The sequence below is a fragment of the Nuphar pumila genome, chromosome 6 (genome assembly GCF_984573655.1).
Source record: "Nuphar pumila chromosome 6, dmNupPumi1.hap1.1, whole genome shotgun sequence".
Taxonomy (NCBI): Eukaryota; Viridiplantae; Streptophyta; class Magnoliopsida; order Nymphaeales; family Nymphaeaceae; genus Nuphar; species Nuphar pumila.
In genome coordinates, this window is record NC_143254.1 from 48,384,812 (window position 1) to 48,673,169 (window position 288,358).

At 39.5% G+C, this 288,358-nt stretch overlaps 2 protein-coding genes across 2 annotated transcripts; one reads left to right on the plus strand and one right to left on the minus strand.

Moving 5' to 3' along the window:
* Positions 1 to 1,455: 1,455 nt before the first annotated feature.
* On the minus strand, positions 1,456 to 93,872 carry LOC149834797 (DCL-like protein). Its single transcript, XM_090011563.1, has 3 exons — positions 93,577 to 93,872; positions 2,442 to 2,556; positions 1,456 to 1,868 (listed from the first exon to the last, which is right to left on the minus strand). The coding sequence occupies exons 1-3, from the start codon at positions 93,846 to 93,848 to the stop codon at positions 1,704 to 1,706; spliced, it is 552 nt and encodes a 183-aa protein (XP_089867689.1). The 5' UTR covers positions 93,849 to 93,872; the 3' UTR covers positions 1,456 to 1,703.
* Positions 93,873 to 107,218: 13,346 nt separating this feature from the next.
* Positions 107,219 to 110,253, plus strand: LOC149834798 (F-box protein At1g47056-like). The gene is made up of 2 exons (XM_090011559.1): positions 107,219 to 109,080; positions 109,866 to 110,253. Exon 1 carries the CDS (start codon positions 107,418 to 107,420, stop codon positions 109,029 to 109,031), a length of 1,614 nt encoding a protein of 537 aa, XP_089867685.1. The 5' UTR covers positions 107,219 to 107,417; the 3' UTR covers positions 109,032 to 109,080; positions 109,866 to 110,253.
* Positions 110,254 to 288,358: the final 178,105 nt, after the last annotated feature.

Genomic DNA, 288,358 nt, shown 5'->3' on the forward strand with positions numbered 1-288,358 from the left:
ATATGCTTGGAAGTAGCAGATGTGGAAAATATCAAGACATGGTGAAATGATTCTTATGAAAATTTCCTTTCATTAGGCCGCCCAAATATGTTTGGAAGTAGCAGATATGGAAAGTATCAAGACATGGTGAAAGGTTCTATTGGCAAAGTTCTGAACCACAGCAGAGGCAAAATGGCGACCTTCACATAATAACTCTGGCCATCTTTGTATTTGTTGCCCAAACAAGAACGATGTTATCATGTGATCCCATAGTTCTGATTTTGAACCTACTTTTCTTTGACAGCATGATGCTCTGAAAAGTGAAAACGTTGAGAAGGAATTGTTGCAAGAACGTGGGTGAACATCACCTTTGACAGCCAATAAAGTTTGAGAGTACATTGTCGTGAAGAATCTTGATTCTTGAAAACAGAGGCTGTATGACCAAAATAGCTACACGGTTATTTCCTGATCTATAGATTTTCTAACAGATATTCAAGTCCATCTCGGAATCAAGAAACTCAAATGAATCTATATCTTAATGTAAACACAATATATTCAATTGCCATGCATGTGTGTGTCTAGGAGCCAGGAGTCATTGAAGAGGTGGGAGAGCGATTATAAGGGTCATGCGTGTGGGGTAGGACTGACCCATTTATTACTTCAGAGTTGTGAACGTGACTGAGATCCAATCAAGATCAAAATTATTTGGTTTGAACCACAGGATGGCAGGTTCAGGTCTGATACAAACCTGAATGTGCGACAGGGCAAGGCCATACCCAGATTAATTGGGCATGAAAATCATACATGAAAGGACGAGACCTTTATCATATCCAATCTGTAAATGACCAAACTGAATTTGGGCCCACCAAGCAATTTGATTATCTATATTTGACCTAGTTAGGTTTGGGTCCAACCCCATTTTTGCCCTAGCACGCACGTGTACACACACACACACACACACACACACACACACACAGAGAGAGAGAGAGAGAGAGAGAGAGAGAGAGAGAGAGAGAGAGAGAGAGAGAGAGAGAGAGAGAGAGAGAGAGATCCTTATGGGCCAAGCATCCTAAAAAAGCAATATATTTCTTTTCGATCCATGATTTTTGTGGAGGCAAGGCAACCCTAATCAGCACAAACGTTTAGAAGTGTTCAAAACCCTCAGAGAGCTTGGTTCCAAGGATCTGAGCCGGCATGAGGCTTGCTGATGTGCCATGGACCCCACATCAAGATTTAAGCAGCATCAGTCAAGGGATCTCATATTGTGTGTCTGAGATGCATCCGAGGATCTCCCTCAGATTTGAGATATGAGGGATTTAAATGCGCCCTAAGGGACAAGGTGATATCTAATTACCACTTAGCACATTACATTGGGACAAGCACCAGTGTGCGTGCCTGTGCGCGCACACACCTGTTTTGGGGCTAACACATCAGTGGCTAACTCATACAAATTACAATACCAAGAAACTTAATCAGTGGCTGGGCTGAAATTAAAGATTTTTAAGTTGAAAAGCACCTACACAATGGCCCAGCAGCTCGTGTTAAGCATGTGGTACAGCCCATTATGGCATGCTCAGACAGAAAAGATCCAACAGGTCTTCCAATAGAGATGTGTACCCTTTTACACATGAAATTAATAGTATACACAAAAATTGTCGCCATACAAATTATGACAATGAATCCGAAATTTTACAGAAAAAATAGTTGAAACTCACCCAACTCAGCTACTTTCTCTTAAGATGTCCTCGGATAAATTTTTCAGCATAAAATGGATACTTCTCACGAATATAGGCTTGGATACATTTGTGATATGAAAAGTCGACCCATACACCATCTGTCCGTACAACAAACAAGCACCTTGACTGCCTGAATTGAGGATGCCTGTCAACCTTCCAGAAAGAAAAAGTCTGCTATCATTCCAAATACACACTCTAATTCATAAATCAGTGAGAAACAAGGTCTAGAATTCAATACACAATCTTCATTAAATGCTACAATGCAATGCAATGATTTCTTACACTTTCAAGAATGATTATCACAGTACTAAAGAAACATGGGGAAGCAAGATTCCTTTCATTATTGATAATACTATATTTTTGACTTCTAAGGAACATACCAGGAGTCTGGATTCAGAAAACGGGCATTTCATAAAGTTTCTGCATGAGATGCTAACATCCAATAACCGAACAAATAACAAAGCAAGAAAATTCTCTTAATAAATCTAAAAATCCGCCCATCGAAGTTGATGGCCTCAGATAGGTTTCTTGACTTGGATGTTTAAAAGAAAAATGTGACCAAATAAAGAGAAAAGAGAATAATTAGATTCTTTTGGGGATTAGCTTAATTATACTGGCAAGACAGAAAGAACCATCAAGATTCCGGCCAATTTACAAAACACCTAAAGTTTAATTTTATTTCATCTAAAAAAAAGACAAAAACAGGCTAACAGATTTCCCAGTTACCACAATTGAGTTTAGACCACAGCCTATTTTGTCATTCCCATGAGGATGATAAGCCAGAAGCTTCTCAACAACTTCTTTCTCATCTTGAGCTGTTAGGCAACTCCCATTTTCATACCTGCCAAAAGAAAATGGAAAGCATGGGCAAAGGAAAATGTACAACTAAAATGACTACCTAGTGTACACTAATGGTCACATAAAGAAGCCAACATTATCAATGCCACATAATTCAAGATTACGTTATGTTAATAATAGCGAGTGCTTGAAAGTGGTTTGCACCCATATCTAGCGAGTCTCAGGAATACACAGCTTGAATGACTGCCAAGTGCCAAACAATGTTGATTCATCAACATGGTGTGGTAAGAGCCACAAACTGACAAGAGTGCATTCTTGGTTTACTCAAACTCCTACCTTGAGGGAATCAATATAACAAGCAAAAGTGAACTCTATACCAACAAGACATGGTTCTTGTACATTTAGTCGTCAGAGAACCCACAACTTATCTGAGATAAAGAGCAATTCAATGGAACGTGACAAAGAAAACCCATTCAAGAAGCTTCACATTTGATCAGTCTTTATAGTTAGCTGAATTGATACAAAAGCCACACGAGGTTTCAGTAAAAGAAAAATATATCACAACTTTTATAGAGAACATAAAAGAGGGATTACAAGTTTGAATCAGGACCCCCAGGGAGATGGAAACGTTCATACTAGGTCTGCTAATTTTGCTTTTTCAAGGAAAAGAAAATCAGAAGTAGCATAATGAAAGTCATAATTCTGCTGAAATGGAAACCTAATTCCAGAACCATTTTAGATAATCATTCTAGGGAGAGTTCTAACTATAAAAATAAGTGTAGTGACTTGAGCATAAGTGCATGTCATGCATTTAAGTACACAAAACTCTGGACAAGTATATTCATAACTGCAGCTTTATTTAATAGAATATTATATAGCAATGTTATAAGTATCGTACTGTATCGTACGATTATCATAACTAAGGCCTAACTCGATACGATACACACTTGTATCGCGATACGAGTGTGTATCATATCCATATCGGTTATATCGTATGATACAGTCCTATATCGCACTGTATTATACGATAAAGGGTGTATGATACGATACGTATCTAACGCACTTTAAAAAGGCCAAAACTCGATCTTTTTAATTTTGGGTTTTAAAAACCTCCCTAGGGCTGATTCTCTCATTTTTGTAGAGGCCTTCAGAGGAGAACCCACACACCCTAAGAGGCGTGAAAATGATTTGGATGCCAATTCGTGCGCAAGAGAGGGCCTTTAAAGATTTCTCACGTAAGAGTGCATTTTCATCATTTTTTTACTCAAGGGAGTGGGTTAAGGTAACAAATCCGTATTCATTGCTTCTCATTGAATTTTTTTTAGGAAGATGGCTTTAGATGATCCAGCGTGACAATGGGGAACTCAAGTAGTGAGTGAAAACCGATTGAAAATCGAGTGCAATTATTGTCATCATAATTTTTCGGGTAGTATCTTTCAGTTGAAGCATCATTTAGCCGAAACACATCACAATGTTGTGTTAAAATGTACATAAATTTATACTTGTATATATACAATATATATTACATATATATTTATTAAACATATAAATAATATATGTAATATAGGAAAAAATTCTAGCCGTTGGGCACAATCAAACTCAGTTTGACTGCTCCCAACGGCTAGAATTTCTAGCCGATGGGAGTCTTTCTCCCTCTCTACTCTCTCTCTCTCTCTCTTTTAATCTCCCACTTCTTTCCCTTGTGTATAAATAGGGGTGTTCTCCCCTTTGTTTTGTAAGCCTTTTGGCACACTCTCTTTGTTAAATAAATTATATTTTTATCCATTTTGTGGAGTTTGTGAGAGTGATCCCATGGAACACTTTGTGATTCTCTTTGTAGATGTTATATGTGTTCCTTGAGAGAACACCTTCGTTGAAGATTGGAGAACTTTTGGTTCGTGATTGAAGTCTTCTTGTTTCATTACATGGTATCAAAGCTTGAAAGTGTTGAAGCTCATTTGAAGTATCTTCCTCAAAAGTCAAAAGTGTTGGTGATCTTGCAAGTGTTCAAGTGATCGTAAAATTCTTTGGTAGAAGAGTGCTTGTGCTCATTATCTCTCCTCTCTTCCTTCTCTCTTTATCTTTCTCTTTTTCCTCTCTTAGCCGTTGTATAAATGGATGACAATGATAATGTCACCATTAAACCCATAAAATTCAATGATTTCAATTCCGTAACATGGGCTTCTATCATGAAGCACCTTATTTGGAGAAAGAGATTGTGGGGACTAGTAGATGGATCCGATCTGGAACCCAAGCTAGTTCTCACTAAGGTAGAGGGTGAGAAAGAGGTTCCGCTAACCGAAAATTAGAAATCTAAGGCTATAACCACTTATGAAAAGAAGTGAAAAGAGTGGGAGATAGGACATGCCAAGATCATGTCTTGGCTTATTAATAGTGTAGATGTAAAAAAATGCTTAAGCCTTGCCAAATTTGAGCATGCCAACAAGGCTTGGGATTATCTTAAAAGAATGTATTCTCTTAAAGATATTGCACATGTATACAATGTGCAACAGAAAGTTCGGACTATGGTTCAAGGGGAGAAAACTATTAGAGAATACTATAATGACCAGTCCGAACTTTGGAAAAAATTGACACTTCTAGAGCCAAAGTGGCATTGTCCCGAAAACATAGACCTATGTCATAGAGATTCGGCCAACCAGGTGCCGCACCCGCATCGACGTGACGCAATGCAGGTGCACGTGCGAGTGCGGCACCCGGTGCGGTCAACCCAACCCTAGGTGCGGTCAACGCACCCAGGGTCATATATGTTCAACTTTTGGACTTTAAAAAATAAAAAACTCGCCCGATGAAATAGGCTGAGGAAAGGAGGATTAGGGCAAATATTTTTTGCCCTAATCCTCCCGACGACGTCTCCCGACCCCGACGCCGGTGACGACCTCGAGCTACCACCGACCACCAAAGTCCGGTACGTTCTGTCTCTCTTGTTCTCTCCTTCAATCTCTCTCTCTCTCTCTCAATCTCTCTCTCCCCTCGTCTCTAAATGTTCAAAGAGAAGTTGCCATCTTGATTAACAAATAGTTGGTTTCTGCAACAAGTTTCTTCTTGGTATCAAAATAGGCACAAGAAAACAAACAGTCCAAATGCTACTACCCTTTTACCAAATATATATTCACACATTCTTTTCTTCGTGTTAATTGTTTTTTATATTTAAATAGAAAACTCATTTTTATCAGTAATATTATATATTTATTTGCTTGTTTGCTTGTTTGAGAGAGATTCACATTTCCTTCGTCATTGTATATCATTCTCTTCTCCTTTTTCCTCATTTGTTTAATGAATGAGAATGAGAAATAAGTCTCTTCATCAGAGTGAATCGGCATTGGAGATTCTACATATGTATTCTTCTTACATCTTTTGTATCGTATATCATCAAGAATCGGCATTGGAGATGTTAATTTTAATTGGATCTCTTTAGAAACCCATTTAAACATAAAACTAAAGATACCTAATTTAATGCATGTTTTCCACTAAATAGACTATCAAGAATATATATATATGCCCTCCCGCACCCAAGTTTTTTGAAAGTGTCGCATCGCCGCACCCACACCCATGTGACATAGCATAGAACTCTGCCAAAGGCAAATAGATGTGGAACATTTTTATCAATTCATTAATGGTCTAAGGCCATAATTTGAATCTATAAAGTCTATTCTTCTCCATACACAAAAAGTGTCCTCTATTGAAGACACTATAGAAGAGTTGAGTATGGAAGAAAATAGATTGAAAAAGCATGTAAACAAAAGTGAAGATGACTCGGTCTTAGCTGTTTTTCGACCGGAAAACTATGTTTGTGCATATAAGCCACCTCACTATAGAAGACAAGGAAATGACTATAAAAGAAAGAAAACCATTTGTTATTTTTGTCATGAACCGGGACACACTAAGCCTCAATGTCCTAAACTAAAATGGACATTTGAAAAGCAGGTTGGTTCTCCTCAAGAATCAAAGGACAAGGACAAGGACAAGGACATTCCCACACCTCAAGAATCATCTATTGGAAGCATGTCTCTAGCTCAATTAGTTGAAGCCCTTCAACCGCTTTTTAGAGGGTCATCTTCCTCAGCTGGGGCCGCAATATCACTTTATTCGGACTCAAGTAAGATTCCTTGGCTTCTTGATTCTGATGCATCTTTTCACATGACCCCAAACAATGATATTTTATCTGAATGCTATAGCAACTCAAATGTGTCAAAAGTGTTTACGGCCGATGGTACACCTCTTGAAATCAAATAGGAAGTTTTGAAAAAGATCTTTCGAACTCAAAAAAGTTTCTCATTTCAAAAATTAGATACATTCTTAAATTAAATTTGAATATTTTATCCGTATCTCAAATATCTGATTATGGTTGTAATATCTCCTCTTCAAATGAATGTTTGATGCAGGATCGCCAGTCAAAAAAGCTGATTGGGCAAGGTCATAGAGCTTAGTTCTCAAAGGCGGCACCTAAGCGCAACCCCACCGCCTGGGCGACCAGGTTTGGGCAGTGGGGCCCTATATTGCCGCCTAGGTTTTTTTTGAAGTTTTTTTTAGACATTGATGCAACTTTTTTGATAAAGTATTTTTAAAAGATATTTTTTCAATAAAATTGCTCGTGTAAACCGTGCATCAAATTATAAAAACCGGCTCACATAAGTGGTGAAGTCTAGGTCGGGGAACGGGTTTAAATTCTTTTGTACCCTACACAAAGACGAACTTTATTGCCTTGAATAAATAAACAAATAAATTAATTAAATATGCTACCCTCTGCAGAGGGCTCAAAGAATAACAAGCCTTATTATAATTTTAACTTAAAAATAAATGATCCAAAAACTAAAAGAAAAGAAAAAGGGTCTTCTTTGCTTGTGGTCTGGTCCCTTTGCAATGCACTACTTCAGTTAAACAAACATGCTACTAGTATTTTATTCCCATTGCTCTTCTGAGGGCACTTCGCACACACAAAGGTTTCCCTGCACAACACAAAAAAACAAAAACAACAACGAAAACAAAAGGGAACAATTTTCTAAAGCAAAAGGGTTAGTTATGAAAAATCACAATCAACTCAAACTAACTAACTGATATGAAATAGGCTGATGTAACAAACTAATATGCAATGATGCACTAAACTAATCTAACTGCCAGGAATTAAAAATTTAAAACAACCTATGATGCAATGCAATAAACAAATTAAACTGAACGGTATGAATTAACGCAAGAAGGGCGCATGTTACATGAAACCTATGAAGAACATGCAGGCCAGCAATTACAGGCTGGTGACGCTGGGTTTCGATCAGATTTGAAAACAGATCTGACCGACTAGCTTGATTGCCATAGGGTTCACGTCCAATGCTGGGTTCAGCGTTAGGTTGTGAAAAGACCTGCTTTTGTCCATATCAGGTCAGGGTCCTGACCCTTAATCATGTATTCCCTTTCATTAATGGCACATATGTAATTATTCCTTGTTGTAAAAGGGTATTTTAGTACCCTAAATTTTGTATTAGTAACAACATATAATGAGAAAATTAGCAGCCGATTCCTGTATTGGGAATCAGGATTTCTCTGCAGCTCCTCTCTCTTTCTGTCCTTCACTCTTCACGCATGATAAAACTCTGGATTTTATAAAATCTAACATGGTATCAGAGCCACGCTAGAGCTGGATCTGGGATTGCTTCCAAAAGGTATGTCCAGAAAGATCGTTCAGTCTCTCAAGTCAAAAAATTGATTCCCAATCTCTTTCTGCTTCTCATCCTTGATCAGACATGATCAAAATCAGATCTAATCACGTTTTTTATCATTAATCAATTATGTGTCGCCTTCTTAATTCCCAAAATATTTCTGCATCACCTTCTTGATCAGATCTGATCACGTTTCTCTGTTATTAATCGATTATGTGTTGTCTTCTTTATTCTCAACCTAGTTCTAAACCATCTTCTTGATCAGAATCAGATCTGATCACGTATTCTGTTGCCTATCAACCTCGTTGATCCTTTCTTGATCAGATCTGGTCCCATTTTCCATTTCCATTCTTTTCCCTCTTAAACAACTCTAAATCAATATCAGATCTGGACCTTTACTTGTGTGTTCATTTTAAATTTTCTTACTTAGTGCTCACCTAATTTAATCAAATCTGGATAATTATAGATATGATCAGAATTCAATATCTGATCTAAATTAAATACCAGATTTGTGATTTCATTTCAGATCTGTACTTTTTCTTACAGTCTATTGTCCTTCACATAGCCTGATATAGTCTATTTTGCAAAAAGAAATTAGATTCCAATTACTTTAGTCATCTACGTGACTGCCTGCATTTGAAAAAAAAAAGAAGAGGCTGCAGGAATTTCTTTGAGATTGAAGGTTGCCTTTCGATATACTGATTTCTTTAGCTATTACCGGGCTGTATGCTGGACATATTCTTCTTATTGTGAAACATGGATTCATTTCCTTCTCAGTCTGGTATTTCTTCAAGCTTTCTTAGTCAACTCGTGTCTGAAAAATTAAACAATTCCAATTTCCTGACTTGGAAGAGGTAGATCATTTCTTTCATTAGGAGTCAGGATCTTTCTGAACATCTGGATGGATCTGTTTCAGTCCCTCCAGAGTTTATGTCACGAGAAGAAAATGACAGTAAAGGAGCATCTACCACAGTATATGTCAGAAACCCAGAATTTGTAACTTGGATGAAAAGAGATCAGGCGTTAGTTGCTTATATTACCTCTACATTGTCACAAGAGATGCTTATGGCAATTCCAGATGATTGTACAATCATGCAACTTTAAGACAGATTAGTTTAAACATATTTACATGTTTCTCAGGCTAGGATAATATTTCTTAAAAGAGAATTTCAGATGTTGAGAAAGGACTCCATGACTATCATGGAGTACTTGAACAAAATGAAGATCATTACAGATCAACTAGTAGTTGTTGGGTGTGCAGTGAATGATAAAGGTATGGTCCAACAAACTCTGAGTGGATTGAGACCTGACTACCATATGATTGTTACTTCTTTATTGTGTTTACCTGATCTGCCCAGATTTGAAGACCTACGCGCAAAACTTCTACAATATGAGATGAACTTAAAAGGGTTCTCTGAAGAATCATATGTGCACACAGAGACACAAGATGTTTTGGCCACAAGGGTAGCTTATGGACGAGGTGTTAAAATATATGTAATCATGTGTGTGTGTGTGTATATATATATATATATCACATCATACCCGATAAAGGGTATTTCTGTAATTCTGCCCAACAGGGGCATTTTAGTCTTTTTACTTTTCTTTTATTTTCCTTTTTCTTTTCTTATTTTTCTTTTTCCTTTTCTTGATTGTAAATGAATTGCATTGGGGGTCCCAACTAAGAGTCGTTGGACCCCCAACAGTCACAAATGTGACCGTTGGGGGGCCAACGAGTCCTTTTTGGGCCTCCCAATGCCCTCTCTCTCTCTCTCACTCTTTTCTCACTCCTTTGCTTATAAATAGAGGGGTAATCCCCTATGTAACCCATGGCTTTTCAAGCCCTTATTCAATAAATTTCATATATTTTTTATGTAACACCCCAAAATTTCAAGCTTGCAAACCTTTCGAAAAAAACAGACAAGAGACTAAAAAGGAATCTCTTCATCTCAGAGATGGTTTACGAAATCAGCGGAAGACTATACTTTTATTAATTTCAAAAAGGCAAGCTGACAACTTTGAGCGCATTAGCTAAAAGAACCAAAACGCACAACACATGCTACTTGCAAGCACTTGAAAAAGCCACTTTCATTTAAGAAGTTCTCCAAATAGTACAAAATTCGGATATCCCAAGGAAAATCCGTTACAAAACCCCAAACAACAAGACGCGAGCTAAGAGCAGGAAGAAGAACGTCTTGGAGCCATCTTGCCATCGCGCCATCGCCTGTGGTGTACCTAATCATCACCTGTACCCATAGAATGGGTTAGTTTCGCGAAAAACTAGTAGGTGCACAAGAGAGACTACAAGGAACTGAATTATGCAATTTAATTCAGTAGATTACGCTGTTTAAAGCAAATATGCAGTTAAACAGGTAAGCAATGCATGCAGATAACTAGTGCAAACGCGTAAGTAGTGCAAGCGAATAAGTAGTGCAAGTGAATAAGTAGTGCAAGTGAATCAGTAGTGCAAGCGAATCAGTAGTGCAAGCGAGTCAGTAGTGCAGCGAATCAGTAGTGCAACGAATCAGTAGTGCAGCGAATCAGTAGTGTAACGAATCAGTAGTACAGCGAATCAGTAGTGCAAGAGAATCAGTAGTGCAGGCAAGTCTCACGGCCCAGCAACCAATGTGAACAGACTTTATGTTCCGATATTACTGGCCTGCGGGTACGCGCAGGCAAAACATAGAAACAACTGAGACTAGTTCGGGCGTCTATTATTTTATGTATTTTCAATAACCCGAATAGCTAGTTGAGTCCGCTCCAAAGGAGACGGCTTTAGCAGAGAGAGGATTCCCCAGAGGCTGAAAAGTAGTGCCACGGATGCATCCAACTTCTGCAGAAGTGTTGAGCTAACTATTGTAGCCCCTTTCCCCTAACTCCAATGACTGGGGAGGCCGGATCTTTGCCCGTGGGGTGGTTGTTAACAACCTGTCCATTGGAGTTTTTGTACCGATCTGTCCTCTCCCTTGACAGACAACCAGAAGCGAACGGGTGCATTAGGGGTTGCTTAACTAACGACCCATTCTATGCTGTGGTCTTTAAACCACTCGAGCATCTTTCCTGTGAAGGCGAATGTGAGGCCATTTATGTGATTACAACAGTTTGCATTTAGCGTTGTTCGAGGTCGCACGACTGTCTCATCCGATCATCGCAGTACTAGACGTGTCGTGCACGACTACAAGTACTCTAGGATAAAGGGGGTATAGCTCCTCAATAGAAGCCTCAACAAGAGTGTTTCACAAAGGTGTAAAGTTTATCAACTTTACTCTATCTTTTGAAACAGCAGTACCTTGTGCCAACATGATGCATGTGATTATCTCGAATCACATCCGCTATCGGGGTATCTACATGTCTCGCATGACTCGATACCGGCCTCGATAGACGGGATACAGGTTTCTCAACAGAACACCCGCTAAGAAGTTCGCTCGCTCCCGACTAAACTCTTGTCGCAAGAGGGAGAGTGGTAAATGCTCCTTGCATCCTCCACGAGGATGCCCTTAAGGCATCCGCAAAGAGCAAGAACCTGCACGTCATCTGCAATAGCAAGGCAATACCAACACATATGCAAAAGCAAGAGCCTAGGCGCAGAGCGCGACGGCAAGGTAAAGGGCAAGGATTGCGAAACCGCATCCTTGAGTGAAGTGGATACTCGTATATATATATATATATATATATATATATTTGTATATATATATATATATATATTCATTCAATGGTCGCTTTTAGTTCAATTGAACTTAATTCAATTATCCAAGTCTTCCGTGCAATTTTCCCCTACCTTGGAGGGTTACGAGCTTGCTGACGTCGGCGGACGTACACGATTGACGGCTCGGGTCGCGGAGTGCGAGTGGGATCCGTCGTAGCTGCAAATATGCGATATTAACAAGCAAACTCTGACAAAAGCAAAAGCAAGGCAAAGACTCGACTTTTCCGATACATAGGGTTGGGGCCAACCGTCCCAATTGACTCAAAAAGAAGATGGGGCAGGATCAAAAGACTCTAGCTGCCAAAAGAGGGATGTAGCCCATGCGAGCAGATGACTCACGCTACTAGGAATTCCTCGTTGGAGACCAACAATTGTAATGATCTGTCCCCATCACGATGTAGCTTCCAAAGATTTCCCGGGCCTGTCGGCCAAGGGTATAGGCTCGCACACAAAGGACAGGGGGCCATCAGCCCCTGCTGGCAAAAGAAGAAAGGCAGGGGCCGATGGCCCCTGCTGGCAAAAAGAAAGACAGGGGCCCATCGGCCCCAGCTGGCAACAAAAGAAAGGCAGGGGCCGATGGCCCCTGCTGGCAAAAGAAAGACAGGGGCCCATCGGCCCCTGCTGGCAAGAAGGCAGGGGCCGATGGCCCCTGCTGGCAACAAGGCAGGGGCTGATGGCCCCTGCTGGCAAACAGAAAAGCAGGGGCCATAAGCCCCTGCTGGCTGGCAAAAAGAGAGGCAGGGGCCCATCGGCCCCTGCTGGCAACAAGGCAGGGGCCGATGGCCCCTGTTGGCAACAAGAAAGGCAGGGGCCATAAGCCCCTGCTGACTCGCAAAAAGGAAGGCAGGGGCCCATCGGCCCCTGTTGGCACACGGAAAGGCAGGGGCCAATGGCCCCTGCTGGCGCAACTAAAAGGGGCAGGGAGGAGGGTCTCGGCCTCTCCCCTGCCATAGCAAAGAACAGGGAGGAGGGGCTCGGCCCCTCCCCTACCATAACGGAAGCAAGGAGGGGGCTCAGCCCCTCCCCTGCCGTAACAGAAGAAGGGAGGAGGCTCAGCCCTCTCCCCTACCATAACGGAGAGCAGGGAGGGGTGTTGGGCCCCTCCCCTGCAAAAAGGGGGCACAGGGAGGGGGTTTAACCCCTCCCGTGGCCACACAGAGAAGTGAGGGAGAGAGAGAAGAGACGGAGAGGGAAAAGAGGGAGAAAGAGGAAGCGATGGCGTACCAGGGGGTTTTCGGAGGAAGCTCGCCGAAGAGGAGCTCGCCGGAAGGAAAGGGGGGGTCGCCGATGTCGGTGGCGGCGGCTGTCGGGGGTCGCCGGCGTCGGTGACCGTGGACGAGCGAGAGAGGGAAACAGAGAGACAGAGAGCGAGTGGCGGTGAGGGAGGTTTCGTAACCCTCCTCCCGCCTGCCTCGCTGTCTTTTAATGACAGCGAGGGGCGGTGGCCCGGGTCGGGTCCGGATCCGGCCCAAACCAAATTTTTTTTTTTGATATTACATCGTACCCTCCTTAAAATAATTTCGTCCGCGAAATTTCTATAGCATAAATTGGTCAAAATACAAGTCAGGGTATTTATCCCACTAGAGGGGGGGTGAATAGTGAAATATGATAAAGATCGATAAAATAAAATAATCAGGCAATAAGGCACAACACATAAAACACAGAATTTATACTCGTTCGGTCAGTACCCAGACCTACATCCAGTCCCCAAGCAAACCACTTGAGCTTTCCACTATAACATCCGAGCCACCGGATAAATAGTACAACACCCTTTTCCTCAGAGGTCTTCTTCTCTCAACAGAGAAGGACAACACCCTCTTTCACAGTGGTCTTCTTCTCTCAACAGAGAAGGGCAACACCCTCTTTCACAGAGGTCTACTTCTTTCAACAAAGAAGGAATACAGTGAATAACAGAAAGTTACAATACTTCCTATAGAACCTTCAGAAAGATATGAATGCACGAATGAAGGATTCTCAGAATGTTCTGTTTGTCACTCAGAGGATACTCTTTGTCAAAGAGCTGGACTTGACTTTTTCTCTTTTCTTTCTTTTCTTTTTCTCTTTCTTTTTCAAGGCTCTCTTTTCAAATATCGAATAGGAGTTTTTCTCGTTGTAAGCTCACACGTCTATTCCATTCCATTATCGAATAGTTTATTTGAGTGTGTTTATATAGATTTAAAAAAGTAGTCGTTACATTTTGAAATCGTAGCCTTTTTGAAATGTGAAATGTTATGTCATTTCAAAAACATCTTTTAGAGAAATTCGAGAATGCCTTTTTCCATAAAAGTAAATGTATGGTACACTAGTCGTTGTAATATTTTAGGTAATACTTATTTTATGTAAAAAGTCTATTTCTTACAATAGTACATTGAACGTTGGATTGTAGTTTTATCTTTATTCTAATTAATGATTTGAGGTACATAAGTACTTCTTTACTTTAAATGAGTGTAAGTACAATGAGTGCTTTGAGACATTTATTTGTACATAGTCATGTCAAGTGTTTTCTTTATGTTGTGTTTTTCAAAGTATTCAGAGAGAATGAGGACTACAAGAAAGTCGACATTCTTTGAGAAAGATATTAACAAGGATTTCTTACAGGAAGTTTTTAATGCTTGTACAAAGAGAATGATGACTTCAAGTAAGTCGACATTCTAAGGGTTTGTAGAAAGGTAACTAGAGTCTTTTCAAAACAATATATTATATTTGTTTTCTTTGTGTAGCCGATTTTCATGTTTTGTCTTTTACCTATTTTTGAAATCATTTCTTTAAAGAAGATAACTAGAGTCTTTTCAAAAACATTATTATACTTGTTTTCTTTGTGTAGCCGATTTCATGTTTTGTCTTTTTCCTACATTTCTTTTTCATGTTGTCTTATATATAGTGTAAGGTACAATTATTACATGACAAAATATCTTTTTCATAAAAGGTTGTAAGAAGGTACAATTATTAGTTTTCAAAAAATGAGCTTTTTGAAACTATCGTATACTTTTATGATATAGTTTATATGCATGAGTATGTAATATGCAATATGAATGTTCCTGAAGGTTCTGTTACATATGACTCTAAAGAAGAAAAAAATCTTCATCTTGAGGTAGCCGATATCTTCAGTTGAACTTTAGGAATGCATGGCTCATCAAGCTTTTTCTTCAAGGAGTATGATTGCACTAAAGTTGTACTTGAACAGGAAGTCTCCATCCTTTTTGGGTGAGATATCCTTGCATCAAATACTCGTTAGATGTATGGCAAAACATATTCAGTCATAATATAACATTTTTCAAGAGGACATATTATCATATTATATAAAATCAAATACGACAGTGTATCATATTATGTGACATCAAAACAGAGTTTCTCAACAACAAAGATCTTTGACAATAGCTCAGGTTGAGCTACCATGCTGGAAAGACTGATCGAAACTGGAGTGACCGCAAACGGTTCCCACGATATCAGATCCTCGATCAGCTTCCACCCCGCAAATAACAAGTTTACGGAAACGCTGGGAGACTTGCGGCTCAAAGCGTCGGCAAAAACGTTCGCTTTTCCTGGGTGGTAGGACAAGGTAAAGTCGTAATCCTTGAGGAATTCCAGCCAACGTCGCTGCCTCATATTAAGCTCCTTCTGCGAGAACAAATATTTTAGGCTCTTATGATCTGTAAAAGCCTCGAACCGCTCCCCATACAAATAGTGTCGTCATATCTTCAATGCGAAGACCACCGCCGCTAACTCCAAATCATGAGTCGGGTAATTCTTCTCATGTATTTTAAGTTGGCGCGATGCATAGGCGATCACTCTATCGTTCTGCATTAAGACGCAACCCAAACCTGTCCCGGAAGCGTCTGTGTAAATCACGAAGCCGTCTTGACCCGAAGGTAAGGCCAAAATAGGAGCAGTCGTAAGACGTTCCTTCAACATCTGAAAACTGCTCTCACACATGTTGTAAGATCTCGTGTTTTCAGACCTTAGTCACTTCATGAAAAACTTTGAAATTTGGCTAAGTCTGGTAAGAAAATCGTTTGAGGCTTGAGTTTAGACCAAGGTCTTAGAGTTTGGGTTTGACCCAAGTCTCATCATCAGGGTCTAGACAAGCCAATCGATGTGTGGTAAAGAGTTTTAAATTCAATCTTTAAATTCAAGCGAAATTCAAGCGAAGTTCGGGTTATTTTCGGGCTAAATTCGGAATTTGATATTCATGTAATATATCGTTGGATGCGTCTCGAAATTCTGAGTGCAATGGTATTTTACTTTTTCAAATCCGAGTTCCGGTTGGCCCAGAAATCACGTTTTTCTAAAATTTTAGCAGTTTGTTGGGACGGATCCGAAATTGGATCGGATTGAATCCAAGGTATAGGATCCAAATTTTTATGGATTTGGGTCCTAGTTAGGTCCTACAAAAATCTGGAATGGATATAAGTCTTAATCCAAATCTTGTATGAGTATGGGTTTGGATCTTGGATCTGGATCCGATCCAAAATCCAAGCTTAACATTTTTATGACTTTAAATTCAGCTGGGAGTTTTAAATTGTGGTTATTATTATATAAAAAGTCTCCAGGGTCAACATGACCAATTTTGGGAACTTTTGAGTACCCATTAATAAGTAAATTCAAAAAATTGTATTTATTAAATTAATGATTTTTATTAATTTCGGGAATAGAGTTAAGAGGGTTTAGGGTTAGCCCTCTTCCCTAATTAAAAAAGGGTATTGAGGATTCCATACCTTTTAGGATTAGGAGGTCAAATAGTCAACCAAATGTACATTAGGGAAGGAGTCTAGAATTTGGAAACTCCCTAATGTGGGAGACCCAAATCTGGAAACTCACTAATGAGTTTCCAGCATTAAATAGGAGAAGGAAGGGGGGGGCGGCAGCCCTTTTCCTTTCTTTTGGCTGGAGAGAAAAAAAAATAGGAGAGAGAGAGAGAAAGAGAGAGAGAGAGAAGAGAGAGAGAGAGAGAGAGAGAGAGAGAGAGAGAGAGAGAGCAAAGAGGAGTGAAGGAGGTAGAAGAGGAGGTTGGAAGCATTGGAGCTCAGCCACACGCCCCCATAGCCTCTATTTTTTTCTTTTTCCAAAAAGGTACGGGTACTTCTTCTTGAAATAAATGAGAAATAGGGTAAAGATTGGATTTTCCATGCTTCTTTTGGTGGAAATCCATAGAGGAACAGTGGACCCTCGATTTCCACCGTGATTCCATTCGTGTAGGCTGTATTTTTGTTGTTTCAGAAAAATATATATATAGATACATATATATGATATACTAGGGGGGCAGATTTTCAAAAGAGGTGTTTTGCTGTTCTTTTTGACAGCATGCACAGGTCCAATCTGGACCTGTGTACATGTCTTGGACCCAGCCGACAGGGTCGGCTGGGCTGGGTATCCTTTTCAAAAAAAAAAAATAAATAAATAAAAAGGGAAGATTGCAGTTTTGCAAAGTAAGTGGTGCTGCTGTGGTTGATAGCATACACAGGTCCAAACTGGACCTGTGTACAAGCTGTTGGACCCAGCCGACAGGGTCGGCTGGGGCAGGTATGTGTTCTCACAAAAATATATATATATATATATCCAGTTTTTGTGGGGTGGGTTTTGCTGTCACCTTTGACAGCCTACACAGGTCCAAACTGGACTTGTGTGTATGCTTCTGGACCCAACCGACAGGGTCGGCTGGGCTGGGTGTTCTTCCCCTTTTCAAATATATATATATATATATATATATATATATATATATATATATATATATATATATATATATATATATATATATATATATACATGATATTTTTAACAGGTAGTGTGCGTAAATAAAACTTCTTTTATGCTGTTCTTGTAGACAGCATACACAGGCCCACACTGGGCCTGTGTATATGCTGTTAAGCCCAGCCAACAAGGTCGGCTGGGCTGGGCAGGGTTGCAACAAAAACATTTGAAAAAAAAAAAAATTAGTTTTCTTGTAACAGGTATGATGTTCTTTTTGACAGCATACACAGGCCCAAACTGGGCCTGTGCACATGCTGGTGGACCCAACCGACAGGGTCGGCTGGGCTGGGCATTGTCCTTTCAACAAAAAAAATAAATATAACAAATAAATAAAACAACAAAAACTTTGAAATGTGTTTTTTGTGAAGTATCGGTTGTTGGTTTGGCTGGCTGGCAGCCAGCCGAGTGGTTCTCGGCTGACTGCCAGCTGCTGGCCGAACCAACAGGCCCAGCCAAGTGCTTGGCTGGGTGAGTGGATGGTTTTGGCAGGGCTGGGGCAGGCCCAGTCGACCCAGTCAGTGGGTGCTGGCCTGGGCCTTGGCCTTGAGAAAATTTTTGGGTATACTTTATACAGGAAATTTTCTGTACAGGTGGGACTTTTTGACAGCATACATAGGCCCAAGCTGGGCCTGTGGATATTCTGTCAGACCCAGCCGACAGGGTCGGCTGGGTTGGGTTGTTAAATACAAAATTTTTCTCATGTGGATACTGTAACATGCTAGTAACATGAGTGTGTTAAATTAAGAAAACAGAGCCTGTTGTGTGATTAGTAAAGTTTAGAATTTTTAGTCTCTTGAAGCACGATAAACTTTAAGAATGAGTCATGTACTTGAAATTTTGATTTCCATATCTGTTGGAACATGTTTACATATTACTCCATGATAAAATTTGTTTTGAGTACTTACACATCGATGGATTTGACATGTGTTGTTGCACATACATAAATATATGAATGCTTCTTTGCCCATCTCAACACAAATCATGGTTAAAGGTATATGTAGTAATGATTGCACAAAGATGCTTGCATACTATGCATATGCACGGGGAAAAGGGGCATAACATGGGCAGTTTAATTTGCATACGAAAATGTCATATTTCATGTTCATTATCAATTGGTTAATTTGTTACATATATGACTACACTTTGCAGACATGTTAATACCATTGCATACTTTACATATGATTGTGATTCGTGCATTAGTGCTCCGGTGATCAAATGAATCATCGTGGGTTTGGTAAACCCGAGTTGTGGAAATGTTTCTCTTACTCATTTCAATGCATTGCAAAGATCATGCCTTATTAATATTTCAGTTTTATTGCACTGTTCTATATGTTTCCACAGGCCGGAGTCCTGTGATGGCTCTCGCGAGGTAGATGCGAGCTTTTATCTTTCTTTTTGCATATGATGTTGCAAAACTTAAGAAATTAAATTTAAATAAAAGAATTATAAAGCACAGTGTAATATACCTTCTGGGATCACCCATCCGGAGAATGGGGATCTTAGAAATCCGGTCTTGGGGAGACTGTGAGGATACAAAACTCCGTGTGCTTAATTTTGGTCCCCTAAACCCGATATTGAGGTTCCTTCTCCTGGCCACGGTTTTAGGGAGAGTCCGCCACTTTACCCGGGAGTGGTGTGTTTGACACAGCTGTTGTTTTTGGTACCAAGGAAGTGGCACTTGTGGGCGTGGGGTGTCCCTTGTGTCCTCGACATTAGATGTGGAGGTCTAATGTTCCGAAGGTGATTCGGTCGAGGGCTAAGTTGGAACCCAGTAATAAAATATAAATTGTGTGCTAAGCTATCCTGGGAACCTAACTTAACCTCGGGGTTTGTAACCGTTTGGTGTATCCGCGGGCAACGGTAATTAAAAAGAGAAACTTAAAGTTGTATGCATTTAATAGGGCATGCATAAGGAAACAAAAGACTTAAATGGAAGATAATAAAATGATTCATGCATTGCATAAAAGACATGCATTTTTCCTGTTATGCATTAGATCATGCATACTTTAATGGTTTCCTTACTTAGTACATGAGGGTAGATATTGAATGTTAAATTCTGGTTGCATGCTGAAATTTTAGTAGATGCTACTGCTTTACTGTCTTTGCGTGCTTAGCAATTATGATTGTTGCATGATTAAATTCTCAATTGCTATAAACTGTCTTGTATGTATTTCAATTAATTGTTGCATGATATCTCATCTTCATTCTTTATCTCACTTGTTTCATTAAGAAGTAGCTGTGCTCAGGATTTCGATTCTGACACCCTACTTCGTTGGTTTTTCGCAGAAGCAGGTGATCAGTGAAGTCGACAGCTACTGCGAGGGCGCGAGAGTCACAACGAGTTTTGACAGTCTTCTATGTGGACAGAGTGGCTCTTTGTTTTGTTTTTTTTTATTTAGTGTTCTTGTTATTTGCTTATTGTCATCAGTAGTTACTTGAGTCAGACACTTTATTTTTGAGATTTGTTTTTCATTCATGAATAAAGGTAATGGTTAGTTATGGATGTTAATTGCAAGTTCCTTTGTGGTTTGTGGCTATCCAGTTGGAATTGGAACTGTGAGGACCCCGGGTCTCTGGGAAGTTTTCCGCACTGTTTTAGAAAAAAAAAAAAATCCGCATTTTCAATGGGGATGAGTGGGGGTCGTTACAGGTTTGGTATCAGAGCACCACAAATACTTGCAATTTTATCGTCTTTTAATGTTTAATTCTCATAATTGGTATGTGAGCCCTGTCCTGAAGCGTCAACAAGTTGTGACTCGTCCTCCAGAGCAGTCTTCTTCACTGGTATGTTGCTTAATACTTTTGCTTACTTTATATAAGTCCTGTGTGATTATATTACTTAAAATTTAATGTTCTTTGGTGTGAATTAAAAGTCTGATGTGATTCGGGAACGAATACTGTTCATGATCAACCCTAAAGGGGTTGTGTCAATAATAGTCTAATTTGAAAAAGGTGGTGCATTGTAGATGTCGCACTATACCCGTAGAGGCGCTTCGTCTTCTACTGCTGCTCCCATGAACTGGCAGGAGGAAAGAGATTTCATGATGGAGACCATCCATACCCTAACAGAGACTATGGCCGCACAAGCTGCACAAACGGCCCAAGCAGCACAGGCTGCACAGGCAGCTGCACAGGCAGCCGTGCAGGCAGCGACTCGTGACCCTCCGGTCAACATCGTTCCCAACGCAGGTGGCGTTTCGTTCGAGAGGTTTCTGAAGTTGGACCCGCCTTCCTTTTCAGGAAAGGCAGACCCGGAGGCTGCCGAGAGATGGGTCGAGGAGATTGAGCGGGTGTTTGACGTCTTACTTGTCCCTGAGGAGAGAAAGACACCCTTTGGCACTTACCGCTTAAAGGGCGATGCCATGAACTGGTGGGACACCCTGCGAAGGGTGAAATTTGCTGATTGGGATGAGATTCCTTGGGAGACGTTCAGGGAGGAGTTTCTGGACGCCTACTTTTCCCCTTACGTCGAGGAGCAGATGCAACAAAGGTTCCTCGATCTGACTCAGGAGACCATGAGTCTAGTGGAATACACTACTAAGTTCCGGAGGCTTCAGAAGTATAGCCCAAACCTCTTCACGAATGAGAAGGCAAGGGCGGCTAGATTCGTTCATGGACTGAAGGACGGGTTACAGACTCGTGTGCTCGGGAGTCGTCCTTCTACCCTGGCCGAGGCGATCGAGTCGGCCACCGTACTGACCGAGTGTAAAACCCGAGATTTCTTAATTTAAAATATTTTAAATTAAGAAATCTCGGATGTAAAACCCGAGATTTCTTAATTTAAAATATTTAAATTTTTTTTTTCAATTAGGGCCTAGATCCACATTAAGGATCCAGGACCCATAAAAGGGGGGTATTTAGGATTAATTTATTTTGAAATCTTGATTTAAAGGGTAATAATAGATAAATGAATTTTTTTTTTAATTTAAAATTTTAAGTTAATTCGAGGATCCACAGTGGATCCATTTGGATCCACTGCATATGTGTGGGTTGTTTCAGCATTGAACAGAAAATGATATTCTTGTCATGTAATTGCATAGATATGGGTTTCTTCGGTGCCAAAAAGAAAATAAAACTTCTGTTATAAAATTGTGTGTGTGTGGGATGTACTGACACTGAAATCGTGAGAGAAACATCTTGAATGCGTGTTGATACACGTGCATTAAGCTAACCATGTTTGTCATGGTTGGTGTTGTCCATAATACTAATTTCATACAGGTGAAATAGATGAAAATATTGCTTATGCCTGAGATTTTTCCAGTTCTGTTCCTGCAGCATATGTATATAGTTGGGTTGGTTGACATACGTATGATTGTGTTAGGATTGCATGAGTGCACATGCATTTGGCACATGTTAGCATGCTTTATAGTTTGTAACATGTGAGGTATTTGATGTCTATTAATAGGGCATGGCAAGTTGTTTTGATATAGATGCATACCTGATGTAAAGGCGTGCAGCCCTGACATATAAATTTCTAGATCCGGTTTATGTGCTTGTGTGTGGATGACAACTCATGCTACGAATGGAAGATTTCATGTATCTACCTGATGAGACATGTTTAATTTCCATGCATAATTATTCTCATATACTTATGAAACTATGGATGAATGCATGTATATTAAGTGATTGCATGAAAACACTTACACATAAATGGTCACACATGCCTATGACTGTGGAAGCTTGAATGAAGGTGCATTTGTAATTATGTTGGTATTATTGCATACATTGCAAGTTATGATTTTTTTTGCATACGATGCATCGATGGCCTAAATAGACCATCATTGGCCTGGAGAGCCGTGGGTGGTTTGACACTTTACTACACTGTTCTAATGGTTTATACGGACTGGAGTCCCGAATGGGTTCCTGCAAGGGAGGATGCGGGGTTTTCACTTTACTTTTGCATATGTGTGGCAAACTTAAAGAATGAACTTTAAATAAAAATAATGAATAAGAACAGTGTAATTTACATTCTGGGATATCTCATCTGGAGTATGAGAATCTTGGATATCCGGTCTTGGGGAGACTGTGAGGATACAAAAACTCCGTGTGCGTTGTTGCCCCTGAACCCGATATTGAGGTTCTTCTCCTGGCCACGGTTTTAGGGAGAACCCGCCACTTTACCCGGGAGTGGTGTGTTAGTCACAGCTGTGAGTTTATGGTACCAAGGAAGTGGCACTTGTGGGCGTAGGGTGTCCCTTGTGTCCCCGACATTAGATGTGGAGGTCTAATGTTCCGATGGATGGTATTGTTTCCTGATATCGGTCGAGGGCTAAGTTGGAACCCAGTAATAAAATACAAATTGTATGTTAATCTACCCTGGGAACCTACTTGACCTCGGGGTTTGTACCCGTTTGGTGTATCCGCGGGCCACGGTAATTAAAAAGAGGAACTTAAAGATGTGTGCATCTAATAGGGCATTCATATGGAAAGATGGAACTTAAATGAAAGATAATAGAAAAAATCATGCATTGCACATAATCATGCATTTTTTCTGTTATGCATTAGATCATGCATGTTTGAATCATTCTTGATATCATGACATCATTTGGTGGTAGCATACGCTTTACTTCGTGAAATCATGCTGAAAGGTTGGTTATTTAGTTGTTGATATATGACACTGTTTACTGTTATTGATTGGTGAGTAAATGAAATCATTGGTAGTTATGGAAACTTAGATGTTGAAAATTTTATATCTGCACTCACTCAAATCACTGCATGAAATCTTATCCATGTTCTTTCTCTCATCTGGTTTCTTTAGAAGTAGCTGTGCTCAGAATTTCGATTCTGACACCCTACTTTGTTGGTTTTTCACAGGAAATGGTGAACAGTGAAGTTGGACATGCATCTGGGGATGGATGAGTTATACTTGGACTTGTCAGCTTCTGTAGAGGATATTGTGGCTCTTTCATTTGTCTTTCAGTTCTTTTAAATTCTGCAATTGTTACTTTACTTTCAGTTGAAGAAAATCTTGTCTTTGAAATTTTATTACTCATTAATAAAAGAGTTTTAGTTGGTTGATATGGATGATAATTGCAACTTCGTTTGTGGTGGATGGGCTATCCAATGGAAAGTGGAACTGTGAGGACCCCAGATCTCTGGGAAGGTTTTTGCAACTCTTTAGAAAAAAAAAAAAAATTCCGCATTTTTAAAAGGGTTTGGATTGGGGTCGTTACAGGTTTGGTATCAGAGCCCACCACAAAGACTTGCAATTTTGATCATCTTTTGAGTATTAAAAATTTTTACTTTGGGTTATGAGCCCTGTCCTGAAGCGTCGACAAGTGTGACTCGTCCTCTAGAGCAGTCTTCTTCACTGGTAAGGTTATTTAATACTTTTACTTAAAGTATGTGAACTTTGTATGATTGATTGCAACTATAGTTTAATATCCTATTGGTATGCATTTAATAAGTTTTGGTATGATTTCGTGAACAATTCTTATTCGTAATCAACCCTAAAGGGGTAGTGTCCATAATAGTCTAATTTGAAAAGGTGGTGCATTGTAGATGTCGCACTATACCCGTAGAGGCGCTTCGTCTTCTACTGCTGCTCCCACGAACTGGCAGGAGGAAAGAGATTTCATGATGGAGACCATCCATACCCTAACAGAGACTATGGCGGCACAAACTGCACAAACGGCCCAAGCAGCACAGGCTGCACAGGCAGCTGCACAAGCAGCCGTGCAGGCAGCGACTCGTGACCCTCCGGTCAACATCGTTCCCAACGCAGGTGGCGTTTCGTTCGAGAGGTTTCTGAAGTTGGACCCGCCTTCCTTTTCAGGAAAGGCAGACCCGGAGGCTGCCGAGAGATGGGTCGAGGAGATTGAACGGGTGTTTGACGTCTTACTTGTCCCTGAGGAGAGAAAGACACCCTTTGGCACGTACCGCTTAAAGGGCGATGCCATGCACTGGTGGGACACCGTGCGAAGGGTGAAATTTGCTGATTGGGATGAGATTCCTTGGGAGACGTTCTGGGAGGAGTTTCTGGACTCCTACTTTCCCCCTTACGCCGAGGAGCAGATGCAACAAAGGTTCCTCGATCTGACTCAGGGGACCATGAGTCTAGTGGAATACACTACTAAGTTCCGGAGTCTTGAGAAGTATAGCCCAAACCTCTTCAAGAATGAGAAGGCAAGGGCGGCTAGATTCGTGCGTGGACTGAAAGACGGGTTACGGACTCATGTGCTCGGGGGTCGTCCTTCTACCCTGGCCGAGGCGATCGAGTCAGCCACCGTACTGACCGAGGACTGGGAACGATCCAAAGGTGGTTTTCAGAAGAAGGGTGGCAGCGGAGGAGGTTCTTCAGGCGGGACTAGGAAGAATCCTCCAACAGGAGAGGTGTTAAAATGTAAAACTGTACATATATGTATATATAATAATATTATATTATTATATATATATAAAAACATTTTTAATTTCTTTCTTTTCTGTATTTTTTTCCTTTATTTTTATTTTTTGTTTTTATGTCATCTAGTTCAGTTTGAACTAGAATGACTGTTGCTAGTCAAGTCCTGTCCAGACTTGACTAGCAATAGAGCTGTTGGACTGACACAGTCCAACAGCTCTTAATAGAGCTGTTGGACTGTGCCCAACAGCTCTATTGAGTCCTCTTTCAGCTGTGTATATAAAGGGGTGCAGCCCCTCTTGTATTTTACTCCAATGCTTCTTAAGCAATTGGTTTTTCATATCAATAAAGAATACATTTTTTATTTTTATTTTGTTTCCAGTTATACCCTTTTTAAGGGTTATGCTTTAGTGTCATTCTTGACACTTGCTCTTGTTAATCAAAGCTCGTGTTTCGAAGATCCCCATTTCATTTCATGGTATCAGAGCCGCGGAAGTACTAAATCTTGAGGAAAAGCTGCCTCGGTTTCCGTGCCCATTTGCAAAAGTGTTCGCCACTTGAAGAGAAGTGTTTTATCACTTCATTGGAGAAGATTTCACATCTTGTTGTATTGTTTTTTTCTTTCTTTCTTTCTCATTTTTCTTTTTGTTTCTCTTCTATCCCTATTCTTTCTCTCCTTGTAATCGATGGATGACAATGATAAAGTCACCATCATGCCTATGAAACTAAGCGATACGAACTATGTAACATGGGCTTCAATCATGAAGCACCATATATGGGGAAAAGGCTTATGGGGGATTGTGGATGGTTCCGATTCGGAACCTAAGCTATCTCTTACTAAAAAGGAGGGAGATAAAGAGGTCCCTCTATCGGAAGAAGAGAAAATCAAGGCTATTGCCTCATACGAGAAGAAATGGAAAGAATGGAGAATATCTCATGCGAAGATAATGTCATGGCTTATCAATAGCGTTGACATTAAAAAATGCTCAAGTCTTGCCAAATTTGATTATGCCGATAAGGCATGGGAATACCTTAAGAATATGTATTCCCTTAAAGATATTGCACACGTGTGCAACCTCCAAGAAAAAGTTCGAATGATGACACAAGGAGACAAAACTATTCGTGAATATTACAATGGGTTGTCCGAACTTTGGGAAGAACTTTCCCTTTTAGAACCAAAGTGGCATTGTGCCGAAGACATCGAGCTTCGTCAGAAACAACTCGATGCTGAACATTTTTACCAGTTTATCACTGGATTAAGGCCGAAATTTGAAACCACTAAATCGGCCCTACTTCACCGGGGAAAAATTCCTTCTATTGTTGAAACTATTGAAGAGTTAACAATGGAAGAAAATCGTCTCCGGAAAGGTTCTTTAAAAATTGAAGATGATTCCGTTTTAGCCGTGTCTAGACCAGGGAATCATGTTCGATCATATAGGCCTCCTCACTTTAACCGACAAAATGGTGACTATGATAAGAAGAAAGTTATTTGTCATCACTGTCATGAACCGGGACACTACAGGCCACAATGTCCCAAACTTAAGGAGCTGAGAGAAAAAAGAGCTGCAATTGCTGGATCGGAGCCTAAAGATCAGGATGCACCAGTTTCCCTGGCCCAACTAATGGAGATTCTTCAGCCTCTCATCAAAGGTGCCTCTTCCTCATCTGAAGCTTCAACCGGCGCAGCAGCCTCATCTTTTTCTGATTTAGGTAAAATTTCTTGGCTTCTTGACTCTGGTGCATCTTTTCATATGACCCCAAATAATCAAAGTCTATCCAAATGTGTTAAAAATAAAACAAGTGTGTCAAAGGTCTTTACTGCTGATGGGACTTCTCTTGAAATAGAAGGAATAGGAAATTTTGAAAAAAATTATAAAACAAAATTTTTTTTTATTCCAGAAATTAGACATGTTCCCAAATTAAATTTAAATCTTTTATCTGTATCTCAAATTTCTGATTATGGGTGTAATATTTCTTTTTCTTCTCATGGTTGTTGGGTACAGGATCGCCAGTCAGGCAAGCTGATTGGGGAAGGCCATAGAGAAGGAGGGCTCTATTACATGGATTTTTTGGAAATGCCGAAGAAAGCTTTTTGTTATAATATTCAAAAAATAGAGTTGGAACTGTGGCATAAGAGACTTGGTCACCCACATATAGCCAAAATCCAACATTTTCCAAATCTAGGGAAATTTTGTAACTCTGAATCATTTGATTGTAAAGATTGTATTCTCGGCAAAATGAAAAGATTACCATTTCAGAACAGAACCTTTTTCTCTTCAAGACCACTTGAATTAATACACTCGGATGTTTGGGGTCCTGCACCAGTAATTTCTAAAGGAGGATTTGTTTACTATGTTATTTTTGTCGATGATTTCTCCCGACATACGTGGATGTACTTTCTCAAACATAAGTCTGAAGTATTTTCATACTTTCAAACTTTTCATAATATGGTTAAAAACAAGTTTCAAAATGATATTACTATTTTTCGCACAGATTCAGGGGGAGAGTTTTTATCCACAGATTTTCAAAATTATCTTAAATTGCATGGCATCACACATCAAAGATCTTGTCCTTATACACCTCAACAAAATGGACTGGCAGAACGAAAACATCGCCATATTATAGAAACCACTAGAACTTTATTAATAGCAAATCAAGTCCCTAAAGACTTTTGGGCAGAAGCTGCCTTAACTGCCACCTATCTCATTAATAGGATGCCATCTTCTTCGTTACAAAATATCACTCCCATTGAAAAACTTATGAACATTTCTCCAGACTACTCTAGATTAAGAATATTTGGGTGCAAATGTTTCATATTTACTGACAAAAATGATAAACTTTCCCCTTGTGCGATTCCCTGTGCCTTTTTAGGATATGCTGAAAACCAGAAAGGTTATAGATGTTTTGACTTCAAAAATAATAAACTATATGTGTCTAGAAATGTTTCCTTTCTTGAAAAGGAGAGCTTCTTTGATTTTAGAAAATTAAAAGACGTCACTGAGTACTCCTTTTTGCTAGATCTAACATCAACATCTGATGAATATGACCTTGATTGTAACTTTGATGATGATCACAGAATTATTGATCTTAATGTTGAAAATGAAGAAGTTCATAGAGATACTAGTATTCAATATTCCAGGCGACAAGAGTCTAATACTCCATGTGCACTTGAGAAATATTCTAACATTCCAACTAGACAATCATCCCGAATCTCGAGGCCTCCAGAAAAGTTTGTATCATACGAGTCTTTCTCACCCACATATAGGGCAGTTATTGCATTAATTCACTCATATGAAGAACCATCCACATATTTTCAAGCAAAAAATGATATCAAATGGATAGAAGCCATGAAAGCTGAATTAGATGCACTTGAAAAGGCTTCTACATGGAATATTCAAGATCTTCCTCCAGGGAAGAAAACTATAGGATGTCGATGGGTTTATAAAATTAAAACCAAGAGTGATGGTACTCTTGAAAGATATAAAGCCCGTTTAGTAGCCAAAGGTTATGCCCAAGAATATGGGATTGATTATGAAGAAACCTTTGCTCCGGTGGCTCGTATGACTACTGTCCGAACCTTAATTGCCTTAGCTTCTATCAAAAAATGGTCTATTTTTCAAATGGATGTCAAAAATGCTTTTTTAAATGGAAAGCTAGTTGAAGAAGTATATATGGAACCCCCTCCTGGTCTAAGTATTCCTAAGGGTAAAGTCCTTCGCTTAGAAAAAGCTCTTTATGGACTTAAACAAGCACCAAAAGCTTGGTATGATAGGTTTAGTCGTGTTATGATTGATATTGGTTTTCAATTCTGTTTAACTGACACTGCTTTGTTTATTAAGAATTCTGATGCAGGGATCATTGTGCTTCTTCTCTATGTGGATGATATGATCATCACCGGAAGCGATAAACAGGGAGTTGCAACAATCAAAACACTTCTTAAATCTCATTTTGAAATGACTGATTTGGGCTTGTTGAGATATTTTTTAGGCATTGAAGTTGCTTATTCTCCTAGAGGATATTTATTATCTCAGACTAAATTTGCTTTTGATATTGTTTTCAGGTCTGGTATTACTGATGATAAGAAAGTTGACACTCCAGAAGTTGTTAATGTTAAAATGAAGATTGATGATGGAGAACTTCTTGCAGACCCTACTCCTTACAGACAGCTTGTCGGGGCACTTTCCTATCTATCCATTACCAGACCAGATATAGCACATGCTGTTCATACAGCAAGTCAATTTCAACATGCTCCTACTTCTGTTCATATGGGAGCAGTCATGCGTATTATCAGATACATCAAGTCCTCTCTTTCACGAGGACTTTTCTTATCTTCCTCCTGTTCTCTTGATTTAATTGCATATACTGATGCTGATTGGGGAGGTGATCCCAATAACAGACACTCAACCACTGGCTTTTGTGTCTTTTTAGGGGAATCATTAATCTCGTGGAGGTGTAAAAAGCAGCAGAAGGTATCTCTCTCATCCACCGAAGCTGAATACAGAGCCATGGCAACCACGACCATGGAAGTAGTTTGGCTCCGACGACTGCTTGCTGACATGGGAGTTGAAGCAACAAAGGCTTCACAAATGTGTTGTGACAACAAAAGTGCGATCTACATTGCCAGTAACAGAACATTCCACGAACGCACCAAACACATCGAAATGGATTGTCACTACGTCAGAGAGGAATATCTACACGGGATAATTGATCTGCCATATGTCACTTCAGAATATCAGTTAGCAGACTTCTTTACAAAGCCTCTCGCTGCTCCCCGATTTCACTTTCTCTTAGACAAACTTTCGCTCATTGTACCATAAGTTTGAGGGGGAGTGTTAAAATGTAAAACTGTACATATATGTATATATAATAATATTATATTATTATATATATATAAATACATTTTTAATTTCTTTCTTTTCTGTATTTTTTTCCTTTATTTTTATTTTTTGTTTTTATGTCATCTAGTTCAGTTTGAACTAGAATGACTGTTGCTAGTCAAGTCCTGTCCAGACTTGACTAGCAATAGAGCTGTTGGACTGACACAGTCCAACAGCTCTTAATAGAGCTGTTGGACTGTGCCCAACAGCTCTATTGAGTCCTCTTTCAGCTGTGTATATAAAGGGGTGCAGCCCCTCTTGTATTTTACTCCAATGCTTCTTAAGCAATTGGTTTTTCATATCAATAAAGAATACATTTTTTATTTTTATTTTGTTTCCAGTTATACCCTTTTTAAGGGTTATGCTTTAGTGTCATTCTTGACACTTGCTCTTGTTAATCAAAGCTCGTGTTTCGAAGATCCCCATTTCATTTCAAGAGGGAGTGCAGAACGGGAAGAAGCAGCGGACCTGGGACGGGCGACAGCAGGGCGCGCAACAGGGCCGACCTCAGCCGCGAAGACAACAGGGGAAGACCCAACCGGCATGTCGCAGATGTGGCAAGAATCATCCATTAGGTTTTTGCCCATCGTTTAAGGGGGTATGCTACCAGTGCTAACAGCCAGGGCACATTGCCCCCTTCTGTCCGAACAAGCCTGCGGTTCCGGGTGGACAGTCGCAACAACCACAGCAGCAGAGGCCTCAACAGCAGCAGGGTCAGCGCAAGACCAATGGACGGGTCTACGCAGCGACAGCAACCTCCCAGGATGATCAGGCTGATCTGATCGAAGGTATATTCTTAGTCGCCGAACACTTTGCACGTGTTATGTTTGATTCGGGTGCAACACAGCTTTATTTCCTCTTCGTTTGCAAAGTTGCTTGATTTGGTTCCATCTAGCCTCGAAAGGGCTCTTGATGTGATGTCACCTATGGGTGCATCCTCTTCCTGCGGGAAGTATTTTCCGTCCGTAGGCGTGGTGATAGAAGACCATGAGTTGTCGGCCGATTTGGTCATTTTGGATATGACATTCTATGATGTCATCTTGGGCATGGACTGGTTGTCCAAGCATAATGCGACCCTCCAGTGTCGGGGCAGGAAGGTAATCTTGGAGCACCCCAAATTGTCTACATTGTTGCGCCATTCGACGAGACCAACCGATGGGGTGAAAATCGTGTCAGCTTTGAAGGTCTCCAAGTACCACAAGAAGGGTTGCATGGTATTCTTGGCCAGTGTTTCTGCTCAGGACAGTCAGGCGCCGTCATTGGAGCAGTTAGACGTTGTCCGCGAATTCCCGGATGTTTTTCCCGAGGATTTGCCGGGTTTGCCTCCGCATCGAGAAATTGAGTTCTCGATCGAGCTAGTGCCTGGTACAGCACCAGTTTCACGCGCTCCGTATCGCATGGCACCTGCTGAGTTAGGGGAACTGAAAAAGCAGTTGCAGGAGCTTCTTGACAAAGGAATTATTAGACCGAGTGTATCCCCTTGGGGTGCCCCGATCCTCTTTGTTAAGAAGAAGGATGGTTCAATGCGACTTTGTATTGACTACCGCTTGTTGAATCAAGTAACGGTGAAGAACAAATACCCTTTGCCTAGGATCGATGATTTGTTTGATCAGTTGAGAAGGGCCAAGGTGTTCTCGAAAACCGATCTTCGTTCAGGATATCATCAGCTGAGGATTAAAACCGAAGATATTCCTAAGACAGCGTTCAGGTCCAGATATGGGCATTATGAGTTTCTAGTGATGTCCTTTGGACTTACAAATGCCCCTGCGGCATTTATGGATCTAATGAATCGGGTTTTCAAGTTGTGGCTGGATTCTTTTGTCATCGTGTTCATAGATGACATTCTGATATATTCGGAGAGTGTGGAAGATCACCGAGAGCATTTGTGACTCGTGCTGCAGACACTGAGAGAACATCAGCTTTATGCTAAATTCTCAAAGTGTGAGTTTTGGATCGATAGGGTGATGTTTCTTGGTCACGTGATATCCGAAAGAGGTGTAGAGGTTGATCCAGCCAAGGTGGAAGCCGTTTTGTCGTGGGAACAACCGAAGACGGTGACAGACATTAGGAGTTTCTTGGGATTGGCGGGTTATTATCGTCGATTCATTCAAGATTTCTCGCGTATAGCGGCTCCGATGACTCGGTTGTTGCAAAAAGGAGTGAAGTTCGAGTGGTCCTCTCGCTGCGAAGACAGTTTTCAAGAGTTAAAGAAGAGGTTGACCACAGCGCCGGTTTTGACATTGCCTTCAGGTACAGGTGGTTTTGTGGTATACAGTGATGCGTCGGGGACTGGGCTGGGTTGCGTTCTTATGCAGCATGGAAAGGTCATAGCGTACGCTTCCCGACAGTTGAAGGTGCACGAGAAGAATTATCCCACGCATGACTTGGAGTTAGCGGCAGTAGTTTATGCGTTGAAGATTTGGCGCCACTACCTTTATGGGGAAACGTTTGAGGTCATGTCCGACCACAAGAGCCTCAAATATATCTACACCCAGAGGGACTTGAATTTGAGGCAACGTAGGTGGTTGGAATTCCTTAAGGATTACGACTTCTCCATCGCTTACCATCCGGGTAAGGCGAATGTGGTGGCCGATGCACTTAGTAGGAAGGCGTCAGTCACAGCAGCTAGCTTGATTGGACGCAGTTGGAATCTGGTCGAGGAGTTTGTGCGATGGCAACCTTTTTCTGATGACTCTGAACGCATCCTTTGTGCCGGGATGCAGGCACGACCAGAGATCATAGATCAAATTGAGGAATTCCAATCAGAAGATCCGGACTTTGAGAAGTTGTGCGATAGTGCTCAGAAACCAGAAGCGCAGTTTCGCCGGGAGGAGGGCGGAACCATTATGTTCGGGGACCGATGGTGGGTTCCAAAAGCGTTACGGGAGGAGTTGATGAGTGAAGCTCACAGGTCGAAGTATTCCGTTCACCCTGGTTCCACCAAGATGTTCAAAGATCTTCAGAGGACTTATTGGTGGAATGGGATGAAACGGGACATCGCGGAGTTCGTATCTCGGTGTCTTACTTGCCAACAAGTGAAGATTGAACACCAGAGACCAGGTGGACTTTTGCAGCCTCTTGAGATTCCAGAGTGGAAGTGGGATGATATCTCGATGGACTTCATCGTAGGGCTGCCTAAGACCCGACGACAACGAGATGCCATATGGGTGATTGTGGATCGTTTGACAAAGAGTGCTCATTTTCTTCCAATCAGGATTAGTCAAAGCTTGGAAAGCTTGGCCGATCTCTACGTAGAGGAGATTGTTAGGCTTCACGGAGTGCCTCGTTCGATAGTGTCCGATCGGGATCCGAGGTTCACATCTCGATTTTGGCAACAGCTTCAGAAAGCCCTTGGCACTACCTTGAAGTTTAGTACCGCTTTCCATCCACAGACAGACGGGCAGTCGGAACGAACGATTCAAACGCTCGAGGATATGTTGAGAGCGTGCGCTTTGGATTGGGCAGAAGATTGGGACAAACATGTGAAGCTTGCAGAGTTTTCTTATAACAATAGCTTTCATGCTAGTATTGGCATGGCCCCGTATGAAGCACTGTATGGCCGACCGTGTAGATCTCCGGTTTGTTGGGATGAGGTTGGAGTAAGAGCAGTAGAGTCTCCAGAAATCGTCCAGCACTATGCGGATCAGGTACGTTTAATTCGACAAAGGTTGATTGCAGCTCAAAGTAGGCAAAAGAGTTATGCCGATCAGCGGCGTAGAGAGCTCAGTTTTGAGGTAGGCGATCACGTGTTTGTTCGAATCTCGCCTACGAAAAGTATCTTCCGGTTTGGGAAGAAAGGCAAGTTGAGTCCTAGGTATGTGGGACCCTTCGAAGTCCTTGGACGTGTCGGAGAGACTGCGTATCGAGTAGCCCTTCCTCCTCAGTTTTCGCAGATTCACGATGTTTTTCATGTCTCGATGTTGAGAAAGTACGTGCCTGACCCCTCACACGTAATTCACTATGAGGCGATCGAGGTACAACCTGACTTAACAACGGACGAGAAGCCGATAGAGATTGTGGAACGCCAGGAAAGGGTACTGCGCAGTAGGACGATTCCTTTTGTAAAGGTGCGTTGGCGGCATCATGGGCTAGATGAATGCACTTGGGAGCCTGAGGCGGATATGCGTCAACACTATCCTCTTTTATTTGGTACGTGCTAATTTCGGGGACGAAATTCTTTTAAGGGGGTAGGGATGTAAAACCCGAGATTTCTTAATTTAAAATATTTTAATTTTTTTTTTCAATTTGGGCCTAGATCCACATTAAGGATCCAGGACCCATAAAAGGGGGTATTTAGGATTAATTTATTTTGAAATCTTGATTTAAAGGGTAATAATAGATAAATGAAAATTTTTTCTAATTTAAAATTTTAAGTTAATTCGAGGATCCACAGTGGATCCACTTGTAGACCCATTTGTTTTGGGGCCGGGTTGCGGGTTGCGGGTCCCGGGTTCGGACCCGAGCCCCACCCCAACTCACAACTCTTTTAAAACAGAAAGGGCAACCCGATAAGGGTTGCCCGATAAACCCTAACAGGTTAGGAAAGGGGGGGGAAAGGGGGGTGTTACGCAAGGCGTAACCGACCTCCCCCTCCCATCTCGACGAGGAAGGAGGGGGCCTGGGGTCGATAAAAGGGGGGTGAAGAGGGGGTTATGCCCTCTTCACTCGGGCTCTCTCTTCCCCATCGTTACCTCTCTCTCTCTCTCTCTCTCTCTCTCTCTCTCTCTCTCTCTCTCTCGCTCGCTCGGTGTGCGCACGCCGGAGGGCAAAACCACCATCGTCAGGCAACGTGGGCTACCGGCTGCCATTGAAGGCCGCGGCAAGCAGCACCCACACTCCCTTCTTCACGACAGCAGCCACCGGAAAACCACCGTAAAAAGGTACGGGGCTCCTATCGAATTTAGGTGAGGGATCGAACATGGGTTCGATCCCATGTATTTCTTTGAGATGAGGGTCCATGGGAACCCTTTTAGTAATACAGGATCTACCTGTGTTCTCTGTTTTTAGCTGTGTTTTTATTGTTTTCCAATGAGAAAAATACGTGTTGGGTCATTTTGGGTTTTGAGGGTTTTGGCTGATGGATCAATCGAACTCGGTTCGATTGGCCGATCAGGCCTCAGCCATGATAGCAGACCCAGCCGAGTGATCGGCTGGGCATGAAAAAAAAATATGCTGCGCATTGGGGGGGGTGACCTGCCCAGTCGACCCAAGTCGACTGGGTGCTGTGCACCTTTTGAATCGGGCCATAGTAGGCCCAGCTGACCTAGTCAGCTGGAAGCTGGCCTGTAACTCGATTGAAAAAAAAAAAAAAAGGGAAAGTTCTGCTCGGCATGCATAGGTAATCCAACTTGGTAGGATTTAATGTGATTTTCGGGTGTATTGTGTTTGCAAAGTCTGCACTATGCTGTGTTCCACCCCAAATCAAGTAGTTTCGAAATTCATGTGTATAAATATAAATAGCTATACCCTTGTTATGCCTATGGTAGTGTTGGATTTGGTGTGAAATATATTTGTTTCAAACACTTGCATATGAATGATCGATGCATATTAATATTAAGTGGGCAACACAGGTATGACCTACTGTTTCGGACATGTTCTAAAAGTTTGCTATGTTCCATGCTTGTAAATAATAACTACAATACCGAGGTTAATGCAATGTTAATAAGTACATGCTGATAACTTTATTTGTTATTATCTATATAGTCGTGTTTTGAATATTTGGTTACACATGCCAGCATGCTTGTATTCTTTATATCTTCCTAAATACCTAGACTTGTTCTGAAAGTGGTTATGAAATGTTGACCATATCTAAAATATTTTACCTGCTAAACTGCATATGTGTGGGTTGTTTCAGCATTGAACAGAAAATGATATTCTTGTCATGTAATTGCATAGATATGGGTTTCTTTGGTGCCAAAAAGAAAATAAAACTTCTGTTATAAAATTGTGTGTGTGTGGGATGTACTGACACTGAAATCGTGAGAGAAACATCTTGAATGCGTGTTGATACACGTGCATTAAGCTAACCATGTTTGTCATGGTTGGTGTTGTCCATAATACTAATTTCATACAGGTGAAATAGATGAAAATATTGCTTATGCCTGAGATTTTTCCAGTTCTGTTCCTGCAGCATATGTATATAGTTGGGTTGGTTGACATACGTATGATTGTGTTAGGATTGCATGAGTGCACATGCATTTGGCACATGTTAGCATGCTTTATAGTTTGTAACATGTGAGGTATTTGATGTCTATTAATAGGGCATGGCAAGTTGTTTTGATATAGATGCATACCTGATGTAAAGGCGTGCAGCCCTGACATATAAATTTCTAGATCCGGTTTATGTGCTTGTGTGTGGATGACAACTCATGCTACGAATGGAAGATTTCATGTATCTACCTGATGAGACATGTTTAATTTCCATGCATAATTATTCTCATATACTTATGAAACTATGGATGAATGCATGTATATTAAGTGATTGCATGAAAACACTTACACATAAATGGTCACACATGCCTATATGACTGTGGAAGCTTGAATGAAGGTGCATTTGTAATTATGTTGGTATTATTGCATACATTGCAAGTTATGATTTTTTTTGCATACGATGCATCGATGGCCTAAATAGACCATCATTGGCCTGGAGAGCCGTGGGTTTGGTTTTCTCTTACTTATGTTTTTAAATGTATCACTTAAACCACATAAGATGGTTTGACACTTTACTACACTGTTCTAATGGTTTATACGGACTGGAGTCCCGAATGGGTTCCTGCAAGGGAGGATGCGGGGTTTTCACTTTACTTTTGCATATGTGTGGCAAACTTAAAGAATGAACTTTAAATAAAAATAATGAATAAGAACAGTGTAATTTACATTCTGGGATATCTCATCTGGAGTATGAGAATCTTGGATATCCGGTCTTGGGGAGACTGTGAGGATACAAAAACTCCGTGTGCGTTGTTGCCCCTGAACCCGATATTGAGGTTCTTCTCCTGGCCACGGTTTTAGGGAGAACCCGCCACTTTACCCGGGAGTGGTGTGTTAGTCACAGCTGTGAGTTTATGGTACCAAGGAAGTGGCACTTGTGGGCGTGGGGTGTCCCTTGTGTCCCCGACATTAGATGTGGAGGTCTAATGTTCCGATGGATAGTATTGTTTCCTGATATCGGTCGAGGGCTAAGTTGGAACCCAGTAATAAAATACAAATTGTATGTTAATCTACCCTGGGAACCTACTTGACCTCGGGGTTTGTACCCGTTTGGTGTATCCGCAGGCCACGGTAATTAAAAAGAGGAACTTAAAGATGTGTGCATCTAATAGGGCATTCATATGGAAAGATGGAACTTAAATGAAAGATAACAGAAGAAATCATGCATTGCACATAATCATGCATTTTTTCTGTTATGCATTAGATCATGCATGTTTGAATCATTCTTGATATCATGACATCATTTGGTGGTAGCATACGCTTTACTTCGTGAAATCATGCTGAAAGGTTGGTTATTTAGTTGTTGATATATGACACTGTTTACTGTTATTGATTGGTGAGTAAATGAAATCATTGGTAGTTATGGAAACTTAGATGTTGAAAATTTTATATCTGCACTCACTCAAATCACTGCATGAAATCTTATCCATGTTCTTTCTCTCATCTGGTTTCTTTAGAAGTAGCTGTGCTCAGAATTTCGATTCTGACACCCTACTTTGTTGGTTTTTCACAGGAAATGGTGAACAGTGAAGTTGGACATGCATCTGGGGATGGATGAGTTATACTTGGACTTGTCAGCTTCAGTAGAGGATATTGTGGCTCTTTCATTTGTCTTTCAGTTCTTTTAAATTCTGCAATTGTTACTTTACTTTCAGTTGAATAAAATCTTGTCTTTGAAATTTTATTACTCATTAATAAAAGAGTTTTAGTTGGTTGATATGGATGATAATTGCAACTTCGTTTGTGGTGGATGGGCTATCCAATGGAAAGTGGAACTGTGAGGACCCCAGATCTCTGGGAAGGTTTTTGCAACTCTTTAGAAAAAAAAATTCCGCATTTTTAAAAGGGTCTGGATTGGGGTCGTTACACCGAGGATTGGGAACGATCCAAAGGTGGTTTTCAGAAGAAGGGTGGCAGCGGAGGAGGTTCTTCAGGCGGGACCAGGAAGAATCCTCCAGCAGGAGGGGGAGTGCAGAACGGGAAGAAGCAGCGGACCTGGGACGGGCGACAGCAGGGCGCGCAACAGGGCCGACCTCAGCCGCGGAGACAACAGGGGAAGGCCCAACCGGCATGTCGCAGATGTGGCAAGAATCATCCATTAGGTTTTTGCCCATCGTTTAAGGGGGTGTGCTACCAGTGCCAGCAGCCAGGGCACATTGCCCCCTTCTGTCCGAACAAGCCTGCGGTTCCGGGTGGACAGCCGCAACAACCACAGCAGCAGAGGCCTCAACAGCAGCAGGGTCAGCGCAAGACCAATGGACGGGTCTACGCAGCAACAACAACCTCCCAGGATGATCAGGCTGATCTGATCGAAGGTATATTCTTAGTCGCCGAACACTTTGCACGTGTTATGTATGATTCGGGTGCAACACACAGCTTTATTTCCTCTTCGTTTGCAAAGTTGCTTGATGTGGTTCCATCTAGCCTCGAAAGGGCTCTTGATGTGATGTCACCTATGTGTGCATCCTCTTCCTGCGGGAAGTATTTTCCGTCCGTATGCGTGGTGATAGAAGGCCATGAGTTGTCGACCGATTTGGTCATTTTGGCTATGACATTCTATGATGTCATCTTGGGCATGGACTGGTTGTCCAAGCATAATGCGACCCTCCAGTGTCGGGGCAGGAAGGTAATCTTGGAGCACCCCAAGTTATCGGCATTGTTGTGCCATTCAACGAGACCAACCGATGGGGTGAAGATCGTGTCAGCTTTGAAGGTCTCCAAGTACCACAAGAAGGGTTGCATGGTATTCTTGGCCAGTGTTTCTGCTTAAGACAGTCAGGCGCCGTCCTTGGAGCAGTTAGACGTTGTCCGCGAATTTTCGGATGTTTTTCCCGAGGATTTGCCGGGTTTGCCTCCGCATCGAGAAATTGAGTTCTCGATCGAGCTAGTGTCTGGTACAGCACCAGTTTCACGCGCTCCGTATCGCATGGCACCTGCTGAGTTAGGGGAACTGAAAAAGCAGTTGCAGGAGCTTCTTGACAAAGGATTTATTAGACCGAGTGTATCCCCTTGGGGTGCCCCGGTCCTCTTTGTTAAGAAGAAGGATGGTTCAATGCGACTTTGTATTGACTACCGCATGTTGAATCAAGTAACGGTGAAGAACAAATACCCTTTGCCTAGGATCGATGATTTGTTTGATCAGTTGAGAAGGGCCAAGGTGTTCTCGAAAATCGATCTTCGTTCAGGATATCATCAGCTGAGGATTAAAACCGAAGATACTCCTAAGACAGCGTTCAGGTCCAGATATGGGCATTATGAATTTCTAGTGATGTCATTTGGACTTACAAATGCCCCTGCGGCATTTATGGATCTGATGAACCGGGTTTTCAAGTTGTGCCTGGATTCTTTTGTCATCGTGTTCATAGATGACATTCTGATATATTCGGAGAGTGTGGAAGATCACCGAGAGCATTTGCGACTCGTGCTGCAGACACTGAGAGAACATCAGCTTTATGCTAAATTCTCAAAGTGTGAGTTTTGGATCGATAGGGTGATGTTTCTTGGTCACGTGATATCCGAGAGAGGTGTAGAGGTTGATCCAGCAAAGGTGGAAGCCGTTTTGTCATGGGAACAACCGAAGACGGTGACAGACATTAGGAGTTTCTTGGGATTGGCGGGTTATTATCGTCGATTCATTCAAGATTTCTCGCATATAGCGGCTCTGATGACTCGGTTGTTGCAGAAAGGAGTGAAGTTCGAATGGTCCTCTCGCTGCGAAGACAGTTTCCAAGAGTTAAAAAAGAGGTTGACCACAGCGCCGGTATTGACATTGCCTTCTGGGGCGGGTGGTTTTGTGGTATATAGTGATGCGTCAGGGACTGGACTGGGTTGTGTTCTTATGCAACATGGAAATGTCATAGCATACGCTTCCCGACAGCTAAAGGTGCATGAGAAGAATTATCCCACACACGACTTGGAGTTAGAGGCAGTAGTGTACGCGCTGAAGATTTGGCGTCACTACCTTTATGGAGTAACGTTTGAGGTCATGTCTGATCACAAGAGCCTCAAATATATCTTCACCCAAAGGGACCTGAATTTGAGGCAACGTAGGTGGTTGGAATTCCTAAAGGATTACGACTTCTCCATCGCTTACCATCCGGGTAAGGCGAATGTGGTGGCTGATGCGCTTAGTAGGAAGGCATCAGTCACAGCAGCTAGCTTGATTGGACGCAGTTAGGATCTGGTCGAGGAGTTCGTACAATGGCAACCTTTTTCTGATGACTCCGAGCGCATCCTTTGTGCCGGGATGCAGGCACGACCAGAGATCATAGACCGAATCGAGGAACTCCAATCAGAAGATCCGGACTTTGAGAAGTTGTGCGATAGTGCTCAGAAACCAGAAGCGCAGTTTCGCCGGGAGGAGAGCGGAACCATTATGTTCGGAGACCGATGGTGGGTTCCTAAAGCATTACGGGAAGAGCTGATGAGTGAAGCTCACAGGTCGAAGTATTCCGTTCACCCTGGTTCCACCAAGATGTTCAAAGATCTTCAGAGGACGTACTGGTGGAATGGGATGAAACGGGACATCGCGGAGTTCGTATCTCGGTGTCTTACTTGCCAGCAAGTGAAGATTGAACACCAGAGACCGGGTGGACTTTTGCAGCCTCTTGAGATTCCAGAGTGGAAGTGGGAAACTATCTCGATGGACTTCATCGTAGGGTTGCCTAAGACCCGACGACAACGAGATGCCATATGGGTGATTGTGGATCGTTTGACAAAGAGTGCTCATTTTCTTCCGATCAGGATTAGTCAAAGCTTGGAGAGCTTGGCCGATCTCTACGTAGAGGAGATTGTTAGGCTTCACGGAGTGCCTCGTTCGATAGTGTCCGATCGAGATCCGAGGTTCACATCTCGATTTTGGCGACAACTTCAGAAAGCCCTTGGCACTACCTTGAAGTTTAGTACTGCTTTCCATCCGCAGACAGACGGGCAGTCAGAGCGGACAATTCAGACGCTCGAGGACATGTTGAGAGCGTGCGCTCTGGATTGGGCCGGTGATTGGGACAAACATGTGAAGCTTGCAGAGTTTTCTTATAACAATAGCTTTCATGCTAGTATTGGCATGGCCCCGTATGAAGCACTGTATGGCCGACCGTGTAGATCACCGGTTTGTTGGGATGAGGTTGGAGTGAGAGCAGTAGAGTCTCCAGAAATCGTCCAGCACTATGCGGATCAGGTACGTTTATTTCGACAAAGGTTGATTGCAGCTCAAAGTAGGCAAAAGAGTTATGCCGATCAGCGGCGTAGAGAGCTCAGTTTTGAGGTAGGCGATCACGTGTTTGTTCGAATCTCGCCTACGAAAAGTATCTTCCGGTTTGGGAAGAAAGGCAAGTTGAGTCCTAGGTATGTGGGACCCTTCGAAGTCCTTGGACGTGTCGGAGAGACTGCGTATCGAGTAGCCCTTCCCCCTCAGTTTTCGCAGATTCACGATGTTTTTCATGTCTCGATGTTGAGAAAGTACGTGCCTGACCCCTCACACGTAATTCACTATGAGGCGATCGAGGTACAACCTGACTTAACAACGGACGAGAAGCCGATAGAGATTGTGGAACGCCAGGAAAGGGTACTGCGCAGTAGGACGATTCCATTTGTAAAGGTGCGTTGGCAGCATCATGGGCTAGATGAATGCACTTGGGAGCCTGAGGCGGATATGCGTCAACACTATCCTCTTTTATTTGGTACGTTCTAATTTCGAGGACGAAATTCTTTTAAGGGGGTAGGGATGTAAGATCTCGTGTTTTCAGACCTTAGTCACTTCATGAAAAACTTTGAAATTTGGCTAAGTCTGGTAAGAAAATCGTTTGAGGCTTGAGTTTAGACCAAGGTCTTAGAGTTTGGGTTTGACCCAAGTCTCATCATCAGGGTCTCGACAAGCCAATCGATGTGTGGTAAAGAGTTTTAAATTCAACCTTTAAATTCAAGCGAAATTCAAGCGAAGTTCGGGTTATTTTCGGGCGAAATTCGGAATTCGATATTCATGTAATATATCGTTGGATGCGTCTCAAAATTCTGAGTGCAATGGTATTTTACTTTTTCAAATCCTAGTTCCGGTTGGCCCAGAAATCACGTTTTTCTAAAATTTTAGCAGTTTGTTGGGACGGATCCGAAATTGGATCGGATTGAATCCAAGGTATAGGATCCAAATTTTTATGGATTTGGGTCCTAGTTAGGTCCTACAAAAATCTGGAATGGATATAAGTCTTAATCCAAATCTTGTATGAGTATGGGTTTGGATCTTGGATCCGGATCCGATCCAAAATCCAAGCTTAACATTTTTATGACTTTAAATTCAGCTGGGAGTTTTAAATTGGGGTTATTATTATATAAAAAGTCTCCAGGGTCAACATGACCAATTTTGGGAACTTTTGAGTACCCATTAATAAGTAAATTCAAAAAAATTGTATTTATTAAATTAATGTAGGCAACTCGCGTGTTGGGGGTGTGAATGAGTGGGAAGGGGGGGGATCGAAAATCCCCAAATCACGAGGGGTGTTGTGACAGTTGGGGGATTTAGGTAAATCCCACACCAGAAAACCCCCAAACCCTAACCCTAAAGTCTCAAATCCACATCAATTTGGGTGGGTTCAACTCTTGGTGGTATACTGTAATACATATTATGAGTTTTAGTTATGCGAGTTGCCATTACGATGCACAAGTTGTTAAAATGTGAAATGGTTCCTAAATAATAGAAACTCTGTTATAATAGAAATTACTTATAACAGATTAGCCGATCCCTTGAGTCTGGTTCATTTAAGATTTCATAACACTGGTTATCAGATTCCTTTCCGGTCATTTTCTCGATTAATATGCTGTTATTAAATGCTATTAAGACTGAATACCTATGTTTTAACTACCTGTAACCATACTTTATTCATTTTATCAGAATTGAATTCCTCTGATTACATGTGTACAGTGATGACATTTGTGTAGGTATACTTCAGAAATTTCTGGTAATCATACATATAGTCAGGGTTTGAACTCTTAGGGTGTTCGATAGAAAATGGATTTGGGTCTTTCCTGAATAAATCGTATTAGGAACTATGATAAATCACTGTGGGATGATTCATGTTTCCTTCTTGTATATGCATGATTCATGATTTGATTGATCGGAATTGGGGACATGTTTAAACAGTAAATGGTGAGTTTGCATGATTGACATATTAAAATAGTAAATTAGGAATGTGTGTTTGGTTGAAATAACAAATCTCTAAGTGTATGACAGTATAGAGATGTTATGCTGGTTATAATATTAGAGCAATACGTAAATTTGGGGTTTTCTATTAAGTCCGTAGTTTTCTATTAGTTGTTAGATGTGATCAGATCTGAGAACTTGAAACCATGTATAAGAGTGTATAATTGTATGCATGATGTTGGGTGAAATTCTATATGTCACAGTCCCATAAGTTTCTTTCTCATAGTTAAAGTATTCTGGAAAATGATGCTGAACGTAGCATAGTTTATAATCAGCCTATGTTCATTAAATTATTATGTAAACCTATGTTAAACATCACATAATTTATGTTGACTGATGCTAATGGTTTCATTCTGTAAAATATAGCATGTTGATGCTGGCCGATTGGTACAGCTGTTGCTTTGTGATTATAAGTCTTTCCTGCTAATTCTGATCACCCACTTGATTTTCTTGTTATTGCTCAATGTTGATGGTTTAGTCTGTAAAGTTATGCTGAACTTAGCATAGTTATAATTAGCCTATGTTGATTTAATTATTATGTAAATCTATGTTAAACATAACATAATTTATGTTGACTGATGCTAATGGTTTCATCCTGTAAAATATAGCATGTTTATGCTGGCCGATTGACACTATTCCATTATGTAAACCCTAACTTGTTTAGGTAAATTCCTGTTAGCTTATTTTGTCTATGTATTATGTTGGGAAATGTGGCATGCTTATGATAACTCATGTCAACTATTGAAGATACTGGTAGTTACCAGGTTTGTTGGAAATTGTCATAATGAGACCCTACATGATAATAAATTACGCTGAGCATACATAGAAGTGGTTACTTATTAGATGAACACATAACTTGGTGTACACTGAAATCTTTAGACATGTGCCTTGTCTAATGGGCAGGACTGATTGGACTACCCGATCCGGGTTAAGTACCTAATGAAGGTGTGTGGTCTGGTTCAAGTATGTTGGTAAGGAAATTAAATAATAACTTGTGTGCTTGACTGGTTTAAAGGCACCGGAGCACTGTGGGTGGGTTATGTAATTAAAATGACTGAGACTGTTATATATGTTAAAATGTACCTATTATATATATATATATATATATATATATATATACATATATATATATATATATATATATATATATATATATATATATATATATATATATATATATATTCTGTTTATTACATCAATACCCGATAGGGGTATTTTTGTAATTTCACAGTTGTTTTAGAAAACAACTATTTTTTCCTTTTTGATCAAATGTAATTTTTATTATTTATTTTTTCATTTTTCTTTTTATTATTTTTGAGGACCAAAAGGGGCTCCAACATAGAAGTCGTTGGAGCCCCCAACGGTCACAAATGTGACCGTTGGGGGCTCCCAACGACTCTATGGGAGCCCCCTTTTGGCTCTCCTTTTGAGGCCCTTTGGCCCTCCTTTTTCCTCCTCCTTCTCTTGTATAAATAGGGGTGATCCCCTTGTGTATTTTTATCTTGGAGAGCTCCTCTCTCATTTCAATAAGAGGCTTTGTATATTGTTGCCTTCTTAAAGGCTTGTGCTTGTATTGTCCCTTCGTGGACTTGTGATATTTTCTCTTTTATTCATTGTTGTATGTGCTTGTATGCACTCTTTATATTTCCGCAATATCTCATTACATGGTATCAGAGCCACTCGATTCTTGAAGGAAAGGTGTGGTTCGTGTATCTCTTATTTTGGTGGACATCTTCTCACTTCTTGGCAACATCATGGAGACAAAGATTGATCTTTCTTTCAAACTCAATGGAAAGAACTATATGATGTGGGCATCGGCAATGGAGAATAATCTCAAAGGGAAGAAGCTTTGGGGTTATGTCATGGGGACCGTTCCGGAACCGAAGCTTATGCTCACAAAAATAGAAGAAGATCAAGAAAAAGCTCTTGAGGGAGATGCTCGTCTCAAGGCCATTGAAAATCATCAAAAGGAAGTAGAAGATTGGGAAAGCAATCACGCAAAAATTCTTGCGTGGTTTATGAACAATGTGGAGCTTAAGGTATGTGCTAATATAGCTAAATTTCGTCGAGCCAATGAGGCTTGGTCCTTTATGAGGGGTATGTATACCCAAAAGGATCTTGCAAGAGCATACTTCTTGCAAGAAAAAGTTAGAACCACCAAGCAAGGTGATTCTAGCATTCAAGACTACTATAGTGCCCTTAACCCACTATGGGATGAATTGGCTCTTTTAGAGCCAAAGTGGGTTTCTATGGAAGATGTTGATTTAAGACAAAAACAAATGGAACAAGAGCGATTGTTTCAATTTCTTTTTGGGCTACGCCCCGAATTTGAGCAAGTGAGATCCTCACTTCTCCATAGATCTATTTTTCCTCCTATTGAGGATGCTATTGCCGAAATCACTCAAGAGGAGACAAGGCTTGGCATGAGTAAGCATGTTGATGAAGTCCTTGCCGTATCCAAACCGGGTAACAATGTTAGAACCTATAAGCCTCCTCATTTTGGGAAACAAGGGAACTACAATGGAGGAAGAAAAATGATTGGTTGTCATTATTGCAATGAGCCGGGTCACATTAGACCCGTTTGTCCAAAGCTTATGGGAGCCTTCAAGCCTAAAGTAGCCTCTCTTGAAGAAACCACCTCCAAAGAAGATGAAGGCAAAAACAATGACATTAAAGAAACTCTTGGACAAATATCTATGGCTCTCCAACAAATGCTTAAAGTTTCTTCCTCCACATCGGGTGCGGCCATTGCTTCGACATCATCACCCGGTACGTATTCTTGGATCCTTGATTCCGGAGCTTCTTTTCATATGACCCCTCATGAGAATGCACTTAGTGATGTTTGCATCAATTCAAAGGACTCTTGTGTCTCAACGGCCGATGGAACTTTTTTGAAAATTTCAAGTATTGGCTCTTTTAAAGATTCTCAAAATTTTTGTGTTCCAAAAGTAAGAGTTGTTCCCAAATTAAATTTAAACCTTTTTTCGGTTTCTCAAATTGCCGACCATGGATGTGAAATATCTTTCTCATCTAATGGTTGCTTTGTGCAGGATCTCCGGTCCGGGAAGCGGATTGGGCAAGGCCATAGAAAGGGAGACCTCTACTATATGGACCATCTTGATCTCCCTACAAACTTTTTTTGTTCTTATGTCCAAGAAAAAAATATGGAAACTTGGCATAAAAGACTTGGTCATCCAAGTTATTCCAAAATGTATCTCTTTCCTTTTGGAAACAAATTTTGTAAGGAAAAAGAAATTAATTGCAAAGATTGCATTTTTGGAAAAATGAAGTCTATTCCTTTTCCAACTAGATCTTTTTTCTCATCAAGGCCTTTTGAATTGGTGCATTCGGATGTTTGGGGTCCTTCTCCGGTTATGTCTAAAGGGGGTTATTCATATTATGTTACGTTTGTTGATGACTTTACTCGGTATGTTTGGATTTATTTCCTTAGTCATAAGTCGGAAGTATTTACTTTCTTTAAAGATTTTCATAAAAAGGTTCAAAATCAATTTCAAAGTAACATATCTATTTTAAGATCCGATTCCGGTGGTGAATACTTATCTCACGAATTCCAAAATTATTTAAGCCAAAATGGCATTTGTCATCAAAAGTCATGTCCTAGGACTCCCCAACAAAATGGCCTAGCGGAAAGGAAACATAGGCACATTATAGAAACCGCTAGAACATTGCTTGTGTCTAGAAATATTCCAAAAAAATTTTGGGCAGAAGCCGTTCTTACCTCAACCTATCTAATCAATAGAATGCCCTCCTCTAAGTTAAAAAATGCTTCTCCCTATGAGAAACTCTTTAAGTTTTCACCCGATTTTTATCGACTTCGTATTTTTGGTTGCAAATGTTTTGTCCTACTACATAAAAGGGATAAGTTATCTCCCAAAGCAATTGAATGTGTATTTTTTGGATATGGTGAAAATAAAAAAGGGTATAGATGTTATGATTTTAAGAATGATAAACTATATGTTTCAAAAGATGTAACATTTCTCGAAGACGAAAACGGTTTTGATAAAATAGAAGAGACAAATGAAATTGATTATGTATTCTTATATGATCTTATTGATGACATACAAGAAGATTCTCTTGAAAACATAGATGACACTCACGAGGTATCCCCTCTTGACATAACACTCTCAAATGATAATAATTCAAATACAAATGTTCATGATAGCAATGCCAATATAAATGTTTACTCAAGAAGAAATCAAGAAAAACCTATTAGTGCCCTCGAAAAATACTCTCAAATTTCCGAATCCATTGAGGAACCACAAGTTAGGCATTCTTCTAGAATATCAATACCCCCAAATAGGTTTGTCTCCTATGACTCTTTAACTCCCAATTATCGGGCATGTTTGATAACTCTACACTCTTATTTTGAACCAACCCACTATAATCAAGCTAAATCTATACCTCATTGGGTTGAAGCAATGCAAGTTGAACTAAATGCTTTAAAAAAGGCCAATACTTGGGAAGTAGTTGATCTACCCTCACACAAAAAACCTATTGGTTGTCGTTGGGTCTTCAAAGTTAAAACTAAAAGCGATGGCTCGTTGGAACGATATAAAGCAAGATTGGTTGCTAAGGGATACTCCCAAGAATATGGTATTGATTACGAAGAAACATTCGCCCCCGTAGCTCGTATGACAAGTGTCAGAACCTTAATAGCTGTCGCATCAACCAAAAAATGACCTATTTATCAACTTGACGTAAAAAATGCTTTTTTAAATGGAAGTTTAAGTGAAGAAGTTTATATGGATCCACCACCCGGAATAAATATTAAGCAAGGTCAAACACTTCGGCTTTTAAAGGCATTATATGGTCTTAAACAAGCTCCTAAGGCTTGGTATGATCGTTTTAGTGATATCATGATAAAATTAGGATTTCATTCCTGTTATACTGACACTGCTCTTTTTGTTAAAAATGCAGGTTCTAGTATCGTAATTTTGTTGCTTTATGTTGATGATATGATTATCACTGGAAATGATCAAAGTAGTATTATTAATGTTAAAAATATGTTAAAAGATAATTTTGATATGTCTGATTTAGGTTTTCTCAGATATTTTCTTGGAATTGAGGTTGCATATTCTCCTAGAGGATATATTTTGTCACAGATGAAGCTTGCTGCAGATATATGTTCTAAGTCTGGGATTTCTGATGATAAGAAGGTAGAGACTCCCGAGGTTATTAATGCCAAGTTACGGTTAGAAGATGGGGTTCTTCTGGAAGATCCTACACCGTACCGACAACTCATTGGGTCTCTTACATATTTAACCATCACCAGACCAGATATCACTCATGCGGTTCACTCAGTCAGTCAATTTCAGCATGCTCCTACAACCGTGCATATGAGTGCGGTTCTCCGAATCATTCGCTACATTCGGAATACCATCAATAAAGGGCTATTTCTATCCTCCTCTTCCCCTTTGAATCTTCTTGCTTATACTGATGCAGATTGGGGAGGTAATCCCAATGATCGAGTCTCAACTACTGGTTTTTGTGTCTTTTTAGGGGACTCATTAATTGCCTGGCGATGCAACAAGCAGCAGAAAGTTTCACTCTCATCCACTGAAGCTGAGTACCGGGCAATGGCAACCACAACAATGGAACTTGTATGGCTTCGCAGTTTGCTTAAAGATATGGGAGTTGATATTACTGAAGCCTCCAAGCTGTGTTGCGACAATAAGAGTGCCATCTATATCGCAAGCAATCATACTTTTCATGAACGTACGAAGCATATCGAAATGGATTGCCACTATGTTCGTGACGAATTTTTACGAGGAACTATTGCTCTGCCATATGTCACTTCAGAATATCAGTTGGCAGACTTCTTCACCAAAGCTCTTCCAGCTCCTCGGTTCATGTTTCTTCTCGGCAAACTTTCCGTCCTTCCCCCGTAAAGTTTGAGGGGGGGTGTTAAAATGTACCTATTATATATATATATATATATACATATATATATATATATACATATATATATATATACATATATATATATATATATATATATATATATATATATATATATATTCTGTTTATTACATCAATACCCGATAGGGGTATTTTTGTAATTTCACAGTTGTTTTAGAAAACAACTATTTTTTCCTTTTTGATCAAATGTAATTTTTATTATTTATTTTTTCATTTTTCTTTTTATTATTTTTGAGGACCAAAAGGGGCTCCAACATAGAAGTCGTTGGAGCCCCCAACGGTCACAAATGTGACCGTTGGGGGCTCCCAACGACTCTATGGGAGCCCCCTTTTGGCTCTCCTTTTGAGGCCCTTTGGCCCTCCTTTTTCCTCCTCCTTCTCTTGTATAAATAGAGGTGATCCCCTTGTGTATTTTTATCTTGGAGAGCGACTCTCTCATTTCAATAAGAGGCTTTGTATATTGTTGCCTTCTTAAAGGCTTGTGCTTGTATTGTCCCTTCGTGGACTTGTGATATTTTCTCTTTTATTCATTGTTGTATGTGCTTGTATGCACTCTTTATATTTCCGCAATATCTCATTACAATATACACCTGGGTAGAATGACTAAGGTTGAGAATCCTACTACTATGATAATAGAAAGAAGTTGGGGAAATGCCCCATACTTCGGGAAATTAACTAATGAAAAGAGTAACCCACTCAGTTTCGGGCTTACCTTGGAGAGGGTAAGTGGTACAAAACTCTGGGGACATGTGTTTGGTTTCGAGCGTAAAGCGACTCGTTGGTCCCAGTCCTCAGAGTCGGGGGACCCGGACTACCAATTGTGTCCTAGGCGGTAGTTCCATGTTCTTCTGCAGAAGTTAGGGATGCATCCTGTCTTGGTTTTGGCCTTTGGGAGTTTCTCTCGGTCACTGGCCGCTCCCTTGGGATTTCAGTCACAGTTAGAATGTTCGGGTTAATAAACCAACCCTGAATAATATACCCCGGACATTCTCTTCTGTGATGGTTGCCTTGGCCCGTGTGTACCCGCGGGATAAGAAAAGATAAACACTAACTAGAACAGTTAGGTATCACTGTGTGGGAGTCATTAAAGAGACAATTGCTTACTCTTTCATCATGTTTTATATTCAGTGCTTATGATGAAACGACATCCTAATTTGTGTATTTATTAGTTAATTGAATTCATATTATGGATGTTGTTCATGTTAGTGTAAGTTCTGCTTTAATTGCTTAATACCTTACTTGCTCCATTGGTGAAGTTACCTAAAATGCTTTTTGTGCTTAAGTATAGCTGTTACATAATTTACCTTTTTATATAGGTCTGTTATTGCTGTCACATCGAATTACTTATGTGTTTATATTTAGACTGAAATTCAACCACGACACCCACATCACACACCTGACACATGATCTACTTGCAAGAATAATTACAGTTTTCCTACTTAGACGTGGTAGTCTAATTCCTATAATTTCTATTATTTTCAGGAGAAGAGTAGTTCTATGAGCGATGCGGGATGAGGCGCTGACCGAGACTTGATCCATTTGTTCCCTGGCGGTTCTGCTTACTATCAGATTGAGATTTTTGTTTTGAGACTAAATGTGAAAACTCTGATGTTGGATTTTATTATTATTGAAGTGGAAATAAATGGTGTGGTTTGCTTTTACCTTCCTGTATCGTTCTGAAATGCTTAACCCGAGAATTATTAGTTGTTTCCGCTTGAAAAAAAAATTTCCTTAAAATTTGGGTTAAATTTCGGGGCGTTACAGTTATGGTATCAGAGCCTGGGAACAATAAATCAAGGATCACGGTCATGCCACATCCTGAGATCGCTCTGTGAGTATATTTTTATCATTCTTACTTTATTAGGCCTGATAATTGCATTGTTTTCTATATAAGTTTAGATATATACTTGTGATGATTTTAGGGACACTACAATTCAAAGATAGTAAAACTGTGTGTATTGAAATGATTATTAGATGTATCGTCGATCCCAAGCTAGTTCGAGCACGGCGAACGAATGGCAGGACCAAAGGGGTTTCGTGATGGAAACTCTCAGAAATCTGGCTTAAACCATGGACACCCAAATGCGCCATCAGGCGGAGTTAGCCGCAGCCATAAGTGAAAGGCATAATACGAACACAATCACCTATGAGAAGTTCTTGAAGTTGAACCCGCCTACCTTCTCAGGCAAGGCTGATCCTGAATTAGCTGAGAATTGGATTGCAGAGACAGAACGAGCTTTTCGGGTTCTGTCTATTCCCGAGGATAAGCAAACGAACTTCGGCACTTACCGCTTGACGGAAGATGCACAGAAATGGTGGGACACAACCCGAACCATCCACTTTGCCGGAGAGGATACTATTCCATGGGAAGAATTCAAGCGGACATTTCTAGAGACATATTTCCCCCAATACGCTCGTGATCAGAAGCATCAGGAGTTCTTGGAGCTTACACAAGGAAATATGAATTTGGTGGAATACACTACCAAATTTCGGACCTTGGAGCGTTATTGCCCAAATTTGTTCGCGAATGATAAAGCCAGAGCAACTAGGTATGTCCGCGGACTCAAGGACGGATTGCGACCATGAGTGATGATAAATCTGCCATCCACCCTCGCACAAGCCATTGAAATGGCTACTATGCTGAATGAAGAATGGGAGAGATCAAGGAAGAGTCAAAAGGACACACCGGGGAAACGGGGAGCCGGTCCGCCGCAGCACCACAGTGGCAAGAAGTACCAGCCACCTTACAAGAAGCAAAAGTACAATGGTGGAAATCGTCCTCCGCAGCAACAAGGACAAAATCGGGTGTGCCAGAAGTGCAACCGGTCCCACTACGGACAACCTTGCCCTAGAGACACCGGAGCATGTCTCTACTGTGGAAAAATGGGTCATTATGCCCGTCAGTGCCACAAGAAGATGGCAGATATGCAGAAACGTAATGCCGGAGGAGGACAACAACATCAACCATCTCAGTCGTAGCAAACACCACAGCAAAATGCACAGAAGAGGGTGCCGGGACGAGTATATGCCACCACTGCGGAAGAGTTGGAGAAAGGAAATCTGGTACAAGGTACTGTATTTGTCAATGGCTGTGCTGCACTTGTTCTATTTGACTGTGGTGCTACACATTCGTTCATATCCGTAGAATTTGCAAAATTACTTGGTGCACATACTGAATCTCTGAAACATGAATTATATGTGTACAATCCAATAGGATATAATTCGATATGTGTAAACTACATCCCTGATGTCATAATTGTACTTGAAGGGCAGAACTTACCTGCTGACCTAATCTTGCTCGATATGACTGAATATGATGTCATTTTGGGGATGGATTGGCTATATGAACATTATGCCAACGTTCTCTGTCGCCAAGGGAAAGTGGTTTTGTCCAGACCAGGATTGCCAAAGGTTGAGTTTCGGCTCTCGAGACCTACAGTAAAGGACCGAATGGTATCAGTATTAAAGGCCCAGAAGTATATGCGACAGGGGTGCCGAGCATTCCTAGTAAATGTATTCTCCTGCGAGTCGAAAGTCACACCATTAGAAGAACTTGAAGTGGTTCGTGAATTCCCAGAAGTGTTTCCGGATGAGTTGCCTGGACTACCTCCACAGCGTGAGGTGGATTTTCATATCGAGTTGGTGCCTGGGACGGCACCAATCTCGAAAGCACCTTATCGTATGGCTCCAGTAGAGTTGGAGGAGCTGAAGAAACAACTCCAGGAGTTGATGGAGCAAGGTTTCATTAGACCGAGCGTGTCACCATGGGGAGCACCAGTTCTTTTTGTAAAGAAGAAAGATGGTTCTATGAGGTTGTGTATAAACTATCGGATGTTGAATCAAGCAACAGTCAAAAATAAGTATCCCCTACCTCGCATTGAAGACTTGTTCGACCAATTGCAAAAGGCTAAGGTGTTTTCAAAAATCGATCTTAGATCTGGGTATCACCAACTTCGGATCAAGGACGAGGATATTCCCAAGACCGCCTTTAGAACACGGTACGGTCACTACGAGTTCGTAGTTATGCCATTCGGACTGACAAATGCTCCCGCCGCATTCATGGATTTGATGAATCGGGTATTCAGAGCATACTTGGATACTTTTGTGATTGTTTTTATTGATGATATACTTATATACTTTGAAAGCGTAGAGCAACATCGTGAACATTTGAGGATCGTATTGGGGACTCTCAAGGAACACCAGTTGTTCGCCAAATTCTCCAAGTGCGAATTCTGGCTCGAGAAGGTCATGTTCTTGGGTCATGTCATATCACGAGATGGAGTCGCTGTGGACCCGGCTAAGGTTGAAGCTGTATTAAATTGGGGTCAACCGAGGAATATCAGTGATATCAGGAGTTTTCTGGGATTAGCAGGCTATTATAGAAGATTCATTCAGGACTTTTCACGAATTGCCATGCCCATGACCAAACTTCTAAGGAAAGGAATTAAGTTCGAATGGACGGATAAGTGCGAGGAGAGTTTTCAAATCTTAAAGAAGAAGCTTACCACCGCACCAGTGTTGGCTTTACCTTCAGGTCATGGTGGTTTTGTGGTCTACTCAAACGCATCAGGTACTGGGTTAGGATGTGTTTTAATGCAGAATGGTAAGGTGATAGCGTACGCCTCTCGCCAATTAAAGATTCATGAGCGAAACTATCCAACTCATGATCTCGAATTGGCAGCCGTAGTGTTCGCTTTGAAAATATGGCGACATTACCTGTATGGGGAACAATTCGAGGTATTTACTGATCACAAAAGTCTCAAGTACCTGTTTTCCCAGAAAGAGTTGAACATGCGACAACGACGATGGTTGGAGTTTATAAAGGATTACGATTTTACCATTTCCTATCACCCAGGAAAGGCAAATGTGGTAGCTGACTCTCTCAGCCGAAAAGCTGGTTGCAGTTTGTCTAGTCTTTTGACAAAAGGGTGGAATTTGGTGGAGGAATTCATTGATTGGAAACCGTTCGCAGAGGTCGTGGGAAGTATCAAATTATCTAATTTGTCTGCTCACCCGGAGATCCTTACAAAGATTATTGAAGGTCAGAAAGAGGATCCCCAGTATGAGAAACTGAAGTCACTAGCCCAACAAGAAAATTCACACTTCTCACTCAAAGAAGATGGCAGTATCTGGATGAAAAAGCGACTTTGGGTCCCTAGTGACCCCAAGTTGAAAGAAGAACTATTGGGAGAAGCACATAGGTCCAAGTACACCATACACCCGGGGGGCACAAAAATGTTTAAAGATTTACAACGAGGGTATTGGTGGAATGGAATGAAGCGTGAGGTCGCAAGTTATGTCTCGAAGTGTTTGACTTGTCAGCAAGTCAAGGTAGAACATCAAAAACCTGGTGGAATGATGCAGCAAATGGAGATTCCACAGTGGAAATGGGAAGAAATCACCATGGACTTCGTGGTGGGTTTGCCCAAAACACGGAAACAACATGACGCTATATGGGTAATAGTGGATCGACTAACCAAATCGGCTCACTTTCTACCCATACGAATAAATCAATCCCTCGAGAGTTTAGCAGACTTATACATCAGAGAGGTTGTTCGACTGCATGGAGTACCAGTTTCTATTATCTCAGATCGAGATCCTCGATTTACTTCTCGGTTTTGGGGTCAGTTGCAACAGGCCTTAGGTACAAAACTAAAGCTTAGTACTGCTTTTCATCCCCAGACTGACGGACAATCAGAGAGGACTATCCAGACACTAGAAGATATGCTGCGAGCATGTATGCTGGATTGGAAGGGAGAGTGGGACAAGCATGTTATTTTAGCCGAATATGCTTACAATAACAGTTACCATGCGAGTATCGGCATGGCTCCTTTCGAAGCTCTGTATGGAAGACCATGTAGATCACCTGTGTATTGGGATGAAATTGGTGAACGGTCGGTAGAATCACCAATCGTGTTACAACATTATACCCAACAGATCAAAATGATAAGAGATAGACTGCTCACAGCTCAGAGTCGACAAAAAAGTTATGCAGATCAAAGGCGCAGGGAGCTCACTTTTGATGTGGGGGATCGAGTCTTTGTAAAGGTATCACCCACCAAAAGTGTGTTTCGTTTTGGTAAGAAAGGAAAATTGAGTCCCAGATATGTCGGACCTTTTGAGATTTTGGAACGGATTGGAGAAACGGCCTATCGTATAGCCCTACCTCCTCAGTATGCTCAGATACATAACATATTCCATGTATCTATGTTAAGAAAATATCTGCAAGATCCGTCACATGTCATCCAGTATGAGGACGTAGATATAAGGGAAGACCTAACAATGGAAGAAAAACCAGTGGAGATATTGGAACGAAGTGAGCGAATCTTGAGATCAAAGACCATTCCTCTCGTTAAGGTGAGATGGCAACACCATGGCATCGATGAAAGCACGTGGGAACCGGAGGCTAATATGCGAGAAAAATACCCCAGGCTGTTCGAGTAAACACCGACAGGTAAATTTCGAGGACAAAATTTTTTTTTAGGAGGAAAGGATGTAAGAACCACAAATTTTACATTAAAACTTAAGAATTATGTGGATTTGGGCCTAAGATCCGTTATTGGACCCAAAAGAAAATTTCGGATATTAGAGTATTTTAGTAATATTATATAAACAAATATTTAAGAAATTAGATATTTCAAATCTTCGGTTCGGACCCAAGTGGATCCAACCCTTGGGTCCACTGCTGTTTAAGCGACCCGGACCCAAATCAAATTTGGGTCCAGCATTTCGGGTCGTGGTTCGGACTCGGACCCGATCCACACCCTGTTAAGTTAAAAGGGGGGTTAATAAGGGGGGGGCAACCCGATATGGGTTGCCCGATAAAATGCTTTTGAGGGGAAACCCTCTCCCCTGCGATAACGAGTGTTAGGGTTCAGCCGAACCCTAACACCTAAGATGATGGGAGGTGGGGAAGCACCCCGCAGCCGCCGGGCTTCCTTCCTTTTTGGAAGGTCACCCACCTACAAAGGGGGACCCGAACCCTTTCTTCTCCCTCTCTCGCTGTCCCATTCTCTCTCTCACCCTTTTCTACCTTTCTAAACCTCGAAACTCCCTCCAATCCCAAGCCGCAGCTCGAGGCCTTGCAGTGAGGAGCCAACCTCGCCGGTGGTGGTGCTGTCCAGGCCGACCGACCCCTCTCGTGGATGCCGCAACAACCTCGCCGGATAATGGTAGGTTACTATTTTTTTTTTCTGTAGGTAACTCGCGTGTTGGGGGTGTGAATGAGTGAGAAGGGGGGGGATCGAAAATCCCCAAATCACGAGGGGTGTTGTGACAGTTGGGGGATTTAGGTAAATCCCACACCAGAAAACCCCCAAACCCTAACCCTAAAGTCTCAAATCCACATCAATTTGGGTGGGTTCAACTCTTGGTGGTATACTGTAATACATATTATGAGTTTTAGTTATGCGAGTTGCCATTACGATGCACAAGTTGTTAAAATGTGAAATGGTTCCTAAATAATAGAAACTCTGTTATAATAGAAATTACTTATAACAGATTAGCTGATCCCTTGAGTCTGGTTCATTTAAGATTTCATAACACTGGTTATCAGATTCCTTTCCGGTCATTTTCTCGATTAATATGCTGTTATTAAATGCTATTAAGACTGAATACCTATGTTTTAACTACCTGTAACCATACTTTATTCATTTTATCAGAATTGAATTCCTCTGATTACATGTGTACAGTGATGACATTTGTGTAGGTATACTTCAGAAATTTCTGGTAATCATACATATAGTCAGGGTTTGAACTCTTAGGGTGTTCGATAGAAAATGGATTTGGGTCTTTCCTGAATAAATCGTATTAGGAACTATGATAAATCACTGTGGGATGATTCATGTTTCCTTCTTGTATATGCATGATTCATGATTTGATTGATCGGAATTGGGGACATGTTTAAACAGTAAATGGTGAGTTTGCATGATTGACATATTAAAATAGTAAATTAGGAATGTGTGTTTGGTTGAAATAACAAATCTCTAAGTGTATGACAGTATAGAGATGTTATGCTGGTTATAATATTAGAGCAATACGTAAATTTGGGGTTTTCTATTAAGTCCGTAGTTTTCTATTAGTTGTTAGATGTGATCAGATCTGAGAACTTGAAACCATGTATAAGAGTGTATAATTGTATGCATGATGTTGGGTGAAATTCTATATGTCACAGTCCCATAAGTTTCTTTCTCATAGTTAAAGTATTCTGGAAAATGATGCTGAACGTAGCATAGTTTATAATCAGCCTATGTTCATTAAATTATTATGTAAACCTATGTTAAACATCACATAATTTATGTTGACTGATGCTAATGGTTTCATTCTGTAAAATATAGCATGTTGATGCTGGCCGATTGGTACAGCTGTTGCTTTGTGATTATAAGTCTTTCCTGCTAATTCTGATCACCCACTTGATTTTCTTGTTATTGCTCAATGTTGATGGTTTAGTCTGTAAAGTTATGCTGAACTTAGCATAGTTATAATTAGCCTATGTTGATTTAATTATTATGTAAATCTATGTTAAACATAACATAATTTATGTTGACTGATGCTAATGGTTTCATCCTGTAAAATATAGCATGTTTATGCTGGCCGATTGACACTATTCCATTATGTAAACCCTAACTTGTTTAGGTAAATTCCTGTTAGCTTATTTTGTCTATGTATTATGTTGGGAAATGTGGCATGCTTATGATAACTCATGTCAACTATTGAAGATACTGGTAGTTACCAGGTTTGTTGGAAATTGTCATAATGAGACCCTACATGATAATAAATTACGCTGAGCATACATAGAAGTGGTTACTTATTAGATGAACACATAACTTGGTGTACACTGAAATCTTTAGACATGTGCCTTGTCTAATGGGCAGGACTGATTGGACTACCCGATCCGGGTTAAGTACCTAATGAAGGTGTGTGGTCTGGTTCAAGTATGTTGGTAAGGAAATTAAATAATAACTTGTGTGCTTGACTGGTTTAAAGGCACCGGAGCACTGTGGGTGGGTTATGTAATTAAAATGACTGAGACTGTTATATACACCTGGGTAGAATGACTAAGGTTGAGAATCCTACTACTATGATAATAGAAAGAAGTTGGGGAAATGCCCCATACTTCGGGAAATTAACTAATGAAAAGAGTAACCCACTCAGTTTCGGGCTTACCTTGGAGAGGGTAAGTGGTACAAAACTCTGGGGACATGTGTTTGGTTTCGAGCGTAAAGCGACTCGTTGGTCCCAGTCCTCAGAGTCGGGGGACCCGGACTACCAATTGTGTCCTAGGCGGTAGTTCCATGTTCTTCTGCAGAAGTTAGGGATGCATCCTGTCTTGGTTTTGGCCTTTGGGGGTTTCTCTCGGTCACTGGCCGCTCCCTTGGGATTTCAGTCACAGTTAGAATGTTCGGGTTAATAAACCAACCCTGAATAATATACCCCGGACATTCTCTTCTGTGATGGTTGCCTTGGCCCGTGTGTACCCGCGGGATAAGAAAAGATAAACACTAACTAGAACAGTTAGGTATCACTGTGTGGGAGTCATTAAAGAGACAATTGCTTACTCTTTCATCATGTTTTATATTCAGTGCTTATGATGAAACGACATCCTAATTTGTGTATTTATTAGTTAATTGAATTCATATTATGGATGTTGTTCATGTTAGTGTAAGTTCTGCTTTAATTGCTTAATACCTTGCTCCATTGGTGAAGTTACCTAAAATGCTTTTTGTGCTTAAGTATAGTTGTTACATAATTTACCTTTTTATATAGGTCTGTTATTGCTGTCACATCGAATTACTTATGTGTTTATATTTAGACTGAAATTCAACCACGACACCCACATCACACACCTGACACATGATCTACTTGCAAGAATAATTACAGTTTTCCTACTTAGACGTGGTAGTCTAATTCCTATAATTTCTATTATTTTCAGGAGAAGAGTAGTTCTATGAGCGATGCGGGATGAGGCGCTGACCGAGACTTGATCCATTTGTTCCCTGACGGTTCTGCTTACTATCAGATTGAGATTTTTGTTTTGAGACAAAATGTGAAAACTCTGATGTTGGATTTTATTATTATTGAAGTGGAAATAAATGGTGTGGTTTGCTTTTACCTTCCTGTATCGTTCTGAAATGCTTAACCCGAGAATTATTAGTTGTTTCCGCTTGAAAAAAAAAATTCCTTAAAATTTAGGTTAAATTTCGGGGCGTTACAATTCTTTTCTTTTTCCAAAAAGGTACGGGTACTTCTTCTTGAAATAAATGAGAAATAGGGTAAAGATTGGATTTTCCATGCTTCTTTTGGTGGAAATCCATAGAGGAACAGTGGACCCTCGATTTCCACCGTGATTCCATTCGTGTAGGCTGTATTTTTGTTGTTTCAGAAAAATATATATATAGATACATATATATGATATACTAGGGGGGCAGATTTTCAAAAGAGGTGTTTTGCTGTTCTTTTTGACAGCATGCACAGGTCCAATCTGGACCTGTGTACATGTCTTGGACCCAGCCGACCTAGGTATCCTTTTCAAAAAAAAAAAATAAAAATAAAAAGGGAAGATTGCAGTTTTGCAAAGTAAGTGGTGCTGCTGTGGTTGATAGCATACACAGGTCCAAACTGGACCTGTGTACAAGCTGTTGGACCCAGTCGACAGGGTCGGCTGGGGCAGGTATGTGTTCTCACAAAAATATATATATATATATATATATATATATATATCCAGTTTTTGTGGGGTGGGTTTTGCTGTCACCTTTGACAGCCTACACAGGTCCAAACTGGACCTGTGTGTATGCTTCTGGACCCAGTCGACAGGGTCGGCTGGGCTGGGTGTTCTTCCCCTTTTCAAAAAAAAAATATATATATATATACATGATATTTTTAACAGGTAGTGTGCGTAAATAAAACTTCTTTTATGCTGTTCTTGTAGACAGCATACACAGGCCCACACTGGGCCTGTGTATATGCTGTTAAGCCCAGCCAACAAGGTCGGCTGGGCTGGGCAGGGTTGCAACAAAAACATTTGAAAAAAAAAAATTTAGTTTTCTTGTAACAGGTATGCTGTTCTTTTTGACAGCATACACAGGCCCAAACTGGGCCTGTGCACATGCTGGTGGACCCAACCGACAGGGTCGGCTGGGCTGGGCATTGTCCTTTCAACAAAAAAAATAAATATAACAAATAAATAAAACAACAAAAACTTTGAAATCTGTTTTTTGTGAAGTATCGGCTGTTGGTTTGGCTGGCTGGCAGCCAGCCGAGTGGCTCTCGGCTGACTTCCAGCTGCTGGCCGAACCGACAGGCCCAGCCAAGTGCTTGGCTGGGTGAGTGGATGGTTTTGGCAGAGCTGGGGCAGGCCCAGTCGACCCAGTCAGTGGGTGCTGGCCTGGGCCTTGGCCTTGAGAAAATTTTTGGGTATACTTTATACAGGAAATTTTCTGTACAGGTGGGACTTTTTGACAGCATACATAGGCCCAAGCTGGGCCTGTGGATATTCTGTCAGACCCAGCCGACAGGGTCGGCTGGGTTGGGCTGTTAAATACAAAATTTTTCTCATGTGGATACTGTAACATGCTAGTAACATGAGTGTTAAATTAAGAAAACAGAGCATGTTGTGTGATTAGTAAAGTTTAGAATTTTTAGTCTCTTGAAGCACGATAAACTTTAAGAATGAGTCATGTACTTGAAATTTTGATTTCCATATCTGTTGGAACATGTTTACACATTACTCCATGATAAAGTTTGTTTTGAGTACTTACACATCGATGGATTTGACATGTGTTGTTGCACATACATAAATATACGAATGCTTCTTTGCCCATCTCAACACAAATCATGGTTAAAGGTACATGTAGTAATGATTGCACAAAGATGCTTGCATACTATGCATATGCACGGGGAAAAGGGGCATAACATGGGCAGTTTAATTTGCATACGGGAATGTCATATTTCATGTTCATTATCAATTGGTTAATTTGTTACATATATGACTACACTTTGCAGACATGTTAATACCATTGCATACTTTACATATGATTGTGATTCGTGCATTAGTGCTCCGGTGATCAAATGAATCATCGCGGGTTTGGTAAACCCGAGTTGTGAAAATGTTTCCCTTACTCATTTCAATGCATTGCAAAGATCATGCATTATTAATATTTCAGTTTTATTGCACTGTTCTATTTGTTTCCACAGGCCGGAGTCCTGTGATGGCTCTCGCGAGATAGATGCGAGCTTTTATCTTTCTTTTTGCATATGATGTTGCAAAACTTAAGAAATTAAATTTAAATAAAAGAATTATAAAGCACAGTGTAATATACCTTCTGGGATCACCCATCCGGAGAATGGGGATCTTAGAAATCCGGTCTTGGGGAAACTGTGAGGATACAAAACTCCGTGTGCTTAATTTTGGTCCCCTGAACCCGATATTGAGGTTCCTTCTCCTGGCCACGGTTTTAGGGAGAGTCCGCCACTTTACCCGGGAGTGGTGTGTTTGACACAACTGTTGTTTTTGGTACCAAGGAAGTGGCACTTGTGGGCGTGGGGTGTCCCTTGTGTCCCCGACATTAGATGTGGAGGTCTAATGTTCCGAAGGTGATTCGGTCGAGGGCTAAGTTGGAACCCAGTAATAAAATATAAATTGTGTGCTAAGCTACCCTGGGAACCTAACTTAACCTCGGGGTTTGTAACCGTTTGGTGTATCCGCGGGCAACGGTAATTAAAAAGAGAAACTTAAAGTTGTATGCATTTAATAGGGCATGCATAAGGAAACAAAAGACTTAAATGGAAGATAATAAAATGATTCATGCATTGCATAAAAGACATGCATTTTTCCTGTTATGCATTAGATCATGCATACTTTAATGGTTTCCTTACTCAGTACATGAGGGTAGATATTGAATGTTAAATTCTGGTTGCATGCTGAAATTTTAGTAGATGCTACTGCTTTACTGTCTTTGCGTGCTTAGCAATTATGATTGTTGCATGATTAAATTCTCAATTGCTATAAACTGTCTTGTATGTATTTCCATTAATTGTTGCATGATATCTCATCTTCATTCTTTATCTCACTTGTTTCATTAAGAAGTAGCTGTGCTCAGGATTTCGATTCTGACACCCTACTTCGTTGGTTTTTCGCAGAAGCAGGTGATCAGTGAAGTCGACAGCTACTGCGAGGGCGCGAGAGTCACAACGAGTTTTGACAGTCTTCTATGTGGACAGAGTGGCTCTTTGTTTTGTTTTTTTTTATTTAGTGTTCTTGTTATTTGCTTATTGTCATCAGTAGTTACTTGAGTCAGACACTTTATTTTTGAGATTTGTTTTTCATTCATGAATAAAGGTAATGGTTAGTTATGGATGTTAATTGCAAGTTCCTTTGTGGTTTGTGGCTATCCAGTTGGAATTGGAACTGTGAGGACCCCGGGTCTCTGGGAAGTTTTCCGCACTGTTTTAGAAAAAAAAAATCCGCATTTTCAAGGGGGATGAGTTGGGGTCGTTACACATGTCGTCCCACACGAACTTAGCTTCTTTCTTCAGGAGCTGCGTCAAGGGTAGAGAGATCTTAGAAAAGTCCTAGATAAATCTTCGGTAATACCCAGCTAATCCAAGAAAACTCCGAATGTCACAAACATTCCTCGGTTGCTGCCAACTGAGTACAGCCTCGACTTTCGCTGGATCCACGGACACACCTTCCTTGGAGATGACATGTCCCAAAAACATGATCTCCTTGAGCCAAAACTCGCACTTAGAGTACTTAGCGAACAACCGCTCCTTTCGCAAGGTTTCGAGAATAACTCTCAAGTGCTCACGATGTTGCTCCCAGCTATCTGAATACACCAAGATGTCGTCGATGAACACGATCACAAAGGTGTCCAAAAAGGGTTTGAACACCCTATTCATGAGATCCATGAACGCTGCAGGAGCGTTAGTGAGTCCAAAGGGCATGACCGTAAATTCGTAATGCCCATACCTGGTCCGAAAGGCCGTCTTGGAAATATCATCTCCCTTAATTCTGATTTGATGGTACCCAGATCTAAGGTCGATCTTTGAGAAGATCCTGGCCCTCTGCAACTGATCGAACATATCCTCGATGCGTGGCAACGGGTACTTATTCTTTATTGTCGCCTGTTAAGCATCTGATAATCGATGCACAACCGCAATGATCCGTCCTTCTTTTTCACGAACAAGACGGGAGCTCCCCAGGGCGAGACACTGGGGCGAATGAATCCCTGATCTATCAACTCCTGCAACTGCTTCTTGAGCTCTGCGAGCTCGGCTGGCGCCATCCGATATGGAGCCTTAGAAATTGGCGCAGTACCCGGCAGCAACTCGATGCTGAACTGCACCTCGCGAGGTGGAGGAAGGCCTGGCAGTTCCTCCGGGAAGACGTCTGGAAAATCTCGAACAATCTCCAAGTCTCCTATCGGGACTCGCGTCGGCCCGGACTGGATGACACTGACCAAAAAGGCGGTGCATCCCTTCCTCAGGTAGCTCTGCGCCTTCAACGACGAAATCAACTTGCTCGCCCGAACGGGTTTCACGATTTTGAATTCCATCTTGGGCATTCCTGGTGGAGATAAACAATCCTGCTATCTCGGCAGAAAATCTTGGCATGATACTTGTGCAGGCAATCCATGCCTAGGATGATGTCAAATTCTGTCATCACTAGCAGGATAGCACAAGCCGGTAAATGTCGATCTGCTAAGACTACGTCTAACTCTGGTACGCAGGCCGCACAAATGGTATTTTTCCCAATCGGGTTATACACTTCAAGTGTATTATGCAAGGGTTTTACAGGTATGTGCAAACACTCGGCAAAATTTACCGAAATAAAAGAGTGTGTGGCACCACAATCAAAAAGCACAAAAGCCGCTTGGTTAGCGACAAAAAGGGTACCTTGCACTAGGTCGCCCTTGGTCAACTGCTCAGCCTTGGCTGAGTAGACGCGTCCCGGCGCCCTCCTTTGACCACTCGTCTGTGGTGGTGGCGACTGATACTACTGTTGCGGCAGTGGTGGCCGAGGGAGCAAAGGTGCTCTGTTGGTCTGCCTGGAATCATCACCCGCCTTTTTGCGGCAATCACGGACGTAGTGGCCCATCTTGCCACAATACAGGCATCCGCCTGTGTCGAGCGGGCACGCCTGCCCAAAGTGAGATCGCTGGCATCTGAGGCATACGCTGCCAGCCTGTTGCCTGGCTGGAGGGTTGCCCTGTGGCCGCTGACGCTTCGAAGGAGGATATCGTTTCCTTCCTCCTTCGCTCTTTACAGGAAGGAACGGTCGTTTGCCTGGGTCGCCGGAAGGTGTCTTCGGCTCACCACCCGTAGCGGGTAGCCTCCTGCCCTGAGCACTCTTAGTGCGCTCCCATGCTTCACTCAGAACGGTGGCGGCAGCAACTGCCGCAGAGAAGGTCGAGGGCATGCTCGTTAGGACCCGATGCATGAGTCCCTCCTTCAGCCCCCGAACAAACTTTCCTGCTCTCTCGCGATCATCCGCGAATAGGTTAGGGCAGTAGGGTTCCAAACTCTGGAATTTGGCGATGTAATCCGTCAAACTCGAATTGCCCTGGCAGAGCTCCAAGAACTCCACCTTCTTCGTCTCCCTTGCGTGAGGCGAGAAGTAGTTCTCCAAGAAAGCCTTTCTGAAAGCTTCCCAAGGAATGGGCGAAATCCCCAAAAACTGCACACCCCGCGCCATGTCCCACCAACTGCGGGCATTCCCCTTCAGCCTGAAGGTCCCGAATAGCGTCTTCTTGTCATCGAGCACTGACAAGACCTCGAACACTCGTTCCACCTCCTTCACCCAGCTATCGGCCATGTCTGGGTCGGGCTTGCCGTCGAAGGTCGGGGGATCAAGCTTCAAAAATTTCTCATACGTCACTGCGGCATGCGGGATCGGCTCAGGAACGGGCGCTGGTTCCCTTTGGGAACGAATTTGGTCTCGCATAGCCGCTGCCAGGGAACCTAGAGAATCCATCACGAATCCCCGCTGATCTGACCATTCGTCAGCAGACCCTTCGTTCGAGTTCCTTGCCATCCTTGGAGTAAACAAGGAATACCCATAATTAGAAATTTTAGGAAGCTCAAAACAAGCAAAAACATAAGTACTATTCATGTTTAACATGAGTAGTTTATGTAACCCCAGCAATGCTGGTACATACACAAAACGTGTCAAGCCACTTAACTTAACAATGCCTTGTGCACCTACTAAACAAGAGGAAAAGTATACTCACAGCGCGATGCGGATGCTCAATGGTCAAGAATCCTTGCTTCCCTTAGCTCTGATACCAAGTTGTAACACCCCAAAATTTCAAGCTTGCAAACCTTTCGAAAAAAACAGACTAAAAAGGAATCTCTTCATCTCAGAGATGGTTTACGAAATCAGCGGAAGACTATACTTTTATTAATTTCAAAAAGGCAAGCTGACAACTTTGAGCGCGTTAGCTAAAAGAACCAAAACGCACAACACATGCTACTTGCAAACACTTGGAAAAGCCACTTTCATTTAAGAAGTTCTCCAAATAGTACAAAATTCGGATATCCCAAGGAAAATCCGTTACAAAACCCCAAACAACAGGACGCGAGCTAAGAGCAGGAAGAAGAACGTCTTGGAGCCATCTTGCCATTGCGCCATCGCCTGTGGTGTACCTAATCATCACCTGTACCCATAGAATGGGTTAGTTTCGCGAAAAACTAGTAGGTGCACAAGAGAGACTACAAGGAACTGAATTATGCAATTTAATTAAGTAGATTACGCAGTTTAAAGCAAATATGTAGTTAAACAGGTAAGCAATGCATGCAGATAACTAGTGCAAACGCGTAAGTAGTGCAAGGGGCCGATGGCCCCTGCCCTCCTTTAGATATCCGGCAGGGGCCGATGGCCCCTGCACCCATCTCCTTTTAATGGCATGGGTCATTGGACCCTACCCCGTTCTCTTTCGTAACGGTAGGGGTTGATGACCCCTGCATTGAGTTGTGGAGAAACCGAGCTTTCTCCCTACCTATATTCATTTTATACATGCTAAACTACGTACTTTTGCAGTGTTACGCAACGGAGCCCGTTCGCGCCCCGCGAACTAAACCGACGATCACTTACGTTCGTAGACGGCTTCATTCTCGCAATACTCCAAGGTAGGAGAAGTTGCACAAGGACTTAAATAATTAAATCAAGCTTAAATAATTAATGATCCAAATGACTTAATGTTATATTTATATACTTATATGTATATAAGTACACTTTTAAATCAAGGACAAGCTTTCGCGATCCTTGTCCTTTGCTTTCGCATTTCAGTTTGCCGTCGCGCTTTGCGCACAGGCTTTTACTTTCGTATTTACTGTTTATTGTTTTTTAATTAAAGGACGCGGTTTCGCGGTCCTTGTCCTTTGCTTACGCACTTTCTGTTTCGGTTGCCGTCGCGCTTTGCGCCTAGGCTTTTGCTTTCATAGTTACTACTTACTGTCTTTTAATTCAAGGACGTGGTTTCGCGATCCTTGTCCCTTGCTTTCGCAGTTCCTGTTTGTCGTCGCGCTTCGCGCCTAGGCACTTCCCTTTCGCATTATTATCTTTTGTTTCTTTTCCTTGCCATAGACTCAGTGTATTCGAGAGGTATACCCATTCCTCTTTCCACCCGATATGTTTTGGGAAAACCCTTGATCTGGGGCAAGACCAAGTTGTTGGGTGATAGGTTCCTTTGTGAAACCCATTTACCAAAACCAGTGTCGTGACTTACATAGCACCCAGACACTGCGTCATCGGATGTCAGATTCGAGAAAATCACATGCCTTATGTTGGCAAGATTGTGTGTGGTTTCGAAAGATTTGATATGTTAAAATAGTTTTTAAAAACATTATATCTTTGCGAAACACACTCCCGAGGCTCCTATTAAGGACCTGTATCCCTTTTCTCGTAAGTGTAGTTCTTAAACATGCGAGACATGTTAGTATTACGACGATTGGATGAGAGAGTCTTATGACCTCGATTAATGCTTAGTGCAGGTTGTTGAAAACACATATAAGAATGGGATCGCCTTCATAGGCAAGATGCTCGTTTCGGTCTAATGGACCAGAGCATGAAGAATGAGGCAACGGCTAAGAAACCCCGTCGCGCTCAATTCAACCTTGCTTCGTCAAGAGAGAGGACGAAGGGTACCAACTCCGATGGACAGTCCATTTATGGCTTTCAAAAAGGGCAAAAGACCCGTTTTTCCCTAGTCATTGGAGGTTAGGGGGAGGGATAGGGGCTACGTAAGTTAGCCTAACACTTCTGCAGAAGTTGGATGCATCCCTATCAGGCCTTGGGGACTTACTCTCTCGACCATCGGTCGTCTCCATAGGAATAGGATTCAGTTAGACAACCGAGGTATATTAAAATACTTAACATAATGAACACTCGGCTTGGACTCGACTGTCTCGACTCACGTGCCATGTATGTACCCGCATGGCCGATTATCAAGTAATAACTAAAATGAGCATGCACACCCTTTTCAGTTTGTTGTACTTAGCTTATTCCTCCAATCTATCTGCTTAGTTTGCTCGTTACTACCTGCTGCATAAATTATCTATACCTAATTTAGTTCTTTATGTCTTTGTACTCTCTTGCTAGTTTTTCGCAAAACTAACCCATCTCATGGGTACATGTGACGATTAGGTGCATCAGGCGATGGCGCGACTGCGAGATGATTTAAGGATCCACTGTTTCTGCTCGTAGTGCTTCTCCTGGACATTTTTTGTTTTTGATACGGTTTTCCCTTGAGGAAACCCAAATTTTGTACAAACTTGATACTCTCTTTAAATAGAAGGAATGGGTTCCTAAGTATTATTACAGATCGTCCATGGTAAATCTTTGTTTCCTCGCTAACGTGCCCAAGGTTGTCAAACCTGTCCTTTTTCTTTTAAAAGAAATCGTTTCCGCTGATTTAGAAATAAACTCTGTAAAGAAAAGGAATTTTCCAACTATTTCAAGGAATTTATAAGGTTCGAAATTTTGGGGCGTTACAACTTGGTATCAGAGCAGATCGAAACAGTGATTCTTGGTCATCGAGCATCCGCATCGCGCTGTAAGTAAATTAATTTCTCTTTTTTTTTATATACTATTAGACTAGAGTATACCTTACATGAATATGTGGGGTTTTTCTTTTTTAAAGAAAATGAACCCTCCGGATGGTGAGAGATTGGGACGCAGAAGAGGCGCAAGAAAAACGCGCTGTCGTTCTGTAAGGGGCAGAAGTTTTGTGGTAGGAAGACTTGAGCGTTCGACTACCGGTTCAGATCATTTGACCAACAGGCCGCCCCCTCCCACTTTTGCGGATTCATGGGGCTTTACGCTTCCAGATGCCTACCAGGCACTGCTAGCCGCGACATGGGCAACAGTGCACTTTCGGGAAGGAAGTCGTATACCGAACCATGTCCTAGTTAATCGGCACACTTCCCTGGAATACTCTGAAGCAGAATCCCCCTGGCAGGCCTAGATAGGGTGCGAATTCTGTGGTGAAGAAGGACATACGATAGATAATTGTCAACTCAGGGAAGCATACGATAGAAGGGCGACTGCAGCACAAGATCTGGAGGACACAGCATCCTCAGTCCAGGGTACTTATGACACACCATCATGTGATGGACAAATATTACCCTTAGAGAGTGCTCAGGACGTCGCTCCACCCACTCATATGCCTTCCCCCAACTCACCAATATACACACCAACCCCAGACTCACCACAGTACATATCAGATACTCAGGTAAACACTCCGGCTTCACCGCTGTACATATCGGATTCCCCGGTATACACACCAGCTCCACCGCAGTACATACCGGATTCTCCGGTGTACACTCCGGCTTCGCCGCCCTATGCACCGGATGCCTCGCCACATTACTCCCCCACTACTCCTCTTTACGGGCAAGGAGTCCCAAATGAGGATTTGCATCCTTTTCCCCCTCTGCGCGGGTTAAGGCGCACGGGTATCGCAAGAGAGTACTTGAGGAAGTACTCTCATCATCCCTAAAGGATATTAAACTCGTTGGTTTTTGTACCCGTGAACAGTTTTTGCTTTAACTTTTTGTAAGTGCCCTCTTATACCAGCACTGCTGGGCTTTTGTAATCTCTATTATTCGGAAATACGATAAACTTTTTTATATCATTCTTCTCCTTCAAGTTTTGACTTGTGTATCATCTGGTTATTTTAAGGATGGTTCGAGGGTCGAACGAGGGTTCATCTGACGAATGGTCAGATCAGCGGGGATTCATCATGGATTCCTTAAGCGCATTGGCTAGCGCCATGCAAAATCAAGCACACAACCAAGTACCTACCCCAGAACCAAGCCACCCTGCGGCAGTATCATATGAAAAGTTCTTAAAGCTCGATCCTCCAACCTTCACAGGCAAGCCCGACCCCGATGCAGCTGAAAACTGGATTTTGGAAGTAGAGCGAGTTTTCCAAGTTTTGGTAGTCCCAGAAGACAAAAAGACTCTTTATGGTACTTTCAGACTTTTGGGTGCCGCCCGCCATTGGTGGGACACGACTCGGAACATACAGTTCCCGACAGACTCGTTTATTCCTTGGGAGGCTTTCAAGAAGGCTTTCTTGGAGAACTATTTTCCTCCTCATGTGAGGGAGAGGAAAAAGGTGGAGTTCTTGGAACTTTGCCAAGGCACGTCAAGTCTGGTAGACTACATCTCCAGGTTCCAGGAGTTGGAGCGTCATTGCCCCAACTTATTTGCTGATGATCGGGAGCGGGCGGGGAAATTCATCCGCGGATTAAAGGAAGGACTCCGACCAAGGGTCCTAAACAGCATGCAGCCACTCTCCTGACCGAGGATTGGGGAAATTCATCCGCGGATTAAATGAAGGACTCCGACCAAGGGTCCTAAACAACATGCCATCAACTCTCTCTGCAGCTGTTGCTGCAGCCACTCTCCTGACCGAGGATTGGGAGCGCTCCAAGAGCACCCAAAGCAAGAAGCCACCCGTTGTGGGTAACGATCAAAAGAGATATCCCTCTGGCGGTCAAACCAAGCGACCGCCCTCTTTCATAAACAAGGAAGGTGGAAGAAAGCCATATCCTCCTTCCAAACGTCAGCGTCCTCAGGGCAACCCTCCCGCCCGGTAGCAGGCGGGCGATGTCTGCCCCAAATGCGGACGACCTCACCCCGGGCAAGCATGCCCTCTTCTTACAGGCGGATGCCTGTACTGTGGCAAGATGGGCCACTTTGCACGCGAGTGCCGCAAGAAGGCGGCTGACGACCTCAGAAGGAATAGTGGAGCATCTCTGCTCCCCCGACCACCGCCGCAACAACAGCAACATTCTTACCAGGCGCAACAACCACAGTCCAGCGGCCAGAAGAAAGCACCAAGACGCGTTTACACTGCCACGGTCGAACAGCTGACCAAGGGCGAGCTTGTGCAAGGTACCATCTTGATTGCTAACCAAGCAGCTTTAGTACTCTTTGATTGCGGTGCCACTCATTCTTTTATTTCTGTAAAATTTGCTGAACTCTTGCACGTACCTGTAAGTTCGTTAGATAATGCTCTTAACGTCTATAACCCGATTGGGAAGAGCACTATTTGTGCGACCTACGTGCCAGCTTTGGACGTAGTCTTGGCAGATCGACATTATCTGGCCTGCACTATCCTTCTAGATATGACCGAATTTGACGTCATCCTAGGCATGGATTGGCTGCACAAGTACCATGCCAAAATCTTTTGCCATGAAAGCAAGATTGTGTTATCTCCACCAGGGATGCCTAAGGTGGAATTCAAGTTCGTGAAGTCAGTCCGTGCAAGCAAGATGATTTCTTCGCTAAAGGCACAACATTACCTGAGAAGGGGATGCACTGCCTTTTTAGTCAGTGTCGTCCAGTTCGAGCCGACGCTAGTTTCGATTAGAGATCTGGAGGTGGTTCGAGATTTTCCAGACGTCTTCCCAGAGGAGCTGCCAGGACTTCCCCACCACGAGAGGTTGAATTCAACATTGAATTGTTACCAGGTACTGCGCCAATTTCTAAAGCTCCATACCGTATGGCGCCAGCCGAGCTCGAGGAACTTAAGAAGCAGCTTCAGGAGTTGATGGATTTAGGATTCATTCGCCCCAGTGTCTCGCCTTGGGGAGCTCCTGTTTTATTCGTTAAAAAGGATGGATCATTGCGGTCGTGCATCGACTATCGAATGCTCAACCAGGCCACGATAAAGAATAAATATCTGTTACCGCGTATCGAAGATTTGTTCGATCAACTGCGGAATGCCAAGATTTTCTCAAAGATCGACCTTAGGTCAGGATACCATCAACTCAGAATTAAGGGAGATGATATCTCCAAGACGGCTTTTCGAACCAGGTATGGGCATTTCGAGTTTACTGTCATGCCTTTCGGACTCACCAACGCTCCTGCAGCCTTCATGGACCTCATGAACCGTGTGTTTAAACCCTTTTTAGACACCTTCGTCATCGTGTTCATTGATGACATCCTGGTGTACTCAGAGACCTGGGATCAACATCGCGAACACCTGATCATCATTTTGGAAACCTTGCGGAAGGAGCGTTTGTTTGCTAAATTCTCTAAAAGCGAGTTTTGGCTCAAGGAGGTTATGTTTTTGGGACATGTTATATCCGAGAAAGGCGTATCCGTAGATCCTGCAAAGGTGGAGGCCGTACTAAGCTGGCAGCAACCGAGGAATGTTCGTGACATCAGAAGCTTCCTTGGATTAGCTGGATATTATCGAAGATTTATCCAAGATTTTTCCAAACTCTCCCTGCCTATGACAAAGCTACTAAAGAAGGAGGCTAAGTTCGTGTGGGACGATTCGTGCGAAAACAGTTTTCAGTTGTTGAAGGAACGACTTACTACCGCTCCTATCTTGGCCTTGCCTTCAGGACAAGGCGGCTTCGTGATTTATACTGACGCTTCCGGGACAGGCTTGGGCTGCGTCCTTATGCAGAATGGTAAGGTAATCGCCTACGCATCGCGTCAACTTAAGATTCATGAGAAGAATTATCCGACTCATGACTTGGAATTAGCGGCTGTGGTGTTCGCATTAAAGATTTGGCGACACTACTTGTACGGGGAACAATTCGAGGCTTTTACGGATCATAAGAGCCTCAAGTATTTGTTTTCACAGAAGGAGCTTAATATGAGGCAACGACGGTGGCTAGAATTTCTCAAGGATTACGATTTCACCCTTTCCTACCATCCAGGAAAGGCGAACGTGGTAGCTGATGCTCTCAGCCGTAAGGCTTCTAGCATTTCCGTCAACCTATTATACGTTGGTTGGAAGTTGATTGAGGATTTGGTTTCATGGAAACCGTTTGCAGTCTCATCAAATTCTATCAGTCTTTCTAATCTGATAGCTCAACCTGAGCTATTAGCCAAGATCCTTGCTGGGCAAAGGACTGATGCACAGTACGAGAAGCTGAAGGCTCGTACACAGCAAACCGATACTCCTTTCCGACTTAAGGACGATGGAAGCGTTTGGCTCAAAAATCGTCTTTGGGTCCCAAATGATCCCGTTTTGAGAGACGAAATTCTCGTAGAGGCCCATAAATCCAAATATACGATTCACCCGGGAGGCACGAAGATGTTCAAAGACTTGCAACACAGATATTGGTGGAGTGGAATGAAGCGAGACGTGGCCGAATACATCTCTAAGTGTTTGACTTGCCAGCAGATTAAGATCGAGCATCAACGACCTGGCGGAGTGATGCAGCAAATGGACATCCCACAATGGAAGTGGGAAGACATCACTATGGACTTTATCGTCGGTTTGCCAAGGACACGAAGAAAGAACGATGCGATTTGGGTGATCGTTGATCGACTCACCAAATCGGCTCATTTCCTTCCTATCCGTATTAGTCAGTCCTTAGACAGTTTGGCGGATCTCTACATTCGTGAGATTGTGAGGTTGCACGGTGTTCCGGTATCTATCATCTCCGATCGTGATCCGAGGTTTACCTCGAGGTTTTTGGGACAACTTCAGATCGCGTTGGGTACGAATTTAAAGTTTAGTACCGCATTTCACCCTCAGACAGACAGACAGTCTGAACGCACAATTCAGACTTTGGAGGACATGCTGCGTACGTGCATGATGGACTGGAAGGGAGAATGGGATTCTCATACCAATCTGGCCGAATTCGCGTACAACAACAGTTATCACGCTAGCATCGGGATGGCCCCTTACGAGGCCTTGTATGGAAAGCCCTGTCGTTCGCCTCTCTACTGGGACGAGGTTGGCGACCGAAGGATGGAATCTCCTGTAGTGCTACAACACTACACTCAGCAGGTGCAGATGATACGAGAGCAACTCCGTACTGCACAGAGTCGGCAGAAAAGTTACGCAGATCGTCGTCGTCGAGAGCTCACCTTCTCGACAGGAGATATGGTTTTTGTTAAGGTATCTCCCACAAAGAGCGTATTTCGTTTTGGGAAAAAGGGAAAGCTAAGCCCTAGATTTGTCGGACCGTTCGAGATCTTGGAACGGATCGGTGAAACAGCTTATCGTGTGGCTTTACCTCCTCAGTACGCTCAGATCCATAATGTTTTTCACGTATCCATGCTTCGGAAATACGTTCACGACCCATCACACATCATCCATTATGATGATGTAGACATTCAGAAGGATTTGTCTTTTGAGGAAAGACCAGTCGAGATCGTTGATCGTCGAGATCAAGTGCTTCGATCTAAGACAATATCTCTTGTAAAGGTGCGTTGGAAGCACCATGGAATAGAGGAATGTACTTGGGAGCCTAACTCTGCTATTAGGGAGAAATACCCTGACTTGTACCTTGATCATTAAGTTCAATTTAATTTCGAGGACGAAATTATTTTAAGGAGGGTTGGATGTAAAAACCAGTTAAAAAAAAAAAATTTAAAAAGATCGGACCCGGGTCGGGTCCAGACCCGGCCCGGATCCAACCCGTGCCAGCCCCTCCAAAATCCTTTTCAGAGGGGCTGGCAGCCCGCAGGGGGAGGGGAGCCTCCGGCGACACAGGGGGCGGGCCCTGTGTGCGCCCCCTCCCTATTAAAAGGCGAGAGGGGAGAGGGGAAGGCTTACGAGCCTCCCCCGACCCCCCCGACTCTCTCTCTCATCTCTCGTCTCTCTCCCCTCTGCTCTCTCTTCCCCCGACTCCATCTCTCTCTCTCTCTCTTTGCATCGCCGGCCAACTCCCCTTCACGGCACCACGTCCCGCTCTCCGGCGAGCTCCCTCCTCAACAACCACCTCCCCGGCGTCCTCCCTTCTCTCTGGCAGCCATAGGTGAGCCCCCTCCCTCGCTGTCTCCTCTCCTGTTACGGCAAGCAGGGGCCAAAGGCCCCTGCGACTTCCCCCCCCCCTCTGCTTACCTTTTCGGCAGGGGGCCAAAGGCCCCTGCCCCCCCCCCCCCCCCCCCCCTCCTTCTGTTCACCTTCCAGCAGGGGCCATCGGCCCCTGCCCCCTTTTTTTTCAGTCCCGCAGGGGCCAATGGCCCATGCCCCCCCTTTTTCTCCACGAACGACAGGGGCCATTGGCCACTGCCTCCTCTTAGATAGCCGCAGGGGGCCTTTGGCCACTGCACTCTCTCCTTTCTCTTCTGGCAGGGGCCGATAGGCCCCTGCCCTTCTCTTTTGGTAGGGGCCGATGGCCCCTACTCTTCTCCTTAAAAGAGAAGCAGGAGCCACTTTGGCTCCTGCCTCCCTTCTTTTGGAAAAAAAAAACCCAACAGGGGCCATTTGGCCCCTGCCCCTCTTTTAACCGACAAGGGCTAGAGGCCCTTGTCTCTTTTTCTGGCGAGCAAGGGCTCGGCAGGGGCCTTTGGCCCCTGCACTCTCCCCCTATGCATTCCCTTGGCAGGGGCCTTCGGCCCCTGCCCCTTTCTTTTAAGAAGGCTGGCAAGAGCCGAAGGCTCCTGCCCCTCCTTTTAAAAACCCAGCAAGGGCCTCGAAGGCCCTTGCCCCTCCTTTTGAAGACTTAGCAGGGGCCAAAGGCCCCTGCCCCTCTTACTATTATCACGACATGGGCCGATGGCCCCTGCCCTCCTTTAGATATCCGGCAGGGGCCGATGGCCCCTGCACCCATCTCCTTTTAATGGCATGGGTCATTGGACCCTACCCCGTTCTCTTTCGTAACGGTAGGGGCCGATGACCCCTGCATTGAGTTGTGGAGAAACCGAGCTTTCTCCCTACCTATATTCATTTTATACATGCTAAACTACGTACTTTTGCAGTGTTACGCAACGGAGCCCGTTCGCGCCCCGCGAACTAAACCGACGATCACTTACGTTCGTAGACGGCTTCATTCTCGCAATACTCCAAGGTAGAAGAAGTTGCACAAGGACTTAAATAATTAAATCAAGCTTAAATAATTAATGATCCAAATGACTTAATGATATATTTATATACTTATATGTATATAAGTACACTTTTAAATCAAGGACGCAGTTTCGCGATCCTTGTCCTTTGCTTTCGTATTTCAGTTTGCCGTCGCGCTTTGCGCCCAGGCTTTTACTTTCGTATTTACTGCTTATTGTCTTTTAATTAAAGGACGCGGTTTCGCGGTCCTTGTCCTTTGCTTACGCACTTTCTGTTTCTGTTGCCGTCGCGCTTTGCGCCCAGGCTTTTGCTTTCATAGTTACTACTTACTGTCTTTTAATTCAAGGACGCGGTTTCGCGATCCTTGTCCCTTGCTTTCGCAGTTCCTGTTTGTCGTCGCGCTTCGCGACCAGGCACTTCCTTTTCGCATTATTATCTTTTGTTTCTTTTCCTTGCCATAGACTCAGTGTATTCGAGAGGTATACCTATTCCTCTTTCCACCCGATATGTTTTGGGAAAACCCTTGATCTGGGGCAAGACCAAGTTGTTGGGTGATAGGTTCCTTTGTGAAACCCATTTACCAAAACCAGTGTCGTGACTTACATAGCACCCAGACACTGCGTCATCGGATGTCAGATTCGAGAAAATCACATGCCTTATGTTGGCAAGATTGTGTGTGGTTTCGAAAGATTTGATATGTTAAAATAGTTTTTAAAAACATTATATCTTTGCGAAACACACTCCTGAGGCTCCTATTAAGGACCTGTATCCCTTTTCTCGTAAGTGTACTTCTTAAACATGCGAGACATGTTAGTACTACGACGATTGGATGAGAGAGTCTTATGACCTCGATTAATGCTTAGTGCAGGTTGTTGAAAACACATATAAGAATGGGATCGCCTTCATAGGCAAGATGCTCGTTTCGGTCTAATGGACCAGAGCATGAAGAATGAGGCAACGGCTAAGAAACCCCGTCGCGCTCAATTCAACCTTGCTTCGTCAAGAGAGAGGACGAAGGGTACCAACTCCGATGGACAGTCCATTTATGGCTTTCAAAAAGGGCAAAAGACCCGTTTTTCCCCAGTCATTGGAGGTTAGGGGGAGGGATAGGGGCTACGTAAGTTAGCCTAACACTTCTGCAGAAGTTGGATGCATCCCTATCAGGCCTTGGGGACTTACTCTCTCGACCATCGGTCGTCTCCATAGGAATAGGATTCAGTTAGACAACCGAGGTATATTAAAATACTTAACATAATGAACACTCGGCTTGGACTCGACTGTCTCGACTCACGTGCCATGTATGTACCCGCATGGCCGATTATCAAGTAATAACTAAAATGAGCATGCACACCCTTTTCAGTTTGTTGTACTTAGCTTATTCCTCCAATCTATCTGCTTAGTTTGCTCGTTACTACCTGCTGCATAAATTATCTATACCTAATTTAGTTCTTTCTGTCTTTGTACTCTCTTGCTAGTTTTTCGCAAAACTAACCCATCTCATGGGTACATGTGACGATTAGGTGCATCAGGCGATGGCGCGACTGCGAGATGATTTAAGGATCCACTGTTTCTGCTCGTAGTGCTTCTCCTGGACATTTTTTGTTTTTGATACGGTTTTCCCTTGAGGAAACCCAAATTTTGTACAAACTTGATACTCTCTTTAAATAGAAGGAATGGGTTCCTAAGTATTATTACAGATCGTCCATGGTAAATCTTTGTTTCCTCGCTAACGTGCCCAAGGTTGTCAAACCTGTCCTTTTTCTTTTAAAAGAAATCGTTTCCGCTGATTTAGAAATAAACTCTGTAAAGAAAAAGAATTTTCCAACTATTTCAAGGAATTTATAAGGTTCGAAATTTTGGGGCGTTACACTCCCAATATTTGATTCTTGTGTAGCTTTGAACTCACTTGATTCTTGTGTAATTGAGGCTACTTTCTTTTGATAGAATCTCTTTAATTTAGGACAATACATCTTGACGTCCCGGTTCTCGGCAATAATAGCAAATAATTTTTTTCTTCTCAAACTCATTGTCTTGTTTTTTATAGTGATCGTTGTTTGGTATCCCATAATGTGGTGGTTTGTAAGCATGAACATGATTTTCGGGCCTAGATACGGCTAGGACGGAGTCATCATCATCTTTATATATCTTCTTTTTTAGTCTGTTTTCTTCCATACTTAGCTCTTCAATAGTATCTTCAATAGAGAGGACTGTTCCTCTACGAAGAAGAGTCAATTTAGTAGACTCAAACTCTGGTCTTAGACCATTAATAAATTGATAGAAATGATCCACATCAATTTGTCTTTGGCGGAGTTCTATGTCTTCGGGACAATGTCATCTAGGATCAAGAAGAGTCAACTTATTCCAAAGATCGAATAACTCACTAAAGTATTCTCTAATACTTTTTCTCCTTGAGTCATAATACGTATTTTGTCTTGTAGATTGCATATGTGTGCAATGTCTTTAAGAGAGTACATTCTCTTAAGGTAGTCTCATGCTTTATTTGCATGTTCAAATTTCGCTAGACTCGAGCATTTGTTGATGTCAACATTACTAAGGAGCCAAGACATAATCTTGGTGTGCCTCATTCTCCTCTCTTTCCATTTTTTTTATAAGTGGTCAGGTCTTATCTACCTTCGTAAGAAGTACTTGTTTTCCTCTTTATACTTAAATAAGAATTATCTTAGGTTCTGAATTGGACCCATCCACTAATCCCTACAACCCTTTCCTCCATATTAGGTGCTTCATGATCGAAGCCCATGTTACATAGATTGTGTCATTGAGCTTAATGGGTTTTATGGGGACAAGATTATTGTCATCTATGTTCACAAGGGCTAAAGGGAGTAAAAAGAAGATAGAGAGAAAGGAAAAAAAGAGGGAGAAGAAAATAAGAAAGATCACAAGCACTCCACCACTAAGAGAACACCTCTAATAAAGAGCACGAACCCATGAGCACTCCACCAAAAAAGCACCTCCAATGAAGAGCACGAACACTCCTCTACAAAGTGAGTACCATAATCTCACAAGTACTTAAATGGATCTTGCAAAAAAGACTTTATCTCTTCCAAATCTTGAGTGGCACACTTCCCAATACACCAAAATATCAGTTTGATCTTTCAAGCTCTGATACCATGAAAGGAAACAAAGGTTCTCTGAAGATGTTCACCAAATCAACAAAGTGGACACTTAAAGAGTTCCACCAAAGCACCAAAAGAGCATACACAAGCCACAAAATGGGCTGACACACTCACTAAAAGGGCAAGCACAAAGAATACAAAATATTATTTTATTCATCAACATACATGCAAGAAGCATATATTATAAGGGAAGTCATCCCTTATTTATAATACACAAGAGGGAGTCTCTAAAGAGACGTTGTAGCAGGTCCTGTCCCAATGTCTATTTTGACTAGTCAACATTGTCTTGACTAGTCCAAAAGAAACTAGAAAAAAGAAAAAGAAAAATCCTAGTTCTAACCTAGTTAGATTGTAATATATATACATAAATATATGTATATATACTTATATATATATATATATATATATATATATATATATATATATATATATATATATTTAACAGCCCGCATGTCAAGAGATTGGTCGGATGCCGTGAAATGGCAATGCCAGTAATTACTCACTAGTCTAAGAGAAAAAAGACAAGAAAAAGAGATAAGTAAGGAAAAAATGAGGTACCTGTTGTTAAGTTGTATATATATATATATATATATATATATATATATATATATATATATATATATATATATATATATATATATATATATATGATGCAATAGAAAATACCCATTAGGAGTATTTTGGTTATTTCACATTAGGGGAACATTAGTACTTTTACTTTATTTTTGTTCCTTTTGTTCTTTTCTATTTTTATAAGACTATTTGATCAAAGGCCAAATAGAGTTGTTGGGAGCTCCCAACAGCTCTATTGAGTCTCTCATGTCTATAAAGGAAATGTAAAACCCATGTTTTAGGGGGAAAAAAGTGCCAAACACGTGTCGGACACGTGCCGAGGCTGGTCCGCCATATCGGACCCGGATCGGATCCGGGCCGAATCCAAACCCGACCCGGGTTCTCGAACTTTCGAGCCTGCATCTTTAAAAGATGCAGGCTGAGAGGGGCGAGGGGTAAAACCCCTTGCCACACTCTCTCCTCCTCTCTGCCTCCTGTCTTCCCCTTTTTTTTCTCTGCGGCCACCGACGACTGTGTTGGCAACCCGCCGGCTTTCCCTGCGGCGACCCCCTAGCGCAGCCGTCGGCTATGCCTCGCCGACCTCGTCCCCATCTCCTCTCTGCCTCCCGTCTTCTTCCTCTTTTGTGCAGCCACCCGCGATCGCTGACGCCCGTGACCCTCCGCCACTGCCCTTCTCTCTCTCTCTCTCTCTCTTGGTGTTTCGACCATCGACCATTCGCCGACGGTCCTCAGGTGAAAATCTCCCCTCGCTTCGTCTGTCTTCATCCTCTTTGTCTTTCTTTTTCCGACAGGCGGCAGGGTTGCCGTCTGCATCAGGCCGGCACGGGCCAAGCCCCTGCCGCCTGTGGGGCTTTTCGAGTGGACGACAGGGGCGAAGCCCTATCGTTTGCATGCCTTAGGCAGACTGGCATGGGGCCGAGCCCCTGCCGTGTCTGGCCTTTTCGGCAGGTCGGCAAAGGTCGAGCCCCTGTCGCCCATGTCTTTTGTTGTTTCAGAGGGACGGCAGGGGTGAGACCCGGCCGTCGGTTGGCTCCAGCAGGCTGATAGGGGCCAAGCCCCTACCGCCCCCTCTCCTTTTTGTCAAGCAGGGGCCTCGGCCCCTACCTCTATTTTTCTTCTCCCCGTCCGGCAGAGGGCTCCAGGGTGGTCGCTTGCGCTTTGGTCAGCAGGGTGGCAAGGGCCCCCTGCCTGCCTCTTGATTAGGTAGGCCAGCAGGGCCCCTGCTGCCTCCCTTTTCTTTCGGTAGGTGGGCAGGGGTGGAGCCCCTACCACCTCCCTGAGTCTGGGTGCGACAGCAAGGGCCGAGCCCTATCGTCGCCTCCCTCTCCCTTTCTCGATGGGTGGGCAGGGGTCGAGCCCCTGCCATCTCCTTGAGTTGTAGTGGGTCGACAGGGGCCAGACCCTATCATCTCCTCGTGTTCCGGTAGGTTGGGTTTTCTCGGTGAGTCGACAAGGCCCAGCCAGCCCTATCGCCTCCTTGTTTGTCTCGGTAGGTCGGCAAGGACTAAGCCCCTGCCACCTCCTTGAACATCCATGGAACGACAAGGGCCCAGCCCCTGTCGCACCTTCTAGTGAGTCGATAGGGGTGAAGCCCTGCTGACTTTGAACCCCCCCCCCCCCCCCACCCCCCACCCCCGCCTTTTTTTTGGGCAGTTTGGCAGGGGCCAAGCCCCTGCCTCTGTCATGGTTTCCACCCTACCTCTGTCGTGGTTTCCCGTGGGTTGGCAAGGTGCCCTACCGCTGCCAACTCCTGCCTTGCCTGCAAGTTGAGAGGAGCAGGGCCCTCTACCGTTTGCCACCCTTTGGCAGGCAGGGGCCTCTATTGTTTGGGCATGCAGGGAGCAGGGCTCCCTGCCTCTGCCACTTCGTGCTAGGCAAGGGCTATGCCCATGCCTCTGCAGCTTATCTGCAAGCAGGGAGCAAAGCCCCCTGCCTACCTTCGTATTGGGGTCTGATATGTTGACCACTGCGGGTCTTACCGGACCCACCTCCCGTTTTGGATCATGTCGTACTAACACCTTTACGCTTATAGGTTGCACGACGGAGCACTCTCGCGCCTCGTGGCCCGAGCACTTACGTACTTACGCTCGCAAGCATACGCAGAACCGCAACCCCTCAAGGTAGGGGAAAGTTGCGTAAAAAGGACTATCAACGGACAAAAGCTAAAATAAGAAAAGATAATCAAAATTGGAATGCAAAGGACAATCATATGTGTATACGTATAAATATATATATATATATATACGTATGTCTTTTAACTCAAGGACGCGGTTTCGCGATCTTTATCCTTTTTACTCTCCTGTCATTTTTTTTCTTGTTACCGCCGCGCATTATGTGCAAAGGCATTTTCCTTTCATGTCTTTATTTTCCTGTACTTTCCTTTTTGTTGCCACGCGCTTTATGTGCCCAGACTTTTATTTTATTCATTTTTTACTTTTTCAGCACTTTTTTGTTCTTGTTGTTGTCGCTCTTTATATGCCGAGGCTTTTACTTCCTGTCTTTTACTTTTTGTATATTTTTCTTTCTGTGGCCCCGCGCTTTATGTGCAAAGGCATTTTCATTTCCTGTCTTTACTTTCCTGCACTTTCCTTTTAGTTGTCGTCGCGCTTTATGTGCTCAGGCTTTTATTTTATTCGTCTTTTACTTTTTCAGCACTTTTCTTTTCTTGTTGCCTTCGCGCTTTATGTGCCCAGGCTTTTACTTCATGTCTTTTACTTTTTGTGTATTTTCCTTTCTGTGGTCCCGCGCTTTATGTGCAAAGGAATTTTCCTTTCTTGTCTTTTACTTTCCTGCACTTTCCTTTTTGTTGCCACCACGCTTTATGTGTCCAGGCTTTACTTTTTCAGTTCTTTCCTACTTACTGCTTTACTAGTTGCTCTCGTTGCATTATGTTACTTAGTTTATGCATTCCATTACTTTTGTTTTGAGTTGCCACGCATGTTGAGAGGTTTTTCCCTTCTGCGATTCTTTTAGGGCAAACCTTGCAAGGAACATGATCGCGTGTACCAATGTTCGCTCTTTCCAATAAGATGTGAAATTGGGCACCGATGCTTTGATGTCGAGAAAACATGTCCTACAGGGATTTCAGATTTCTCGAGAATGCAGACATGCTTGGACTTACTTGTTCCATGTTGGGGGTGCTTTTGAGTAACCCTTGTCTACCATCGTAGTTGCGTCTTCGGCCAATGACGTTGGGTTGCACTACGAGTAGCTCATGAGATCGATGAAACCTCATATCATGCAATAGGCACAAATATTGAAATTCATAAAATGGTGACTATGCACCTTCACAGGCAAAATGCTCGAGTGGGTCTAATGGACTAGAGCATGTAGAACGAGACGGCGGTTAAGAAATCTCCGTCGTGCCCGTTCACCACAGTTCATCAAGAGAGGGGATGGATGGTACAAAAACTCCGATGGACAGACCGTTAATGGCTATTACGGGCAAAAGACTTGGCTTCCCCAGTCATCGGAGTTAAAAAAAATGAGCTATAAAAGGTAGTTTCAGGCGCTTCAAGCGCTTCTGCAGAAGTTGGATGCATTCTTTGAACGAGTGGCCTTTGAGGAATCCTCTCTTGGTCACTGACCGTCCCCTTAGGAGCGGACTCAGTTAGCTATCCGGGTTATCAAAAATACATGACATAATAAACCCCTGGATCAGTCTCGGTTGTTTCTACGTTTCGCGTCTGTGCGTACCCACAATCTAGTTAATATCGAAACTAAAAATATCTTGTTCACACTATTGTTTAGTTGCATACCTTGAGATTCATTATTGCGTACTGTGCTTAATTATATTCTGTGATTTGTTTTGTTTCAGCTAGTTGCTCTCTGCCCGTGGAATCAATTGATCATGAATATTTGCGTGTAGTTAATTTGCCATTAATTTCTAAAATTGCCTAGTATGTGAGCATGCTTTGTGTTAGCCTTTGTTCTTTTTTGCCTTTTGCGCACCTACCAGTTTTTCATGAAACTGACCCATTTTATGGGCGCATGTGACGAGTAGGTTTTCTTCAAACAGCCAATGGCAGGATGCGAAATGGCCTGAGACTTCACTCCCCTGCTCGCAGTTTTGAGCCCTGGTTACCTGTTTGGGTTTTGAGTTTGTAAAAAGGTGAAACCCTAAATTTTGTACATCTGAAAGGTTATTATAAATGTATTTTCTTTTTTTTGGTTCACTAATTGTCTTGATAAAATGTTTTGAAAATAAGGTTTTGAAAATGAACTATTACAGTAACGTGCCCAAAGTTGTCAACTTGTTTTGCTTTTCAAAAAAATCGTTTCCGGTGATAAAAACTCTGAAAAATGAAAGGTTTCCTAAGTAGTTTAAAAAGGTTCACAAGATTGAATGTTAGAATTGTATGAATTGTATTTGTATCGGATATGGATCCGATATTGGATCCATATCCGAGTGTATGCTTTCCCCATGCTTGGGCGGTGGCATACTTGTAATCCTGTATATTTTTCATGTATTTTGTTCAGTAGTGTTAGATCCTATATATATCTTATTAAGAGAGGGTCACGATACTTTTAACGTGCCCTACTTTCCATTTGGCATCCTCCTCTTCTCCCCCTCTCCTCTCTTCTCTTTATTTTGTATTTTCAGATTGAAGGCTATTCTCCAAAGCTTGAAGGCGCACTATCTTGAAGCCCTATTCAGATTCTTTCATCTTGAAGCCCTATTCAGATTCTTTCATGGTATCAGAGCAACCCACGATCGACGCCTGTTTCTCCAGCCACGAGCGAGTCTTCTCTAGCCACGATCGACGAACTGCTGAGTTACGTCTGCCTTCTTCATCACGCCTATCAACCAGGCCACGATCTGCTGAGTTTGATCTTCATTCTTCAGCCGAGTGCCTGATCCTCATCCTTCAGCCGAGTGCCTGATTCTTCAGCCGAGTGCCTGATCCTCATCCTTCAGCCGAGTACCTTTGGAAACGCAAATATTATATCAGCATAATCATGTCCACCCTCTCTTCGAGTTTTCTCTCCCAACTCATCTCCCAAAAGTTAACCCATTCCAACTATTTGACGTGGAAACGTCAGATAGTCCCTTTCATTAAGAGCCATTGTCTATATGGTCATATTGATGGCTCTACTCCAGCCCCGCCTGAATTGATTTTGGGTGAAACAAAGGATGCTACTAGTTCGGTGACTGCTACAGATAATATCCCTAATCCAGCATATGCCGTATGGATGGCACATGATCAGGCTTTAGTTGCTTATATTACTTCTACCCTTTCTGAAGAAGTGCTTGCAGGTATAGATGATGATATCTCAGCTTTTCAACTATGGAATACGCTTGCAAATACATACTCTCAAGTTTCAGAAGCTAGATATCTTCAATTGAAGCGTCAATTTCAAAGCATAAATAGAGGCTCCAGATCTGTACTTGAGTATCTCTATGAGATTAAAAATGTAAGCGATCAACTTGCTGTTATTGGCCATCCTATTTCAGACAAGGATAAAGTTCAGCAGGCTCTTAGTGGTCTAGGGTCAGAGTTTGATATATTTTGCACTGCTCTGGAGGTTCTCCCTGTCTTACCCTCTTTTGAAGACTTAAAGGCAAAATTGATCCAGCATGAGGCTAGTAGAGTTCACAGGCATGATGCTTCCATTTCTACTTCGCCCAGTATTTTAGTTACTTCTACACATGGTGTGTCAGGACAGCGTGCACATACTTTGGCTCATACATCCGGACAAGGGAAGGGTATTCTTCCTACTCCTCAGGGCAGCACTCTTGTTAACATGCCAAAGCGCATCCCTACATGTTTCTATTGCAACAAGAGAGGACATGTTAAATCTGAATGTTGGCACAATCCTCAGAACAAAGCTAAGGGAGGTCGACGTGATCACAGGCCAACCCCCTCTATCATTTCTAGAGCGTCTTCCTCCTCATTCACGCCCGATGCACAACAACTCTTAATGACAGCTATTTCTAATCTGAATCTCAAGCAAAATGATGATGGTGTCTGGTATGTGGATTCTGGTGCTACCGCCCATGTGACTGATGATGCAGGTAAACTCTCTAGTGCATCTCCATATTTAGCAAAAGGTTCTGTAGTTACAGGTGATGGCACTCACCACAAAATTACTCACATTGGTAATGCATATGTTTCTTTGCCACATACTTCTCTTCCTTTACACAATGTTTTAGTCGTCCCTAATGTCAAGAAAAACATTATTTCAGTATCTAAACTCATTGATGACTCTTCCACATCAGTTGAATTCACTCCTTTCTCTGTTTTTGTCAAGGATCCTCTCACCAAGACGATATTCGCTGAAGGAATTCGTGAAGGCAACATGTACGTCCTCAAAGAAGCTCCTCCAGTGTCCAAGTCCAGTTCATCTGTTTCTTTTCCTATCAGTCCGAATGAAGTCAATTTGACTCAAATTGATATGCCGTCCATTTGGCATAATCGATTAGGCCATTGTAGTCATTCTTTTATTTCTAGCCTTGTTAATAATGGATTGTTGCACAAATCCAGTCTGAGACCTGTTAGTGAGTCAGGCATGTGCTCAAGCTGTCAACTTTGTAAGAGTCATGCCCTTCCTTTTAATTCCATCAATAAAAGAGCTTCTAAATTGTTTGAAACGATTTACTCTGATGTTTGGGGACCAGCTCCTGTCTCATCTCCTTCCGGCAGTAGATACTATGTCATTTTTGTTGATTCTTTTTCTCGCTATACATGGATACACTTCATAAAACACAAATCTGAAGTGTTCCGTTTGTTTAGCCAATTTCATGCCCTCATCCAAAATAAATTTTCATCCAACATAGTGCATTTTCAATGTGATGGTGGTGGTGAATATTTATCATCTGAATTTACTGAATACTTGCTAAATCATGGCATCACTAGACAGATATCTTGTCCACACACACCGCAGCAAAATGGCATTGCAGAACGCAAGCATCGACACATTGTAGAGACTGCCTTAAGCATGCTCCATGACACTGATCTCCCTATGACTCTATGGACTGAGGCATTTCACACGGCCGTTTATGTTATAAATCGATTGCCTTTAGCTCTTCTCGCAGGGAAATCTCCTTTCTTTCTTTTGAATCATGAGCATCCTAAGTATGATGAGCTTCGGGTTTTTGGATGCATTTGCTATGTTCATGTTGATTCCAGCCTCCGGAACAAACTTCAGGCTCGGGCTATAATGTGTCAGTTTGTGGGCTATGCAGACCATTATCGAGGCTATAGGTGCTATAATCCCCTAACAGGCCGTATACATATTTCAAGACATGTTGTTTTTGATGAACTCAGATTGCAGTTTCACACTTCTTCCAAGGCTATTCATGATTCAGCGTCCAGACTATATGATCCATGGTTATGTGCTAATATCTTAGGCGATGGGATTCAACCGACCACTTTTCCAGCCCCTTCTGACAGTACTCACATTGAAGCAGAAATGTCTGATGCCCAGATGGATAGTACTCACATTGAAGCAGACATGTCTGATACTCAGATGGCTGATCCTCCTTTAGACAGATTTTCTGGCTTGGTTTATTCTCGCCGCACTCCTACCTCTACTACTGATTCTGTCATTGTTCCTTCTCATCCACGAAGGTCCACTCGAGCGAGACATCCCGTGGATAGATGGATAAGCTATAACACTTTCACCTTGGATTTTCAGCTTTTTATGACCAGTTTGCATAAACAGACTGAACCAAAGTGTTATTCTCAGGCCTCTCAAAATTCCCGTTGGATTGAAGCCATGAATGAAGAAATGGAAGCCTTGAATGAATGTTAAACATGGGAAGTCGTTCCACGGCCAAGGGATAAGAATGTTGTTGGGTCTAAATGGGTTTATAAAATCAAATATAAACCGGATGGCAGTATTGATAGGTATAAAGCTCGTCTTGTGGCTAGAGGTTTCACTCAACAACATGGGGAAGATTATGATGAGACTTTCAGCCCTGTTGTTAAGATGAGTACCATTCGAGTTATTCTCTCTCTTGCTGTTACTTTTGGATGGTCATTACATCAACTTGATGTCAAAAATGCTTTTCTTCATGGTTTCCTCAAAGAGGACGTCTACATGGAACAGCCACCAGGATATGCTACTAATGATTCTAATCTATGGGTATGCAAGTTGCACAAGTCATTATATGGGTTAAAACAGGCTTCTCGTTCATGGTTTGAAAGGTTCTCCCTTCACATTCAAGAAGCTGGTTTTCAGAAGAGTGCTCTTGATCATTCTCTTTTTATCTATCACAAAGGAGGGATCACTACTTGGTTATTGATATATGTGGATGACATTGTTCTCACGGGAAATACTTCCTCTCATATCGTCCAAATCAAAGAAGTGTTAGAACAACACTTCAAAATGAAAGATCTCGGGGACCTCAGATATTTTTTGGGTGTTGAATTAGACAGGACTGAGGATTCCCTCACTCTTTCTCAACACAAGTATGCCCTTGATATTCTCACATCCTCTGGTATGTCTGATTGTAAGCCCATTAACACGCCCAACATTTTGCATGCAAAGTTGAACGTTTCAGATGGCAGTCCTGCATATCCTGTTCCAACCCTTTACCGCAGTATTGTTGGGAAACTTCAATATTTGACATTCACTCGGCCCGACATTGTATATGCTGTCAATCAAGTTTCCCAGTTTATGCATGCTCCCACAGACACTCATATGGAAGCTGTCAAGCGTATCTTACGTTATCTCAAGGGGACTATTGGCGATGGACTTACTTATAAACGCATGTCTCCTACTGTGGATGGTCATATTATCTCTACTTACACTGATGCTGATTGGGGAAGCGATCTTGATGAACGCCGATCTGTTTCTGGCTATTGTGTCTTTCTCAATTCTAATCTTGTCTGTTGGAGTAGTCGCAGACAACGCGCCATTGCAAAATCCAGCACAGAAGCTGAATATAGGGCCATGGCTGCTGGCACTGCCGATGCTACTTGGCTTCGTCACCTCCTTGGGGAATTATCTCTTCCTATTGCTCAATCTTCCATGCTAGTTGACAATCAAAGTGCCATTAAAATTTCATTCAATCCCATACTTCACAGTCGTACCAAGCACATTGAGATTGATCAACATTTCATTCGTCAGAAAATAGAAGATGAGGAAATCTCCCCTGCATATATACATACTTCTGAACAAGTTGTTGATCTTTTCACCAAAGGACTCACTGGATCACAGCTTTGGCATTTGAAGAACAAGTTGGGCATGATGAAAACTCATGCACAACTTGAGGGGGGATGTTAGAATTGTATGAATTGTATTTGTATCGGATATGGATCCGATATTGGATCCATATCCGAGTGTATGCTTTCCCCATGCTTGGGCGGTGGCATACTTGTAATCCTGTATATTTTTCATGTATTTTGTTCAGTAGTGTTAGATCCTATATATATCTTATTAAGAGAGGGTCACGATACTTTTAACGTGCCCTACTTTCCATTTGGCATCCTCCTCTTCTCCCCCTCTCCTCTCTTCTCTTTATTTTGTATTTTCAGATTGAAGGCTATTCTCCAAAGCTTGAAGGCGCACTATCTTGAAGCCCTATTCAGATTCTTTCATCTTGAAGCCCTATTCAGATTCTTTCAATGGGCGCATGTGACGAGTAGGTTTTCTTCAAACAGCCAATGGCAGGATGCGAAATGGCCTGAGACTTCACTCCCCTGCTCGCAGTTTTGAGCCCTGGTTACCTGTTTGGGTTTTGAGTTTGTAAAAAGGTGAAACCCTAAATTTTGTACATCTGAAAGGTTATTATAAATGTATTTTCTTTTTTTTGGTTCACTAATTGTCTTGATAAAATGTTTTGAAAATAAGGTTTTGAAAATGAACTATTACAGTAACGTGCCCAAAGTTGTCAACTTGTTTTGCTTTTCAAAAAAATCGTTTCCGGTGATAAAAACTCTGAAAAATGAAAGGTTTCCTAAGTAGTTTAAAAAGGTTCACAAGATTGAAATTTTGGGGCGTTACAGGAAATCTCTCCCCATTTGTTTATAATGCTTTCTCAAGCATTTCTCTCTCAATAAGATCCTATATTTTTATGTCTGTTGTTTGGCCCTTAAGAGGCTTATGTGATTGTAATCTTGTATTGACCCATAAGAAGTCGTTGTGTTATTTGTTATTGTGTTCTTGTAAGCCCATAAGAGACTCTCTTGTATTACTTTGTCTATTTCATTACATGTGCAGTCCTTAGAGGATGTGTATAACGAAGATGAGCTTTCTACTTCTGATCCTAAAGGGAAAATATGTGGTTGATGCTAGTAGTAGTGTCGAGGACATAAAAAGAAGAGGAGAAGGGAGTTCTTCGAGAGGAGGTAGAGCTTGAGGCTCTATTAGGAGTTTTTTCTCCCTTAGGACTGCCCTTGGGGCGTAACCCGACATTTGTATTGCTATGACTCCTTAATATTTAGTTGAACAAGTGAATGTCGTGGTTGAGAGATGATTTTATGATGTCGACATTCCTTTCAATATGGCAAATTCCTTTCATTTTCACGTCATGGCAAATGCCATAACCAGTATCGGGCCTAGATATAAAATGCCTTCATATCATGATTTGAGAAAAAAAAAATTAGATATCAACGTGAATGATTTCATTGAAAAGGCTAAAATCTACACTAGGTCGCCAAAGGTTTTACTCAACTACCGAGAGTTGATTTCATAGAAACCGTCCCCCTGGTCATAAAACCCACTACTATCTGCATTGTTTTGTAGGTCGCTTTAGCATACAAATGGCTCATCTATCAACTCGATATAAAAAATGCCTTCATTCATGGCTTCTTAGAAAAACCTGTTTATATGGATCAACCACTAGGTTTTCGGGATCCGAGCAAACCCATTTATGTTTGCAAGCTCAAGCAGGCCTTGTATGGACTGTGGCAGTCCTCTCAGACTTGGTTTGATTGGTTCAATATTTTCCTGCTTACCATGGGGTTTTATTGTAGTGTTGGTTATTCCTCTTTATTCATTTGTCGCAACTCTCGAGGATGCATATTCTTTCTTCTTTATGTTGATGATATCATAATCACAAGTGATTCTTAGTTTTTATCTGATGTCATGAGTCGATTAAGCCATGAGTTCACTATGAAGGATCTTGGTGACCTTCATCACTTTGTGGGCATCCAAGTTAAAAAATTTGATGGCGGTTTGTTCTTTTAGACCAAACCAGATATGCATATGATATTTTGGACAAAGCTCAGATGAAGGATCGTCATCCGATTTCTACCCCGATGGTTGGGTGCCCAAACCCACCCTTATCAGAGTCTTGTCAGCAACCTCCAACATCTCACTTTAACATGGTCAGCTTTGTCATACAGTGTTAATTTTGTCTGCCAATATATGCATGCTCCTACAATGTTTCACTTTCAGCTAGTCAAGCGAAAGGTATTATTGACTACATTATTCGGCTCCTCGCCCACAATCATCTTGTTCTCTATGGCTTTTTCGATGCGGATTGGGCCGAGTGTCCTCGCACCCGTTATTCTACCTATGGATATTGTGTTTATCTCGGCAGCAACTGCATTTCTTGAAGCGACAAAAAGCAGCCCATTGTTGCTCGCTCAAGCACTGAAGCCGAGCATCGGTCACTTGCATTTAAGACTGCTGAAATCACGTGGATTACTCATCCTTCGTGATCTTGGTGTTTATATCTCTCAAGCTCCTACTATTTTTTATGATAATCTCTACACTCTACACATGATCGTCAATCAGGTGTTTCATAATCGGTCCAAGCATATTGAAATTGACTACCACTTTGTTCATGAAAAGGTTGTTCAACGACAATTGGTCACCACTTTTATTCCTTCTCATCTCCAAGTTGCAGATATTTTCACCAAGCCATTAACTAAACCTGTGTTCCAACTTCTTCGACCCAAACATGGCTTATGGATGTCTCCACTACCCAGTTTGAAGGGGGTATTATTAGTACCAGATCTAGCTCCAATTCCAACATCCTGGATTCAATCCAAGAGGAGTCCCAAGATGGCAATCCATTTCACCCCTAGCATTATGGTAACCTACCTAAGCTAGGATTCTAACACTATGGTAGTCTTAATCAAGAAGGAAACTAACCACACATCCAGCCTTATGGTAGCTTGCCTAATGGTTTATAAGGCAAGAACGTTAGGAAAGAAACTCAAGCAAATAGAAAGATAGAGTCACAAGGCAAGAACGTTAGGAAAGAAACTCAAGCAAATAGAAAGATAGAGTCACAAGGCAAGAAGGAAACTCCAACAAATAGAAAGCATGAGACTACCTTAAGAATTGTAGACTGGAATACCGTGCTAGTGCATGAACTGGTATCAACATTGTATCATCATTAGTGGGGCTGTCGCCTTCTAGTTCAATTTGCACTAGATCAAGCACACTAAAATCTTGAGTTTTCATCTCTTTCTTTAGATTCAACCAGTTCATCCACTGGCTCAAAAAGTAATTGTTATTTTTGTTTGCATTGGTGACCCTTGTGCCATTTTTTGTCACAAGGCCAACACAACCCATTTGATGACTCTCTTGGATTTCTTCTCATGTAAGTAGTTTAAGTGGCAGACCTTGACTAAATGCACTTGCATTAGTGGTTCCAGTATTTAGTTGTCCTAGTCAGTATGTGGATCCCATGTGTCTCTTGTGACCCTCCTCAGCAAGTCTCTCCTGTAATTGTGCAAACGCTATTACACCAGCCATATTATAGGGCTTATACAATTTGGTATCACAATGAATGTGAGGCCTGAGCTAACAGTTGGTGGCTAGTCCAATCATGGGCTCAAGTTGCAAGTCGTTTAAAATGACCTTGGTACTCTACCACCATCGATGTTTGTAGAATTTTGTGGCTTAACTTGCAATCCACGTTCTCATATTCAGTTGGACCAAATCACATCATTGTCACCTCAACAAATTCCAATGACATCAGAATACCATGACTAGATTCATACTAGTCATGCCATTGTTTTGCACTACCATCTAAGTTAGTAGGAGTTGTTTCTGTCACGAAATGGCACGGAATCCAAGACACAGGAAATACAAAATAATTACAACAATTTTATCAAACATAAATGAAATTCAAATGCATTCTCATAATGCATATGGCTAGATACAATAACCATACATAGCCACAAGGAAAAACAAGACATAAAAATTAAATATTTTATTAATGAGAAATATTCACACAAATATACAAGTCAACCTCACTACAACACTCATACATTCATACACTATATACATCCATCCTCTCTCACCTATACAACAAAAGGATGAGCAATATATAGAGGAAGACATAACAGCCAGTTTGACTAGTCAAACTAGCCGTTAGAGCTAATCTTAATGACTAGTTTGATTAATCAAACTAATTATTAAAGCAAGTCACAACAGCTAGCTTCACTATAGCCATTAAAGCAATTCCTAATGGCTAGTTTGTTCACTAGTCAAACTAGCCGTTACAAACCACATCAGCTAGTTGGTCATTCAAAAGTGACAAAAAGAAAAGAAAAACAAAAAACAAGAATAACATATTTAGTCATTTTGATAATGACCAAAAAACTTAATCCAACCTAAAGTATACCATAGGTATATCATGAATACAACTCAAATTAAATGTACAAGAATACACATCAAAAGAAAGAAAGAAAATACCTAAAGTACACCTAAGTGTACTTTTGGTAGATACAAGACAAATACAACATAGGGAAATGCTAAATATATCTTAACAATTTCTACCTTTATGTAATTTTATGGGCCTCCAAGGATGCAATTACTGGAAACAAATTCTTTCCTACCCTCCTCTGCATCCCTGTTACATACCTGTTTCAAACGCCCCCCCCCCCCCCCCAAAATTCCTCCTACAATTGAGCCAACCGTTACAGTCTCCAATTCAAATTCACTCAGGCACATCTTAAACTACCCATGTCACGTCTTGTACAACTTTTCAATAACTTGGCTTATCTTGCTAAGTAATATAAGTCTTTTTCTTGTTCTTTTCTAGACATAATTGAAACTCATTCTATCTAAGTATTGAGGAAAGCCTACAACCAATGATCTGTATTGAATTAAAACCAAAAATTCTACTGAAAATCTAAGAAAAACTAACAGAAATCAAGTAAAGAAATAAGCCGCTTTCCAAATTCGCTAATAATCTCTATAAAATTTTCGCCAAGCAAGTGTGAGGTGCGAACTAGGAAGGATAGCATACGATACTTTAATGCTGTTGTAATTAAATGGAATCGATTTAGCCATTTTTCAATTCGATTTGATATTGGGCCGATTCAGGCCCGATTCGTCTGTTTGGCCCGAATCATCTCGATAAGGCTTGAATCGGGTTTGTTACATATAATATATGTCGATTTTTTTTATTTTTAAAATGTTTTCAATAGATCGATTCTTAACCAAGAGGCATCGAGTTCGAATCCCATCATTAAAGAAATGAGAGGGGGGGGGGGGTTGCGTACCTGTCGGAGTGGAGGATGTGCTTGGCGAGGAGGGTGATGTGCTCGATGTCGTTGAGGATCTCATCTTTCTTCTCCTTCCACCGCTCGTTCTCGGGGCCGGGGGAATAATCAGAACGACCTGCCCCGCCCCCTTGAACGATCACGCCGGAGTCCGCCAACGAGCTCAGCCGAGCGCGGCTCCCGCAGACGCTCCTTGAGAAGAGGAGAGAGCGGAGATAGTCTCGGTGCTGCTGCGCATGCACGAAAGCCAACGAGTTGAGGAGTCGAGCCATCCGCTTTGTTGCAGAGCCACTCAGAGAGAGAGAGAGAGAGAGAGTTTGCTACTTTGAAGCTGGGCCTTCAAACGAAGCGGTTCGGGTTGAGTTTGGGCCCAGGAGGCGCAAATTAGACACACGCGGCTCCAAACCTGCACATTGAATATGGACAGGATTATGACAGATCCGAATCTATATCATGACCTGAATTACATACGACCAGGTAAGGTTGAATCTGGATCCGAATTCCGAAATGTATGTGAAGATGCATAAAAAATATTAAAATGGGAAAATATAAGGTGGTTTTATATTATGACACCATAAGGTGATCCACATGGATCTAGCTACCCAATGATAGATATGGGTTTAGCATGGTTTATTTACTACAGGTTTTATCATGTCTAATACACCATAAGATCTTATTTTTTATACAATAAAAGTTAACCGCGTGGTCTAGAAATGATATAAAAATATCATACTTCAGTCAATTTTAACACATAGAATAGAAAGAGTAAATAGAATATGTTAAACATGATCCAAAGGTTAGATTTTGTATTTGGAGCTTAAATCTCAGTAAATCAAGTGTGTACCACTATAAGTTATAATCGTACTGTGTCACCATACAAGCACTCATTAAGAATAAGATCTTTACCACAAAAAATAAAAGATTAATATTTGATCATGTCGACCATACCGTCCTAATGAGTAAGAAGTCATAGGAATGAACATGTCGGCCCGATCTGAACTCAGAGATGGAAAAGTTAGTTTCGTGACTTGTCAGTATTGGTATCGGCCCTGAATCGTTGGGCCACCGATTCAGCTGTATGGGCTCCGAATACAATACTCAACTGAATCGTTCTGTATTGGCCCAAAAATAATAAAACATTATTATGTGAGACCATTTTAAAATAATATTTTAAAAATATTTTTTGGTATTTTTAACATTTATTAAAAAACAGCTAGCCACTTGCAACGGATCGAATTTCTGCCGATACTAATACTGATAACATTGATGAAAACAACAAAAAATAAAAGTAAAACTAATGCAAACGTCATGATGACTTGATTATATATATTAACCCAAAAAGGAAAGTAATCCAGAACAGATTTTTGTCAGAATTCAAATTAGATTCAACCTAAAATACTCATCTGAATCAGATCCAAATTCAAAACGATCCATTTAAACAAATGTGAATACTCATCTGGATCATTCTTTAAAGATCCGATCCAGAAATTTGGTTTTTGGATTTGAATGACATATGACCATATCCGATATGTTTCAACCCTAATATTTTTAGCTGGATTTGGTGTGACAATAGATCATGGGTGATTTGAAATAGTCATCGTCATCGTTCATCGTGATGATCAACGACTACTAGGGGAGCCGTTGCTGATTATGCTATTCTCTACCTTTCTTGGAAAATGAAGCAGCTTTACAGAGGTGGCCGTTGATCACCACGATTAACGTTGATGATGTCATATCACCCAGAATCGGTGATTTGACAGATAACTTGAAGTGTTCTCATTTCTTGAAGTATTCGATACTGGTTCTGGACTTAAGTGGCTGCACACCCTAGCTGAATCCAATTCGCATGTGAAGTGATCTGGTGGGTTAGCCCCAGGCAAAGCCAGAGCGACTAGGTTTCTTATCTTGGGAATAGTTTCTTCGTGTAAATATAATAATAAAAAAAAAGATTATGTTATAAAGCTTTATTTATTTATTTGTATAGTTGAGGGTTCGTATGAAGATGCTCTAAGAAATTCGGTATAAAAGAAAAAAATAACCAGCACATTGTGGGCATCGAACTCTTACATCCTTCATCTTGAATGCCAGCTTTAAACTGACCCACCTAGGTGTGTAAACCAACAAAATCTACAGTCCGTTCTTCTCTTCTCTTTTACTTCACAAGCCTTTCATACCATAAAAGCTTCCACAGCGTTTGGCGTTGATCTGAATCTGAAAGGAGAACAATCTTCTTAATGAAACCCTAACTCTGCACACTTGTTTTTCACTTTTATAGAGTTCAGAAAGTATGACACAATTGAACCAAAACCTATAGGATCCGGGTATGGTGAAAAATAAGAAGACCCGATTAAGATCTGGGTCTGGACTTGAAGGTTCGATTAATACACGGACCCAAGTATAGTTTGTGAAGTTTTATACCAGACTCGGACCCGACCTGAGTTGCGATTAAGACTTACAATTTTTTAATATAAAAATGATAAAAAATATGGCTTTATCGGGTATGGTCCGGAGATGGTTCATGTAGTTTTTATGGGGTTCGGTTATTGTTTTTCTTATAGTGAACCCTATTAGACCTCCGTCCGGACCCGATACTATGGAAGCAGAGGTCATGCTGAACATGAGCTTTTTGCTCATGCCAACATCGTGGCCGTCTGTTTGCATTTTGGATGAATGCCATGTAGCATCTAATTGTTCCGTTGGCTTTTTAACTTTTCAAAATACAAAAGGGATGGCCACGATGAGAAAAAAAAAGATCATGCTCAGCATGTCCTGATGTGCTTCTGCATGGAAAGTCGTGTCTAAACAAATATACCATAACTAAATGTCACCCACAAAAGCTGTAATTAAGTGTGAACGAAAAAATCAACCGCTAACTGGTCTGAGTCTACCTAACCCCAGCTTTCTCCGTCAACAAAAAGTGGAAACGAAAAAGAAATTGATTCAGCTATACAAGACACTATGAAATAAACACCGAATATAAGTGATGTCAGTAGCTAAATGAAGGTCAATCTTGGTTACAATCGCATGCAGACCACCCTTTGTTTACCACTATTATTGCACCAAGCTGACCTCGGGTGTTCTTCTAATCGGCACATCTGTCAAGTAATATTTAATTTAGGGATGGCAGTGGATCGGGAGGAAAAGGGGCTCTGCCCCACCTCGCCCTGTTTGGACCGGGGATGGAGAACATAAAACAGGAATAGAGTCTGGGATGAAGATTAAAATTAAAACTCGTGTGAAGATGGAGGCAAAAATGGACTTACGCTTTCTCCCACCCCGCCCATCTCTGTCCTCAATTTCTGCCTTGCTCCGCCTTCCCAATCCTTCTTTAGCGATGGCAGTGGACCGAGGGTAAATGGGGCACTGCCCTGCCTCACCCCATTTCGATCGAGGACAAAGGGCATGAAACAGGGATGGAGGTGGGGCTGAAGGACGTGAAATGGGGATGGAGGCGGGGATGAAGGTTAAAATCAAAACCCATGCTGGGATAGAGGGTAGGGTTGTGAGATAGGGCTGTCTCCGCCCCGCCTCCGGTCCACAGCCATACCTAATATAATTCCACCTGAATGGCCTCCAGCCACTGTATTCTGCTCTTTTAATTATATTATTTTCTCTATTGCATAAAAAATAAAATAAACACCAGATAGTCCCTGATTATCTAAAAAATATATATATATATATATATATATATATATAATATATGTATGGTCTTTTTTATGTTCATTGAGAAATTGTTGTTCTTTTTCAAAACAATTTTTTTGAAACTTATCGGTGCCCTTGGGAGCATTCTTCTTGTAGGGCTTGCGTAGAATCGTACAGGCTGTGTCTGGATCGGATCATAATTGATTGGATCCCTATCCATGTTAAATTGGGCTTTATCCAACTCATATCCGATCTCAATACGCGTTCCTTGCATCACAGGAAGCTTTGAGCGTCTGACCTGATTTCTGATCTCAATAATATCACAGCCTATGATAATAATATCACCATATATATATAGGCTGTCTTTGGATTGGATCACGATTGATTTGATTCCCGTCAATGCTAAATTTGGTTAGATCTGATTTACATCCAATCTCAATATGCATGTTCTATGATATGAAAATTTATATTCCTAATATTACATATGATACTAAATATTAACAAAATCGATATCCAAAATGCAATCTAAAGACAGAGAGGAGCACAGTTCATCTGGCAAAGGTAACCGGCAAGCGTCACCAAGCTGAAAGGACGTCACAAGTTCAAAAACCATAGCGGGTGTCCATCCCTGCAGCGTCGAAGCTGGGTGTACTCCCTGATGGGGCAAGGGGAATCTCAAGGGTTTTACCAACCAACCAGAGGCCTGCCAACATGAAGTGGGTGATTGGTTGTTTTTTTTTTCTGGCCTAATCAAAAAAAGAAAATGAAATAAAAGATTGAATCTCACGTACAAGGCTCTCCGAGACTTCGTGTGCAACAATAACAACCCGATAGCATAAGCATGAGATCCAATCCACTGACAGCCCTACCCAAACCAACATAGAAAATTCAACTACTCCTGAGACACTGGGAAATCTAATTGCCTCAGTTTGGTTTATAAAACAATATTAGTTACTTAAACAATGATAACAATATAGTCCAAGTTGGATTTTTAATACTTGGTAACCTTTATCTTTGAATGGGACCACCGGTATTTTTAATCAACACCACATTGCCCCACCTTTAAGCCAATGCTTTTTAAAAGCTAGGCCTAAGTGGTCCAATATCGTTTACCACTTCCCATCATGAAAAACTGACGCAGGTTTTCTCAAAATTTATAAGCATGTCTTCTGTTTGGCTATCACTATTGTAATGCTAATAACTTTGCTTTTTAGTATGCTTAGAACTAGCTTTTTCTACCTATAAGGGCAATGCCTTCCTTCTGAGGGCTGCCATGGTTTGCCACCTGACATTGAACAACTATTATTTAAAACTTCTAGGAGTAGGGTGGTAATTGAGCTGAATGTGCCAAGCTTGACTCATTCTTCTGGCAAGCCAAGCTGAAATCGAGTTCAGAATGGGCCAAATGAGCCAAGCTGCCTATTAAGAGTTCTTTGCTGCAAAGTGAAATCTAGGCACACTCCCCAGTGGGCAAGGAGACCTCAAGAGCTTTACCAACTAAATGCTTGCCAATGTGCAGATAGTGAGCAGGGATGTTTTTCTAGGCCTAGAAAAAAATTAGCTTTTTTTTTATTATGTATAAATTAATATGAGCATAGTTTTCTGTCTTGGCACACGGGCTATCTTTCAAGCTATAGTTGTTCAACTTAAGCACAAGCCTTTGTTACAAGAACACGGATCTCGTCATTTGAAATGGGATGGTTTCCATCATGCATTCAATCCTAACCATCCAATCAATGGTTAAATGGTTCTGATGGGTGGCTAAGATTGAATGTATGATGAAACTCATCCTATTTCAAATGATGGGATCCATTTCCAAATATCAGATCCGCCCACGTTGACTACTCACTAGGTCAAGTCTACGCACCAGCCGCCACAGAGCAACATAGAGACACACATGGATCGGATGCATGACTTGTAAGATCCATCCCATATTATTAGATTTGGATGATATGTATCTGGACCTGACGTGAATTGTATCCGACCCGTTTTCATTTGTACAATAGACTATGGAACAAGGTTAGATGATGATTATGATGATGGTAATGACTCAATCTATTAGTTGCACCAACAAGGCAACAACAAATGAAAAATGCTTGAATGGACAGGATTTTTAGCTGGGAAAATCGGGTGATATACCGATTTTTTATATCTTCTCACTTTTTATTTGAGAAATCTCCTAAAAATAGTAAATAGAAATAACATGTTATTTCTAACATCAACAAGTGACAAGTATTGCATTTTTCTGGATATTTTCAGTTTATATATGCACAATGAGTGATGTATTTTTTTTTTTTTTGCAAATCCGATCCTACAGATATGTTTGGTATGGTCCATTTTTTAAGAATCAACTATTAGGATTATGTTTTTTTTTCACAAAAATATAATTTTTAAATGTTTGAATATTACAAAAAATTTGAGCTGTTGATTTTTAAATTTTAGTAAAACTTATGTATCATTAGTCGAAGATCCAAGAAATAAATCCAATTGTGTAAATTACATTCATATAGCCCTTCTAAAACATAAGCAATCCAATTGTAGTGTTTGGATTAGGGGTGTCAAGTACGGGTTGGGTTTGGTTCAAACCCAGGTGGAACCAGACCTGGCCTCAATTTTCAGGTGGTATCAGGTCCAGACCCTAGTCTAATTGGACCACCATCAGGTCGGGTCCAGGTAAACCAGACATGTTGACACCCCTAGTTTGGATGCCATTAGGGCTCAAGCTTGGCTTGAATGAATGATTGTTACCAATGAAACAAAGAACATGTTTATTTTTCTTGTTGCAGGAAGGAAACAAAACCAATCATTCCAAAAAATAAACCAGTTAAGGGAGCTTGTCCGTGAAAGAAATTAGCCCTACCTCAAAATCTTTGGCTAGATTATTATTAGCTTTGATTGATCGTCTTCTCCCGATTCAACTCCATATGACAAGAAAATTCATGCTGCATGTCTCATTGAAAGAATAAGGAAAATGTTATATGTACGCCTTCCCCTTCGCTCTCCAAACGTCTAGCTGGTGACTTCGTAATCTTTGCGTAGTGTAGTAGAATGAAGGCATAGCACAATAAGGAAAGTGGTTTATTTGAGTCAATGGTTTGATACACATCTACTTTGGGTATCAAAACATTCTACTTTGATCCAAATGGACCGTTGCCATGGCAATGGATCCCTCACTTTATGTATCAATGGTAACCAAGACTGTTCCTAATAGTGGATTCAATCATGCCTTCCCTAGCTTTAACTCTTAATTGACTTGTTGATTGATTGCATGGACAACTAAAGCAAACTTCACACCACCTTAAGGAAGCCAAAGCATCCTAGCAAAAGGCTTTGCTTTGTTGGGGTTAAAACTGACATATCGGGTCTCCCCATAAGTGTGAATCGATGGAAACAATAAAGCAATGACAGTGGAAGAAATAAAACCAAAACAAACCAACAACGAAAATAAAACAGCACAACGATTTACGTGGTTCCCTCTCAACTGAGGTACGTCCATGGTGGCCAATAGGTCAGCAACTTCTACTTTCTTCAAACAAAGATTACAGAGTGGCTAAAAGGCATAAGCCTTACAAACACACAAGGTGTACCTAAATGAACAAGAGGATATACCTCACTGAGGAACAAAGAATGAATAATCTGAAGAACCAGTTTGACGAAGATATCCTGAACAACACTTCTTGCTTTTGTTCACTCCACACCCTTTCGATGCCCTAAAAAGAGTTTTTCACCCCTTTTCGCTCTCTTCAACTTCTTCTTTTGCTCTTTCTCATCCATCCCTTAGATAGAGGACGAGACCCATATTTAATATGGAAGACTAAACATCTTGCACAACTTATAATGCGCCTGAAGCGCATTAGCATAAATCGCTATCCACCTGAAGCCACAAATCGCTATCCAGCGACTACTATAAATCGCTATCCAACGAGTACTGCAAATCTCTATTCAGGTTAAAGCACTCTTCGCCAAATCGTTATCGACAAATCACTGATCCTCAAACTCTGAGCAGCTACATCATCATTTAGCTGAGCGAACTTCTACAAATCGCTATCTAGTGAATACAAAAATCATCCTCAAGAAGATCAAGCATCATGCTTGGAATTCTGTAGTGATACTGAATGTGCATCGAACCAACGGATCCCACAAAGGAGGAAAACCCAATAATTCTCCCTCTTTCCGACTTATGTAGAAGCTTCTTCCATTCCTGCTAGGAATCGCCACTTCTCATGCGTGTCCTTGGGCAATGACTTGGTCAACATATCTGATGTATTGTCATTAGTATGCACTTTCTCTAGTTGCAGTAATTTTTCATTCAAGACATCTCGAATCCAGTGGTATCGAACATCGATATGTTTTGATCTTGAATGAAACAAGAAATTCTTACTCAAGTGAATCACACTCTGGTTATCACAGTGAAGAACATATTCTTCTTGCTTCAAGCTCAACTCTTGCAAGAATTTCTTCACCCATAGCAATTCCTTACTGGCTTCTGTAATGACGATGAACTCAGCTTCTGTAGTGAAGAGAGCTACACATTTTTATAATTTCGATTGTCATGCAACTGCTCTCTCTGCAAAAGTAATCAAATACCCAGAAGTAGACTTTCTACTGTCTACATCACCAGCCATATCAGAATTTGTGAACCCATCAAGAATAGGTTCACATTTCCAAAACACAGGCTCAACTTCGAAGTGCTCTTTAGATACCTCAGAATTCATTTCATTGTTACCCAGTGTTCCTTCCCTAGATTTGACAGAAATTGACTAACAATTTCAACAACATAAGCTATGTTTGGTCAAGTACAAACCATAGCATACATCAACGAACCTACTGTCGAAGCATAGGAAATTTTCTGCATCTCAATTCCTTCTTCATCATTTGTAGGACATTGACTTGATCTAAGTTTGAAATGCCCTGCAAGTGGACAATTAATAGGCTTTGTTTTGTCCATGTTGAACCTCTCAAGAACCTTTTTGATATACTTCTCTTGCGATAATCAGATCAGCCCATGTGATCTGTCACGAACGATTCTCATCCTAAGAATCTGCTTTGCTGGACCTAAATCTTTCATGGCGAAGGTCACACTCAGCTACAACTTTAACTTGTTTATCCTACTGATGTCTTGGCCCATAATCAGCATATCATCCACATAAAGTAAGAGAATGGTAAAATTACCATCTGAATTTTTTTTCACAAACACACAATGGTCTGTGGAGGTTCTTGAATATTCATGCCCAGTCATAAAGGAATCAAACTTCTTATACCACTATCTTGGTGCTTACTTCAATCCATACAAGCTCTTCTTTAGCTTGCAGACTAGGTGTTCTTTACCTTTGTCAATGAAGCCCTCAGGTTGCTCCATATAAATTTTTTCTTTCAAGTCACCATGCAGAAATGCAGTCTTCACATCAAGCTGCTCAACTTCCAAATTCATGCTTGCAACTATATCGAGCACAGTTTGGATGAAGGACATCTTTACAACTGGTGAGAAGATTTCATCAAAATCAACTCCCTTCTTCCGAGCAAAACCTTTCACTACAAGTTGTGCCTTGTATCTAGGTTGAGAGTTGATCTCATCAATCTTCTGCCTGAAGACCCACTTGTTCTTCAACACCTTCTTCCCTTTAGATGTCTTTACTAGATCAAAGGTGTGATTCTCATGCAATGAATTCATTTTCTCTTTCATTGCCTTAAGTCACTCAGTTTGGTTTTCTTTCTCCAAAACTTCTTCAAAAGTTTTTGGCTCACCTTGATCTATAATCATCACATACTCATTCAATAAGTATTTCCTGGATAATTGTTTCTCTCTGGTAGACCTCCTTATCGAAGTTTGAGGAAGTGACTCTTGAGGTGTTAGCACTCCTTCAATTTTTGTCTCATCATATCCTTCCTCTGCATCATTGTGAGGAGGCGACATCTCCTCCACGAAATCTTGAACAATCAACGCATCAAGGGGATCTAAGTCAACAAGATCACCTTTACTGGACTCTGATGGCTCAGACTTACCAATGTCTTCAATGGTCTGATCTTCCAAGAAGACAACATCTCGACTTCTGACCACCTTCTTATCAACAGGATCATAGAGTCTGTAGCTAAATTCTTCATGTCCATAGCCAAATAATATGTATTGCTTGGCTTTTGGATCAAGCTTGAATCTCTCTTCCTTCGAAACATGAACAAAAGCTCTGCAGTCGAACACTCTTAAGTGTCCATAGGAAGGTTCTTTTCCTGTCCAAACTTTCTCTGGAACATCTCCCTTCAAGGGAATAGAAGGAGACAAGTTGATAAGATCAACTATTGTCCTCATTGCTTCACTCCAGAAAGATCTTGGCAATTTAGAGTGTGACAACAGACATCTGACTCTCTCAAGGACGATGTGATTCATTCTCTCAGCAACCCCATTCTGTTGAGGTGTCATCCTCACAGTCCTTTCATGCTTGATGCCATGATTGATGTAATATTGATCAAATGACTCAATGTATTCGTCACCATTATCCGAGCGAACACACTTCAACTGTTTGTCAGTTTCTCTTTCAGTCATGGCCTGAAAATGCTTAAATACCTCTAGAACTTAGTCTTTAGTTCTCAGTGTATAAGCCCAAACTTTTCTAGAGTGATCATCAATGAAAGTCACAAAGTATAATGCACCACCAAGTGTCTTGACCTTCAAAGGTCCACAAACATCAGAATGTACAAGATCCAGAACATGAGATTTTCTAGATGCAATGCTTCTATGGAAAAAAACTATGTTATGTTTACTATGGAAGCAATGAACACAAGGTTCCAAAGATGTACCTATTGCACTCGTCAGAAGCTCTTTCTTAACTAGGACTTGCAGTCCCTTCTCGCTCATATGCCCGAACCTTCTATGCCATATCTTTGTGGATGAGCCAGTCTCCACAGTATTCACAACACTCTTGCACGTCTTCGCTTGCAAAGTGTAGAGGGAGAAGGTCTTAGTTCCTCTTGCTACCACCAAGGAACCCTTGGTTAACTTCCACCTTCCATCACTGAAGGTGTTGTTGTAGCCCTCATCATCCAACTTTCCGGTAAAGATCAGATTCAATTGGATGTCTGGTACATGCCTCACATCTTTCAACAACAATTTGCAGCCAACATTTGTTTTCAAGCAAATGTCGCCAATGCCAACAATCTTCGACACATCTTCATTTCCCATTCGGACATTCCTGAAATCACCATGCGAGTAGAAACTGAAGAAATCAACCCGTGAGGTAACATGGAATGAAGCTCCAAAGTCAATAACTCAATCAGTCTCTTGACCGATCAGATTGATGCTAGTGCCATCACAGATAACCACGAGCTCTTCATCTGTGACTACGGCTGTGGCACTTTGCTTTTTTTTTAGCTCTTCTCTTTGCTCTAATCATTGAACTTAAGTTTCCTACACTTCCGCTTCATATGCCCCTTCTTGTAGCAATAATAACACTCGACATCTTTCTTTGAGCTCGAGTGTAAGTGGCCTCTGGATTTGCTATGGTAGTGTGGAGTCTTGCTCTTACTCCTGCTTCTCCCCTTGTTTTCAATCACAAGTGTCTCAGAGGTAAAATGACCTAATGACTTTCTTCTTGTCTCTTAATTCAGGTGACTACTGGTAACTTGGCTCATTGTTACCGTTCCATCAGATGTGGAGTTACTCACTGTGACAACCAATGTTTTCCAACTCTCAGGAAGGGAACCAAGGAGCAACAAGGCTTGCAACTCATCATCAAAAGTGATTTTCATTGTAACCAACTGATTTACAATGCTTTTGATCCCATTTAAATGCTCTACAATTGAGCTGCCTTCTTTGTATTTGAGGTTCATAAGCTTTCGAAATAAAAAGGCCTTATTCATTGCTGTCTTTCTATCATAAGGATTTTCCAGTTTGGTCCAAAGACCATGCGTCAAAGTTTCTATGGATACATGATGAAAGACATTATCATCTATCCATTGCCGAATGAAACCAACAACCTTTCTGTCTAGCTTTCTTCATTTGTCATTTTTCATTTCTTCTAGTTTGCTGCTATCACCCTCTATAGGTCCATCCAGATCTTTATAAACCAAAAGGTCTTCCATTTTTGTTTTCCATGTCATCCAGTTTATGTCATTTAAACTGATCATGCGATTGACGTTGTTCTTCATGACTCACAAACAAATATATAACGAACTAAGACTAGAAACCAAAGCTCTGATACCAAATGTTGGGGTTAAAGCGGACGTACCGGGTCTCCCCACAAGTGTGAATCGATGGAAACAATAAAGCAATGACAGTGAAAAAAATAAAACAAAAACAAACCAACAACGAAAACAAAACAACACACAACGATTTGCGTGGTTTCCTCTCAACTGAGGTACGTCCACGGCGATCAATCGGTCAACAACTTTCACTTTCTTCAAACAAAGATTATATAGTGGCAAAAATGCATAAGTCTTACAAACACACAAGGTGTAACGAAATGAACAAGAGGATATACCTCATTGAGGAACAAAGAACGAATGATCTAAAGAACCAGCTTGACGAAGCTGTCCTGAAAGAAGTGTAGCAGCACTTCTTGCTTTTATTCACTCCACACACTTTTGGTGCCCTAAAAAAAGTTTCTCACCCATTTTCGCTCTCTTCAGCTTCTTCTTTTGCTCTCTTTCATTCATCCTTTAAATAGAAGACAAAACCCGCATTTAATGTGGAAGACTAAATGTCTTATACAACTTACAATGTGCCTGAAGCGCATTAACACAAATCGCTATCCACCTGAAGCCACAAATCGCTATCCAGCGACTACTATAAATCGCTATGCAGCGATACCACAAATCACTATATAGCGATACCACAAATCGCTATCAAGCGATATTGCAAATCGCTATCCAGCGAGTATTGTAAATTGCTACTCAGGTTAAAGCACTCTTCACCAAATCGTTATCGACAAATCGTTGATCCTCAAACTCTGAACAACTGAATTGTCATTCAACTGAGAGGACTTCTACAAATCGCTATCCAGTGAATACGAAAATTGTCTTCAAGAAGATCAGGCATCGTGCTTAGAATTCTGCAATGATACTGAATGTGCATTGAACCAATGGATCCCACAAAAGAGGAAAACCGAACATGCTTGATGTTGGCAAAGGCTATTTGTGCTAGAAGAGGTGTTGGATTGTTGGTAGTTTGTTCTAACTCTATAGTCCGCTCTAGAGACACCTTAATCCACTTCTACAAAAAACAACAATAGAGTATTCAGAGGCGTTACTAGTATACTTGAAGGAAGGTTATATATATATATAAAGGAATGTAGACCGTTCAACCAAAAAAAATGTTCAAAATCTACAACCCATGATAATCGATGTCATGTTTTTTATTGATAAAACTTAAAATATTAGATTTTTATCATTTATTTAGTGAGCAACATGCTTTGAAATATGAATTTTTGAGGTTTAAATGCAATTTTTAAAGCATTAAAAATTAATCGCCCACAATATTTTGTATTATTAAGTTCTCAATGCATTGTGAGCCACCGATTTTTCATATTTTTAAAAAAATGCCTTATATATCGTATGTAAAGCATATTTTTTACTAAATAAATTATAAAGAACAAATATATATTACACACGGTCGAACACTCTGTGTTTGTGATCAAACTCGTTTAAGCTGTAGGAGCTGCTTGCAGCAGCTGGGCGTCAGTTTCTTGAACTGATCATGAATTAGTTTGTGATGAGCTGAACCAAGTTCTCAGCCTCGCTTTTGCCTTCCTAACCATAAAAGGAAAAGGAAAAGATCAATGATCTGATATCATTATTTAAAAGTGAATTTACTGCCACGTGTTGCTTGTAAACTCTTATCCACAAAATACCCTCATTTCTCACAGCTGAAATATTTTAGTTTTGCTGTTCTTTAAAACGTTGTCCGAAGGAGACAAAGGCGTTCCATCCGGAAGGACACATCCGTTATTTTCATGAATTCAAAGTGTCAAAATCGATCATTTTGTCTCTATAAAAACAGACCCACACTGAAAAGAGAAAGAGGAGGCAACAGAGAGAGAGGTGGTTGTGGTGGTGGTGATAGACGGCGGAGGACCACCAAAAACTAAACGAGAGAGAGAGAACGTAAAAGATAAATCCCATCAATCCAAATCCCCAAACAAACATCTTCAACAGAGAGAGAGAGAGAGAGATGAATTGGTTATAGGAATTGTTGGAGGAAGAGAACTTGAATGGGACAGGCGGCGTCGACCACCGGAATCTCCTGGCCAGACCGGCGGGATTCTGCCAACCGGCGGTCTATCAGAAAGCGAGATAATCTCGGGACGGAAGCACCGGCGGCGGCGATGGCGACAAAAGCGGGAACGGATCCCGGCCGTTCCGGAGAAGAGGGGCCCCGGGACTACACCTCCGATCTGCCGGACGAGTGCCTCGCGTGCATCTTCCACACGCTGCCGTCCGGCGACCGGAAGCGGTGCTCGCTCGTCTGCCGACGGTGGCTCCGCGTCGAGGGACAGAACCGCCACCGCCTCTGCCTCGACGCCCGCTCCGAGCTCCGCCCCTTCGTCCCGACGCTCTTCTCCCGCTTCGACTCCGTCTCCAAGCTCGCGCTCAAGTGCGACCGCCGGGCCGTCAGCATTGACGACGACGCGCTCGTTCTCGTCTCGGTCAACTGCTGGAATCTGACGCGCCTGAAGCTCCGGGCATGCCGGGAATTGACGGACTCCGGCATGGAGTCCTTCGCGAAGAATTGCCCCACTCTGAAGAAGGTCTCCTGCGGATCCTGCACCTTCGGCGCCAAGGGGATCAAAGCCCTCGTCGACCACTGCCCCGCCCTCGAGGAGCTCTCCATCAAGCGCCTCCGCGGCCTCGCAGATGGCGCCGGCGAGGCGGTCGGCCCCGGATCGGCCGCCACCAACCTTCGCAGCGTCTGCCTCAAGGAGCTTTACAACGGTCAGTGCTTCGTCCCCATGATCGCCGGATCGAAGAAGCTGCAGACGCTGAAGCTCTTCAGGAATTCCGGAGATTGGGATCTCCCCCTCGACTCGATCGTCGCCGGGGCGAAGGGGTTGACGGAGATCCACCTCGAGCGGCTGCAGGTGAGCGACCGAGGGTTGAAGGCAGTGGCTGAATTGGAGGAGCTCGAGGTTCTACACCTGGTGAAGACGCCGGAGTGCACTAACGCTGGTCTCATCGCCATCGCCGACCACTGCAAGCTCCTCCGGAAGCTCCACATCGATGGGTGGAAGACGAATCGGATTGGGGACGAAGGGTTGATGGCCGTCGCTCGGAAATGCCCGAACTTGCAGGAGCTCGTTCTCATAGGGGTGAATCCGACTTCTTTGAGTTTGGGGATGCTGGGGAGCAACTGCTTGAATCTGGAAAGATTGGCTTTGTGCGGGAGTGATACCGTCAGAGATCCGGAGCTCTGCTGCATCGCGGCTAAGTATGTGTCTTTGAAAAAGCTGTGCATCAAGGGATGCCCTGTTACAGACCAGGGGATCGCCGCGCTCGCCGGCGGATGCCCAAATTTGGTGAAGGTGAAGGTGAAGAAGTGCAGGATGGTTACGGTTGAAGGTGGAGAGTGGTTGAGGGCGAGCAGGGTGGCGGTTTTGGTGAATCTGGATGTGGGCGGGGGCGAAGAGAATCTGGACGCAAGCACAAGTGATGGCGGAGGAGTGGCACAGGAGAATGGGGAGCAGCCAGTTTTGGCTGCACCGGAGATGACCCCCTCGAGCAGCCACCGCGGAGGAGGTTCGAAATCGAGGTTGGGGCTGTTCACAGGCCGGAACCTAATAGCTTGCACGTTCAGAGGGTGGTCTAGTTCTCACAGCAACACGTCTTAGTGGAAGAGAAAAGAGAATGGAATTTGATTGTAGCAATGAAGACCACCAGGTACGCTTATTAGCGATTTGTTTCCTGATGTTTGAAAGTGTGGTGTTTGTTTGTTTTCCTTAATTGGCAATAGTGCTGCTCTTAGCCCATCTTCATATAAACGAATGTAATCCTCCTTTTTTTGCTTACTGAAAGTGAATGAATACAGATAGGCTTTTCCTTTCCCTTTGTGAATGTTAATATTGGATTGCTTATCGATGACGGGGGTTGTAGAATGGAGTATGAAAGGCAGTACCTGGTGGTTCTAAATGGGTTGTACCAAGAACGTGCTTATATGTCCGTGTGTGTCATTGTGGTTTTGTCCATCCAGCTCTTAAATCTTAGCTTCGACTTTAGTTGGATAAATGAAGAAGGTTGGGGCAATTTATGATTGCTTGTCAAATGTCCTATTGTGCTTCTCATTCTAACCTTCCAACTGCATATGAGCCTGTTTCCTTGATTTTGCTTAAGCGACTGCTTTAGATTTGAGAAATTCCTGTGTATGCTCTCACCGTCTATTTGTTAGATACTTGCTTTAGCCCTTGTTCTGTGTTTTCCTCCAATATTTCACTGTTCTAAACGCCCTGGTGAAACTTGATTACATTCTCTCAAGTGTCTGATGTAGAGGCAGTAGCTGTATTAATAATTTTCTAGTTGCAATGCACTGCCTAGTACTCGGGTTCACTTTCATCAGCCTTCTTTAAAAAAAAATTTATTTGTAAACCTGGGGCTCCTGACTTTTGGAGAAACACACCTAAATTACTCTTCTTTCCCTTGCGTAACTGCTTATATTGGATGTATTCCAGTGATGACGGAGGTCCGGTAGAGCTATACCCGAGCTGGAAGTTGGCTAATCAACTACCAAAAAGATGTGAGACGTGATTCCATGATCAGGAGTAATTGTATCAAATTGTAATCAATTCAACAGAACGGTTGATGAACAAACTTGGTATGACATTTGATGTGAAAGCATTTGTTGGTTGAATATCGTGACGGCGACTATATCACTAGTCGGTAAAGCTGTGTGTACGAAGCAACAAATATCTGTTCTTCTGCTATGAAGCACCCTTCTTCCTTTTGCCCTTTATCTGGTTTGTCACTACTACAGTACAGAGAACATGTGCTGATGTTTCAACTGGTTCTAGGTACTTCAGTTGTGTTTAATCAACTAATTAAGTAGTTGTTGAAGTTGTGGAGCTGTACTGGCATTTATTTACTTTGAACATCATCACGTCCATTAGTGCCATTCGGTATGTAGATATTTCTACAGTGGTCTGGTTGAGTCGATTAACTTGCTATTTTTGTTAGGTAGGTTATCAATTTATGTAAGAGGAAGTTCCATCTCTATCGAAGCACTTGTGACTTATCCATGATGCAGGTAGACCGTCTTCACATTCAGAAACAGGAATCCTGGCATCACTTCCCTTAGATATACCAAGGAATTGTTTAGGCCATCATTTTTGTTCTCACAATTAAGTTGAGCTCTGAAAGTTCTGAAGAAATGTAACATGTCAATTTTTATCCTCATTCAGTTTCTGTCTCCAACATCCTGCTGCTCTATAGATCTGAAATCTCCTGTCACTTATCAGTTTTATGGATTTCTCAGATGTTCAGACCATTCAAATTGAACTGCAAACTCCTTGTGAAATACTGTGTACCCCTAGGGAGAATCTAGCTTGGCATCACTAGTGATTACACTGTCCAACTAAGTGGGCATTATAGCTTGTCCTTGACTGAATATTCCTTTTCATCACCTCAAACAGAATAGTGTCTTTCTCTGTTTGTCGTCTTCATGAATGCTTGAAAATTTGAGGACTAATGTGGATGGTACCACACTATCCTTGCTTCAAATTGCAGACCATGTTTCATGATCTGCTCTGTATCGCATTTTCTAGACCAGGAACATTTGCCCCTTCAGGCATTATCAAGACTCTTCTTGTTCACGTCCAGTCATTTGGTTTCTGTTTCCAATGCTACATGGCCGTACTTTGGATTCTAGCACACGTGCATGCACGTTGTCGTTCGTTGGGATGCCTTGAAAACCATTTTTTTTTTTTTTGGGCTTTACAAGGCCTTCACTCCATTCAGGAGCGTTCCTTTTGAGGTGCTACTTTTTCTGTGGGGGAGCGTAGGTCAATAGGTTACTGCCTGCCCTTGCTCTTAAATACCTCAAGTGGTGAGGTTCAGCGTGCCCAGAAAACGAGCAATTCTGTCCTGAGAAACCGTGCAGAGATTCTTGGTTTGATATGGATTTGCCATCAGCTGCTGTTTGGGGAAGGGGGTGCTGAACTGTGGGGATTTAGAATCCCCATGCCACCAAGTCCCTGAGTGAGAAGCAGACGGAGTCCTCATGATTAGTGGCTTCTGGTGAATCGAATTTCTCTGTCTCGGTCATGGAGAGAACAACACTAAGGCACGTTTGGAAGAAGCCAGAAAGATGTAGAAAAAGTGATGCAAAATGGAAAATCCTTAAAGATTTTCTGATCTTTCCAAACGAGAATCTTTTTTGCGGAGAGTTTATCTAAAAAGTACACTTTTTTATAGGAAACATTTTTCTTTCCTACCAAGAGAAATTTATTTTTACACTCCCCCACCACCCATCTCACCACCCACCATCTCCGCTGTCTCATTTTTTCACATTTTCCCACTCTGTTTTCTCATGCTACACAAACGGGTGAAAAACTTTTGGTATCAAAAACTCTCATAGGCAAAACTTTTTTTTCCTATGAGAGTTTTTCTCTCTTCCAAACGTGCCCTGACATGAACTTTTTTTTTTTGTTTTTTTTTCTTCTCTTTCCTCTCTAATTAAGGTACCTGTTGGAAGAAGCGTGAAGATATTGTTGTCGTGTGCTTCTAGAGTCTTGACTATAGATAGCAATATTTTTTTTTTAATTCTTTTTTATATAGTAAAGCTGGGGTATCCCCCCATTATGCCTCATTCGACCCCCATACTGATATGATAAAATCTTTTTAAAGAACGAATGCGTGATTAAAAATGCTTTGAATTTCACCATATAATATATACATGGTTTAATTAGGTTTTGATTGTATAAAATAAATAAAAGGCTTATATTCATTTTTTTCCTTGAAAATCAAGCTCAAGGGTTAAGGGTGTATGAAATACGAGATTTAAATCCAACATGGAACGTGTTTTGAACTCAAGACTCGGTGTTAAAGAGATTTTTTTAGGTATTTGTAAGTATAACTTTCATGTTCTAGATTAGATGTTCTTCTCAAAAGATTTACTTACTTTCTTGCCAGCATTCTGAATTTTGCCAACTGTAGTCTTGAATCGGACGGCAGTGACTGCTTGGTGGGTCAAGTCGTAAACCAGTCATCTTTTGATAATCATCTCTTGAGAAATTGCATTGGTAAATTTAGCACCAGGTCAATGAGCTCATTAAGAATCACATGAGGTGTGCGGAAGATTTGCTCAGGGTGTCGACATAGTTGGGTGTCTCTCTTATGACTTTAGATAGAATGTGCAAGGCTTGTATGTTTCTTAGGCTCATCCAACCCAGTTGGGCTGCTTGGAAGTTTCCTGCATACTGCATGAAGGGGTATATTGAAAGTTGATACCTTGAACAGTTCAACAAATGAATAAAAGAAAGCATTTTTTTTATACCAAAACAAAATTTTATGCACTTACTGTAAGGGGTGTATTGAAAGCTGAAGTCTTGAACGATTCTACGAATGAGCATTTTTGTAATACCAACACAAATTTTTATTCACTTAGTCTAAGGGGTTTAGTGAAATCTGAAGCCGTGAACAGTTCAACGAATGGGTCTCTATTCTATAAAAACAAAAAAGCATTTTTGTAACCACCAGAACAAAATATTATGCATTTAATCTAAGGGGTGTATTGAAAGCTGAAACTTTGAACCATTCAACAAATGGGTGTCTAAAAATGAAAAATGAAAGAGTGTTTTTGTTATGCCATTTTTTTGGATAGTCCAATGGAGAAACCCCCAACCCCACCCCCGTTCCCATGCCCACCGGTTAGTGCATCAGAGCTTTCAGCAAAGAGCGTCACTTGTGGGTTTGTAACTTGGTGAAATTCATCAGATAGGCGAAGCTATTGTGGGCAAAATATTGTACACTTGAAGGGTATATTGAAAGCTGAAACCTTGAACAGATCAACAAATGGGTATCTAAAAATAAAAGAAAGCGTTTCTGTTGAACCAAAACAAAATAAAAGAAAACATTTTGGTTGTTGGTTTCTTTCTCAGGTCATTTTTTATTTCAAAATCAATCAAGTGATCCAAATCCGAGGGTTTGGAATCTGCTAGTTCTCTTTCTTGATATAAAAAACCATGGCAATTACCGTGGGTCCTGTGTCAAGCTGAAGGCCCATGATCGAATCCCTCTGCCACATGGGGCGGCAGTTATTCTGGTAGGGGTCTGCCTAACCCCAGCTTTCCTGTAAAAAAAAAAACATGGCAATTGACCAAGCGGGGGGGGCATTCGCTCGTTTGGTAGGAGCAACTTGTGCACATGTTGCAGGTTCAAAACCCAATTATACAGTTGTTTAACTGATAGGGGTTTACCTAACCCCAGCTTGCCTTTCAAAAAAAAAAAAAAAACCACGGCAATTGATCCCATCATGGCAAGTTGAAAATGATGGTAGCTCCCCCACAAAAGCGGTGGGTTTTGGTCCAAAACCAGGCGTGACAAACGCTCTGCACATGGTTCTTCAACAGCTGTCTTCTTAATTAAGTTGTCCTGGCTTAGGCTGGATGGGTTACGAGCCCTTGTGTGCATGTAAGTTTGCATAATAATTTAGAAGTGTTGGCGTGATGTTTGGCTTTTCAAAGCAGTCAATGTCACCATCGTCATGGGCATCAAAGGGCTGTCCCACCTGTATTCCTGCACTTTTCTTTAGTCCAATCCTAAAGATTATGTGGAGAAGGCTCATCATTTTGTAGCTTATCTTGAATACTTATTAACACAAATTTTCTACTTTTCTTAGGATGCGTTTCAATGCCCACATAGATCTATAGACAAACAGATCAAGGTCCGATCTGCTGTGGGCTCACAAGAGATTTGAGATCTTTGGATTTGGTAGCCCCTAAAACAACATAAATACATGGTTTTGGTCTGTCTGGGTCGGGCCAAAAGTCAAAGATATGAGATCCTAGGCTCTCAATTCTGGATCATCCGATCTTGAAACTCGTTAGTTTCGCTTTCTCTTGTAGGATCATTCCGATTCTTCGTCTACGCTCTACCCTTGCTCGCTTTCTCTTGTAGGTTCGTTCCGACTCTTGGTTTACGCTCTACGCTTGCTGCCTACGGAGTTCACCTTCATTAGATCCAAGGCAATTCAACCACACTAATGTCTGGCTGACCTGCATCAACATGACCAGACTGAACCTAGACGTCGTCTCTGGTAGACCACAAAAGCATATTGGTCGGTTCGAGGTAAAATGAAGTTAACCAAGCCCACTTTCGGATGCTTTCCAAGAAATTAACATGGTAGGACACATTCTTTAGGAAAAAAAAAAACAAAATTTCTGGATAGGCTTGAGTCACTTGACCTTGATCATGCCCAATAGGATATGGGAACAAGGAAGCATTTTGAGGGCCGGACTTACTTTTTGAATCAAGAGGATCTCAACAGGACCTTGAAGTCAAATCCTACTTAACACATTTGTTACAAATATCCATGATATTTTGAATTTATTGCAATAAATTCGCACAAATGATATAATCCTCATAAAAGCATGATAATTAATTTTTTTATTTTTCAGTATACCATATTTTATTGCGATTCTATAGGTTCTTAATTTTAGTTTTATGTTTTTATTGTATTTTTTCTTTTTTTTAAGTGTTCCCGTTATTTTCTGAAACAAAAAGTCAATTTATTGCCAAAATTTTCTTGCCAAGGAAATCCTAATGCCAGGAGTTGTGACTGTGGTGTCCACGGTCTGCAAAAGTCCAAAAACATATATATATATATATATAACTTTGAAAACAATGAAACAAATGAAACTCCATCTTTTTCAAAAATGTCGGCAAAAGAATCCCTTTCAAGAGAAACACTTAGAAAAAAAATTGTATTAAAAACCACCTTTTAGAAAAAACTCTAATACGGATATAATTATCGTATTTCTTATAACCTACCTTGATTTTCAAATGATTTTTTTATATAGGTCTCTTTTTGCCATGTTTTATAAAATCAAAACCAAATTAAACTCATTTTGATTACCTTTCTTTTTATCCATCTATTTATTGCAAAATACTTACAAGCACTCTTTTCTTTTTGAAAGAGAGCAAATTCAGTCAGAGAAAACAGGATAATATACAAGGCCGAGAAGCGGCACACTCTGTGATGGGGGCGAGAAACTAGTTTTCTTACCAAAAACAAAATTTTTTTGTTACATGAGTTCTCTCTCTGTTTCTTTCTGAAGAAAATTATTCTTTTTTTTTTAATTTGTTGATGTACAAACTTTACTTTGTCTTTGATAGATCCACTCAATAAAAGTCAGATTTAACTCTTTCAGTGTACCTATCAGACTATTCACTATTATCGACTATGGTGGTTTGTGTTGTACGATTCATTTTTTGAAAAAAGAAAAAAGTTTGTGATTATGATTGCATTAACATAACTGTGTCAGAGATATGTCTGGCTAAAGTGTCTGATTCAACAATTTAACGAGGCTTGTCCGAGCCAGTGGACATGGTGCCCAAAGTGGATACCATATCCAACATGTCCAGGCACTGAATATAGTTGCTTCATCCAAAGCCCTAAACATCTGAAATGCATTAAAGTATGTTTGATACCAAGCCAAGAGTACTGAAAATTTGGGGATTTGTATTTGTAACTTCTCAACTTCATTGTTTGTTTTCATGGGCTTGAGGAAACACGAGAAAAAACGTTAAAGAAGTCCTTGTTCTCTGATTTAAAATAGATTAAATCGAGTTAGGATTAGGTGCCATCACATGGCACACTTTGAGTGTGCCTCTGCACCTGACAGCCCTGTTTTTGAACTCCACAACTGACAGGCTGTCAGCCGAACATCAGGTGCAGCGGCACACTTCAAAATGTGCCATGTGATGACACCCATCCTGACTGGTCTAAATCCCTCTAATGGCTTAAAGGGACGCGTGAAATGACTTGGATAAGAAAGATGCTTGTGAGTGTGGATAAAGTCGGAGGCACCTTTGAAGGCAATATGTCATAGCTACTTCTGATACCATCCATCGTAATGGCCTCCTAAACACAAGGTTTTGGGTCTAATTTTAACAGTCCATTCTGTATGTGCTAGATGCCTTTCATCTAAAGCATCAACGGCTCTGGAAAATTTTGTGCGGGCCATGACAGAATATAGTTATAGGGATTGGGGAGCTAAACGGGATGAATGGTACCAAAGGCAGCTCTTACAGATTACCATCAGAAGTGTCTTCGGCCTGATCTCGAAGCATGTTATATGTCCCCCCAGAACACACAGTTGTGGTGTGTTCGCGGCTCTGAATGAGCGCCACGTATGTAAGCACATGGAGCTTGTTTCCCTGTGTGTCTTCATCACTTAGCATCGAAGTCCGGTGTGTTTGCAAAGACTTAAGTACCTTTTCCTGCCATTAGAGTCATGAAATGATGTTTGGAGTAAAGGACAAAAATGTCCTCCCACCAGAGTTTGCAAATACTTAAGTACCCTTTCCCACCATTAGTGTCGTGAAACAATGTTTCGAGTAAAGGACAAAAAATATCCTTATGTCAGAAAGGGTTTAAATCATCATCGTTTTCGCCCTAAGGAGTAAACTCTTTTATTTTAACAAAAGCGCCTCGCAATATGTCGCCCTAAACGTTTCAGATCACCCTTTGATGATGCACCATATGCTGTAACAAGAGCTTCCTTTGACAGCACAGCCTTTGTCATCGTCTGCTGTCATCGGAGCACCCTTTTTCGTTGTCTACTGTCGTCAGAGCATCATTTGCCGTCGTCTACTGCCGTCGAAGCGTAGTTGAAGCACCGTTGCCACCATTGGCTACATCTACCTTCTAGGTGTTTCTCCTCCACTGTCGGATTAACAAAACTTGTGTCCTAGAAGGTGAGTTTTGTGTAAGTTTTCGTTACATAAACAAATCGATTTGCAAATCCGAATGCTAAATCTTACAAGTGGTTGTACTATACATGCTAAATAACACCTATTTTCATACTGAAACAAGAGTCATGAAAGACAACGATATATACTTATGAAGGCTAAATTTCTACAATGATTTATAAGTTTGAAATTAACAAAGAGTTATACATTTAATACAATAGTGATTTGTTCGATGCATCAACGATTTATATGTTTGAAGCAGTAATGATTTATGATTCATGATTTATACATTTAAAGCATCAATGATTTATATATTTAATGCAATAGTGATTTATGATTTACAACGATATATACTTATGAAGGGTTCGATTTCTACAACGATTTATACGTTCGATGTAGCAACAATTTATACGTTTGAAGCAGTAGTCATGTATATTTATGATTTATGAAGTTACCACAATTTGTATTTAAGTTTGCTAAATCTTACTACAATGTTTACTTAGGAAGCCAAAATGTTACTACGATATGTACTTATGAAGGGTGCGATTTGTACAACGATTTGTACGTTTGAAGCAACAACGATTTATACATTTGATGTAGTAGCGATGTGTAATCATGAAGTTACCTCAATTTGAACTTAATTTTGCTACATCATACTATGATGTTTATTTATGAAGCCAAATATTACGACAACTTGTTATGTTGGTGATTGTTTAACGAATGTGATAATTTGTAATAATATATACTTGAGAAAGCGGTTGTAACATACAATGATGCAGTTAAATTTATGTGTTGTACAGGTTAGCAATGACTACAATTTGTAAGACAAGAAAGCCTTCACCGTTTGAGGGGATGACTCTTGGAGAAATCATCCGTCAATCCGATATATGTGAGGGTTATGTAAAGAACATTGAGAATGAAAAAGACAGGAATAAATTGTTGGATATTTATTATGCGGAGCCTGATCCTTCAGATATTAAAGATGAGAAATATGAGAAAGAACTAAAGATGATGAAGAAGAAGAATGATAACAAAGAGAAGGAAAAGCAAAGGAAAAAGGAGGAGGAGAATGAAAACTATGCACACTTATGAGGTAAAAGAATTTCTTATTGCCGACCATGCAAAATTAAATCTAGATGCACATCATTCTTCATGTTATCTGTCATGATCATCAGCTGCATCACACTATACTATGCATCAAGTTGTTATTTATTGTGTTAATAAAAGAAATGACTTATCGTATATATGTGTTGACAATAGCGATTCAAGAGACAATGATTTAATGACATCTACGACGCTGCGAAGCAATTTCAATTTTAATCGCTAAATGAACAACGATTTGAATACACACATCGCCTTCGCAATCGTGCAACAATGTAAATAGTATGTTAAATACAAATATTATACAAATCAACACTAGCAAACACATAGTATGTTACAAATTGATATACATATCGCATAATATATTACAAATCGATACAAACATTCAGCATAATAGCTTACAAATCGATATTAACAAACAAAACAATATCTTGCAAATCGATAGTATGTTACTATAATCGCGATTTGCGTTATACTATTCCAAAATTTTATATACAAAGGCAAATCAATGTTGCTTACATAGACGCCATTATTTAATCACAAACATCACAATCGGAATTCAGGTCTCACAAGGCATATCAATTTTTGACAACGAGCCAGGTGTGAAATGACATTTCTTTTACAAATGAATGCCACATATTTTGGTAACAAAGGAAAATCGTTGTGGCGATTTATGATTTACATATTTAAAGTAACAACGATTTATACATTTAATGTAGTAGAGATTTATGATTTATAAAGTTACCAAGATTTGTAATCAAGTTTGTTAAATCGTACAATGATGTTTAATGTTGAAGTCCAAACATTACGACTATATATACTTATGAACAGTGTAATATCTACATCGATTTGTATGTTTGAAGCAACAATTTGTATGTTTAAAAGAGGAACCCTAAAACCCTTAATGTCTAAACCCTAACCCTAAAACCTAAAACCTAAACCTAAACCCCAAACCCTAAACCTTAAAACCCGAAACCCTAAACCCAAACCCTTAACCTAAACTCTTAATATCTTACTAAACCCTAACCCTAACCCTAAACCCTTAACCTAAACCCTAAACCCTAACCTTAAACCCTTAATATCTTACTAAACCGTAATGCTAAACCATAAACCCTTAATATATTACTAAACCCTAAACCTTAAACCCTAAACCCTAAACCCTTAATATCATACTAAACCCTATCCTAAACCCTAAACCCTAAACCCTAAACCCTTAATATCTTACTAAACCGTAATGCTAAACCATAAATCCTTAATATATTACTAAACCATAAACCCTAAACCCTAAACCCTTAACCTAAACTCTAAACCATTAATATCTTACTAAACTATAACCCTAGACCCTAAACCCTAGACCATAAACCCCTAACCTAAACCCTAAACCTTTAATATCTTACTAAACCCTAACCTTAAACCCTAAACCTAAACCCTTAATATCTTACTAAACCCTAACCCTAAACCCTAAACCCTAACCCTAAACCCTAAACCTAAATCCTAAACCCTTAATATCTTACTAAGCCCTAACCCTAACCTTTAATAACTTACTAAACCCTAAACCTTTTACCCTAAACCCTAACCCTAAACCCTAATCCCTTAATATCTTACTAAATCATAACCCTAGACCCTAGACCCTAAACCCTTAATATCTTACTAAACCCTAAACCCTAAACCCTAAACCTAAACCCTTAATATCTTACTAAACTGTAATGCTAAACCATAAACTCTTAATATATTTGTAAACTCTAAATCCTAAACCTAAAACCTATAAACTAAACCCTATAACTAAACCCTCGATTATGAAGATGATTGAATATATCGATTTATAAGCTATAAACAGGAACTTCCATATCGAGTTGTATGATATTTGATCATCGATTTGCGTTATACTATGACAATATTTTCGTAACAAAGACAAATCGACTAAACATTACAATGACTTTTAAGATATCAATAGGATTTGCCATATCAATTTAAGAAAATGTTTTGATTCTTAATATTGATTTAAGATATTGTTTTGATTCTAAATATCAATTTTTAAGATATCAAGACAAATTTCCAAATCGATTTAAGATATTGTTCTGAATCTTAATATCAATTTTTGTGTTGATTCTTGATATCGATTTAAGTTATTATTTTGATTCTTAATATCGATTTATATGTTATTGTTATGATTCTAAATATCGAGTTATATGTTGATTTTGTATATCGATTTATAAGCTATCAACAGGAATTTGCATATCGATTTGTATGATGCTATGACAATATTTTCGTAACAAAGGCAAATGGACTAAACCATTATCACTGAACAAATCGTTGTAATGATCGTCGTTCGTAAATAAAAATCAAATAATAGTTTAGCATTATGTACAATGAAAATGCCACTGATTTGCTTTTACGAGCTATTCCTATCATGATTTACACAGTTGAGTTAATAAACGTCTGAAACAGTGAATTATGAAACGTAAAAGTAATCTACTAGTAATGAATCGCTTTGCATAAACTTTGATAAATGACTGAAATGATTTACACAAATGCGCTCTGTACTCATGCACCACAATTTTTATCCAGATGTGGCCGACATAGACGTCATTGTGTAAATCGTTATACCATCGCGATTTACACAATGACGTCTGTCTTTTAGACAAAGAGCTTTGTCTAAGTGAATGACACATACCATCGCGATTTACACAATGACGTATGAAGGCCACGTGCTGTCACGATTTGCTTTTACAAACACATATTGTTCTCGCCGTAATTTCGTAACTACAAATCCACATGATTTAAAACCACATTCATATAAAAAAAATATTAGAATTTAGATACAATACGTCATGACCAATGGTTTGGCTTAGATACAATACATGACCATCATCAAGAAAGAAAACAGATATCATCACAAGTATGAAACCCACGTCCAAATTAGTGATGAGCTTCTAATGCAATCCAGGTGCGGGAATGTGAAAAGCTATTTATGGGAGGACATTTCCGTCAAACGCATATCTATCTTTATGAGACTCCTATTTTTACAGAAGCGATCACCAAAACATCTGTATCGTTCATCGTCGAGTTCATTTCCTATTGTAAAGCGATTCTATTTGCAGCTGCAGATACATCCTCTCTAAGAAATCGAGCTCATTAGTAATGGCATGCCACTGCACCATTTCCCTCAGGCTGAGGCTGATAGAGACTCGAGCAATGGTGCACCTTGAGAATATGTTTCACAAACTTCAGCTCAGGCATTGTCCCCTTGAAGAGCTGATGGGATACATCATAAATCTCTTTTACGTATTTGTCATAAAGTATATCAAAGACAAATACGTAAAAGTGACTTATGTTGTAGCCCATCGGCTCCTTTAAGGGTTCAATGTCTGAGTTGAAGTTTGTGAAGCATATTCTTAAGAGTGCACCACTACTGGAGTCACTATCAGCCTCAGCCCGAGGAAAATGGTGTAGTGGGCTGCCATTACTAACGACCTCATTTTCTTGGAGAGGATGTATCCGCAACTGCATATAGAATCGCTTTGTAGCAGAAAATGAACTCGACGATAAACGCTATGGATGTTTTGGTGATCTCTTCTGTAAAAATGGGAGTCTCTAAAAGATAGATATGAGTTTGACGGAAATGTCGAAGAAGGAGAAGAAGAAGAAGACGAAGGCAGATGAGAAAAAAGAAGAAGTTGCGTTGCCGTAAGAAAGAGGAAGAGAGGTTAAATAGACTAGGGTTTTACACCTAGACAACTGGTCGGGTAGAGTTTTATATATATCTATACTAGGGTTCCAAATCGATTTAAGATATTGTTCTGAATCTTAATATCAATTTTTGTGTTGATTCTTGATATCGATTTAAGTTATTATTTTGATTCTTAATATCGATTTATATGTTATTGTTATGATTCTAAATATTGAGTTATACACTGATTCTGTATATCCATTTATAAGCTATCAATAAGATTTTTCATATCGATGTGTATGATGCTATCCACATGACTTTCAAAATTGTAGCTCTGTAGGCTAGATGAGACAATGATTTATAGATGTGAATGATACCTATTATAACAATTTGTACATGTGAATGATACATTATTAAACAGAATTCACATGGTTTTTGGATGAAGCCATTTTCATGAATGGTGATGCAAAAAAATATTAACAATTCTATTTTTGTGGCTCACGATTCATGAAAATGGATTCATCCCAAAACTCTTTCTTTGTGAACGAAATTGATAATAGACAACACATAATATTTTACACATCGATATACATATTGCATAAAATAGTACAAATCGATATGGAAGTTCAGCCTAATAGCTTACAAATTGACACTACAAAACATATAAAATCTTACAAATCGATATATATATATATATATATGGCAAAATATATTACAAATTATGTCATATCTTACTAAACTCTAACACTAAACCCTAAACCTAAATCCTAAACATTATACCTAAACCCTAAATCCTAAACGATGTGTATAACGATATATAAATTTGTAGCTCTGTAGGCTAGATGAGACAACGATTTGTCTGTGCACTTGTATCGCGATTTATACTCATGTAAATTACGATTTTCATTCAGTTGTGGCCGACATAGACGTCATTGTGTAGATTGTGATAAGGCAATACATGGTATAACATCTTACAAATCGATACTAGAAAATACCTAATATCTTACACATCGATATACATGTTGCATAATATATTAATCATCGATACGACAATTTAGCATAATATTCTTAATATTGATTTAAGATATTGTTTTGATTCGTAATATCAATTTCTATCATGATTTTGTATATCAAATTATAAGCTATCAACAGGAATTTCCATATCGCTTTGTGGCCGACAAAGACGTCATTGCGTAAACTGCCTAAAATGTGAACCACTAAAAAGTATATGTTATATTATTATAAAATCTTTGGCGGGTCCCATAAGCATTGAACTCCTCTGCTATAAAAGGAGATCCTCACAATATTATCCCATAAACGATCCACAAAAAATCTAATGCTTTGTCTTCTTCCCCGCAGCTCCCTTTGTCGTCTTTGTGAGTTTTTGTGTTGTGCAGGTTACCAATGGCTTATATTCATAAGAGAAGAAATACTTCATCGTTCGAGGGAAAATCTGCAACTGAAATCATCGAACAATATGCTTTGTATGAGCAATTAGAAGCGTACTACAAAATATTAATGATTGAGAATGACAAAGAAAGGGAGCAATTGCTGTTAAAGTATAGAGCGGAGCCTAATCCGTCAGATATTGAAGATGATGATCCAACGAAGAATGTTGAGGAAGAAGTATAGATGGAAAAGAAGAAGAATGACGACGAAGAGAAGCAAAAGGAAAGGAAGGGGGAGGATAAAGCAAAAAAGCAAAGGAAATTGAGGTGAAAGAAGGAGGAGGTAGACGATAGGGAAAAGCAAAGAAAGAATAATAAGGAGGATGAGGAGAGGGAAAGATAAATGAAGAATAAAGAGAACAAGGAAGAGAAGCAAAGGCAGAAGAAGGAAGAGGAGGAAAGGGAAAAACAACAAAAGAATAAGGAGGAGGAAGAAAAGAGAAGGCAGAAGGAGGAAGAGGACAGGGAAAAACAAAGGAAGAATAAGGAGGAAGGAAATCGACAGAATTTGAAGAAGAGGAAGGAGGAGGAAGATAAACAAAGACAGTTTAAAAAGAAGAAGGATGAAGAAAAGCAAAGAAAATTGAAAAAGAAGGAAGAGGAAAGGCAAAGAAAGCAGATTCAGGATGAGGAAGAGAAGGAAGGAGAAGGAGGACGAGGAAAAAAAGGAAAAACAAAAGAAAGAGGAGGACGAGGAAGAGAAGGAAAGACAAAGGAAAGAGAAGGAGAACGAGGAAGAGAAAGAAAAATGAAGGAAGGAGATAGAGGACGAGGAAGAAAAAGGAAGAAGAAGGAGGACGAGGAAGAGAATAAAAGACAAAGGAAGGATAAAGAGGACGAGGAAGAGAAGGAAAGAGAAAGGAAGAAGCAGAAGGAGGAAGAGAAGAAAAGGGAAAGGAAAAAGAAGAGGATGGACACGAAAGAGCGAAGGAAGGAAGAAGTACAAAAGCTATGAAAGGGAGGGGATGAAGAGTAGACAAGTGTGGCCAAGGTACGTTAATCGCTACTAGATATAACGATGTACTGTTGTAGATATTATTATGTATAGCGATGACTCTGTATAGCGATTACTGTGAATATCGATTACTCTATATACCGATTACTGTTATAGTGATTATTATGTATAGTGATTACTGCGATAGCAATTACTGTGATAGTGATTGCTATGTATAGCGATTAATTGTGATTTGATATTTTGTGTTATAGGTTGGTCAGAAGAGAAACAGAGCAGCAGGTGAAAAACTAAAAAAACGGTGTCAGTGGCCTGCAGTTCTGTCGTAGTACAAAAAGCTAAGTGAATATTAGAAGGACCAATTACGAATGATGCACTTCAGCGGCCTTCTGGTCCAACACTATTTTGAAAATTGCTGGAACACCATGACCCACCTTGTCAATAAGTGGAACCATAAGACGAACATGTTCCAGTTTGGAGTTTTTGAGATGACTGTGACCCTAAAAGATGTGACACAGATTACAGGTCTCAAGTACCTTGGAAGTGCTGTCCTAACAAGAGATTCAAACTATAACGTAAGGAACAATTGCACGACCCTTCTAGGAATGTCGATGGAGGAATGGCGTGAGTGTATTTCTGGTGGAGGCAATTCCTCAACGATGAAAGTTTATTTTTTCTGTAATAAATAGGAAGGTCGGTCCGATGCATGTGCATCTGAAGCAACTGACCAAGAGTTGCGCGACTTCCTTCTTTATTTTTTTGGACTTACTTTATTTTCCGATTGTTCTGGTTCAAGAATAAGTTACTTGTGTCTGCAGTTCCTGGAAGACTTAGATGAAGTTGACAACTGGGCATGGGATGCTGCTATGCTCACACACTTGTACAATCAACTTTACCATGCGAGTAATGGTACGAAAATCATCGACATGTTTTGGCCATTTGTTCAGGTATTTGTATATTAAATGTTTAGTACTTATGAACTAAGCTCGTTGAAGGTTGTAGTCTTACTAATATATTAATTTTATAGGCCTGAACGTGGGAGCATATTGTCGCCTTGCATCCTCTATGTGGCTCTGCAGTTTGTGGTTTTCCCAAGATCGGCCAGTGGGCTTCAATAAATGTCAAGGAGGAAAATGCTTAGTTCATTTTAGATGGACTGCAATTAAATAAGGTAAATGATTTAAAAACTTTGTAATGTTTAACATTCTTAAGTAATAATTGCTTTAGGATTTTGTCTTCCCTTGTACAAATCGTTATCTCCTTAGCATCTAACTTTCATCAGCGTAAATCGTTATAATGTTTAGTATTCTTAAGTAATAATCGCTTTAGGATTTTGTCTTCCTTTGTATAAATCGTTATCTCCTTAGCATCTAACTTTCATCAGCGTAAATCGTTATAATGTTTAGTATTCTTAAGTAATAATCGCCTTAGGATTTTGTCTCCCTTAGTACAAATCGGTATATCCTTAACATCTACTTTTATTAGCGTAAATCATTATAATGTTTAGTATTCTTTAGTAATAATTGCTTTAGGATTTTGTCTTCCTTAGTGTAAATCGTTATCACATTCAACATTTTGCATGAATAATTATATCTATATCTAAACCATAATCTCGAATGCACAAGTTGTTTGGAGACCCTATGTAGATGTGGGGGACGAGGACAAAGAGGTTGTTGTTGTGACTGCGAGACTGTTTGTCTGCAATATTTAGCTCTTTAGCAAATGTGAAGCCGAGTTGCAGCATGACAGTCGAGTACTCCTACAAGCCGGCTTGGGACAGTCGATACCAAAAGAGTCTGTGCTATTTAGAAGGAAAATGAATAGTTGTGGGGGGTAAGAACGTGAATTGGCACAAAAGCTTCAAGAAACATTTAGATAACTGGAACAAATGAGGTGTTTATGTCATACCATATGATTATAAAGAACAACAATATGACCCCAACTATTTAAAACAATATTGGCAACCCATGCGTCCAAATCGATAGATTGAGAAGAAGCAACCTGAAAGTAAGAACGCTCTTGTCCCCGATTATGTCATCTTTCAGCATAGACGTAACGTCCCTCGTGTCCCTTTGGCACTTTCTGTGATTCCTTCTGTTGCAGTACACGATAGGGAGCAAACACTGCTCTGAAAGGAGAATGTATCGTCCAACAGAAGGTTCACGATGCTGGAGAGGGAGAATAAGGAGTTATGGAAGGACATGCAAAATTTAGGGAGACAAATTAGGTCGTTGGTTGAGATGATTACCAGTGAGTTTAATGAGATCAAGAGAACAAAGAGGCCACCAAATAAAGAGACTCCACCAAGGGAAAGAAAGAGACGATTTGTAGGTCCATCTGAGTCGTCAAGTGCCAGTGAATAAACATATTATGTGATTTGTGTATCTCGATAATTCTATGTTGTAATTCATTCATTCTTTATTGTAATTATATAATTCTTTCCTTAATAAGTGTGACACAGATAACAATTAATAAGTGTAATTATTTAATTCTTTTCTTACATTTGCTGTGATAGCGATTACTCTGTAGCGATTCTTGTGATAGCGATTACTCTATATAGCGATTACTATGTATAGTGATTATGAAGTTACCATGATTTGTACTTACGTTTGGTCAATCGTATAACGATTACTAATTTTGAGTTTATTATATATAGCGAAACTTGTAATAGCGATTACTCAGTATAGCGATTATGGAGTTAACAATTACTACTTACAAGAAGCTAATTCGTATAGCGATTGTTGGTTTAAGATTTATTATTTATAGCGATTCTTGTAATAGCGATAAGTTTGTATAACGATTCTGAAGTTAGCATGATTTGTACTTACGTTTGCTAAATCGTATAGCGATTACTGGTTTACGGTTTATTATTTATAGTGTTTCCTGTGATAATGATTACTTAGTATAGTGATTAATAAGTATAGAGATTATGAAGTTACCACGAATTTTACTTACGTTTGCTAAATCATATAGCAATTACTAGTTTTGAGTTTATTATGTATAGTGATTCCTATAATAGCGATTACTAGGTAGAGCGATTATGAAGTTACCACGATTTGTACGCAGGTTTGTTCAACCGTTAAGAGATTTCTGGTTTAGGGTTTATTATTTGTAGCATTTCCTTCAGTGCAAGGAACGTCGCATAAGATTAGTTTTGGGTTTAGGGTCTAGAGTTTAGGTAAACGTCATCTGACACACTACTGATGTTAAGTGACGGGCCATTCATTTACACGTACTAACATCATTGCGATGATACTAGCAAATGAAACGACGTCTTTTATTTAATGTGCAATTTAATTAATTTATTTAATATAATCTTTGGAGGCAGTATTTTTAAAAATGTGCGAGACATGAAACGACGTGAAATGATTAACTTCGGTAGTGTATTCCGCAAGTAACGCACGACGTTTCCTTTAAGAGCAAGGAACATGCGACCTTTCATTTTTCTGCTTCGTGAACAACGAACAGAAAACTTGACGTTTCAATTAACCACCGTCATCGCAAAAACTGTATCGATGTCGAAGACGAAAGCTGTGATTCAGTCAACCGTCCACAAAAAAGAGTACCTTCGATTGCTTTAACATGTTTCATCTTTTTTTATGTACCTTACATTTCACTTAGTGAATACAATGCAACCGATCCTTTACTGAATATTCAACTAATTTCAGTGCAACACTCACAAAATAAGGTGCCCAAAAACTCAACAAAATGCTCGAAGAGAACATCGACCAGATGCAAGATGAATTTGCAGAAGGACACACTATCAGTAATTTTGTACATATGAAAGCACTATCCATTATACATTTACGTATGTCATGGTCATGTATATTAACAAGTGTATATTTGTTGTAAACAGACTATACACGATTTTGTCATGTATATTCAAAGCAAGGGATTATCTATGCCAGTATGCGTCGTCACCCCTTATTTTATGATATATTGGTTATCTTATATGTTCATTTTCTTTTTTGATTTACTAATGTACCTGCGTGCTTTAAACTTACTATTATTACTGTTTCGTTCAACAGAGTATCATCCGCCGAATGCCATACGCGGTTGGATTTATAGATGGACTACAATACTGGGGTGACGATGACCAAATGGCAGACTTCTCGTGGAGTGAAAAGGTTTATGACCATATCGATTTGCAATCAATAAGCTATCAAAAGGAATTTACATATCCATTTAAGATATTGTTTTGATTCTTAATATCGATTTATATGTTGGATCCTAATATCGATTTAAGATATTATTTTGATTATTAATATCGATTTATATGTTGATTCTTAATATCTATTTTAAGCTATCAATAGGAATTTACATATCGATTTAAGATATTTTTCTGATTCTTAATATGGATTTATATGTTGAATCCTAATATCGATTTAAGATATTGTTTTGATTCTTAATATCGATTTCTATGTTGATTCTTAACATCGGTTTTCAAATATTGATTCCTACATTTTGGCAATCGAAAAAGCATTGGGTCTTATACGTGTTGGATGTACAAAAACAAAAAATATGGTTATACAACTCCTTGGACTATAACATTGGTGTAGACCGTGACATTGTGCATTTAGTAATTTTCTATCTATAAGATTATCGTATCTTCTATCATGGCCCAAAATGTACTTGCTTTTGCATAAACCACATGTTGGATTTTTCAGAGACATGTTGGGTGTCGACATTGGCACATGGATGATTCACGTTGCCGAGGATGATCCTTTACAAAATAATGATGTCGATTGTGGCATCTTTGTAATGAAGTATATTGAAGTAATATACTATGGACGAGTACCAAAATTCACCGCTGTATGTTGTACACTTAAACATGTTTTATTATCCTATATTATTGCTGACTACATTTCTATATTGGTCTGACCATCGGTTTTTATTTTTTCAGGATGATATTCCTGAATTTCGCACAGAACTATGCAAAAAACTGATGAATTTTCTAATTGCGATGTATACAAAACCCAAGACTGCAGAAATACCTAGAAAGCAACGAAAAACATGAGGCCCCCAAAAGTAAGAGGAAGTTGTTTTAAATGTCTACCTATTCTCAAGGATAACGTGAAGAGGGTTACGTTCTACTACTAAGAGAGAGAGATAGCAATTTTTGGTTCAACATTCAATTTCCCGAACAAGAGATTTTTTTTGTGTACAGACATTTGTAACAAATTTTGTAGATTGTTTATACAAATTTTGTAAGACTGTTCAAAATTCACATTGATCCATAAACCAATATTACGCACAGGTACATGTGTGTTGAATACACAAATCACCACTTCAAGCACGCAAATCGCAACAATGTCAATTACACAGGCACACATTTCAAAATCATAATACAAATATCTTAAAAATCAAAACATCTTACAAAATTATGCAACTGGCACTTGTTAATATCGATTAGTAAGCTATTATACTGATATAGTGCCGATTTATGAGATATTGTTTTGTTTGTTAATAGCGATTAGTAAGCTATTATGGTGAATTATCGTATATCGATTTCTAAGATATTATGTGTTTTCTAGTATCGATTTGTGAGATATTATTCTGTTTGTTAATATCGATTTGTAAGCTATTATGCTGAATTGCGGTATATCAATTTATAAGATATTATGTGTTTTTGAATATCGATTTGGAAGATATTATGCTGAATTGCTGTAAATTAATTTGTAAGATATGAAGCCAAAGAGAAGTGAAAATTCTTACGAGCTTTCTTAAAAATGGTCACTTTTAGGTCATTAATTGATGAAATAGGGAAAGATTCACCAGCGGGTTCAATCTTTGGCTTCTTAATGTCAGTCTGTTTACTATTTTTGTCAGCACACCCTCTCTTTTCTCGAGAAAATTAATGAGGCAAAACTGCATCCGCAACCCGCCTTTTTGAGAATGAAGCTTCACGATATAGTGTCGATTTGTGAGATATTGTTTTGTTTCTTAATATCGATTTGTAAGCTATTATTGGTGAATTACCGTATATTGATTTGTAAGATGTTATGTGTTTTTTAATGCCGATTTGTGAGATATTGTTTTGTTTGTTAATATCGATTAGTAAGTTATTATGGTGAATTGTCGTATATCGATTTGTAAGCTATTATGTGTTTTCTAGTATCGATTTATGAGATATTGTTTTGTTTGTTAATATTGATTTGTAAGCTATTACGCTGAATTGCGGTATATCAATTTGTAAGATATTATGTATTTTCGAATATTGATTTGGTGATATTGTTTTATTTATGAATATCGATTTGTAATATATTATGATGATTTGTCGTATATCGATTTGGAAGATATTATGCTGAATTGCTGTAAATTGATTTGTAAGATATCAAGCCAAAGAGAATTACGAGCTTTCTTAGAAATGGTCACTTTTAGGTCATTAATTGATGAAATAGGGAAAGGTTTATTAGCGGGTTCAATCTTTGGCTTCTTAATGTCAGTCTGATTACTGTTTTTGTCAGCACACCCTCTCTTCTCTCGAGGAAATTAATGAGGCAAAACTGCATCCGCAACATGCCTTTTTTAGAATGAAGCTTCCTGATATAGTATCGATTTGTTGATATTGTTCTGTTTGTTAATATCGATTTGTAATATTATGTTGAATTGTTGTATATCGATTTGTAAGATGTTATATGTTTTCTAGTGTCGATTTGTGAGATATTGTTTTGTTTGTTAATATCGATTAGCAGGCTATTATGTTGAATTGCCGTATATCGATTTGTAAGCTATTATATGTTTTCTAGTGTCGATTTGTGAGATATTGTTCTGTTTGTTAATATCGATTTGTAAGCATTACGTTGAATTACGGTATATCGATTTGTATGATATTATATATTTTCGAATGTCGATTTGGTAATATTGTTTTGTTTATGAATATCGTTTTGTAATATATTATACTGATTTTCCATATATTGATTTGGAAGATATTATGCTGAATTGCCGTAAATCAATTTGTAAGATATCAAGCTAAAGAGAATTATGAGCTTGCTTAGAAATGGCTACTTTTAGGTCATTAATTGATGAAATAGGGAGAGGTTCATCAGCGGATTCAATCTTTGGCTTCTTAATGTCAGTCTGATTATTGTTTTTGTCAACACACCCTCTCTTCTCTTGAGAAAATTAATGAGGCGAAACCGCATCCGCAACACTTCTTTTTTAGAATAAAGCTTTCCGATATAGTGTCGATTTGTTGATATTGTTCTTTTTGTTAATATCGATTTGTAATATTATGCTGAATTACCGTATATCGATTTATAAGATGTTATGAATTTTTTAGTATCGATTTGTGAGATATTATTTTGTTTGTTAATATCGATTAGTAGGCTATTATGTTGAATTGTCGTATATCGATTTATAAGATATTGTGCATAATTGTTGTATATCGATTTGTGAGATATTATGTATTTTCTAAGAACGAGTTTTATGATATTTGTAGTATGATTTCTATTGTAGAATTACAACAAAGAATTATAGATTTACAACAAAGAATTATAGAATTACAAGAAAGAATTATCGATTTAAAATAGAGAATTATAGAATTACAACAAAGAATTATAGAATGCTAAACATTACAACGATTTACACTAATGAAAGTTAAATGCTACAACTATTTTGTAGCTGAAGAATCCACACGTAATTCTTGTGTTATGTTGCTCACATTTGAATTCAACTGAGTTTGTCATCAAACAGAACAATATCAGGCACTACAATAAGTTCAACAAGAAATGCAAACATTATCCCAAAATTGTTACATACCAAAAGACTTATCAAACTCATGCCATCGTTTCACTTAAATAGGTCGGGTGGATTGCAGGTTACAATGTTGTAATGCACGTCTGTAGGGTATTGTTGCATGTTGAAAATTACACAAGTTAGATATTGATAGGTTGTACGTAATACAATTTACATGAGAAACAATATACTGTATTACATACTTGTTCATGTGAAGGGCTTGGTTGCTTAAGGGTTGGTTGTTTCTTAGACATTTTCTTGCAAATCAATTCCAGTGAACCCTTTGTCCTCCGACGACTGCGATCAGAGGCAAGTTTCCTTTTAATACTCTTCGCTAGGTAAATATTTCCATCATAATCTATAAGGTTTACTCCTGACTTATCGAAGATGATGTTTACGCTTCAGCGTAACTTCTCATAAGGGTTAGGAAAAGCGTGATTTTTACCTATATTGTTCGATCTCGTTATCTTAGATTGGTTTTTAAGAGCTGCAACAAACTCATGGTGAATTAACTGCACTTTTTCAAGCAATTCTCTTGACACTTTTCTCATACATACATAGGCTTCTTCGCTTTTCGATGCCAAATCTGCAACATGCATAAGTGACCTACATAGTTGTTGGTAACTGGAGGCTATGTGGCATTTCTCATCAACACTAGATGGACTGACATTATTTATATCCAGCAGTTCAATCTTTGCTTGTCTTGTTCATCTTTGCATTATATATGACTCAGGTATTTCTTGTATCTTCTCTTGATTAAGTGCCTTTAATGCATGCCGACATAAAATACATTTGAATTCAAACATTTTGCACATACATTAAATTGTTTTGTTGTCAACATTGTACGTAACATGTGCTTCTTGGCTTTTTGGATGCTCTTTGCCCTCCCATACAACATGGTATTTTTGCATATTTCTATATTGCACACCTTCTTTTATGTTGCAATTCATAACATGTATAACCTCCTTCTTAGTCCATTCAAATACAGTTAGTATATACAGATCTGCAGGTAGCGTTAATATTTTAATGCCCAAAGTTATAGGGCGGGTGTTGAAGCATTTCACATCTTGTTCAAGCTCATTTTATCTAAGACCGTTTACAAATAATTTATACTGTTCCATGAAGCAAAACATTGTTAAACATGAATACAAGGTTTTTTTTTCAGTGTGACATGCATAGATTCAGCTCTTTGTGTGCTTATCATACCTGCACAAAAGTATTGTCTTCCATATGTCAATGCCCACTACTCTTTGTCTGCATATAAATGTTGTAACCACACACAGTCTTCAAGGTTGTACATTTGAATCATTTGCTCTCAATCAGACATAAAGGTGACCTCGTCTATGCTCTCCAGTATACACTATCTAAACTTTTTATCAAACCCTGTCTTCTGATTGAAAATGTGTCCTATGTTCTTTGCTGCATTTTGAAAGATATGCCACAAAATAGGCGATGATGTGCATATGGCCATATATGAGACACTGCAGCCACAATCGCATGATCACCATCTGTAAGTACAGCTCAAGGGTGCTTCTCATTCATTGCCGGTGTAAATACTCTGAACAACCACTCAAAGGTTTCCTTGGTCTGGTCATACAAAAAAGCGCTGCCTAATATGCAACTCCATGAGTGATGGTTCACTCTGACAAACTGCACAAATGGCCACTGTTCCATATTAATCTTCACCATCATATAAAAAACAAGCACATCATTGAAGCATTCATAATCTACTATTGACTTTAAATCTGCCCAAAACATATTCACAGCATACCCATCTTCATCTAGTTGCATTGCACTAAAAAAACCAGAGTCATTGCTTGAATTCTTCTGTAGGTAATCAACCAAAGAACATATTCCTCCATTTTTCATGTTGTCTAACCTCTTCCTTCTCAAATGGTTTCTTAGATCCATAGGTGTGAATGATACATTCTTGCGACCACCATCTATGTGCGCCCACAAATTGTATATCTTCTTTGGTGAAATACCGGCGCTATCAGCTATTTCAGCAACTACAACATGTACTTCAGTTACTTTACGATGTTACCTTAATATAAAAGTCATAAAAGAAGGGTCTAATTCATGATTATAATCATTGATTAAAGTACGAACTACATATTTCCTATTCGGAAGTCTTCTTAACACCATTCTCACTGGACAACCACATCTTGAATCTGGCTTGCTTCTTGTTGGATTTCCACTTGACTTCTTCTAACCTTACTTAGAACAAACATATGCCTTTCTCACCACAACACCCTATGAATTTTTTGCCCAAGAATACCTTCTAACACTGAATCCAAGTTTTAAGGCATAATCATTGTAAAATTTATATGCAGCTTCTTCATTATTAAACTGCATTCCCTCTATGGGAACATAGTCAAGTGTAATATCATATAGACTTGAGGTGCTTGCACCTTTGTCAAGTGCATTGTCATGATCGTCTACCTCATTATCGAATTGCATTTCGTCTGATGGAATATCATTATCGAATTGCATTTCGTCTGCTGAAATATTCAAGTCTAAAGTGAATCAAATGTCTGCACCCTTATTATCATGTGCATCAATAGTGCACATATTCACTTCTTCAGGTGCATCGATAGTACGAATATTCGTTGCTCCGTGACTTTCCAATGATTGAGACACATCATCTTCACTGCAACCAGTTGATATACTCAACACTGTCATGAGCAAAACATCAATTTGCGTCAGTCAGCGCATACGTTTATAGCAATTCAGCAAAATATATTACAAATCGATAATAACAATCAAAACAATATCTCAAAAATCGACATTGAAAAACAAATAACATCTTACAAATCGATTTATGGAAAATCAACATAATATATTATAAATCAAGATTAATAAACAAAATAATATCTCATAAATCAACAATAGAAAATACATAATATCTTATAGATCGATATACGACAATTCAACATAATATATTACAAATTGATATTAACAAACAAAACAATATCTCACAAATCGATACTGAAAAACACATAACATCTTACAAATCGATATACGAAAATTCAACAAAATATATTACAAATCGAGATTTTCAACCAAAACAATATCTCATAAATGAATCTAGAAAATACATAATATCTTACAAATCCATATATGGCGATTCAGCATAATATATTATAAATCGATATTATCAAGCAAAAAAATATCTCACAAATCGATACTAGAAAGCACACAATATATTACAAATCAACATACGTCATTTCATCATAATATATTACAAATCGATATTAATAAACAAAAAAATATCTCACAAATCGATATATGTGTTACTACAACCGTGATTTGCGTTACATTGAATATACTGAGTGAATAGGTGATACCGAATAGAGTAGAAGCCCTTGCTCGCATATGTAACCAAGCATTCTTGTCAACAGGTTTTAGGGTCATACAAATGTCTTCAAGTTTCCAACCGTTGAAACGATAAAATCTACCTGCAATAACAAAACAATGCCTTAATGACACTCACGATGACATACATTCTTCAACAATAGCATGATGACATGGAAAGATACTCATGATGTGACCTTAATAGCACTTGTTGGAATGTTTGTGCGTCATTGTTTTTTTTCATACTGCCTAACAAAAACGAAGAAGAAGAGAAGACTATAAAAAGAGATGGCCGACAAATCCCCTTATGACGCCCACCAATGATCGAACCAGTCGTTCGATTTATAGTTATCTCCACGAGGTAGGAACGAACCCGAAAAAGTTTTCTATCTAACACAAGGTAGGAACAAGAAGGCGACCATGTGTTGTAACACAAGCTAAAAACAAAGGCGAAACATGCAAATCTATTTATGGGGAGCGGAAGGATATTTTCGTCCAACGCATATCTATCTTACGGGAGGACATTTCCGTCAAAAGCATATCTACCTTTTTTATATGTTATTTTATTATGAAGTCATCGTGGGCAACATTGGCATATGCATTATCGCGGGTCCCAAAATATTCCTCCGTACACACCAAGAAAACACAATTTGTGTTTCAGGGAGAACACACAACACCCTCCTGCCTAATCTAGTCTCCATGTTACTGCTTTTTCATGGACATGTTTGTTTAACCCCTTTTAACATAGAAACCCGCTTTCATAAAGGGCATGTTTGAAAGCAAGAAATATATAGAAAAAGTGATGCAAAATGAAAAATCTATACGAATTTTCTGACCCTTTCAAACTAGAGAGGCTTTTGCTGAGAGAGTTTTTTTTTTTTAATTACACTTTTTGATAGAAAACATTCTCTGTGGGGGGTGAAAGAATGTTTTCTAGCAAGAGAATATTTATTTTAACTCTACACCACCCATCTCACACCATCTCACCACCACCCTCCATTTCACCACCACCATCCTCTTCTCTTATTTTTTCACATTTTTTCACTTTGTTTTTCTCATGCTACACAAACAAACGAAAAACTTTCTTTTTTAAAAACTTCTCATATAAAAAATTCTCATATGCAAAACTTTTTTTTCTTACAAGAGTTTTTCTTTCTTCCAAAAGTGCCTAAAAATTGGGGCCTTTTTCATAAGGACAAAAAACCGTAGTTAAAAAGTTAGTCGGGTTGACCCTGTGACTCAATCGACTTGGTTCGGATCGTCCTGTCACCGGGTCAAAAAATCTGGTGTGACCTAGCTTTAACAAAACTCGGTTGAGTCATGAGCGAGTCAACCGAGTCATGGGTGAGTTATGCATATATATATATATATATAATTACATATATTATATAAAATATAATATAAATATTATATATATAAATACATGATTATACATATATTAATCAAATTATACATTAAATATATTAATAAAATTACCACATAATTATTAAATATAATACATTTGTAAAATACTATAAAATATAAAGTTAGCATGACCTGGCCGAGTCACCAAGTTGACATGACCGAGTCATGAGTCACTCAAGGTTGACTCGAGTGACAAGTCATTGGGTTTTAAAACACTGCAAGAAACAAACACCTTGGGCCACTGAGGAGAGAATCACTAATAGAAAAGTTTTCTTTTTATAAAAAATTCTCTCTCTCTCTCTCTCTCTCTCTATATATATATATATATATATATATATATATATATATATATATATATATTTTTTTTTGTTGGATGTGATGGCCACTGTTGGTTGAAGACTCCAAGTAGCTTCACTTAAATGGTAACTAATATAATCCTTTTGACAAGCATGGCGCTAGCTTTATGCATCAGTTGGAATCTTGAACCATTCCCTGGCTTATTTATGGCAATTGGACTCATTTAAAACTCAAATGCCAAAACTGTCCTCCTTTATTGTTGTTAACATGGAACCCATCCACATCAATACTTCTGTTCTCACATTCATCCAAATTGGTTTGAAGTTATTGGCATCATTTATGAAGGATTACGAATACACCTAACCAAACATTGATTTTGGTCAATCCATTTGCTGTTTGGAAGCAGAGAACAAGAAATCTATTGGGATTGAGTAAATGTGATATTCTTTTGAGGGTCAGGAGATCAAGCTGACATGCCAGGATCATTGGCGCGCCAACCCATGTGGACAGGGCTTCTGATGACAGAGTCTGGCCTCGGTAAGAATGAATACGAGTTGGGAGAAATCACTCTGACTTGGACAAGACCTGACCGGTCTTCATCAGACTGTGCCAATCCAGCCAGGACTCAAAATCTGCTTGACTCTGCAGAATCATCTCTGCTAGAGCCATGTCGACTATTGGTAATGACTTGAAAGTGTGAGTGGGTTCGGTATCTGCTACGGTCGATTTTATGCACCTACAGTTTTTTTCTTTTTTCCTTTTTAATTTGGCATATCTAATCATGCAGATGCGATCTACATATACATGGTTAGGTGGGAATCGTCTCTTGAATCACTGAATTCCACTCTCTTCAATCACAGAATTCCACATATCAGTGGGTCGTTTTCCGGCGACTCAAAAATCAAAATTTTCAAATCTCATGCTACAATCACGTTGAACTTTGTAGATTGATTTCCAAAGAATATATATATATATATATATATATATATATATATATATATATATATATATATATATATATATATATATATATATATATATATATATATATATCCCTTGTGGTTTTGCAAAATTGTTACCAAATTAAGCCTCACTCACACACGCACACCTCAAAATTATTACACAGATTAAACCACACACACAAAGCTAAAGGTCATTGTCACGGGTCTTGCTGAGATGGATTTTTTTTTATAGGCAAGCTGGGGTTAGGCAGACCCCTACCAGATAGCTCTTAAGCCCCATGTAGGAGAGGGATTCGAACCTGAGCCTTCAGCTTGGCACAGGACCCCACTTACCACATGGGATACCACCTCGGTGGTCTTGAATTGTGTTTTTTCAACCAACAAAAAATCCAATTTTATGAACCCAAAAAAAATCACATTATAAGCCATTGATTTTTCAAGGCTCATAAAATCATTACTTAAGTGTCATAATCAGTTGTGATCCAAGAGCTGATTCCCACTAACAAAACCATGTAAATCACATTTGTAAGGATCATTATATGAAAAACAAAAGAAATAAAAATAAAAAATAAAAAATAAAAATAAAAACTCATCCAGACGTCATGGTGACCTAATCATATATTAACCCTCCAACACACATACACCTGGGGATAGAGTTGGCAAACCGAGGAGCTCATGATTTTGCTTGGTTCTGCTTGTCACAAACTTCTTCATGATCGGTTTGTGTTGCTGGCGAGAAAGCTATGACCAACTAATTTAACTCAAACGAGTAGAGCAAAAATGGAGGATGTTCGGCTCAGCTCAGATCAGCTTGACTCAGGTGAGCGCGTTTAGATTTAAAAAAACAAATAAATTTTTTAAGTGTAATCACCAAAAGGAACACGGTGCTACCAGTTAGAGGAAATGGTTTCAACCTTGACGTTAAGGGTTCAAATCTCGCTGTTTGCATTCTTTAACATAAAACTTTTTACACGAGCTAGCTCGTGTAAAAAGCTAAGCTCGGTTAGACACGAGAGCCCAAGCCAGTTTGTTCAGCTCGTTTACAAACCCTACTTAGGGATGCTAAGCTGTCAACTGCACAGAATTTGGTCAGACATTGAGCCGATCTGAATTTTGTCAACTGGTATGCTGGGTCCCATGAAATTTGAGCAAATAAATCTGGTCTTTTTCTAGATCTTTCAATCTGAAACATAGATGACGATATAGGAAACAACAAAAATTCTTTTCAAGATATGAATACAAGATTAAAAAAAAAAAATTCATTGAAAAGTCCGGATAAAAAAACTGCATGTTAAAATGAATTACAAAAAGTTGACAAAACAATATATATGAGCTTAATTCGATCTTAATTTTATAAAACAGGGCCGTATAAACAAACATCTATATGAAATTTTTCCTTGAAAATCAAGGGTATAGGAAATGCTGGATACAAATTCAAAACTCAATGTGATCCAATCACAAGATCCGGTAAAATTATATCCACAATCTTTTTTTTTTCAAAATTATTTTCATGTTCTAAAAGTGTTTCTCTTAAAAGAAAGATTTTTGCTGATATTAAAAAAAAGTAGTTTTTTTTTTTTTGGTATTTCAAAATTTGTTGAGAATACATATTTGATCAACTGTGTAAGTTTTGTCAACCTCAAATTGCAACCAATTGCAGAACTTCACACATTCGAAAAGACAATGTTAAAGCAGAACATAAAGTACAGCTCATTATTCATCGGCAATATCAAATGTAACAAGTGTAAAACTTGGTCGATACAAACCATGGAGTTGCAACAATGATATGCAGAACATCATCACTTAAAGTCATCAACATTTTGCTTCAAGAGCCACAAATGCTCACCTCTGCTTAAAATAGACTGTCGGTTATTGTTGCATGTCAGCTTTAAAGTCTTTCTTCTCATTTTTAATAGCTAAATATCACGTATTTTCATACTTAGTTAAATTTGATTTGTGTAAAAAATTTGGCTAAGTCTGAAAAAAATCGTTTGAGGCTCAATTTTTAGACTGAGATTTCTGAGTTTGGGTTTGAACCAGGTCTCATCAACTAGGTCTAAACGAGTCAATCGAAACGTGAAAAAAGTTTTAGTTTCGACCTTTAAATTCAAGCAAAATTTGGGTTATTTTTGCGCAAAATTCAGAATTTGGTATTCGTGTAATATATCGTTGGATGCATCTCAGAATTCTGAGCGCGACAATATTTTACTTTCCTAAATTTGAGTCCCGGTTGGCCCAAAAATCACATTTTTCTGAAAATTGAGTAGTTTATCGAAATAGATCCGAAGTTGGATCAAATTGGATCCAAGACCTACGATCCGAATTAATATGGATTTGGGTCCTATTTAAGTCCTACTTAAATCTGTATTTGATCCAGGTCTTGATCCATTTTTTATTTTGGGTATGGCTTTGGATCTTGGATTCGGATCCAAATCCAAATCCAAGCCCAACGTTTTTTTCAGCTTTAAATTCAATATAAAGCCTTAATTTGGAGTTTTATAAGGTTGAAAAGCCTTTTTGGGTTAATTTGGTTATTTTAGAAAGCTTTTAGATAATTTAATTAATAATTAATTAATTAATTAATATCAATTTCGAATTTTTATTCTTTTGGGCTGAGTGAGACTCTTTAAAGGAGCCCTTATTCTTACTTAAGAAAAAGAGTTCTAAAAGATTTGGAAGCTTTAAAAAGAAAAAGTCAACTTAAAAAAGTTTCAAAAACTTTGAAAAAACAATATGGAAAGAGGGTTCCCTTTTTGGGAACTCTCTTAGAGAGGGTTGGAGAAGGGGGGGGGGGGGGCGTCACCCCCTCTCCCACTCATTATAAAGAAAAAAAAAAGAGAAAGAAAGAAGGGAAGGAGAGAGAAAAGGGAAGGAGAGGAAAGAGAGGAAGAAGGGGGGGTGGGGGGGGGGAGAAGAAGAGTCTTCTTCTCCCGCCCAACCCCTTTTCCACCATTGTTCTTCTCTATTCTTCGATTTTTTTTCAAAGGTACGGGTCTCCTCTTTTGAACATAGGTGAGAAATCGAATATCGGTTCAATTTTACGTAATATCTTGGATGAAATCTATGGGAAAAATGTTTTTACGTTGATTCCTCAAAGGTGCATGGCAGATGACCCATGGATCGTTCCCCATAGCTGATTTTTGGTTATTCCTGCATTATTTTTCATGAAAAAAATTTATGTACAAGCTATACCAGAATTTTTATTGAGGAAAGAGTGGCTCTTTTGGAATCCTATTGGGTGAATATCGGTTCCTACGGGTGGGTATTGATATGGACTGAGTTGGGCATGATAATATGTGTTGGAAGCATGACTGTATTTTTCTTAAAAATGTGTGTACAATGGTATGTGTGTTGAAAACATTACTGAAAAAGTATCTTCAATAAAGTTATTGTTCAGGTGATATTCTGAACATGTATAGGTTTTGATTTATTTTTGTAAGCACATATGAACATGACTGTGACTATGTTTATAACCTGTTTGTTTTCTTATTCTCATCCATGTAGCCATGCATGGTTCATCCATAGTTTAAAAGAAAAGGAAAAGATTCGTATATTGATTTTTGTGGGGCAGTCGGCCTAAGCCGAATGAGTCGACTGGGCTAGGGATGACCCAACCGACTGTGCATTCACAAAAAAATATAGTGTTTTCTTTCGTGTGGTTAGACCCAGCCTTGACAGCACGCACATGCCCGGGCTGGGCATGTGCATGTGCTGTCAGGCCTAGCCCAGACTGGGTCTAACCAGACCAACCCAGCTGACTAAGGTCAGCTGGGCTTGATTGGAACCCCAACCGACCCAGTCGGCTGGGTGCAAATCTCTTTAGAAAAAAAAAAGATACATATATATATATATATATATATATATATATATATATATATATATATATATATATATATATATATATATATATATATATAATTTGTATTATGTGCTGCCCTTTGTAGATTCCAGATTTTCACCTGCTTATGATTAACAAGTTTTGCATGATCGATATTCAAAAGCAATGTTAACTACATGGGTATTTTATGAATATGTATAAATCTGAAATGTTAGATCATGCTGCATATATATAGTTGCACAAGTAGTCACATGTGTAAAGAGATTATGAATGAAAGCTTGCATGTGATGTAAGTATCTGAATTAAAAACATGCATTCGACATGAGTAAATGCATTAAATGAAAACATGCATTGGACATATTTATGCATAGTGAATGAAAGCATACAACGGACTGAATAGGTGCATCACATGAAAGTGTGCACGAGTCACTACCATGTGAATTGAATATGGAAATGCTTCTAAATATTCTTTTTTTACGCGCATAGTTAAAATATGCAAATATGAATGTGTGCTTAGAAATCCAGTGATTTATTTTCATATATGACATGTTGCTATGGCTCTTGCTTATGGTGCATCGATGATCCAAGTGAATCATTGCAGGCCTGGAGAGCCTCGAGCACTGGATGCTCCTTCTTTATTTACTTTTAAATGCATCGCAAAAATCATGTTTATCTTCATTGCAATATATTGCACTGTTCTATGTGTTTTTACGGGCGGGAGTCCCGTGATGGTTCTCGCAGGGGTAGATGCGAGCTTTCGCATTTGCTTTTGCATGTTGAATTACAAAACTTAATAATTGGTTTTAATAAAAAGATAATGAATAAGAACAGTGTAATATACGTTCTGCAATCTCCTATCAAAAGAATGAGCATCTCAGAGATTTAGTTTTGGGGGACCACGAGGATACAAAAACTTTGTGTGCACTAAAGATTACCTCTGAACCCGATATTGATGTTCTTTCTCCTGGCTACGATTTTAGGGAGAGTCTGTCATTTGACCTGGGGGTGGTGTGTTTGACACAACTGTTGTTTTGGTATACCAAGAAAGTGACATTATTGGATGTGGAGGTCTTTAGTGTCCCGACATTATATGTGAAGGTCTAATGTTCCGAAGGTGATTCGGTCGAGGGTTAAGTTTGGAACCCAGTAATAAAATACAACTTGTGTGCTAAGTTACCCTGAAAACCCTACTTTACCTCAAAAATCTTACATGTTTGATGTATCCGTAAGTAACAGTAATTAAAAAGATGAACTTAAATTATATGCATTTAATAGGGACATGCATATGAAAGAAAACTATAATGAAAGATAATAATTTACTCATGCATTGCACTGAAGTCATTCATATTTCTGTTATGCATTAGATCATGCATGTTTACATATTTTCTTAACTGTTAAATGTTGGTGAATGCACAATATTGTTCCTTAATACATGTTGCATAGTTGTATTGCTTAAATAGTGATCCATGTTATTGCTTAAATGTTCTCTCATGTTTAATAATTGTTCCTTATTGCATGAATGCTTAATTGAATTATGTAATTGTCATAATTGCATTCCTCCAAATCATTGTATTAAATCTTATTTGTATTCTTTATGCTCATTTATTTCATTAGAGAGATTCGTACGCAAAATTTCTTGAATTTCTAACACCCTTACTTTTGTGATTTTCGCAGCCGCAGGGGATCAGTGAAGCGACTAGCTTCTAAAAGAGCTACGAGCGTCACACTTTTGCTAGACAGATCACAGAGGGACAACGTGACTCAACTTTTCTGTATTTACTTTTATGTCATTTAAATAACTCTGATACGTCTCTTACAATTATTCTTAAACACTCTTTCTTTCAAATAAATAAATAATAAGTTGTTTTGATTTGAGGTGATAAATATAAGATCTCTTGTGGTGTGTTTGGTTATCCAATTGGAAGTGAAACTGTAAAGGCCTTTAGAAATATTTTCGTAATTAATTTAAAAAAAAATCCGTATTTTTAAGATGTATGATTTGAGGTCATTACATTTTCAGTACATAAGAATCTGACTCATTAATGTTTCATTCATCACGATACCAATAACAGATCCCAAGATCACTTGATCAGGTCAAAGACATAAGTGTTTGCCTTTTGATTGGGCAATAAAATGCTTATAGATGCCATATTGGATTGATTCATAAAGAATGCAGATTTAACACCAACTTTCAGGTTGGAACTTTCTTATATAGTGTCAATTCCACTACTAAAGAAATGTATATTGAAAGGATAATATAAAACAGGAAAGCATAGGCACATCCGTCTCGCAAAAGACAAATAACAATACCAAGAATGGGAAAGAAGGCCTACATAAGCTAATTGCTCAAATGGTAAATTCATCCAGTTGTCTCACATGGCCCATGTTCTACAAGATCTTGACTACAAGAATACCCCAAATGAATGGATGGAGAGTACCATAGGGATTAAAAACACATTCACATTCATCAGCAGTCACAAGGTTAGCAAAGGAAGAATGGAAAGGTCAACCAAGAGAAGCAAGCAGTAAAAAGAACCAACCAGCATTTATGTCAGGAAGGCCAAAGTCATTAAGTTACTTTTCTATTGAGATTTCTTATTAACTTATAGAAGTCTTTGAATAGACTCGAAGCAACTGATCTAAGATTGACAAGAAAGGACATTCCAAATGGATGTACCAAGTCTATCTTAAAGGTATATGTGCGAATATAGAAAGTATGAAAATCATGTTCAAGTTGATGACCTAACAAACTATAACTGTATCAAAGGTTTTCAACTTGCTTATTATTATTTCGAAGTAATAGAAAAATAAACAAGAATGCGAAAATTGTTGATGACAAGCACAACTTGCTTAAGACATCTCATGGCATGTTGCACTTATAGGTAATATTGCATAAATCATTTAGTGTTGATGAAAAGCACATAAAAAAATTTGAAATAGTAAAGGAATTCTCTTAAACTCGGCTCAAAAGTATCCAAGGCAACAGTTCATCAGGCAAATCTTGTGTTGTAGTGAAATTAACTAAGCAATCTATGTCACATGGGTGTGGATGCGGGGGTGCGACACTTTAAAAAAACTTGGGTGCAGGGGTGCAACAAAAATATAAACACATATATATATATATTATAATTTTTAAGTTTTAACCATTAACAACAGTAACACTAATGAAATAAAAAACAATTATCATAATATCATCAAATCAATTCATCATCATGCATGCAATAAATCAAATTAACAATCTATAATTTTATTCTACATCATAAAAACTAACACCACAATTAAATCAACCTAAATATATTATAGAAACAATCAAATAAGTAAAGCAAAAAAGAAGTAAATTATACAATATACTAACAAAAGAAGCAAACAATGCATAATTACATACCAAAAGTATATCCTACACAACGTATATAACGATGATGTAATGGATCCTAATAATTTTATGCTTCATCATCAAATGCACCATAAGAAGGAAGACTGAGCTCAGATAAATCCATGTTTGTAATGTTGAAATCATGTTCTCTCTCTAAATCACACTCTTTTGGGTTAACATCCAAAAATTTGGATGATCATTGTCTGCATTACAAACTCAGTTTGAAAATGTTAAATACAAGTATATTTAAATGAAAAAATTAAGAAATAGTCAAATAATTAAAAGAGCAATTAGTACTTGTATTCATCGTTGGTTCGCGAAAGTAGTTGAAGATTATAATGAACATATACTAAATCCTCTGCACGATTGCTGGTGAGTTTGTTTCTCTTCATGATGTGGATTTGAGAATATGTGTTCCAATTTCTTTCACAACAGGATAAACTAGCAGGTTGAGATAGCAATCGCAATGAAAGACGTTGAAGAATAGGTGTTTCTGATCCAAAGATTGACCACCATGTGATAGGATCTATATTCTCCTCCTCTCTCTCTAGTAATACATGTTCATATAATCTCGAAGATGCAAATTTTTTAAACTCGTGTGACTTGATTTAGAATATGTGATTCTAATAAAGTCTTGTCATAAACATATTTCTATGCCTTGATAGATATGAGTCTAAATTCGGAAGGACACAACCAATACCACCTTCCTGTCACTTTTTTGCAAAATATTTTGGATTAAGAGAATGTATCATGCAATGCAAATGAGTGTTGCTTTTATCCCATCTTCTGACTAAAATTGAATGAATATGGTTAAAAAAATTTGAATCATCCAATGCTGGATTTTTTCCTTCATGCTTGAAAACTGCAACTTTCATTTTTTCAATCATATTATCTCACATTTCATAAACTTTGTGAAGCATGGACTCATCTTTATCAACTTCTCTCAACATTTCCCAAATAGGTTGTGTAAATTCAAGGAAATATACAACTCTGTGCCAAAACTCATCATCAACAGTGAATTTCTTAATTTCTTGAGTCTTGACATCATCATCAGCACGATAAAATGTCAAATTCTCATCCGTCACCATGCTAACAAAAGAATTCTTCACTTCTTTAATCTTTTTTACCATCACAATGATGGACGCAAAACGTGTTTCAGCGACCTTCAACAATTTTAGGTCAGAATGCCTATTAAATATAACATTAGCATGATGGTGGTTGATAACAAAATTCCTCATGCTTTTGACATATTTTTTTAATTCCTCAATCCATGAACATAGAGCATATGCTGGTGAATTTTCTTCTTTTTTGGGGTTGCAGATGCTCTTGAGGGTTAAATTCAAGTTGTGTTACACAGGGAGTCCAAAAAACATGAGGATACTCACTCTCAAAACTCAATGCTGCACTTTTACAAACCGAAGTATTGTTTGTGATGATTTGTACTACTTTCTGATTACCCACTTCTTTTATTACTTCTATAAATAGCCCCTTCAAAAACTCAACATTTTTATATTTTCCATATGCATGTTAAGTCACTAAGCGAAAAAGCAATGAAATTAATTAGTGGACTCCTTTGAATATCTGTCCACCCATCAGAAACAATTGAAACTCTATTTTGCTCCCATGAATATTTTTTAATCTCTAGCAATCCCTCAACATTTGCCCTCTCTTTTGCAAGAAGTGTGGTTAATAGTTTTTCTAAGCTTGAAGGTAGATAGTGTAAAGCCCACTTAAAAAAAATTTACTTGGGTCGGATCCGGACCGGACCCAACCCAAATTCAACAGGGGCAGGCGGGTCGGGTTACTGCCCACCGCCTGCACCCCTTTTTTTTAAAAAAAGGGTTTATCGAGGGAAGGGGCAGGCGTCGACCTCCCTCCTCCGTCTGTTGCCCGTCGCTCCCCACCTATCGTCGACCACCGCCCTCCCTCCCTCTTTTTAAATTTCGGTGGGTTGTCGGCAAATGATGGTCGACACCTCCTCTCCCTGCTATGATCTCTCGACTAATCGGAGGACCCTTGACGCCGAAACATGCCCTCCCCTCCCCTCTGTGGCCTCGTCTCCCATCTTGCCGTTGTCAGGTGAACTTCTCTGCCCTTGTGCGTCGATAGCCTCAGCCGACCCTCCCCACTCTCTATTTCTTACCCCGAGCACTCCCTCTATCTTGCTCGTATTCTGGCAAACCCCCTGCGAGCGATGCCCGAACCCTCTTCCTCCTTGTGTCCGGCAGATGCCGCCGCCGACCCCGCCTGAGTCCATCTTTGTTTTCGGCATCCCTGGGCTCTCCCTCGCCAGTCACCTCGCAGGTAAACCCTCACCCCTCTTTCCTCGTTGTCTTCATCTTCCTCGACTTCTTCTTCTTCATCTTCGTTCTTCCCCGTTCCTTCTTCCGTCAGGGAGGGGCCGAGACCCCTCCCTATTTCTCTCTTTGCTGGGGGTACGAGGGAGGGGCTTAGCCCCCTCCATGTCTCCCTGTTGTGACAGGGGAGGGCGAGGGCCTCCCTGCTCCCCTCGCTCTCTCTCTCTCTTGTTGGTTTGGTAGGGTAGGGGCCGAGCCCCCTCCCTGCTCCCTCTGATTGTTCCCGCTGATTTCAGAGGAGGGGATGAGCCCCTCCTTGCTTCCCTATTTTCGCAGGGGAGGGGTCGAGCCCCTCCCTGCCTCTGTTTGCTCGATAGGGGCTTTTCCCTTGCCGATTTTCCTTCCGACAAAGGCAAAGACCTTGTCGCTCATCTTTCGACAGAACGACACCACTGCCGCCTGGGTCTCAGCAGTCATGGAGCAGAGCTCCCTGCCCTTGACGCCTTTTGTCCGGTAGGGGCTATGCCCCTGCCTCAGATGCTTCTGCTGGCAAGGAGTCGGGCTCCCTGCCCTTGCCTTTCCTATCTGACAGGGTAACCCTTGCCTCTGCTGCTCAGGCAGGCAGGAAGCAGGGTTCCCTGCCTTTGCCTATTCCTGTCAGGGCTCCCTATCTCTGCCTCTTCTGGGCAGGTGGAGGGCTTTTCCCTGCTTCTGTGGTTTTGGCTAGAGGTGTGCAGGCCTCCTTTCTTGTTCTTCTTTCTAAAATAAGTTGTACTAACATTTTTATGCTTGCAGGTTGCATGACGGAGCCGCTCACGCCCTGCGGCCCGATACCATTCGTACCTACACTCGCAGACGAACCCAAGATCGCAACCCCTCAAGGTAGAGGCAAGTCGAGCAAAAAGGCTAAAAATGAACAAAATGCTAGAATGCGTAAATATATAAAATTGGAAAGATTATTTACTTTACTTTTCAATACTTATTCGATGTTGGTACTTGAATTCTTTGTGCTCTTATACTTCTGCCTTCACTTTCATTTTTGCTATTATATGCTACTGGTTCTTTCTGAGCTACCATACCCAGAGTGGGGCCTTGCCTCATGTGATCCTGCTATTGCAGGCCTCGCAGGGCATGCAGGTGCACGTGTCGATTCTCGCTCTTTTCGAAAGATGCAAAAAAATGTGTAACGACACTTTAGTCTCAAAAAGGGGATTTCTTCTATGTGAAATCCCGCCTTTTCGAGTTGGCTAAGCTAGCAATTCACTGTTAGATGCAGTTAGCGTTACCCCGAGTCAAGACACTTGAGAGGTACATGGGGATCCATGGAGATCCTAAGCCTTGTATGATTCTATTGTACACTTTGAGCACATAACAAATGACTTTGTCAGATGATGTGTTGGGTTATCCTTTGAGATACCCATGCCTACCATAGTAGCCGTGCCTTTTGAGAAGGACAGAATATTGCCCTACTATGGGTAGTATGAGAGGTTGATGAAACCTTGAAACGTACGATGAGCACATTTGCTGGAACCATATAAAATGTGATGATGTGCCTTCACAGGCTAGATGCTCATGCGGGTCTAACAGACCAGAGCATATAGGATGGGACGGTGGTTAAGAAACCCATGTTGTGCCCATTCGCCTCCCATGGTTCATTAAGAGAGAAGATGGATGGTACAAAACTCCGATGGACAGGTCGTTAATGACCACCCTACGGGCAAAAGACATGGTTTCCCCAGTCATCAGAGTTATTAGAAGAAATAGGCTACAAAAGGTAGCTTACAGTTGGATGCATCCATGGGTCACTCACACGCCTTTGGGAATTTACTCTCTTGGCCACAGGTCGTCCTCTTAGGAGCGAACTCAATCAATCACCCAGGGTATTATAAAACACATAGCATAATAAACCCCCGGGATGGTCTCAGTTGTTTCTACGTTTCGTGTCATGTGTGTACCCACATGGCCAGCTAACAATCAGAACAAAATATAACTTGCACACACTACAGTTGAATGTGTCCTATAGTTAGTTTTAGACAAAAATAATGCAACATTTTGCCCTTTTGCGTTTCTATCAAAGCAAAATGCCCAACCACGAATGCCAAATTTGCTCTCTTCGACAATATGCGAAATTGGGTATCGGTGTTCGAATCTTGAGAAAATATCACCCTACGGGGGATTCTAGACTTCTTGAGATTACACACTTGTTTGGACTTACTCGTTTGATGTTGGGGGTGCCTTTGAGCAACCCTTTGTCTACCATCGTAGTTACGGCTTTTTGACAGTGACGTCGGGTTGTACTACGATGAGTGGCACGGGAGGTTGATGAACCTCATGGTATGCAATGAGCATAATTAATTAAAGTTCACATAATGGTTATTATGCGCCTTCACAGGCAAGATGCTCGTATGGGTCTAATGGACCAGAGCATGTAGAACGAGGCGGCGGTTAAGGAACTCCCGACGTGCTCATTCGACATGGTTCGTCAAGAGAGATGACGGATGGTACAAAACTCTGGTGAATAAGCCATTAATGGCAGTTACGGGCAAAAGACTCAGCTTCCCCAGTCATCAGAGTTAGGAAAAATGGGCTACAAAAGGTAGCTTACCGTTGGATGCATCCATAGGCCACTCACACGCCTTTGGGGATTTACTCTCTTGGCCACTGACTGTCTCCTTAGGAGTGGACTCAATCAGTCACTCGGGGTATCATAAAACACATAGCATAATAAATGCCCGGGATGGTCTCGATTGTTTCTATGTTTCATGTTATGTGCATACCCACATGGCCAGCTAATGATCAAAACTAAAAATAACTTGCTCACACTTTAGTTAATTGTACACTTTTGATGGTTTGATTGTTACTGTACTCGACCATTTCCTATATTTAGTGACTTGCCTGTGGAAATGAAGAATTTATTGATAATTGCATGCATTGTGAGCTCTGCTATGAATGCTTATTTTACTCAGTTACTATGCTTGACTGCGTGGTTCAGTTAGTTACTCTCTACCGTGAGAATCAATTAGATTGCTATAATTACTTATTTTGCTTGTCTTAGCACGTTGTTCTTCACTGCTTTCGGATTTAGCTATTTGCTTTATTTGAGTTTTGCTTGCAATACTCGACAACATGTATGGTTAGCTCTGCTAGTTTTGTTTCTCCTATTTAGTTTAATAATTATCTTGCTTATTGCAGTCTTTGTTCATTCTTGTCTTTTGCACCCCTACTGTTTTTTCGGGAAACTAATCCATTTCATGGGCAGGTGGTGATCAGGTTAATGCAGCTTGCGATGACACAATGACGTAATAAGATCAAGATGAGGCTCTTTCCCTGATGTTGTGCTCCTGAGAATATTTTGATAAAATTGGTATAAGAGTATCTTTGAAAGTCTCTTTTTTATTAAACTTTGAATTATTTAAATTGTATTATTAAACCCTCTTTATTTTTGTTTCAATAAATATAATAAGTTGCAAATCTGATGTACAAATTCTCAATTATTAAAATTGCATTTTGAAACCATTTGCTTTCAATGGTTGTATGAAATTCGAAAAGAAAAGTTTACGCTGTAATGTGCCCAAGGTCTATTGACTTGCTATTTTAAACACCGTTTTTCGCTAAATTACTATTTAAAAACTCTAATAAACGAATGATTTCAAAAGCTTTCTAAATAAAGATTTCTAGATGCATTAAATGAGAGTGAACTAGAATAAAAATACCTCCCTACTTTTTTATCTATCTCCTCCCTACCATATGTATTGAATGATGCTTTTATCGTTCATCTTCCTCTACCTCTTATATCCACTTTTCTTTTCTTTTCTTTTGAGCATCTTCTTGGTGGCTTAAAAATGACACACTAATTGCATAAGAATCACTCATTGTCTTCATCTTCTCATATTCTTCTTGTATTTTCTTGTATTGTCTTCACATTGTCTCATCAACTCTTCTACATCCTGAAATGTCATGTTCTGGTATCTTCAACAAATGAACATTAACTCTTATGTAAGACCCAACAAAATCTCTTTCAGAGAGCTTATATCGAAATCTCTTGTTTCCACCACCTCCTCCAGTTTTTGCAAGCTTATTTACATATACCCATAGTGGGCCCCCATCATCACTCTCACTACAACTATCAACAACATTAGCAGCATAACTCACGTGTGGGGATGAGGATGATGCAAGTCATTTCCCTTTATCCATCATTTTTTGTCCTAAAAAACACAAAAAAAGTTATAATAAAATCAATTATGCACACAATCAAGATTTATAATATTGAGTGCAAGGTTAATAACATATACAATAAGTTCTAAAAAATATAGTAGTACATATAAATAAATACTGAAAGGTACGAGAAAAATATATAACAATAACATTAATACAAAGTGAACACTCCTAAGCATGGGATTATAAAAATATATATATAAGTGTAGAGTCTGGACATATTTTTTCACTTAACATGCATTAAATTAGGTATCTTTAGTTTTATGATTTTAGCAAGTTTAAATGGGTTTCTAAAAAGATCCAATTAAAATTAACATTCTATATTGCAGCAAAACTTTGTGATAAAAAATCAAAAGTTTTGGTTGAATTAATTCAATATCAAAGCATATTTTCTAGTAACAAGTCATGTTAAATGCATCTACAGTACATGCATGTTCGGATTTAGGAAAAACACACAACTATGCTTTCTTTTTTAATTGGTGTGTGTGTGTGTCACAAATATCACCCACATTTTGAAAATATTGTGAAAACAAAAATTACTATTTATTATTTTTAAAATATTAGCTATGTCTTGCTAAATTAATTCAATCCAAAGAATGTTGCTCAGTGAGTAAGCAATTATAAACATATTCAGATTAAGCATTAAACACATCACATGTAAATAAGAGTTTTAAAGGAATCTGAATATATATATATATATATATATATATATATATATATATATATATATATATATATATATATATATATATATATATATATATATATATATATATATATATATGAGAACTGCACATATTAGGCCTCATTTCTCGTTTTGCCCCATTCTGCCCCATAGTGAAGTGTCTTATGATAGATTTGAACCATTAGATGTGTTTAGCATGCTAGATTTAGTGAGAATCTGCTCTTGGATCATGATTTTTTGATGAAAAAATATGTCATCGAAAAAACCTATATACAGGACAGATTCCGGTGATCCAAAATACGTACCGGCCCTATTGGAAAATCGAGGGGATTGAAACACTTCCGAAGAGAGAGATTGAGAGATGAGGGGAGAGAGAGATTGAAGGAGAGAATACGTACCAGAAGCTCGAGGTTGTCACCGGTGTCGGGGTCGGGAGACGGGTCGCAGCGTTGGCTTAAAAAGGAGAGGTCGTCGCCAGCGTTGGGAGGATTAGGGCAATTTTTTTTTAAGTCTAAAAGTTGAACATAAATGACCCTGGGTGCCGCACCCGCATAGCATCGGCGCAGGTGCTGCACCTGGTTGGCCAAATCCCTGTGACATAGTAAGCAATACTATGCAAATTGGTATAAGATTGATGAAGTACAAAAATATAGTAGTTTGGCTTATATGACTAGCATATCCATTTATGACCAATGCGACAGCTCATGAGGCAAATAAACGTATAAGATATTAAGGTCAAATTAGATATTGCATTAGTTTGGCTCATTTGATTAGTGTATGCATTTATCATCCAATAGGTGTTTTTAAGACAATGGCAAGACATACATAATTGCAACGTGCTAAATTGTCAGATAACCAAAAAGCGAGGAAAAAAACAAAGAGCATATATGAAGATTTGTATTTCAAAAAGAATGTCTAAAAATTGTTATACAGTATGAAGATTTGGGTAGCCACTAGCCATATGGTGGTCACGTCCTTTTTTCGATCATGCTTTCACTCCCAGTTTACCATGCATATATAGATAATAATCTCAACAAAACTCAATATTAGACTTGTTTTCAAGAACATAATTACTTGTAGCAATTCACATGACCTTATATGTACATCTATGCAAGTCAAAGGTTTAAACACTATACCTTATCACTGTATATAGATTTTAAAATAAAGTAATGAATTATAAACTTACACATGAACAAAACATAACAATATTCAAGAACAAGGTACGGATTCATAGATATTATGCATATGCAATGTCATGTCGATATGGATATGGGTACTGACACAGTTATGGCTGATTCGTGGGATATATATATATATATATATATATATATATATATATATATATATATATATATATATATATATATATATATATATATATATATATATATATGTTAAAAAGGAAATATACTTTCAGTTGTGGTAGTAGTATGTAATTAGTGAAAAGTAGAGGGACTCTTTTTGTAACCCATTATTTACTAATTCCTTTTTAAGGAGGGATTAGGGTCTAATGACTGATGACGAGTTCCCGTCTTCTCTCTCCTCTCTCTTTTTGTTTTCTTCTTTTCTTTTCTAGGGTTTCCTGCTGTCGTGTATGTGTGGGTGTCATTTGAAGCTAGATCTTGACCTAGCGATCAGGATCATCACGCCTATTTCAACATGGTATCAGAGCCACGTCCCCTCCTGGGATACAATTTCTGATCGTGGGTCGTGTGATGCTGCTGTGGCTGATTGTGGAAAACTGCATCAAGTGTCGTGAAACGTGGAAGCACTCAGATCGTGGGTCGTGTGATGCTGCTGATCTGATTTGATTCTCTGTGTTGTCGGCACAATTTTTTACATGATAAAAATATGATCGTTGTCGATGATCAGATCTAGTGGGAATCTGATCGATGTAAATTGATGGGATATTGCAGGCCTCAAAACAAATGATCTTTGACGTGTGGATGGTGGAGAAGTTATGACCGAGTGAAGATCTGATGCAGAGAAGTCATGAAATCAAATCAAGTGGGGATCGGTTCTGTTAAAGGCTGTGAAGAATCAGATGAAGCAGAGATCTGATCCATTGAAGGTCGTAAGGGATCTATTCTGTGTGTGTCAGACGCTGATCTGAAATCAGATTTGACGTCAGAATCTGGGTGTGTTGGCGTTGGTGGAGCCAGGCCTATATTAGATCTTACGAGTCTCAAAGTCAGGTCAGGTAATTGTTTGTGATTCAGCCAAAATGACATTTCGGTTGTCAAAAGATGGGATCAAGAAAGGGAACTGGTTGGAGAGTATAAAGCATTTGCGAACCCTTTCTCGTATGGGTCCTCTGTCAAGCTAGATGACTCGAACTATGCGAGGTGGTCCCAGACGTTTATGATGTCCGTTTTTGGTCATCGAAAAAAATGTGTTATGTTAGAACCGGAACCACACGACATGGGATGAAGATAACGACATCGTTATGTCGTGGATGATGAACAACGTATTGCCCCATATTGTCGATGGTCTTATTTACTACAACACTGCGAAAGAAATGTGGGACAACCTTTGAGATACGTATTCTCACGAGACCAATGTGAGCCGCATCATACAAGTCGAGCAAGAAATTTATCAACTGCAACAAGGAGATCAGTCGCTAGCACAATATTATGCATCTGTAAAATTTGTGTTTGAAAGGCTGAATGCACATAGGCCCCTCTATTGTACTACACAGAAATCCCATCAGGAGCAAACCATGGTTGCAAGATTCCTGACTGGACTATCATCTGATTTCGCAGTTGAAAAGGTTCAAATGTTGACAGGGTCAGATGTCCCAACTCTTGCCGAAGCCTACAATCGCCTGAGCAGACTAGCTATCACCCTTCCGCAGACTCACTCTGACTCACAAACATCTGCTCTTGTAGTCACCCCAGGTCAGGGAAGGAAATTTTTCTTCAATACACGTGGTAGAGGAAGAGGCAGAGGTACAAGAGGAAGAGGTAGATTTCAGTGTACCTACTGTGGCAAATTGGGGCATCTTGAGGACCGGTATTGGGATAAAAATGGTAGACCCCCTGCTTCTTCTCAGACATCAAGTGTGTCCAAGGCCCAAATTGTGAAGCTTAACATAGAGATTCCCTCTGGTCCCTCCAATGACTCAGTCACTCTTAGTCGTGCAAAGTATGAAGAATTGGTGTCTCACTGCCCTTCTAGTTCAGATGCAATTACTCCTATTGCTAATGTTGCTTGCTCCGCAGGTGAAGGATTAAATCACCAAGGTAATAGATGGATTATTGATTCAGGGGCCTCTAGACACCTGTGTGGGTCTTCAAAAAATTTTTCCAAGCTAGACCCCATGAGGGAACATCACAAAGTTGTCCTTGCCGATGGGAGTTCATCTCCCATTGTGGGACAAGAAAATGTTTCCATCTCTCCTTCTCTTTAGTTGACAGATGTGCTTCATTCTCCTTTATTTCCTCAAAATTTATTGTCTGTTAGTCGTATTGCAAAAGAGCACAATTGTAGAGTGATTTTTTATCCTTTGTGTTATATGTTTCAGGATTTACTGACGGGAAAGAGGATTGGTGAAGGCTATGAAGAAGGAGGAGTCTACTATCTTCATCAACCACTGGGAGTCGTGCATGCCACGTCTGAGACATCCTCCAGTTCTTATCAATGGCACCTTCGTCTTGGTCATGTGCCATTGCCAAAACTTCGTCGAATTCTTTCTCAAATTTCTCCTTCTACCTCATTCCAGTGTGAAGCCTGGCAGTTGGGTAAACACCACATGAGTTCTTTTCCTTCAAGTCAGAGTCCATCGAGCCAAAGATTATTTGAGCTTCTTCACGTTGATGTATGGGGACCTAGTAGAGTTCCTAGTAGGTCCCAGTGTCGTTATTATTTAGTCATTGTCGATGATTTTTCCAAATTGTCATGGGTATTCTTAATAAAAGACAGATCGGAAGGTCCTTCAATCCTTATGTCTCTCATTATTGAAATAAAAACTCAGTTTGATTCTTTTGTCAAGATCATCCGCATTGATAATGCTCTCGAATTTAAAACCAATGAGTTACTACTGTTTTATAAGAATCGTGGCATTCGACCTCAAACTACTTGTGCCCATACCTCTCAACAAAATGGGGGTAGCTGAAAGGAAGCATAAACATCTTCTAGATGTTGCTCGCAGACTTATGCTACAATCATGTATGCCTCCTTCATATTGGGAGATGTCATTCTTACAGCCTGCTACCTTATCAATCACATGCCTTCATCTTCGTTGGGAGAACAAATTTCTGTGAAAATCCTATATCCCAATGCACCTCTTTTCTCGATCTCTCCCAAGGTGTTTAGGTGTGTGTGTTTTGTTCATAAACTAGGGCCTCAACGAGACAAACTATCAGCTCAAGCCATAACATGTATCTTTGTGGGCTATCCAAAAAATCAAAAGGGGTACAAGTGTTATGATCCCATTGCTCGTAGAGAGTATGTCAGTGCGGATGTCTGTTTCTTTGAGTCAGTTCCTTTCTTTTCAAGTACTGCCTCCAGATTACTATGTGATCAGGGTGATGCTATCTCATTACCTATCCCCCCTCTTCCTTTGGAGTCAATTCCTACGAGCTTTCCTACCCCTCACACTCAGTCACAGTATCATGATCTTCCTCTGGTATACTCTCATAGATCTCCTCCGGAATCAGAACCTACATTACCTTCTTCCTCAAAAGTAAGTCCTCCAGCTACCATGATTGAAGCATCTATTGTGGATGATAATTTGCCCATCGCTATCAGGAAAGGTAAAAGGCAATGCACCTTACATCATATTTCTAAGTTTGTTACATATGCGAGACTTGGGAGTCACGTGAAGCAGTTCATCATAGCTCTATCTACTGAATCTCTACCTCTTAGTCACCATCAGGCAATCGTAGACCCCAAATGGAAAGTTGCTATGCAAGATGAGATGGAGGCCTTAATTACACTGAACACTTGGGAGTTGGTCACTCCTCCGGTTGACGCTGATATTGTTGGGTGTAAGTGGGTCTATACCATTAAGTACAAGTCAGATGGCTCAATTGAATCGTACAAGGCCAGGTTTGTGGCAAAAGGGTACACCCAGACGTATTTAGTAGACTTCTTCGAAATGTTTTCTCCTGTGGCATGCCTTGGTACTATTCGGCTGGTAATATCAGTGGTTGTATATAATGGATGGAGCTTATGCCAGTTGGATGTGAAGAACACATTTTTTGTATGGTGATTTGTCTGAGATGGTGTATATGCAGCAACCTCCAGGGTTCGAGGTTCAGGGAGAGTGCTACAAGGTATGCAAGTTAAAGAAAGCAATATATTGTCTAAAACAAAGTCCAAGTGCGTGGTTTCAAAAGTTGTTTGAGAGCATGTCAGCTTTTGGTTTTAACAGGTCAGCATCAGACCACTCATTGTTTGTTAAGAAGACTCCCACGAGTGTTGTGCTTATGGTCGTGTACGTGGATGATATTATACTCATAGGAAGCAATAAAAAAAACATCTCAAAGACCAAAGATCATCTGCAGAAGCACTTTGTTACCAAAGATCTTGGTCTTCTTAGATATTTCCTGGGTATAGAGGTGGCTCGAAACCGTGAAGGGTTAGTTCTATCACAAAGGAAGTATGTACTTGATTTGTTACAGAAAACAGGAATGTTAGGAGCAAAACCTGCTAACATTTCAATGGATCCTAAATTGCACATGTTTAAAGCAGCAGAACCTGTTGACAGTAGAAGTTTCAGATCTCTAGTTGGCAAACTCTTGTACGTTACAATGACAAGACCAGATATCTCCCTGGCAGTAAGCAAGATTAACCAGTTCATGGATAAACCAACCCAAGTACATTGGCAGGCAACAATGATGATTCTCAGGTACTTGAAGTCTTCTCCAGGTAAAGGACTACTATATAAACCAAGCTCATCTCTTGACATAGTTGCCTATTCTGACGTAGACTATGCAGGAGACATTAGTGATAGAAAGTCCACTACAGGGTTTTGTGTGTTTATAGGTAAAAATTTAATAAGTTGGAAAAGTAAAAAGCAGACAGTAGTGGCCCGATCGAGTGCTAAGTCAGAATATAGAGCCATGGCTCAAACTGTAGCCGAAATGATATGGCTTAGATCTGTTCTAAGAGATCTATATGTACAGACCTCAATGTCAATGGTAATGAAGTGTGATAACAGAGCAGCCACCTATATTGCAAATAATCTGGTGTTTCACGAGAGGACGAAACACATTGAAGTCGATTGTCACTACATAAGAGATCTAGTACAGGCAGGACAAATCTCTATCTGTCATGTTACTTCAGAGGATCAAGCTACTACTGATGTGTTTACTAAACCGCTTGCTAGTGTGGGCTTTCTCAAATGTTGCGACAAGCTGAGCATGATAGACATATATGCTCCAGCTTGAGGGGGAGTGTTAAAAAGGAAATATGCTTTTAGTTATGGTAGTAGTATGTAATTAGTGAAAAGTAGAGGGACTCTTTTTGTAACCCATTATTTACTAATTCTTTTTTAAGGAGGGATTATGGTCTAATGACTGATGACGAGTTTCCCTCTTCTCTCTCCTCTCATTTTGTTTTCTTCTTTTCTTTTCTAGGGTTTCCTATTGCCGTGTGTGTGTGGGTGTCATCTGGTCGACCAGGATCATCACGCCTATTTCAACAATATATATATATATATATATATATATATATATATATATATATATATATATATATATATATATATATATATAGGGAAAATGTTTTGTACACTTGAGTGTATAAGACATGGTGATGCACTCTAGCATTTTCTTGCCATATTACACCATGAGATTGGCTGCAACTGTCAGGGTCACATCAGCCAGCATGCACCGTGCTACCCTGATGGTTTCCGGCCAATCTGATGCCAGAAGGATGCAAGTCAAGGAGTGGATTATTCAGGTCAACTTGGGCGCAAAATTGTCTCAACTATAGTAGTAAAGGGCATTCATGAGACTAAACATTTTATGGCCAATTGTTGTCTGTGATAAGACCAAATATGGGTAGAGGGTAACACACCCTTTAAGATGGTATTCACTTAGCCAGTTTCCGGCAACACAATGGTCGGAAAATGGTAGAAGATATAGGGCTACCTATACACATGAGTGTACCGAATCACTTCTCATATATACATATATAGATAGATAGATAGATAGATATATAGAGAGAGAACTTCAGTGAAAATAAAAAATAATGAAATAAATGACATAAAATATACTATATGCAGTATATGCATGTAAGGAAACACCAACACTCTAAAGTACCAGCAGTCAACACAGGTACACTGGGCATTTTGGAGTATCCACTGTACATTAGATATACAGACGTAATAATTTAATAGACAATTTTCAGCTTAACTGTCATCCAGATTAGCTGAAAATATCTTGTACAGCTTTCTGCAGCTTAAAGTGATGTGATAGGATAAAAAATAGCATTCAGAAATTTGATATGTGCTGATCTAACTTCCTTTTTACATGTTTTCAAAAGAGGTACAGGCAGCTCTGATGTCATAACCTAAATATTTGAACATTTGCTGCATAGCAATAGCATCGTTGTATACATGCATTAGAAGAGAAAGAAGCAACTAGATTGACAATTCATAATGCAATTAAACTCCCAGAAGATGGCACTAATAAGAAAGGTTAAAAGAAGAAAATGAAGAGAGATTAGGTGTCGGGTATCAAACATTATGTATGCCCTCAAAAAGATGCTCATTGTGGACACATGTTTCCGATGTACAATCCTAAGGGATACTGCTTGTTGGAACTTTCTCCTGGATGCTGGTAAAGACTCTTACTGCACAAGAAATGTCAATCAATGAAATCTGTAAGGGTTACTTTCAAGCATTTAGAGACATTCTTCTTACAACAATGAGCTAAATTTTTCCATTGAACATTACCAGCACACCCACCAAAGTTCATAAAGTTTGTCAGGAAAGTGAGCTGTCCCGTGCTCTTGTTCTGTTTAACGCAGATATGTTAAAAAACAATCTTTCACCATAAACCAAGACAAAATTTGCAAAAATGAGGACTATTTTTCCATTTAATTGACCAGTAGAGTTAATATTACACAATATTCTAGTGAAAGAAATCATCAATTAATCCAAATCTAATCAGTTTGACAAAGAAAATAAAAGTTTTGAAGTAGTTTAAAATGAATTAAAATATTTCAGAAAATGAATGAAAAAAGATAGCTTTCAGAGGGCAAAGTCTGCAAGAATGAAAGACCTTGAGGATATCAGTTAATTCTTAGGTATTCCTTCAGTGAGAGATCAAACGACTTTTGCTGTGTGTTAACAGCTTGATCCTTAAATCATCATCCAGTTAGAAAGGTTCATTCTTCACTAGGCGTTGGAACCTTTTGAAGACCAGCAGCAGATAAAATATTTCATCTTAGTATCTAAATTCTATACAGATCAGGATCAAGAGAGGTTGAAAAGATGTCTCTGAGTATATATCAAAAGGAAAAAAAGGACTGCCATTGTCAAACTATGTTTTCATCAGCCATAACAGGAGCACATTTTCTGTACCATATAAGCGTGCTTTCTTCAGCTTACTTTCCTTAACCATCTTTTAGATACTGTGCTATAGCACCAACTGTTTTAGCGGGCCAGATTCATCCTGTTCTCTTTGAAGTCCTTTATGTGAGAATAATCTTGTTACTGAATCAATTATACACTTGGATTATTAACTTAAATGGATGCTTTTCAAGGTTGGGGCACACTTGCCAACTTGGCTTTTCTCTTATTGCTGTTTTTCATTTTTCTACAGGCCTCTAAGCATGTAATTTTTTTCTTTGCTCGTCTCCCACAAATATGGAAAAACTATAGGGTAAGTGAAGGACCTTTTTGCTATAGAGGAAGCAATATTGGACTTGATTGTGTACGTTGAGTATGCTGGCTGTACACAAACCTGTTGCTATCTTAAGAATGTTGCATGAGTATGTGTTGTCATCTGAGAGGCGATATACTGAAATGCAATTGCAAGTTTCCCGAGAAAGTCATAAGATTTATCAAAGAGAGAGTGAGTGGGGGTGGGGGTTGGGTGGGGTGGGTGGGACAATTTCTCTGTTTTGGTAGGACCAGAAAGACATTTTGGGACGCCATAGCAGGACCACCAACCAATAGCATGTTGCGGCCATAAAACCTATATTTATTTCAGAGGGTTCATGTTTCGATATCACAGAACACATATCTCATTATCATAGTGGATTCTCCCTCCACCCCCCCTACCCAAAACATAAGTGTGTTGGATTAGTGTTAGCCTGACTATGGCAAAAATTGAGCTAAAATATACACTCAACTTATGGATGGCCTTTATATGGTACAGAAAATGTTTAACGCCCACAAACGCAAATTTTGACACCACCTCATAAAGTAAAATCTCCTCCAGGCTCCAGGAGAATAGGATACAATGTTGCCTTGATCCAAGTTTTAAGTCCCAATGGTTGTGAATAATTATATATTATGGCAACTAAAACAATAGCTGTCAGGAAAAGAAACAGATTTTATCAGAATATGTCTTGCCTTCAAAACTATGAAGTGCCTATTTGAAATCTTTAGGGGAAAGAATAGCCCATGAAAAATAACTTGTAGCTTCTTTTTTTGTCATTTAAGAATGTACCTTGAATTAAGAGAAAAACAAACTCCCCATATGCGGAGAAAGGGAGCCCTTTGTGTATACAATATGCTAAAGAAATGGAAAATCCAACAACCTCAAGCTCAAAGGATGCAACACTGAGACCACTAACACTTTTGTGCTTCAAAATTATATATATCTGCATCATACCAAAGAGAATGTATGATCATGTGCATAGTAAATCAACAAGAAAGCAAGAAAAGATTATAAGTTGGATAAAAGTAATGTAGAAGCAACAAACAGCCAAGATATTGAAACTAGTGCATATAAGATTAAGCTAGCATTACCTCCTGGAGACTTATTGATGCAGTCCACGTCGGAGGATGAAGGAAAACAGAAGCCCACCGTGAATCGGTGTGGCCCAAACTCTTTATTATTCTCAATAAGTTCCAATGATCAATGGGGCAAACAACCAATAGTAAAGGAAATGAAAAAAAAGACAGAATGAAAATAATAGGGAATAAGCAAAGAACAAAAAGAAGAGACGGCTGAAGCTTTTCAAAATTCTCTGCCCACGCAACCCTAGGCGTGATCCTTTTAAAGGCTATTTACTGGACCCGGGTTGTGGGTCCAGACTTGGATCCGAACCGCGATCCGGGTCAACTTCCATCTGCTGCTGGTTCTGGGACGTGCGAACTCCATCACGCCTGGAGTAGGTGCGCAGGGGTACCTCCCTGCGTCGTGGCTCTGTCCCTGCAAGTGGGTCATACACGCGAAGTCGCTCATCTGTCTTTTGTGGCGGATCGGGTGGCACGATGGGCCCAATCGGGTCCTGCCCTGTATCATTCTCCCCTGGTTGGGAAGAAGTCGACTCTGACGACTTGTTGTTGCCACAGTAAGCATATAGATCAGCCACGTTGAAAATAAGGGAAATATGCCAATCATCGGGCAGCTCAAGGAGGTAGGCATTCGAACCCAATCATTGAAGGATCCTAAAAGGGTCATACTTCTTAGGACTTAATTTGCTATAGGTGCCTACAGGAAAACGCTCTGGACGCAGATACACCCAGACGAGTTGACCGACCTGGAAGTGGACATCACGACGACCCTGATCTACGAAAGCTTTGTAGGCCTCGTAGCTTTCAACAAGTTTGGCACAGACTTGTTTGTGAATGTCACACATATATTCGACGGCATCAAAGGCATCCGGAGCTGAAGTTGAGAGATTTGACACAGGGGCTAGGTCGACGACATGGGTGGGTGACCGACCATACACTACTTGGAATGGAGATTTACCAGTAGAACGGTTAATGGAGTTGTTATATGCGAACTCGGCTTGGGGCAATACGAGGTTCCAAGTTTTGACATTTTCCCCTACTAGGCTCCGTAACAAATTTCCTAAGGTGCGGTTCACAACTTCGGTTTGGCCATCGAACTGGGGGTGATACGCACTACTGAACTGAAGCTTAGTCTTCAACAGGGCCCATAACGATTTCCAAAAGTGACTCATAAAATGCGTGTCACGATCAGAAGTGATTGTGTGGGGTAGACCATGGAAACGAGCAACATCCTTGAAATAATATGAGGCGACTAAAGAGGCATCGGTGGTTCGCTTACACGGGACAAAGATAGCCATTTTGGAGAACCGGTCAACAACTATTAAAATTGAATCAAAACGACGTGGTGTTCGGGGAAGGCCCACGATAAAATCCATGAATACGTGCTCCCACGGCCGTTCAGGAATGGGTAACAGAGTATATAGACCACTATTCTGACGATGACCCTTGGACACTTGACACACATGACACCCTTGGATGAACTTGACAACATCTTTGTGCATTTTGGGCCAAAAGTATCGTTCATCTAAGAGAGCGAACATCTTATCATGCCCGAAATGACCTGCTAACCCTCCTTCATGTAATTCAGAAACCAACTGAAGCCTAAGGGAGAAATCGGGCACACATAATTTGTTCCTACGGAAGAGGTACCCATTATGAATACAAAAACGGGGGTCGAGGGTGCGATCTGAAGAGATGCACCCTTCCCAGACTTGGTGAAAATCAGGGTCCGTGAGGCATAATTCCTTGCAATGTTCGAAGCCAATGACATGCACTGACATAGTCATCAGAAGGTTGTTCTTCCTACTAAGAGCGTCAGCCACCTTGTTCAGGGTACCAGATTGATGGCGAAGCGAAAAGGTGTACTCTTGCAAGAAGCTGACCCACTTGGCATGACGAGCGCTCAACTTCTTTTGACTATTCAGATACTTCAATGCCTCATGGTCCGTGTACAAGACAAATTCCTTATAAATGAGATAATGTCTCCAATAACGAAGGGCTTGTACCACGGCATAAAACTCAACATCGTAAGTGGAGTATTGGCATCTGGCCTGAGTCAGCTTCTCACTAAAGAAGGCAACGGGTCTACGATTCTGACTCAAGACAGCGCCAATCCCCACTTTGAAGGCATCACACTCAACCTCAAAGACTGCACTAAAATTAGGGAGGGCTAAGACAGGAGCACTGGTCATTTTTTCTTTGATGATCGTAAAGGCTTTTCTAGCCTCAGGCGTCCAATGAAAACTAGTACCTTTTAGGCACTCCGTGATGGGGGCCATGAGGGTACTAAAATTTCTCACGAAACGTCGGTAAAAAGTGGCTAACCCGTGGAAGCTACGGATCTCTCCTATAGTCTTTGGGGTATGCCAATCGACAATCGCGCGGACTTTTGTGGGGTCGGCCTTGACTCCATCAGATGACACAATAAAACCTAAGAACACGACACTGGACGTCATAAACTCACACTTTTTTGCATTGGCATACAATTTTTCCTTCCTCAAAATTCCTAAGACTTAATGCAGGTGACTCAGATGATCGGACAATGACGAACCATAAATCAAAATATTGTCAAAGTAGACAACAACAAACTTCCCAATACACGGACTCAAGACTTGGGTCATCATGTTCATGAAGGTACTTGGGGCATTAGATAACCCAAACGGCATGACTAACCACTCGTACAATCCATCACGTGTCTTGAATGCCGTTTTCCACTCATCCCCTTCTCGTATACGAATCTGGTGATACCCGCTTTTTAAATCTATTTTAGAGAAAATGGAGGCACCAGATAACATATCAAACATATCGTCCAAACGGGGAATGGGAAAATGGTACTTGACTGTGATGCGATTGATCGCGCGGCTATCCACACACATGCGCATGGACCCATCTTTCTTAGGAGTGAGTAAGGCGGGTACTGCACAAGGGCTAACACTCTCGCGAATGAAACCCTTTTGCAGTAATTCCTGAACCTGTCTTAATAACTCGATGTGCTCGGAGGCGTTCATGCGATATGCGGGAAGGTTGGGTAGACTCGACCCTGGCACAAAGTCAATGGCATGCTGGACTACTCTTGTCGAAGGTAATCCATCATGTAGGTCAACCGGCATAATGTCGCGGAACTCCTCTAGAAGAGGGGCAATGTCCGCGGGAATGGACACTGACGAACTCATCACGGGCTTTGCCACCAGAGCATAACAATAGCCATCTTCCTGACAATGGTTCAAGAAAAGTCGGTACGAGAGGCCTGCTAGTCGGGGGACTCGCTCAGGTTTGTCCACGGTGGGAAAGTCGGTCTCCTTGATAGGTAGAAAGACTATCTTATGGCCATTAAAGATAAAAGAGTATGTGTTCTTGCGGCCATCGTGAGTTGTCTGGCAATCAAACTACCAGGGACGTCCCAAAAGAATGTGACACGCGTGCATAGGGGCTACATCACACCACACCTCATCGTGGTAGTGTTCCCCCATGAAAAACTGGACTAGACATCGCTGAGTGATGGGAACCTCATTTCCTTTCTTGAACCAGGCCATCTTATAGGGTTGGGACAACTTCTCGGTGTTGAGTTTCAAGGTAGAAACCACACTCTCAGACACCATGTTCTCGCATGCTCCGGTGTCAATGATAACATCACAAGCGTGACCCTCACAGTTGCACCGGGTCCTAAAAATGTTATTCCTTAACCATTTCGATGGGGCCGATTCTCGGGGTGTGGTCAACACATTACAGATGGACAACAAACTTTCGACGTTACCGTCGAACTCTATAACTTCCCTCTCATCCTCGTCGTCAACTAATGACTTGTTGTCACTATCACTCTCACTTGCGGATGCAGACTCAACAATTCCTTCAACAAGATGGGTGTTCTTGCTCACAGTGGGACACTTAGACGCGACATGCCCTAACTCCTGACATCTAAAACAACGAAGGGTCGACTCACTAGGTTTGGCTTTGGACCGGGTGTGGAAAGTTGGGCCTGACTGGTCAGATTTGCTAAAGTCTGCTCTAGGCTTTGAATCACTAGGGGAGCTTGTTCCCCTGGTTGGGAAACCTAACTTAGGTCGACTGGTGGGTTCACTACGGGAAGTCCTATATTCTTGCCTCCTCTTCAGCTTGTCCTCGATGTTCATGGCGTAACTGCTGGCCTGATCTAATGTCTCAACTGTGACACAACTAAAATCATCAGAGATAGCAGGCCGAAGACCCGAAATGTACCTTGTGACCTGCTGGCGAGCTGTTTCCTCGATCTGCACATACAGGGAAAGACGATGGAACTCCGCAGTGTACTCTGCTACCGTTCGGGAGCCTTGACGCAGGGTCAGGTATTCCTTGTAGGCTCGCTCAGCGTGATCCAAAGGCACGAATTTTGACTGCATCAATCTTTGCTTTTCCTCCCACGACTGTACGCGCTCCAATCCCTGCCCCTCCCTCGATCGTTGTAGCTCCACCCACCATGTCTGTGCTAGGCCTCTCAATCGCGTGGACGCTAGCGAGACAAGACGATGTTCAGCGACGGTGTGATAGTCGAAGAAGAATTGCACGGCATAGGACCAGTCGAAGAACTGCTCCGCGTCGAATCGCCCCGCAAACTCCGAAAGATCCAGTTTCACCCCGTAAGTGGAGGAGTGTTCTGGTGCTCTCTGTTGTCGCGGCTCCACCATTCCTGCAGGATGCTCATTCCAGAAGATGTCGTCGTCCCAGACTGCTTCATTGCTTGTAGTGCGGTACTGCTCGCCGGGATGTTGGTGTTGTCGAACTCTCCCGATGAGGGGTCGGCGGTCAGGGTGCGCCGGTTCCTGCTGACATTGCCTCGGTCTGGCTTGTCCGTGGGCGGGCACCATCTGCAGTCGGTATTGGGGTACTGGGATGACGGGAAGTCCAAGGTAGGGTGGAGGGTTCGGGTTCCTGGCGGGTAGGGTTGGTATAATATGGTTGTGGGTTAGGAATATGGTGTTGGGTCAGGTGCTGTAGTGGGTTCTGGGTCAGGGTTGAGTGGACAGGTGGATTTGGTTTTGGGTACAGGGTCTGGTGGTTATCTTGATGGGTTGATTCGCCCGATGGGATATGGGTCGGGCCCGTTTCTACACTACTCGTCGGACCCAGATATGGATGGGTTGGATCGAGGTTCGAGTTGTGGGGATAAGAGGTTTGGTTTGAATTCGATCCCCGATCCACAAGATTATGGGTCTGGTTTTGACCCGGCTCAAATCCAAACTGGAGCTCCGTCCGGGTCCGATATGGGTCTGGGTCGACATGGGGTCTATTTTGAGGGTCAAAATGAATAGGTTGGATCGGGTTCGGGACAGCCCGCGAACCGGAACCAACTAGGTAGGTCGGGTAAAGGGTTTCTAGACCCAGACCCGCCCCCTGAGACCCAACGGCTGGCCCCAGCGAAACAGGCCTGTGTCCTGTTGTATCAAAATCTGGATTGATTCCTCTTGGGTCTGGCCCAATCAAAAGGGGCTCGCCAACTCCAGCCCGTAGGGATGCGACTACAGAGCCTCCCCGTGTGGGGTCGGGAGGGAAAGGTAAGTCCCTCCCGAGCCGGGCTGACAAGACCGGGCCTGCAGCAGGGTCCAGCGTGACGCTGGGCCCCTGCCGATTCAGTTCAACCTGCGACGCAGCCCGCGCGAAGCCCTGCCACGATCCGGGGCCTGCAGGTGAACCCAGCGCAACGCTGGGGCCCTGCAGGTTCGGGTTGATCTGTTGCGCAGTCGCCGTTACACATGGCCACGAACCCTGGCCTGCAGGTGGACCCAGCGTACTGTTGGGGCCCTGCAGGCTCGGCCCCACCTGCGATACTGACGCAGGTGCTCGCTGTCGGGGATGAGGTACCCTTACCAGGGAGTCGCTGTTCGCCGAGATCCCCTGGTGCTTTTGAAAGGTGTCCGGGTCAGGCACGGACGCTGGAACTGGTGGGAATGCAGCGATATGTCCCTGTTGTATGGGTGTCGGCTGATAGGGTTCGGCAGTATGGGGACTCAAATTTGCAGATGCACCATCAGTGAGGCCTGCGTCTGGTACTGCGCACGGTCCCTTGCGCGACTCGAAGGCTGTCATGCGATCATCCAACCCATCCAGCCGTTTTGACAGGCCGACGACATCCCGACTCATGCGCAGCATATTCTCCTGTATTTTCGTCAACACATCCATTACGCGCAGCATTGGATCTTCGCTGCTCGCCTCCTCACACGCTTCGTCTTGTATCAGATCGGTTCCCACCTCAAGAGCCATCTCGGTGATGAAGGTGGAACGCCGGCTTTGATACCACTTTGATGCAGTCCACGTCGGAGGAGGAAGAAAAACAGAAGCCCACCGTGAATCGATGTGGCCCAAACTCTTTATTATTCTCAATAAGTTCCAATGATCAATGGGGCAAACAACCAATAGTAAAGGAAATGAAAAAAACACAGAATGAAAATAATAGGGAATAAGCAAAGAACAGAAAGAAGAGACGGCTGAAGCTTTTCAAAATTCTCTGCCCACGCAACCCTAGGCATGAGCCTTTTAAAGGCTATTTACTGGACCCGGGTTGCGGGTCCAGACTTGGATCCGAACCGCGATCCGGGTCAACTTCCATCTGCTGCTGGTTCTAGGACGTGCGAACTCCACCACGCCTGGAGTAGGTGCACAGAGGTACCTCCCTGCGTCGTGGCTCCGTCCCTGCAAGTGGGTCATACACACGAAGTCACTCATCTGTCCTTTGTGGCGGATCGGGTGGCACGATGGGCCCAATCGGGTCCTGCCCTGCATCACTTATGCATAGAAAAAGAAGCTCATCTTGGCTCTACAAGTTGTACAAAACTAGTGTGCAAGTTTGGTGCAGCAAACAAGCAGCGTGTTGCAGAAATGGCCACAAACGACTTATAGTGGCATTTCTGCAACACTGCTAAAGCTTATTCGTGCATGACCCTTGATTTTGTGCTATCCAATGCATGGTTTTGATCTTTTTGCTGGCTCGGACCTACCTATTGCTGTTATATAGCCCTCCTGTCTAAATTGAGTTGGACAGTTGCTAAGGTGGAAAATCCGTGGTCAGATCTTATTCGAAGCAAATACTTATTTTTCAACTCCTTATAGTTTGAGTTGAAAGCAGGGGCATGTTCACAAGGATGTTGATTCCTCCCAATTCTCTTCTTCTAGCAAACAGTTCATTCTTAGTGACATGCGCCCTGTTGCTCAGAATACTCGAAACTTATTTTTTTTTGTTCACAACTTTGCTCCTAAAAACTAGTGGTTTCTTCTGTCATTTGAAAAAAAAAAGGAAAAAAAAGGCAGGACATGGGATCTGGCGGATGGCATTGTAGTCCAACCAGCATGGTCCATCCCTTTGGCTGTCTGGGTTTGACAAGTCTGTGGGCCATCCATTCCACTGGACAGCCCTGTTGGCATCTCCATCGAGTTCTATCTAACATGCAGAGGCGATGATGATGTATCCAACATCCATTTACACAAATCTCAGAATGCATATGAAGCAATTGATTTCAATGTTCCCATGATTATCAACAACACCTATAAGCACGTCTCTGTAAATGGTTGAATGCTGTGAGGTAGCATATGAGAGCTTGATCATTTCGTTGAAGCTGCATAATCATTATTTTGAATCAAGAAAGATTTCATGTGTTTATTTTTATTTGTTGGTTGAGCACACATGCAATCAGCATGTAATATAGATCAAATGACTAATAGGTCACGGCTTTTATTCAGAGTAATGCAATGCTTCTGTGTGACAAAGTTCAGCTGACTCTCTCCAAAACACCTTAAGGTAAATTTTGAGCTCTGGGAGTTGCAAGTCCATTCAGGCCACCTCCCGCCAATTCAGTGTTGCTAGGCCTGGAAACTTCCGAGTTTGGTCTCAACGATAATGCAGCAAACAGGGGGCATGCTCACCACTGTTGGCATCTCTTTTGAATTCTATCTAACATGCACAGGCAATGACAATATTGAAATGAAACAAGGGTGCACGAATACAATGCCAACAAAGAGCTACACAAATGCACAACAACAATGTGGTCTCTAATGGACCGATCACAATCTCATAAGAGATAAAATACAAAAACAGTAATAAGGCATAAAAGCCTATTGAAAAACAAAGTGAGAAGTTGAATACCACAGCAAACACTTACAAAGTAGAGGTGAGGCTCTGCTCTATTTATAGAGCCTCACCTTTAAGGAATGGGAGGCAGTCCAATAGACGTTGGACTGTCTCCCAACAGTCAAAAAGATTGACACAGAAATGGACAAAAAACAGAAAATAAAGAATAAAAAAGAAACCGAAAAATTTACATTTCAGTCCCTAGTGGACTGTTCTAGATATAAAAGGACAAAAATACCCTTGTCGGGTATTTGTATACATTTAATTTTAACACTCCTCAAACTTACGGTGAAATCACCCAAAGTTTGTTAAGAAGATACAAAAATCTAGGCAAAGGAAGAGCTTTGGTGAAGAAGTCTCTGATCTGAAATTCTGACTGAACATATGGCAATGTAATAGTCCCCTTCAAATATTCTTCACGAACATAGTGATAATCCATCTCAATGTGTTTTGTTCGTTCATGAAAGGTATGATTGCTAGCAATGTATATAGCACTTTTGTTGTCGCAGCATAATTTTGTAAGCTTTGAAATATCAACTCCCATATCTGAAAGTAATGCACGCATCCACACAACTTCAGTGGTTGTTGTAGTCATTGCCCTATACTCAACTTCAGTGGAAGATAAGGACACCTTTGTTGTTTCTTGCATCGCCAAGACATGAGGGAATCACCTAAAAAAACACAAAAATCAGTAGTTGAGTGATCGTTATTGGGATTTCCTCCTCAGTCAGAATCAACATATGCAATAAAATTTAAAGATGAGGAAAAGGATAAGAATAGCCTTTTAGAAATAATTTTCTGAATGTATCGAACTATTCTCAATATGGCACTCATGTGAACATATGTTGAAATTGGTTGGCATTGTGTACATCATGCGTAATATCAAGTCTATTAGTGATCCGATAAGTTGCCTATAAGGTGTTGGATCATCTAATAGTATGTCATCTTCAACTCTCATTTTTGCATTTATCATCTCAGGCGTATCCGCATATTTTGTGTTAGTGATTCCCGGACGTGCAACAATATCTGCTGCAAACTTGATTTGAGATAAAATGTATCCCCTTGGTGAGTAAGCCACTTCAATGACTAAGAAATATCTCAAAAAACCAAGATGAGTCGTATCAAAAGATTTTTTAAGCATAACTTTAATTTCTTTAATTTTCTTTTGATCATTACCAGTGATGATCATGTCATCAACATACAAAAGAAGAAGAATAATAGAAGTACCTGTAGATCTTATAAACAAAGCAGTGTCAATGTAACAGGATTTAAAACCAAATTTTAATATGGTATTACTAAATCGATCATACCATGTTTTAGGAGCTTACTTAAGCCCATACAAAGCCTTTTGAAGTCGAAAAACCATATCATTTTCAATAGTCAAACCGGAAGGAGGATCCATGTGCACTTCTTTGTTTAAATTTCCATTTAGAAATGCATTTTTAACATCTAGTTGATAAATAGGCCATTTTCTAATGGATGCTACTGCAACTAAAGTCCTAATTGTGGTCATATGAGCTACTGGAGCAAATGTCTCCTCATAATCTATTCCATATTCCTGGGAGTATCTTTTTGTAACTAATTGTGCTTTATGTCTTTCTAGAGACCCAACACTTTTTGTTTTGATCTTAAAGACCCATCTACACCCTATAGTCTTCTTTCCCTTGGGAAGAGGTTGAATTGTCCAGGTATGAGCTTTATGCAGTGCATCTAATTCTATCTTCATGGCTTTTACCCACTCATCTATGTTTTTAGCTTCATTGTAGTTAGATGGTTCACAATATGAATGGATAGCTAGAAGGCAAGCCCTATACTTTGGAGTAAAAGATTCATATGACACGAATCTAGTTGGAGGTCTATGAATTCGTTCAAATCTCCTAACACTAGTTTCCTCAATATTTGTTGATTGATTATATCTTTCAAGGGCACGTGGATGCTCCCCAGTATCTCGTCTAGAATACTGTAAAAGATTTTGAGATGGTTTTCTTTCTTTACTAGAGTCATTAATAGACTCAAAATTTTTAATGTTATTAACATTTTCATTATTTGATTTAGGTAATAAATCAAATAAAAAAGCATACTCTGTTTCTTCCGTGGGTTTTTCAAAATCAAATCCGTTTTCTTTTTCAAGAAAAGTAACATTTCTAGAAAAAAAAAGTTTGTCATTTGTTTGATCATAGCACCAATAGCCTTTTTTATTCTCGGCATATCCAAGAAAGACACATTTTATGGCTTTGGGAGAGAGTTTGTTATATTTTTCAAGAAGCACAAAACATTTACATCCAAATACCCTTAGTCTTTTCAAGTCAAAAGAAATTTCAAAAAGTTTTTCAATTAGAGATTGGTTTTCCAAGACTTGAGAAGGCAATCTATTTATTAGATATACTGCGGTAAGTGCAGCTTCGGCCCAAAATTGTTTTGGAACATTTTTTGAAATAAGAAGGGTTCTAACAGTCTCAATAATGTGATGATGTTTTCTTTCAAAAATTCTATTTTGTTGAGGAGTCCTTGGACAAGATCGTTGGTGTAAAATTCCATGATTTTTTAGATATGATTGAAATTCATTTGAAAGAAACTCTCCCCCTCAGTCGGAGCAGAAGACTTTAATATTTGTTTTAAATTGGTTTATAACAAGGTTATAAAAGTTTTAAAACACGAAAAAACTTTTAATTTAAGTTTGAGAAAAAAATCCAAGTATGTCTACTAAAATCATCTATGAATGTAATATAATACGAATAGCCTCCCTTTGACATGAGTGGGACCCCATACATCCGAGTACACCAATTCAAATATTTCACTAGATGAAGAAGTTCTTGATCCAAAAGGTATCATTTGCATTTTTTCAAGTATACAATCTTTGCATACAAAATCTTTATCTTTACAAAAATTTTCCAAAAATGGAAAATGAGATAATTTGGATATACTTGGATGTCCTAATCTTTTATGCCAAAGGTCTAAATCTATGTCTTTGACATGATTACAAAAAGAGTTTTTGGGTATACATAAAAAGTCCATATAATAGAGATCTCCTCTTCTATGGCCTTGCCCAATCTGCTTCCCTGACTGAAGATCCTGCACCCAACAAGCCTTAGATGAGAAGAAGACTTTACACCCATTATAAGAAATTTGGAAAACTGAAAAAAGGTTTAAATCTAACTTTGGAATAACTCGTATGTTTGGAACAAAAAAAATTGAAGTGTCTTTGAGATTTCCTATGCTTTTGACTTTTAAAGAAGTGTCATCGGTGGTTGATACACATGAAAAGTATGAATTGGTGCAATCAGATAGTAGGGATTCATTATATGTCATATGAAAAGATGCTCCCGAATCCAAAATCCAAGTGGACTTACCTGAAGAAGAAGAGGATGATATGGCGGCACCAAATGTAGGAGTCACTTTAAGGATGTGTGAAACGGCCTCCGCTATTTAAGCAATTGTCAGATCATTGAAATTGCCTTCTTTCTTGATATCTTGAGTTTCTTCACTTAGAGCGGCTACCTTCTTAAATTTGGGACAATCTGGTCTTATGTGTCCTGGTTCCTTACAATGATGACATGATTTTGCCCTTGTATCCTCCATGATGTCCTTCCCATTGTTTTTCCTCTCAAAATGAGGAGGTTTATATGTTTTTACAAAGTTTCCGGGTCTTTCCATGGCAAGAACTGAAAAAGTGTATTCTGGATATATTTTGGATATTAAGACCCGGGTCCATTGTATATACAGTCTGAATATTAGGACCCGAGTCTTAAGTATGGTCCATTGTATGTTTTATTTCTTTTGGGTCTTTCGGGTCTCGACATTACACCAGACCCGGACCCTCTGTTCATTTACACTTATTAATATAATGTTTAGGTCACGATTTTAGGACATTGAAATCATGACAGCCGCACCCTTTGTTCTTCTATTTCCTTTTTCTCTTTTCTCATTTCACAGGTTTCTCTCGAACTTTCATGGTATCAGAGCCGAGATCCAGGATCGAAGGGGCTTCCTCAAAGAAGGGTTCCACCAGAACTAGAGGTTTGAGGTTTTATCTCTCTCGTGTTTTTCTCCTCTCTGTGGATTTACGTTTCACGTGAAATCCCTAATTTCATCATCGTGTTTCTCTCCTTTATCTCCTCTCTGTGGATTCATGTTTCACGTGAAATTCCTAATTTCATCATCGTGTTTCTCTCCTTTATCTCCTCTCTGTGGATTCACGTTTCACGTGAAATCCCTAATCTCATCACGGTAACGTGAAACTTTGAAACATCCAAAAGGATCGTTTCTCTCCCTGATTTTCTGGCTCAAATATTCTTCAATATTCAGTCCTCCTCCTTCTTCGTCTGATATACCCAGATCTGATCGCATCTTTGCAGCAGATCTGAGGCATTTTCCCTTCTGCGTGTTTCTTTTCTTTGATTGAAATATCAATTCATTCCTAACCAGTGTCTCTATCTCCATTTTGTATTTCTATTCTCGCTGTCTTATTTGGTATTCAGAAAACAGTTGACAGTTTATGTTATTTTACTTGTGCTTTATCTGCTATTTGTTCAATTTTTTTATTGCTTCAAACATAAGCCTTATAAAAGGAGGAAAGGAAATTTTTTATGGATCTGACAGACTCAGATGGCCAATCTCTTGAAAAGTGACAGCCGAGCAGCAAAAAAAAAGGGGGGGGGGGGGGTGACCAGTACCCTTCTCGGCAACAAATTGAGTATTTCACTTTGTGATTGTTATTGTTAATTTTCTTCTCCCTCCTTTCTCTTCATGGATTTGCATTCCTCTCAATCGAGCATTTCTTCGAATTTTCTCAATCAGCTTGTTTCCGAAAAGCTAAACACCTCAAACCTCTTGATCTGGAAGAGACAAATTATCCCTTTTATAAGGAGCCAAGGACTCTTAGGCCACCTGGATGGAACCACTCCGGTACCACTAGAGTTTGTTACGAGAGAAGAGAAAGATGACAAAGGGGTAAGTTCAATTGTGTATGTTAAAAATGTGGAATATCTCAACTGGAAAAGGAAAGATCAGTCAGTGGTTGCATATATCACTTCTACCCTGTCCCAAGAGGTCCTTGTTGCCATTCCCGACAATTGTACAACCCTGCAACTCTGGGAGAGATTGGTTCAGACGTATTCACAGGTTTCACAGGCGAGGATGGTTTTTCTCAAGAGGGAATTTCAGTTGCTAAAAGAAGGTTTCATGACCATCATGGAATATCTGAACAAGATGAAGACTATCACAGACCAGCTTGCAGTTATAGGATGTGCGGTAAGTGACAGTGATATGGTGCAACAAACTCTGAGTGGATTGGGATCTGACTACCATATGATCGTTACTTCACTATTGTGTCTACCTGCCCTTCCTACCTTTGATGAGTTACGAGCTAAATTAATTCAGTACGAAATGACTCTGAAGGGTTTTTCTGAAGAAACTCATGTTCATACAAATTCCCAAGAAATTCTTGTCACAGGAGTGACTTACGGCCGAGGAAGAGGATGAGGGGGGCAAGGGCGAAGTGGACACGGAGGACGTGGTTTGCTCCCCACTCCGAACATGATGACTCATGCACAGGGACAAAGATCCATCCCCACTTGCTTCCTTTGTAACAAAAGGGGGCATATCAAGGCGAATTGTTGGCACAATCCAAAAAATAAAGGAAAAGCTTCACAGACAGAACCCAAAAGAAATTTCACCAATATCAGAGACAGTGGAGAGATTAAAGACCTGTTGATATCCGCCTTGTCAGAATTGAAATTGAAGCAGAATGATCAAAGCACTTGGTTTGTTGACTCAAGGGCAGCAACTCATGTGACTGGTGATGCAGGTAAACTTTTCAACCCTATTCCTTATTTTGGTGAAAGTAAAATTGTCACTGGCGATGGATCCCACCATCCTGTTTCTCATGTTAGAAAAACTGTCATTCCCATGTCACATTCCACCCTTGAACTTTCTGATGTTCTTCATGCTCCCAACATCAAGAAAAATATTGTCTCTGTTTCCAAACTTATTGATGATAATCATGCTTCAGTTGAATTCACTCCCTTCTCTGTGCAGGTCAAGGACCTTCGCACGAGGGAAACATTCGCTGAAGGAAAGAGACGAGGCAATATGTATGTCTTTGAAGAAGCTCCATGTCATTTTGTCCTCCCTGCTCATCTGGATTCGAAGTCTTCATTAGAGTCGTGTTATTCCTCTTCTGCAAATGTTTTTAGTATTTCTAAATGTAATAAGCCTTTCTTATGGCATAGTTGATTAGGACATTGTGGGAGTCATTTTATTGAGAAACTTGTCTCGAATAATCTCATCCCAAAAGAAAGTCTCAATGGGGATGAGAAAAGTCAGAAGTGTTCCAGTTGTCTTTTATGTAAAAGTCATGTATTGCCTTTTCATTCTATTAATAAGAGAGCTTCAAAACCTTTTGAGATAATTTGTTCTGATGTATGGGGACCCGCCCCAGTTGCCTCTGGATCTGGAAGCAGATACTACCTAATCTTTGTTGATAGCTATTCTCGATACACCTGGATATATTTCATAAAAAATAAGTCGGAAGTTTTCCTTTTGTTTCGAAATTTTCTTTCCTTAGTAAAAAATCAATTCTCTGAGTCTATCCAATTTTTCTAATGTGATGGAGGTGGGGAGTTCAGCTCTAGTGACTTTATTTCTTTTCTTCAAAATAACGGGATAGGAAGAAGGGTGTCATGTCCACACACCCCTCAACAAAATGGGATTGCTGAGCGAAAACATAGGCATATCGTTGAAAGTGCCATGAGTATGCTTCATGACAGTAATCTTCCCATCAATCTATGGACATAAGCTTTTCATTCTGCCGTACATGTGATAAATAGACTACCTATGGTTGTTCTGGAAAATAAGTCCCCTTATTACTGTCTTTTTGGAGCTCATCCTAATTATCATGATTTGCGTGCCTTCGGATGTGTTTGTTATGTGCACATTGATCGGTCCTTGAGAAATAAATTTCAGGACAAGGCTCAAAAGTGTAGATTTGTGGGATATGCAGACGACTACAAAGGATATAGGTGTTATGATCCAACCAGCAGGCGCATCAGAATCTCAAGAAATGTTGTCTTTGATGAGCAAAATTTTGATCACAGAGTCGACACAACGGACATGTCATCTAACACAACTGAAGTTTATTATCCTTGGTTGAATTCAGAACTTTTTACCAGTTCCAATGAAGTTTGTCCTCCAGATTGTGTACAGCAAGAAGAAGGAATGTTTGAAACCACCGGGACATCGAGATCACAGAATGAGGAAGAAGTATCATCATCCGTACCGGGCAGATACAAGGGCATTTCCTATTCTAGATAGAGAACGAGAACATCAAGTCATCTAAATCCCGTCTCAACAACCGACCCTACTCCTTCTCATACCCTTGAAGTTAGGAGGTCAAATCGCATACGACATCCTATTGATAGATGGGTGAGCTACAACAACTTTTCCTTGGACTTTCAGCTGTTTTTAACAACCCTCAATAAGGAAAATGAACCTATTATGTACTGTCAGGCAACTACTTCTACCAAATGGGTAGAAGCCATGAATGATGAAATGCAATCCTTACATGAATGTGGAACCTGGGAAATTGTTCTCAAACCACCTGACAAAAATGTTGTCGGATGCAAATGGGTCTACAAAATAAAGTATAAACCAGATGGAACCATTGAACGATACAAGGCAAGACTGGTGGCAAAGGGGTTCACCCAAGAAGCAGGGCAAGATTATGATGAGACCTTCAGCCCGGTGGTGAGAATGGGAACGATTCGAAACATTCTTTCCCTGGCTGTTGAACATGGATGGAAGCTGAGTCAGCTTGATGTAAAAAATGTGTTTCTGCATGGGGATTTAAAGAAGGAAGTCTATATGGAGCAACCTCCTGGATATCAAGAACAAAACTGTAAAACCCATGTGTGCAGGCTAAAGAGAGCAATTTATGGTCTAAAACAAGCATCTCGTTCTTGGTTTGACAACTTCTCGCTTGAGACATGGATTTTCACATTCCCTACTGGACCACTCATTATTCATTTTTAGAAGTCAGAATGTGACCACCCTACTGTTAATCTATGTTGACGATATTGTCATCACAGGAAACTCTGAAGCTCACATCAAAGAAGTAAAAAACTTGCTCGGACAGAGGTTCAAAATGAAAGATTTTGGTGTCTTGCGTTACTTTCTTGGTGTAGAAATTGACAGCCAGGCTCATGGTTTGACTCTCACTCAGCACAAGTATACAGTAAATGTTCTCAGTAAGGCAGGTATGAAAGACTGCAAGCCTCTAGGAACTCCAAGTGTGCTTCACCAAAAACTTAGCATTCATGATGGAAACCTGTATGAGGACCCCACCAGATATCGCAGTCTAATAGGGATGTTACAGTATCTCACATTCACTCGCCCTGATATTGTTTATTCAGTCAATCAAGTGTCTCAGTTTATGCATGCACCACGTACTGGACATATGAAAGTGGTTAAGAGGATCCTTAGATATCTGAAAGGAACCATTGGGGATGGATTGATATATTCCGCACAGTCATCTGGCAGCAAGGATGAGCATGAACTTACTGTATATTGTGATGCAGACTGGGCAGAAGACCCTGAGGAACGAAGATCTACATCAGGATATTGTGTCTTTATTGGTAGAAATTTAGTCTCTTGGAGTAGCAGAAAACAAAAGGTTGTCGCTAGATCAAGCACTGAGGCAGAGTATAGATCCATGGTTGCCGCTACTGCCGAAGCCACTTGGATCAGGCATCTACTAACTGAAGTGGGAGAAAAGATATCTCACTCTACCTTGCTGTGTGACAATCAAAGCACTCTCAACATGTCATTCAATCCCGTACATCACAGTCGTGCTAAGCATATTGAGATCGACCAACATTTTGTGAGACAAAAGGTTGAAGAAAAAGTGATCGAGCCTGAGTTCATCAATACTGAAAGACAAGTTGCAGACATATTTACAAAGGGTTTGACATAAGATCGTTTTTTGATGCTTAAAGGCAAATTGTTCATGGTCCAAAACCATGATCAACTTGAGGGGGGGGGGGTGAAAAAGTGTATTCTGGATATATTTTGGATATTAAGACCTGGGTTCATTGTATATATAGTCTGAATATTAGGACCCGAGTCTGAAGTATGGTCTATTGTATGTTTTATTTCTTTTGGGTCTTTCGGGTCTGGACATTACACCAGACCCGTACCCTCTGTTCATTTACACTTATTAATATAATGTTTAGGTCACGATTTCAGGACATTGAAATCGTGACAACCGCACCCTTTGTTCTTCTATTTCCTTCTTCTCTTTTCTCATTTCACAGGTTTCTCTCGAACTTTCAAGAACCTCATCATTTGACTTGTGCATGCCAAGTCTTGTTTCTTCTTGGCAAATTTGCGCAAGAGCATCACTTATAGAAGGAATTGAGGTCCTATGAAGTAAAGAGGACCTAATTTGTTCAAATTCCGGTCGAAGGCCATACAAGAAAGAGAAAAGGTTTTCTCTTTCTATTTGAGCTTTTCTCATTTCAATAGTCGAACATTCCCATTTAGGTTCTAACATGGCTAATTCATCCCAAATAGGGGATAAAACCCCATAAAAATCTCTCACACTTTTGTCTCCTTGTTTTGTATTAGGTACATTGTCTTGAAGATAATATAGTTTATCCATATCCTTTTGAATAAAAGAGTTCTTTAAAAAGGCCCATGCATCGCATGCCTTCTTGAATTGGATGATGTTGGTGGTAATCTTAAATTCCATGGTATTCATAAATCATGAGAGAATTTGAGTGTTGCTTGCTTCCCAATCTTTCAACTTGTCTTGGTATTCTTGCAAAGCCTTTTCTTTTTCTTCTTCGAACAATACTTTGACTTGATCTCCTTCTCTTCTACTCAATTTGAATTGGGGTTCGTTAGTAGAACCACTAACAAAACCCCATAGCTTTTTGCCTTTGATGTGATTTTTCATTGACATCGCCCACATCAAATAGTTGTTCTCATTTAGCTTGTATGTGATGACGAAGGCAGAGTCTCTTTCTCCCATAGTGACTTGCGAAGATTTGAATAGAAGAATGACTAACACGAGCGTGAGGAGCACTTACCACAAGGGGATCACTAAGAAAGCATTTTCAAAAAAACCTTAGCTCTGATACCATGAAATGAAACAAGGGTGCACGAATACAATGTCAACAAAGAGCTACACAAATGCACAACAACAATGTGGTCTCTAATGGACCGATCACAATCTCATAAGAGATAAAATACAAAAACAGTAATAAGGCATAAAAGCCTATTGAAAAACAAAGCGAGAAGTTGAATACCACAACAAATGCTTTATAAAAGCACACTTACAAAGTAGAAGTGAGGCGCTATTTATAGAGCATCACCTTTAATGAATGAGAGGCAGTCCAATAGACGTCGAACTGCCTTCCAACAGTCATATTTATGACTGTTGGGAGGCAATCCACCGTCTAGTTGGACTGTCTCCCAACAGTCAAAAAGACTGACACAGAAACGGACAAAAAATAGAAAATAAAGAATAAAAAAGAAACAGAAAAAATTACATTTAAGTCCCTAGTGGACTGTTCTAAATATAAAAGGACAAAAATACCCTTGTTAGGTATTTGTATACATTTAATTTTAACAAATATGTCCAATGTCCATAACCAAAAATTTATTGATTCCAAAATCCCATGATTATCACCAACACCTACAACTGTAAGCACTTCTCAATAATTGAATGATGTGAGGAAGCTCAAAAAGCTTGATCCTGCTTCATTCAAGCCATATATTGGTTGTTTTGAAACAAGAAAGCTTTCATGAGATTATTTTCATTTACTGTTGAAGAATACATGCAATCAGCACGGAATATAGCTCCAAGTCACCAACACATCATGGCTTCTATTGAGAGAGAAATTCAATGCTTCTATCTAACACCCCAATCTGGGACCTCGAGAGTCCAAGTCCGGTTGGTATTACTTCCTAAAAGTAAAGCATATAGAGTTCACATAGAGAAAACATGGCTAATTTTTCTTTTAATAATCTCAATTTTTTCAACAAAGTTCATCATTCATAACATATAAATATAATAACTACATGAGTATTCAATGACAAGAAAATAAAAATTAACGAGTACTCTGCTGTAAGTTGGAGTAGTTGACCATGTGGCTGGAACCTACAATTGTAATTATACAAGGGGTGAGTCTACAACTCAGTAAAGAATAAATATAAGCAATGAATGACTTTAACTTACAATTGTAGTAGGCTCTAAGCTCTTAATCTGAGTTTAGTTTTCGACACACCACACAAGGTTTATATGTTTTAAATTTCTCTCTTAACTCTCTCAATCAAACACTCACTCACACCAAACTATAACACTAAGTCGGCTATATTGATCATCGTTGTCTATGGGTATAGCTGTAATAAATCAATGGTGTACGAATAAAATGCCAACAAAGGGCTACACAAGTACACAACAAAACCGTAGTCTCTAATAGACCAAACGCAATCTCATAAAGAAGATAGAATATGAACTTTCACATAACACAAAAGCACAAAAGCATATATAAAAAAGAAATTTTATAAACCTCACAAAATATGCGTTTAAGAGCATAACATACAAGAGCATAGTGAGGCTCTATTTATAGAGCCTCACTTGAGGTGAGGGAGGCAGTCCAACGACTAGTTGGACTGCCTCCCAACAGTCACATGGTGCATTAATTATAAAAGACAAAAAAGAAAAAGACAAATTTACATGTTAGTCCCTAATGGACTATACTAAATACAAATACTTAAAAAGAACAAAATACCCCTGACTGATATACGTATATCAGTCAGGTATATGTACAGTATTTTAATACTCTCCCTCAAACCGACGATGAAATCATCGAAAGTTTGCTAAGAAGATATAAGAATCTGGTTAGAGGAAGAACTTTGGTGAAGAAGTTCGCAATCTGAAACTCGGACTGAATATATAGCAAAGTAATTGTTTCTTTCAAATATTTTTCGCGAACATAGTGGCAATCCATCTCAATATGTTTCGTTCGCTCATGAAACGTGTGATTGTTGGCTATATATATGGCACTTTTGTTATCGCAGCATAGTTTTGAAGGTTTTTACACATCAACACCCATATATGAAAGTAGTGCTCTCATCAACATGACCTCAGTGGTTGTTGTATCACCCTATACTCAGCTTTCGTGGAAAATAAAGACACTTCTGTTGATTTTTGCATCGCAAAAAGATAAGGGAATCACCTACAAACACACAAAAACCTGTAGCTGAGTGACGATTATTGGGATCACCTCCCCAGTCAGAATCATTATAATCAATAAGATTTAAAGATGATGAGGAAGATAAGAATAACCCTTTAGATATAGTTTTCTTGATGTATCGAACTATTCTTAATACTGCACTCATGTGGGCGCATGTTGAAATTGACTTGCAATGTGTACAACATGCGCAATGTCTGGTCTGGTAATGGATAGACATATTAATGATCCGATAAGTTGTTTATGAGTTGGATCATCTAATAACACCCCGTCTTCAGCTCTGAGTTTTGCATTTATCACTTTAGAAGTATCAACATATTTTGTATCAGTGATTCCCGAGCGCGCAACAATATCAACTGCAAACTTGATTTGAGACAAAATATGCCCTCTTGGCGAGTAAGCTACTTCAATTCCTAAAAAATATCTCAAAAAACCAAGGTCAGTCATATCAAAAGATTTTTAAGCATAATTTTAATTTCTTCAATTTCCTTCTAATCATTCTCGGTGATGATCATATCATCAACATATAAAAGGAGAATGATAAGTGAGGTACCTGTAGATCTTACAAAAAGAGCAGTGTCAGTGTAACAAGATCTAAATCCAAGATTCAACACAGTACCACTAAACCGATCATATCATGCTTTAGGGGCTTGTTTAAGTCCATATAAAGCTTTTTGAAGACGAAGAACCATACAATTTTCAATAGTCAAACCAGGAGGAGGATCCATGTACACTTCTTCATTTAAATTTTTATTTAAGAATGCATTCTTAACATCTAACTGATATATAGGTCATTTTCTAATAGATGCTACTGCAACTAGAGCCCTAACTGTGGTCATACAAGCTACTTGGGCAAATGTTTTTTCATAATCTATTCCATATTTCTGAGAGTATCCGTTCGCAATTAATCTTGCTTTATATCTTTCTAGGGATCCATTACTTTTTGTTTTGATTTTAAAAACCCATCTACACCCTATTGTTTTTTTTCCTTTGGGTAGAAGTTGAATTGCCCAAGTATTAGCCTTATGTAATGCATCTAATTCTATTTTCATGGTTTCAACCCATTCTTTTATGTTTTTAGCTTCGTTGTAGTTAGAGGGTTTATGATATGAATGAATGGCTAGAAGACAAGTCCTATAGTTTGGAGAAAAGGATTCATAAAAAACAAATTTATTTGGGGCCTATGTATTCATTCAGATCTTCTAACACTAGTTTCTTCAACATTTGTTGATTAATTATATCTTTCAAGCGCACATAGATGCTCCCCATTATCTCCTCTAAAGTATTATAGGAGATTATTAAATGATTCTCTTTCTTCGCTTGAGTCATTAATAGACTCAAAATTACCAATGTCATTATTTGATTTAGGTAACAAATCAAATAAGAAAGCATACTCGGATTCTTTCTTAGGTTTTCAAAAACAAATCTATTTTCATTTTCAAGAAAATTAACATTTCTAGAAACATAAAGCTTATCATTTGTTTGATCATAATATCAATAGCCTTTTTTATTTTCGGCATATTCAAGAAAGACACATTTTATAGCTTTAGGAGAGAGTTTGTTATATTTTTCAAGAAGCACAAAACATTTACATCCAAACACCCTTAACTTTTTCAAGTCATGAGGAATTTTAAAAAGTTTTTCAATAGGAGATTTATTTTCCAATGTTTAAGAAGGCATTCTATTTATTAGATATACTGCGGTTAGAGCGGTTGCGGCCCAAATTTTTTTTGGAATTTATTTTGAAATAAGGTCCTAGTAGTTTCAATAATGTGATGATACTTTCTTTCGGAAATGCCATTTTGTTGAGGGGTCCTAGGACAAGATTTTTGGTGTACAATTTCATGTGTTTTTAGATATGATTGAAATTGATTTGAAAGAAACTCTCCCCGTGAGTCAGAGCAGAAGACTTTAATATTTGTTTTAAATTGATTTTTAACAAGATTACAAAAGTTTTTAAAACATAGAAAAACTTCGGATTTGAGTTTGAGGAAGTATATCCAAGTATGTCTACTAAAATCATCTATGAATGTAACATAATATGAATAACCACCTTTTGACATAACGGGAGCGGGACCCCATACATTCGAATGCACTAATTCAAAATTTTCATTAAACATGAAGGTTCTAGATCCAAAAGGTGTCGTTTGCATTTTTCCAAGTATACAATCTTCACATACAAAATCTTTATCTTTACAAAAAAAAAATCAAAAATGGAAAATGAGATAATTTGGATATACTTGGATGTCCTAATCTTTTATTTCAAAGATCTAAATTAATGTCTTTGACATGATTACAAAAGGAGTTTTTAGGTAAACACAAGGAATACATATAGTAAAGATCTCCTCTTCTATGGCCTTGCCCAATCAGCTTCCTTGACTGGAGATCTTGCACCCAACAAGCCTTAGATGAGAAGAATACTTTACATCCATAATCGAAAATTTGAGAAGAAGATGAGTTCTTGGATTATCACCAAGCGAATCTTCAAATGGAACCACCGAAAGGATTATTCACATGAACCACAATGATTCATACACAATACCCAAGAAAGGGTATACCACAACAAGAGAAAAAAATATAATTTTATTGATTGGAAAAGCACCCACTGAAAAGCTTGAATTACAAGGGGGTAATATCCCATATTTATAATACAAAGGGAAGAAGGAAGGAGGGAGTCGTTGGGGGTCCAACGACTCTCTCACTTTAAGCTTTTTGACTTTGGTAAAAAAAGTATAAAGTCCAATCATGTCCAAAAACAAACTAAAAATAAAGAAAACCTAACTAAACAAAGAAACTATCCTAATCCTAACTAAACTAAAAATATGAGATTACATATGATGTAATGTTACATTATTTAACACGCCCCCTCAAACTTACGGTTGAACAATCGAAAGTTTGTCCAAGAGATAGTGAAATCGAAGAGCAGCGAGAGGTTTGGTAAAGAAGTCTGTCAGTTGATATTTAGAGGAGACATGAAAGATCAATGATGTCGTGTAGAAATCTCTCGTACGTAGTGACAATCCATCTTGATATGTTTAGTCCATTCGTAGAATGTTTGGTTGCTGGCAATGTAAATAAAACTTTTGTTGTCGCAGCAAAACCGCGTGTTAAAAAAAAACATTATATATATATACACACACATTCGTATATATATATATAAGTATATATATATATACATATATACTTCTCTTTTCTTTATTGTACATCCAAAAACCTGATAGGGGTATTTTGATAATTTTCATGTACCATTTTATTTTTAGGTTTTTCTATTATTTCTTTTTTATATCTCTTTCTTTTTCTTTTTCTTTTTATTTGAAAGTTGTAATAGGACCATATGGGGCCCCACCTATCTAGTCGTTGGGGCTCCCAACGGCTAGAAGGGAGCCCCATGTGGTCCCTCTCTCACTCTTCTTTTCCTCTATAAATTAGAGGGTTCTCCCTCTTGTAAACTATGGCTTTTGAAGCCCTCACTCAATAAAGATCTATATATTTTTTAAGTGTTGCCTCTTTGAAGGTTTTTTGTGTTGTCCCTTAGTGGACTATTTCGATATTCTCCATTGTGGGTTCTTGTTTGTCCATTATTGGACCGTGTGAATGCATTAAGCATTCTTATTATACATTTCCGCATACTTTCTAACATGGTATCAGAGCAAGGTTATGATCGAGTTGTTCTTCGGTGCATCGGAAAGCATGTCAGTCAAGAAACTTCAAGAAAAATGGTGAAGTACCCGTTGTTTCTCTTTCTTAAAGTTATTTGGTATGTATTTTTTTAAAAGTATCATTCATTATGAAGCTACTTTCTTGATCATTTATATGCATGTGTTTCCTTTATCATTATGTTTTTTGAATTAAAATATATTTTGCACATTTAGTGCTTGTGTTATTTGGGTCTTCATTGAACCCTTACTTTTTCATATCACATTTCACTTGTTCGCATGTTTTGAATTTTTTTTTTAAAATGATAATTTTTTAATCAGTGAACTTGCTTTTCGAAAAACTAGATATATGTATCTTAAAATTGCTCAAAACTTGCTTTAATGAGTCATTAATCATGTTTTCAAGCATAATTTGATGTTCATCTCACTTGAACTTGTGTTTATGACCATTGGAGCTTTTAATTTATATCTTATGCTTAACTTTGTTTGTAAGCATGCCTTTCATATGAATGAAGGATAAGTCTTTAAAGAAAGTTATGTTGAGATTAAAAATTTTTGTGACATATGTAGTGTAAAACTATTGTTCACATACCCTTCTATACTTTCATCATTCTTGTTGTTTTGTATTGTGGGTATTGAAGGTATGCTTATCCAGTCAAAAGTCTTATATGATTATCCTTCATATATATCATCTATGAAATTTTTTATATAGTCAAGATTCCTTATTAAGATTTAATTCCTATAACAAGGCTTACTTAATGAGCCAAAACATAATCTTGGCATGTATCATTCTCCATTCTTTTCATTTTTTTCATAAGTGGTAATGACTATTTTTTTCAACCTCCATAAGAGGTATTTCTTTCTCTCCTACTTTTGTAAGGATTAGTTTAGGTTCCAAATCGATTTCATCAACTAGTCCCCACAACCCTTTTTCCCATATAAGGTGCTTTATAATCGAAGCTCATGTAACATAGTTTGAATCGTTGAGTTTAATGGGTTTAATGGTGACATTATCATTATCATCCATTTTACAAGGTTTGGATAAAGAAATAATGAAAAAAAAAGAATAGAGAAGAAGAATAGATGAGAGAATATTTACTTCACCATGGATAGTGAGTACAAGTGTTCCTCCAAGCTCTCAAACTTTTGCACGATCACAATTTCGCATACACTTGAAAAAAATGTTGACTATTTTTCAAACTTTGGATGGCATGCTTCTCGATGCACCGAAAAGAATAGCTTGATCACTACCGAGCTCTGATACCATGTAAGAATATGAGTTCTTGGATTATCACCAAATGAATCTTCAAATGAAACCACCGAAAGAATTATTCACATGAACCACAAGGATTCATACACAATACCCAAGAAAAGGTATACCACAATAAGAGGGAAAAAATATAATTTTATTGATTGGAAAAACACCCACTGAAAAGCTTGAATTACAAGGGGGTAATACCCCATATTTATAATACAAAGGGAAGAAGGAAGGCAGGAGTCGTTGGGCTCCCAACGGCTCTAAATAGAGTTCGTTGGAGGTCCAACGACTCTCTCACTTTATGCTTTTTGAGTTTGGTCAAAAAAGCATAAAGTCCAATCATGTCAAAAAACAAACTAAAAATATAAAAACCTAACTAAACAAAGAAACTATCATAAGCTTAATTAAACTATATAACTAAACTCAAAATATGAGATTATATATGATGTTATGTTACATTATTTATCAGATACACATGAAAAATATGAATTAGTGCAATCGGATAATAGAGACTCATTATGAGTCATGTGAAAAGAGGCACCCGAATCCAAAATCCAAGACAAAAATTTCGGACTTGTAACTTTTAGAAAAAAATTTGAAAGCCTTGAAATCATTCGTTTATCAGACTTTTAAATAGTAATTCAGCAAAAAATATTATTTTTGAAACAAGTCAACGGACATTGGGCACATTACTTGTGAAACCTTTATGCAAACTTACAGAAATGTCCTCAAGAGCGAAACGTCAGGGAAAGAGTCTCATCTTGATACCATCACGTCATCATGTCATCGCCTGTCTTGTAAACCTAAACATCACATATACCCATAAAATGGATCAGTTTCATGAAAAACTGATAGGTGCACAAGACAATATGAAACAAAAATTAAAGCAAAGCATATTATGTTAGCATGATAAGTAGTTTAATTCAGTAATTAAACTACACTAGCATGAGCATTTAACTACACAAAAAATAATCTATCTCTAGCATTAGCATTTGATTTACACAAGCAATTAAGCATTTAGCTATCACAAGATAAGCAGTTTATAGTCACAAGCTATAAGCAGTTAATTAACATAGGAGGCTCAATTACAAGTATTGTGAATAAAGCTAGCATATGCATCAAATGCGATCATGATACGCAACTCAACAAGTTAGCATGAACAAATCTAGATTCGACAAGTAATGTGAACATAATAACTTTATTTCGATATTAGTTGGCATGTGGGTACGCACAAGGCACAACACGTAGAAACAACTGAGACTAATCCATGGGTTTATTATACCATGTATTTTAGATACCCTAGGTAGCTAGCTGAGTCCGCTCTTAAGAGGACGGCCAATGACCGAGAGAGAATTCCCCAAAGGTATTTGTAGCAAAGGATGCATAACATGTGTGTATTCAACGTATAGGCTTTTAAAGTGATCAATACAACTCACAATGAGTTTTTGAAAAAGGTTTTGAGCCAATAACTCAGTTGAACAAAATATGTGTGATTTCATTAATGAACTTTTGTCTTGGCACAATTCATACTAAATCATAAAAAGTCTTAACCTAAGACTATTAAAGTGTTTATTCGCCATCTTCTACTTGTTTGGTCACGGAGGAATAGACACGGTTTGCCACGTAATGTTTTGCATAACCCTGTCTGGATGAAGGGTGTTTTTGTCATGTAATGCATGCAATTTTCCTATTAATGCAATGAATTTTCTACATCAAGTACTTGCCTAGTTACTTATGTATAATTTTTGCCTACTTAGATGGCATGGCGTGCACGTTGTGACGACCTTATGGAAACGCTCAACAACCTCACCAAGGTGGTTGGCCGTCAAGCCTAGACGATGAGGAACATGGGCGATCACATACAGCAGACCGCCCAGAGACAGGGAGCTCCTGCCCAAGTTCCTGCCACCGTAGTTCCATACAAGCAGTTTATGAGCATGAATCCTCCTTCATTTGACGAAAAATCGACACCAGAAGCAGCAGAAGACTGGGTGCGAGAGATAGAGCAGATCTTTCGTGTCTTACAGGTGAGAGACAATCAGAAAGTTGATTTCGGGATGTACCATCTCTGAAAAGATGCTAAGAGGTGGTGGGCTACCACCTGGGAGATCAAGTTTGATAATCAGTCGATCGCGTGGGAGCAGTTTGTGGAGGTTTTATTTGTTGCATATTTCCCGGCTCATGAGAGGAGCAGGAAGATGTAGGAATTCCTTGACTTGCAACAAGGAAGTTCGACGCTAGCGGAGTACGTCACTCGTTTTAATAGTCTTGAAAGATACTGCCCTAACTTGTATGCAACCAAGAAGGAGCGAGCGTTGAAGTTTGCTCGAGGCCTGAAGTCAGTTCTATGTACCAAGGTGTATATGCGTGCACCCACGACTATGGATGAGGCTCTGGAGACAGCCTCACTTCTAGAGCATGATTGGACAGAGTCCCAGAGGACACCAGCATCCAGAGGACTGCAGCAGCAGCAAGACCAAAAGAGTTGGCCTAGAAAGCGTCTGTTCCAGAAACATCAGGGTGGAAAGAAGTTTCATCCACCTTCAAAGAAGAACAAAAAAACAACACCAACACCAACCAGCGGCAATATCAGAATCGACGACCCCAGTACCAGCAACAACAGTGCTAGTATCCACAGCCTCAGAGGCAGATCACAGTGGCGGGTTGTCCGAAGTGTTCTGTCGATCATCCAGGACGACCTTGCCCACGTGATACGGGCGGATGTCTTTATTGTGGCAAGATGGGCCACTATATCAAGGATTGCCGAAAGAAGCAATTCGACGATCAGCGAAGAAACACACCAGAGACATCTCAGCCGGCGCAGCCGAAGCAACCTCAATCATATCAGCTGCAGCAACAGCATCAACAGAATCAGGGTAGTCAGAAGATCATTGCAGGACGTGCCTACACGGCAACCGTAGAGCAGGTGACCAAGGGCGAATTGGTCCAAGGTACTATTCTAGTTGCAGGACATGCAGCCTTTACGTTATTTGATTGTGGTGCTTCACATTCTTTTATAGCTACCAGATTTGCTAGTACTTTGTCTTTGACCGTAGAGTCCTTGAATTACCCGTTGGAGGTTCGTACTCCGACAGATGATCAGTCCTTTTGTGATTCTTACATTCCGAGCATCGAGGTGTTAGTGGCAGAGCAGAACCTGTCAGCTGATGTGATCCTGCTAGACATGACTGAGTTCGATGTCATTCTAGGCATAGATTGGTTATTTGAGTATTACGCTCAAGTTTTCTTGTGTGATAGCCGTTTGATTTCTTCCTTCAAGGCCCAGAAGTATTTGTGGAATGGGGTACCACGTTTTTGGTCAGTATTACCCCAGTCGAGCCTGAGATGGTTCTGATCGATGACTTAGATGTGGTTCAAGAGTTTTTCGATGTGTTTCCAGAGGAATTGCTTGGGTTACCTCCGAAGTGAGAGATCGAATTTTGCATCGAGTTGTTGCCTGGAACTACTCCTATTTCCAAGGCACCTTATCGTATGGCTCCAGCAGAGCCTGAGAAATTGAAACGACAATTGGAAAAACTTTTAGATCAGGGTTTCATTCGACCCAGTGCTTCTCCGTGGAGAGCACCAGTGTTGTTCGTGAAGAAGAAAGATGGATCTTTGAGGTTGTGCATTGACTACCGGATGCCCAACCAAGCGACGATTAAGAACAAATACCCGCTACCTAGGATTAAAGATCTTTTCGATCAGTTGCAGAGAGCAAAGATTTTCTCGAAGATTGACCTCAGGTCAGGTTATCATAAACTTCGTATTAGAGGGGAAGACATTGCGAAGACAATTTTTCGAACGAGGTATGGTTTATACGAGTTCGTGGTGATGCCTTTTGGCCTCACGAATGCACCAACTGCATTCATGGATTTGATGAACCAGATTTTTTGTCCATTCGTAGATATGTTCGTGATCGTGTTTATTGACGACATCTTGATCTACTCAGAAAGTCCTGAGCAACATCAAGAACACTTGCATATTGTTTTGAGTATTCTCTGTGAGTATCGTTTGTTTGCCAAGTTCTCCAAGTGCGAGTTTTGGCTTGAGCGAGTTATGTTTCTTGGTCACCTGATATCCAAGGACGGAGTGTCAGTCGATCCAGCAAAGGTTGAAGCAGTTTTAGGCTGGAAACAACCTCAGAATGTGTCAGAGATTTGCAGTTTTCTCGGGTTGGTAGGATATTATCGACGATTCATCCAAGATTTTTTGAGAATTGCCTTACCATTGACAAAGCTTTTGCATAAAGGCATCAAGTTCGAATGGGATAGCGCATGTGAAGACAATTTTTAGATCTTGAAGTCAAAGCTGACGACCTCGCCGGTGTTAGCTTTACCGTCAGGCAGAGGTAGTTTTGTGGTGTACACGGACGCCTCTGGTACCAGATTGGGTTGCATGCTAATGCAGCACGATAGAGTGATTGCTTATGCTTCTAGACAGTTGAAGACCCATGAGAGAAATTACCCGACACACGATTTGGAACTTGCAGCAGTTGTGTTTGCTTTGAAATCGTGGCGACATTATTTGTATCGAGAATCATTTGAGGTCTTCTCAGACCATAAGAGTCTCAAATATTTGTTCTCTCAGAAGGAGTTGAATATGAGACAACGACGTTGGCTCGAGTTTATCAAGGATTACGACTTTACGTTGTCTTACCACCCTGGTAAGGTGAACGTAGTGGCAGATGCGCTTAGTCGCAAATTGAGTGGTGTTCTGGCTAGTCTCGTGAGGAGCCAGAAACTGATCGAAGATTTTGTAGTTTGGAAGCCTTTTTCAGTTGGGGGCGGATCGATCAGATTGTCTGGTCTGACCATTCGATCAGAGTTTTTGCCCAAAATCGTGGAGGCTCAGAAGCTTGATGACCAATATGGTAAGTTTCTAGCCCTGGCATGAATAGCAAATATATTCTTTAGTGTGTCAGATGATGGAAGTATTCGCATGAGAGATCGACTTTGGGTTCTGAGCGACCCTGAGCTGAAGAAAGAGATTCTTGATGAAGCACACATGTCAAGATATACGATTTATCCAAGCGGAACAAAAATGTTTAAGTATTTGCAACAAAAATATTGGTGGAACGGTATGAAGCGCGAGATAGCAGCGTACGTTGCGAGATGCTTGACTTGTCAGCAGGTCAAGGTGGAGCACCAGCGTCCTGGTGGTTCCATGCAAAGGATCAAGATTCCTCAATGGAAGTGGAAAGACGTGTGATCATCGCAAATTTTTTCCTATACTCTTGTTGGTTTCTCTCTCTTCCTTCTCTTTCCCTTTTCTAACCTCTATTTTCCTCCTTTTTGAAGGGAGAAGAATAAAAGATAGAAAAGAAAGAGAGAAGAGAAAAGAAAGAAAGAAAGAGAGAAGAGGAATTCTTTTGCGCGGTCTCACTTGACCTTGATTTGAAAAATATTTAGAAATTTAACTCGCCTCCGTTTTGAAAATATTTGCGGAAAAATGGAGAGACGGGATTCGCTCGTCGGTACGAGGTTCGACCGTTCCTGGCGCCTTTACCAGGGGTAATCGAACCAAGGATCGAATCTATGCCTTTTGCTTTGCCTAAATATAATCTAAGAATTTATTCTAACTCTAAAAAAAAAAATCTAAATGCACAAAGAATCATGCTTGCGCAATGCAAGGATGTATGCTCTTTTGAAAAATGTTTTTTTGAAAATCTCCAAGTTTTTCTGAGATGAATGTAAACACCCCAAATTTTCACCCTTATCCAATGCTTACATCTCATGTGTCATTGCTTATCATTGCATGAATTCAGCATATCATTGCATTGCATAGCATAGCATTGCATGTCATTACATCTCATCTTCGAGATCCAACACTCCTGTTTTCAAAATATTCAATCCAGATTTGAGTTTTAAAACTTTTCTTTCAAAATTCAATTTCAAAACCTGGGTTTTTAATCAATATTGTGTCATTTGCCAACCCCCAGGACCTTATATTTTGAAGTATTTTCTCAGAAAACAATCTGGATTCATTTTAAACTCAATTTCAATTGATTTCAATTCTCAGATGAGACCCATTTAGGTGGCGTCGCTTCTGGATTCCTTCATTTATCAAAAATCTCAAAAATTTTAGAGTCCTAATTGGATCAGGACTCTTTTTCCAGAGTCCTAGTCGGATCAAAACTCTACTTTTCACTACCTTTTTACCTGTTTTTGGAGAAAACCTTTCAAAATCTTCTGTTTTGGCCAAAATCTTAGAGTCCTAGTTGGATCAGGATTCTTCTTCAAGAGTCCAGTCGGATCAGAAATCTTCTTCAGAGTTTTAATCGGATTAGGACTCTAATCTTTTATAGCTATTTTATTCATTTTCAATCAAATCTTTCAAAATCTTTCAAAATCTTTCCATTTATCAAATTTGTTACACTTTTATCAAAGAATTTCAAAATTCTGAGGTTTTATCTCAGAGTCCTGATCAAATCAAGACTCTACCCCAGAGTCCTGATCGAAGTAGGACTCTATCCAAAATTGATTTTCTCACTTCATTTTCACTAGTTTTCAAAAAAGCTTTGCTTAAATTTCATCATTTGCTTATCAGAAAACCAAAATTTTTTAAAGTTCTGATCGAATCAGGACTCTTTCTCAGAGTCCTAATCAGATCAGGACTCTGAACCAAAACTTTAATTTCATCTTATTTTTAACTGATTTTCAAAATTCTCTCATTTGTTTTCTCAGAAAATCCAAAAAAATCTGAGAGTCCTAGTTCAATCAGGACTCTGTCCTCAGAGTCTCAGTTGAATCGAAACTCTGTCTTATTTCAATATTTGTTATTGTTTTCACTGTTTTGACAAGTTCTTTCATTTGTTTTTAAGAAAAATACCAAAAAAATCTAGAGTTTTAGTCCGATCAGAACTCTGTCCCGGAGTCCTAGTTCAGTTAGGAGTCTGTTTTGAAGTCTGTTTTTATTCCATTTTCATTTATTTTCAAAAATTAGGTCATTTTACAGAGTCTAGTTAATTCAGGACTCTATTTCAGAGTCCTGATTGAGTTAGGAGTCTAACCCTGACAGTATTTTCTGACTTATTGCATCATTTTTTATAAAATCTTTTCAGAAACTCCTTCATTTGGCTTTTAAAATCCAAAATCTCAGAGTCCTAAGAGTTCAGAACTCTAACCCGGAGTTCCAGTTCGCTTAGAACTCTATTTTCAAAACTTTGAATTTCAACTGTTGATTTTAACCCTTTTTTAAAGCCATTTTTAGTATTTATTTCAAGTTTTTCATAACTTCGATGTGGGGCCCACCCCGTTGGCGCCGTATCTAGAGGAGTTCTGACTCAGTCAAGACTCTTTACCATTTCAAAACTTTCAATCTCAAAGTCTACTTTTGAATTTCTTTTCAAAAACCTCTCATTTTCAAGTTTTAAAATCATTTTTTGAAAATTCAAGTGGAGCCCACTCGGGGTGGCGCCACATTTGAATAAGTCAAGGTTAGACTAGGGTTAGTCATTGTCCTAGTTAGGTTAGGGGTTTAGAGGAGTCAAAATCAATTTTAAAAATCCATTTTATTTAAGTTTTAAACCATTGGTTTTTAAAGGTTTTAAATTCAGGTTTTAAAAACCAAATGTGGATCCATACTAGGTGGTGTCACATTTGGAGTTTTTAGGGTTTAATTAGGTATTAATTAAAGTTTAATTAGAGTTCATTTAGGGTTAGTAAACCACAAAAAATCGTTGCCCTTAGTGGATTTATTAGAAAGAGTCCTGAAAAAATGAAAAACCTCTTAATTAACCCTAATTAAGTGACTTTTTGAAAAACTATAAAAAGGGACCTAAGGGGGGTCAAAGGGGTGCTCTTTTTCTCTCAAATTTTCGTGACTCTCTCTCTCCTCTCCAGCATCTCCACCTTCCTCCATTGCAGCTGCAAGCACCAAGGTAATATTTTTAATATTTTTTAGTTTTATTCAATACTTTTTTCATGTTTTAAATCACTTTTAGCCATTGGTGCCATCCCCTTCATGGATTAAACCATGTATTCAAGTCCAAGAACCTCAAGAGAGGTTCAAGAAAGTGATATAACTCTGTTTCATGGTGTTTACAGGGATTCTAATCCATTAGAATCAATTTTAGCATTAGTCTTTGCATTATTAACCAATAAAATACATTATTTACCCTTTTAATGGGTTAAATCTATGTTTTAAAGGTAATATTGAATTCCAACCATTGATTCCCTGCTTTTATTTTATTTTCATGATTTATTCATGTTTGTTTTACGTTCTATAGCGTAGAAATAATTTTTATTTACTGTTTTATGGTTTATTTTATTGTTTTCATTAGTTAATGCATATTTTCTCAAGTTTCTTAGATTTCTGTGTGTTTTTTAGTTTAGAACAGAAAAGAGCATGCTGTTTCGGATTGAAATATGTGCTGTTAATTTTTGATTTTTTTATATGTGATGCATGCATATGTTATTGATCTACTGTAAAAAAATTAGAGTTTTTGGACTTTGGGAACTCTGTCAGAAAAATCAGACATCAAATCGGGTTTTTAAAACTTTAAAATCATTGTTAAAATCAAGAGGGTAACTTGCTGTGATGATATTTTTCTCATCCGATGTCCGATTTTAGATATGTAAAGTGCCATGGATTCACATTGATTTGATCTGTCTACTGTAAAATTTTCAGAATTTTTTTACCACTGTTTGTTATTTTTTCTCTGTCAGACACTCTGATTTTCAATTTAAAACTCGTTAGGGTTTACCAAAACCCTAATCAGACTTGTGTTGTTTATAAATCCCAAACCACAGATCCGATTCATGATCTGTAAAAAGTGAGTATTGTTATTTTTATGTCAACGGTTCACTGTTAAACGCTCATATATTTTGAATAAGTGCTGATATTTATCCCAGAATTTTAAATTGAAAGTATAAGTTAGGACCAAAGTTAAAATCAATGTATTCAAGTCCGGATTGTCGGATGGGTATCTCCCTGGTTTTAAAAGCTTTTTCAGATCTGTAAAAAGGAAAAGTTCTGTTTTCCTGTCTATTTGTTTTCTGTAAAATTTCATAGATTTCCATGGAGGTTTGGCCCCTGGTTCGGGTCCTGGACTGAGACTGGTTGGTGAACTAGGTCAAAAAATAGCATATTTTTAGGGTTTGATGCTATTTTCCGATTAATTTAATGCCAAAAAAATATTTTTATAATTCTAATTTGATATTAGGGTTATAACAAGTGCAGGTACCAATCTTGAGGATTTTTAGAATCTGTTTGATGTTTGAATGGCTCAAATTGCAAAACAGGGCACCCGAAGAATTCCAAAACACTGCAAAAATCACAAAATTTGTGATATTCTTGGATTTTTGTGTATAAGCATATATTTTTAGGGTTTAATCATATTCATAATCATATTAGGATGCTTTAGGTTTAATTTGATGCTCATTTGATTTCATTTAGTGCATAAAACCTAAATTTTACAAAAAATATTTTCTAAAAACCCTGATTTCAAGGCCATAGTCTTGCTATCAGGGGCAATTTGGCCATTTGACCTCAATTTCGAAATTCCTAACCCTAATTCTCATATTTTTAATCATGTCATAGCATATTTAGTTTGATTTATTTTTATTTGTATTTCAAAACTTGCATTTACCAAATATCTTTCTGAAAACCCTAATTTCAAGGCCATAGTCTTGTTATTAGGGGTATTTTGGTCATTTTGACCCCAATTTCGAAATTTCATATCTTATCTTCCTTATTTATTCAATTTTATTTTATACTTTATCAATTTTGATTTAAGGGAATCATGGAAAAGGCTTATATCTAGCAAAATCCAGTAATTTCTAGATATTACTGGATAAACCTAGAAAAGCCAACATAGTTTCATTAACCAAGTTTTCTAGTTTTGCAGGTACATTGAAGACTTTATTTTTCATGTATTTAAATTTCAATAGTGATGTAAACTAAATTAAACTTTGGAATAAGAATTTACATTTCCTGCTTAGCTTAGGCAGCATTGCATATAGTTTATTTTTTTAAATAATGTTAATGTGTAATGGATGATGATTCATGCATATTCAAACTCACTATGGTCTACACGAATAGCACATACACTAGCTTTTATGAAGTTTATAAACTTGGTGGAATTCGTATTTATGGCCATAGTCAGAATATGAAGGATATCTAGATTTATGATCTTCACATTAGCCTCATTCAACCTACACTCTTAGGCTAATTTTAAAATGCACTGCATTTCTCAAAAATACAAAGAGTTTTTCCAAATTCCTCAAAATCATATTCATTCATTTCATGAATTTTCCAATTCCAATTCAAATTCCAAGTCAAAGGAATCAAATTCTTCAAAATTTCCTAAGTCTTATTCAAAATCGATTTTCATAAAACCTCTAGATTCTTCAGAAATCGATTTTTACTTTTCTCAGAAGAATATTTCAAATCCCAATTCACGATTTTCCATGTGATATCTATTCTAAGTATTTCAGTTATTCAAAGCAAACATCATGTTTTCAAATGTGCATTTTCAGAAAATTCATAGCACATGTCTGATTCTATGTGCATTTAGGAATTAGAATATGGTTTAGACAAGTTGAACAAAGCAGAGCAGTAGATTGATCCTTGGTTCGATTACCCCTGTTAAAGGTGGCAGGAACGGTCGAACCTCGTACCGACAGGCGAGTCCCATTCTACGGAATTTTCCCGCATTTTAAAACGGAGGCGAGTTATTTTCAAAAAACTATTTCAAAGGTCAGTTTGATTTGCAAAAGTAAAATTTTGCGATGATAACAGGTTTGGCGACCGTGATGGGACCTGTCTTTGCCTGATCAATCTAATGCTTTACTTAGTTCAAATTGTCAAAATCGATTTCCATGGAATGTCAGCTTTGCTTTATGATATCATGTGAACCTAGGAGCCTAGACTTGAACCCAGCTGACATGGAATGCATATAGACTAGGTATGGTTTGGTAGGACCATATTGAGGAGAATTATTCATACTCACATAGACTTAGGTCTAATACAACACTCCTCAATTTAGGAATTGTATGAAAACAATGTTTGCTTCTTCAAATATTTCAAAATTCTATCTCTTTAGGACTTAGAGCCCTCTGTTTTCTTACATGTGCTCATGTTTTCAAACCCCCCCCCCCACCTATATTGTCCTGGTCTTCACGTTGCTGGGCTCTCTTCCAGAACCATAGTTCGGGACAGAGCCTCACGACTGGGACACCTATTTGGGTGAAAACCCCCCTGCCACGTACCAAGGGCCATAGTCCAACGTATATCGGCAGGTGCTCAAGGATGTTGGAAAACTTGAACCTAGAACCAGAGAAATTGATTTTATGCCACGTACATCGAGCCTTGGCTTGAGTATATAGGCATAACTGAATTGGATACAGTTGATTTGAACCTTAGAGTTAGGATTAAGGTCCTACAGCCATTTCAAAATTTGTGCATCTAGAGTCAGCTTTTAGGGAATGCTGTATGTGCATACTTGTTGTAATTGAATGTGTTATAGTCATTTCTTTGTTATTTTCCATATTTTCCCAATTTTCTAAAATACTGGACGATTTTCAAAATTCCCCAATCCATGTCCATGTACTGTCCATGTTTTAAATCCTGGACGATTTTCAAAATACTTCATTTTATACAGTATTTCCTTATATTTCATTAAACCCTGGACAATTTTCATAAAATTCCTCCATTTTCCTCAAAACTCCAGGTGATTTCCCATCCTTCCTGTCTTTTGGATCTCGAATTTCCTGCTTTATTTTTATCCTGCCTGCATTTTTTTCAAAGTCTCTATATTTTCCCAAGTCTTATTCCAATTTTCCATGTTTTCCAGTCTGATGGCATCCAGTCAGCTTGATTCAGTCTTCTCTGAGGGTCACATCTCCTACGAGGTGCGACAAAGTCTTCCCGAACATCGAGTCCTCAGCACCGGATCCTTCTTTCCCCGGTGGTACTATTTATGGTTCAAGAATTTCTCTCATATGTTTCCGGACCACTTGGACGATTGTGGGTTAGAACTGGCGTCCACGGTGGGAAAGCAGACAGTCAACGACAATTTGATCCATGCACTAGCAGAGCGATGGAATCCGAGCACTTCTACCTTCTGGTTCCCGTGGGGCGAGATGACGGTGCTGATAGATGAATTTTCAGAGATTATGGGATTACCCGAGCCAGCCGATCAGCCTGGAGACCCATTGGAGAAACAGTTTCTGATTAATGTTAAGGGTCTGGACCCTAAGGATGCCTTAGCTCGCACGACAAGACGTAAGTCGTGGCCCTTGATCGAGGAGGATGGAAATGAATATGTGGACCTGCTCGAAATCTACAAACAGTATGGAACATTTGCAGAGGTCAGCTCATTGTCCAGGACAGCTCGAGAGAGAATCCAGCACGCGATGGTTCTATGCACGGTGGGATTAGCTTTCTTTCCCGACGAACAAAATTATATAGATATCAGAATAGTTCAGCTTCTAAGGAGATGGGGAAGTCGACAGACCAGCCGCCTCTCGATAGCCATGGCCGCACTCGCTTTTCTATACCGAGGGTTGACCCACTTCACGCTTGGAGAATCAATTCTAGTCGAAGGGTGCACCTACGCGTTGCAGTCTTGGTTCCTCCGGCATGTGCCAGCCCGAGCCAGTTCATTCAGATATAATGGTGAAAAGCTTCTTCCAGTTGCTCGATACCGATTCTTGATCGATAACCTTCAGGAGGAAGAAGTCGTATGGGACTACTTTGATCGTCAGGAATCACCTCCTAGATATACCTACGCATACGACAAGCGGTTCAGGCTACTTGGCCCATTCTTCTTGCGCATACTACCATCCAGAGCGGTGTGTCAGGCAGTTCTCTCAGAGACAGAAGCGCATAGAAATTCATCCACTATCAGGTGTCTTGCCAGAGTTCGATCTCACATCGGATCAGTGGTCCGGAGCATACCATTCTGCCAGACATGGCTGGGATTCCTTTGTCAATCTTAATATTTTCCTGGCCCTCGAGTGTCTTCTGATTATCCGGAGTGGTGGAAAACTGTCTGTCCCCCTCCCTTTTGTCAAGTGTATTATTAAAATCATATTCCTTTAATCTTCATTTCATCTTGGTTTGACGACCTCGCCTAGGTAACAAGGCATATTTCCAGTTGTTTATTTTGCAAAGAATAACAGCGCAATTGTCGTAATCCCAGCGACAACTCAATCCCTAGTAATGGGATATTACTTCAATTGTCTACCAAAATTCTCAACAAATATTTTCCTTCAACCAAATTTCCTTCAAAAGCCTAATCATCAGTTCTACCTTGCAGAGAGCATCAGTAACATTCAGGAGAGCATTTGTGATACTCGATGGGTCAAACAAGGTCTGAAAAGAAAACCTCATCAGTTGAAGGCGTTGCATACTCAGTCACTTCAGAAGAGGAAATGGACTCACCCCGATCAGTCAGAAGTCAAGGTCAACAAGCAGAGGATGATGTTGATCCTCAGATATATGCTATGTTCAAAGAGATGATGACCAAAATATTGACAGAACAAGCTGAAGCTAGTACAGAAAAGATCCAGGTCAAGCAGAGGGCAAAAGGCCGGTCAGCCAAGAAAGTTTTAAAACTATCCAAGAAACATATCCAACACGAGGATACATCTGATGAATCAAAATTAGTAGTTGGCACTGATGAAGAGTATGAGGTCTGGCAAGCACTTCAAAGATCCTCTCATAGACAAGGGACAACCTATAAATTGAAAGATCAAGCAATGGATGATCCAGTCCAAATACAGCTGAAGGAAATGGCCAAGATGATTAAAGATTTGCAAGCTCATGACAAGGGCAAGAAGGTCTTCACGAGCAAAGATTTCTACAAGAGCATCACTCCCGTCAGGAATGATCAAGATTCAAAAAAGACAAATTCTGTCAAGGCCCACCGCGAGGGGTGCAAGGATAACAAAGGCAATCGTACAAGTCAGAAAGAGAAATCTTTAAAGCAGAGTGAAAAATTGAGTCAACAGAAAGAGAAGAAAAAGCATGACGGTTGGGGTTACGATCGCGAATTCACTCCTCTAGATCAGCCCCTCGAAGAGGTCCTTGAATACATGCTGAGCAAAAGAATGGTTAAGCTTCCAAGAATTGCTAATCCTCTGGTCACCCTAGGGAAATGGAAAGACCGCTTCTGCAAATTCCACCAAACAACGGGGCACGATATTGAACATTGTTTCGTCTTTAAGAATATCGTCCAAGATTATATCGACAAGAATTTCTTTGTTAAGGGTGAGAAAGAATACCAGTCGACTGTCTTTGCCAAGTCTCAGCAGAAATCAAGCACTCGGCAAGAGGTACAACATGATGATCGAAATCAGGACCGCAAGATGGCCCCTTTGGATCAAATATTTGAAAGTTTTTTTGGAATACATGCTCGCGAAAGATACAGTAAAATCTCCGAAGGCTCACTTCACTCTTTCTGCCAATGATAGCAAAAGCAATAAGAAGAATCATGATCACTATTCAGAGGGATCCAAGGGCCAAAAAGAAAAGTTCTCCAACAATGATAGGCCTCTTCAATCTAGTCCTCAGCATAAAGAGAAAGATCAAGAAAATCCAAAGCGCAAGGATTGGAGTACGGATCGAAAGTTCACCCCTTTGGACCAGACACTAGAGAGTGTTTTGGAATACATGCTCGCGAAAGATATGATCCGTTTACCTAAAGCAGTTGATCCCGCAACAATCATGGGCAGATTCAAAGGAAAATTTTGCAAATTTCATCGGGCAGTGGGACATGACACTGAGAATTGTTTCGTCCTGAAGAATATCATTCAAGATTGCATCGACAAGAATATCCTTATTGAAGATGAGGAAGATACCAGTCGACCATCCTGAGCAAGTTTTCTAAAAATTGACAATGTCGAGACTATGTCACTTTCACCATTTTGTCATTTTGAAGGGACAATGTAGTCCCAATTCTTCTATCAATTTGTTATTTCCTTCTTCAATGCATTAATAAATTTGTCAATCTTTCTTATAGCCTGGCGTCATCTTTTATATTCCTCATTTGCAAATGTTTAAATGTCTTCTTATAAGGGGTAACCTTTTTCAAAGTGCCTCTCTGATCAACCAAGAAGCTCATTGTCAGTTTTTACCTCGTTATCCTCAGAGAATTCTCATCAAATATCAACTACTTATCCTTTCATCCAAACTCTCACTCCCCAGTTATACTGGGGCATTATTTTGAAAATTGGCTTCAAAACTTTCTGTATGCAGGCAGGATCTAATAAATCTCTCATTTTGCACGCATATGCACTCAGTTGCATCCACTTGCATTTGCATGCATTCATTCGCATTCATCTGCATCAATTTGCATTGAATCACCCATTCAGGATAAGGGATAAATCCTGAGACCCCGGCAAGTCGTCCAAGTCATCATCAATTGATGACCCTTCAAAACCAAGTGCTCGTACTGGTAATCTTTTAAAACCCAGTGCTCGTACTGGTAATCTTTTAAAACCCAGTGCTCGTACTGGTAATCTTTTAAAACCCAGTGCTCATACTGGTAATCTTTTAAAACCCAGTGCTCGTACTGGTAATCTTTTAAAACCCAGTGCTCATACTGGTAATCCTTTAAAACCCAGTGCTCGTACTGGTAATCTTTTAAAACCCAGTGCTCGTACTGGTAATCTTTTAAAACCCACTACTCGTACTGGTAATCTTTAAAAAAAAAAACCTAGTGCTCGTACTGGTAACCTTTTAAAACCCAGTGTTCGTACTGGTAATTTTCCAAAATCCAGTGCTCGTACTGGTACTCTTCCAAAATCTGATGCTCGTACTAGTTGAACTAGTCCCAAATGTCATCTTTATACTTATCAACTTTTCTTTCCTTTAAATGTCTTGAATTGGTCTAGAAGAGTCGAGTTCCGATTCGAATCTTCTTCCAAATCCAATTCAGAATTAGTCTAGAAAATCCAAGTCCCGACTTGAATTTTCTTACAAATCCAATTCGTATAATTTTCTTTCCTCTAGATTCTAGAATTGGTCTAGAAGAGTCGAGTTCCGATTCGAATCTTCTTCCAAATCCAATTCAGAATTGGTCTAGAAAATCCAAGTCCCGACTTGAATTTTCTTACAAATCCAATTCGTATAATTTTCTTTCCTCCAGATTCTAGAATTGGTCTAGAAGAGTCGAGTTCTGATTCGAATCTTCTTCCAAATCCAATTCAGAATTGGTCTAGAAAATTCAAGTCCCGACTTGAAATTTCTTACAAATCCAATTCGTATAATTTTCTTTCCTCTAGATTCTAGAATTGGTCTAGAAGAGTCGAGTTCCGATTCGAATCTTCTTCCAAATCCAATTCAGAATTGGTCTAGAAAATCCAAGTCCCGACTTGAATTTTCTTACAAATCCAATTCGTATAATTTTCTTTCCTCCAGATTCTAGAATTGGTCTAGAAGAGTCGAGTTCCGATTCGAATCTTCTTCCAAATCCAATTCAGAATTGGTCTAGAAAATCCAAGTCCCGACTTGAATTTTCTTATAAATCCAATTCATCTAGTCTTTCCTTGAAGATTTGAATTTCGATTCGAACCTTCAAACCGAACCCAGTCTTACACCGGTCCGGTTAAATCCAATTTTCAAAATTGGTCCTTTTATGAAATCCAATCTCGCCTTGGTTGCTTTACCAAATCTCGTATTGGTAATCTTTTAAAATCCAGTGCTCGTACTGGTAATCTTTTTAAATCCAACGCTCGTACTGGTAAATCTTTTGAAATCCAATGCTTGTATTAGTGATCTTCCAAAATCCAGTGCTCGTATTGGTAATCCTTTAAAACCCAGTACTCGTACTGGTATTTTTTCGGTCTTTATACTGGTCGCAACATGACTCTCACATTGAGGTTCAGACTCGATGTTAATCTTCAAACCTGCGAACCAAACAATCTGTATCAGACCCTTGGGTCATTCCATTCTGTTAATCTGACATTCGGGTTGCCAATTTTGTCAGACCTCTAGTCATTCGTGTTATCAAGCAGTTCTTTGAGTTATCAAAAGCTATCGAAATCAATCGTCAAGTATTTCTCTTGCGAGGGACCCTTTTTCCAGGGAGAGTTCGAGGGAGCTCGTTTCTTTTCGCATGTCTTTATTGTTCGTTTGTTGAACCCCTTTTTCTAGGGAGAGTTTGAAGGGACTCGTGCTTCACGAACAGTTTGCAAAACAATCTTTATTATCACACAAGGAACCCTTTTTCCAGGGAGAGTTTCGACGGAAGCTCATCCTCCTTGTAACCCTAAATGTCTTTTGTTAGGCCACCCCCGTCGTCGAGGACCCTTTTTCCAGGGAGAGTGTGATGGACTCGTTCCTCTATGATATCCTTTCAATCTTTGTTAGCGGCCCCCTTTCCATAAGAGAAGCCTAGAAATAGGGAGTTTTGACGAAAACTCTATTTCTCTTCGAAAGTTCGTTTTGCAAACACCTCCTCTTCAGGGAAGAGAGGAGTATCTTTTGTTACCCGTTCAGGTAAGGGTCAAGCCTGAGCCTCTCCTTTGGGGAAAAGAGAGGAGAATCTAGCCACGGATGTGTCATTTAGATCTCAAGTGATTTCTTTCACCAAGGATTTCAGGAATATTTTGCCAATTTGTCATGAAAAATAGTTGTTGATCTCAAAATCTTTACTGCATAAAATTGTACCTCAGAATACCTTTAGTATTACTTCCGAAAAGACAAAGCTTTTGTGAAAAAGGATTCAAAATTCAAAATCTTTCTATTGGCCAACCAAAAGGATGAAGAATAAATCCGCGATATGGCCAGCAAAGAAAATTCAATGTTGCTGCAAAGCCATAAGTGATTGATATTGATCGCAGTCAATGGCACACTTTTAAAGATCATTCTTGGAAAATAAGCAGTCGAAATATCCTGGGTGATACAGAAAAATCCACTCAATTTCTATATCTCCTCAATCACCTAAGCTGCATTTAATATCTGCAAAAGGGATCTCTCAATTGTCGTCAAGATGAAGGCGAATTAAGCAAGTCGACCCCCGGGGCCAAAGAAGATTTTGATCATCTCCAAGATGACGGAGTTTGTGACGGATCCTTCCAAGGAAAGTTCAGATCACCGTCGAGATGAAGGCGAGTGTGATGAGCCTACCGACAAACCCTAAAAGATATTTAATTCCAGCTATCATCAAGAGATTTCCAACCAATGAGCCAATAACCGTCAATATAATCCCTGAGAGAAAAGAAGGATTGGAACATCTCTGAGATGAAGAAGTTTGTGACGTACCCTTCCAAAAAAAAAAGGAGAGAGACAAGTCAGGACATCTCCAAAATAAAGGATGATGTAATTCCCGGAAAATCCAAGAGAGCTCCAATCTGCTAAAAAAAAAGAGTGCAGAAAGATCATCATGAGAAAAGAATCCCAGGATATCAGACTGCCAAATCTATCAAGAATCTTCTTTAATTTTGTGAAATTCTTTTATCAATATCCTTTCGCTAATAGCTCTCGCAATATCAAGAATACGTTCTTTTCCGTCCATATCAAGGAAATTGATAGCCTCCTTGAAGGAAAGTCAATTGCAAGTAATTTGAATTCGAATCTTGATTCTACGAAGTTAAACCCAGTCGGAGGTAATACTTCAGGTAGAAAAGATGGAATATTTTTCATATATATATGTTCTTATCATTCTTGAATTAACTACAATTTTTTATCTTATTGGCAATCTTTTTAAGTTATCCTGACATGAAGTGAGAACTTGATGTTTATTTTGATGTATCCAGGCGTTGTTGTTATCCCTTTTAGGATCGGATGATGGGAGTTGTCCAAGATCCTTCCCTTCTTGTTTTGATCTGAGCGCCTGGGCTCTTAGATTAGCACACTTCCCTGTGCTCCCCACTGTCCCACCATAGGCAGTTCCCGTTCAGGTTAAGGGTTAAACCTGAATTTTTTGCAAAAAGGTCATCTGTCTTAAAAGCCATTCAGTCTCAGCGATGAGACGTCCAAGATCAATCCCTTTTCAAGTTTCAGGGAACCCCCTTTCCTCCTTTTGCAAACCCCTCTCGGATTTATTGTGCAAAATTCGAAGGTCCCATCATGGTTTCTTCATTCGAGGACTTCGTATATCGTCCCCTTTCAGGTTAAGGGTTAAGCCTGAGCCTCATTTTTCCACGAGGTATCGTCCCCTTTCAGGTTAAGGGTTAAGCCTGAGCCTCATTTTTCCACGAGGTATCGTCCCCTTTCAGGTTAAGGGTTAAGCTTCAGCCTCGTTTTTCCATGAGGTATCGTCCCCTTTCAGGTTAAGGGTTAAGCTTGAGCCTCGTTTTTCCACGAGGTATCGTCCCCTTTCAGGTTAAGGGTTAAGCCTGAGCCTCGTTTTTCCACGAGGTATCGTCCCCTTTCAGGTTAAGGGTTAAGCCTGAGCCTCGTTTTTCCACGAGGTATCGTCCCCTTTCAGGTTAAGGGTTAAGCGTGAGCCTCATTTTTCCATGAGGTATCATCCCCTTTCAGGTTAAGGGTTAAGCCTGAGTCTCATTTTGCCACGAGGGATCGTCCCCTTTCAGGTTAAGGGTTAAGCCTGAGCCTCGTTTTTCCACAAGGTATCGTCCCCTTTCAGGTTAAGGGTTAAGCCTGAGCCTCGTTTTTCCATGAGGTATCGTCCCCTTTCAGGTCAAGGGGTTAAACCTGAGCCTCATTCTGATGAGGTATTTCATTTGTCGTCCCATCCAGGTTAAGGGCTAAGCCTCATTTTGATGAGGTGAATCTTCTTCTTTATTCTTTATGCTATATCTACCACCATCATTTGAACTAATTCTTTTATACCCAGTCAAATTTATCCAACTGAGGCATTTTTATAGTCTGAATTTGGTGTGTTTTTCTTTGCCACTAAGCTCAGCTTACAACCAGCTTAGTAGCAAAGAGGGGCATCTGTAAACACCCCAAATTTTCACCCTTATCCAGTGCTTACATCTCATGTGTCATTGCTTATCATTGCACGAATTCAGCATATCATTGCATTGCATAGCATAGCATTGCATGTCATTACATCTCATCTTCGAGATCCAACACTCCTGTTTTCAAAATATTCAATCCAAATTTGAGTTTTAAAACTTTTCTTTCAAAATTCAATTTCAAAACCTGGGTTTTTAATCAACATTGTGTCATTTGCCAACCCTCAGGACCTTATATTTTGAAGTATTTTCTCAGAAAATAATCTGGATTCATTTTAAACTCAATTTCAATTGATTTCAATTCTCAGATGAGACCCATTTAGGTGGCGTCGCTTCTGGATTCCTTCATTTATCAAAAATTTTAGAGTCCTAATTGGATCAAGACTCTTTTTCTAGAGTCCTAGTCGAATCAAAACTCTACTTTTCACTACCTTTTTACCTATTTTCGGAGAAAACCTTTCAAAATCTTCTATTTTGGCCAAAATCTTAGAGTCCTAGTTGGATCAGGACTCTTCTTCAAGAGTCCAGTCGGATCAGGAATCTTCTTCAGAGTTTTAATCGGATTAGGACTCTAATCTTTTACAGCTATTTTATTCATTTTCAATCAAATCTTTCAAAATCTTTCAAAATCTTTCAAAATCTTTCAAAATCTTTCCATTTATCAAATTTGTTACACTTTTATCAAAGAATTTTAAAATTTTGAGGTTTTATCTCAGAGTCCTGATCAAATCAGGACTCTACCCCAGAGTCCTGATCGAAGTAGGACTCTATCCAAAATTGATTTTCTCACTTCATTTTCACTAGTTTTCAAAAAAGCTTTGCTTAAATTTCATCATTTGCTTATCAGAAAACCAAAATTTTTTAGAGTTCTGATCGAATCAGGACTCTTTCTCAGAGTCCTAATCAGATCAGAACTCTGAACCAAAACTTCAATTTCATCTTATTTTTAACTGATTTTCAAAATTCTCTCATTTGTTTTCTCAGAAAATCCAAAAAAATCTGAGAGTCCTAGTTCAATCAGGACTCTGTCCTCAAAGTCTCAGTTGAATCGGAACTCTGTCTTATTTCAATATTTGTTATTGTTTTCACTATTTTGACAAGTTCTTTCATTTGTTTTTAAGAAAAATACCAAAAAAATCTAGAGTTTTAGTCCGATCAGAACTCTGTCCCGGAGTCCTAGTCCAGTTAGGAGTCTGTTTTGAAGTCTGTTTTTATTCCATTTTCATTTTTTTCAAAAATTAGGTCATTTTACAGAGTCTAGTTAATTCAGGACTCTATTTCAGAGTCCTGATTGAGTTAGGAGTCTAACCCTGACAGTATTTTCTGACTTATTGCATCATTTTTTATAAAATCTTTTCAGAAACTCCTTCATTTGGCTTTTAAAATCCAAAATCTCAGAGTCCTAAGAGTTCAGAACTCTAACCCGGAGTTCCAGTTCGCTTAGAACTCTATTTTCAAAACTTTGAATTTCAACTGTTGATTTTAACCCTTTTTTAAAGCCATTTTTAGTATTTATTTCAAGTTTTTCATAACTTCGATGTGGGGCCCACCCCGTTGGCGCCGTATCTAGAGGAGTTCTGACTCAGTCAAGACTCTTTACCATTTCAAAACTTTCAATCTCAAAGTCTACTTTTGAATTTCTTTTCAAAAACCTCTCATTTTCAAGTTTTAAAATCATTTTTTGAAAATTCAAGTGGAGCCCACTCGGGGTGGCGCCACATTTGAATAAGTCAAGGTTAGACTAGGGTTAGTCATTGTCCTAGTTAGGTTAGGGGTTTAGAGGAGTCAAAATCAATTTTAAAAATCCATTTTATTTAAGTTTTAAACCATTGGTTTTTAAAGGTTTTAAATTCAGGTTTTAAAAACCAAATGTGGATCCATACTAGGTGGTGTCACATTTGGAGTTTTTAGGGTTTAATTAGGTATTAATTAAAGTTTAATTAGAGTTCATTTAGGGTTAGTAAACCACAAAAAATCGTTGCCCTTAGTGGATTTATTAGAAAGAGTCCTGAAAAAATGAAAAACCTCTTAATTAACCCTAATTAAGTGACTTTTTGAAAAACTATAAAAAGGGACCTAAGGGGGGTCAAAGGGGGGCTCTTTTTCTCTCAAATTTTCGTGACTCTCTCTCTCCTCTCCAGCATCTCCACCTTCCTCCATTGCAGCTGCAAGCACCAAGGTAATATTTTTAATATTTTTTAGTTTTATTCAATACTTTTTTCATGTTTTAAATCACTTTTAGCCATTGGTGCCATCCCCTTCATGGATTAAACCATGTATTCAAGTCCAAGAACCTCAAGAGAGGTTCAAGAAAGTGATATAACTCTGTTTCATGGTGTTTACAGGGATTCTAATCCATTAGAATCAATTTTAGCATTAGTCTTTGCATTATTAACCAATAAAACACATTATTTACCCTTTTAATGGGTTAAATCTATGTTTTAAAGGTAATATTGAATTCCAACCATTGATTCCCTGCTTTTATTTTATTTTCATGATTTATTCATGTTTGTTTTACGTTCTATAGCGTAGAAATAATTTTTATTTACTGTTTTATGGTTTATTTTATTATTTTCATTAGTTAATGCATATTTTCTCAAGTTTCTTAGATTTCTGTGTGTTTTTTAGTTTAGAACAGAAAAGAGCATGCTGTTTCGGATTGAAATATGTGCTGTTAATTTTTGATTTTTTTATATGTGATGCATGCATATGTTATTGATCTACTGTAAAAAAATTAGAGTTTTTGGACTTTGGGAACTCTGTCAGAAAAATCAGACATCAAATCGGGTTTTTAAAACTTTAAAATCGTTGTTAAAATCAAGAGGGTAACTTGCTGTGATGATATTTTTCTCATCCAATGTCCGATTTTAGATATGTAAAGTGCCATGGATTCACATTGATTTGATCTGTCTACTGTGAAATTTTCAGAATTTTTTTACCACTGTTTGTTATTTTTTCTCTGTCAGACACTCTGATTTTCAATTTAAAACTCGTTAGGGTTTACCAAAACCCTAATCAGACTTGTGTTGTTTATAAATCCTAAACCACAGATCCGATTCATGATCTGTAAAAAGTGAGTATTGTTATTTTTATGTCAACGGTTCACTGTTAAACGCTCAGATATTTTGAATAAGTGCTGATATTTATCCCAGAATTTTAAATTGAAAGTATAAGTTAGGACCAAAGTTAAAATCAATGTATTCAAGTCCGGATTGTCGGATGGGTATCTCCCTGGTTTTAAAAGCTTTTTCAGATCTGTAAATAGGAAAAGTTCTGTTTTCCTGTCTATTTGTTTTCTGTAAAATTTCATAGATTTCCATGGAGGTTTGACCCCTGGTTCGGGTCCTGGACTGAGACTGGTTGGTGAACTAGGTCAAAAAATAGCATATTTTTAGGGTTTGATGCTATTTTCGGATTAATTTAATGCCAAAAAAATATTTTTATAATTCTAATTTGATATTAGGGTTATAACAAGTGCAGGTATCAATCTTGAGGATTTTTAGAATCTGTTTGATGTTTGAATGGCTCAAATTGCAAAACAGGGCACCCGAAGAATTCCAAAACACTGCAAAAATCACAAAATTTGTGATATTCTTGGATTTTTGTGTATAAGCATATATTTTTAGGGTTTAATCATATTCATAATCATATTAGGATGCTTTAGGTTTAATTTGATGCTCATTTGATTTCATTTAGTGCATAAAACCTAAATTTTACAAAAAATATTTTCTAAAAACCCTGATTTCAAGGCCATAGTCTTGCTATCAGGGGCAATTTGGCCATTTGACCTCAATTTCGAAATTCCTAACCCTAATTCTCATATTTTTAATCATGTCATAGCATATTTAGTTTGATTTATTTTTATTTGTATTTCAAAACTTGCATTTACCAAATATCTTTCTGAAAACCCTAATTTCAAGGCCATAGTCTTGTTATTAGGGATATTTTGGTCATTTTGACCCCAATTTCGAAATTTCATATCTTATCTTCCTTATTTATTCAATTTTATTTTATACTTTATCAATTTTGATTTAAGGGAATCATGGAAAAGGCTTATATCTAGCAAAATCCAGTAATTTCTAGATATTACTGGATAAACCTAGAAAAGCCAACATAGTTTCATTAACCAAGTTTTCTAGTTTTGCAGGTACATTGAAGACTTTATTTTTCATGTATTTAAATTTCAATAGTGATGTAAACTAAATTAAACTTTGGAATAAGAATTTACATTTCCTGCTTAGCTTAGGCAGCATTGCATATAGTTTATTTTTTTAAATAATGTTAATGTGTAATGGATGATGATTCATGCATATTCAAACTCACTATGGTCTACACGAATGGCACATACACTAGCTTTTATGAAGTTTATAAACTTGGTGGAATTCGTATTTATGGCCATAGTCAGAATATGAAGGATATCTAGATTTATGATCTTCACATTAGCCTCATTCAACCTACACTCTTAGGCTAATTTTAAAATGCACTGCATTTCTCAAAAATACAAAGAGTTTTTCCAAATTCCTCAAAATCATATTCATTCATTTCATGAATTTTCCAATTCCAATTCAAATTCCAAGTCAAAGGAATCAAATTCTTCAAAATTTCCTAAGTCTTATTCAAAATCGATTTTCATAAAACCTCTAGATTCTTCAGAAATCGATTTTTACTTTTCTCAGAAGAACATTTCAAATCCCAATTCACGATTTTCCATGTGATATCTATTCTAAGTATTTCAGTTATTCAAAGCAAACATCATGTTTTCAAATGTGCATTTTCAGAAAATTCATAGCACATGCCTGATTCTATGTGCATTTAGGAATTAGAATATGGTTTAGACAAGTTGAACAAAGCAGAGCAGTAGATTGATCCTTGGTTCGATTACCCCTGTTAAAGGTGGCAGGAACGGTCGAACCTCGTACCGACAGGCAAGTCCCATTCTACGAAATTTTCCCGCATTTTAAAACGGAGGCGAGTTATTTTCAAAAAACTATTTCAAAGGTCAGTTTGATTTGCAAAAGTAAAATTTTGCGATGATAACAGGTTTGGCGACCGTGATGGGACCTGTCTTTGCCTGATCAATCTAATGCTTTACTTAGTTCAAATTGTCAAAATCGATTTCCATGGAATGTCAGCTTTGCTTTATGATATCATGTGAACCTAGGAGCCTAGACTTGAACCCAGCTGACATGAAATGCATATAGACTAGGTATGGTTTGGTAGGACCATATTGAGGAGAATTATTCATACTCACATAGACTTAGGTCTAATACAACACTCCTCAATTTAGGAATTGTATGAAAACAATGTTTGCTTCTTCAAATATTTCAAAAATCTATCTCTTTAGGACTTAGAGCCCTCTGTTTTCTTACATGTGCTCATGTTTTCAAACCCCCCCCCCCCCACCTATATTGTCCTGGTCTTCACATTGCTGGGCTCTCTTCCAGAACCATAGTTCGGGACAGAGCCTCACGACTGGGCCACCTATTTGGGTGAAAACCCCCCTGCCACGTACCAAGGGCCATAGTCCAACGTATATCGGCAGGTGCTCAAAGATGTTGGAAAACTTGAACCTAGAACCAGAGAAATTGATTTTATGCCACGTACATCGAGCCTTGGCTTGAGTATATAGGCATAACTGGATTGGATACAGTTGATTTGAACCTTAGAGTTAGGATTAAGGTCCTACAGCCATTTCAAAATTTGTGCATCTAGAGTCAGCTTTTAAGGAATGCTGTATGTGCATACTTGTTGTAATTGAATGTGTTATAGTCATTTCTTTGTTATTTTCCATATTTTCCCAATTTTCTAAAATACTGGACGATTTTCAAAATTCCCCAATCCATGTCCATGTACTGTCCATGTTTTAAATCCTGGACGATTTTCAAAATACTTCATTTTATAAAGTATTTCCTTATATTTCATTAAACCCTGGACAATTTTCATAAAATTCCTCCATTTTCCTCAAAACTCCAGGTGATTTCCCATCCTTCCTGTCTTTTGGATCTCGAATTTCCTGCTTTATTTTTATCCTGCCTGCATTTTTTTCAAAGTCTCTATATTTTCCCAAGTCTTATTCCAATTTTCCATGTTTTCCAGTCTGATGGCATCCAGTCAGCTTGATTCAGTCTTCTCTGAGGGTCACATCTCCTACGAGGTGCGACAAAGTCTTCCCGAACATCGAGTCCTCAGCACCGGATCCTTCTTTCCCCGGTGGTACTATTTATGGTTCAAGAATTTCTCTCATATGTTTCCGGACCACTTGGACGATTGTGGGTTAGAACTGGCGTCCACGGTGGGAAAGCAGACAGTCAACGGCAATTTGATCCATGCACTAGCAGAGCGATGGAATCCGAGCACTTCTACCTTCTGGTTCCCGTGGGGCGAGATGACGGTGCTGATAGATGAATTTTCAGAGATTATGGGATTACCCGAGCCAGCCGATCAGCCTGGAGACCCATTGGAGAAACAGTTTCTGATTAATGTTAAGGGTCTGGACCCTAAGGATGCCTTAGCTCGCACGACAGGACGTAAGTCGTGGCCCTTGATCGAGGAGGATGGAAATGAATATGTGGACCTGCTCGAAATCTACAAACAGTATGGAACATTTGCAGAGGTCAGCTCATTGTCCAGGACAGCTCGAGAGAGAATCCAGCACGCGATGGTTCTATGCACGGTGGGATTAGCTTTCTTTCCCGACGAACAAAATTATATAGATATCAGAATAGTTCAGCTTCTAAGGAGATGGGGAAGTCGACAGACCAGCCGCCTCTCGATAGCCATGGCCGCACTCGCTTTTCTATACCGAGGGTTGACCCACTTCACGCTTGGAGAATCAATTCTAGTCGAAGGGTGCACCTACGCGTTGCAGTCTTGGTTCCTCCGGCATGTGCCAGCCCGAGCCAGTTCATTCAGATATAATGGTGAAAAGCTTCTTCCAGTTGCTCGATACCGATTCTTGATCGATAACCTTCAGGAGGAAGAAGTCGTATGGGACTACTTTGATCGTCAGGAATCACCTCCTAGATATACCTACGCATACGACAAGCGGTTCAGGCTACTTGGCCCATTCTTCTTGCGCATACTACCATCCAGAGCGGTGTGTCAGGCAGTTCTCTCAGAGACAGAAGCGCATAGAAATTCATCCACTATCAGGTGTCTTGCCAGAGTTCGATCTCACATCGGATCAGTGGTCCGGAGCATACCATTCTGCCAGACATGGCTGGGATTCCTTTGTCAATCTTAATATTTTCCTGGCCCTCGAGTGTCTTCTGATTATCCGGAGTGGTGGAAAACTGTCTGTCCCCCTCCCTTTTGTCAAGTGTATTATTAAAATCATATTCCTTTAATCTTCATTTCATCTTGGTTTGACGACCTCGCCTAGGTAACAAGGCATATTTCCAGTTGTTTATTTTGCAAAGAATAACAACGCAATTGTCGTAATCCCAGCGACGACTCAATCCCTAGTAATGGGATATTACTTCAATTGTCTACCAAAATTCTCAACAAATATTTTCCTTCAACCAAATTTCCTTCAAAAGCCTAATCATCAGTTCTACCTTGCAGAGAGCATCAGTAACATTCAGGAGAGCATTTGTGATACTCGATGGGTCAAACAAGGTCTGAAAAGAAAACCTCATCAGTTGAAGGCGTTGCATACTCAGTCACTTCAGAAGAGGAAATGGACTCACCCCGATCAGTCAGAAGTCAAGGTCAACAAGCAGAGGATGATGTTGATCCTCAGATATATGCTATGTTCAAAGAGATGATGACCAAAATATTGACAGAACAAGCTGAAGCTAGTACAGAAAAGATCCAGGTCAAGCAGAGGGCAAAAGGCCGGTCAGCCAAGAAAGTTTTAAAACTATCCAAGAAACATATCCAACACGAGGATACATCTGATGAATCAAAATTAGTAGTTGGCACTGATGAAGAGTATGAGGTCTGGCAAGCACTTCAAAGATCCTCTCATAGACAAGGGACAACCTATAAATTGAAAGATCAAGCAATGGATGATCCAGTCCAAATACAGCTGAAGGAAATGGCCAAGATGATTAAAGATTTGCAAGCTCATGACAAGGGCAAGAAGGTCTTCACGAGCAAAGATTTCTACAAGAGCATCACTCCCGTCAGGAATGATCAAGATTCAAAAAAGACAAATTCTGTCAAGGCCCACCGCGAGGGGTGCAAGGATAACAAAGGCAATCGTACAAGTCAGAAAGAGAAATCTTTAAAGCAGAGTGAAAAATTGAGTCAACAGAAAGAGAAGAAAAAGCATGACGGTTGGGGTTACGATCGCGAATTCACTCCTCTAGATCAGCCCCTCGAAGAGGTCCTTGAATACATGCTGAGCAAAAGAATGGTTAAGCTTCCAAGAATTGCTAATCCTCTGGTCACCCTAGGGAAATGGAAAGACCGCTTCTGCAAATTCCACCAAACAACGGGGCACGATATTGAACATTGTTTCGTCTTTAAGAATATCGTCCAAGATTATATCGACAAGAATTTCTTTGTTAAGGGTGAGAAAGAATACCAGTCGACTGTCTTTGCCAAGTCTCAGCAGAAATCAAGCACTCGGCAAGAGGTACAACATGATGATCGAAATCAGGACCGCAAGATGGCCCCTTTGGATCAAATATTTGAAAGTTTTTTTGGAATACATGCTCGCGAAAGATACAGTAAAATCTCCGAAGGCTCACTTCACTCTTTCTGCCAATGATAGCAAAAGCAATAAGAAGAATCATGATCACTATTCAGAGGGATCCAAGGGCCAAAAAGAAAAGTTCTCCAACAATGATAGGCCTCTTCAATCTAGTCCTCAGCATAAAGAGAAAGATCAAGAAAATCCAAAGCGCAAGGATTGGAGTACGGATCGAAAGTTCACCCCTTTGGACCAGACACTAGAGAGTGTTTTGGAATACATGCTCGCGAAAGATATGATCCGTTTACCTAAAGCAGTTGATCCCGCAACAATCATGGGCAGATTCAAAGGAAAATTTTGCAAATTTCATCGGGCAGTGGGACATGACACTGAGAATTGTTTCGTCCTGAAGAATATCATTCAAGATTGCATCGACAAGAATATCCTTATTGAAGATGAGGAAGATACCAGTCGACCATCCTGAGCAAGTTTTCTAAAAATTGACAATGTCGAGACTATGTCACTTTCACCATTTTGTCATTTTGAAGGGACAATGTAGTCCCAATTCTTCTATCAATTTGTTATTTCCTTCTTCAATGCATTAATAAATTTGTCAATCTTTCTTATAGCCTGGCGTCATCTTTTATATTCCTCATTTGCAAATGTTTAAATGTCTTCTTATAAGGGGTAACCTTTTTCAAAGTGCCTCTCTGATCAACCAAGAAGCTCATTGTCAGTTTTTACCTCGTTATCCTCAGAGAATTCTCATCAAATATCAACTACTTATCCTTTCATCCAAACTCTCACTCCCCAGTTATACTGGGGCATTATTTTGAAAATTGGCTTCAAAACTTTCTGTATGCAGGCAGGATCTAATAAATCTCTCATTTTGCACGCATATGCACTCAGTTGCATCCACTTGCATTTGCATGCATTCATTCGCATTCATCTGCATCAATTTGCATTGAATCACCCATTCAGGATAAGGGATAAATCCTGAGACCCCGGCAAGTCGTCCAAGTCATCATCAATTGATGACCCTTCAAAACCAAGTGCTCGTACTGGTAATCTTTTAAAACCCAGTGCTCGTACTGGTAATCTTTTAAAACCCAGTGCTCGTACTGGTAATCTTTTAAAACCCAGTGCTCATACTGGTAATCTTTTAAAACCCAGTGCTCGTACTGGTAATCTTTTAAAACCCAGTGCTCATACTGGTAATCCTTTAAAACCCAGTGCTCGTACTGGTAATCTTTTAAAACCCAGTGCTCGTACTGGTAATCTTTTAAAACCCACTACTCGTACTGGTAATCTTTAAAAAAAAAAACCTAGTGCTCGTACTGGTAACCTTTTAAAACCCAGTGTTCGTACTGGTAATTTTCCAAAATCCAGTGCTCGTACTGGTACTCTTCCAAAATCTGATGCTCGTACTAGTTGAACTAGTCCCAAATGTCATCTTTATACTTATCAACTTTTCTTTCCTTTAAATGTCTTGAATTGGTCTAGAAGAGTCGAGTTCCGATTCGAATCTTCTTCCAAATCCAATTCAGAATTAGTCTAGAAAATCCAAGTCCCGACTTGAATTTTCTTACAAATCCAATTCGTATAATTTTCTTTCCTCTAGATTCTAGAATTGGTCTAGAAGAGTCGAGTTCCGATTCGAATCTTCTTCCAAATCCAATTCAGAATTGGTCTAGAAAATCCAAGTCCCGACTTGAATTTTCTTACAAATCCAATTCGTATAATTTTCTTTCCTCCAGATTCTAGAATTGGTCTAGAAGAGTCGAGTTCTGATTCGAATCTTCTTCCAAATCCAATTCAGAATTGGTCTAGAAAATTCAAGTCCCGACTTGAATTTTCTTACAAATCCAATTCGTATAATTTTCTTTCCTCTAGATTCTAGAATTGGTCTAGAAGAGTCGAGTTCCGATTCGAATCTTCTTCCAAATCCAATTCAGAATTGGTCTAGAAAATCCAAGTCCCGACTTGAATTTTCTTACAAATCCAATTCGTATAATTTTCTTTCCTCCAGATTCTAGAATTGGTCTAGAAGAGTCGAGTTCCGATTCGAATCTTCTTCCAAATCCAATTCAGAATTGGTCTAGAAAATCCAAGTCCCGACTTGAATTTTCTTATAAATCCAATTCATCTAGTCTTTCCTTGAAGATTTGAATTTCGATTCGAACCTTCAAACCGAACCCAGTCTTACACCGGTCCGGTTAAATCCAATTTTCAAAATTGGTCCTTTTATGAAATCCAATCTCGCCTTGGTTGCTTTACCAAATCTCGTATTGGTAATCTTTTAAAATCCAGTGCTCGTACTGGTAATCTTTTTAAATCCAACGCTCGTACTGGTAAATCTTTTGAAATCCAATGCTTGTATTAGTGATCTTCCAAAATCCAGTGCTCGTATTGGTAATCCTTTAAAACCCAGTACTCGTACTGGTATTTTTTCGGTCTTTATACTGGTCGCAACATGACTCTCACATTGAGGTTCAGACTCGATGTTAATCTTCAAACCTGCGAACCAAACAATCTGTATCAGACCCTTGGGTCATTCCATTCTGTTAATCTGACATTCGGGTTGCCAATTTTGTCAGACCTCTAGTCATTCGTGTTATCAAGCAGTTCTTTGAGTTATCAAAAGCTATCGAAATCAATCGTCAAGTATTTCTCTTGCGAGGGACCCTTTTTCCAGGGAGAGTTCGAGGGAGCTCGTTTCTTTTCGCATGTCTTTATTGTTCGTTTGTTGAACCCCTTTTTCTAGGGAGAGTTTGAAGGGACTCGTGCTTCACGAACAGTTTGCAAAACAATCTTTATTATCACACAAGGAACCCTTTTTCCAGGGAGAGTTTCGACGGAAGCTCATCCTCCTTGTAACCCTAAATGTCTTTTGTTAGGCCACCCCCGTCGTCGAGGACCCTTTTTCCAGGGAGAGTGTGATGGACTCGTTCCTCTATGATATCCTTTCAATCTTTGTTAGCGGCCCCCTTTCCATAAGAGAAGCCTAGAAATAGGGAGTTTTGACGAAAACTCTATTTCTCTTCGAAAGTTCGTTTTGCAAACACCTCCTCTTCAGGGAAGAGAGGAGTATCTTTTGTTACCCGTTCAGGTAAGGGTCAAGCCTGAGCCTCTCCTTTGGGGAAAAGAGAGGAGAATCTAGCCACGGATGTGTCATTTAGATCTCAAGTGATTTCTTTCACCAAGGATTTCAGGAATATTTTGCCAATTTGTCATGAAAAATAGTTGTTGATCTCAAAATCTTTACTGCATAAAATTGTACCTCAGAATACCTTTAGTATTACTTCCGAAAAGACAAAGCTTTTGTGAAAAAGGATTCAAAATTCAAAATCTTTCTATTGGCCAACCAAAAGGATGAAGAATAAATCCGCGATATGGCCAGCAAAGAAAATTCAATGTTGCTGCAAAGCCATAAGTGATTGATATTGATCGCAGTCAATGGCACACTTTTAAAGATCATTCTTGGAAAATAAGCAGTCGAAATATCCTGGGTGATACAGAAAAATCCACTCAATTTCTATATCTCCTCAATCACCTAAGCTGCATTTAATATCTGCAAAAGGGATCTCTCAATTGTCGTCAAGATGAAGGCGAATTAAGCAAGTCGACCCCCGGGGCCAAAGAAGATTTTGATCATCTCCAAGATGACGGAGTTTGTGACGGATCCTTCCAGGGAAAGTTCAGATCACCGTCGAGATGAAGGCGAGTGTGATGAGCCTACCGACAAACCCTAAAAGATATTTAATTCCAGCTATCATCAAGAGATTTCCAACCAATGAGCCAATAACCGTCAATATAATCCCTGAGAGAAAAGAAGGATTGGAACATCTCTGAGATGAAGAAGTTTGTGACGTACCCTTCCAAAAAAAAAAGGAGAGAGACAAGTCAGGACATCTCCAAAATAAAGGATGATGTAATTCCCGGAAAATCCAAGAGAGCTCCAATCTGCTAAAAAAAAAGAGTGCAGAAAGATCATCATGAGAAAAGAATCCCAGGATATCAGACTGCCAAATCTATCAAGAATCTTCTTTAATTTTGTGAAATTCTTTTATCAATATCCTTTCGCTAATAGCTCTCGCAATATCAAGAATACGTTCTTTTCCGTCCATATCAAGGAAATTGATAGCCTCCTTGAAGGAAAGTCAATTGCAAGTAATTTGAATTCGAATCTTGATTCTACGAAGTTAAACCCAGTCGGAGGTAATACTTCAGGTAGAAAAGATGGAATATTTTTCATATATATATGTTCTTATCATTCTTGAATTAACTACAATTTTTTATCTTATTGGCAATCTTTTTAAGTTATCCTGACATGAAGTGAGAACTTGATGTTTATTTTGATGTATCCAGGCGTTGTTGTTATCCCTTTTAGGATCGGATGATGGGAGTTGTCCAAGATCCTTCCCTTCTTGTTTTGATCTGAGCGCCTGGGCTCTTAGATTAGCACACTTCCCTGTGCTCCCCACTGTCCCACCATAGGCAGTTCCCGTTCAGGTTAAGGGTTAAACCTGAATTTTTTGCAAAAAGGTCATCTGTCTTAAAAGCCATTCAGTCTCAGCGATGAGACGTCCAAGATCAATCCCTTTTCAAGTTTCAGGGAACCCCCTTTCCTCCTTTTGCAAACCCCTCTCAGATTTATTGTGCAAAATTCGAAGGTCCCATCATGGTTTCTTCATTCGAGGACTTCGTATATCGTCCCCTTTCAGGTTAAGGGTTAAGCCTGAGCCTCATTTTTCCACGAGGTATCGTCCCCTTTCAGGTTAAGGGTTAAGCCTGAGCCTCATTTTTCCACGAGGTATCGTCCCCTTTCAGGTTAAGGGTTAAGCTTCAGCCTCGTTTTTCCATGAGGTATCGTCCCCTTTCAGGTTAAGGGTTAAGCTTGAGCCTCGTTTTTCCACGAGGTATCGTCCCCTTTCAGGTTAAGGGTTAAGCCTGAGCCTCGTTTTTCCACGAGGTATCGTCCCCTTTCAGGTTAAGGGTTAAGCCTGAGCCTCGTTTTTCCACGAGGTATCGTCCCCTTTCAGGTTAAGGGTTAAGCGTGAGCCTCATTTTTCTATGAGGTATCATCCCCTTTCAGGTTAAGGGTTAAGCCTGAGTCTCATTTTGCCACGAGGGATCGTCCCCTTTCAGGTTAAGGGTTAAGCCTGAGCCTCGTTTTTCCACAAGGTATCGTCCCCTTTCAGGTTAAGGGTTAAGCCTGAGCCTCGTTTTTCCATGAGGTATCGTCCCCTTTCAGGTCAAGGGGTTAAACCTGAGCCTCATTCTGATGAGGTATTTCATTTGTCGTCCCATCCAGGTTAAGGGCTAAGCCTCATTTTGATGAGGTGAATCTTCTTCTTTATTCTTTATGCTATATCTACCACCATCATTTGAACTAATTCTTTTATACCCAGTCAAATTTATCCAACTGAGGCATTTTTATAGTCTGAATTTGGTGTGTTTTTCTTTGCCACTAAGCTCAGCTTACAACCAGCTTAGTAGCAAAGAGGGGCATCTGTAAACACCCCAAATTTTCACCCTTATCCAGTGCTTACATCTCATGTGTCATTGCTTATCATTGCACGAATTCAGCATATCATTGCATTGCATAGCATAGCATTGCATGTCATTACATCTCATCTTCGAGATCCAACACTCCTGTTTTCAAAATATTCAATCCAAATTTGAGTTTTAAAACTTTTCTTTCAAAATTCAATTTCAAAACCTGGGTTTTTAATCAACATTGTGTCATTTGCCAACCCTCAGGACCTTATATTTTGAAGTATTTTCTCAGAAAATAATCTGGATTCATTTTAAACTCAATTTCAATTGATTTCAATTCTCAGATGAGACCCATTTAGGTGGCGTCGCTTCTGGATTCCTTCATTTATCAAAAATTTTAGAGTCCTAATTGGATCAAGACTCTTTTTCTAGAGTCCTAGTCGAATCAAAACTCTACTTTTCACTACCTTTTTACCTATTTTCGGAGAAAACCTTTCAAAATCTTCTATTTTGGCCAAAATCTTAGAGTCCTAGTTGGATCAGGACTCTTCTTCAAGAGTCCAGTCGGATCAGGAATCTTCTTCAGAGTTTTAATCGGATTAGGACTCTAATCTTTTACAGCTATTTTATTCATTTTCAATCAAATCTTTCAAAATCTTTCAAAATCTTTCAAAATCTTTCAAAATCTTTCCATTTATCAAATTTGTTACACTTTTATCAAAGAATTTTAAAATTTTGAGGTTTTATCTCAGAGTCCTGATCAAATCAGGACTCTACCCCAGAGTCCTGATCGAAGTAGGACTCTATCCAAAATTGATTTTCTCACTTCATTTTCACTAGTTTTCAAAAAAGCTTTGCTTAAATTTCATCATTTGCTTATCAGAAAACCAAAATTTTTTAGAGTTCTGATCGAATCAGGACTCTTTCTCAGAGTCCTAATCAGATCAGAACTCTGAACCAAAACTTCAATTTCATCTTATTTTTAACTGATTTTCAAAATTCTCTCATTTGTTTTCTCAGAAAATCCAAAAAAATCTGAGAGTCCTAGTTCAATCAGGACTCTGTCCTCAAAGTCTCAGTTGAATCGGAACTCTGTCTTATTTCAATATTTGTTATTGTTTTCACTATTTTGACAAGTTCTTTCATTTGTTTTTAAGAAAAATACCAAAAAAATCTAGAGTTTTAGTCCGATCAGAACTCTGTCCCGGAGTCCTAGTCCAGTTAGGAGTCTGTTTTGAAGTCTGTTTTTATTCCATTTTCATTTTTTTCAAAAATTAGGTCATTTTACAGAGTCTAGTTAATTCAGGACTCTATTTCAGAGTCCTGATTGAGTTAGGAGTCTAACCCTGACAGTATTTTCTGACTTATTGCATCATTTTTTATAAAATCTTTTCAGAAACTCCTTCATTTGGCTTTTAAAATCCAAAATCTCAGAGTCCTAAGAGTTCAGAACTCTAACCCGGAGTTCCAGTTCGCTTAGAACTCTATTTTCAAAACTTTGAATTTCAACTGTTGATTTTAACCCTTTTTTAAAGCCATTTTTAGTATTTATTTCAAGTTTTTCATAACTTCGATGTGGGGCCCACCCCGTTGGCGCCGTATCTAGAGGAGTTCTGACTCAGTCAAGACTCTTTACCATTTCAAAACTTTCAATCTCAAAGTCTACTTTTGAATTTCTTTTCAAAAACCTCTCATTTTCAAGTTTTAAAATCATTTTTTGAAAATTCAAGTGGAGCCCACTCGGGGTGGCGCCACATTTGAATAAGTCAAGGTTAGACTAGGGTTAGTCATTGTCCTAGTTAGGTTAGGGGTTTAGAGGAGTCAAAATCAATTTTAAAAATCCATTTTATTTAAGTTTTAAACCATTGGTTTTTAAAGGTTTTAAATTCAGGTTTTAAAAACCAAATGTGGATCCATACTAGGTGGTGTCACATTTGGAGTTTTTAGGGTTTAATTAGGTATTAATTAAAGTTTAATTAGAGTTCATTTAGGGTTAGTAAACCACAAAAAATCGTTGCCCTTAGTGGATTTATTAGAAAGAGTCCTGAAAAAATGAAAAACCTCTTAATTAACCCTAATTAAGTGACTTTTTGAAAAACTATAAAAAGGGACCTAAGGGGGGTCAAAGGGGGGCTCTTTTTCTCTCAAATTTTCGTGACTCTCTCTCTCCTCTCCAGCATCTCCACCTTCCTCCATTGCAGCTGCAAGCACCAAGGTAATATTTTTAATATTTTTTAGTTTTATTCAATACTTTTTTCATGTTTTAAATCACTTTTAGCCATTGGTGCCATCCCCTTCATGGATTAAACCATGTATTCAAGTCCAAGAACCTCAAGAGAGGTTCAAGAAAGTGATATAACTCTGTTTCATGGTGTTTACAGGGATTCTAATCCATTAGAATCAATTTTAGCATTAGTCTTTGCATTATTAACCAATAAAACACATTATTTACCCTTTTAATGGGTTAAATCTATGTTTTAAAGGTAATATTGAATTCCAACCATTGATTCCCTGCTTTTATTTTATTTTCATGATTTATTCATGTTTGTTTTACGTTCTATAGCGTAGAAATAATTTTTATTTACTGTTTTATGGTTTATTTTATTGTTTTCATTAGTTAATGCATATTTTCTCAAGTTTCTTAGATTTCTGTGTGTTTTTTAGTTTAGAACAGAAAAGAGCATGCTGTTTCGGATTGAAATATGTGCTGTTAATTTTTGATTTTTTTATATGTGATGCATGCATATGTTATTGATCTACTGTAAAAAAATTAGAGTTTTTGGACTTTGGGAACTCTGTCAGAAAAATCAGACATCAAATCGGGTTTTTAAAACTTTAAAATCATTGTTAAAATCAAGAGGGTAACTTGCTGTGATGATATTTTTCTCATCCGATGTCCGATTTTAGATATGTAAAGTGCCATGGATTCACATTGATTTGATCTGTCTACTGTGAAATTTTCAGAATTTTTTTACCACTGTTTGTTATTTTTTCTCTGTCAGACACTCTGATTTTCAATTTAAAACTCGTTAGGGTTTACCAAAACCCTAATCAGACTTGTGTTGTTTATAAATCCCAAACCACAGATCCGATTCATGATCTGTAAAAAGTGAGTATTGTTATTTTTATGTCAACGGTTCACTGTTAAACGCTCATATATTTTGAATAAGTGCTGATATTTATCCCAGAATTTTAAATTGAAAGTATAAGTTAGGACCAAAGTTAAAATCAATGTATTCAAGTCCGGATTGTCGGATGGGTATCTCCCTGGTTTTAAAAGCTTTTTCAGATCTGTAAATAGGAAAAGTTCTGTTTTCCTGTCTATTTGTTTTCTGTAAAATTTCATAGATTTCCATGGAGGTTTGACCCCTGGTTCGGGTCCTGGACTGAGACTGGTTGGTGAACTAGGTCAAAAAATAGCATATTTTTAGGGTTTGATGCTATTTTCGGATTAATTTAATGCCAAAAAAATATTTTTATAATTCTAATTTGATATTAGGGTTATAACAAGTGCAGGTATCAATCTTGAGGATTTTTAGAATCTGTTTGATGTTTGAATGGCTCAAATTGCAAAACAGGGCACCCGAAGAATTCCAAAACACTGCAAAAATCACAAAATTTGTGATATTCTTGGATTTTTGTGTATAAGCATATATTTTTAGGGTTTAATCATATTCATAATCATATTAGGATGCTTTAGGTTTAATTTGATGCTCATTTGATTTCATTTAGTGCATAAAACCTAAATTTTACAAAAAATATTTTCTAAAAACCCTGATTTCAAGGCCATAGTCTTGCTATCAGGGGCAATTTGGCCATTTGACCTCAATTTCGAAATTCCTAACCCTAATTCTCATATTTTTAATCATGTCATAGCATATTTAGTTTGATTTATTTTTATTTGTATTTCAAAACTTGCATTTACCAAATATCTTTCTGAAAACCCTAATTTCAAGGCCATAGTCTTGTTATTAGGGATATTTTGGTCATTTTGACCCCAATTTCGAAATTTCATATCTTATCTTCCTTATTTATTCAATTTTATTTTATACTTTATCAATTTTGATTTAAGGGAATCATGGAAAAGGCTTATATCTAGCAAAATCCAGTAATTTCTAGATATTACTGGATAAACCTAGAAAAGCCAACATAGTTTCATTAACCAAGTTTTCTAGTTTTGCAGGTACATTGAAGACTTTATTTTTCATGTATTTAAATTTCAATAGTGATGTAAACTAAATTAAACTTTGGAATAAGAATTTACATTTCCTGCTTAGCTTAGGCAGCATTGCATATAGTTTATTTTTTTAAATAATGTTAATGTGTAATGGATGATGATTCATGCATATTCAAACTCACTATGGTCTACACGAATGGCACATACACTAGCTTTTATGAAGTTTATAAACTTGGTGGAATTCGTATTTATGGCCATAGTCAGAATATGAAGGATATCTAGATTTATGATCTTCACATTAGCCTCATTCAACCTACACTCTTAGGCTAATTTTAAAATGCACTGCATTTCTCAAAAATACAAAGAGTTTTTCCAAATTCCTCAAAATCATATTCATTCATTTCATGAATTTTCCAATTCCAATTCAAATTCCAAGTCAAAGGAATCAAATTCTTCAAAATTTCCTAAGTCTTATTCAAAATCGATTTTCATAAAACCTCTAGATTCTTCAGAAATCGATTTTTACTTTTCTCAGAAGAACATTTCAAATCCCAATTCACGATTTTCCATGTGATATCTATTCTAAGTATTTCAGTTATTCAAAGCAAACATCATGTTTTCAAATGTGCATTTTCAGAAAATTCATAGCACATGCCTGATTCTATGTGCATTTAGGAATTAGAATATGGTTTAGACAAGTTGAACAAAGCAGAGCAGTAGATTGATCCTTGGTTCGATTACCCCTGTTAAAGGTGGCAGGAACGGTCGAACCTCGTACCGACAGGCGAGTCCCATTCTACGAAATTTTCCCGCATTTTAAAACGGAGGCGAGTTATTTTCAAAAAACTATTTCAAAGGTCAGTTTGATTTGCAAAAGTAAAATTTTGCGATGATAACAGGTTTGGCGACCGTGATGGGACCTGTCTTTGCCTGATCAATCTAATGCTTTACTTAGTTCAAATTGTCAAAATCGATTTCCATGGAATGTCAGCTTTGCTTTATGATATCATGTGAACCTAGGAGCCTAGACTTGAACCCAGCTGACATGGAATGCATATAGACTAGGTATGGTTTGGTAGGACCATATTGAGGAGAATTATTCATACTCACATAGACTTAGGTCTAATACAACACTCCTCAATTTAGGAATTGTATGAAAACAATGTTTGCTTCTTCAAATATTTCAAAAATCTATCTCTTTAGGACTTAGAGCCCTCTGTTTTCTTACATGTGCTCATGTTTTCAAACCCCCCCCCCCCACCTATATTGTCCTGGTCTTCACATTGCTGGGCTCTCTTCCAGAACCATAGTTCGGGACAGAGCCTCACGACTGGGCCACCTATTTGGGTGAAAACCCCCCTGCCACGTACCAAGGGCCATAGTCCAACGTATATCGGCAGGTGCTCAAAGATGTTGGAAAACTTGAACCTAGAACCAGAGAAATTGATTTTATGCCACGTACATCGAGCCTTGGCTTGAGTATATAGGCATAACTGGATTGGATACAGTTGATTTGAACCTTAGAGTTAGGATTAAGGTCCTACAGCCATTTCAAAATTTGTGCATCTAGAGTCAGCTTTTAAGGAATGCTGTATGTGCATACTTGTTGTAATTGAATGTGTTATAGTCATTTCTTTGTTATTTTCCATATTTTCCCAATTTTCTAAAATACTGGACGATTTTCAAAATTCCCCAATCCATGTCCATGTACTGTCCATGTTTTAAATCCTGGACGATTTTCAAAATACTTCATTTTATAAAGTATTTCCTTATATTTCATTAAACCCTGGACAATTTTCATAAAATTCCTCCATTTTCCTCAAAACTCCAGGTGATTTCCCATCCTTCCTGTCTTTTGGATCTCGAATTTCCTGCTTTATTTTTATCCTGCCTGCATTTTTTTCAAAGTCTCTATATTTTCCCAAGTCTTATTCCAATTTTCCATGTTTTCCAGTCTGATGGCATCCAGTCAGCTTGATTCAGTCTTCTCTGAGGGTCACATCTCCTACGAGGTGCGACAAAGTCTTCCCGAACATCGAGTCCTCAGCACCGGATCCTTCTTTCCCCGGTGGTACTATTTATGGTTCAAGAATTTCTCTCATATGTTTCCGGACCACTTGGACGATTGTGGGTTAGAACTGGCGTCCACGGTGGGAAAGCAGACAGTCAACGGCAATTTGATCCATGCACTAGCAGAGCGATGGAATCCGAGCACTTCTACCTTCTGGTTCCCGTGGGGCGAGATGACGGTGCTGATAGATGAATTTTCAGAGATTATGGGATTACCCGAGCCAGCCGATCAGCCTGGAGACCCATTGGAGAAACAGTTTCTGATTAATGTTAAGGGTCTGGACCCTAAGGATGCCTTAGCTCGCACGACAGGACGTAAGTCGTGGCCCTTGATCGAGGAGGATGGAAATGAATATGTGGACCTGCTCGAAATCTACAAACAGTATGGAACATTTGCAGAGGTCAGCTCATTGTCCAGGACAGCTCGAGAGAGAATCCAGCACGCGATGGTTCTATGCACGGTGGGATTAGCTTTCTTTCCCGACGAACAAAATTATATAGATATCAGAATAGTTCAGCTTCTAAGGAGATGGGGAAGTCGACAGACCAGCCGCCTCTCGATAGCCATGGCCGCACTCGCTTTTCTATACCGAGGGTTGACCCACTTCACGCTTGGAGAATCAATTCTAGTCGAAGGGTGCACCTACGCGTTGCAGTCTTGGTTCCTCCGGCATGTGCCAGCCCGAGCCAGTTCATTCAGATATAATGGTGAAAAGCTTCTTCCAGTTGCTCGATACCGATTCTTGATCGATAACCTTCAGGAGGAAGAAGTCGTATGGGACTACTTTGATCGTCAGGAATCACCTCCTAGATATACCTACGCATACGACAAGCGGTTCAGGCTACTTGGCCCATTCTTCTTGCGCATACTACCATCCAGAGCGGTGTGTCAGGCAGTTCTCTCAGAGACAGAAGCGCATAGAAATTCATCCACTATCAGGTGTCTTGCCAGAGTTCGATCTCACATCGGATCAGTGGTCCGGAGCATACCATTCTGCCAGACATGGCTGGGATTCCTTTGTCAATCTTAATATTTTCCTGGCCCTCGAGTGTCTTCTGATTATCCGGAGTGGTGGAAAACTGTCTGTCCCCCTCCCTTTTGTCAAGTGTATTATTAAAATCATATTCCTTTAATCTTCATTTCATCTTGGTTTGACGACCTCGCCTAGGTAACAAGGCATATTTCCAGTTGTTTATTTTGCAAAGAATAACAGCGCAATTGTCGTAATCCCAGCGACGACTCAATCCCTAGTAATGGGATATTACTTCAATTGTCTACCAAAATTCTCAACAAATATTTTCCTTCAACCAAATTTCCTTCAAAAGCCTAATCATCAGTTCTACCTTGCAGAGAGCATCAGTAACATTCAGGAGAGCATTGGTGATACTCGATGGGTCAAACAAGGTCTGAAAAGAAAACCTCATCAGTTGAAGGCGTTGCATACTCAGTCACTTCAGAAGAGGAAATGGACTCACCCCGATCAGTCAGAAGTCAAGGTCAACAAGCAGAGGATGATGTTGATCCTCAGATATATGCTATGTTCAAAGAGATGATGACCAAAATATTGACAGAACAAGCTGAAGCTAGTACAGAAAAGATCCAGGTCAAGCAGAGGGCAAAAGGCCGGTCAGCCAAGAAAGTTTTAAAACTATCCAAGAAACATATCCAACACGAGGATACATCTGATGAATCAAAATTAGTAGTTGGCACTGATGAAGAGTATGAGGTCTGGCAAGCACTTCAAAGATCCTCTCATAGACAAGGGACAACCTATAAATTGAAAGATCAAGCAATGGATGATCCAGTCCAAATACAGCTGAAGGAAATGGCCAAGATGATTAAAGATTTGCAAGCTCATGACAAGGGCAAGAAGGTCTTCACGAGCAAAGATTTCTACAAGAGCATCACTCCCGTCAGGAATGATCAAGATTCAAAAAAGACAAATTCTGTCAAGGCCCACCGCGAGGGGTGCAAGGATAACAAAGGCAATCGTACAAGTCAGAAAGAGAAATCTTTAAAGCAGAGTGAAAAATTGAGTCAACAGAAAGAGAAGAAAAAGCATGACGGTTGGGGTTACGATCGCGAATTCACTCCTCTAGATCAGCCCCTCGAAGAGGTCCTTGAATACATGCTGAGCAAAAGAATGGTTAAGCTTCCAAGAATTGCTAATCCTCTGGTCACCCTAGGGAAATGGAAAGACCGCTTCTGCAAATTCCACCAAACAACGGGGCACGATATTGAACATTGTTTCGTCTTTAAGAATATCGTCCAAGATTATATCGACAAGAATTTCTTTGTTAAGGGTGAGAAAGAATACCAGTCGACTGTCTTTGCCAAGTCTCAGCAGAAATCAAGCACTCGGCAAGAGGTACAACATGATGATCGAAATCAGGACCGCAAGATGGCCCCTTTGGATCAAATATTTGAAAGTTTTTTTGGAATACATGCTCGCGAAAGATACAGTAAAATCTCCGAAGGCTCACTTCACTCTTTCTGCCAATGATAGCAAAAGCAATAAGAAGAATCATGATCACTATTCAGAGGGATCCAAGGGCCAAAAAGAAAAGTTCTCCAACAATGATAGGCCTCTTCAATCTAGTCCTCAGCATAAAGAGAAAGATCAAGAAAATCCAAAGCGCAAGGATTGGAGTACGGATCGAAAGTTCACCCCTTTGGACCAGACACTAGAGAGTGTTTTGGAATACATGCTCGCGAAAGATATGATCCGTTTACCTAAAGCAGTTGATCCCGCAACAATCATGGGCAGATTCAAAGGAAAATTTTGCAAATTTCATCGGGCAGTGGGACATGACACTGAGAATTGTTTCGTCCTGAAGAATATCATTCAAGATTGCATCGACAAGAATATCCTTATTGAAGATGAGGAAGATACCAGTCGACCATCCTGAGCAAGTTTTCTAAAAATTGACAATGTCGAGACTATGTCACTTTCACCATTTTGTCATTTTGAAGGGACAATGTAGTCCCAATTCTTCTATCAATTTGTTATTTCCTTCTTCAATGCATTAATAAATTTGTCAATCTTTCTTATAGCCTGGCGTCATCTTTTATATTCCTCATTTGCAAATGTTTAAATGTCTTCTTATAAGGGGTAACCTTTTTCAAAGTGCCTCTCTGATCAACCAAGAAGCTCATTGTCAGTTTTTACCTCGTTATCCTCAGAGAATTCTCATCAAATATCAACTACTTATCCTTTCATCCAAACTCTCACTCCCCAGTTATACTGGGGCATTATTTTGAAAATTGGCTTCAAAACTTTCTGTATGCAGGCAGGATCTAATAAATCTCTCATTTTGCACGCATATGCACTCAGTTGCATCCACTTGCATTTGCATGCATTCATTCGCATTCATCTGCATCAATTTGCATTGAATCACCCATTCAGGATAAGGGATAAATCCTGAGACCCCGGCAAGTCGTCCAAGTCATCATCAATTGATGACCCTTCAAAACCAAGTGCTCGTACTGGTAATCTTTTAAAACCCAGTGCTCGTACTGGTAATCTTTTAAAACCCAGTGCTCGTACTGGTAATCTTTTAAAACCCAGTGCTCATACTGGTAATCTTTTAAAACCCAGTGCTCGTACTGGTAATCTTTTAAAACCCAGTGCTCATACTGGTAATCCTTTAAAACCCAGTGCTCGTACTGGTAATCTTTTAAAACCCAGTGCTCGTACTGGTAATCTTTTAAAACCCACTACTCGTACTGGTAATCTTTAAAAAAAAAAACCTAGTGCTCGTACTGGTAACCTTTTAAAACCCAGTGTTCGTACTGGTAATTTTCCAAAATCCAGTGCTCGTACTGGTACTCTTCCAAAATCTGATGCTCGTACTAGTTGAACTAGTCCCAAATGTCATCTTTATACTTATCAACTTTTCTTTCCTTTAAATGTCTTGAATTGGTCTAGAAGAGTCGAGTTCCGATTCGAATCTTCTTCCAAATCCAATTCAGAATTAGTCTAGAAAATCCAAGTCCCGACTTGAATTTTCTTACAAATCCAATTCGTATAATTTTCTTTCCTCTAGATTCTAGAATTGGTCTAGAAGAGTCGAGTTCCGATTCGAATCTTCTTCCAAATCCAATTCAGAATTGGTCTAGAAAATCCAAGTCCCGACTTGAATTTTCTTACAAATCCAATTCGTATAATTTTCTTTCCTCCAGATTCTAGAATTGGTCTAGAAGAGTCGAGTTCTGATTCGAATCTTCTTCCAAATCCAATTCAGAATTGGTCTAGAAAATTCAAGTCCCGACTTGAATTTTCTTACAAATCCAATTCGTATAATTTTCTTTCCTCTAGATTCTAGAATTGGTCTAGAAGAGTCGAGTTCCGATTCGAATCTTCTTCCAAATCCAATTCAGAATTGGTCTAGAAAATCCAAGTCCCGACTTGAATTTTCTTACAAATCCAATTCGTATAATTTTCTTTCCTCCAGATTCTAGAATTGGTCTAGAAGAGTCGAGTTCCGATTCGAATCTTCTTCCAAATCCAATTCAGAATTGGTCTAGAAAATCCAAGTCCCGACTTGAATTTTCTTATAAATCCAATTCATCTAGTCTTTCCTTGAAGATTTGAATTTCGATTCGAACCTTCAAACCGAACCCAGTCTTACACCGGTCCGGTTAAATCCAATTTTCAAAATTGGTCCTTTTATGAAATCCAATCTCGCCTTGGTTGCTTTACCAAATCTCGTATTGGTAATCTTTTAAAATCCAGTGCTCGTACTGGTAATCTTTTTAAATCCAACGCTCGTACTGGTAAATCTTTTGAAATCCAATGCTTGTATTAGTGATCTTCCAAAATCCAGTGCTCGTATTGGTAATCCTTTAAAACCCAGTACTCGTACTGGTATTTTTTCGGTCTTTATACTGGTCGCAACATGACTCTCACATTGAGGTTCAGACTCGATGTTAATCTTCAAACCTGCGAACCAAACAATCTGTATCAGACCCTTGGGTCATTCCATTCTGTTAATCTGACATTCGGGTTGCCAATTTTGTCAGACCTCTAGTCATTCGTGTTATCAAGCAGTTCTTTGAGTTATCAAAAGCTATCGAAATCAATCGTCAAGTATTTCTCTTGCGAGGGACCCTTTTTCCAGGGAGAGTTCGAGGGAGCTCGTTTCTTTTCGCATGTCTTTATTGTTCGTTTGTTGAACCCCTTTTTCTAGGGAGAGTTTGAAGGGACTCGTGCTTCACGAACAGTTTGCAAAACAATCTTTATTATCACACAAGGAACCCTTTTTCCAGGGAGAGTTTCGACGGAAGCTCATCCTCCTTGTAACCCTAAATGTCTTTTGTTAGGCCACCCCCGTCGTCGAGGACCCTTTTTCCAGGGAGAGTGTGATGGACTCGTTCCTCTATGATATCCTTTCAATCTTTGTTAGCGGCCCCCTTTCCATAAGAGAAGCCTAGAAATAGGGAGTTTTGACGAAAACTCTATTTCTCTTCGAAAGTTCGTTTTGCAAACACCTCCTCTTCAGGGAAGAGAGGAGTATCTTTTGTTACCCGTTCAGGTAAGGGTCAAGCCTGAGCCTCTCCTTTGGGGAAAAGAGAGGAGAATCTAGCCACGGATGTGTCATTTAGATCTCAAGTGATTTCTTTCACCAAGGATTTCAGGAATATTTTGCCAATTTGTCATGAAAAATAGTTGTTGATCTCAAAATCTTTACTGCATAAAATTGTACCTCAGAATACCTTTAGTATTACTTCCGAAAAGACAAAGCTTTTGTGAAAAAGGATTCAAAATTCAAAATCTTTCTATTGGCCAACCAAAAGGATGAAGAATAAATCCGCGATATGGCCAGCAAAGAAAATTCAATGTTGCTGCAAAGCCATAAGTGATTGATATTGATCGCAGTCAATGGCACACTTTTAAAGATCATTCTTGGAAAATAAGCAGTCGAAATATCCTGGGTGATACAGAAAAATCCACTCAATTTCTATATCTCCTCAATCACCTAAGCTGCATTTAATATCTGCAAAAGGGATCTCTCAATTGTCGTCAAGATGAAGGCGAATTAAGCAAGTCGACCCCCGGGGCCAAAGAAGATTTTGATCATCTCCAAGATGACGGAGTTTGTGACGGATCCTTCCAGGGAAAGTTCAGATCACCGTCGAGATGAAGGCGAGTGTGATGAGCCTACCGACAAACCCTAAAAGATATTTAATTCCAGCTATCATCAAGAGATTTCCAACCAATGAGCCAATAACCGTCAATATAATCCCTGAGAGAAAAGAAGGATTGGAACATCTCTGAGATGAAGAAGTTTGTGACGTACCCTTCCAAAAAAAAAAGGAGAGAGACAAGTCAGGACATCTCCAAAATAAAGGATGATGTAATTCCCGGAAAATCCAAGAGAGCTCCAATCTGCTAAAAAAAAAGAGTGCAGAAAGATCATCATGAGAAAAGAATCCCAGGATATCAGACTGCCAAATCTATCAAGAATCTTCTTTAATTTTGTGAAATTCTTTTATCAATATCCTTTCGCTAATAGCTCTCGCAATATCAAGAATACGTTCTTTTCCGTCCATATCAAGGAAATTGATAGCCTCCTTGAAGGAAAGTCAATTGCAAGTAATTTGAATTCGAATCTTGATTCTACGAAGTTAAACCCAGTCGGAGGTAATACTTCAGGTAGAAAAGATGGAATATTTTTCATATATATATGTTCTTATCATTCTTGAATTAACTACAATTTTTTATCTTATTGGCAATCTTTTTAAGTTATCCTGACATGAAGTGAGAACTTGATGTTTATTTTGATGTATCCAGGCGTTGTTGTTATCCCTTTTAGGATCGGATGATGGGAGTTGTCCAAGATCCTTCCCTTCTTGTTTTGATCTGAGCGCCTGGGCTCTTAGATTAGCACACTTCCCTGTGCTCCCCACTGTCCCACCATAGGCAGTTCCCGTTCAGGTTAAGGGTTAAACCTGAATTTTTTGCAAAAAGGTCATCTGTCTTAAAAGCCATTCAGTCTCAGCGATGAGACGTCCAAGATCAATCCCTTTTCAAGTTTCAGGGAACCCCCTTTCCTCCTTTTGCAAACCCCTCTCAGATTTATTGTGCAAAATTCGAAGGTCCCATCATGGTTTCTTCATTCGAGGACTTCGTATATCGTCCCCTTTCAGGTTAAGGGTTAAGCCTGAGCCTCATTTTTCCATGAGGTATCGTCCCCTTTCAGGTTAAGGGTTAAGCCTGAGCCTCATTTTTCCACGAGGTATCGTCCCCTTTCAGGTTAAGGGTTAAGCTTCAGCCTCGTTTTTCCATGAGGTATCGTCCCCTTTCAGGTTAAGGGTTAAGCTTGAGCCTCGTTTTTCCACGAGGTATCGTCCCCTTTCAGGTTAAGGGTTAAGCCTGAGCCTCGTTTTTCCACGAGGTATCGTCCCCTTTCAGGTTAAGGGTTAAGCCTGAGCCTCGTTTTTCCACGAGGTATCGTCCCCTTTCAGGTTAAGGGTTAAGCGTGAGCCTCATTTTTCTATGAGGTATCATCCCCTTTCAGGTTAAGGGTTAAGCCTGAGTCTCATTTTGCCACGAGGGATCGTCCCCTTTCAGGTTAAGGGTTAAGCCTGAGCCTCGTTTTTCCACAAGGTATCGTCCCCTTTCAGGTTAAGGGTTAAGCCTGAGCCTCGTTTTTCCATGAGGTATCGTCCCCTTTCAGGTCAAGGGGTTAAACCTGAGCCTCATTCTGATGAGGTATTTCATTTGTCGTCCCATCCAGGTTAAGGGCTAAGCCTCATTTTGATGAGGTGAATCTTCTTCTTTATTCTTTATGCTATATCTACCACCATCATTTGAACTAATTCTTTTATACCCAGTCAAATTTATCCAACTGAGGCATTTTTATAGTCTGAATTTGGTGTGTTTTTCTTTGCCACTAAGCTCAGCTTACAACCAGCTTAGTAGCAAAGAGGGGCATCTGTAAACACCCCAAATTTTCACCCTTATCCAGTGCTTACATCTCATGTGTCATTGCTTATCATTGCACGAATTCAGCATATCATTGCATTGCATAGCATAGCATTGCATGTCATTACATCTCATCTTCGAGATCCAACACTCCTGTTTTCAAAATATTCAATCCAAATTTGAGTTTTAAAACTTTTCTTTCAAAATTCAATTTCAAAACCTGGGTTTTTAATCAACATTGTGTCATTTGCCAACCCTCAGGACCTTATATTTTGAAGTATTTTCTCAGAAAATAATCTGGATTCATTTTAAACTCAATTTCAATTGATTTCAATTCTCAGATGAGACCCATTTAGGTGGCGTCGCTTCTGGATTCCTTCATTTATCAAAAATTTTAGAGTCCTAATTGGATCAAGACTCTTTTTCTAGAGTCCTAGTCGAATCAAAACTCTACTTTTCACTACCTTTTTACCTATTTTCGGAGAAAACCTTTCAAAATCTTCTATTTTGGCCAAAATCTTAGAGTCCTAGTTGGATCAGGACTCTTCTTCAAGAGTCCAGTCGGATCAGGAATCTTCTTCAGAGTTTTAATCGGATTAGGACTCTAATCTTTTACAGCTATTTTATTCATTTTCAATCAAATCTTTCAAAATCTTTCAAAATCTTTCAAAATCTTTCAAAATCTTTCCATTTATCAAATTTGTTACACTTTTATCAAAGAATTTTAAAATTTTGAGGTTTTATCTCAGAGTCCTGATCAAATCAGGACTCTACCCCAGAGTCCTGATCGAAGTAGGACTCTATCCAAAATTGATTTTCTCACTTCATTTTCACTAGTTTTCAAAAAAGCTTTGCTTAAATTTCATCATTTGCTTATCAGAAAACCAAAATTTTTTAGAGTTCTGATCGAATCAGGACTCTTTCTCAGAGTCCTAATCAGATCAGAACTCTGAACCAAAACTTCAATTTCATCTTATTTTTAACTGATTTTCAAAATTCTCTCATTTGTTTTCTCAGAAAATCCAAAAAAATCTGAGAGTCCTAGTTCAATCAGGACTCTGTCCTCAAAGTCTCAGTTGAATCGGAACTCTGTCTTATTTCAATATTTGTTATTGTTTTCACTATTTTGACAAGTTCTTTCATTTGTTTTTAAGAAAAATACCAAAAAAATCTAGAGTTTTAGTCCGATCAGAACTCTGTCCCGGAGTCCTAGTCCAGTTAGGAGTCTGTTTTGAAGTCTGTTTTTATTCCATTTTCATTTTTTTCAAAAATTAGGTCATTTTACAGAGTCTAGTTAATTCAGGACTCTATTTCAGAGTCCTGATTGAGTTAGGAGTCTAACCCTGACAGTATTTTCTGACTTATTGCATCATTTTTTATAAAATCTTTTCAGAAACTCCTTCATTTGGCTTTTAAAATCCAAAATCTCAGAGTCCTAAGAGTTCAGAACTCTAACCCGGAGTTCCAGTTCGCTTAGAACTCTATTTTCAAAACTTTGAATTTCAACTGTTGATTTTAACCCTTTTTTAAAGCCATTTTTAGTATTTATTTCAAGTTTTTCATAACTTCGATGTGGGGCCCACCCCGTTGGCGCCGTATCTAGAGGAGTTCTGACTCAGTCAAGACTCTTTACCATTTCAAAACTTTCAATCTCAAAGTCTACTTTTGAATTTCTTTTCAAAAACCTCTCATTTTCAAGTTTTAAAATCATTTTTTGAAAATTCAAGTGGAGCCCACTCGGGGTGGCGCCACATTTGAATAAGTCAAGGTTAGACTAGGGTTAGTCATTGTCCTAGTTAGGTTAGGGGTTTAGAGGAGTCAAAATCAATTTTAAAAATCCATTTTATTTAAGTTTTAAACCATTGGTTTTTAAAGGTTTTAAATTCAGGTTTTAAAAACCAAATGTGGATCCATACTAGGTGGTGTCACATTTGGAGTTTTTAGGGTTTAATTAGGTATTAATTAAAGTTTAATTAGAGTTCATTTAGGGTTAGTAAACCACAAAAAATCGTTGCCCTTAGTGGATTTATTAGAAAGAGTCCTGAAAAAATGAAAAACCTCTTAATTAACCCTAATTAAGTGACTTTTTGAAAAACTATAAAAAGGGACCTAAGGGGGGTCAAAGGGGGGCTCTTTTTCTCTCAAATTTTCGTGACTCTCTCTCTCCTCTCCAGCATCTCCACCTTCCTCCATTGCAGCTGCAAGCACCAAGGTAATATTTTTAATATTTTTTAGTTTTATTCAATACTTTTTTCATATTTTAAATCACTTTTAGCCATTGGTGCCATCCCCTTCATGGATTAAACCATGTATTCAAGTCCAAGAACCTCAAGAGAGGTTCAAGAAAGTGATATAACTCTGTTTCATGGTGTTTACAGGGATTCTAATCCATTAGAATCAATTTTAGCATTAGTCTTTGCATTATTAACCAATAAAACACATTATTTACCCTTTTAATGGGTTAAATCTATGTTTTAAAGGTAATATTGAATTCCAACCATTGATTCCCTGCTTTTATTTTATTTTCATGATTTATTCATGTTTGTTTTACGTTCTATAGCGTAGAAATAATTTTTATTTACTGTTTTATGGTTTATTTTATTATTTTCATTAGTTAATGCATATTTTCTCAAGTTTCTTAGATTTCTGTGTGTTTTTTAGTTTAGAACAGAAAAGAGCATGCTGTTTCGGATTGAAATATGTGCTGTTAATTTTTGATTTTTTTATATGTGATGCATGCATATGTTATTGATCTACTGTAAAAAAATTAGAGTTTTTGGACTTTGGGAACTCTGTCAGAAAAATCAGACATCAAATCGGGTTTTTAAAACTTTAAAATCGTTGTTAAAATCAAGAGGGTAACTTGCTGTGATGATATTTTTCTCATCCAATGTCCGATTTTAGATATGTAAAGTGCCATGGATTCACATTGATTTGATCTGTCTACTGTGAAATTTTCAGAATTTTTTTACCACTGTTTGTTATTTTTTCTCTGTCAGACACTCTGATTTTCAATTTAAAACTCGTTAGGGTTTACCAAAACCCTAATCAGACTTGTGTTGTTTATAAATCCTAAACCACAGATCCGATTCATGATCTGTAAAAAGTGAGTATTGTTATTTTTATGTCAACGGTTCACTGTTAAACGCTCAGATATTTTGAATAAGTGCTGATATTTATCCCAGAATTTTAAATTGAAAGTATAAGTTAGGACCAAAGTTAAAATCAATGTATTCAAGTCCGGATTGTCGGATGGGTATCTCCCTGGTTTTAAAAGCTTTTTCAGATCTGTAAATAGGAAAAGTTCTGTTTTCCTGTCTATTTGTTTTCTGTAAAATTTCATAGATTTCCATGGAGGTTTGACCCCTGGTTCGGGTCCTGGACTGAGACTGGTTGGTGAACTAGGTCAAAAAATAGCATATTTTTAGGGTTTGATGCTATTTTCGGATTAATTTAATGCCAAAAAAATATTTTTATAATTCTAATTTGATATTAGGGTTATAACAAGTGCAGGTATCAATCTTGAGGATTTTTAGAATCTGTTTGATGTTTGAATGGCTCAAATTGCAAAACAGGGCACCCGAAGAATTCCAAAACACTGCAAAAATCACAAAATTTGTGATATTCTTGGATTTTTGTGTATAAGCATATATTTTTAGGGTTTAATCATATTCATAATCATATTAGGATGCTTTAGGTTTAATTTGATGCTCATTTGATTTCATTTAGTGCATAAAACCTAAATTTTACAAAAAATATTTTCTAAAAACCCTGATTTCAAGGCCATAGTCTTGCTATCAGGGGCAATTTGGCCATTTGACCTCAATTTCGAAATTCCTAACCCTAATTCTCATATTTTTAATCATGTCATAGCATATTTAGTTTGATTTATTTTTATTTGTATTTCAAAACTTGCATTTACCAAATATCTTTCTGAAAACCCTAATTTCAAGGCCATAGTCTTGTTATTAGGGATATTTTGGTCATTTTGACCCCAATTTCGAAATTTCATATCTTATCTTCCTTATTTATTCAATTTTATTTTATACTTTATCAATTTTGATTTAAGGGAATCATGGAAAAGGCTTATATCTAGCAAAATCCAGTAATTTCTAGATATTACTGGATAAACCTAGAAAAGCCAACATAGTTTCATTAACCAAGTTTTCTAGTTTTGCAGGTACATTGAAGACTTTATTTTTCATGTATTTAAATTTCAATAGTGATGTAAACTAAATTAAACTTTGGAATAAGAATTTACATTTCCTGCTTAGCTTAGGCAGCATTGCATATAGTTTATTTTTTTAAATAATGTTAATGTGTAATGGATGATGATTCATGCATATTCAAACTCACTATGGTCTACACGAATGGCACATACACTAGCTTTTATGAAGTTTATAAACTTGGTGGAATTCGTATTTATGGCCATAGTCAGAATATGAAGGATATCTAGATTTATGATCTTCACATTAGCCTCATTCAACCTACACTCTTAGGCTAATTTTAAAATGCACTGCATTTCTCAAAAATACAAAGAGTTTTTCCAAATTCCTCAAAATCATATTCATTCATTTCATGAATTTTCCAATTCCAATTCAAATTCCAAGTCAAAGGAATCAAATTCTTCAAAATTTCCTAAGTCTTATTCAAAATCGATTTTCATAAAACCTCTAGATTCTTCAGAAATCGATTTTTACTTTTCTCAGAAGAACATTTCAAATCCCAATTCACGATTTTCCATGTGATATCTATTCTAAGTATTTCAGTTATTCAAAGCAAACATCATGTTTTCAAATGTGCATTTTCAGAAAATTCATAGCACATGCCTGATTCTATGTGCATTTAGGAATTAGAATATGGTTTAGACAAGTTGAACAAAGCAGAGCAGTAGATTGATCCTTGGTTCGATTACCCCTGTTAAAGGTGGCAGGAACGGTCGAACCTCGTACCGACAGGCGAGTCCCATTCTACGAAATTTTCCCGCATTTTAAAACGGAGGCGAGTTATTTTCAAAAAACTATTTCAAAGGTCAGTTTGATTTGCAAAAGTAAAATTTTGCGATGATAACAGGTTTGGCGACCGTGATGGGACCTGTCTTTGCCTGATCAATCTAATGCTTTACTTAGTTCAAATTGTCAAAATCGATTTCCATGGAATGTCAGCTTTGCTTTATGATATCATGTGAACCTAGGAGCCTAGACTTGAACCCAGCTGACATGGAATGCATATAGACTAGGTATGGTTTGGTAGGACCATATTGAGGAGAATTATTCATACTCACATAGACTTAGGTCTAATACAACACTCCTCAATTTAGGAATTGTATGAAAACAATGTTTGCTTCTTCAAATATTTCAAAAATCTATCTCTTTAGGACTTAGAGCCCTCTGTTTTCTTACATGTGCTCATGTTTTCAAACCCCCCCCCCCCCACCTATATTGTCCTGGTCTTCACATTGCTGGGCTCTCTTCCAGAACCATAGTTCGGGACAGAGCCTCACGACTGGGCCACCTATTTGGGTGAAAACCCCCCTGCCACGTACCAAGGGCCATAGTCCAACGTATATCGGCAGGTGCTCAAAGATGTTGGAAAACTTGAACCTAGAACCAGAGAAATTGATTTTATGCCACGTACATCGAGCCTTGGCTTGAGTATATAGGCATAACTGGATTGGATACAGTTGATTTGAACCTTAGAGTTAGGATTAAGGTCCTACAGCCATTTCAAAATTTGTGCATCTAGAGTCAGCTTTTAAGGAATGCTGTATGTGCATACTTGTTGTAATTGAATGTGTTATAGTCATTTCTTTGTTATTTTCCATATTTTCCCAATTTTCTAAAATACTGGACGATTTTCAAAATTCCCCAATCCATGTCCATGTACTGTCCATGTTTTAAATCCTGGACGATTTTCAAAATACTTCATTTTATAAAGTATTTCCTTATATTTCATTAAACCCTGGACAATTTTCATAAAATTCCTCCATTTTCCTCAAAACTCCAGGTGATTTCCCATCCTTCCTGTCTTTTGGATCTCGAATTTCCTGCTTTATTTTTATCCTGCCTGCATTTTTTTCAAAGTCTCTATATTTTCCCAAGTCTTATTCCAATTTTCCATGTTTTCCAGTCTGATGGCATCCAGTCAGCTTGATTCAGTCTTCTCTGAGGGTCACATCTCCTACGAGGTGCGACAAAGTCTTCCCGAACATCGAGTCCTCAGCACCGGATCCTTCTTTCCCCGGTGGTACTATTTATGGTTCAAGAATTTCTCTCATATGTTTCCGGACCACTTGGACGATTGTGGGTTAGAACTGGCGTCCACGGTGGGAAAGCAGACAGTCAACGGCAATTTGATCCATGCACTAGCAGAGCGATGGAATCCGAGCACTTCTACCTTCTGGTTCCCGTGGGGCGAGATGACGGTGCTGATAGATGAATTTTCAGAGATTATGGGATTACCCGAGCCAGCCGATCAGCCTGGAGACCCATTGGAGAAACAGTTTCTGATTAATGTTAAGGGTCTGGACCCTAAGGATGCCTTAGCTCGCACGACAGGACGTAAGTCGTGGCCCTTGATCGAGGAGGATGGAAATGAATATGTGGACCTGCTCGAAATCTACAAACAGTATGGAACATTTGCAGAGGTCAGCTCATTGTCCAGGACAGCTCGAGAGAGAATCCAGCACGCGATGGTTCTATGCACGGTGGGATTAGCTTTCTTTCCCGACGAACAAAATTATATAGATATCAGAATAGTTCAGCTTCTAAGGAGATGGGGAAGTCGACAGACCAGCCGCCTCTCGATAGCCATGGCCGCACTCGCTTTTCTATACCGAGGGTTGACCCACTTCACGCTTGGAGAATCAATTCTAGTCGAAGGGTGCACCTACGCGTTGCAGTCTTGGTTCCTCCGGCATGTGCCAGCCCGAGCCAGTTCATTCAGATATAATGGTGAAAAGCTTCTTCCAGTTGCTCGATACCGATTCTTGATCGATAACCTTCAGGAGGAAGAAGTCGTATGGGACTACTTTGATCGTCAGGAATCACCTCCTAGATATACCTACGCATACGACAAGCGGTTCAGGCTACTTGGCCCATTCTTCTTGCGCATACTACCATCCAGAGCGGTGTGTCAGGCAGTTCTCTCAGAGACAGAAGCGCATAGAAATTCATCCACTATCAGGTGTCTTGCCAGAGTTCGATCTCACATCGGATCAGTGGTCCGGAGCATACCATTCTGCCAGACATGGCTGGGATTCCTTTGTCAATCTTAATATTTTCCTGGCCCTCGAGTGTCTTCTGATTATCCGGAGTGGTGGAAAACTGTCTGTCCCCCTCCCTTTTGTCAAGTGTATTATTAAAATCATATTCCTTTAATCTTCATTTCATCTTGGTTTGATGACCTCGCCTAGGTAACAAGGCATATTTCCAGTTGTTTATTTTGCAAAGAATAACAGCGCAATTGTCGTAATCCCAGCGACGACTCAATCCCTAGTAATGGGATATTACTTCAATTGTCTACCAAAATTCTCAACAAATATTTTCCTTCAACCAAATTTCCTTCAAAAGCCTAATCATCAGTTCTACCTTGCAGAGAGCATCAGTAACATTCAGGAGAGCATTTGTGATACTCGATGGGTCAAACAAGGTCTGAAAAGAAAACCTCATCAGTTGAAGGCGTTGCATACTCAGTCACTTCAGAAGAGGAAATGGACTCACCCCGATCAGTCAGAAGTCAAGGTCAACAAGCAGAGGATGATGTTGATCCTCAGATATATGCTATGTTCAAAGAGATGATGACCAAAATATTGACAGAACAAGCTGAAGCTAGTACAGAAAAGATCCAGGTCAAGCAGAGGGCAAAAGGCCGGTCAGCCAAGAAAGTTTTAAAACTATCCAAGAAACATATCCAACACGAGGATACATCTGATGAATCAAAATTAGTAGTTGGCACTGATGAAGAGTATGAGGTCTGGCAAGCACTTCAAAGATCCTCTCATAGACAAGGGACAACCTATAAATTGAAAGATCAAGCAATGGATGATCCAGTCCAAATACAGCTGAAGGAAATGGCCAAGATGATTAAAGATTTGCAAGCTCATGACAAGGGCAAGAAGGTCTTCACGAGCAAAGATTTCTACAAGAGCATCACTCCCGTCAGGAATGATCAAGATTCAAAAAAGACAAATTCTGTCAAGGCCCACCGCGAGGGGTGCAAGGATAACAAAGGCAATCGTACAAGTCAGAAAGAGAAATCTTTAAAGCAGAGTGAAAAATTGAGTCAACAGAAAGAGAAGAAAAAGCATGACGGTTGGGGTTACGATCGCGAATTCACTCCTCTAGATCAGCCCCTCGAAGAGGTCCTTGAATACATGCTGAGCAAAAGAATGGTTAAGCTTCCAAGAATTGCTAATCCTCTGGTCACCCTAGGGAAATGGAAAGACCGCTTCTGCAAATTCCACCAAACAACGGGGCACGATATTGAACATTGTTTCGTCTTTAAGAATATCGTCCAAGATTATATCGACAAGAATTTCTTTGTTAAGGGTGAGAAAGAATACCAGTCGACTGTCTTTGCCAAGTCTCAGCAGAAATCAAGCACTCGGCAAGAGGTACAACATGATGATCGAAATCAGGACCGCAAGATGGCCCCTTTGGATCAAATATTTGAAAGTTTTTTTGGAATACATGCTCGCGAAAGATACAGTAAAATCTCCGAAGGCTCACTTCACTCTTTCTGCCAATGATAGCAAAAGCAATAAGAAGAATCATGATCACTATGCAGAGGGATCCAAGGGCCAAAAAGAAAAGTTCTCCAACAATGATAGGCCTCTTCAATCTAGTCCTCAGCATAAAGAGAAAGATCAAGAAAATCCAAAGCGCAAGGATTGGAGTACGGATCGAAAGTTCACCCCTTTGGACCAGACACTAGAGAGTGTTTTGGAATACATGCTCGCGAAAGATATGATCCGTTTACCTAAAGCAGTTGATCCCGCAACAATCATGGGCAGATTCAAAGGAAAATTTTGCAAATTTCATCGGGCAGTGGGACATGACACTGAGAATTGTTTCGTCCTGAAGAATATCATTCAAGATTGCATCGACAAGAATATCCTTATTGAAGATGAGGAAGATACCAGTCGACCATCCTGAGCAAGTTTTCTAAAAATTGACAATGTCGAGACTATGTCACTTTCACCATTTTGTCATTTTGAAGGGACAATGTAGTCCCAATTCTTCTATCAATTTGTTATTTCCTTCTTCAATGCATTAATAAATTTGTCAATCTTTCTTATAGCCTGGCGTCATCTTTTATATTCCTCATTTGCAAATGTTTAAATGTCTTCTTATAAGGGGTAACCTTTTTCAAAGTGCCTCTCTGATCAAACAAGAAGCTCATTGTCAGTTTTTACCTCGTTATCCTCAGAGAATTCTCATCAAATATCAACTACTTATCCTTTCATCCAAACTCTCACTCCCGAGTTATACTGGGGCATTATTTTGAAAATTGGCTTCAAAACTTTCTGTATGCAGGCAGGATCTAATAAATCTCTCATTTTGCATGCATATGCACTCAGTTGCATCCACTTGCATTTGCATGCATTCATTCGCATTCATCTGCATCAATTTGCATTGAATCACCCATTCAGGATAAGGGATAAATCCTGAGACCCTGGCAAGTCGTCCAAGTCATCATCAATTGATGACCCTTCAAAACCCAGTGCTCATACTGGTAATCTTTTAAAACCCAGTGCTCGTACTGGTAATCTTTTAAAACCCAGTGCTCGTACTGGTAATCTTTTAAAACCCAGTGCTCATACTGGTAATCTTTTAAAACCCAGTGCTCGTACTGGTAATCTTTTAAAACCCAGTGCTCGTACTGGTAATCCTTTAAAACCCAGTGCTCGTACTGGTAATCTTTTAAAACCCAGTGAATACTTGAGATGGAATTGAATTTGGATTTTGAAGTTTGAAATTTAGAATGGATCTGAGAAAGTCAAATGGTATTTAAAAATAGAAATGGATTTAGGAAGTTCAGATGAGATCTGGAAATAGACTTGGATTTGAGATCTAAATTTTAAAATGGAATTGGATCTTAAAATGGATTTAAGATCTGGGATCTAAGATCCAATGTAAAATTTGGGTTCTGGATCCTAAAATGGATTTGGATCTAAAGAAAATAGACTTGGATTCCGGATCCTAAGTGGATTTGAATCTGAAGTCTAAGACCCAAAAGTAGAGTTGGATTCTAGATCTTAAAGTGGAATTGGATCTGAAGTCTAAGATCCAAAGTGGAGTTGGGTTCTGGATCCTATAAGGAAATTGGATCTGAAGTCTAAGATCCAAAGTGAAATTGGAGTCTGGATCCTAAGGAGGAATTGGATCTGAAGTCTGAGATCCAATATGAGTGTTGAATCCTGGATCCTAAAATGGATTTGGAGTTAAATTCAGAAGATGAATCAAGAATCTCAAAGTTAAATTAAACTTTGATTTTGATTGGAGTTTTGAATATAAAATGAATTTGGAATTTCAAAGTCAATTTGAACTTTGAAATCTGATTTGAATTTGAATAAAAATGACTTTGAAATCTCAAAGTTAAATTGAACTTTGAGATTGAAAATGAAATTGAATTTGAAAATGAAAAGGATGAATTGGTTTTTATAAGAATTGAAGATAGATTGAGGAAGATATTTACATCACTTGAAGTTTTTTTTTTAAAAAAAAAGGAATTTTGGAAATATGATGCAGTTCTATCTTAAATGATGAATGAATCTGAAGAATTTGAATTTTGGATTTTTGAAAAGCTATTTCATTCTTTAGATGAATTAAAATAAGATTGAAAATATAATACATCCTTGACTATGGTCATTTAATGTATTATATAATAATCTATATTTTAGATTCAAGAGAAGAATGAAATACATTTGGTGCTCTTATAGAATTTAAAATGAAATGAACTCTCAATATACCCTGACTATGGCCATTGGTATATATTTTGAGTTAATTTTAAGTTAAATTCTGATAAAAGGAGAAAATATTTAAGGAAATATGATGAATTTTGAAAATGGATCCAGTGTTATTTCATAAAAGATAAAAATCCTAAGTTTTGTCCACACCCTGACTATGGCCATTGATGTGGATCATCAACTTAGGATTAATTACCTCTTACGAAAATGGTGCACGTGTCATTCGTGTTTGACCATTGTGAGAATTTGCAAAAAAGGAGAAAATGAGGTGAAAAACAAGTAATTCTAGAGAAATATGTATGCTCCTACATTCTGATCTAGTGTAAGGAATAAGAATTTCTTATTACAATATTAAATTGAATTTGAGATTTGAATTTAACATTCCTAAGCTGAAATGATATTTTTAACTTACTTCTTACAAAATAGAGTTAGTGAAGCAAGGACATAACTTGAGGGAAATAGTGGAAAGCATCAAACCAAAATCTATATACATTTGACTAATAAAGATGTATATACCTGAATGTCTGATGACTGAGTCACCTACATGATCCATTTATATTTATACAAGCAATTTGTAAGATGATACAGGAATATACTGAGATATAACAATGTGGGTATGAAAGCAATGCCACAAGAGGTATGCTAAAGGGGAATTGATTACTAATGTAGGTTGCTGATATATGCTGTGTATTGAAGGTGTACAATAGATGTGCATAAGTGGTGCTGGAGGTGCTTTTGAAACTGTACCAAATGTGTCACATTTGTGATAGCAGTGAATGAAGGCAATGGGGGATTGAGTGCCGACGAAGGTATGCAGTAGTGGTGTGCACACAACATCCATGCATGTATTTACAGCAGGAAACGATGTATGGTGGCAATGTGTTGAAGTTTATGGGGTATAGTTCACTGTTGTTCATATGAAAATGTTGGAATACAGGGAAGATAAAGATGCAGTGATAGGCTGGGACGCAATGCTATAATGGATGAATACTAGCATTAAGGTGAGGAAAATGACAAAGGGGGAGCAATATACTATGCTTATGGATGCTGCTGTTTGAACGATAATGGAACTGGAGCAGTGAATATGAGGTTACAGAGTGGTTGGATTGCTATGAAGGTGGGTGGATGCTTGTGTGGTGGGTTGTGCTGGTAATATAGGTGATGTGGTTGTGAACCATAATGAGATTTCCAGCAAATGGATAGTGGAGGCACGATGTTTGCAGATGATAACATGCGTGGGATCAATACTGTACCAGGGGCTCGTGACAATATGTGGGACACAGATCATGTAAGGGAATGAAGGATACACAGTGATATGTGGTGGCTCAATGTGGGATATATGTGCATGGTTAAGGCAATCTAGAAGGAAGGGAAACAAACTGAATGTTCATTACTTGGCCATTACTGCAAAATTTACAAGCTCCCCCTTTCATGTCTTTTCAATGGGGAAACTACTTCACTATTACTGCCTTCCAAGATCCCTTCAGTAATAAATTTTGACAGTGAATGCGCATGACCAAATCTCAAGTTAAATCCTTAATATGGCCTAATATGAATTGCATCATCAATAAGCGTTATTTTGTTGACACAAAATCAGAGACATGCATCAAAGATGGAGGAAATGACTTCTTTCCTAATAACTACCTTATGAACTTCAGACATCGCTTCAGAATCAGATAGCATTGATCCTGTCATTTCAGTGAATCTAGAAAATTGATTCCTATTGATTTCAAAAGGCATCAAAGCTTGGATAGAGCCTGGGTACGGTTGGCGTTTATGAATTGATGCTTCATTCACCACCTCTTACAGTATTGTCTTTACTCATAAGCTTGAGTGTTGATGCTCAATCAGTGGATGAAATCTAAATACATAATTTCTGAATGCATGTTACCTATATGCCTATAATGAAATATACACCTTGCAGATGGTATGCAATGAGAACTATCAGTTTTGTTCTTTGACTTCTATCAGGATAAGGATGCCAAACAGACCTGTATATGATTTTCATGTGAAAATTAGTTCCCTTCAAATGACTTTTATTCTTGGAAAAAATGAAATGAACATTAATGAGAAGAAAGTTTTCAAGACAGAACGACAGAAGTCAAGTCTATATTATAACGAATATTTAAGATGACAACATGCTTATTTATCAAAAGATATAAAAAACATGAAACTCTAACTCAGGAAATAAAGGAGAATTGTAGCTGATGCCTCTTCTCTACCAAACTTTATTATTCTTGGATCCCATTCATGAAATCTTTAAAGAAAACCTACCTTAAGATATTTTACATACCTGATTTTATCATTCAAAACTTCAAGTAAATGCCAAGCAGGTGTTGAAATCACGTGAAATTATGACCTATAAAGAAACAGGATAGAGAATCATCAGCATTATCATTAGGCTGAGCTCTATAATGGAACTAAACTTACCATGGGACAAAAATGAGTTTTTTAGCAAAGGGAGATGTTGTGCTGCAACCCAAACTCCCTGACTGAGGCCCAATTTGATGATTCAGCTTGCTTTAGCCTCCAGAGGTTGATGTCACATTTAGCTTGAGAGGAATTGTTGCTGTGAACCTAAATGAGGCAATGGTGAACTATGAAAACAGGAGGGTCAATCTAGGATACCCCAGCAGATTTTTCTTTTTATTCTCAGGAACTTCATCATGCTGAAATAGCATTTTCAGAGGCCTGAGAGTGATACTTTTTGGAATGAAGAATCATATGATTCTTCTAACAGCAGCGACATTCATCTTAAAACTGGATCCTGCATGAAACTTGATAAAGGCATTAGAAAACACAGAAAAAGTCATTTTAATTGCTCATTTTGATGTCACCCTAGAGATTGTTTGCCTCAGGAATGGTATCTTTCTGTACTCCCGGATTTGATTGATGCTCTCAAATGCACTATGTCACCCATTGGCAGCTTTCCTTTGCGGCCTTGCCAGGGCAGACAACGTCTTGTCTCGTATCTTCAGTCTCAGATACATCTATATTGACACCCTTCTGATGACATCTTATAACATGATTTGCAAAATCATAAAGAGATCCCCTCGTCTTAAGAAACTCAGATTCATGCTTCTCTTTAGGCCCACGTGAACCTTTAAGTAAGAATTTGGCTTTGTTTGTTGAAGAAGTAAAGGCATCTGTTAAACACACGAAATTTGCACAGATATACAGGTAATTGGATTTTGTTGAATCAAATCATATACGCGACCTCTGCCACGAATCAATCATATGTCAAGTTAAGATTTTAAGTCCACATTCAACCCACAAATCGACTTTAACCAGTCGATCATATTCCAGCAGGGAAAACCTTGGAAGACTTACCTGATTGAGGGAAAACTTAAGGTCATCTTTTCTCCTTCCAATAGATGATAGGCTGTATTCCTTGCCTTTGGGCTTATTAGAAATATCTGCTATAAGTTTCAAATACATCCACACATCCGACCATGAATCCAGGACACTCCAGGGATTGGGCTGAAGAGTATACCCAAAATTCAGAGAAGGAATGAAGGTCCAGCATCTTGAGGATCCACCTCTAGATGTGAAGACATTTGGCCAAGCACAAGAAATGCATACAACTGAACTGCGTTACGCATTAAGAAATTTTTGATGAAACACCATCGGATCTATTATATAAACAGGGATTTAAAGTCAAAAAGAAGATAAAAAATAAAGAAGAGACAAAGTGGGATTGAGACAGAAGAACACATGGAGTCCTGTACAGATTTGGAATTGTTTCCAATGCTTTTTGCACCTGAATACTCATGTCCAACAAAATGAAGTTTTAACATATGCCTCTTGCATAAAGATGATTCTGTAGTGACGAACAACTATAAATCCTGTTAATGATCCCTTTCAATAAGATTTAATTAACACAATTATCCTTGGTCAAATTCTGCAGCAAAACCCAGTTATTGATAGGAAAACTCTACTGTGACAAATAATAAGATCCTGTCAAAACTTCACATTAGTAATGAAACTCAAAAGGGAGAAAATAAGATTAATAATGATTGTTGGAACAGAACAATAACAAACAGTAACGATCTACTGATAGTCACAATACTTACAGACTCGCCATGGTCGCTGCAATTCCACAAGAATCCATAAAGGGGCTTCAAATGAGAGAGGGATTCATATGATGCTTTTTACCCAATGATGAAATATCCCACCAAGACAGAAAAAACAAACAGAAAAAGAAAATACACCACTGATATCGGTCGATTTAGCAACGGGATCTATAAGAGAGGGAAAGTTGACCTCTAAATTTCGCGCTTTCCTAGCGTTCATGGACTCGGATACAGGGTTATCAGAACAAATATTTGAACGATGAATCACAGAGGATGAAAATGTCACGAATGAGGGGAATGTCATAATGGATCCAAAATAATGAGAACGATAAACACAAATTGAAATTAGAAACAGATCAAGATGTGAAAAAAAAAGAAAACAAGAATCGAGACAAAATATAAATCAACCAAGATCGAAACTAAAATCAAAGTAACTAAGAGGAAAATAGGAATCGAACTAAAAAGCAAAAACAGGAATCGAGCAAAGTAAAAAAAAAAGCTAAAATCGAATTAGATCCAAATATATAAAAAAAAAGGGAAAAAGAAAATTGTTGGGATCAGAGGTCCCGTTGCTGTGGCACGAGGATGGGCCGAGATTGCACAAGCAATCGGGCACCACCATTAGTGCATAGATGGGATTTTAATATAGGAAAACGAAAGAGAAAATCAGGAAATAAAACAAGGATGGTCACTTACCGTAGCTCACCTAGGGGATTGACCCAATGCTAGGGCTCTGCACCATAGGATTGGTTCGATCTGCAGAAGAAAAGAGGGAAGAAGGTCAAAGAAGAAGTATAACGATAGAAAGGTAGAAGGAAGAAGGTGCGGGGGTGAAGAAGCAGTGGTTGAAGGTGAAGGAAGGAAGATGGAGGGGTAGAAGGTGGATGATGCGTGAAAGGAGGAAACTATGTACAGGGAAGGGGAGAGGTGAAGACGAGGGATGTAGGGTTTGCCTCTACCGATTCTTAAAGAAGAGGAAGAAGCCTCTCGAAAGGGGGGGGGTTGTTGGAGATGAAAGGTGGAGGACGATCGAGTGGTTAATGGAGGCTGGAGATGGAGGTTGGAGGCACATGGGTGCTTCCGGAAGGCTATGGAGAGGGGCCATCGGCCATGGAGGTTCAAGGGTGAGAGAGGGAGAAGGCGAGAGTTAGGGTTTTCAAAACCCTAACTCGACTTTTAAACGAAAATAAGATTTTTCCACGGAAGGGCTTCTTTAAAAAGTTTTCTATAAAACGGGTTTCTAAAAAACCATTTTGCAATTTTCTTCATTTATTTTTGATTTTTTTGTTCTTTTCTGAGCATTTTTATTTTTTTGTATTTTTGGAATGAAAATCTGAGAAAACAAAGATTAAACCCTAATTTTTTTTGTATTTTTCTAAAAAGAATATTTACAAAAGTATTTTCCTAAGAATTTCAGACCATTTCGGGAAAATTTCTTCAGAAAGGGGGTTGGACCCAGGTTTTGAGAAAATATTCGAGTTTTGATACTTGAATCGAGAAATATAACATGATAGATTCAAACGGATGTCGGACGAACTGTCCGAGCTATTTAAAAACTATTTTTGGTATTTTCTGTAATTTTAATTTAAAATTTGGACAATGAGACTCAGATTTGGATCTGGATAATGAATCCAGATCTGAAACCAAGTCAGATATATAAAATGAAATTAATTTCAGTAAAACTTGAGAAAGATATTGGAATTTAGATTTAAAAGAGACTCAATTGCTCAGAAAACGATATCAGGGGCAAAAGGGGAATATTTAAAAGATTTTGAAAAATTTGGGGTGTTCACAAGATGTTACAATGGATTTTGTGGTAGGTTTATCGCCGACGAGACGTAATCATGGTGCGATTTGGATAGTCGTGGACAGACTCACCAAGTCTGCCCATTTCTTACCTATCAGGATCAATCAATCCCATGAGAGTCTAGCTGACCTGTATGTCAGAGAGATCGTACGACTGCATGGTTTGCAGAGATCGATTATTTGTTATCGTGATCCCCGGTTCACGATGCGACTGTGGGGTCAGTTGCAGTCCGCTTTAGGTATAAAGTTGAAGTTCAGTTAAGCTTTCCACCCTCCGATGGATGGACAATCCAAATGGACTATTCAGACGTTGGAAGACATGTTGCGAGCTTGCATGCTCGATTGGAAGGGTGAATGGGATTCACACCTGTGTTTGGTAGAATTCACATACAATAACAGTTACCACGCTAGTATCGCGATGGCCCCATACGAAGCATTCTATGAGAGACCTTGTCGATCACCGTCTTATTGAGACGATATTAGCAACAAATCTAGAGAATCACTGATTGTTCTTCAGCACTACACTCAGCAAGTGCAGAAGATCCGAGAACGCTTGAAGGCAGCACAAGATAGACACAAAAGTTATGCCGACAAGAGATGACGCAAGTTATCATTTGAAGTTAGTGACATGGTTTTTGTCAGAGTTTCACCGACTAAGAGTGTGTTCCGTTTCGGTAAGAAAGGGAAGTTGAGTCCTAGATATGTTGGACCGTTCAAGATTTTGGCAAGGATCGGTGAAGTGGCATATCGTGTCGAGCTACCTCAACAGTATGCCCACATTCACAATGTTTTTCATGTGTCGATGCTAAGGAAGTACATTCCTAACCTATCGCATATCATTCACTACGAAGACGTGGAAGTGCAAGGAAACCTGACTTTGACGGAATGGCCTATTGAGATAGTTGATTGACGAGATCAGGTTTTGCGTACCAAGACTATTTCATTAGTTAAGGTACGTTGGCAACACCATGCCATCGAAGAATGCACATGGGAACAAAAAGCGAGCATGAGAGAGGAATATCTAGAACTTTTTGTAACCTAATATGGGTGATTTCGCGGACAAAATCTTTTTTAAGGAGGGGAGGATGTAAGGTCCATGATTAATTTTGAGGTAATGTTACGCGAATTGAGTTGTGATTGAGAATTTCTCATTGAATTTGCAAATTTTCGTATTTATACCTACGTGGAGATACGAGTAAAAAATCGTGTAAGTTTACATTAAATAGCAATTGAGGGAAATCTATAACGAATTAACCTCCAAAATTTTTAGGGCAAGTTTATAATACTTATATTTTGATTATCCCCAAATTTGAGGTTCGAACGATGGAAAAACTTCATCAGTGCATGTGATTTACGGGAGATCGCTTAGTGACTTAGCGAGGGCCTAAACGAGACCCATTTCGTTCGTAGAGGAGATTTATTCTCTTGGGTTAGCTTTGAAATGCTATTTACATTAATAATATAAAATAAAAATGTATATACATGATATAGAATATTTAAAATTCATTTAATAATAAAATCGGTAAAAAGATTTAATTTCTCTTTGTTGGTCAAGGGTTGACCAAGGCCTTGGTCGTCCACTTAGGATGGCCTTGGGACGACCTTGGCCATGAGACCAGCTGGTCACGTTGACCAGTTGGAGGGATGGCAGTCTCGTAAGAGACTAAAAACAAATTTCAAGGGAGGGCCACGATTGGCCTTACCCAAATCAAATAAAAAAATAATAATAATAATAAAGAAGGTAAAAGAGGGATTGAAATGGCGTGAAAGGAGGAGGGATCGACCTCATCCCCCTTGGGGAAATGCGTGGACTTGAGGAGTCTCTTGCCTTGGGATTCAAGGAAATCCCAAGGGCTCTTCCCAATGTTGGAGGGTCATTATGAGGCTTGAAGTGCCTCATTGGATGCATGGGGCGGCAACCCCATGGCATTCTTGAAAATTTTGGGAGGCCTTTCAAATTCTCCATATCGTGTGGTGGAGCTAGGCGGCAGTGGGAATACGTGACCCACTCCCAGCCCCACATCTTGGAGAGTGATTCTTAACCGTTCATCTCACCAACCCCACTTTAAGAGCCCTTTTGAAAAATCGAGAGCCCCAAAAGGGGCGATTTTTCTAGACTCTCTCTCTCTCTCTCATTCTCTCTCCCATTCTTTCTCCTCTGTTTCTCCCAATTGTGGGTTTGGTTCAGCCTTGTTGGAGGACGCCATTGCAGTCGTGACCTCCTTCCTCCTCCAAACTCCGAAGGTGAAGGCTCAATGCAATTTTCCTTGTGTTCGTTATGGTATATCATGAAACCGAGGAGTCAATGCATCTATGCATGCATGCTTCATCGGTGAATTAGTTTGAATGAGCTCTCTTTCGACATTATTTACCATTGTTTTGCGTTTGTTTGCTTTGTGCATTCATACATTCTGTTTTTTTTTATCGTTATCATGTTTGGACTTTCTTTCTTGTTGTCGCCCTTCTCTCTCGTTGTTGGGCATGGTAGCTGGCTCCGGAATGTGTTAGCTTTGCTGGGTACATTCTGGACCGAGCTGGGCTCGTCCAGATGCACCCAGTTTTTCGGCACCCCCTTGGAGTGCAGGACGTGTTGCGGGTGGTGAACCACAACCACTTTTTTTTGGGCATTTCGGTGTGATGGGTTCAGACCCAGTCCCAAAGTACTTGGGACTGGCACGACGTGGGTGCCATGACCTGGGTCACGGTGTGACCTGGTTCCACCTGGAAAGGGGCCCATAGCCCTTTGACATTTTTTTCCTGTTCTTTTGTGCTTGACGTATCGGGTCTTCTGGGGCCATGGGCACCCGAATGGGCGAGCCTGTAACAGGCGCCCGACCCTTTCGGCACGGTTGTCCGAGCCCATGGGCTCAGGCTCTTGGGTTTGGGTGGTCGCAAGGTCTGGTCCAGTAGACCAGACCCATTGGCTAACCCTGTTCTTCCTTGTTTTGGAGCTGAGGCACCCTGCGGGTTGCCCGCTGCTCAGTTTGGTAGCTCAGATTTGGGGCATACATTTTGGCTGGGCTACTGGTCTGAACCCTGGATTCAGACCAGTGGCACAACAGACTTAGTTGTCTGGCCCAGGGGCCAGACCCCTACCAGGCCGCGACATCTTGGGCCCGGCCCAGTTACCCTTTTGTATAGCCGGGTGCGAGCCATGGGGTGCTAGGCACCTGGACCACCCAATGACTAACCCCTTTTGGTTCAGGTCTGAACCAAGGGTTCAGATACGTGTGAACCTTGACAGAAAGGTCTGGTTCTACGGACCAGACCCACGTCCTAACCCCAGTAGTACCCCAGCACCGCGAGGTTACCGGTCGTTGCCATCTTTGCAGCCCATTCCGGACCTACCCGAATTACCTAAGGGTCTGGTCTGAACCTTGAGTTCAGACCAAGACTTTTGGTAGTCCTAGTGGTCTGGTCCGGAGGACCAGACCTTCATGTTCTTTCTAAACCTTTTGGCAGCTGGTCCGCAATGGGCCACCGAGTGCTCACTTGAACCCGGATTCCCTGCAACCTTGGTGTCCCACTAGTCGGCTGTCACCATTGGTGACCCTTTTCCCAACACGAGATCCTTACTTGTAGCTGAACAATAGCCTTGGTTTGGTCCCAATGACCAGACCTGTATATCCCCTTCTTTGCTTCGCTCCATTTTTGCAAACTAGTTAGGGTGTATGGCAGTGTGGATTGCGATTGCCACGATTCGGCTTGCACGCACATGCATAGGGATGTACCTATTGGGGTAGCATGTAAATGCATGCATGTATATATATATATATATATATATATATATATATATATATATATATATATATATATATATATATATATATATATATATATATATATATATATATATACATATATATAGGTATATATAGGTACATATATACAAACGGGTATATATATATATATTGAGAAAAATGAGTCTTATACTTAAGTATATATACATATATATATACCTACCTTGGTTTCCGTTTCGATTGACTAGTTGTGTCAACGGGTGAGCACTATTACAAATCCCACGTATATAGAGCCTACGTTGGATACAAGTCACAGACATTGTTCGGTGTCTTTGCTTCGGGTCCGCAAGCGCGGCACCCAAACCGGGGAAATGCTAATGTTATTTCCATAAGTTGGGAATATCCTGGATTCCTCCCATGACACGTAAGTTCGTTGAATCAAGTAGCCTAGCAAAGGTATAAGCATACGGTTGTCTTTCGTGTCATATTTGCATCTTTTCCTCCTGCAAGAGCAACGACCCACCTTGGAATGCGAATGTAATTTTCATACGTATGAGAATATCGTAGACTTCAATCTCAACGCGTCCTTTGACCTTCAGTCACTCAGAGTCAGGAAGGTCGAGGTTTCCTTTTTAGGACCTCACTATTGCAGTAGTATGGATTGCAATCCTTACCTATGCGAGAGTTTCTCTCAGCTGCGTGCTGCTCGCATAAGGTTTACTCGGTCTGTAGCATCCCCAGTTACCACATTAGAAATTGAATAACAGACGCCGGATGCATGTCTCACAGAATGTGAGGTTCCTTCGCGTACCCAAAGGAGTAAGAAGAAGAACTTAAAGACTAACCAATCACAGCTGACATATTGTAGTTGTTACCTTACTTGTTCAACAGTTGTTTCAGTTCTCGTTATGTTTCTTTACTGCTCTTAGTTACTTGTTCAGTTCTTGTTGCGTTTCCTTACTACCGTTAGTTACTTGTTTTGCAGTTACTTCAGTTCTGTTACATGTTTTACTTGGTTAGCACTTGTCACATATGCACTTACCTGACACCGACACACATACTTGTTATTTCACATTACTGCTTCCTGTTTTTCCTCATAGATATGAGATATATATCGTTGTTGTTTCTTCACCACCTCGCAAGAGGATTGACCCCGTTTTATGGGGATACAGGTGACGAATAGGTACGGTGTTGATGCGACGACATACGGTGGAGGCTTGAGGACCCACACTTAGCTGCTGATCTTGCTCCTGTTGGTTTTGGGTTTTGTTGGGATACACTCCCTATTTTTTAGACTTGTTGTACGGTCACATTTTTTAACTTTTATACTGTCGGGTTGTACACCCCTTCATACTAGTGATTGTACATTTATTTATGTTTGATAGTCACTTATGTTCTACTTACCTGTGGTCGTCCAGACTTGCGGCCTTGCTACCTTCTTTACACTTTGTTTCCGCTGTTTTTAGTAAAACCTTTCAAAAAAAAATTTTTATAGAAAATCTGAGGTTTTTCCAAGGTCGGGGTTTGGGGCACCACAGAAGATGATGACAGCTACACGGTGTGAACACCCCAAATTTTTCAAAATCTTATAAATATTCCCTTTTTACCGCTGATCCCATTTTCTGAGCAATTGAGTCACCCTTAAATCTAAAATCCAGCTTATTTCTCAGATTTTACTAAAATTAAATTCATTTTACATATCTGACTCAATTTCGGATCCGGATCTGGATCCAAATAAAAGATCCAAATCTGAGCTTTGTTGTTCAATTTTTAAATCAAATTCTCAAAATTACCAAAATAACCTTCTAAAAAGCTTTGACAGGTTCATCCAACATCCGTTTGAATCCATCGCGTTATATTCCTCGATTTGAGGTTTAAAACTCGAATATTTTCTCAAAATTGGGGTCTAAACCCATTCTTCTGAAGGAATTTCCCCAAAACGGCTTGAAATTCTCAGAAAAACATTTTTTGTAAATATTTCTCAAAAAAATACAAAAAATTAGTGTTTAACCTTTGTTTTCCTGTAAAATGTTAAGATTTTATTCCAAAAACACCAAAAAAATGGAAAATGCAAAGAATATATATATATATATATATATATATCAGTTTTTGAAAACCTCTTTTTGAAAATATCCCTTTTTAGAAAACCTCTTTTAGAAAAATCTGGTGAAGGAGCCTGCTTTTTGAATTTCGTGGAAAACCTGAAGGGCCCCGTTAAATTTTTCTATCTCTTAGGGTTTTCTCGCAAGGAAAACCTGAAGCTTTTTTTCTCTTTTTCTCAGACCTTCAGGAAGCTTCCAGCTTCCACGACCATCCCCATGTGCGAGCTCCTCCATGGCCGACCTCCCTTCACCATCCATCTCGCCTTCCCCCCTTCTCTTTCGTCCATCCTCCTCCTGCTTCACCCGATCCCTCCATCACCAACGGCTTCTCCATCTCAAGATCGATCTCCTCTTCAGCCATCCGATCCCCAACGACATTACTTCTTCCAGAGCCATCGCCTCCCTCTTTAAAAGGACGCAAAGGTGAACCCTAAATCCATCGCTTCCTCACCCCCGCACCTTCTTCAAACTTCTCAACCCATCTCCTGCCTCTCCTTCTCCTTCCTCCTTCAGCAACACCACCCCTCTTTCATGATTCTTCTCCTTCCTCCATTCCATTCGACGATCTATTTTCCACCCCGCATCATTCTTCCCCTTTTCCCTTTTTTTTCCCTCTTATTATATCTCGTTCTGATCTTCTCCCATCAACTTAAAGAGCAATCCGTCAGCGGTGATATAGGGGATTCATTCCTTTGAGATCAACCTCTGCAATCAGGTAAGTAGCTTATTTCCTTCTTCTATGATATTTTCCTTCTCACGGCATTTCCCTTGACCCTCTGTAGTTTTCTTCCTTTGCTTTTTTTTTTCCACCAAAAGCAAACTCATATCACCGATTTGCTTATTGCAGCCTCGATGATACGCATTGCAACATCAATGGAATGCATATATTCCAACATTTCTTTTTTTTTCTTGTTTTTCTTCTTTGTAATTTATTTCTGGATTCCTTTTGCATTGAATATTTGTTTATACATATTGTCTGCCACTTCATCATCGTTTTTCAATTCTGCAATGCACTGCATCTGTGTTTTTTTTTCTTGGTATTTAGCTTATAGCATTATTTCATCTGTGTGACATTATCAGCATCTCGGCGTTCATCCATTTTGTTTCAATTTATTATCCATGTCGCCATTTTCTGTTTTTCTTTATCACCCATCTCGGTATACCATGCATTTTTTTTTGTTTTGGTAGTTCACTGATTCAGCATGGTTATTCTATCATTTCCTAATTATAATTTGGTCACTTTCACTCTATTACAGTATACCAATATCATATGCCATTCTTAGTTGTAACTATGCATCCGGTTTATTTGGTTTTCTGCATTCACGACATCACATTATGATTTTTTACCTGCATAGGTTGCCTATTCATGTCTTCCTAGCATCAATTAGCTAAATTTGCTAGCTTTGTTGATGATGATCGCCAATTGATTCATGGCAACATATGGCATAAATTCCAGATGGAGAATCCCACATGTTTTGTGTATTGTTTGGATTTGATAGAAATGATGAATCCCCTACAGGTCCTGTATTGCAATATGAGTGACGATTGGTCCATGGTATAAACTGGAACTGGTAAAAAAAAAAATTAACTTTGATCTATACAGATGATCAAATCTGTAAGATTCACATTCGTTTCACTATGGAGTCACAGAGATTCTGTATCTACCGGCAGCATGTAAAACCCTTTCATTTGGCATCTCCCGGAATCTGAGCATGGTATTCCACGATAAAGGTGTTCTGTGATTGTCTTTCCATTTGTTTTTTTTTTTATGTTTGAGATTCTATTATGTTGAGTCTCCAGTGCTCCAGCCTGAGGCTACTATGTTACCAGACAACAACCCTTGTCTCTGCCATGGAGTAATATACACCAACCAACGCAGGTATGCTCCATCAAAAGAATCTTCGATTCCAAAAGTTTTATCTCATGTTTCTCCTTCTCCTTGTTTAGAATATTAAAAGGATTATGCATGTCGATCACTATCATATGTGTTACAATTTTGATGTCCTTTTTTTTAGCTAGTTTTATTTCAAATAATTAGTCTGCAGACAGATGTTGGTTATTTCCTTTTTTTTTAGTTTGTTTTGTGATTTATATCATTTACAGAATGGTCTGGCGTTCTAAAGAAGGATTAGCCTTGTGACTCATGTTCATCCCTGTGGCAGTTTTATGAGATGATTCCTTATTTTTTTTTCTCTTATTTTCAGAGAATTGATATGTCATTTACACCATACAGATCCTCATCTCTGGATAAATTCATGTATAGTTTTATCACCTTCCCTACAAGCACCTCTCCCACGGCTTGAAACTGTATCTAGATGCACATCCATGGTTGAGGCCTGCCTGCCCTCTGTGGAGAATCGCGAAAGGAAGGTTAGTGCTAATATATGCTTTGATTCCAGAATCATTGAGGAAATAACAAGAAACCAAAGCCTGCAAGGTATTGTGAATTCATATGTTCCAACAAGGAAAGCATATCTGCAGGTCATGTATGTGTTATGTTTCATTATCATGTTGCTAATATATACATTACAATAACAGGAGTATATCCACGTACTGTATTTCCATTACATTTCATCCTGTATTGTGAGCATGCACATTACTTTTACCTTCCATTTCATGCTACTTGGTCATCTAATACTTTCGTTCTTTTAACTATGGATTGCTTATTCCATCTAAAGAAAGGGGTATGTTATGAAGAAGTTCCTGGAGTGTCATGTGCCAATGTCTTTGAGCATGGTCTTGCTAGATCTATTGAAAACAGGACTGGAGGCATAATAAATGTCGATTGAATCGCCTCAGAAATAATATGAATCATCTAGAGCTCCAGGATTATACACATTTCAAATGAGATATTCTGTGATATCTCTCAAAATCACTAATGCTCTATTCTAGAATGACAAAATGGGTTGCAAGAGTGAAAAGAGACAAAGCTGGTTTAGAAGAACTGTCTGGAGTGGCATTACAGGAGCTAAAAAAAAATATATAGGCATTTATGGTGGGCAACGGATCAGTGGGAGAAGCCGGATGAATGGCGTGGCATCAATGTCTTCTGGTAAATTAAAGCTCAATTCTAATCCATATGACCCGGGTCCAAAACTATCAGGCTTCACTGGGGTGAAAAGATTCTTCACCAGAGAATTCTCCAGCTCAAGAAACCAGATTCCCATTTTCAAAAGTCTGAAGACCGTGGACTTTTTCCATTATGATTTGCTCAACTCACATCAAACTAATAATTCTAGTAGGATTTATTTTTTTCTTTTTTTCTTTTTTTTTGCAACATCTCACCACTGTTTCATCACACTGTCACTGGTTATAACACCATCTTCACATTCACACTTTCCATTTACCTGTCATTCACCTATCAGCATGCCATATTCCATCTGTAAATCACATCCCTCTACCTTGATAGCATATCTAACTCTCACCCACCTGGTTGCTGTATGTTACAGCCCGACATGTCCACACATTGACTCTGCTGGCCACAGCATTTGTCTACCACAGCCCCAGTTTTTCTTCATCCAACTTCACCTAGTTGCTGCAAACGCAGCAACTTCCACCTCATGGCATTATGTTACCTCCTTACACTACACCATTCCCTTAATGCCACTTGCCGTAGGTGTCTCAACAGTACCCTGTCACAAGTGTTGAATCCCCCAGCACACATCCTCACGTAGCACCCACTCACCATCTGTTACCCTCAACATATATTTCCAGGTTTATTACCCACTTCATGTCCAGCATAATGGCTGATGTACTGTATTGATGTGAGATTTCATTATCACTATAGTTGCAGCAGTGCCCCAACTACTTTCCCTGCCTACTGCAGTCAATAGCCCCTATGTCGTCCGACCTTCCTCATAATATATGCCTAATTCATATTCGTAACAGCCTTGTGCACTTCCCACTCATCTTCCTACCCTATTTCTTGTACATCATCAATACCCAGTTTTGATGTCTCATAAGCTATTGTATATACTCTATACATATACATACATATATATATCTATATACATATATATGCATGTGTATAAATATATATATATCATTTCTCATCTTTCCATCATGAATGAATATTTTTGACATTTATATGTAATTTCCTTCTATTTCTTCTATTAATCAAGTGTTTTGCAGGGAATATGTGAAGGATATCACTATGTGGAGTTGTAAAAATTTCATGTGTTGTAATAGTTAGATCTTAAATGAGAATTTACATTTTCTGTTCTAGATAGAATGAATGAACATTGTAAATATCATAAATTGCTTGTTTTTCATGCTTTTTCCTTTATTTATTTTTAAATCTCACATTGGTGAAACACGAATGGCACGTGCACCATTTCGTAAGAGGTAAATTAATCCTAAGTTGATGATCCACATCAATGGCCATAGTCAGGGTGTGGACAAAATTTAGTATTTTTATCTTTTACGAAATAACACTGGATCCACACTGGATCCATTTTCAAAAATTCATCATATTTTCCTTAAATATCTTCTTCTTTTATCAGAATTTAACTTAAAATTAATTCAAAATATATACCAATGGCCATAGTCAGGGTATATTGAGAGTTAATTTCATTTTAAATCCTATAAAAGCACCAAATGTGTTTTATTCTTCACCTGAATTTAAATATAGATTATTATATAATACATCTAATGACCATAGTCAGGGATGTATTATATCTTCAATCTTATTTCAATTCATCCAAAGAATGAAATAGCTTTTAAAAATCTAATTTCAAAAATTTAAATTCATTCATCATTTAGGATAGAACTGCATCATGTCTTTAAAAATTTCTTTTTCAAAACCCCAAGTAATGTAAATATCTTCTTCAATCTATCTTCAATTTTTATAAAAAACCAATTCATCCTCTTCATTTTCAAATTCAATTTCGTTTTCAATCTCAAAAGTTCAAATTTAACTTTGAGATTTCAAAGTCCTTTTTATTCAAATTCAAATCAGATTTCAAAGTTCAAATTAACTCTGAAATTCCAAATCCATTTTATATTCAAGACTCCAATCAAAATCAAAGTTCAATTTAACTTTGAGATTCTTGATTCATCTTCTGAATTTAACTCCAATTTCATCTTAGGATCCAGAACTCAAAATCTACTTTGGATCTCAGACTTCAGATCCAATTCCTCTTTAGGATCCAGAGTCCAATTCCACTTTTGGATCTCAGACTTCAGATCCAATTCTCCTTTAGGATCTGGACTCCAATTTCACTTTGGATCCCAGAACACAGATCCAAATCCATGTTAGGATCCAGAATCCAACTCTATATTGGATCTCAGACTTCAGATCCAAATCCATGTTAGGATCCAGAATCCAATTCTATATTGGATCTCAGACTTCAGATCCAAATCCATCTTAGGATCCAGAACCCAATTCTGCATTTGGATCTCAGACTTCAGATCCAAATCCATCTTAGGATCCAGAACCCAATTTTATCTCGGATCTCAGATCTCAGATCTTAAATCCATCTTTAGATCCAATTCCATTCCCAATCCTAGATTTCAAATCCAATTCCATTTTCAGATCTCATCTGAACTCCCTAAATCCATTTCTATTCTTAAATACCATTTGATTATCTCAGATCCATTCTGAATTTCAAACTTCAAAACCCAAATTCAATTCCATTTCAAGTATTCATTTCCTTTTCTAAATTCAAGTTCAAATTCAAAGTCTATCTCTAACTTTGAAACTTCATTTCCTTTCATTTTCAAAGCTTCAAGTCATTCTTTCTCATTTATTCTCCCAACTCTGATTTACTTCAAAAACTTAGAACTTCTCTGATCTATCTCAAGTTCTAAAGTTAGATTCAACCATTTCTTCACTCTATTATCAAGTTCATCTCAGAATACTTGTAAATTTTCAAAACATCTTTCAAAAGGAGCATACATTCTTGCATTGCATAAGCATGATTCTTTGTGCATTTAGAGTTAGAATAAATTCTTAGATTATATTTAGGCAAAGCAAAATGCATAGATTCGATCCTTTGTTCGATTACCCCTGGTAAAGGCGCCAGGAACGGTCGAACCTCGTACCGACGAGCGAATCCCGTCTCTCCATTTTCCCGCAACATTTTTAAAACGGAGGCGAGTAATTTTCTAAATATTTTCAAATAAAGGTCAAGTGAAAACCCGCAAAAGAGTTCCTCTTCTCTCTTTCTTTTTCTTTCTTTTATTTTTCTCCCTTCAAAAAGGAGGAAAATAGAGGTCGGAAAAGGGAAAGAGAAGGAAGAGAGAGAAACCAACAAGAGAATAGGAAAATTTTTGCGATGATCACAGTTTTGGCGACCGTGATGGGACCTTGTCTTCGTCCGATCGGATCTATGCCTTTGCTTTGCTTTAATATTTTCTAAGTCTTTATTTTTAATATGTCAGCTTCATTTCCATGCAAACCTTAGGAGCCTAGACTCTGTCCTAAAGCTGACATCATTGCATATAGGATCTAAGTATGGTTTGGTAGGACCATATTGAGGAGAATATTCCATGTTCACATTAGATTTACGCCTTAAATACAACTCTCCTCAATTCTAGGGATTGAATGCAAACAATGTATGCAAGTGTATGCTTCTCTTTATTTAAATTCTATCTTTTTAGGACTTGCATTAGAGCCTTCTGATTTTTTGCATATTGATCATATTTTGAAAACATCTCTACCTATGTTGTCTCGGTCTTCACGTTGCTGGGTTGTCTCACTGAACCATAGTTCGGGAAGAGCCTCACAACTGGACCACTTATTTGGGTTCGTGCCCCCCTACCACGTACCTAAGGGCCATAGTCTGAGGTATATCGGTAGGTGCTCAAGGATGTTGGGAAGCCCTTACCTTAGAACCAGAGAAATATCTTATATGCCACGTACTTCGAGTTTCGGCTTGAGTATATCGGCATACCTTGATTGGAATCAGATGATCTGAACCATAGAGTTAGGATTAAGGTCCTACAAGCTATTTCAAATATTGCATTTAGAGTCCGCCCTTAGGGAGTGTTGTGTGTGCATCCTTGTTTGTGCAGCTATGATTATGCGATGTTTTTCTTGTGCTTTCCTATATATCGAACCTCTTTCAAAACCCTGGGTGTACTGTTCAAAACTTCCTCTATTTTCAAAAACCCCAGGTGCATATTTTTTTTACCTATATTCTATCCCCTTTTATATGTCAAAACTTTCCTTAAAAACCCTGGAAAGTCTTTTTCAAAATTCCTTGTCTTTTCCAAAAAATTCCAGGAAATTATGTTTATCTCTCTTCTTTCATCAAAAGTCTATCTGTAAGTCCTGCATTCTATCTGACTCTTTTTCCTCTCTTGCCACAGTATCATTCCAAAATGACATCTGAATCTCCCGATGCTATCTTTCCTTGGGATCATGTCTTTTATCAAATAAGGGATGGAACCCCAGATCATCGGGTCATCCAGTCTCGTACCTTCTTCCCTCGGTGGTACTATTCTTGGTTCACCGCCTTCTCATGTATGTTCCCAAACCACTTCGATGATTGTGGATTGGAGATGGCATCGGCAATGGGCAAGCGAACCATCAACGACAGTCTAATTCAAGCCATGGCAGAACGATGGAATCCACGTACCTGCACGTTTTGGTTTCCATGGGGAGAGATGACTTTGCTAATGGATGAGTTCAGTGATATCATGGGATTGCCAGACCTAGCTGGTCAGCCAGACGACCCGGTCGAGCAACAATTCTTGATCAATATCAAAGGGATAGATGTTCGAGAAGCATTGGCCAGAGCTACAGGGAGCAGATCTTGGCCTCTCACAGAAATCAACGGAAGTCAGTTCATCGATCTATTCGAACTCTATCACAAGTATGGAGCCTACGAAGAAGTCGATACCTTGTCTCGAGCAGCTAAAGAAAGAATTCAGCATGTCATGGTCCTATGCACAGTGGGACTAGCGTTCTTTCAGGATGGTCAGAATTTCATCGATATCAGAGTCGCCCAACTCTTTCGAAGATGGGGAAGCAAGCAGACCCGTCAGCTTTCAGTCTCCATGGCAGCTCTAGCTTTTCTCTACAGAGGTTTAGCTCGTTTCGCCCTCGGAGAAACCATTTTGGTAGAAGGATGCACGTATGCCTTACAGTCGTGGTTCCTGCGACATGTGCCATCAAAAGCCAGTTCTTTCAGATTCAGCAACAAGCAGCCGAAGTCAGCCATTCAGTGCCGAGCTTTGATTGAGAAACTGCATCAGGAGGAAATCGTTTGGGACTTCTTCGACAGAAGAGAGACCGTTCCTCGATACACCTATGCTCGCGACAAGCGCTACAGATTGCTCGGACCTTTCTTCTGCGTCAACTATCAGCCAGAGAGGTGTCTTCGACAGTTCTCACAGCGGCAGATTCGTGTCAATACTCGCTTCCCGACAGGCCGCATGCCAGAGTTCGATCTACGGTCGGATCAGTGGTCTGGAGCATACCACGTCGCCAAATACACTTGGGACTCTTTCATTCCTTTGTCTATATTTCCCGGTCCTAATGTATCATCAGAGTATCGAGAATGGTGGCAAACTGTCTGCCCACCTTCTCTTTGTATTTAAAATTTTGTCATTAATGAAAATACAAACTTTTGTTCTGATAAAAAGCTTTTTTATGGCCAAATCTTATTGTTTCATGTAGTTACAATGTCATCCCCAGTGATGAGACCCATTTTTGTATATTCTTTCTTCGATTATCTCTCGTCATGATAGACGACCTCGCCTAGGTCATAAGGCGCATTTTGTTGCCACAAAAAGGTGACACAATCATTGCAAAAATTTGTGATAACCCAATCCCTGGTGATGGGATAACTTATCTAAATTGTCTATCAACTACTTCTTTCATGTCTTTTCTCAAAAATCGCACTTTCAAAAACTCCTCCGAACCCTAACCATTCCTTTCACCTTCACAGGAAATCACTGGCATTGGCAAAATGGTTGTAACAAGGGCAGGAAAAGAAACAGTTCCTCGACACAGCGACAGTGAGGCCGAAGGGATGGATTCTCCCAAATCGGTCAGGGGACAGAATCAGAATCAAGCAGATGATATAGATTCTGCCATGTATAACATGTTCAAAAGAATGATGACCAAAATGATGTCAGAACAGGCGGAGGCCAGTCAGAAAGAAGTTGCTCCAAAAAGCAAGCCAAAGAAGAAGGCTGTGAAGAAACTAGTCAGGATTATTAGAAAGAAAGTACAGCCCGACACCACTTCTGAAGAAACAGAATCAGTTGAAGAATCGAAAGAGGAAGAGCAGCTTGTTTATCAGAATCCTCCACCACAGTTTGCAAAGACCGCCGCAGAGCCCGAGTTTGTGAATAAACCTATTCCGGCTAATGACCCAATGCAAGAGCAGATGAAAGAAATGAATCGGGCCATCAAGGATATCCAGGCCAAAAGCAAAGGCAAGCAGACCTACTCTGGCGAAGATTTTTATAATGACCTGGACGGAGACAACAATCTAGAGAATCTCCCTCGGAAGTTCCTCAAGTTTGATGGAACAGGAAATCCCAAGGCTCATTTGGCCACGTTCTATGCTGAATGCGGTCGCTTCAGGAAAGACAACCAGGCATTATTCATCTGCTTTCCTCGCAGCCTAGAAGGAACAGCGGCCAGGTGGTATGCAGACCACATTAATCCTATCGAACTACGAGAGTTCAATAAAGTCGTGAACCTATTCATTGAACGCTTCATGTTCAACATGGAGGCTGCACCAACTCTCAACCATCTGTATAATCTTAAACAGAACGAGAATGAGAGAGCTAGCGAATTCATCCACAGGTGGAGGAGCACCTGTAACAAGATGAAGGTTCCTATCCCAGAGGAACATGCCTTGCAGATTATCCTGAACAACTTTGCTCAGCCTCTGAGGAACCTCATTTCTACATCGCTTGCCAAGTCATTCATCAAATTGATTGAGAAAGCCGAGTGGCTCGAGACCAGCTTGGATAATGGCCTATATGAGGGTTACCCTTTCGTCCGAGGGAATCCTGAGCAAAAGAAAAAAGCTCATGTTGCTTATTCCATGGATTTTTCCGATAACAGCAGTAGCTCTGGCAGAAAGAAAAGCAAGAAAAATCGCAACAAAAACTCAGGAGCCAAGGTCGAAAGGACAAACTCTGCAGCCCAGAAGGGAAAATTTGTTAAGCTACAGCCTGCTCAGTCAGTACCTCAGCCAGAAGCAAAGCAGTCAGAAAAGCCGAAGCATGAGGGTTGGAGTTACGACCGAGAGTTCACAGCCCTGGAACAGTCCCGCGAAGACATCTTGGAATATATGATGTCTAAAGGAATGATAAAACTCCCCAAAGTGGCAGATCCTCCCGTCGCTATGGGTAAATGGACTGATAAATTTTGTAAATTTCATCGAACTATCGGACACGACACCGAACACTGTTTTGTCCTCAAAAACATCATTCAAGATTGTATTGACAAAAACATGCTGATTGAGGACGAGGATGAGCAGCAACCAGAAATCTTGTCCAAGCCATTTCCTAAACATTCAGCTTCGGTCATCACAGAGCAGGCATTCTCTCTCCAAGGCAGTATCCAGCCATGTTCTAGTCGGGACATTCAGGATCAGCATCAAGTCCTCGTCCTCCGTCAAGTGCAGTCTTCCGCCAAGAGGGTGGGAATTACTGCATTCTCCAGCAGTAAGAAACCAAGCCAGGAGCCAACAAAGGCAACGGCAGAAATTGACAAGATGGTCCCCAGAATCCCGAAGTGCTTTATCAAGGCAGCTTCAAAGAAAGAAGAAGCTTCAGGGACAGTTCAAAAACCAATCACTGCTTTGTCCAACATTTCCATCCTGGACCTGACCCACGCTTCCCCAGAACACCAGCAAGTGCTAGAAGATCTGCTCAGAAAGATCAAAGTCAAGCCTAGCACGACTCCGCAAGACATGGCTCAAATCGTCAATCAAACCATGACAAATGCACCGATCACCTTTTCTGATGAGGATTTGCCAAAACCACATTCTTTTCATAACAATGCCCTATATATAGTGGTGCGAACCAGGGGCATGACAGTCCCTCATGTGCTCGTCGATGGAGGCAGCAGCCTCAATATCTGTCCTGAGATGACGGCAAAGGCTTTGGGATTAAAAGAAGATGAATATACCCTGGATCCGATCACGATCTATGGTTTTGACAACCACGGGCAGCCAGCCAAGGGGAAGATATTTCTCGAAATTTTTATCAACTATTCGGTGCATACGGTCCTCTTTCATGTGGTCAATGTGCCGCCTACATACAATCTGTTGCTTGGGCGCACTTGGATCCACAATGCCAATGTTGTCCCGTCAACTTTACACCAATGCATCAAATGGTCGAAGGGAGGCATGATCATTACGGTCCTAGGAGAGGATCCGGAAGAACGACTCCCGCAGCCGATGATTCCCCGTCCTACTTTCACTGCCGACATCCCGAGCATCCGAGAAGCCGAAGAAATTAATCGGAGTGAAAGTATGGATATGCTAAATTTGAAAGAAGTCCAGCCAACAGAAAATGTCACCGCAGTAGTTCAGTGGCAGGGACCTCGCTTCTTCAAGCTAGGAGGATGCCTCGATTGCACTTCATTCAAAGATCACCTGCTTTTTCCTCAGTTCTCAAAAACAAGGAAAGGGTTTGATCTTCTAATGAAGCACGGTTATCAACCCTTCAGGGGTTTGGGCAGAAATGAAGACGGCATCCTGGAGCCGATCGTCCCCGCTCAGCATGTCACCGGTACAGGCTTGGGTTTCACAGGTCAGTCATCCGGCAGAAAGACCACCTTCGTCAAGGGAGCCCAGTAAAAAAGACAATGCCAGTGTTTTCTGCTTTTTCCTTCTGTCATCTTGTAAGGGCAAGATCTGCCCTGGTTTCTTTCTTTCCTTCAAACAATCGCTTGTAAATATCAAAGTTTACTTAATCAATGAAAAGTATGTTTTCTCTGTTCATCTTGGTATACACAAATTCTTATATCCTCGTCTATTTTGTCGCTCTCTGTTTCTGTATAAAGGGCTATTTTTTTTTAAATATTTTACCTCTTTTTCTCAAAGGGCTTCTTTTCGCTTACAGGATTGCTGGAATCATGGCTCCTAAATCGTTCAAAAAGCTCGTTATCAATACCAACTTTTTTCAAAATAAACCAGCCAGAATCTGCAAGGCAAAGACAAGAGCAGAAGTCAGCAAAATGATAGAGCAGATCAAAGAGTTGGCAGAATTTGACTCGATAATTCAAAATTTGCCAGAATTTGCCAGCATTCAGAAGCAAGATGAACCATCGCCGTTGGTTCAAGATCCAATGGAGGATGTCAATATTGGTTCAGAAGATGATCCAAAGATCCTCAAAATTGGTTCCAGTCTAAGTTTAGATGAGAAGGAAAGGGTCATCTACTTCCTCAAACAGCATCAGGAAGTCTTCGCTTGGACTTATGAGGATATGCCAGGCTTAGACTCCAAGTTAGTCGAGCATCGCCTTGTGTTGAAGCCGGATTGCAAACCGATCAAGCAGAAACTAAGAAAAATGGATCCTCGGGTGGCACCGCAAGTCAAAGAAGGACTTGAAGAATTGTTAAAAGCAGGGTTCATTCGGACCATCGAATATCCAAACTAGTTGGCAAACATTGTGGCAGTTCCCAAAAAGAATGGCAAAATTCAGATTTGTATTGATTTCAGAGATCTGAACAAGGCAACCCCAAAGGATGATTATCCACTCCCCAACATCGATCTTTTGATCGATAGCACGGTGGGCCACGCCATGTTTTCCTTTATGGATGGATACTCAGGCTACAATCAGATCAAATTGGCCACTCGTGACCAATCCAAAACTTCCTTTACCACGCCTTGGGGTACCTTTTGCTATACAGTCATGCCGTTTGGACTCAAGAATGCCGGGGCAACCTATCAGAGAGCAATGGCAATTATCTTTCATGACTAGATGCACAAGAACATGGATGCCTATGTGGATGACATCCTGGTCAAGTCCAAAGAAGAAGAGGATCATCTTGATGCCCTCGGCCAAGTCTTTGAAAGACTTATTCTCTACAAGCTGAGGCTCAATCCACATAAATGCGTCTTCGGAGTGGAGTCAGGCAAGCTGCTTGGCTACATGATCAACAAGAAAGGCATAGAAGTAGATCCCGCCAAGGCAAAGGCGATCATAGACATGTCGCCTCCCACTAATCTTAAAGAGCTGCGAAGCCTTCAGGGTCGCATTCAGTCCATCCGTCGCTTTATCTCCAATTTAGCCATGAGATGTGAGCCCTTCAATCACTTGATGAGAAAAGAAGTGAAATTTAAATGGGGATCAGAATGTCAGCTCTCATTTGAACGCATCAAGCAGTATCTTCTCAATCCACCAGTTCTGGAGCCACCAGAACTTGGAAAGCCGCTCCTTTTATATATTTCCGTCAACCATAATGCTTGTGGCGGATTTCTTGCACAATACGAGGAAGGCAGCCGGATAGAGCATGCCATCTACTACATCAGCAAGACTTTCATCGATTATGAGAAGAGATACTCTCAGATGGAGAAGACATGTCTAGCCTTAGTGTGGATGTGTCAGAAGCTGAGACATTATCTGATGGCCTCAGAGATCAAAATTCTGTCAAGACTTAACCCTCTCAAGTATATCCTTGAGCAGCCTTTTCTCACTGGACGGATTGCAAAATGGCAAGTCCTCCTGATGCAGTACGATTTGAAATATGTTTCTCAGAAGTCAGTCAAGGGTCAGTCCATCGCGGATCAGTTGGCAGATTTCCCGTTGACTGAAGAGATCAAAGCGGAAGATGATTTTCCTGACGATCAAATTTGCAGTATTCAGGAATCTCCAGTCTGGACTCTATTCTTTGATGGAGCCAGAAATATCTCTGGTATAGGGATTGGGATTTTGCTAATCACTCCTGAAAAGGAGATGCTTCCTTATTCCCTCAAACTCGACTTCCAATGTACTCATAACATGGCCGAGTATGAAGCTCTAATACAAGGCCTCAAGATTTTGCAAGGCTTTGATGTCAAGAGAGTACACGCCTTCGGCGACTCATTACTTGTTGTCAGTCAAGTTAATGCTGAATGGCAAGTCAAGGATTCAAAGTTAATCCCTTATCAAAAGATTGCCTTAGCTCTCATAGGCAACCTTGAAGAATTTCAGCTCAATCATGTCAAGAGGGAATACAATCATATAGCCGATGGCCTGGCCTGCTTAGGCTCTTTTTTGTCCTTTAAAGACAGTGAATCCTGTCGTTCTTTCGAGATCGGCAGACTTGATCAACCTGCCTACATTCCAGTTGAGCAAGTGAGTCAAGTCACTCAGAAAGAGAAGCCATGGTACCAAGACATTAAAAAATTCATCAGAACCGGTGAATTTCCAGCGGAAATGCCAAAAAAGGAGCAACACGCGATTCAGCACATGTCAACACGTTACTTCATCCTCGCCGATATTCTCTACAGTCATGGTTTCAGTTTTGAGTATGCCAGATGCTTACATAAGGATGAAGCCATGGAAGTTGTCCGAGAGGCACACGAAGGAATTTGTGGTGGTCACGTCGGCTACCAAACACTCGTCAAGCAGATTATTCGGGCAGGATACTACTGGAAAACCATGCAGCAGGATTGCCATCAATTTGTAAGGAAATGCGTCAAGTGTCAAATGCACGCACCTTCCATTCATGCGCCAGCCGCATATTTGCAATCCGTGGTCTCTCCTTGGCCCTTTTCGATGTGGGCCTTTGATGTAGTCGGTCTGATCACTCCTTCGGCTTCTAATGGCCACCGATACTTCCTCGCGGCCACAAAATACTACACCAAATGGGTAGAAGTTATCACTCTGCGAACGGTAGAAGGCCGACATGTGGTCTCGTTTATCCATAAGAATCTTCTTTGCCGTTTCGGCGTCCCACACGATATTGTGTCAGATAATGGCAGCCATTTCAAGAATGAGAAGATGAAGACTTTCTGCTCGAAGTTCAGGATTCATCACCATTTCTCAGCTCCCTACTATCCTCAAGGGAATGGCCAGGCTGAGGCCACCAACAAGATTTTGATCCGCATTCTGGAAAGAACAGAGGAAACAGGTCGCGATTGGCATGAGAAGATGCACGATGCACTTTGGGCGTACCGAACCACCATTCGGACTCCAACCAATGTCACTCCTTCAGAGCTCGTCTACGGAACCAAGGTAGTATTACCTCTCCACGTTCAGAAGCCTGCACTCAAGTTCGCATCGCTCATCGAGCTCCCGCTTGATCAGTATCAGCAGCAGAGGTTGGTACAACTGGATCTTTTAGATAAGAAAAGGCTCAAGGCAGCGGAACACGCTCAGGCCTATCGTCAGAGAATAGCTCGACACTATGCCAAATCAGTCATTGAGAGAAGATTTCGAGTCAATGATCTTGTGCTCAGATCGACGGCTCATCTCAAGCATCGGCCGAAGGGCAAGTGGTCACCCAATTGGGAAGGCCCTTATGTGGTTAAGGCAGCGCTGCCTCGCAATTCCTATCGTCTGATCAACGCAGATGGAGTGGAACTGCCCGATCCTATTAATGCTTTACATTTGAAAAGATTTTACACCTAAATTGTTCGTCATAGCCTTTTGTACTCCTCAAAAGTCTTTTCAAATAAAGCAATATTCTTCTCACATTCTTCTCCCTGATACTGGGGCATTTTATTCTGATCTATACTTATCTTCCTTTATCATGATGCAGGCAGGAACAGACAAATCCTTTTCCTAAAAATCTTACCAACTCTTGCTAACAATGGTTATCTTTATTAAATTGCGTTCATTTCATTCTCTTTATCTAATCAAATTTTATCAGTTTGTTGTCAATTTTATCAATTTGTCAAAATTTCATTAAGTTTTATCAATTTTACTAAATTTTATTCCTTAAAACCCCCTTCAAGTTAAGGGATAAACCTGATGCCTCTTTTCAATGAGGTATTCTTTTATTTTTATTTTTTCCCCCTCAGGTTAAGGGAAAAACCTGACCCTCGTTGTTCGAGGTGTTCCCATTCAGGACAAGGGATAATCCTGATACCCCTCATAGGAGCATCACTGCTACCCGTGAGAATTCTTTTTTAAAAAAAAAAACAAATTTTCAATAAAGTTATTTAAATTCTTCTCCATGTTTATAAATTTTATTTTTCTTCAAATTAAGGGATAAATCTGAATTATTTCCCCATAAATTCTTCAATTCTCATCAAATTCTATTCTATACTCTTTTAGGATAGGGGAAGATCCTGAAGCCATTCGAATCTTAGGCCACCTTGGGTCAAGGATCTCGAATAAATCTCTCATCTTCATCGTCAAAATCTATTCATGCTTTGTCAATCCTTCAAGTTCCGGCTCCTGGGTTGGGATCGTTTCCTTCCCATCTAAGTTCCCACTCAAGATTTCGTTTTTCCATTATCTTTCTTAAAAAACCGGGTCCCGACTCGGATTTTCCTTTTTATATACTTATTTTTTTGAAGTCTCAAGTTCCGACTTGAACTTCCTTTTGAATTCAATGCTCGTGTTGGACAAATCATTGTTTTTGAGAATTCGAGTTTTTTCAAACTCAATTTTCACTCATTTAAAAACCGGGTTCCGACTCGGATTTTCCCTTTGGTATATTCTTATTTTTGAAGTCTCAAGTTTCGACTTGAACTTCCTTTTGAATCCAATGCTCGTGTTGGACAAATCATTGTTTTTGAGAATTTGAGTTTTTCCACACTCAATTCTCACTCATTTAAAAACCGGGTTCCGACTCGGATTTTCCCTTTGGTATATTCTTATTTTTGAAGTCTCAAGTTCCGACTTGAGCTTCCTTTTGAATCCAATGCTCGTGTTGGACAATTCATTGTTTTGAGAATTCGAGTTTTTCCAAACTCAATTCTCACTCATTTAAAAACCGGTTCCCGACTCGGATTTTCCTTTTGTACATTCTTATTTTTGAAGTCTCAAGTTCCGACTTGAACTTCCTTTTGAATCCAATGCTCGTGTTGGACAATTTATTGTTTTGAGAATTCGAGTTTCCAAACCCGATTCTCACTTTCTTTCTTGTATTTAAAAAAAAACGGGTCCCGACTCGGATTTTCCTTTTGTACATTCTTATTTTTGAAGTCTCAAGTTCCGACTTGAACTTCCTTTTGAATCCAATGCTCGTGTTAGACAAATCATTGTTTCGAGGATTTGAGTTTTCCCAAACTCGATTCTCACTCACTTAAAAACCGGGTTCCGACTCGGATTTTCCTTTTGTATATTCTTATTTCTGAAGTCTCAAGTTCCGACTTGAACTTCCTTCTTCCAATGCTCGTATTGGACAAGTTATTGTGAATTCGAGTTTCCACACTCACTCATTTCTTCCCCTTCAGGATAAGGGATAATCCTAAAACACCGGCAATCACTTCTCGCTTAATTCTCAAGTATCTTCGAATGTCAGTCTCATTCTTTTTAAAATCCTCCTTTTGGAAAACCCAGTGCTCGTACTGGTGTGCATTTCGAAAACCCAGTGCTCGTACTGGCGTGCATTTTTTTTGAAAACCCGGCGCTCGTACTAGGGCATTTTCAAAATCCAGTGCTGGTACATCTAGTGCTCGTGCTAGTGTTTGGCTGACTAATCAGTTAGCCATCCAGGTTCAGCCTTTTGTGCCAACCAAACATCATCATTTCAAGCCATAAATTTTCAATTTCAACCTTCGGGTTATCATTTTATCAAAAATCAATCTTTTCTTGCGAAGGACCCTCTTCAGGGAGAGTTCAAGGGAGCTCGTTCCTTTCGCATGCAACCATCTTCCGTTCGCAAAGAACCCTCTTCCAGGGAGAGTTTTGAAGGGACTCATTTTCTTCGCGAACAGTTTGCAAAACAACAACCAACTTTACATAAGAGAACCCTTTTTCCAGGGAGAGCTTCGACGGAAGCTCGTTTCTTTTGTGACCCCTGTTTTTCTCATCTTTGGCCAACCCCTTCATAGAGGACCCTCTTCTAGGGAGAGTGTGATGGACTCGTTCCTCTGTGATACTTTCTCAACTTTGTTTTTCGGCCGCTTTTCCATAAGAGAAGCCTAGAGATAGGGAGTTTTGACGAAAGCTTAATTTCTCTTTGAAAGTTCCGTTTTGCAAACACCTCCTCTTTCAGGGAAGAGAGGAGTATTTCCAACTTCCCATTCAGGTAAGGGCTTAAGCCTGAGTCTCTCTTTTTGGGGAAAAAGAGAGGAGAATTTTGTCACGGACGTATCGACTCGATATCAAGCGATTTCTTTCATCAGGGATTTATAGAATACTTTTGCCAATTTGCTATCAAAAAGTCATTGTTGATCTCAAAATTTTCATCACATAAAAGAATTATCTCAGGCTACCTTTAGTATTATTTCCAAAAGAGTAAGACTTTTGCGAAATAAGAACTAAATTCAAGTTGTTTCTGTTGATCAACCAAGAGGATAAAGAAAAATCTTCGATATGACCGGCAAAGGAAAATTCAATGATGTTGAAAAGCCATAAATGAACTAATATTGATCATAGCTATGACACATTCTTAAAGATCATTCTTCTGGCAGTAAGATAGTGAAAATATCCCGGGCGGTAAAAAGAACCTACCCAATCCATATCTCCTCAATCGTCCAAGCTAAGCTGCAATCAAATATCCGCAAAAGGGATCTCTCAATTGTCGTCAAGATGAAGGCGAACCAAGCGAGCAGACCCCCGGGGCCAAAGAAGATTTGAAACATCTCCAAGATGACGGAGTTTGTGACGGATCCTTCCAGGGAAAGTTCGGATCACCGTCGAGATGAAGGCGGATGCGATGAACCTACCGACATACCCCAAAAGATATTTGATTTCTGCTATCATCTAGAGATTTCAACCCAGTAAACCTATATCATCAAGCATAATTCCTGAGAAAGAAAAAGAAGGATCGGAGCATCTCCAAGATGAAGGAGTTTGTGACGTACCCTTCCCTGAAAAAAGAGAGAAAAGTCAGGACATCTCCAAAATAAAGGATGATGTAAAAGAACCCAAGAAAGATCCATGGTTCAAAAGATTGCAAATAGATCGTCATGGGAAATGCCCAGGATATCAAACTGCCCGAAACTACTAGGAACCATCTTTATCTATGTGAAATTCTTTTATCAATATCTTTTCACTTAATCGCTTTTATGAAGCTAAGAATATTTCCTCTCTTTTCATATCAAGGAAATTGATATCTTCCTCAAAGAAGCTCAACAGTAACAAAATTGAGTTTGATTCTTGATTCTTCAGAGTTAGCCCAATTAGAGCTAATACTCTAGGTAGAAAGAGGTAATATTTTCACATATATGCAAAATTCAATCATCTTTTAGATCAACTACAAATTTGACATCTTATTGGCAATACTTTCTCATTATCCCAAAATGGGGTGTGAACTTGATGTTCGTTTTGATGTATCTTGACGTCATCCCTCCTTAGTTCTGAAAAGTCCTTTTCCTTCCGTCTGATCTGAGCATTCTCAGGTTTGCACACTTCCCTGTGTTCCCCACTGTCCCGCCATAGACAGTTCCTGTTCAGGATAAGGGTTAAACCTGAACTTTTTGCAAAAGGTCTGTTATTGTCAAAAGCTATTTTCAGTCTCAACAATGAGGCGCCCAAGAACAACCCCTTTTCAAGCTTTAGGGACCCCCATTTTCATCCTTTTGCAAAACCCCTCTTGGACTTGTTGTGCAAAGTCTAGAGGTCCCATCACAGTTTCCCCGCTCTTCGAGGATTCTGTTCCCGTTCAGGATAAGGGTTAAACCTGAACTTTTTTGCAAAAGGTCTGTTATTGTCAAAAGCTATTTTCAGTCTCAACAATGAGGCGCCCAAGAACAACCCCTTTTCAAGCTTTAGGGACCCCCATTTTCATCCTTTTGCAAAACCTCTCTCGGACTTGTTGTGCAAAGTCTAGAGGTCCCATCACAGTTTCCCCGCTCTTTGAGGATTCTGTATCCATTCAGGATAAGGATTAAACCTGTCACCTCGCTCCTCGAGGTGCAACCCAAAAACCTTCTGCGAGAGGTCGTTTGTTTTTAGAAAGCTGATTTTAGTCTCAGCAATGAGGCGCCCAAAATCATCCCCTTTCCAAGCTTTAGGGAACTCCCTTGTTTTTCTCTTCTCGCAAAACCCCTTCTGGATTTGTTCATCCAAATTCTAAAGGTCCCATTATGGTTTCTTCATCCGAGGATTCCATATGGTCGTCCCTTTCAGGTTAAGGGTTAAGCCTGAACCTCGCTCCGCGAGGTATCTTTCCACTCAGGTTTGGGTTAAACCTGGGTCTTGTTTTGACTAGACATCCTTTCTAGTCCCATCACGGTTTCTTCATCCGAATATTCCATATCATCCCCCACTCAGGTCAAGGATTAAACCTTAAATCTTCTTCTGATGATATATTCCTTTTTGTCTCATCACGGTTTCTTCGTTTGAGGATTCCGTATGGTCATCCCTTTCAGAATAAGGGTGAAGCCTGAACCTCACTCCGTGAGGTACCTTCCTTTCAGGTTTGGGTTAAACCTGAGCCTCGTTTCGATGAGGCAATCCTCATGTCCCATCATGGCCTTCCCCACAAAGGAATCCATGCACTTTATCTATTCATCCAGGGAAGGATCATGCTTAAGTTTCATCTCATGCAGCATTTCTCTCAAAAATGTCCCATCAAAGGTCTGCTTATATTTCCTTTTCTCATCCAAATCATCTTGATATATCTTCATCCCATCCAGGTTAAGGGCTAAACCTGAGTCGTTCCAAAAAGTTGATCTTGTCTCGCCCATGAAACCTGATCAAAATTCTTATCTTTCACCATTTTTGGATCTTCATCCAAAGTCCCATCACGATGTCCTCATTTCTATTTATTCAGTCATATCACTTTCGAGGATTTCGTCTTCCCCAAGCCATTCAAGGATAAAGTTTTAAAACCATGTCTTTCAAATAAATTCTTCCACACCCAGTTCAGATCTGTTGACTGGGGCAATTTTCAAATTTTGGAGTGTTATCTTTGCCACTAAGCTCGGCTTTTCAACCGGCTTAATAGCAAAGAGGGGCATCTGTGAACACCCCAAATTTTTCAAAATCTTATAAATATTCCCTTTTTACCCCTAAACCCATTTTCTGAGCAATTGAGTCACCCTTAAATCTAAAATCCAGCTTATTTCTCAGATTTTACTAAAATTAAATTCATTTTACATATCTGACTCAATTTCGGATCTGGACCTGGATCTAGATAAAAGATCCAAATCTGAGCTTTGTTGTTCAATTTTTAAATCAAATTCTCAAAATTACCAAAATAACCTTCTAAAAAGCTTTGACAGGTTCATCCAACATCCGTTTGAATCCATCGCGTTATATTCCTCGATTTGAGGTTTAAAACTCGAATATTTTCTAAAAATTGGGGTCTAAACCCATTCTTCTGAAGGAATTTCCCCAAAACGGCTTAAAATTCTCAGAAAAACATTTTTTGTAAATATTTCTCAGAAAAATACAAAAAATTAGTGTTTAACCTTTGTTTTCCTGTAAAACGTTAAGATTTTATTCCAAAAACACCAAAAAAATGGAAAATGCAAAGAATATATATATATATATATCAGTTTTTGAAAACCTCTTTTTGAAAATATCCCTTTTTAGAAAACCTCTTTTAGAAAAATCTGGTGAAGGAGCCTGCTTTTTGAATTTCGTGGAAAACCTGAAGGGCCCCGTTAAATTTTTCTATCTCTTAGGGTTTTCTCGCAAGGAGTCGGAGGCCAAAGCTTTTTTTCTCTTTTTCTCAGACCTTCAGGAAGCTTCCAGCTTCCACGACCATCCCCATGTGCGAGCTCCTCCATGGCCGACCTCCCTTCACCATCCATCTCGCCTTCCCCCCTTCTCTTTCGTCCATCCTCCTCCTGCTTCACCCGATCCCTCCATCACCAACGGCTTCTCCATCTCAAGATCGATCTCCTCTTCAGCCATCCGATCCCCAACGACATTACTTCTTCCAGAGCCATCGCCTCCCTCTTTAAAAGGACGCAAAGGTGAACCCTAAATCCATCGCTTCCTCACCCCCGCACCTTCTTCAAACTTCTCAACCCATCTCCTGCCTCTCCTTCTCCTTCCTCCTTCAGCAACACCACCCCTCTTTCATGATTCTTCTCCTTCCTCCATTCCATTCGACGATCTATTTTCCACCCCGCATCATTCTTCCCCTTTTCCCTTTTTTTTCCCTCTTATTATATCTCGTTCTGATCTTCTCCCATCAACTTAAAGAGCAATCCGTCAGCGGTGATATAGGGGATTCATTCCTTTGAGATCAACCTCTGCAATCAGGTAAGTAGCTTATTTCCTTCTTCTATGATACTTTCCTTCTCACGGCATTTCCCTTGACCCTCTGTAGTTTTCTTCCTTTGCTTTTTTTTTTCCTACCAAAAGCAAACTCATATCACCGATCTGCTTATTGCAGCCTCGATGATACGCATTGCAACATCAATGGAATGCATATATTCCAACATTTCTTTTTTTTTTCTTGTTTTTCTTCTTTGTAATTTATTTCTGGATTCCTTTTGCCTTGAATATTTGTTTATACATATTGTCTGCCACTTCATCATCGTTCTTCAATTCTGCAATGCACTGCATCTGTGGGTTTTTTTTCTTGGTATTTAGCTTATAGCATTATTTCATCTCTGTGACATTATCAGCATCTCGGCGTTGATCCATTTTGTTTCAATTTATTATCCATGTCACCATTTTCTGTTTTTCTTTATCACCCATCTCGGTATACCATGCATTTTTTTTTTTTTGGTAGTTCACTGATTCAGCATGGTTATTCTATCACTTCCTAATTATAATTTGGTCACTTTCACTCTATTACAGTATACCAATATCATATGCCATTCTTAGTTGTAACTATGCATCCGGTTTATTTGGTTTTTTGCATTCACGACATCACATTATGATTTTTTACCTGCATAGCTTGCCTATTCATGTCTTCCTGGCATCAATTAGCTAAATCTGCTAGCTTTGTGGATGATGATCGCCAATTGATTCATGGCAACATATGGCATAAATTCCAGATTGAGAATCCCACGTGTTTTGTGTATTGTTTGGATTTGATAGAAATTATAAATCCCCTACAGGTCCTGTATTGCAATATGAGTGACGATTGGTCCATGGTATAAACTGGAACTGGTAAAAAAAAAAATTAACTTTGATCTATACAGATGATCAAATCTGTAAGATTCACATTCGTTTCACTATGGAGTCACAGAGATTCTGTATCTACCGGCAGCATGTAAAACCCTTTCATTTGGCATCTCCCAGAATCTGAGCATGGTATTCCACGATAAAGGTGTTCTGTGATTGTCTTTCCATTTGTTTTTTTTTTATGTTTGAGATTCTATTATGTTGAGGCTCCAGTGCTCCAGCCTGAGGCTACTATGTTACCAGACAACAACCCTTGTCTCTGCCATGGAGTAATATACACCAACCAACGCAGGTATGCTCCATCAAAAGAATCTTCGATTCCAAAAGTTTTATCTCATGTTTCTCCTTCTCCTTGTTTAGAATATTAAAAGGATTATGCATGTCGATCACTGTCATATGAGAACAGTTTTGATGTCCTTTTTTTTAGCTAGTTTTATTTCAAATAATTAGTCTGCAGACAGATGTTGGTTATTTCCTTTTTTTTTAGTTTGTTTTGTGATTTATATCATTTACAGAATGGTCTGGCGTTCTAAAGAAGGATTAGCCTTGTGACTCATGTTCATCCCTGTGGCAGTTTTATGAGATGATTCCTTATTTTTTTTTTCTCTTATTTTCAGAGAATTGATATGTCATTTACACCATACAGATCCTCATCTCTGGATAAATTCATGTATAGTTTTATCACCTTCCCTACAAGCACCTCTCCCACGGCTTGAAACTGTATCTAGATGCACATCCATGGTTGGGGCCTGCCTGCCCTCTGTGGAGAATCGCGAAAGGAAGGTTAGTGCTAATATATGCTTTGATTCCAGAATCATTGAGGAAATAACAAGAAACCAAAGCCTGCAAGGTATTATGAATTCATATGTTCCAACAAGGAAAGCATATATGCAGGTCATGTATGTGTTATGTTTCATTATCATGTTGCTAATATATACATTACAATAACAGGAGTATATCCACGTACTGTATTTCCATTACATTTCATCCTGTATTGTGAGCATGCACATTACTTTTACCTTCCATTTCATGCTACTTGGTCATCCAATACTTTCGTTCTTTTAACTATGGATTGCTTATTCCATCTAAAGAAAGGGGTATGTTATGAAGAAGTTCCTGGAGTGTCATGTGCCAATGTCTTTGAGCATGGTCTTGCTAGATCTATTGAAAACAGGACTGGAGGCATAATAAATGTCGATTGAATCGCCTCAGAAATAATATGAATCATCTAGAGCTCCAGGATTATACACATTTCAAATGAGATATTCCGTGATATCTCTCAAAATCACTAATGCTCTATTCTAGAATGACAAAATGGGTTGCAAGAGTGAAAAGAGACAAAGCTGGTTTAGAAGAACTGTCTGGAGTGGCATTATAGGAGCTAAAAAAAAATATATAGGCATTTATGGTGGGCAACGGATCAGTGGGAGAAGATGGATGAATGGCGTGGCATCAATGTCTTCTGGTAAATTAAAGCTCAATTCTAATCCATATGACCCGGGTCCAAAACTATCAGGCTTCACTGGGGTGAAAAGATTCTTCACCAAAGAATTCTCCAGCTCAAGAAACCAGATTCCCATTTTCAAAAGTCTGAAGACCATGGACTTTTTCCATTATGATTTGCTCAACTCACATCAAACTAATAATTCTAGTAGGATTTATTTTTTTCTTCTTTTCTTTTTTTTTGCAACATCTCACCACTGTTTCATCACACTGTCACTGGTTATAACACCATCTTCACATTCACACTTTCCATTTACCTGTCATTCACCTATCAGCATGCCATATTCCATCTGTAAATCACATCCCTCTACCTTGATAGCATATCCAACTCTCACCCACCTGGTTGCTGTATGTTACAGCCCGACATGTCCACACATTGACTCTGCTGGCCACAACATTTGTCTAGCACAGCCCCAGTTTTTCTTCATCCAACTACACCTAGTTGCTGCAAACGCAGCAGCTTCCACCTCATGGCATTATGTTACCTCCTTACACTACACCATTCCCTTAATGCCACTTGCCGTAGGTGTCTCAACAGTACCCTGTCACAAGTGTTGAATCCCCCAGCACACATCCTCACGTAGCACCCACTCACCATCTGTTACCCTCAACATATATTTCCAGGTTTATTACCCACTTCATGTCCAGCATAATGGCTGATGTACTGTATTGAGGTGAGATTTCATTATCACTATAGTTGCAGCAGTGCCCCAACTACTTTCCCTGCCTACTGCAGTCAATAGCCCCTATGTCGTCCGACCTTCTTCATAATATATGCCTAATTCATATTCATAACAGCCTTGTGCACTTCCCACTCATCTTCCTACCCTATTTCCTGTACATCATCAATACCCAGTTTTGATGTCTCATAAGCTATTGTATATACTCTATATATATACATACATATATATATCTATATACATATATATGCATGTGTATAGATATATATATATATATCATTTCTCATCTTTCCATCATGAATGAATATTTTTGACATTTATATGTAATTTCCTTCTATTCCTTCTATTTCTTCTATTAATCAAGTGTTTTGCAGGGAATATGTGAAGGATATCACTATGTGGAGTTGTAAAAATTTCATGTGTTGTAATAGTTAGAGCTTAAATGAGAATTTACATTTTCTGTTCTAGATAGAATGAATGAACATTGTAAATATCATAAATTGCTTGTTTTTCATGCTTTTTCCTTTATTTATTTTTAAATCTCACATTGGTGAAACACGAATGGCACGTGCACCATTTCGTAAGAGGTAAATTAATCCTAAGTTGATGATCCACATCAATGGCCATAGTCAGGGTGTGGACAAAATTTAGTATTTTTATCTTTTACGAAATAACACTGGATCCACACTGGATCCATTTTAAAAAATTCATCATATTTTCCTTAAATATCTTCTTCTTTTATCAGAATTTAACTTAAAATTAATTCAAAATATATACCAATGGCCATAGTCAGGGTATATTGAGAGTTAATTTCATTTTAAATCCTATAAAAGCACCAAATGTGTTTTATTCTTCACCTGAATTTAAATATAGATTATTATATAATACATCCAATGACCATAGTCAGGGATGTATTATATCTTCAATCTTATTTCAATTCATCCAAAGAATGAAATAGCTTTTAAAAATCCAATTTCAAAAATTTAAATTCATTCATCATTTAGGATAGAACTGCATCATGTCTTCAAAAATTTCTTTTTCAAAACCCCAAGTAATGTAAATATCTTCTTCAATCTATCTTCAATTCTTATAAAAAACCAATTCATCCTCTTCATTTTCAAATTCAATTTCGTTTTCAATCTCAAAAGTTCAAATTTAACTTTGAGATTTCAAAGTCCTTTTTATTCAAATTCAAATCAGATTTCAAAGTTCAAATTAACTCTGAAATTCCAAATCCATTTTATATTCAAGACTCCAATCAAAATCAAAGTTCAATTTAACTTTGAGATTCTTGATTCATCTTCTGAATTTAACTCCAATTCCATCTTAGGATCCAGAACTCAAAATCTACTTTGGATCTCAGACTTCAAATCCAATTCCTCTTTAGGATCCAGAGTCCAATTCCACTTTTGGATCTCAGACTTCAGATCCAATTCTCCTTTAGGATCTAGACTCCAATTTCACTTTGGATCCCAGAACACATATTCAAATCCATGTTAGGATCCAGAATCCAACTCTATATTGGATCTCAGACTTCATATCCAAATCCATGTTAGGATCCAGAATCTAACTCTATATTGGATCTTAGACTTCAGATCCAAATCCATCTTAGGATCCAGAACCCAATTCTGCATTTGGATCTCAGACTTCAGATCCAAATCCATCTTAGGATCCAGAACCCAATTTTATCTCGGATCTCAGATCTTAAATCCATCTTTAGATCCAATTCCATTCCCAATCCTAGATTTCAAATCCAATTCCATTTTCAGATCTCATCTGAACTCCCTAAATCCATTTCTATTCTTAAATACCATTTGATTATCTCAGATCCATTCCGAATTTCAAACTTCAAAACCCAAATTTAATTCCATTTCAAGTATTCATTTCCTTTTCTAAATTCAAGTTCAAATTCAAAGTCTATCTCTAACTTTGAAACTTCATTTCCTTTCATTTTCAAAGCTTCAAGTCATTCTTTCTCATTTATTCTCCCAACTCTGATTTACTTCAAAAACTTAGAACTTCTCTGATCTATCTCAAGTTCTAAAGTTAGATTCAACCATTTCTTCACTCTATTATCAAGTTTATCTCAGAATACTTGTAAATTTTCAAAACATCTTTCAAAAGGAGCATACATTCTTGCATTGCACAAGCATGATTCTTTGTGCATTTAGAGTTAGAATAAATTCTTAGATTATATTTAGGCAAAGCAAAAGGCATAGATTCGATCCTTGGTTCGATTACCCCTGGTAAAGGCGCCAGGAACGGTCGAACCTCGTACCGACGAGCGAATCCCGTCTCTCCATTTTCCCGCAACATTTTCAAAACGGAGGTGAGTAATTTTCTAAATATTTTCAAATAAAGGTCAAGTGAAAACCCGCAAAAGAGTTCCTCTTCTCTCTCTCTCTTTCTTTCTTTTATTTTTCTCCCTTTAAAAAGGAGGAAAATAGAGGTCGGAAAAGGGAAAGAGAGAGAAACCAACAAGAGAATAGGAAAATTTTTGCGATGATCACACACGGCCAACGATGGTGAGGAAGGAGACGATGACAGCTACACAGGCAGTGGTGGCGAGGAAGGAGACGATGACAGCTACATGACCAGTGATGGCGAATTAGGTGTATATTGTCTAAACCTCATGACGAGTTTCTTTAAAATTTGAATCTTTTATGGCATATATTCGATATATGTTGTGTAATGTAGAAAGAAATTTCAATCTCGTTTATTGAATATTCTGCTAATGTCAGTGGAACATCCATAAAAAGCGGTGCTCAAAAACTCAGCAAAGAGCTCCAAGATAACATCAATCGACTGCAAGACAAATTTGTAAAAGGAAACACTATCAGTAATTTTTTACGTATGAAACCACTATCAGTTATATATTTATGTATGCCATGGGTATGTATGTTAACACATGCATATTTATTACAAACAGACTATATTTGATTTCGTTACGTATATTCAAAGCAACGCAACAACCAATACTAGATGTGTCGTCACCCCTTATTTTATGGTATATCGGTTCTCTTATATATTTATTTTCTTTTTTTATTTACTCTTGTTTCTTCGTGCTTTAACCTTACTATTATCATTGTTTCGTTCAACAGACTTTCGTCCACCGAATGTCATACTCCATTGGATTTCAAGATGGACTGCCACATTGGGGTAACAATGATCACTGCAGAGACTTTTGGTCAAGTAAAAAGGTAAGTGAAGAAACCTCTTGACCAAGGTTTAGGCGTAACAGTCCTAACACAATTTGTACTATCGATTTATAAGATATTGTATCGATTTGCAGATATTGATTCCTACACTCTGACAAACTTCTAAGCATTGGGTCTTATACGTGATGGATTTATAAAAAAAAATAACTATGGTTCTACAACTCATTGAACTTTCACACTAGTGTACAATATGACATTATGCATTTGGTAAGTTTTTATCTATAAGTGTATCATATCTTGTACGGTGGCCCAGAATTTACTTGCTTCTACATTAATCACATGAGGGATTCGTCAAAGACATTTTGGGTGTCGACATTGGTGAGTGAAAGTTTCGCTAAGCATACGATGCTTCTTTACAAAACAATGGCATTAATTGTGGCATATTTGTAATAAAGTATATTAAAGCAATATACAATAGACGAGAACCTGATTTTGATGTTGTATGCTCTACACTTAAACATGTTTTATTATCCTCTATTATTGGAGACTCAATTTATATATTGGTGTCACATTACCTTTTTGTTGCAGGATGATATACCTGAATTCTGCAGAGAACTATGCAAAAAATTGATGGAGTTTCTAATTGCGGAAGAGAAAAAAACTCAACCGACAAGAATACCTAGAAGACAACGAACGACACGACCCCCCAGGAGTAATATGATGTACAAAGACTTCTAACAATTTTTGTAGAATGTATATACAAATTTTGTAAGATTATGTATACAAATTATGTAAATCTCTCTAGGTTGAAATAAAATTTTAATTTTACTAAACACACCAATAAGTTGGACTGTTATTTGTAGCAAAGGCAAATCGTTGTCTCCAACATAAACTTTATTTTGTAAATCGCTATAGGACATTGTCTGTATAATGATTCAAATACAGTATATGTACAAGGATTTGTCTTATTGCAATTTACACAATGACTGATAAAAAACAAAAAAGATAAAGAAAAACTAATCAACACGATGTTTATTGGTGAACTACAAATTTAGGTAACTTGATAAATACAAATCGACTTACAACCAATATTCTTTAAGTTTCATAGAATAACAGTATTTGTCCTATCATTATTTGATTTTACGAGCTTTGTCTATGTGAACAAATCATTGTTATGTTCGCCCTTCGTAGATGAAAAATGTAAAAGCGATTAGCGTTGTGTATAGTAGAAATTATAATTTGCTTTTACGGTCATCCTGCCGCGATTTGCATAAAAAATGATAAAAGATAGAAATGATTTGTACGTATAAAGACTATGTACTATCGCGATTTGCTTGATTCTGATTGCCTTTCAACCAATTATATAAGATATCACAATTTGTTTTTATAGAAAGTGTTCCATCACGATCTGTAC

What these genes read in the sequence shown, in the direction of transcription:
- LOC149834797 (XM_090011563.1), bottom strand. Translation starts at nt 93,848, where the DNA reads ATGGCTCGACTCCTCAACTCGTTGGCTTTCGTGCATGCGCAGCAGCAC. An exon ending in CACATCCTCCACTCCGACAG is followed by an intron (nt 2,557 to 93,576) that starts GTACGCAACCCC and finishes TTCTTTTGGCAG; the next exon opens with GTATGAAAATGGGAGTTGCC. An exon ending in GTGGTCTAAACTCAATTGTG is followed by an intron (nt 1,869 to 2,441) that starts GTAACTGGGAAA and finishes TCTTTCTGGAAG; the next exon opens with GTTGACAGGCATCCTCAATT.
- LOC149834798 (XM_090011559.1), top strand. Translation starts at nt 107,418, where the DNA reads ATGGGACAGGCGGCGTCGACCACCGGAATCTCCTGGCCAGACCGGCGG.